At 36.4% G+C, this 288,358-nt stretch overlaps 1 protein-coding gene across 2 annotated transcripts; it reads left to right on the top strand.

Annotated features, from left to right (window-relative positions):
- Window positions 1–62,954: 62,954 nt before the first annotated feature.
- On the top strand, window positions 62,955–255,166 carry HMGCLL1 (3-hydroxymethyl-3-methylglutaryl-CoA lyase like 1). Of its 2 annotated transcripts, XM_043591675.1 has the most exons (9): window positions 62,955–63,910; window positions 109,451–109,531; window positions 109,764–109,871; window positions 139,953–140,048; window positions 142,038–142,186; window positions 153,078–153,141; window positions 154,720–154,908; window positions 249,850–249,975; window positions 253,835–255,166. In XM_043591675.1, the coding sequence occupies exons 1-9, from the start codon at window positions 63,803–63,805 to the stop codon at window positions 253,934–253,936; spliced, it is 1,023 nt and encodes a 340-aa protein (XP_043447610.1). In that variant the 5' UTR covers window positions 62,955–63,802; the 3' UTR covers window positions 253,937–255,166. The 2 variants fall into 2 exon arrangements, with proteins under 2 accessions (XP_043447610.1, XP_043447611.1); XM_043591676.1 differs by lacking the exons at window positions 109,451–109,531; window positions 109,764–109,871 and having other exon boundaries at window positions 62,969–63,910.
- Window positions 255,167–288,358: the final 33,192 nt, after the last annotated feature.

The raw sequence follows: 288,358 nt of genomic DNA, 5'->3' as shown, positions 1-288,358 counted from the left end.
CGTAAGTGTAGTCAGCATGGTATTATGGGAAAAGTCTGAAGGCTAGAGTATGTCCATGAATTTAGTTCATACAAGGACACAGTCTTAATGAGTGCTTAAGGGTCAGCCATCATCAGAGTCGATATAGCCATCATTGTCAGATTCTAAGTTTTTACACATGACAGATGGCATGAGTCAGCCAAAATGCATAAAATATGATGCCATAAAAAACAGTTACCTCACTGAATAAATGTGAAAATGAAATAAGATAAATGTGAATGGTCTTTCAAAAGAGAACATATGCCACTGTGATATCATTTGAAGGTTGTGTTTTACTTCACACTCTCAATGGACTATGAGATTGAGCTGTAAGTAGATGTGACTAAGTTATCTTCATGTAATCATTTGATAACAGATATAGTCTAAAGTAGGAATTATAGCATTTTGTGACATTGAAGGCATATTTTAATTGAAAAATTAGTGTAGCGGAATTCCCAACCAGAGAAATTTCAAAATTCCTTTGACTCTAAGATAGGAGCCCATATGTATGAAGCAACTTTTAGTATTATAAGAAAAACAGTCTTGACTGTTAGAAGTGTGAATTTTAATGGAATGAATTTTCCTTTCCTCCCAATATATCTCAGGCTGTAGAGAGTATTATATAGGACATACTTTGTAAAGTCATACCCTTTAACTTTCTTCTTATCTTGGCTTGGTAAATCCTAGAAAATAATGATTATATGACATTTGCTAACACTCAGATTATACCTATTACAATACCACCTCTCTCCACCATTATAACTATGTGCTAACTGCCATTGCATCCAGGTATATGAAGTAATATATAGGCCCCAAGTGCCAAGCAAATGCAAAAGCAGGCAAAGCATTTTCCCCTGCATATGGGAACCATCTCTTGGGAACTTAACTTCGACCTAGATAGGCAGTTTGAATTGCTTCTATACTTCCTTTGTTAAGAAACTATTTTTATTCTTAGAACCAAGCGTTTGCTTTTGGTTCTTGTATGAAAACCATGGACAGCTAAGACATTTGCAAACTGGAGAGTTTTAGTGCACGGTGTTTGTTCCAAACCTTTTAAAGAAAGTATATGGGGTTTGTTACTACTTTGGTTATTTCAAGGGCTGTAAAGATTAGTCTCAACATTAGTTCCCATGCTGTCCCTGCACTGACATTATTACATTCGGGCAAATGTGTACTAGTGGGGGAAATGGGCCGTGGAGAAGGGGTGAGGAAAAGAGTGGAATTTAGCCTACACTGTTGCTATCAGCACTTCCTCAGTGCAAGGCTATTTAATGAATTTTAGCCTCCACAGATTTTTAGTAGTGTTGAAATTTTGGAAGGCAGATGTTTGACTATTCACACTGTTTTGCTATGCTGTTTCTTATAAAAGGGTAGGAAGAAGACAATTGAAGGAATATTTGCTGCACCCCTATTGCTAGCACTTTCCAGTAGCTGAGATGTAGCACCTTGTTTTGTTTTGTTTTGTTTTGTTTTGTTTTGTTTTTGTTTATTTTTGCCTGGTTTCAGTCCTGCTTATGTCTGTTTATCTTTGCCTGTTGCACATTAACTGAGCAGAAGAATATTGTTTCTGTGATGTGCAGAATTGTACTTTGATGGTCATTAAAAGTTTGGAAATGAGTGGTGTTTGGTATTAACCAGCTGTGGCCTTGAGTGATGAAATTCTAAAAATATGTAGTGTGCCTTCTCAAAACGCATGTGCCTTAAATATGTAGAAGTAATCAAACACAGAAGACCAACCTTTAGGCAAATTGGCTGTAAGGGGCATAAGCATGCAGTCCTTGATTCCAAGGATTGCATTTCAGGAGTTGGAGACTTTGATATGTAAATGGGAATGATTGTATTACTAACAGTTCTAAAATTGACCAATAAAATGAAAACATTTTAGTTTTTATTCAGATAAAATAACAGGACACACACACACACACACACACACACACACAAAAGAATGACATAGTTATATCAGTTAAAGGGTCTTAAGAGTTTCAAACAAAGTAACGCATGACAGAAGAGCCAGTGACCATTGCTATTATGTTTCTTGCTTTAATTCATTTAGTACTCATTATTTCATACAGTTGCTCTTTCAAATGCCTTAGGAATCCAGGATTCCAAGATAAGATAGCTAGTCATTAGAGCCCTTAGAAAATAAGTGGCTTTGGATATTTTAGTCAATTTGTACCTAGTCACTGACGCCTGAAAAGATTCATAATTTATTCTAAGAATGGAAAACATTTTATTGTTACAAGCGGCATTAGTATACCCAGAAAAGATAAGGATAGGCGAGATAAAAATGTATGAGTTTCTCTAGAATGTTTTTTTTTTTTTGGCCAAAAACTTATTGTTGAAACTCCCTCTAAATAGTATTAAGTACATTTGTGCTAACTCCAGTGATTAAGTTGGACCTTATAACTATGTTTACACGGAACTTTTGATTTTTAATACTTTGATCAAAAATATTTATTTAGCGTACAATCAGATGATGTAAGAAAAAATACCTGTTAGGCAGAAGGCAATGTTTTTGTTTCTTTTTTGCAGAATGTACTGGTGTGACTGGATTTTCAGCTTTTATGAAATTGTTTTCATAATACTCTGAAACATTAACTCATGGATTTCTTCTTTTTTTCCCATTTCCAAAAAAAAAAGAGGCCATTTTGTCAACTCAGCAGATGTCAAATCTAAATTTTTCTTGCCATAATTGAAGCCTGTCTCCTCTTCCACTTGAACAACTAGAAAAAGAGAACACCTGTTGGACGTCACCCCCCTACAATAATAAGTCCCTCCTTAACCTTCTCTTTTTCCAGTTCATTTTAAAACCCCAAGCCCTGAAATTTTCCTCATAGGTCCTATTATCCTTGCTAAAATTGTTGGATGCAATCCTGTAGTCACACAGCACTGCCCCACATGTGTGGAGCCTTAGCTTGGGAAGAGCGATCTTAGAAAGACCATACCCTATTGCAAAGGTATGGTTGCCTAGCTCATCTGCCTAACATTTCAGGTAATTATGATAATAACACGGAGTACAAGTAAATTTATAGGTGCCATGTGGTCCTTTCTTTTTCATAATTAATTTTGTATTGCATATTCTTAAAATTAGTTATTCTTTCCTGAATTATCTTCAATATTTTTGAAGGCACTCATCCTATTTTAGATTAGGTATCTCTTTTCTGAGGCCAGGATTAGTCATGGAACTATCTTGCTTTTCCTTTTTATAACATAACATCATACTTTATTGATTCATGAAATTCATGGTAGGAGTCAGGATATATGAAAAATGGCATTTAGAGAATAATTTGATGGTGATCACATGGAGCTAGAGCATTTTCATCTACAAACACTGTGAAATGCTAGTAACTCCTAAAGCACTCTCTTTATCCCTCCTTACTCTCCAACTTCAGGATCCCGCTCCTATTCTATTTGCATTTACAGATGTAAATAGATTAGCTATATAGGTAGACATGGTACAGTCATTAAAAGCATGGGTTTTGAGTTTTACCTTTGGCATGTATTCCCTCTCTGATACATGTGAAAGCTCTAAATACTTTTAAACTCCAGTTTCTCATCTATGTAATGGCAAAGACGGAAGTGACCATGTCTAAATATATACAATGGAATATTACTCAGCCATCAAAACGAATGAAATCTTGCCATTTACAATGACGTGGATGGAGCTAGAGTGTATTATGCTAAGTGAAATAAGTCAGTCAGAGAAAGACAAATACCATATGATTTCATTCATATGTGGAATTTAAGAAACAACACAGATGAACATTGGGAAGGGGGAAAAAGAGAGTACAAACAAACCATAAGAAACTCTTAACTATAGAGAACAAATGAGGGTTACCAGAGGGGAGGTGGGTGAAGATGGGCTAAATGGGTGATGGGCATTAAGGAAGGCACTTGATGGGATGAGCAATGAGTGTTATTTGTAAGTGATGAATCACTAAACTTTACTCCTGAAACCAATATTATACTATATGTTAACTAAATAGAATTCAAATAAAAACTTGAAACCAAAAAACCAACCAAACAAATAAAAAATATGCCCCAAACTGACCACATCATCATAGGGTGACTGTGAAAGTTAAACAGGATGATACATTTGAAATAGTTTGTAAAGCATGTGACCCACAATGAGCATACATTAAATATTACTAGTCCTGAAATTACATTATGATTTTTATTATTTTCATCATTTCTTAAGTGGTATCACCATCAAAATAGAGTTTTTTGGTACATTTTAGTCATATCTAATTTGTAGCATACTATTAACCTTAGGAATGTTTAAAATTACTGCTTTCCAATCCGATTTGTTGTTGTCATTTATTTGCTTGTTTAATTATGTTAATGGTTGTTTCCTATTGTCTCACAGCTGTTTATTTGCATTTGCACTAGTTTAAATCATTACTTCTGGCTTGTTTGAACATTTTTTTTTTTGCTATACTCTATATTTATCTTTATGTGGATTGTTTTGGCTTTGTTTCCTCCTTTTTTTTTTCTTTAGGTTTTATAATTGTGGAACATTGGGAGAAGACAATCACCATATAAAACACGTAATACAGGCTCAATGAAGCTCGCAGGCAGAGGCTGGCAGGATACACACAGCTCTCCACAATATGTCTACTTCATTAAACAATATGGTGGAGGAGGGTCATTTGGGTGGTTCAATCAGTTGAGAATCCAACTTTGGCTCAGGTCAAGATCTCATGGTTCATGAGTTGTCTCACTGATGTCAGCGCAAAGCCTGTTTTGGACCCCCTCTGCCCCTGCCCAGCTAGCACTTTCTCAAAAATAAATAAACAAAAATAAACAAACAATACACCGGGACTGCAGGTGGCTAGATTCCCCACTAAGAGAGGTACCCAGTTTCCTGCCTTCTTTGATATTTATATAGGAACTGTGAGGAGTCAGATCCTCACCCAACCAAGTTGGAAAATTCTGGATTTCTCTATTAACTTTAAGGTCTTGCTGTCATGAGAATCACTTTGTATTTGGACACTGACTCCCTAGGTAGTTTGCATATTAGCATTTATATCAGTGGAGGACCTTAAAGCCCACACTGCTACTCCTTCGTTTCTCCATATCTCTTGAAGAAGAGCTGGTTAGTCATCCAGTAGATAAACTCAATTGTCAATAATGATGGTCTCAACTAGGAAAATTGGAAATGTTAGTCCCGCAGAAATTTTTTTGAGTTCCAATGTAGTGTGACCAAAAGTGTTCCAGGCTAATATGTAATGTCCACTTGTGATCAGATAGCTCTTATAGCTAAGCCAATTATTATTTTACTTTTAATATGCAAAAATACTAATTATTAACACCAACTGGAAAACTGATATAGGCTCCTATTAAGATTAGGTTTTACAGATTGTTGTGGTATTATACAATTAAACATAATAGTAATTTCAGTGTGGTATTCACATGTTTGAATAGTATTTCTTATATTCAAGGCTGATGTTCAATAACAAGACATTTAAGTAAAAGTTAACTGCAAGGTATCTACTTCCCAACATGGTTTTGTTGCTCTTTTTTTTTTTTTCTATTACATACCCTTGAACTCTGAATGAAGCAGGATTCTTCATGAGGAACAATGTATTTTATGCCTTTGGCAATAGAATGCAAAATGTGTTCAAGGAAAGAAAGTTGTTCAATGTGATTATGATAGGAATATTAAGGAGGACAATAGTATGGGTTAGGAAGGTAGATTAAGTGTAAGTGATGGGCGATCTGGAATGCCGAAACAAGGAATTAAAGTTTATTCTTTAGGGTAAGAATTTGAGAACAATAAATATATTTTATTTTATAAAACAAATTGATAAAATTAAGTTATGTTTATTCTAAAACACATGGAAGACAAAAAAGATGCAGACTAAATTTTAAAGAATCAGAAAATTTGGAAAGTAGTATATTTATTTCTCTTTATTTTTTGTATAAGCATATTTTTAAACATGACTGGGATCATGTAGATTTTTTAAAATTTGAGATTAATTATTGGTATGTGGAAAGGTAATACATTGTTAACGTTTGAAATCCAAAAGGTACAAAATGGTATATATGCAGTGAAAATCTCCCTCTCAACTCTATCCCCTGTCAGTTCAAGTAATCAGTATTATAAGGTTGTGTACCCTCCCAGGCTAATCAACAGCATATGCACACACAAGCATACATCCACACAAACACATGCCTTTACACGCTAGCATATATTTCACTTTCTTCTGCACCATATCTTTTTCAGCTAATGATTATCTTACTGATCAATCCTTATTGGTATACTGAAAGCTTTATTATTTATGTAATGTTAATACTGAATTTTATTACATGAATGTTTTGTAATTACATATACCCTGTTGATGGACCATGTTGGCCAGAAGAAGCTAGATATTGCCGCGGTAATCACAGCAACGACAATCCGAGGTCTCAGCTGCTTATGTAACAAAAGTTTAATTTTCACTCATGCTCTTTGTCCACTGTGTCAGAGATCTGGGTACCTGACTCCATATGGTCCTTCCTCAAAGACTCAAGTTGAAAGCTTCCACCATTTAAATACAAATGAGTGAAAAATCTCAAGGTCAATGTCTTGTATATCTTTGCTGGTTTTCTGTCTACTAGTTTTATCTTTTACTGAGAGAAGAGTGTTGAGGTTTTCAACTAGAGATTAAAGTCTCTAATTCTCCTTTTGGTTCTGTCAATTTTTGCTTTATGCTGAAGCTCTCTTTTTTTTTTATGTGTTTGTATTAGTTTTCTATTGCTGTACTACAAATTACCACAGACTTAGCAGCTTAAATCAACCTCCGTTTGTTACCTCATAGTTCTGTAGGTCAGGAGTCTAGAAGGGCTCCAGTGGGTTCAAAAGAGAAGGAAAACAATTGTAATTGGCCACAGGCTTGGTGATATTTTGAATTTTCATGCATTTCCTCTACCCACCTGTTGCCACCTACTTTTCAGTATCCTCAAAGTGTGGTATATACAATCTGTCCAGATTTTATAGTTTGGAGCAGTGTATAAGACAGAGTGGTATGTATTTACTTCCACTTCATCCAGAACCAGAAAACCCCACGTTGGAGTTCTTAAACATAAGCAATAGAGGCTGACTCTGGCTGATAAAGAAGAAAAAAGTTTTTGTTTTTGTTCTTAAAGTTATTGGATAAGTTACAGAATTGTTGAGAATGTTGAATCAGGCTGGAAGCCATGTTTGAGGAACAATGCCACAAATCCTGTCATAGAACCTTCTTGATCAGAAGTAACTGCAATAACCACAAGAGTTAGCACTTACCAGAAACTCAAATTTTCCATGACTGCTACTGCTGTCAATAGGGAGTCTATCTCCAAATCCCACTCAAACCAACCCACTGGTATTCATCTTAGCACCAACTGAGCTTTCTTGCTCAAGTTACTTCTAAATCAGAGTCTCTCAGAAGTGGATCTAATTTATGCAAATCAAGTCACCTGCCTGTATTTTTAACATTGAAAGGCCATAGAAGAGAGTTGTATTGGTTTTACCTCATTGAGGGAAAACCCTCAAGCATAGCCAGGATATTCAAAAGGGGCTGGACAACCTGGGTGCATGTTTATTGCACCCCGAGTACACTGGGGAAAGACAAAATAAATGGCCTTGCTTTATTTACTAATAATGTATAATCAATTATGCTGGTAAAAATACTAATTATGCTAGTAAAAATACTAATTATGTTAGTAAAAAATGAAATCAATTGCTATTTTTAAGTGTTTTTAGTATGGCATGAACAAAGGTGGATAAGGAAAACATACATACACTGGTGTCTGTACTTGCTCTTAGAATTCGTAATACCATAGATATTTTCTTTTTTAGGATTCTGTTACAAACATGCCGACAAGCTACAAGAACAAAATGCAGACTGGGTTTTTCCCCTCTGAAGTTTTTATGTCTTAACATGTAGTGGTTAAGAGCACAAACTCCCAAGTAAAAAAGCCTGCTCTGTACCCTTTTCTGTCACTTACGACCTATGTAGCCTTGAACAAGTGACTTGGCTTCTCTGCACTCAGGCTTCCTATCCATAACATGAGATTGATGCTATGGGTTCCAAGCTCATAGACTTACTGAGAGAATTGTACAAGGTAAATGCAAAGCTTGGTACATAGTAAATGCTCAGTAAATTTCAGTTATGGTTAGTATTATTTATGTTCTTTTGTTACTATAGTAATAACATGTATTCATGTTATCTTTGAAGACACTCAAAAATATCCTCAATGTTGAGTAATATGAAAACTACCTGCTTACAGTAGGGAATATTTTCTTATTTATGATGCACTCTGATAAGCGATTAACAAAATTTAAAGGCTTCCCAATGTTGAACATGCCCACCTTCTTGTATGTGGTGGTCTTAGCAGATAACTAGAGATTAGAATATCTCTACTGGAAGCCCACTTAATGTGTATCTTCAAACACAAGTCACAGTGTTCTTCAAAGTTAAGAAGAAAGGGCAAAGGTCAATGGAAATCCAGCTCCTGATTTTTATAACCTAGTGTATATAAACACATAACATACAGAAGTCCAAAACTTTGAAAAAAAATTGTGAATGTTTCTTGGCTTCCGTGTATGTTATAAAAGACACCAGAATGCAATGTCTGGTACTCCCCTCCATGACTGTTGTAGGGGTGGGTGTTCCATGTAGTTTTGGCAGATGATGTTTCCAAAAATTTTGAAATGTTTAACTGGTGCAGTTTTTGCAATTGGCTGCTACCCATGCAGTAGGATTTGTTTCCTTTTGGTATAAATCAAACGTTTAAGATGATAGCTCAGAGAAAATAATTTGCGTTTTATTGCTTTGGAAAGAATATCTGTGTGAGTTCTTCATGCTCCATTAGTTAGAAAATATTAAAGTAAAATGAATGAGTCCTGTTATGCATCTATGATAATTTGTGGCTTGGTCCCCCACAATAAAAAATAAAAACTTGACTCCTTACAAGGCTTTAACATGTAATATTAGGTGTAATAACATGTAGGTTTTTTTTCTTCTTCTTCTTTCTTTCACATGGCAAGGAGTGAGAAAAGAGAATGGAGTTGCTTTTGCTTATGGTCTTAGAAAAAGTGCCTGCCCTGAGTAATTCAGGCACTTCACAAAGTACAATAACTGATTTCTGATACTTTGAGTGGATAAAAATGTGGTTTTCCATGAAGAGGGTTAACTTATTACCGAGTACCCTGTGGGTTAATTCTTGAAAGGGGATCCTATTTCTGGCATATTGTACATTTTCAGTGAATGCTGTTTTAAGGCCCTATTTGTAAAAAGTTATTTGCATGGCTAGGTCATGTTGGTTCCATTACTTTTTTAGCGTACAATTGGGACTGCGTAGTCTACGCTTGATTCAGAACCAAAACAGAGGGTTTATAAAAGTGCATTCCTTTAGGGGAAAAGCTTGTGAGCTGAAAAGTTATGAGCACAGGGATTATTTTCCCTCTGCCTCTTTATGTTACTTTATTCTCAGAAGCTTATCCTCTAGTCAAGGGAGCAGTAGTTTCTCGAATGGTTGTTGTGAAGCAAAATGTGGCCCTTCCCGTAGGTTTCAATTGTATAACTAATAATTTACTGATTTGTCCAACTTTGTGATAGGTATATTCTATTATTCTGTCTTTATAATAAGATATAACTTACGGCCCAGAAAATAAACATCTCAGTGAAATGCATCTATTTGCCTTAAGAAATTTTAGAACAGGCTGCAATGAGGATTTTTTTTAACAGTGATTTAAATAATTTCCTCATGTAACTAGTTCAGTTACATGCAGATCTTTTGTACCGCAGCTGAGATTTGAGACAGATGACTTTTCAATAATGTTTTAATTCCAGTTAAAAGCCCAAGAGGATTTCCCAACCAAAATAAAAGGAAAGCATTTGAGCTGCCCTTGGATGAGGAAGCAACTTCTACAGCTGCAAAGTTGTCGCGTGGGGGAAGGAAGCAGATAATGTGCTAGAGAAATTAACAAGAGAGGGGGCACCACTTGTTTCAATGTTGGAATCTCCTCCTGAATCTTATATTCCCCAGTCAACCATAATCTGACTAAGTTTTTCTGTCCAAAATATAAAGGGACAACCTAATTAAGAAAATGTGAGTACTTAAATATTACCTTGTGGCTTCTCTGATGAATGAAATCTCATAAATGACTCAAAAGGGGAGTGTATTCTTACTTCACAGTCACACCCTTATTTGTCATAAATCGCATTACCTAACTTGATTAGACACCATATTCTTCAGATTCTACTTAAAAAGATACTTACCTGCTTTCAAAAATCAAACCGAAAAATCGAAAAGATTGCCCATGATGGCAAAATTAAAATTTTCCTGTTGACTGAGATATATGTCTATTCTCTTAACGTAAACATTTAAAAATATGTATCAGGCAGCTTCTAAGGGGCCCCCAATGATTTCCATTTCTTTGTATTCACACTTTTATATACCACCCCGACGTCCCCCTCATGCCCTCCATAGACCCTTGAGTGTGGTTTAAACCTATTAACTCATTCTAGAGAATTGTATATGGTAGAAGTGATAGATATCACTCGCAAGTTTATCATATAAAAAGGACCATGGCTTTTTCTTGGTCTCTCTCTCTCTCTCTCTCTCACTCTTGCTCTACCTCTGATCACTTACTCAGTGAGAAGTTGCCACATGTGTGGAGAAGCCAATATAGCGAAGGGCTGAGGGCTGCCAACAACTATGTGAGGGAGCTTGGAAGTGGATCCTTTCACCCTAGTGGAATTGTGGGATGACTTCAGGCTGGCTACAGTTTGAATACATCTCATAAAACACGTTGGGCCAGACGAACTTAGCTCAGCTTCATCTAGATTCCTGACCCATGGAAATTATTAAATAAATAGGTCTTATTTTAAAGCCCTAAGTTTTGAGGTAATTTGTTACATGGCAATGTATGGCTAAATCAAAATACTTAAGTTGGTTGTTTGAGGAGAGAACATTTTATTTTATAGATACATTTTTAATCATATATTCACTAATGCATATATACATAATTGTGTATAATTACATATAATTTATTTATCTCTGTATATATTTGAAAAATGAGTTTCTTTCTTATCCATGCTCCCATTGTCCTGTGCCCTTTCCCATAGGTAACCACTATTACTGCTTCATGTATCTATCCATAGATAGTCACTACATATACAAGTATGATTATACAGCTCTAAAAAACACTTGGTAGCCATCCACATAACCATTATACACGTGGCTTTTTAACACACTGACATATTTTTGAATCAAGTCATTGGGTGCCTTGTAGTTTTTACTACCTACACACGATAATTATCCATCAAATTCTCAACTGTTAAATGTTTTGATTTACAATATTTTGCCACCACAAACTGTGCTAAAATGAATGTCTTGTATCTATGCTTGTAGGATAACTTTTGATGGAAATACTATGTCCAATTTTTATTTGGAATTTTTAATTAATTATTGCCCAGTTTTCCTCCATAAACATTGTTTCAACTTACACTCCCAGAAACAATTTAAGACAGTGTTCACTTTCCCATACATTTATTAACATGGTTTTCAAACTTTGATTTCTTTTTTTTTAAGTTTATTTATTTTATGAGAGAGACAGAGACAGAATGCAAGTGGGTTAGGGGCAGAGAGAGAGGGAGACACAGAATCCAAAGCAGACTCCAGACTCTGAGCTGTCAGCAAGAGCCAAACGCGGGGCTCGAACTCAGGAGCTGTGAGATCATGACCCGAGCCGAAGTTGGACGCTCAACCGACTGAGTCACCCAGGCGCCCCTGATTTCTTTTTTTTAAATAATTTTTTTAATGTTTATTCATTTTTCAGAGAGAGAGAGACAGGGCATGAGTGGGGGAGGGGTAGAGAGAAAGGGAGACAAAGAAACTGTAGCAGGCTTCAGGTTCTGAGCTGTCAGCACAGAGCCCAAAACGGAGCTTGAACCCACAAACCGTGAGATCATGACTTGAGCCAAAGCCGGATGCCTAACTGACTAAGCCACTCAGGCGCCCCTCAAACTATGATTTCTTTGTTAATCTCATAGTCTAGCAAATAAATAGCTCATTTTGGCCTGGATATTCCTTAGGTCTCATGTTAATTAGAAGTGAGGTTGGCCATTTCCTTGGATATTTAAAAGCCATTTGTATTTCCTTTCCTATAAACAGTGTATGCATACTCTTTACCCATTTAGTTTTATTGGATCACTGATCTTTTTCTTTATGATTTATAGAAGCATTTTCACAGATAGGAAAAATAACATTTTGTCTATCATATATGTTCAAATTTCTTTACCCAAGTTGGTAATTTGTTTGTACATTTTTATGGGCATATAGACATAGAATATTGAGGGAACTAGATCGGTCATGAAAAATTGGTTAATGGAAGTTAAGTACCACATACAAGGTGTTTCCAAAAGAGATATACCAATGAAGGAGGATTGTTTACTTTGGTAATATCACTGTGTAAAGCCTTAGGAAAGCCTTCATGCAAGTGCTGTAGTTAGTGTTTAATTTTAAGGAATAACCACAACCGTTATAAAGATGAAAATATTCAGTGGAGTGTGAGGGGTAAGGAAAGGCAGCTGACTGCACATTAAAAAATAGAAAAAAAGAAAAAGCTAAGTGAGAGTGCATTAACTATCCTTGGCTTTGTCCCTGACTTTCTGAAACGGCAGAGAATCCTGAACTGCTTGTTAACTATGTAACTAAACTTGCATTTATTTTTGAAGTAGAATTGCCCTTCTGTGCCATTGGGCACTAGAATACCCTATGAAAGTGTGAATTAAATGAGTTACTAATTCTGCAACCCTCTGACATGTGGCCAGAGAGTGGTATTTCCAAAATGTGAAGGAGATTAGTAACTCTTTGGTCTTGGAGCTACATTATAAACTGCAACCTCTAGGGAGAAATGCTTTGGTAGCTTTATGTTTGGAGGATATTGTAGGGAAATTTACTTCCCAGAGGCATTGAGGAAGGAATTATCTAGCATAAAATAAAGAATAAAAATATATGCCTGTAGAACTTCAGGATAATCATTGTTATACAAAGGAATCAAAATCTCAGAAAATATGAAAAATTTAAAGATACAAGTAAACCAGTTGATGAAACATTATACTTAATGTACACCTCTTGCACACAAAAAAGAAAGAATATGATAGATATTTGAGAGGTCTGGAAAAATCACCTGTTCCTAATTGTATTTCCTTCTCTCTTCAATTACTTGACAACCACCAATTAAGCAATTACACTAGTTATTTTCTTCAGCATTCATTTTGACATCTAAGACATATGTTTCTGATTCTATCTCTGTACAGTGGATTGCTAAGAGGGGTGGGGGGAGAATGCTCAGGCAGGCAAGTAGCTGGGGATGAAGGGGAGAGGAGGAGAGGGGAAGGGAAGGGAAGGGAAGGGAAGGGAAGGGAAGGGAAGGGAAGGGAAGGGAATTCAAGGGAAGAGAGAAGAGAAGAGAAGAGAAGAGAAGAGAAGAGAAGAGAAGAGAAGAGAAAAGTGAGGGAAGGGAAGGGAAGGGAAAGAGAGAAAGAGGAGATAAACTTACCATTTTCCACCTTGAGGGTAATTGAGAACTATACTTGAAACAATATCCAATGAAGTCAATATCTGTTTAATTTAGGGCTGTGTCATATAATCCTATTGTATTAATCATTTAACAAATAGTCATTTGTTCTTTTTTGCCTTTTTTCCTTGTATTTTCTCTCTCAAGGAATGACATCTCTATCTACTCAATTACATAAACCAGAAATCTAGAATTAACCCTTGACATCTCTCACACAACTTATATACACCCACGTGTGATAGATTTCTTCTAAATATCTTTTGCATTTGTCTACTTCTCTTTATTTCTCTTGGCATCACTCAGGATCAGGCTGCCATTAACTTCTGCTTACTCTGTCACATATATCCATATTCCATAGCTTGGCTATTGTGAATAATTCTGCAATGAATATAGGAATGCAAATATCTCTTCAAAATACTGACTCAATTTCCTTTGTATGTATAGCCAGAACTGAGATTGCTGGATCATTTGGCAGTTCTACTGTTAATGTTTTTAGGAAAATCCATATATTTTTTTCCATACTGGCTGTACCAATTTACATTTCTACCAACAGTGTAAAAGTGTTGCCCTTTTGCCACATCCTTATCAATGCTTACCATTTCCTTCTTGGGTAATAGTCATTCTAACATATGTGAGGTGATGTCTTATTGTGGTCTTGGTTTGCCTTCCTCTGATCATTAGTGACACTGTATAACTTTTCATATACCTGTTGGCCCTCTGTGTGTCTTTTTTTTTTTTTTGAAATGTCTATTCAAGTCCTTTGCCCATTTTAAAATCAGATTATTTGTTTCATTGCTATTAAGTCATTTAACTTCTTTGTATATTTTGGACATTAACCTCTATCAGATACGAGATCTGCAAATATTTTCTCCAGTTCCATGGGTTGTCTCTGAACTCTGTTGATTGTTTCCTCTGCTGTGCAGAAGTCTTTTAGTTTGTTGCAATTCCACTTGTCTATTTTTCTTTTGGTTGCCTGTGATTCAGGGGTCATGTCCAAAAAATCAATGCCCACACCACTGTCAAGGAACTTTTTCCCTAAATTTTCCTGCATTATTTTTATAGTTTCAAGTCCTGCATTTAAGTCTTTAATCCATTTTTGTCACAGACTTTGAGACTGGAGTCTTTCTTGTCCAGCAAGAGAGAAAACGCAGAACTAAATATGAGAGAGGCTAATGTCCGGAAGGAGTCAAGAGCCCTGAGTATGGGTGCCTGCACTGTTTTTATTAGCGTCAGAAGGCTTACATGTCTTTCATGTGCATCTCTTTCTGCACATGATGAATGTGCAGAAAGAGACAATGAAACAATGATCATTATCTCATGTGTGTGAGAGAAAGGGGGTTTCAAAGGGGTGTGGTGTTAGTGGTTGGGTCAATACAAAACAAAATCCTGGCACCAAACAGATGGTTGTTTACAGCAGGCACAAGGCACCATGTATGTTTATCTAAACTTCCCTAGGGGATAAGACAGACAGAACATGCTACCTCAGGGTCAGCAAGGCACCCTTCTTTTGCTAATTAGCGCCAGGCAATTTCACCTGGCTGCAGCAGTCTATTGCCCTGTTTACCTTGTTACCTATTCTGGATGCTTCTGTCCTAGGGAAGTGGCTTCCTGCTCTTAGACTTTTGTTCTATGCTGGGGGAACTTTTGTCCTCTTTGTGCTGCTTTTGTCCTAAGCCTTGTTAACCCATTGGTGCAAGCTCAGGGAAGTCCCAAATGTATTCCCCACACATTTTCAACCGGGTTTTATAAATGAAGTGACATAAGGATTCAATCCCATTCTTCCCAGTGTGGATATTAATTTATTTGGAATTTATTAGTATGTGGATAGGAATTGAAAGAAAGAGTATATATGAGATTAAGAAGATTAAGAAGAAATGATGCCTATGGGGTGCCTGGGTGTCTCAGTCCACCTTTGACTTGAGTTTCCAACACTTAATTTTGGCTCAGGTCCTGGTCCCAGGGTCATGAGTGGAATCTGCTTAAGATTCTATCTCTGTGTTTCCCTCCCCCTCTGTCCTTCCCAACTCGTGAGTGCTCTCTCTCTCTCTCTCTCTCTCTCTCCAAATAAGTCAATAAACATTTATTTAAAAAAGAAGAGAAATAATGTATAGAACTGAACTAAAGTAACAGCAAATTTTAAGGGGGGGGCAAAGAATAATGTGGAGAAGATTACATCAGGAGTTAAACCAGGAGAGGGTGATATAGGAATAGATCTGAAAAGAAGAAATAGTTAAAATTTTCAGATGTGGTTGAGAGGTCACCTATAATAACAACTGAGAGTAATTCAATACAATTAGCAACATAGTCTGCTGATAACTGTTAAGAGCCTATTGTGGATAAGTATTGGTGATTCTTAAAGTAGATAGCAGATTTTAATGAACTGAGGAAGAAATTGAGGTGAGTGAACAAAACATTATGATAAATTTCTTTCAATATGCTGGGGTGATATTTGAAGGGAAACTCGAGGTCTAGGGAGGAAATTATCTATTAGTCTATCACCATATGGGTCACCTATCTATTTTGGTGAAAAAACACTACAGCATATATAAATGTTAGTGGGAAGAAGCCAGTAGAAACAGACTATGAAAGAGAGAACATGAGGTCCAGAGTTTGGGTGAAGGGATTTACCTTAGAATGAGAAATTTTCTTTAATCATAACCTGAGGAAGGAGAAAGGATGCGTACTTATTAAGGTAAATCATATAGGTTTTATGAGTAAATTGTTTAAACCTCTGATTGACAAATTATATTTTCTCTGATAAGTAGGAGAAAAGCATATCAACTAATGCAATGAAATAAAAGTAAAAATACACTAATAAAATTATAGTAGGTTGAAAACATGTCATAGAGAATTGAAAACATAGCTTATTTGGAAAATATAGAAATATCAATTAGCACAATAGATAACTCTATTTAGGCTGGAAAACCTAGATTTATATTATACCCAATATATGTAGTTTTGAAAATTCCTCTAACAGTGCTCAGCAGTTGTGTGTGCAGGCATAAAAAAGATGAACCATTAGATTCAAGATTGGGGTTTGCACATTGGACCAATATGAGGCTATAGAATGCCTGATTTAAGGGTTATGAGGACAAGGGGAGTTGATGTGATTAACCATAGAACCTGCAGTTGATGTTGTAGGAAATGAATCCTGAGATGAGTTGACAGAGAGGAAGAAATTTGAGGTGTTCAAATACTTGAGATCACAAGGAATTTTAAAACAAAGTGATATGAGCAAACCAGAAGATGGAAAGTTGTGATGATCAAATTAGATACTTAATTTTTTATTTTTTTTAACATTTATGTTTGAGAGACAGAGAGAGACTGCATGAGTGGGGGAGAGGCAGAGAGAGAAGGAGACAATCTGAAGCAGGCACCAGGCTCCGAGCTGTCAGCACAGAGCCCGATGCGGAGCTCGAACCCATAAACTGTGAGATCAGGACCTGAGCCGAAGTCAGACACTTAACTGACTGAGCCACCCAGGAGCACCAAATTAGATATTGAAATTTAATATTTCAGAGATGGAGCTGTCCTGGGTATTTCTGAGATGTCAATTTTGACAGTAAGATTGAAGTAGGGTATGGTCAAGATTTCTGGCAATGTGGGAGTCAGAAGTAGGAAGCTGTGTTGTTGGGTGTATCATCCTCATTGGCACTGAAGTTACCTAGAGATGGCAGAACATTTAGTGGAGAAAAAGACATGCTAAAGTCTTCAAGTCAGTAGATGACATTATAGTGAACACATGCTCATAGACAACTTATTCTGTTGTATGAAACATAATTCATATTTATAAATAACTTTAAATTTTAGCTTAAATTCTCTACTGAACATAGAATTTATTATAATTAATATGATATATATTTATACAATATTAGATTTATTATGAGACAAACACAGTTAAATTGGTGAGTATTCAAAAAAATTTATTTTCAACTAAGTCAAATTCGAAGTTCTGCCTCTTCCCTTCCTCTCCGCCATCATAGGTTTATGTATTGTTTGGTATCTGGGAAAGACATTTCTGGTACTTGGTCTTTAGGTCTTTTTCATGCAGGATTTTGTTGAAATGTACAACCTGAGTGAGTAGCTTTATGTTGTTGTGTTCTTGGCATTTGTCCTCTCTAGTTTATACTCAAATAACTGGCCTTAGGCCCGCCATACTCACCATTAAGATACTGACCTCCTTCTTCTTACTATGAAGAATCTCCATGCCTGCTGGCCATCTCTGTCAAACTCGACATATTTATTTTGAGATATGAAAAAAATCTCAAGTGTTCCTTTATAAAAAGTCCCCAGGGGACTCAGTTGATACATGTCTTTTTGCTTAAATATGTTGTATTTAATTTCTAATCATATACTTTTGTGCCATGTGGGAAATGGAACTTCTCTAAGAGGTTAAGTCTTCCTAATGGGCTTCCCAGAATACACACTGGGAAGGTTCACTATGCTCTGGGTTTCCTTCAGCCTATCCTGATTCCTACTGTTTATACCTTGCATGTCACATGTTTGTTTGTTTTTGCAGTTCTTTTTTCATAATCTAAATCCCACCTATAGAGAGAACTCTCTGAGCTTTTCATCATTATTTGAAGATATATTTTTTGGTAATAAGAAAAAATCTTTTCCTCTCCAAGATCTGGCTCTTAAAAGTCCAAATCTTGTGGGTATCAAAAAGATTGTTTCTTCTCTGGATGTAATAAAGTGTATTTAAAAATTCAGTTGGTTTATTAAAATTCTTTGCATTCCTTTGTTTGTTCTTACCCTAGAGTAATGAAGACCTTTAGCTCAGGGGTAGATATTCCTATTTAACAAGAAAAATTCAGGGGAGAAAAATCTTTATTAGCTAAGAAATTTATTTTTCCATAATAGAAATGAAAAAGCTAAATGCTGTGAACTTGAGAAAGACAGATTTTTCTTTTTGCTTTCCTTTCTTTTCCTCTTCTCTTCTCTTCTCTTCTCTTCTCTTCTCTTCTCTTCTCTTCTCTTCTCTTCCTTTCCTGTACTCTCCTCTCCTCTCCCCTCCTTCCTTCCTTCCCTTTCTCCCTCCTTCTCTCCTTTCTTGCTTTCTTCCTTTCCTTTCCTTTCCTTTCCTTTCCTTTCCTTTCCTTTCCTTTCCTTTCCTTTCCTTTCCTTTCCTCTCCTCTCCTCTCCTCTCCTCTCCTCTCCTCTCCTTTCCTTTCCTTAAGACAGGGATGGAAGAATGATGGTATAGAATGAATTTCAGAAACCAAGTTGGATATGAATTTAGTTCTTTCCCCTAGAATCATGAGATTTCCTCCACAAGAGACTTGTTGAGAAAATGGAAATTCCAGAATAAGCCCATAATTACTTAAAGCATGTAAGTTAAAAAATAAGGAATGAGCTAGTTGTTTTATTAGATGGACAGCAATAACAAATTTTCATGCAGATAAATGAAAGAAGCTATTTAAGAAGATATGTGTAAAATCTGTCCTATAATGTCACACTCCAAGATCTACTCTTCATTTTTGTCCCCATAATCATTTGCTCATAGGTATTTCCTTGTGTTTAAGATAGTTATAGAATGTTTAGAAAGAAAGGGGCATTCTGTGTTTCCCCAAGTAGACAGGGTTTGCAGAAAAGACTGATTAGAATACAATTTCTGAAGGCTAAAAAATTCCCCTGACCATCAGCTCTGTGAGTTCAAGCTTTGTAAGACAAAAAAAGTGACAGACAAACTGCAGACCGTGATCATCCTTGACAAACCTAATTGCAGAAACACCTGCAGAAACATTCAAGAATCCCTTATTATAAACACTTATATATGTTTTCTGTCTGGTGAAGAGCATTGCATTCTTTATTCTTATAACAGCTTATTCTCTTAAATTGTCTTTTCTTAAATTTTTTTCTGCATAATTAACTGAAGTGTCTAAATTTTGTGTAAATCCAGAATCTTCAGTGTCAAGGCATGATAAATTCAAAATCAGTTTTTACTTACCTTCAAATGCCTACTAGGTCTCCACTGAGTTTTGACAATGATGTCCCAATACTGGTATAAGAACATGGAGGGCTTCTTTTCTAAAATAGAGATTTCTTAAGAAATAGATTGAAGAATGTCACACAAAATAGATGTTCTGTTGGAAGCAACAGAAACCTGGCTGATCAAAAATTTATTCATTGATCCATAATTTTATATTACCTATTGTTAACCAATTCATTAAGAAAGCTCCCTCTTTTCCTTGTTCTCATATCATTTCCTTTTCTCAAGAAAATGATACTAGAGGGGCACCTGGGTGGCTCAATCAGTTAAGCGCCCGACGTCAGCTCAGGTCATGACCTCGCGGTTTGTGAGTTCGAGCCTCGCGTCGGTCTCTGTGCTGACAGCTCAGAGCCTGGAGTCTGCTCTGGATTCTGTCTCTCTCTCTGCCCCCCACCCCCTCCCCACTCACACTCTGTCTCTCTCTCGCTCAAAAATAAATAAACATTGACAAAAAATTTTAATAAAAAAAGAAAACGATAGAATTTGAAAGTAATTTATTTTTATTACAATTACAATGGATTGTTTTAGTCATCATAACAGAAATGTATTTGCAAGTGAAACAAATTTTCTTAGAAAAATCACATATTTTTTTCCATTTGGTTGCTTTTAAGTTATAGAATTGTGCATATTTATTATAATAGGTTAAATTATTCAAAGATGTACAAAAATGCATTTGGCCATCTCCCCTCTTCCTCTCTAATCTCTACCCCACTTTTTCTTAGGTAACCAAGATTAACCACAGAGGTTACATTCTCTGGACCAGAAAAGCATATGCACTATGAGTGTGCAAATTATATATATATATATATATATATATGTGTGTGTATATATATCTATATATATACACATACATACATATATATATGTGTGTGTGTGTATATATACACACATATATATATACACATATATATACACACATATGTACATATATACACATATATATATACATAAATACACATATATATACATGTATATATACACATATATATACACACATATATATACATATATACACACATATATATGGTGTATTATGCACATATACAAAGCATTTTCATAATTTGTTATTATTTACAGATATTACCTTTAATATACCTATTACTTTGCCACTTGCTTTCACTCAGTATATTGGTCCTTCTGGTGTACAAATAGATCTCACTTTATTGTTTTGATGCTCTAATTTATTAATGCATATAAATATAAAAAATAATTATACTTAAGGGGTTCTACCATGCATGCTGGCTTTAAAAACATGTTCAGTCTTTTGCTTTCTTGTTTGCTTCTCCTCTCTTCCTTCCTATCCTCCTCAGTAACTTAAAATATATACCACTATAAATGTATAGATGTTGCACTGTTTGCTAACCAAAGACTCTCACGTTTTCCTTCTCTCTATCTTATTTTCTTGCTCAATAATATCTTATGAAAAGCCCTCCAAATATATTGGTATGACTCTAATTTATTTTTAATGGCTTTATGATATTTCATGATGTAAATATTCTTCAATTCTTCCAACCATTCCTCCACTAGTAAAAATTCATTTATTCTTAAGTTCTGCTTTATAAACTATAGTATAATGGACTTTGTTAACATTAGTTAACTGTGCTTTTAAAAAAATGTTTTTCACTTACTTATAACTTTGGATTAGAATTCCTATTGTACTGCTAAAAGGTAAACAAAGTTTGTTTCATGGAAGTAAAATATAAAAATATTTTATTACAGTGTGTACAACAAGGGAAATGTAAATTATGTGATATGGCATATAACATATTGTGAAATATATAACACATAATGTATATATAATATACACATATGATGTGATAAAGATATAAAGAGTAGTCATGTGTCTACTGTAGTGATACAAATCACCAATGGAAAAAGCTCTTCCCTATTCTTGATTGCAGTTTATACCTTTCTTTCTTCCACCTCCTTACGGTACCAGTGATAGATATAATCTTGAATATAAGTTTTTCATTTTAATTAATCAATTAATGTATATGTTTAAATAACACAAGATTTACGGCTTTATATAATAGTGCTCTATGTACTATTCTATACCTTCTTTTTTTTAATGTTTATTTATTTTTAGAGAAACAGAGCATGAGCTGGGTAGGGGCAGAGAGAGAGGGAGACACAGAATCCAAATCAGGCTCCAGGTTCCGAACTATCAGCACAGAACTATTAGCCCACGTGGGGCTTGAACTCACGAACCAGGAGATCATGACCTGAGCCAAATTCAGGTGCTTAACCAACTGAGCCACCCAGGCACCCCTACACCTTGCCTTTTTATTATGCACTGCATTTATACAATTCATGTTGATAGGCAAGTCTTTAGTTTATTAATTTTTGTGTTTTTTTGGCATAGTGTTCCTTTCAGTAATAAAGTGTGATAAATTGCCTCACTCTCCTAATGATGCAAATTTACATTCTTCACTATTTATATGTAGCAAAGAGTGAAGTTGCCAGAATATATGGTGTGAGCATCTTTAGCTTTGTGAGATATTGTGCAACTTCTCTTCCTTCCTTCCTCTCCTTCTTCTCTTCCTCTTCCTTCTCCACAGTCATGAATGTTGTCATCATTTTCCTTTAACCTGGCTTATACAACTGGTCAAGGAAAACTGGAAGAAAATATAGAGCAGAGAAAGATTTAGTCATAATACTTAGCTCCATTGAATTTGTACTTCACAATTCCTTTGAGATTTTAATCTTAAGATATTTAAACCATTCTTAAAAATGAGTGTGAGGGCACCTGGATGGCTTAATCTGTTGAGTGACCAACTCTTGATTTCAGATTAAGATCCCAGGGCTGTGGGATCGAACCCTACTTCAGGCTCCACACAGAGCATGGAGGCTGCTTGGGAGTTGCTCTCTTTACCTCTGTCCCTCTCCCCTACTTGTATGCTCTCTCTCTTTCTCTCTAAAATTAAAAAATAGAGACTGTGAATTCTATGGCCTTATGTGTGGAAAGCAGTAGATGTGAGCTTGAGTTAGGCTCTGCCAGTTCTTGCTGTGTGTTCTTGCATGGGTTATTGATCTCCATTTCTGTATCAGTAAATTAGGAAAATAGAATTATGCCTATCTGCTCCGGTAGAATTTTAGCTCAAAAAAAAAAAAAACCACAAAAAACACAAACACAAATACAAACAAAACAAAACAAAACAAAACAAAACCCAGAATATGTGTGTTGGTTCACCACTATATTTTTCATATCTAGAAGAGTGCTGTCATCTAGTAGTTACTCAATGAATATTTACTGAATGAATTAAATAATTAAACATTATAGCAACTGGAAAGATCTAAGCAGGGTGCCTGGCACAAAGTAAATGCCTATTAAATGTTTGCTAGTAAGTCATTGTCCTGCTGCTATTAGCAGTAAAGGCAGCAGTAGCAGTAAAAATATGATCGGGGTACCTGGCTGGCTCAGCCTGTTAAGCGTGTGACTCTGGCTCAGGACGTGATTGGTGGTTGTTGAGTTCGAGCCCCAAGTCATGCTCTGTGCTGACAGCTTGGAGCCTGGAGCCTGCTTGGGATTCTGTGCCTCCCTCTCTCTGACCCTCCCCCCACTCTCTCTCTCTCTTTCTCTCTCTCTCTCTCAAAAAAAAAAAAAAGAAACATTAAAAATCATATCATCAGTAAAAGTGGCGGTGGTGGTAGTGCTTGTGTTAATGACAGCGATGTTGCTTTTAGGAATAACGTAGCTAACACTTACCGAAACTGTACTATATTCACACACATGGATTATTTAAGTCGATCACTGGACCATTTTTGCCATAGATGTAATTATCTTTTCACACATAAGAAAACTGAAGCAAAGAAAGCTCAAATAATGGTTACTAATTCAAATTAGAATTTACAAATATTAATATTTACATATAAACTTAAAAAATGGGTCTTTCAGGTGTCGTACATATTGTCATTTTGCAGTCTTTGCTTGGGCTGCTAGAAAACATAGGTTTAACATCACAACTTACCTTAACAATATTTAGAACCATATGGTATAAATTTAGTGTTTATTATTCTCCTGGCTTTATTTCTCTGTTCCTACTTTCCATTTATCCTAATTCTCTAAGCTATTTGCTTTATCTCTTTTATTGTATGTATTTTTGAAAGCCACCAAGCTACCTAAAACAGAACAAAGTCAGGAACACATCAAAATTAATTTTTCTCTTGTACTATTTCCTGGGATTTGTACAAGAACCCTGCAGATTAGGCAGGCTTATCATCTACATTTTACAAATGAAGAAATTGAGATTTCAAGAAGTTAATGTGACTTATACAAGATAATAAAGAGTGGAAACGAAAAATCCAGAACTCTATTAAGATCAATTTTCTTTTAAAATTTTTTAATGTTTATTTATTTTTGACAGAGGGAGACAGACAGAACGTGAGCAGGGGAGGAGCAGAGAGAGGGAGACACAGAATCCGAAGCAGGCTCCAGGCTCTGAGCACAGAGTCTAACACAGAGCTTGAACCCATGAACCATGAAGATCAATTTTTTTACTTTTTTGTTTTGTTTGGGGTTCACTCTTCTAGTATTGAACTGCTTTTTGTCATTTAATGGAGTTTGGGAAACAAAATATTGATGCACTATTTTTCACTGTGGAAAAATTCCTAATTCTAAATTACATTTTATTTCCAATTTCTAATATCACTTGCCCTACTCTGATGTTTTTGTCCACAGTCCTAGCAAAAATGTAGTAAAGTTATCAAGATAGCAGTAGTGACAGAATTACGTCAGTTTTAAGCATTGAATTCTAGGGTCAAAGTTAGAGCATGTTTAAGCGGAATTTTATAGTTTCAACATTTGGCAGTAGTATGGATAAAACAAATCATGCCTTGCAGACATAAACCACTGTGTACTCTTCCCTCTGTGCCTTTTTTCTGCCCTTTGCCTTGGATTCACAAAGCCACTATTGTGACAAGTGGTTTAGTCTCAGTTCTCTACTAGACAATGACATTGATCATGCTGTATGCATATGTATGTGTGAGTGCACACACACTACGTGCACATCAAATTGTAGAAGAAAGAGAAGGGGACATATGTGTCTTTTTGATACTCATCCCATCCACTCATTATTCTAGGAAGAGTACAGGAGGGCTGTATGTTCATATGTGGTCTCTATTCAGAGGGATGTATACTAGTTCTTTGGCTGAAACATGTAAATGAATACTACCAAGGGTGTTCAGAGGATAGAAGAAATTCCTTAAATATGCATATTTTAAAAAGAATTATCTTTTTTAAATTTCTCAATGGACTTTTTTAAAGGCAATTTTCAAATGTGTTTTTGTGGAAGTCGTTTTATTATCACACTTGTTTCAACTTTTGAGGAACAATTGACTCAGGGTTTTTAAGTTTGTATCACTGCAGGAAACTCCTTACATTGTCCTTCACCCCTCGTGGATCTGTCAGAAATAAATCATGATACCAGGAACCACTGGTCCAATCCACTTCTTTTGCAGGGCTTGCTTCCTTTTATTAAATTTGTTAAATACCTCATTACTTTGGCCTCAAAACTTCTTTTCCTTATTATTGTCCAGATTTAAAAATGATACTATTCTGTCTGTAATTGTAATGACAAAAATATATGGGGGACCTGGTGTGAAAGCAAGACACCTCCTTTGTTTGGACTCTCTAGACATATATTACTCACATGTTAGTTTAACACATCCCCACAGGCAACAACTCATTGCTTAAAGTTAAGAAATATGAATCCTTGCACAAAGCCATAAGCTATTTAGCTTACCAGCAGTTGAATTTAAAAGATTTAGGTTGTGAGTACAGCTGTAACACTGGAAAGAAAGCATTTACAGTAATAAGGACATGTGGAAATATGAATGAGCTATCACTGGCACAGCCAGGAAACTGAGACCTTTTGTTCTTAGTGAGAACACGTTACTGTGCGTTTTACTCATTAGTTGCGTTATTATCCTTCAAAGTTGCACTAAATTCTATCATGGTTTCTATCTGGATGCTTAATGTATATCCTATGTACAATATTTATAGAATTATTGACTCATCCACTTTTAAAATGCTTAAAATTGTTTTTAATTTAAAACGTTTTTGCTCATTCTTCACTTATAGTCCCCTTTGAGATGATCTAGGTTTTGTCAATGTGTGTGTGAGTAGGCTCTGTGTGATGTCCCGAGTCACATAACTGATCAGGTGTGAAAAAGAAACAAGTGTCCTAAAGGCTAGTGCTGTACGGGACCATGAGATTTATAGTTTCAGTGTCTCAGAATGGAGTCGCGTTCTGTCTGGGAGTTCAATTCACTGTTGGGGGACTTCTGATTGCTTCCTATCAGACCAGTGTTTGGGTCAGATGTGGACAGGGCTAGCAAACAAGAAGGGTTCCTACAGCAGCTCCTGTGATCACTTCTCTTGACTGTTAGCAATTCTCCAGACCTTTAACTTGACTTCTCTGGTTTTTACTAGTAAACATCGCCATTCTTTGTGTTCAGCAACGGCTAGGGTCAATAACGCTAGGGCAAAGAATTTTTTTTCAGAGTTTGTTTCCTAGCTCTTGAGCTCCCTTTACTCTTCACTGTTCCATTCCTCTACTGATGTCATAAAGAAGAAATCCTGCTGTAGATGCCTGGCCAAAAAATTTGAAATGATGTGCCTTCTCCATGAACTTAAGCAGAAGTGAAAACTGACCCTCTGTAGGGATGACATCTAAGTGACAACTAGCATGCATTTTAACGGGGTGGGGGGGTGGGGGGTGGGTGGGGGGGTGAGGTGGGGGGGAGGGGGGGAAGGTACATAGTGTTAGTAACTTGACACAGTAACCAATTCAACCACGGAAAATTAAACATAATATAATATATAAAATTTAATTCTTTGTTTTCAGCTGTATATTTCACTAAAATTAAGAGATTTTTTTTTCTCACCCAGGATTCTTGGCTGGGCCTCATAACAGTCAGGTCTTTATCATCTCTAACTTGACAGTCTCGTTCTGTGATGTTTCAGGCTAAGTTACAGGTTGGCTTTACTTAGTCAACATTTTCCTTAGCTATATAATTATGTGTGATTGAAAGCTAGGTCTCTGTTGTCTGTTTACTTTACTATTAGACATGGACAGAGAGATAAACTTTACAAGAAAAAATCCATAGGTATTTGAATTTTGCTATTTTTGTTGTCATAGGCATATGACTTTTTTTTTTTCTATAAGTGACTCATAGGTCTTGAGTATGGCGTGGAAACACATCTATTAGAATCAGATTATTTTGTCTATCCAGACAATATAGGTTTAAGTGTTTTGTCTAGGACACTTTATTTCCAGTTTGTGGGCACATCCAACTCTCCCTTGGGGACGTTTTGAGTTTTTATATTCAGAGGTTTGTTTACTTGGAGACTCAGGATGTGTGTGCTTTAACAGATAATAAACTGTCTCCATTATTTTTAGCATATTTAGAAATCCTCATCTTAAATTTGCCTATGCAGAATGCGTTTTTCCACCCTCACATTAAGCAGTGTTTGATTTTATTCACAAAAGGCCCAATTAGGTGGTGAGCAAGGGAAGTAAAACATATTCCAGGGACTAAAATTCTCCTCTGAGGACTCTTCCCTTTCCAGGATATGAATAATGTACCACATATGGATGAGTAATTTACTCAATGTGCCATGAGGGTTCTCATTATTTCAACCAAGTAAGGTTTTAGAATTTGGGAAAGGTATCAACAGATTGATCTACCTGGAAAAGAGATGTGACATGTTTACATTCATCATCATGGGCATTCAACTGCAGGAATGTTGGGAAGAAGCATTTTAGTTACTTTAGAAATGTCATTTATTACTTCTGGCTACATGAATTGAGATGTTCCAAGTCATTTCTCCAGTTCCTCTTTGTCTTACATTCCTGCTGGGTTCACAGTAGTAATCTTAAAGGCAGAGTGCTAAAGTCAAGTAGCAAAAGCTTACTCAAACGTTCTGAGGTTTCAGGCACACAGTTTCTCTTCTATGTCCCTTTCCTTTTCATTATTCCTGTTACCCTTGCTAGAGGTAGCTGAGCAGATGTTTTAGCAAACATTACACACACATGCACATGCACACAAACACACACATTTCCGGTAAAGGTCTAAATTTATCAATTTTGTTAAAATCTGTCTCCCTAATCTCAACTGCTAGATGTCACGTTAAATCAATGGTGCCATGTTGTCTCACTCCTATTCCTGATAAGTTTACTTTGCTTTCTATCCTGAGATGGGGCTTTGGTGTTATTTTCAACAACAATTTCGCCTTTCAGCTAAAAAAAACAAAGATGGCGAAAGTAGGACCGAAAAATTTCAGATATAATTTTTTAATAAGCGTGAAAGGGTTGACAGTAATAAGATATGAGAATATATAATTGAGTTGCTAAGACACAAGGGTGACGCAGTTCTTAAAGTGAGATGTGTTGGTATGTGCAAACTTATTCAGAAGATATTTCTAACACCTGAGGAAACTAGCTCAAAGACAAAACATTGTTTTGGCACTTTGATCTATCCTTCTCCATATTCAGTCACCAAGTTTTGGCACTAATATAATTCCAGTATCATTTAGATTTGTGCACTCCTCTTCGCTTGTTACTCTCCACTGTTTAATTAGTCACTTCTGAGCTTTTTAAAATTATTGTTGCTGTACATTTTTAATGGTTAGTCTGTGCTGCCCACCCACATTGACTTACTCGTTTTGGAAATATTTGCTTAAATCACTTTATCCTACTGGAAAACTACCAGTTGCTCCCTGATGCCTGCTGTATCAAGGTTGAATTTCTCGCATGAACTTTAATGGTTTCTGTTTTTGTTTTTGAACAATATAGTTCCTTTAAAACTTTCTGACCTTATTTTCCATTTTTTCATACATCTACTTTCTACTTGCATTAAATCCATTTCTCCATCGTTCCATGAATACAGCATTCTCACCTCAATCTTTATTCCCAGATTATGCTACTTTGTTTATTTGAAATACTCTCTTTGCCTATTCAAACACACTCTTTTTCTGAGGGTATTCAACGTATATCTCTTCCATGAGCAATTAATGACAGACCAACCAATATTGGCTTACTCCTTTTTATGATTCCTGTAACTAAAGGACACCCTTGACCATATATTAGACCATAGGCATTTTCATATTTACATTTGTGGTTTTGACCTTTGCAAGATCACAAAACTCCATGTAATTTGGTGAGGCATAAATTTGAATCCCACATTCCTTGAGGCTGACTTGGGCTAGTGAGTCACATAACAGTAAGTACACTGGCCAACACTGTGGTCCCCTGCTTTACATTTTACTCTTGCAGTCTTTTGTAAAGTAGTACAATTTGTATTTCATGTGAAAAATAACACCCACCACACAGGCAAATCCTTGCCAATATGAAACATCACACAGGACTCTAGATGACTCTCAGAGATGTCAAGAGCCTCTGTACTTTATGTATTGCTATGTGGTCTTTCCAGCCAGTCATTCAAATTCACAGGAGAACTGTGCACTGAAATTCTCTATCCTAGAAATTTCCTAGCACAGTCCAAGGAAGAGAACGTTATGCCATTACTGAATCAAAGTACTGTATGTTGATTGTCAATCAGGTGTACTATCTGTTATTGTGAATTTCTTACTCCCTCTTAGGACCTCATTCTTCATTATAATATGATATATGCTATAGTATAAATATATGCAAAGTTCACTACCTCCCAACTGATGTGATGAAGGGATTCCTTAAAAATCTATGTATTTCCAAAAAAGTTGAACTCATATGGAAATTTGATTATAAAAATCTAAAGAAAAAGAAATTCAGGTTGAGTCAAAATGCTAGCCTTGTTCATTTTTTATAATGATAAATTTTGAACTATAAAGTATATATAATAGATTACATATAACTTTATATGAAATTTAAATATACTTATTAACATTAATTAATAATCAACTATATTATAACAATCACCTATTAAAATATGTTCATTCAATTAAGAAAGATGCCATGACCATGCCTAGATTATTTTGTATTATTATTTTGATTAGCCATATTATTCTCCATTTTCTCTCATTATCGGAATTCTTAGAAATGACTGACTAGAACTTTATTTAGTCTGTTTTGAATTTGCAATATATTGTATGTTTTTACTAAGGTGAAATTTGAGGCAAGTAGAAATGGTCCTCTAGGCTTTTAGAAAAATACTGTTTTATTTAAAATGCATGCTTTAATCTTCATTTTGGCTCAAATGTTGTTAGGCTTTCACTGCTTCTTTATCTGAGGGTCTCTTTGAGGTATTGATCTATTTTAGTCATGGCTTCGGTTATAAGTTTGAAAAACAAACAAAACCTCAAAGCTTTGGAAACAGAAGTGTTCATACAGGCTAATCTCAGTGTACCTTCTGGGAGTATGAGAAAATAGGTAAGGCCAGCAGAATACCTGTCTTTAAAGTGTCCTGCCTTCTTCTTTTGCTACTCTTTCAGAGTTTCTAAATTACACAGTCAGGATCAGACCTGACATAGAAGTGTGGGGCAAATAAACATTGTTATATCCAATGTAATTTATATATATTTTTAAATGTATTCATTTGTGTATCATGTTATACTTAGACCACATGAATCAATCCCAGAGGAAATTGGGAGATGGTGCCTAGTAACTAGAAATCAGTAAATTGTTACATGTTAAAAGTTGTTCTGACAACTGTATCCTTCTAGTTTAAATCAGGGACTTCATGGGCATTGCACTACGCTGAGGAGTTGGAAAGGGGTGGTCACCCAAGCAGGGTGCCGGCTGTCCCTGGAAAAGTACCGCTTCTGAAAGCCTGCCCCAATATCTTGGCTTTGGGCAGACAAGTATGATCTTAATGTCCTTATAGCATTATATTTTCCTGGAGAGAATGCTCATGGTTTTACTGGTATGAATAATTCACTATAAATTATTAAGTCTATGATTTGGGGAGGAATCAAGTGCCTGTAATTTACCAGATTTGAACACAGGTAGCTTACAGAAACCCCCACTCTTTTAATTCTGTTTTGAATTTGAAATATATGAAAAGCCATTAACATCAGTAACCTTGAATGAACTTGTCAGAAATATAATTTGCATTTGATGTTGGACACCAAGTCATATTTTTAGAGATAACCATTTTACAGGAAGTATGAATTTAATGCCTTGGAGCACAATCCTTCTATACGAAAACATTTTTCATTATGAACACTTATGTGTATTCAACTTCATGAAACATGACTGCAGTAGCAGGCATGAAAGGTCTTTATCATGACCTTCCACGCCTTCGAAACACATCCAGTGTTCTGCCAGTTCTCTCTTCTTGTCACATCCCTCTTCACGTTCTCCATCGTCCTGCTACAGTCCTGCCAGCTTGCATTCGAGCCTGCTGATGGTCTCCCTCGTCCTGGAATCCACCGTTTTCCACCATTTCCTGGAATCCATATTTTCCCATTTTTTGCTTTATCTTCTCTTTGGAGGAAACACCTCCTCTGGTAATTTCCTGAGCAAAGTTGCATGGGCAGCAGAAACCTTAAAACCTTGCATGCCTGATAATGTCATTAGCTTCTTCTCACACTGGACATAAATTTGTTGGGTGTATCATTCTAGTTAAGAATTAAGTCCCTTTTCAGCATTGTTAAGGGGTTTGGACTTCAGTGCATTTTAACTTCCAGTGATCTTTAGTTTTTTAGTCTCCAGTTAAAAAGCTCCTTTAGTTACTAAAATGGTAAAATGGCAACTAAAAACTTACTGATTTAGCAATCCTGTAACATTCTTACTTCAAATCCTTTGCTTATGAACTTTTCCTTTTCTCTCGTCTGTATTTCTGCACAGTCTTTATTTCTAGAGTTGTAAGGTTTCAAATTATATGCCCTATGTCTGTCTTTTTAAAATTTATTCTACAGTAATCTGGAATATTAATGTTCTTAACTTGTAAAAACAAAACTTAAATTATTTCTTTTGTAATTTATTCTCTATTTTTTCTACTCTCTCTTAAGTGTCTATTATTCATATTAAAATTCTGAAACATTCACATTTTGTTATCTTTTCCTCCTATTTTCTTTATTTATCTTACTGTCTTTTATTCTGGCAGATTTTCTCAATTTATTGTCCAGCATTTCTATTCAGTTCTCCATTTCTGCTCTCATATTTTAAATTCCCAAAAGCACCTTTTTGTTCTTAAAGAGCTGCTTTTATAAACTTAGCTTCTTATTACATGGTGAAATGCCATTGTTCATCTCTCCAAAGACATTAAATAAGTTTTTTGTGATGCTTTATTCTTTTATTTTTACTGGTTATGCTTTCTCATAGTTCTTAAAAATTAACATTGTTCCTGTTTTGGCCTCAGTTTTCTGATGAAGTGTTTTCTCCATGTGTGGGTTAGGACTGTACTTGACTTTCTTTTTCCTAGCTAACAATTAGTCCTGTAAAGCTACTAGGAAGTTCCACATTCAAAAATGGGTCTTATTCTATAGTAGGAATTATAATAGCTTGGTCGGCTAGTTGTACCAGTTAGTTTTTGCTGCGAAACAAATCAACCTCAAAATGGACAACTTAAACTGATAACCATTTATTTAGCTCGTGATTCTGTGGTTCAGGTGGAGTCTGGACTGGCTCATTGACCTTTCTTGGCAAGCTCACACTTTTTGGTTAAGTGCTATGTTGACTGGCACCTGAATGATCTAGGATCTCACATGTGATGGTTGGTGGACTGTTGGCTGGGTAATGTTTGCTCTCTATGATGCTGTAGTTATGGTCAGCAACGAAGTGGCTTTTAAGCAGGACTTACCTGGTACTATTATCTGGAAATAGTCGGTGGATAAATCTTCCCCCAATGACATATTTCAAATGTTGTATGTTTCATTTACCAAACATTAAAGTTAATACATCTTAATAAATCTAAGACATTCCACAAAAGTCTTGCCATAATTAGTACACTAGATCAGGTAATTGAGTTGGGGAATCTTAAAAAGATTTCTTCCTAAACCTCCCCTCATCTCCAACTGTATGCACACTTTCTAGAGGAGCCAGATGCCTGCAATCCTTGATTGACCCTTACTAGTTTTGGCAAGGCTGCTCCCACTGCTAGTTTTGGATTTGCTTTTCACTGGTGTGGTGAGGCCATTATCCTTCACCTGTATGCTTTCCAGATTTCAATGCTTTGTTGCTATCATCTCCTTTCCTTTTTGGTTTTTGAGGGTTTTAATTAACTGTACTGTACTCTTTTAGGAGGAAGTGGAGAAGGTAGACATGGTTCTCTTTTTCTTTTTGGTTTTACAATCATGCAATAAACAAACATGTATATAAAACAAAACATTTACATATAACCTGATGTTCAAAAATCACCATCTATTCACACCAAAAGCCAATCAAAGATGAAATGGGGTCTTGGCAAATGGCAACAAAATATAGTTCATGATGATTATTTCTATTGGTAAGTTTATTCATTAGAATATGGGATAAATTTTTCCATCTAACATTTAATAGAGAAAGTGACCATATGTGGGGATATTTTTTGCTACTGCTTAGACTGAAGGATATGTTTTTTTATTATAAAAATTCTTGAAGTTTCATAATTATAATTTTAAGATTAAATGCTAGAAAGTTATATACTAAGTACTCTATAGAACTTGAAAGTAATGAAAACCCAAACTTTCTTTAGTCAAAGATGGTTTAACAACACAAAAATAAAAAACCCATAGATCTCTCCAAATCTCAAACTAATCAGAAGAAAGAACTTTAACAACCTAGAAAGATTATTGGATGGCATATGATTAGAATTAGCTCATATAATAAAATATTTTAAAATTATGGTATCTTAGCTTGGGCTGCTATAACAAAATAACTTAGGCTTAAGCAACAGGCAGTTATTTTCATAGTTCTGGAGGCTGGTAAGTCCAAGATCAAGGTGCCAGCAGATCTGGTATCTGGTGAAGACAATTTGCCTGGTTTGCACACAGCTGCCTCTTACTAGACCCTATGAATATCATAAAGAGGGGGAGAGAGAGGCAGAGAGGGAAGAAGATATCTTGTTTCTTCTTATAAGGGCACCAATCATTACATATATAATTTAAAAATAGCATGGAGAATATTTGGATATTTGAAAAACGGTGACTTATTGAAGTCATATCAGTATTTATCAATACTTGCTATTTGTCAGAATAGAGTATCTTTTTACTTGCTAAAACAGAAATATTAGTACTTTTTGAAATGCTTAAATACAAGTTTAAGAAGCAGATTTTTAACTTCTAGGGTTTCCACAGTGTAAATTTTAGAAATTATTTTAGGTGAGACTGGAAAGAAGACAGTTATTTTTCCTTTATTTATACACATGCATTGAATATTTTAAAAAATAGAAAAAGAGGCATTATCTTACCATAATGAATTGGGCTTTTTCTATTTCTTCTTTATTGCAGTGCAATGACTCTGACTTGTCTTCTTGGCTGTTCTAAAATAAACTTTCTTTGGATCTAAGATAGCTTGGTGTTCTCTTTAATTTTTTTTTTTTTTCATTGTCAGTACCTTTATCTAAAGAATGTTTGAATCTCTAGCAGAAATACGTGAGTCAGTAGGGTTTCCTTTCAGTGTGGAATAGGACAAGGGACAAACTAAACATCCACAAACTTGTCTGACTTATTCATTAGTAAATTTAGAATTTACTTCTGACAGAGACAAGTGCAGGCTGTTGGCTCTCCTTAAGGATGACATATGTAACTGTACATATAATGGTGTCCCATGAAAGAAATATTACAAGATATGCTTTAAGTCTTTTGAAGGAAGATGACAAGTGGTAGCAGTAGATCCTAGTGGACCCAGGAAATGGTGCAGAGTGGAACCAACTCAGTACAGTAATTGACAAAACTGGGGAGAATGCCAAGATTTATATCCTCAGATGTTTACTAAAATAACAGTAAATTAATGTGTACTAGGAAGGTAGAAAATTGTCTTAGACTAGTGTTAACTGCAATGAAAGAAAAGCACAAAAGGATTTTTTTTTAATATTATTTTTCATATGAAAGTAGAAGTCTGAGTTAGAGGGGCAGGAAGACTTACTTTCCCTTCATCTTCCAAATATTTAATGGCAGAGATAGAACCAGATTTCAAAGAATCTTATCTCTGCAGGTTAGGTACTGAAAAAAAGCAGATTTTCAAAGTGGAGTTGAGCATGCAACACATTTGTTAAGAAATGTTCTTGGGATCAATACCTGAGAAAGAAAGGGGAAGAAAGCAAGAGTGAGTAGAGGGAAAAATCAGCAATAGTGACAGTCGCAGCTAACCTCACAGGAAACTTTCTGGTGTTAGAATGTCCTTTGACATTGCCCCAAAATGGGCTGAGATGAGAGGCCTTTATATTCATATTTTGACATAGAAATACAGATCATCCTTTTTTTTTTAGGACACTTGTGAAAAAATTCATGGAAAAATTGTGTAGCAATTCGTTTGTACTGTACAGAAGATTAAATGAAGGACTATGGTTAGTTGTCCATGAAACACTGATTGGGCAGTGGAAGAATATTGGGCCAGAAATTCAAGATACCTAGGTTCACATCTTGCCTCTGCCTTGGCTCTTAGTTTCTTTTTCTAAATGTGAGATGGTCCATTAGAGATATAAAATGTAAAAATTAATGGGTTATTTGTCCCGATTAGGGAGATATAGTATACGTATGAAAAGATCACTTGGATATCTCATATTTTTCTAATTGTAATATCCTTCAACCAAAGTTTTAGTCAGAGAGATAAACTTCATTCAGTAGCTTGAATTCTAGTTTCTTATTTTCCTTACTCCTCTCTTCACTTACCATGAAATCTAGGCTTTAGACAGAAATGAAATATTCAAAAACCAGCAATAAAAGTACATAGGGAGATGACTTTTGTACTGGATGATTAGCCCTTCAATAACATGTACCTTTTCAATCTACCCAATAGGAAAATTATAAAATGAAGACTATATAATTTCATCTATTTCAAAAAAGTAAGCAGTAAAAGTGGTACTGTATTGTCATTTTGCTAGAGGAAAATGGCAAAGTACCTATGATATTGATGAAAACATAATTCCAAGGTTTATATAATAGGAATGATTTATGGGAAAAAAAAACCCATTAGTATAATGTTTGGAATGGTTTTAAATCAAGGGTTTGGGAGTCTGATTCAGAGGATTGTCATAGTGATGGCTAGGATCACTCAGACTGCAGAAACTGGCACTATTTTAAAAGATTTACTGTTAGAGTAGGTGGGAAGACTTACAATTAGAGAGTGATTATGACTTTTCCAAATCAAGATAGTATAATAACTGTTTAGGATAGAATATGGAATGCTAAACTGAAGCAAAATTAGTGATAAAATAAAAAAAAAACATATCCATTTGAATATGAATTTTTGCCAATTCAAATAACTATACAAGGATGCTTTATGAAATAGTATGTTGAATATTTAGATGTACGTATCATAGACACAAATGTGTTTTGTTATTATTATTTTTTAAAGCCCATTTATTTATTTTGAGAGAGAGGGAGAGAGAGAATCCCAAGCAGGCTCTGCACTGCCAGCACAGAGCCTGATGTGGAGCTTGAACTCAAGAACTGCGAGATCATAACCGGAGCCAAAATCAAGAGTCAGATGCTTAACCTATTTAGGCACCCAGGCACCCCACAAATGCATTTTATTATTATGCAGATAAAGTATTCCATGTTAGGTTCTCTGAGAAGTGGATCCTGAGATGAAGTTTAGTGCACTAGGTATTTTTTATTTTTCAACGTTTATTTATTTTTTTTGGGACAGAGAGAGACAGAGCATGAACGGGGGAGGGGCAGAGAGAGAGGGAGACACAGAATCGGAAACAGGCTCCAGGCTCTGAGCCATCAGCCCAGAGCCCGACGCGGGGCTCGAACTCACGGACCGCGAGATCGTGACCTGGCTGAAGTCGGACCCTTAACCGACTGCGCCACCCAGGCGCCCCTAGGTATTTTTTAGTAAGTGTCCTTGTGATCACTGTCTGTGGAAGGAAAGGAAGAGAAGCAGGATTGGGTAGAAAGGGTAGCCAAGGCACAAAGTAACCCTGACGATAGCCTCTGGAGCCAACGTGGCCAGCCAGAAATGATCCATCTTGGTTACAATGGCGAAGTCTTTTAATGCCGTCTCCATTTGGCCATTGGAGACCATTGGAGGGGGTGGGGATGAGAGTGGAGGTCAGCTCTCCGCGTCTGAGGCAGTCTTTACAAGCACTGCCAGCTGAAGACTTCCTGCCATCAGCATCTAGCAGCTGAGGCTATAAACTCTTCATTTGGGAGAATTTGGATGGCGCATCTCCTTGACTACCACATACATAGCATATTATGAATTTAAATATCAAAACACTAAATAATATAGACAATAGTGTATGATCTTTGGCCAATTGATCCCCATGTACTTCGGTTTCTTCATTTTTTAAGATGGTCACTTCAATACGGGATTGTTGAAAATTAATACATGTAAAAGTGCTTGAATACTCACTGTATTATGGTGCCCACTGCATGAATATTCATGATTATAAAACAGTAATAGAAGTAACCCCTGCATTCAGAGAGGGTAACATCTTCATAGCTTGTATCATCCTAATGATTGTTCTGTACATTCAGGTTGTATTTCTGCCACGTGGGATGTTTTCAAGGAAAATACTTCATTTAGTATTAATTTAAAAGCTGAAAAGACAACCTTAAAGCTGCAAGCTTTATATGCCAGTAGCCCTTGAAAACTTCATTGGTTTTTCATTATGTTTTTAATGTGTCCCTCTGGTACAAGTATCACTATTTCTACAATAACATTTTTAAAATTTCCTTTGTCTTAATAAAAAGCTTTAGGAAACTGTACAATCTTTGAAAATATAATTTTAAAATTACAAAATATAAGCCTAGAAAACTTGAGCAACACAAAAGTTAAGTGAAACTACTCTACAAATAGAAACTCAGTCCTAAGGATAAAAATGTAACTGGTTACGCGGGTTTGCCACATTCTTTGGCAGAGGTAAGAGGGGTTTGTTTTGTTTCAAAACAACTACAGAAGCTAAAGAATGTGTATGATTTTCTTTTCCTCAAACTAATTTATATGTAATATTTGTTTTCTGATGAACTGACTTAAAGTTTCACATTTCAGGGCTTCTTTGTCAGTAGAAAACTTGGCAAAGAGCTGTGCAGATAAAACATTTGCTGGTGGTGGAGCCTCTGACAGCTGGGTCAGCTCCCTGCTACCCTTGACTTTTGTTCTCCTTACAAAAAGAGGGGGGGGGGGGTCAGAAGGAAAATTTTGGATGAGACATTTTTATGAATGACCTTCTCCTCATCAAACTCTCTAGACACCCAACAAACTACTTCTCTATGGAAACAGATATTGAATCAATGTAACTTCTGTATGCACTTATGGAATAAAATCAACTTACTTTTTTTTATTGAGTGTTGTCACTGAGAAAACAATCTGACTTTGATATATGATAGCACCAAGGGGCTTCTTATGCTTCAGCTCGTTAGTTTGCTCCTATTAAGAAAAAAAAAAAAAAGAACATTCTTGTTGGAGAAATCATAAACTACAAAAGAAATTACTGATTAAAAAAAATAAATTTCAGAGAAACATAACATGCTATACAACTTCTGATTTTTTGAAGTTAAGCAAGCACAGTGTCTTAAGAACTTTCAGACTAGTGAGATGTAATAAAAGACAAAAGTTAATGAGGGGCCTTAGGAAGGACACCACCAATTTTTATGCAAGAAGAACTTTCATGGTGACACAAATTAGACTAAGCTGGTGGCACGGGCATTTTCTGTCCCCCAAATCATGAAGTGAATGAGTCAAATACTGAGACCACTGAGAAGAGTTTAGTATTTTGAAACTTCACATTTCTGTGTTGAGTAATCACAAGATATTATATCAGCTAAAATAGCAAACTGTCAAACTTGTCCCAAATTGAGCAATGAAAACCTCTGAGATGAATAGATATGCACAGGTAGCAAGGGAACTCACAAATATCTCTCTGTACTGTATTTAGAAATAGGATTTGTTGGGGTGTCTGGGTGGCTCAGTCAGTTAACCGTCTGACTCTTGGTTTCTGCTCAGGTCATTATCTCATGGTTTGTGAGCTTGAGCCCCACATTGCACTCTGCATGGACACTGTGGAGTCTGCTTGGGTTCTCTCTCTCCTTCTCTCTCTGCCCCTCCCACCCTCTTTCTCTCTCTCTCAAAATAAATAAACTTTAAAAAAAAAGAAATAGAGTTTGCTAATTAGAAATAAAACCCAAAATAAAGTATAACCTACCTAAACTTTAAAGCAGTTCAAAGGACAGTCTCAGTGTGTGAAACCATCAAGTAGGAATGAGTTAGGACATGATTTCAACACTCCATAGAGAGAAAGTTTAAAACTTTTCTTAGTTATATAATTCTCTTAAGTTTATTTATTTTGAGGGAGACAGAGTATGAGCAGGGGAGGGACAGAGAGAGAGAGAGAGAGAGAGAGAGAGAGAGAGAGAGAGAGAGAATCCCAAGTAGGCTCCACGCTGTCAGCACGGAACCTGACGTGGGGCCTGAATTCATGAACTGTAAGATCATGACCTGAGCCGGAATCAAGAGTTGGACACTTAACTGACAGAGCCACTCAGGTGTCCAGTTATATAATTTTTAATCGCAGCATTTGCCTTTAAATTAGCACCAGTTGATAACCAGTTTTATTAAGATGCCTAGAGAAGAGAGCAGTAGATTAGAGACCCAAGAATAATGATTAATTTTTAAACTGTTTCTTCAGTCCCTCTGAAATCAGTAATTTTCAAAGTTTGGCTTTTGGACCAACAGTATCAACATTACCTGGAAATTTGTTAAAAATGCAAATTCTTAAGCACATCCCAGACTTACCAATAGTAAGTCTGAAAACCAATGAAAAACAGGGGTTTAACAGGCCCTTCAGGTGCTTCTAATTCAAGGTAAAGATTGAGAAACATTGTTTTAGAGGAAATTACATGCCTTTTTAAAGAAATGTTACTCTAGGGGCGCCTGAGTGGCTCAGTCGGTTAAGTATCCGACTTCGGCTCAGGTCATGATCTCGCGGTCTGTGAGTTCGAGCCCTGCATTGGGCTCTGTGCTGACAGCTCAGAGCCTGGAGCCTGTTTCAAATTCTGTGTCTCCCTCTCTCTCTGACCCTCCCCCATTCATGCTGTCTCTCCCTGTCTCAAAAATAAATAAACGTTAAAAAAAAAAGAAATGTTGCTCTAATAAATTACTTGGATATCTCAATTTTCATGTTTGTTTTTCAGATAAAATGTACTCTAGATATTAGCTGACTCGTTACCAACTGGTTTCATCACATGGTGATGCCAACAGTTCACCTTCTTCAGGATCAGTTCCTAAACTGCATAGAAGTATTTGCCTGGTCAATTGATTTTTTTACTTGTTTTTATATAGAAAGATTGCAAAACAAAAATACCAAAGTACTGATACTATTTATTTAAACAGAATTCTCATTATTTTATGTAAGTAAAATAACACCTGAAATTGTGTGCACCAGAAATTGCAGGTTTTTAGCCAGACTTGGATACTTATGGGACCTAATCTTATCGATTTTGTGTTCAATTGTGGAAGGAAATACAAACAAGTTAAGAGAATGCGTGAAAAGCTGGAAATGTATCATCAGATTATGATTTAAAGGAAAATGTAATTACAGGTTGTGTAACACCTTTTTGGCTCTCTTGGAATGGAAATACTCATAATGTGTGTAGAAAAATCTTATCTTCCTTATAATTTTATTTTTGCATGCATGTGAACAATATTCAATCAACTGTTCTCAAACTAAAAGATCTATGCAATTTCTTTTGGTGCCAGAGAGTCAAATATAAAATGCCAGCTCTATGCTAATCCATGGTCTACATCCTGCCGTTTTGCCGATTTCATCATTTGATGAGTATATTATCTTCTTGTAGTTTCTATGTATTTTATTTAGCAAGCCAAGAGATCTAGAGCCAAATGAAACATTTTACATTGATGATAGTTATTTTGTTAACAAAATATGATTACTCTTATTTATCCTATCTTAAAATGGAGAAACTTTCATGGAAGCTATAAGTAAGGGTCTATAAAGGGAAAGCATTAGGATTTGACAGATCAGATTTATTTAGATAGAATCAAATCTGTAGGAAAACAATTGATGAAAGAATAAGAAAAATACTAAGCTTAAATTATATTACCTATGGTTTAAATATTTATATTATTTAGCCTTTACCTAATATAAGATATTAATAATATAAAACAAGCTAATTAAGAGAGCCAAGTTGATTTTCTTAAACATTACCTTCTATGCTATTCGCTTCTTAGCAAGAACATTTTACAATTAGAAAATGTGCTTATTTACTAATAAAAAAACAATAGTTTTTAGAGGTACACTGCTTGAATTCCTATGTGGTAAATTTATCGCAAAAATGGCCACAATTCTCCACTTATTCCTGTATTTAGCTCCTTTTACAATGTGATTCATATGGGTTCAAGGAATAAAGTATATATCCTTCCTCGTTGAGTTTAGATTAAACTTAGTACTTGGTTTGGCTAATACAATGTAGTAGAATTGATAATGTGCCAGTTAAGAGACCTTGTGTTTCCACTGTTTCTCTTTGAAATCTTTGCATCTACTAAGAAAAGGCCAAGGCTATCCTACAGAATGATAAGAGTCATATGTCACAGTCACCCCAATAACCTGAGTCAACAGTTAGCAAACCACTAGCTAGAAAAATGAGTGAGGTCATCCTCTAACAGCCAGCCCTCAGCCTTCCCATCAATTGCATATAGATGCTGGAGAAAGCCCACCTTCGATTAGCCAACTCCGACCAAGATCAGAAGCACCATTCAACGGACTTACAAACTCACATTTCACAACACAATTCACATTCATGAATGAATGGCACTGAGATTTTGCTATTTGTGGCCACTTGAGTTGCCAGATTTAGCTAATAAATAAAAAAAAAACAAGATGTCACTTAAATATTGAGTTATTTCTAATTGGCTTTGTATATTGCATTGAGATAAAAGAAAATTTGTATGAGATATATCTGAAAGAGAAATTATTTCTGACTTATCTTCAATAAACTACAAGTATTTAAATTATATGCTTCTTTCTTTAACTATATTTCCCTGATGATTTGGCCTTACTTAGCAGTTTCTTGTTTTGCATAATTTGCTTAACAGATTCTATTGTAGCACAGCCTCTACAATCATCAGAGCCAACGTCTTTTGTTCTTTGGTCCATTGAACATTCATTAATGAGAAAACACACTGAGCATTAGAATTATACACTGGTATACTGAACACTTACTAGCATAAAGTTAACTCAGAATTGACTTTCAACTTCATTTGTTGAAGCATATAATACTATGCTTTTTTGTGAAACAGTTGACATACAATGTGACATTAGTTTCAAATATACATAGCAATTAAACTAGTCTATATGTTATGGTATGCTCACCACAAATGTAGGTACTATATGACACATAATACTATTTTTTTAAGTTTATTTATTTATTTTGAGACAGCTGGGGTGTGAGCAGAAGAGGGACAGAGAGAGAGAGAGAAAATTCCAAGCAAGGTCCTTGCTGTCAGCGCAGAACTTGAGCCCACGAAACCATGAGATCATGACCTGAGCGGAAACCAAGAGTTGGATGTTCAACAGCCTGAGCCACCTACGTGCCCCAACACATAATACTATTTTAATGGCATAACTTGCTTTTGCATTCTTCAGGATGATGTTGCATATCTTGACCAGCTACTTTAAAAAATTTTTCCACTAATGAAATAAAGAGCATTCTTATCAACTTTTATTCCATTCATCATCAACTCAACACATAATGATTTCATATTCTCATTCTGGATGAATATTTACTAACATCCATATAGAAGATTCAGATTCTTTAAAGGGTAAAGTCCATTTTAAAAGACAGTCATAACAAGTTCCTTAATAATTATACACCTCATTTTTAAAAAATTTTAAATGTTTACTCATTTTTTTTTTGAGAGTGAGAGAGAGACAGAGTGTGAGTGAGCAAAGGAGGGGCAGAGAGGGAGGCACAGAATCCAAAGCAGGCTCCAAGCTCTGAGCTCTCAGCACACAGACTGACATGGGGCTTGAACTCACAGACCGAGAGATCATGACCTGAGCCGAAGTCAGATACTTAACCAGCTGAGCCACCCAGGCACCCTGACAACTATATACCTCAAATCAGAATTTATTTCAATTTATAAGTGATGTCCCTCTTTTAAGAAGAGCCTAAGAGCCAAGCCATTAGAGCCTTGGCACCTAATGGGCTACATTTTTTATTGATTTCTTTAGCACTTTTTGAAAAGTTCCTTTACGCCAGAGAGTATTTCAAGAACACTGTTAACTCTTCTTTCAATCTGCATAATCCTATTGTTAATGTATAGGCTTCAGGTAATGTATTATCAACATTCTTGTCAACAAGAATTTGGGGGGAACTTTTCTTTAGAATTAAAACAGATTTCAGAGCTTCACATAAATTGAGGATTCTCTTATCTGCATTTGTTTAAGAGAGATACCAGGTTTTGAATGTGAAGAAAATGAAAGAATGCTGAATGCCAAAGGAATCACAAAAATTCTTTAATCTTTCAGTTTAAACAGAACAAATGCTGAAGTAAAAGAATAATTGTATAGTATTTACTTCAATAGAACAGACATCCAACGATGCTTGAGGAGCGTTATTAGAATATGGGCAAGACCGCCACACCTTCTACAAGACCACTCATGTTTTGTTTTGTTTTAATGTTTGTTTGTTTGTTTATTTATTTTGAGAGACAAAAGAGAGAGAGAGAGAGAAAGAATGAGCAGGGGAAGGGCAGAGAGAGAAGACGGAGAAAGAATGCTCAGCAGGGTCCTTGCTGTCAGCACCAGCCTGACACCAGGCTCTATCTCAGGACTGCTGGATCCTAACTGCGAGATTATAACCTGAGCCGATATCAAGAGTTCAACACCCAACCAACTAAACCACCCAGACCATTCATGTTTTGCTTCAACTTCAGATAAACACTCTCTTCACCTTTATGCAAACATTTACCAAATTTATATTTGTATGACCTCCATTTAAAGCAGTACTTTTTTTTATTCACTACTAAGTAAGGGAATCTCTGCAAATTTTTCTATTGTTTCTCAAATCACATTTTATAAGAAGACATTTTCCCCAAAAAGTATTATATAAACTAAGGGAAATTGCTTACCTGTGGTTTGTATAAACCACAAGTTACGATTTAAAAAGTGAGACATTTATATTTTTATAATCTCTGTGTTAGTAAATGGAGTTCGCACTTTTTAAAAATTATTGTAATAGATTTGTTCTGGCACTTGAAAATTTGCTTGCAATTTTGAAATCAGAATATACTTCTGGTATGAGTACGTTCAGTCATTTGCAGAAAATATTCAGTGCGGAAGACCATTTCAACTTGTTTTCTTTATATGAATTTCTCTTCATATATATGTCTTTCTTTGCTAGTAGTTGAAGATCTTAGCTGGAAAATACTGATTTGTATCTGTTCTCCATCATTATCAATTGAATTAATAAATTCATACTGTTCAAAGAGCATTAAGATTTCCTTTTCTTTGTTTAATAAATGCCCGCTATTCATAAAATGTATCACAAAATTTACTCTTTCATTTGGGCTACAATATATACACATAAAAATAGATAATAGAGTTCTCAGCCTTAGCGCCATCTTCTTGGAAACCCAAACACTGTGAAAGCCAAAGGGAGGAAGAAGCTAATGTGTAGGCTGAAGCTAAAAAGATGGATGAGGCAGAGGTCCATGTCAACCACCACATTGAAGCTTATGCTCACATGGAAGCCATAGGAGCAGAAATACGGAAAGCTGGAGGCCAGGGATGCTGTTAGGACTCGGACTGCATTCCATGGACCTAGGACATCTATCGCCATCCGATTGCAAGGACCACCTTTGAGACACCCACTTTCCTCATACCAAAATAGTTCCTTTTGGTCTTTTGCCCTGGACCTATGACTTTTGGGACTAACTCCGTTTTCATTTGTGTCTGAGTGTAATGTGTACAATACACCATACTTTCTGTTGTCTTAGCTGAAAAAAAAAAAAAGATCATAGAAACCACTCCAAAAATCAAAAAGATTCCGTTTAATAACCTCACAGCCATACCAGTAGGTGTGTTATTTCACAAGTGCAAACTTGTAACTAACTATAATCAGTTTGAATCATTGAAAGAATTGTAAACTAACAACAAGTGACTTTTATATCTGATGCAAAAAATGGTTAACTTGCCATTTGCCTGCAAAAGAGAGTTGTATTTTAAGATACAAATACAAAGCTAGAGTTGATCTTCCATAAGATTTAGGAAAGCCTGGAGTTCAAGTATTGGTTCACTTCCATAAATGGATGTGTTTTTGATGGACTTTCAGGTGTGCTCTTGTGGGTTGTAGAAATAAGTCTGCTGTTGACTGTCTGACATTCAAATTGACTAGAGTGAGGCACTGGCTGATTGGCCATTGTCTAGATGGGTCACTGATTAAGCTGCTGACCTTCAAATGCTTGGGGCTGTTATGCATTTGCTAACTTTCCAAAATGAAACTGTTGACTGGCTGATTTCTGAGCATGTATACAGATTAGAAGTTATCTCTACTTATTGGTGGTTACTAGTCACAACTTAGAACTCTGGCCCAAATAGTCTTTTTCTTTCCTTTCTGTGAGTATAGGAAAATAAGTACTTTTAATTCTCAGTCCTCCCTGTTCATTTTCCCTTAGTCAAAACTCCAGGAGAAACCATAAGGGATTAGTCAGATCTTGATTAGTGAAGGTATGGCCTCACCTACTGTTGGCACCTAAGTTATTTAAGTACCAGTTAGTATGGCAGAAAAATAGGTCTGGTATGTTTTTGTAGTTTTTTGACAAAAGCTAAATAAAGGACATTTAAAGTATGTTATCAAAGTTAGTAGAGGACACAGAACAAAATCATGAAATACAGGACATGTTCTGTGCATACAGGACACTTGGAAACCATAATTTTAGTAGATAACAGACCCTGGGGTTTTGTTTTGTTTTGGGGTGGTGTTTGTTGTTTTTAGCCCTTTATTTGAACATATCCAGGGACGAGGACCTTACATGTCCTGAATTTGTACAGTTTAGTTGACCATGCTCTCATTGTGGGAAACCTGCCCTTTAGTACACCGCACCTTTATTTGCATCCACTGATCCAAATCCTAATCTTCGTAATCATGCAAAACCAGTCTAATCCTTCTTCCTCAATGGCTTTCCTCAGACATTTTCCTGTAGTTATCATGCCCCTTTCTGAATTGTGTCTTATTGAGGTGAAGTACCCAGACCCTAACTCCATTTCTCTGTCTTACAAGATTAAGTCTGTTAAAAAAAGTTGTGTTTAGTTTAAAATGATTTATTTTTCTAAGTTTTACTGGCCATTATGATTAACATTTCTATTTTCTGTACTTACAGACTGTTCCATCTATAATTTTAGCTGGCATCTCACCCAGAATTAATATTTAAGCTCTTTATTTTGAAAATAATTACTTCATTTTACCATTGTCATTGGTAGTTCCTTTATGTCATTTCTCACAGATAATAGAGTAAGTGCAGGGAGGTTTTTGTTTGTTTGTTCGTTTTTAATTTCCATAGACTCCAGACATGTAATTTTCTGGGCCATGAGTCCTGAGCTCTTACAACTTCTTCCTTTTACAACTTCTTAATATGTCTTGTATTTCAATTCCCTCTTAACAACTTCTGTATCCTTTTCAATCGCAGCTTTGAAAATCTGGGATTAATTCGTACATAAGTACTGTTTTGTTATGGAAGAAACTATGTCTTCATAGATAGAAAGAGGCTATAAATCATATTTAAAGATTTAATATGCCTTTAGTAGTCTTGTGATGAAAGGAAAAGTCTCATAGAGGCAGTGTATTTTGAACTTTATAAAATAGAAGTATGTATAATTACATTTTTTTTAGAATTTCTTTATTAAAGTATTATTAACTTTATTGACATGGTGTTTGCAATTAAAGCCAAAAGTCACAATAAATTATGTTAGGTTCCAAAGAAGATCTTACTTTATTCATAACATCTAAAAGCTGCGACTTGACCTTGAAACAAAACTCAAATGCAATGTGGAAAAAGTAAATGATACCCATATTTTGTTGCTGATCAAGAATCATTGAATTTCACACATAACATTTTACTTTTTATATATAACATGTTATTTTAATATATTTTTCATTTAGTTGATAGTATATAATTTAAATATTTTTCCATGTTTATAATCCAACAACTGGCTTTAGTTACAAGTTATATGTATTTTAGTATTTGTCATTGATTTTCAATATCTAAGTAGTAAATAGAATTGCCACAGCTGTTTTAAATGTTAAATGCTTAACTTGGCAGATAGTAATTTAAAATTCAGCACTTAGTGACAAACTTCATGAACTAATGGTTAATAACTGATTTGAAAGACAAAAATTTAAGTATAGATATGATTTAAATACATAGTGAAATGTATTTGAAATTTTACAATTCAAATCTATGAAGTTCCTAAACTTCCACTGTGTTTTTTTTTTCATATTTTTGATAAGGACAATTTGCGTTATATCTGAGTTTTCTGAACTTATAACTGTAAATACAAATTGCACATAAATTCTCAATATGTATTCTAGTTACTGTTGCTGTGTAACGAACCACCTCAAACTTGGAGTTATAAGTGACAACCATTTTATTACACTCACTGACTCTGTGGATCCGGAATTAGAAAACAGCACAGAGGACAATTATTTCGTGTTCCACCATGTCTGGAGCCTTAGCTGGGAAGACATAGCAATGGCTGTGGCCTTGAACAACTGGAACTGGGGAATTTGCTTCCAAGATGTTTTTTTTTTTTTCTTTTCTGGCATCTGGGCTGGGTCTTTTGACTGGAACACCTACACAGGCCCTCACCATGTGATATAGACTTCTCAGTGCATGGTGGCTGGGTTCTGAAAGGATGTGTCGCAAGAGAGGCCTCTAAAGAGTGAGAGAAACGGATGCTGCAAGGCCATTTCTGACCTAGTCTCAAAAGTCACAGCATATCACTTCCATTGGGTTCTATTGGCAAAAAAATAGTCAACTAAGGTTGGCTCTGAGTCAAGGAGAGAGGACATAAAGACCATCTCTGAGGGTAGGGGTATCAAAGAACTTATGGACATATCTTAAAACCAGTGTACTGTATGAGTAATATGTGATCACACATCAGCATGTTCATTTTTTTTTTACATTTTGAAATATCGAATATTATCTTTGTCACAGACAAATCCTAAGTTGACAGTCAATGATTCTCACCTCGGGGTTTACATCTTTGTGTAAATACCCCTTTTGTGAGTATGGGCAGAATTTGTGAACTTACATTTAACTGATAAAATAATGTGATAGACTGTCATTCCTGCAATTATATCATATCACATAAGGTGCTATCTTAGCCAACTGGAGTTATAGAGTCTCCTGTGGGCTCAATGAAGGATGTAGCCATGTTGGAGAAGTGCCCACATGGCACTGAATTATGGTCACTAGGACCTGACAGCAGCCTCCACCCTCCAGCCAGCAAATATGAGGACTTAGAATCATATAGCCACAGAAAAATGGATTCCACTAACAACTCAAATGAACTGGGGATGGAATTCTTCCCCTGCTGAGCTTTTTGTTGGGAATATAGTCCATTTACTTTGATTGCAGCCTTGTAAGACCCTGAGGAGAGGACCCTGTTAAGTTATGCCCAGATTTCTTCACATAGAGCTGTAAGATGATAAATGTGTGTTACCTTAAGCTTCTTGGTTACACAGTGACAAAATACCAATACCACATTTTTTTTAAGTTTATGTGTTTATTTTGAAAGAGAGAGCATGAGCAGGGGAAGGGCAGATAGAGAGGGAGACAGAGGGAATCCCAAGCAGGATCTGCACTGTCAGCATGGAGCCCTATGTGGGGCTTGAACTCATGAACTGTGAGATCATAACTTGAGCTGAAACCGGTTGAGACACCCAGGGGCACCCAATCCAATCTTATGTGCTGTGGTTTTAATCATATAGAGTGATCACATCATTTTATTGTCTAAATGGACTCTTTTGAATTTGAAAAAATGTACCAAAGTAATTGAAATTGTGTAAATTTGAAATATTTACGGAAAATATATTGGTGAACCTATAAAATTGTTCTTTTAAAACAATATTTTTAATTTTCTTAAAAAATAAAAAAGATACGCATATATAAAAAGAAAATAGATATTATTGTAGCAAATACCTGAACATTAAAAAAAATCTTAGCACTACATTTATGAGCTTAGTCTATTTGTTAGTCATGTCTTTAATAGTTCATCACTTTTAACTATTAACTATCAGACTTAATATCAAAAATTTCCATATATCTACATTCTTTCCTAAAGTTATGTATTTTATTCAATAAAATTGAAATTTTACCACTGTATTGAACTCTTTCCTATGAAAAATAATAGTTTTTAATTGATAAAATATTTTTGTACAGTAACTGAGTTTCCTGGTACCCTCAGAAAAAAAAAATCTTCTAAATAGAGGGTATCTCAATTCCTATATTTTATTCCAATATTTTAGTCCAAGTGACTATACTATTTTTTAAGTTTATTTATTTATTTTGAGAGAGAGAGCAGAAAGAGAGAGAGAGAGAAATCCCACTGACAATGCAGAGCTCAACATGGGGTTCAATCTCCTGAACCATGAGATTATGACCTGAGCTGAGATCAAGAGTTGGACACTTAACCAGCTGAGCAACCCAGGCATCCCTATACTGTCTTTTAAACTGCATTTATAATATTTTTGCTTTGACAAAATCATTTGTAAGATAAAATTCATCAAGCAAACTCCCCATGAATATTTGTTATTCTGTTCAATTCAATATTTCTCTTTTAATGTAAATATCAATATCCTATTTAATATTTATTTTGTTGAATATTTTCCAAATAAGGTGCTGTGAAAGAATCAACCTTCTTACTTCATTTCATTCCCATACAGAATATGAATCTATCCAAGAACACATAAGATTTTTGTCAAAAGGTTCTTCCCCAAATTCAAGATAACACACAACTCAATTATACAATTTCAGACTTAAATCTTATATATCATTTAACTTTTACCAATTAGCTTAAAGTAGTAAAGATAAATATTAGCAACTTCTCTTTGCAAACTGTTTTCTTTAAGTGCAATTTCCTAAAATTTTCAAAATTTGAAGTCTTGGGCACTCTATTAATTGATCATATGTATTAAAGATTTCCAACTCATTTTGAAAATGCCATAACAATTCGGAGGAATCTTTTACAAAAACAAAAACAAAACATTTAGTATATATTAGAAACTGAGATTGATTTGCAAAGTTGTTCACAAGGGCCCTAACAGTCTAAAATCAGATCAAAGATAAACAGTGAAGAAGAAATCTCATGGGTTGCCTGGGTGGCTCAGTCTGTTAAACATCCAACTCTTGATTTCATCTCAGGTCATCATCTCAGGGTCATGGAATCGAGCCCCACATTGGGCTAGACATGCTGAGTGTGAAGCCTGCCTGGGATTCTTTCTCTGTCTCTCTCTCTCTCTCTGCTCCCCTCACCTCTCCAAATAAGTAAGTAAACATTTAAAAAAGGAATGTTATATATGCTTTTATGCTATAGTATTTTTTTCAACATCAGTTCATCTCAAAAGATTGTGATTCAATGATATATTTCCTGATATGTGTAAATTTTGACATCCATATTTTCAGTTTGATTAGTAGAATATTTCCCTAGTTTAGCAACATTCGTGAGTTATTTGTGTATCACAACCAATCCCAGCTACATTTTTTCTTCATAGGCTTTTTAGTAGGAACACACTTTTGTTATACTGCTGCGTTACACAAAAGACCTTATTTGTAATATCACAATAACAACAAAAATTATCTTCAATGTTAAACTTTTAACTGAACTTATAATAGCATTCACAGTCAAGTCAGATCTTTCCCTTGAATATATTTGAACAGCTTGACTTTCGTTCCATGAGTCAGATGAGAAACCATATCAAACTTTTGTAGTAATTAGCTAAGCTGCTTTTCTATTGAAATCTCTGAACAATGTACTAAAAAAGGTATTACTTACAAGTTCTCTTTCTCATGGAGCCAGTGTATTAACAGCCCTATTTTTGCTATTCACCTGTGCACATGCATGCACACACACACAAACACACAAATACACACACACACACACACAAAGTCTTAGAATATAAATAGGAATATTAAGTTAGAATAATAACTAAACCAAAGGTCATGCTTTATAGATTGATAGATATTCCACCTCTGCCTGTACGTGTTGTCTTTTGGTATAGTCTTCTTAAAATGCTGGTGCTTCTGTTGTAGATTTGTCTTTTGATTTTAATGTGATCGGTACAACTCCCAGGGTGGATGGTAAATACTGAAATACATTTTGTTTAAATTACAAGTGCCTCATCAACTTTCTTGAGAAATGGAAATTCAGAACTTAGTACTTTAAATTTTTTTTTTCAACGTTTATTTATTTTTGGGACAGAGAGAGACAGAGCATGAACGGGGGAGGGGCAGAGAGAGAGGGAGACACAGAATCGGAAACAGGCTCCAGGCTCTGAGCCATCAACCCAGAGCCTGACGCGGGGCTCGAACTCACGGACCGCGAGATCGTGACCTGGCTGAAGTCGGACGCTCAACCAACTGCGCCACCCAGGCGCCCCAGAACTTAGTACTTTAAATGCACATTTGTTTTCTCCTGAGATTGCTATCCAAATATTTTATTCCAAAATGAAAAGTGTGAGCATAAGTAAAAATCCAGTGCACAGTTGTAGATTTACATTGTATAGTAAAGTCTTCAAAAACCTCACAATATCCAGCGTGTCCGCTACTCTCCATACTCCATTGCAGGACTGCTCAGCCTCTATTTCTTTACATGATTCATGCATGTTTAGCTTATGATTTTCAATATTTCCTTCTATTCAGAGGATTGGTATTTTGTCAGCTTCAGACATTTCACAGGACTAAGAAGGAGTCATGGAACAACTAACCAGCTAGTAAGACCAAGGGATCAGCAGGAATTGATGGATAGATTTCTTTTCTGACCATCATCACCCAAGACCACATGGAATTAGCTGTCCCTAGCTGTTTCTCACAAAGCCCATTTTATTTGATCAGCTGGCACCCTGCATGCTGTCCTTGAAAAGGAGATAGTAGTTACATGTTGCATCTGGAAAAGATCAAATAAAGAAAGAGGCTTGCTGCTGGTCCTCTTACAGATTTAACCACGTGTTAAAGTGAGAACTCCATTCTCAGAACAAATGTCTCACACTCTGCAAGATGAGATTATGGCAGAAGCTGAAGGTTGACTTAGCCCATCCTGGCTTATTTTCATATAATTATTAAATAAAATCCTTTGCTAAAAACGAGAAATTCATGAAATTCTGTATAGTATAGGATAGCGAGACAAGTAGAATCTGGGACTAACCCAAGCACATGGAAAACTTGGTCTCACTGAGATATGGAGGATTCAGATAGTTGAACTAATGAGAAGGGAAGAAAGTAAATTGTCTAAGTAACAATTTAGAATCATTGGATTCAAAACCATCTTTATAGTTATTCATTTCTTCATAAGATAAAATTCTTACCCTCTCCTGCCAGGAATTTTTTATAGATGGCACAATTTGTAAGAAGCTGAGTACATTGTTCCTACTGTGTCAGTGTAAGATACACTTTCTAATTTAATTTATCTATAAAAATGATGACTAATATAATATGTGGTGATAATTCCCCCATTGTAGTAGGAAGGAAGTATACGTAAGTGACTCCAGTATAGCTTTGGCGCCAAATGGCTTGGGTTTATAAACCAACTAACTCATTTCTTAGCAATTCGACTTTGGTCAAATTATTTAATCTCTCTATGGTTCCAATTTTTTGCTTCCAAAAGGTTGATATTAAAGATACCTATGTAAAAGAGTTGTTCTTCTGAGGACTAAATGAATTAATATATGAAGAACTGCTAATATAGTGTGTGGCACATAGAAATCAATCAATTCAAGCCAGCTATAGGTTGCTATCATTTCAATCAACTCTCCTAGAAGCTTAGAAGGAGATAATATACACCATGCATTTAATATGATATAAATTAACTGTTCTTGATCAGATAAAATGTTGGTTGTTAGACTATATTCCTTTTAACATTTTATAGTCAGCATGAAACAAAGTAAAACAAGGTGTTAGACCAAGAGAGAAATCATAATTTTTGAAGACACAATACTTACAAAGGCAAAATCTTTATAAATTGTGCTGTATGATAGTGTGTATTTTCTGCAAAATATCACTTCTACCACACAGAGTTAAGATAGAGTAGTGGCAACAAATGTCCATCGACTGATGAATGGATAAAAAATATGTGGTATATACAGTGGAATATTACTCTGGTATCAAAAGGAATGAAATCTTGTCATTTGCAACAATGTGGATGAAACTAGAGTGAATTATGCTAAGTGAAATAAATCATTCAGAGAAAGATAAATATCATATGACTTCACTCATATGTGGAATTTAAGATAAAAAACAGAAGAACATAAGGTAAGGGAAACAAAAATAAGATAAAAACAGAGAGGGAGACAAACCATAAGAGACTATTAAATACAGAGAACAAACTGAGGGTTGCTGGAGGGGTGGTATGTGGGGGGATGGGCTAAACAGGTGATGGGCATTAAGAAGGGCACCTGTTGGGATGAGCACTGGGTATTATATGTAAGTGATGAATCACTAAATTCTATTCCTGAAATAATTACTGTGTTATGTGTAAACTAACTTGGATGTAAATTAAAAAAAAATAAGTTAAAAAAAAAGAGGGGTGGCAAGAGAAATCTAAGCTTTGCTGGCTATCATTTGTAAGAAGATAATATTTGAATGCTAAGAGTTAAAAGATTTATAAACTAATTTTAATGAGTTTGTTTTGAACTAATGATAATAAAAATATATTGATCCTCTTCATATTTGAATGATTATAAAGTGAGATAACATGTAATCAGTTTCATGATATTTATGGGTCTCATACTCATAACTATGGTTTTGTCAGGATATGATCCCAGGAATGTAATTTTTGAACTGAACTTTAAATCTCTGCCTGGGAAATCTGGTCTTTGATGGGATTTCAACAACTCAATGAGCAAGACAAAGGGAATAAGGGAACTACTTACTGGAAGAGGTTTTACATTTGTAGGAAGTCTATTTTCCATAGGTTAAACATTTGAAATTATGGGAAAAGAAAAAAAAGCAAATCTAAAATGATCCATGTCTCTGATGGATTTCATTCTTGCTTAGTGTGATTTCCGCAAAAGTAGCTATAGCCTGATGATAAAAAAAAATGTAGGCTCTGTAGTCAGACCACTTGGGTTTGAACTCAGCTGTCTTGCTAACTAGCCATGTCATGTTATGTGACTTAGTTAACTTCTCTGTGCTCAAACTGTCTCAATTGTGAGGTAAGAATCAGAGAACCTTTCTCATTAATTAGATAATGTGCATAGCAGAGTACTTACCATAGTTCCTGTCACAGGTAAAGTCACTGCCATCATCATCTAGCATACCAGTCATGTTCAATCAGTGGTGGTTATTGCCTCCCAGGGGGCATTTGGTAGTGCCTGGGGATAATTTTGGTTGTCATGAGTTAAGGGAGGCTACTGGCATCTGCTGAGTTAGAGGCCAGAATTCTGCTAAAATTATTAAAATTCAAAGGACAGCCCCCATGCAAAGAATTAGCAGGCCCAAAATGTCAATACTGTTGAGGTTGAGAAATACTGATTTTAAGCTATTCTGTTAAGATGATTTTGTTGGTTTCTTTTTCTTTTTTTACAGGTTTTTTTTAATGCTCATTTGTTTTGAGGAAGAGAGAGAGAGCAAGAGTGTGCGTGTGAGCTGGAGCAGGAAAGAAAGAGAGGGAGAGAGAGAATCTCTTCACCTTCAGGCTCAACCCTGACAGTACAGAAACTGATGAGGGGCTTGATCTCAGGAACCATGAGACCATGATCTGAGCCGAGATCAAGAGTTGGATGCTTATCTGAATGAGCCTCCAAGCACCCTTGAAAATGAAGTTTAAAGGTCAAAAAACATTTTCACAGTGTTGCAAATAATGCTGATTAATCCTAACATTAAGTCTATACCTTTAAGCTTTTGTTAAGCAAACTATGAGTTACCAAGAATCAGAAATCTCTATGAATAATATATAACTATGAGAAAAGGAAATGTTTCTGAGGGCATAATAAAATAAACTAACAAGTATGTTTGTACAATATAGAGTGAGAAAGTGAAATAGAAGATACTGGAAAAAAATAATGAGAGCAGGGACTGAGTGGGAAGAAGGGAATCTCCAGAACCTGTTTCCTTGCTCTCCTGCACCCCTACCTATCTAGTGGGTTTATAATTTTTTAGCTGATGTCAAACTTTAAATGAGTGAGTGAAAACTTATCCAAACATCATGTATGAGTTTTGAAAGTTGTCAAAATTAATATTGCATTACACAACAGCTATAGATCATTGCCTTGAAAATTCATATGATTCCATATTGATGCATTTCCATTTGTGAATTTAGAGGAGACTTGAGGCTGGTAAAATGCAGAGCATTGAGTAATGCCACTTATTAATGCACTCTTATGACTTTCTGCCCTTACAATTTTTGACTAAAATGTTCTCAGAGTGATGGCATTCCAGTTTGAAAGGGACTCCATTATCCAATCAGTTGTTTTGAGTTCTTTGGAGAATTGACCTTCCAAGAGAACACTAGGAAGCTGTTGCCATGGCAACTACTTTTTCCATGATGGAAAAACTTCTATAAGTGGTAGAGTAGAACTTCATTAGGTCAGGAAAAAAAAATGTGATATGTGGAGAAATATACTAATGAGTATCCCAGGTGACAGAGAAAGAAAAAATGAAAAGTAAAAAATCATTGGGAATTCACAACTCATAATTCCTATTAGATATTTTGATAAGCTTATAGCATGGGCGTGAACTCATGGCTCGAATTACTTTCAATAAGAGTAATATCACCACCACCACTACACATGATTATCAAGATGATGTCCTCTCTGCAAATTTTCTTTGAGGACCTAGACCTTAGTCTTAAACCCTCAGTAAGACAGAGCATATATAAATGCTGAAGTTATAAAGAGAATTATTTAATCTTATGTTGTTCCCATGGACAGTACTTTAAATGTAATCAAGCCTGAAAAGGCTGAAAGTCTTTGTCATCAAGCCTGAAAGTCTTTGAATTTCAGACTTAGGACAAGATTTGTTCCTCCCTACATTGTGGAAATCTCACGGAATGAAGAATCAGAAGACTGAGGTCTAGAATAAACATTTTAACCTCTGCGAACAAAGGTTTCCTTTTCTAGAAAGTGTTATAAGGAACAAATGGCTGTATGTGTGTGAATAATGCCTGTTTATCGTTTATTCTTGAAAAACATGAGATTAAAAAAAGGTAGAGCAAAGTCTTTGAGATACACAAATTTGAACCCACTAACATTTCCTGTTGGTTTTGGTGTAGTTGTCCAAGGTCTCTGAGCCTCAGTTTCTTCAGCTATTAAATGGAGATGACAATTCAGTCACATAGTTAAAACCTCCAGTGGAGTGCTTCATAGGTCTTGTCACTTAATAAATCCAATCTTTCCTCCCCAGCTTACAAGAACAGGTATGACACACTTTAAAGAAAATCTAAGGCTGTATATAAAAGTCTGACTTGCAAAGTAAATACTTTAAAATTAGCCTCGTTTTAGCACCTTCCGTGGATTTATGTGTTTATGTTCATCTGTGGCAAAACTGAAAAGGATCGTTGTACCTGTAATTTCCACCGTGAAATAATCACGAACATAAAAATATCATTAGATCAGGTACTTTTATGAACACTTTTATTTGAAATTATTTCCATGTCTTGATAGTTCTTGGTGGTAATGTAGCCTGTTATCAACTGATCTTTCTCTTCCTTTCCCTGCTGTTCCACTTCACATGATGGGCGTGGTTTGTCCAATCTTCTCAAATATGCCCTCCTCCTGGTGCCTTCTCTTATGTCCCTAACTCAAAATGGAGTGTGCTCTGCCCCTGTGGTTTTCATGTTATCACTTGGCACTCATCGACATCCTGCTTTGTTGTAGATATTTGAGTGGCATGTTTCACTACTAAATTAGAAGTGTTTTTGTGTGAAAGGCTGCTTGTTCATTATTACTCCTCACAGGGTGGTATAGTGCCCTATACTTATTACGCATTTAAATATTCAATACACATTTAAGGAACATGCAAATTATGCTATAAATAATGTTTTTTAAATCTAGATTCTATATTTTAGGATTTAGTGTCTTACAGTCATCTGACTAAAATGCATCTGCTACTATATATATATATTAGTATTTATTTATTAGTATATATATTTAAAGTTAAATTTTAGTTTTCTTTGGATGTCACCACTACAATGTGAGACCTTTAAAGTCAAGAAGGTATGTCTTACATATCTGTTCATATTTATTTTCCCATTAACTATTGAACATCAAAAAAATTTCTTTAGTGAATTAAACTAATGTTCTATAGACGTCATTAAATTTGGGCTTTATAAAGTCTCTCCAACTGGGGCAATGACATATATATATATATATATATATATATGACATATATATATGACATATGACATATATATGTGACATATATATATGACATATATATGTGACATATATATGTCATATATATATATATTCTTAACAGTGAACTGATTTGATTTGAAAGAGGAGAAGGGATAGAAAGCTGAGATGTGTTATTGAGCGCTTGCTATGTGCAAAGCAAAATACCAAGTTCTTTGTATTTGTAATTGATATTGACTTGTTTTCTGATTTAATAGTGCTTTATACAGATTCAAAGAATGATCCTGTCCATGGGTAAGAGTGACTATACTTTACCTGTTAAGGTCACATTTACTGTAAACCATCAAAATATATTAACTGATTGATAAAACATTTGCCAAATAGAGTCTGAGTTTGTAGGTAATGGAATGGAAAGATGCTTTTAGATGTGTTGCCAAAAATTATGTGCACTGCAGCCATCTAATAAGCTAAAAATAGTTAGTGAACAGTCAATGTTTGTATCTTTTATTTTATAACACAGCTGGCAAATCTAATGTTTTCTGATCCTTCTGAATTAGTGAAAGAAGAAATGGACTCCTACATCTGGAGCAGTGTGGTTTGCAGCTTTGTTCTGATTTCTGTTTCTAGTGCCAGGTATCCATCACCTGGGTGGGGTGTTATTTTGGTAAAATAGATCTCATTACTTACTCTCAAAAGAATGCTCTATTTCAGAACAATGCTATTGTTAATGGAACTTTATTTTTAGGGACCAAATGCCAAGAATGTTTTTAAACATTCTGTTATCCTTCCCATCAATTTAGATCAGCCAGACATAACATATGTGAGAAGTTATCTAAATTTTTCAGTAATAAAACTGAGATGATGAAAGCTTTGCTTCCCCTTAGGTATCATCCAGTATTGGTAACCAAGTTGTTTTCATTCTTTCTTTTTTATTGTTTAAGGCTGGTGCACATTAGTCTTGTGATACTTGCCAAAGTTCTATAGCATCATTGTTTGAGACTCACCATATGTGTCTTTGATCCCTGCCCAGTAGGTACCTTGGCTACATGCCAGTTTGGCACTTATTACTATTACTATTTTGATTTTTTCACTTGCTTCTGATTTTATCCATTCTGTCATCATACAAACCCTTAAAAAGCCATCTTTGGGACCAAAGAGACTCACGAAATGACCTGTTTTAAGTGGACCCTTCTCCCCCAAGAACTTGGCACTTGAGAGGATTGATATGGTCAGTCCACCTCGTTTTGGGTCGACTGGTCTCTGGAATACAAACCCCTCCTCATTATGTATTTGAGAGCCTTTATTTAGGATATAGATAATGCACAACTATGTAATTTATTGTTGTCATTTTATATGGAGAAGTAGGAAGAAGGATGGGAGGGGTTATACAGAATATGTGGCTTCAGTCTAGTTTTCTTTCTTGTGGATTCATCAAAATATTAGAACTCTACTGTAAGTTTCTCAGTTTCTCCTACTTAAACTGAATATTCTTAGTTCACTTCACCATCTCTTGGATTCTGCCTTTACTTTCCTAGAGGTGATAGGAATCCCAGAATGCATTGAAAAGTATGTGCAAACACAGTAATTATATAAAAAAAATTCAAGTTAGAATTCTGATAGACAACTAAGCTGATTTAAAAAACATAGACAACTAAGCTGATTTAAAAAAATAATAAATGTTTATTTTTATTTTTTTCAGGGAGAGAGACAGAGACAGAGACAGACAGAGTGTGAACAGGGGAGGGGCAGAGAGAGAGAGAGGCACAGAATCCAAAGCAGGCTCCAGGCTCTGAGCTGTCAGCACAGAGCCCAATGCAGGGCTCAAACTCATGAGCCATGAGATCATAACCTTAGCCGAAGTTGGAGGATGAACGTACTGAGCCAACCAGGCGCCCCATGCTGATTTGAAAGATGTGTTTCCTTCCCCTCAAACACTGATATCAAGGACACACCCAGGTACTAAATATTGCCAAAAAGCCCACAAGAGAGTAAAAGTCTGTATAGCCAGAGACTGGTGTTTTTATCACATGGGAATGGGATATCCAATAGCCATCTGAGAAAGGGAGCTAATTGAGCCAAGATCATAAACCATTAGGTCTCCAGAGGCAGTTTCGTGTGTACGAGATGGTGAAGGTTCATCTGTGAGTGTGTGAGTGAGAGATGAAATCCCTGCAAGAAAACTGAAGCCAAATTCCATTGTGCATGGTTTTAAAGATTCATAATGTCCTTATGGTACCTCAAGCTAAGATGTTAACGACAACAAAAATAAATCCTAGCGCTGTTAAACCAAACTCATTGGAAATTCCAGCCAAGCCAAAGTTAAGCCATTCTTTAGGGATGTACCAATAACCCATAGAAGATTCCCATGGGGGGGAAACAAAAACAAAAACAGAAACAAAAACAAAAAACAAAAACAAAAACCTTTCACCAAGGCTAAAACTTATATTAGTAAATTATGAACCACATGAGAAAATACTGTATATATGAAAACAAACTTTGTTATAAATAGAAACAGAAATTGACAGAAACACAACTATCATGGAAGATGTTGTGTTTTGGAGATTAATTAGACAATAATTTATAGAAACATTCACATGATCATATTCTAGCTACCCATCTCCCTTTCAAAAATAAGTAAAAGGCTGTACTTTATTTTTTTTTAATTTTTTAAAAAAAATTTTTAACCTTTATATATTTTTGAGACAGAGAGAGACAGAGCATGAATGGGGGAGGGTCAGAGAGAGAAAGAGACACAGAATCTGAAGCAGGCTCCAGGCTCTGAGCCATCAGCCCAGAGCCCGATGCGGGGCTCGAACTCACAGAACGCAAGATTGTGACGTGAGTTGAAGTCGGACGCTTAACCGACTGAGCCACCCAGGCGCCCCAAGGCTGTACTTTAGAAGATTATTGAAAAATGCTTTTGATTATAAATGTGTATATGAATATTGCATAGCCATTGTCATCATAGTTTGAAAGAATTTAATTCAATGTTAAATGAAATGGTCAGAATGAAAAGCATAGATGGAAAATATCAATTTATTTTCTAAGATATAATATATTAAAATATTTCTAGCTTTAGAATGTTAGGTGATTTCATTGATATCTTCATGCATCTTTTGTATTTCCCAAAATGTCTACAATATGGAAAAAATATTCAAATGATAATACAGCATAGGAGAGCCCTATAACTTTGAGAATTGCACAAACTTTGATATTTATGGAGTTAAGAATAAGTTTAGAAAATGGGCAGGAGATGAGACTGTAAAGATAATTAAGAATCTCAAGAAAAATTGAGTGAAGTTTTAATAAACTTCTTTGAGATTTCTGTGAGAAATCTCTAAGAATTCTAAGCTTAGAAATACTGATCAGGTATGTACTTTCAAAAACTTCTCAGGCTGTACAGTGTAGATTTTTTAAGGTAAAATAAACCAGAAAACCAGGCTACAGTAGTAATAATAGTTAAATTTTATTGGGTGCCTACTATGTGCCAGAGACCATGTGTTGATGACTTTATATAGTCTAGCTCATATCATCTTTGAAACAGCTCTCTCAGGTGAGAAACTTCATCATCACCCATCTACATGTAACGAAACAGAGGCTAAAGAACTTGCTGAACATCACTTAGTTCCTAAGTGGTGGAATCAGTCTCCCATCTCAGATACTCTAAAACCAGTTCTTGGGCTCTCCCTCACTATGCTATAGGTGATGCCTTTCAAAGAGAAATGTGGCAGAGAGAAAGCAACAGAACAGAAAGAGACAATGGATGGGTCCAAGATATTAATTAACATCTCTGCTTGAGAGATTGGATTTTGAGTAGGAGCTTAAGGAGGGAAGGGAGTTAAGAACAATCCAGGAAAGACAGGTAATTGAAAGTTATATACATGATTTAAAAGTTACTTATATTCCCTAGAGAAAACAGGAAATTAATTTTTTTAATTTGCAATGAATTTTTGTGTCTTCTCATTATTTGAATGTTGAAATGCAATGAAGCAGAAATAGTTTAGTTCTGATGCATAATGAGAGTAGCATAGAGTGCAGATCATGTATGCCACACACTTTGTGATTTTTTTAATGTTTATTTTTTTTATTTTGAGAGAGAGAGAGAAAGAGAGAGAGAGAGAGAGAGAGAGAGAGAGAGAGAATGTGTGCACAAGTGCAAGGGTGCATGATCAGGGGAGGGGCAGAGAGAGAGCGACAGGGAGAGAGAGAATACCAAGCAGGCTCTGTGCTCTGAGGGAGAGCCCCACTCTGGGGTAGATCCCAGGAACCATGAAATCATGACCTGAGCTGAAATCAAGAGTTGGATGCTTAACCAACTGAGCCATCCAGGTGCCCCACTTTGTGATATTGAACAAATATTTCTTTTACTGCCCTGATGGAACCCACATTTCTTTACCTGCATATGGGGAGAAAGAGCTACATTGCCTACCGCAGGGATTTGCTGTTATCTATTCTCATTTCGTCTAGAGCTTTTTAGATTTGTAATAATAGGGGTACATGTTGAGAATTTCATTCTAATAGTAAAAAAGAAAGATGTACAATAAGGTAACTGTTCAAATTTATAAATTTTCCGCATTCATAATTAGCTTTAACGTCAAACTGTACCTTCCAGCAAAAGCCCATCTATTTTCACTATCTTTCACTTGTGCGATTATACATTCTTAAGATATTTGGTCCTTATTATTGCTAATGATTTTGGTATTTATAGTTTAAATTTTTGATATAGCATTTCCCATATGAAATGCACGAAGTTAATCTGTGCCAACAAATATTTTCATATTTATAAGGCTTTTCTGTAAACAAAACAAAACAAACACTATATTACTATCATGAACTCATTGGGAAATGACATTTTCTGAAGACCTATCCTATTTAGAAAACTAGTAAGCACTAAAATTTACTTCTTGGTGTTCTTAGTACCAAGGGACATACAATATTTGGCTTATCTCAGAAGTCATATTTTCCAAAAGCTTAGGCTTCACTAATAATTATCAAAACTGTTTCAAGTTTTGAAGGACTGACTCCATTATGAAGGTTACCTTGCTATTACTATTGTTCAAACTGGTCCTTTAAAATTTTTTCAAATCTTATGTTCCCTGTTATAGTATTACAACAGTGAGAAAAAAAAATGGTAATAGGCATTGTTGCAACCTAAATGCATTTCAGTTGTGTGGAAAATAATTAACAGTTGAGCTCTGGTAAAAATGACATAGAATCGATTTAACACTATGAATATATGCCTATAAAATAGTCACTATCCGGTCAATAACAATTGGAATTTTTTTGTGCTTTAGAGAATTAAAGGCATCCAATAATTGCAGGAGTTCAGTTTGGCTGCTCAGAGCATGTTCTCCAAGTTAATCTCCTTGGTCAAAGCCGTGGGGTCTAAGATCCCCTCATCCGCTTTGCCTTTTCCAAGGCTGTTCCAGTAAGGATCTACGTGATACCTCTCCATTCTACACCTTTTTTGGTCTTTAGTGTTTTATTTCTATTACCCATGGGAAGTCTTACCATCCTCACAGGTAATAATGATTGTGTCCTTATTCTGGGTGTTAAATTCCTTCTAAGTGTGTTTATGCTGTTCCACAACATAATCTTTGTATCCTTTCATCTGGTAGTGCAACATCAGCCAGCTTCTGATTTCTATTTGCTACAGCAACCAGTCCAGCTGACTGGTGTCCCTGGCCATGCACGCTTGGTTGCACAAGACTGTTCTTGATGAATGTCTAGTCACTCTCAAGCTGCTGAACCCACTCTGAAAAGTTTTAGAGTGGGTCCAGGTGATGTAAGTGTGCTTGTGTGAAAGGAGAGGAGGTACAGAAATGGTCTGTTCCAGGACCATCTTCCCCATCCCCTCCACAGCAAAGAGTACTCCTATTCAATGTCCCAAGGATTTGTATAGCATAGTCAGTTCGAACGAATTTAGCCTTTAGGGCTTTAATAATTTTGAGCCATGTATCTCTTACTCAATTCTATCTCAGTGCTTAACTTGTAGTACCAATTTACTGACAGTGTGGTGACCTACCAAGTTATCTGTGATATTTCCCCCAATTTTGTATTTTGTATATTCTCTTCTTTATTACACGGTGTTTTTACCTTGCGGATGCCCTCAAAATATTTTAAAATCGAGCTTACTATCATCAAACAGAAACTCAAATGAGTTCAAGGCTGGAGAAACCCACATTAAGCATGAAAGTCTGCAGCTGGGACTGAGCAAACTCACCGGCACAAAAACGCATGCGCCCTTCCTTTTATTTACACCCTTTCTTTCTCTTAGGATCTGAACCAGGTGAGAAGCCGGTAAGTGGGGCGTGGGCAGATAGCCCCGCACGCTGAGCGCAGTAAGGAAAACGCGCCACACTTGAGGAGCCGTGGGTACAGTTCCTTTTCTTCTCCGGTCGCGAGTGCTGGGGGCGTCCGCCGCAGGTGCCTCCCGAGCTCCCTGCCCCGGGCGCAGCCGCCGCTGCCGTCCGCTCCCCACCCTCTCGGCGCCGCCGCAGTGCGCGGAGCAGGGCTGGTGCTCTCCGCCCGTGGCCCGGTGGGGCGCGCTCGGGGCCAGCGCCGCTCGCTCCGCATCCCTCTCCTCCAGGCTCCTGGAGCACTCCCATCGCCGTCTGCAGTCCCAGGCCCCGCCATGGGGAATGTGCCATCAGCGGTGAAGCACTGCCTCAGCTACCAGCAGCTTCTCCGGGAGCATCTCTGGATCGGGGATTCAGTGGCTGGGGCACTTGACCCTGCGCAGGTACTACCTCGCGGCCCAGGGTGTCCCCACCCTTTTGCACACTGCCAGCTGATCTCTGTCCCTGTTATGTAGCCACCGCACCCTAGGGCCCTTCCAGCAGCGGTTCCGTTTTGTTAGGCCTCACCTCTTAAAAGATTCCCCATCATCTCTGTGCTGTGAACATGTAGACCCGCCTCTATAGCTCAGATCCAGCAAGATCTCTACCTGTGGCCTTCTCCCGGTCCCCCAAAAGAAACTGTTTCTTTTCTGTTTTTCCCCTTGGAGGGGACCCATTATATAATCTTATCTGCAGGCATTCCTCCAGGGACAGTGCCTTTGTTTTCACTTCCTTTCCTGTACTGTGGAACAAAGAGGACACATTTGTCAAAATTGTGGCAGAAAAAGGAATGAAGCCAACATACAAGGCTAGGATAAAATGGTAGAATGAAATTATCTGTCGTACCAGTAATTATCCCTAATGTCGTACCAGTAATTATCCCCCAATTTATGCTTGAACACACTTGAATAAGCTTGAAAAAAACATTGTAAATAACAGCAATTTCAAACCAAAATTTATTTCTGTGTGATTCCTGAATACCTATTTTGAGACAACAGGCAACTTAATAGTATCCACATGTTTGCAGCCTAATGCACTCTCAAATGGCAGGTAAAAAAGAAATAGATATTTGCTTTTCCTTTAAAAGAGGTCAAAATGTAAAATTTTGCAAGTAGTGACATTGATCATTGTTTATATGAATGTTAAACCATGGACAAAGGAAGGAACAGTATAATGGTTTAGCTCTTTTTTGTTTTGCTGAATGCAAAATGTTTATTCCTGGTTCATCTTGTAAACAGAATAATAACTTGGGTTAATTATTTTAGTAGGTAAACATTTTACTATGTGGCTTTAAATCAACTACTCTAATACTGGGTATCCCTTCTCCTGTAGTTTTACATTTAGTGTATTCTCCATTTAGTGTATCCTTATGTGAAACTGAGATCTTGTTTCTACAAATCAGAATTCAGCATTTGTGGATTCATTCAAAATCAATCAGAAGACACATTGCTTCTGATTACTTAAAAGATGGCCACAGTCATCTGGTTCAAAGCCTGTTGCTGAGAATTCACAAAAGAGAAAGGTATTCTTCTTGTCTGTTTACATGTCTATTTAATTTTTCTGCATTCTAATTTGATTTTTATCTATTGTAACTGTTAACTTTCATATTCAGTCTGTTATATAATAAGGAATCCTTAATTTGTATTCCCTAACTCTGAGAATTTACATCACTTTTGTTGCTGTGTTAACATTGTATTTCTCTCCCTTACGTTCTAATTTTGTGGGGGCAATGATGGAGGCTAGGCTGCTACCTGCGCATGTCTACTTTGCCCTGTTAATATGTGGAAACAGGTAATTGAAAATGACTAGCAGTATGAGAAACAGCTATATGCTCTCTAAATATTGCCCTTTTATCCCCTGACTGCTTTGCCTGGGAAACTCCTATTCATTTTTCAAACACAGCTTAAATGTCGCTTCCTTTGACCAACTCTTTGCCCTGTCTACAGTTGAAGCCCCATTTCTGTGCTCTCATGGCACTTCATGTATAATTATGTTTTAGTCCCAATCTTGTTGAATTGTAATTTTTAAATCTTATTTGAACTCACAGCACCATTGACACCTGGTACCTGACACCTGACACTTCACTCATTGCAATTGATCTCCTCCCTTGGCATCTGTTTAAACAACACCTGTAACTGCTTTAAGGCCTACCTCTGTGGTTCCTAAATCTGGAACCAGCCTGACTTAGTGGCCTCTACCAGTCTGGGAAATGATCAGTTCCTCATGACTTCTTACCACACTCAGAGTTTCATTTACTATTTATATTGTGTGTGTGTGTGTGTGTGTGTGTGTGTGTGTGTGTGTATATATATATATATATAGTGTATTTATTTATCCAGATTTATTTTCCCATCTCCCTCTTAGACTCCAGTCCTCACGTTCAACTGCTCATTTGACATCATCATTTTCAAATTGGAAAAACAATTCAGACTCAGCATTTCCAAAACTAGATTTGTGTTCTCCCTCCCTAATCTCCAGAACTTCTCCAGTATTTCCTAAGAACCCCATCACAGTTCATTCCTTTCTATAAACCACAAACCAAGAGCTCTTTATTTTCATTTCCTACATCCAAAGTATCACTAACTCCTGCAATTTTACATCTTGACTTTCTCTCAAATCCATCTATATTTTTCCAACTTTACTGCTGCTACCAATTTTAAAATGGCATTATCTCTCGTGGACTATTAAAGAGTGAGGTTTCTTCAATCCACTGTTTGTATGGCTAGTTGGGAGACGTTCTCTACTTCAAATAGAATCCTGCCGCTCCCCCATTTTACAGCCTTCTATGAATGTCCATTACTATTAGGAATGAATACCACAACTTTTAAAGTGTCTCTGAAGCTTCAAATGGTATTTTCTTTGCATCTCTTTGCAACACCATCTAGAGGTATTCTTTTGTTCTTGCCACAGTGGCCTTCTTTGAATTCTTAATGTTTCTTCTGGAACCAGGATCTTTGATCGTTCTCTCTTCTGCTGGGAAGATTCTTTTCAGCGAATTAACTTCTCTTCACCCTTCAGATCTTCACTCAAATATTGTGTTCCCATGAAATCTTGCCAAGACTCTTAAGATAGGCAACCCTTGCTATCCTATATTGCTTAGTGCACAATTCATCATATATAGTATGAATTATATATTTATTTCTGTGATTATTTGATGTTTAGTTCCCTACCAGATTCAAAGCATCATAAAAGTAAGGGAAACATATACCATTCTCAGCAAGTAACAGAATGGTTAGTTTTTAATGGCCAGTAAATACTTCTTGAATGAACAAATGAATGGATGTTTTTCATATGCTTATGCGGACCATGAAATACTTGTTAGCACTTGCCAGGTCAATGATGGATACATCACAGTTCAATGATAAATATTAGTTAAATGAATGCTAATGTTAGGAGAATGAATACTTGGTGACAATACAGTTGGGTCTTAGTGATAGAAGACGTATATTACTCTGTTGGGGTCTTACCTCTTCATCTCATAGAGGCTACTCAGGTTTGATGGGGAGGAGACTTGAAAATGGATTCTGGGGTTTGCACAGAGACAGCAGAATGCTTAATCATTTGTTCACCATAAAATCTGGCAGACAGAATGATGAGCAGGGCCCCTGTGATTTGAAACAATTTGATAACAGTTGGGACACATAGAATGTTGTGTTTTGAAAGAATCCTGCGCTAGGCAATAGAAGATTGGAAACCTAGATCTTTTTCTGCTACCAAGTCATTCTGTGATTTTGTGTAGGCGATATCCTGGCTAGATCTTAAAATTTCCATTTACACATGAGTGGTAATAATGTATCCCTGATAAATTATTAGGATTAAAAATAAATATTGAGGGTGTGTATGTGTAAGTATACATACATCGGAAGTTTCACAATTTATTATCAAATACAAAATGGGTCATTGTAAATGAAAGGCTTACTGTACCACAGCTCCACTAATTAAATTCTTTGAGTTTCTAATATTTTGCTAATGGCGCTGGTTTTACAGAAGACTTTCAATAGACGAGGCTGTTAAAATAGATCATTCTATGGTTCAAGGTATCTCTTAAGGCCTGTTTGATTTCCTATGTGTGTCTCTTAAAATGGGTATGAAGAAACTGGCTTAATTGGTATGTTTCAAGGTTTTGATTCAGTGTGATCAAATCAAATGTAACCTGGGAAAACAATTCCTTTTTGGTTTCCAAGTGCTACATAAGCAGTATCTAAATTTCTTCTTATATTATTTTTTTATTTTTATTTTTTGAAAGTTTGTTTATTTTGAGAGAGAGAGAGTTAGAGAGTCAGGCGTGGTGGGGCAGAGAGAGAGGGAGGGAAAGAGAATCCCAAGAAGCTCTGCAATGTCAGTGCAGAGCCCGATGCAGGGCTCGAACTCCCAAAGGGTGAGATCGTGACCTGCGCTGAAGTCAGACCCTTAACACTGAGCCACCCAGGTGCCTCAGTTTCTTCATATGTTAATAACCCATGTGACAATAAAATTCTGAACAATCTAAATTCTAATTCAAATGATTTTAAATGTATTAGATGCATAAAAGCAAAACTGTAGATTATGTGACATTAACTTTATAGTTAATGTACATCATATCCTGATTCCTTTAAGTTACATTGGCTCTCTGCAAAAATTGTGATTCAAAGAAAGGATTTGGTGTTCAAATTTCTCTAGAATTTTAAACTGAATATATTTCTGCTTAAATTTAAGCGGAGGATAATGTGACTGCATGCTTTTTAGTTTGCATCTATGCAGTTGTTAGCACATTTACTAAATATCTTAGGACTAGGGAGGAATTTTCAGAAGAGAAAAAAATACCATTTCACTTTTTTTTCTTTTATTTGTCTCAAGTGTTATTTCCCTCTTTTTCTCCCTTCCATTTTGACTCCTTCCCCCTTTTTCTCCTCTTAAAGCTTCTTTTGAAATGACCTATTATTATTAATTTTCCCCCTGCAATAGCTTGTTAATTATATACTGTTTTTACTATACTTTTAGCTGCTATCTATAAGATATCAACACACATCCTGGGATTATTAATTTTTTTATGTTTATTTTTGAGAGAGAGGGAGAGACAGAGCGTGAGCAGGGGAGGGGCAGAGAGAGAGAGGGGGAGACACAGAGTCCGAAGCAGGCTCCAGGCTCTGAGCTTTCAGCACAGAGCCCAATGTGGGGCTTGAACCCACAAACGGTGAAATCATGACCTGAGCTGAGGTCGTATGCTCAGCCGACTGAGCCACCCAGGTGCCCCAATACAGTATTATTAACTATAGTTGCAATGCTTACATTAGATTCACAGAACTTACTTATAGCTGGATATTTGTATAGAGTAACAACTTAAAGTTCAAAAAGAAAAAAAGGAATAAAAAGATGATTGGATGCTTCAGGAAAAAATCATACTTTATGGAAAAATAGACTATTCCAATGGTTTTCACTATAAATAAAAATTATGAAAGATTTTATTTTTGAGACAGAGACAGAGCATGAACAGGGGAGGGTCAGAGAGAGAGGGAGACACAGAATCCGAAGCAGGCTCCAGGTTCTGAGCTGTCAGCACAGAGACCGACACGGGGCTCGAACTCACGGACCGTGAGATCATGACCTGAGCTGAAGTCGGCCACTTAACCGACTGAGCCACCCAGGCGCCCCTGAAAGATTTTAAAAGAAAATTAGGCTCAACTTCAGTATCTGGCTTTAGAAAAACAATACACTACTTATGTGTGACATAGTTCAGTGAAATTTTTGAATAAATCGATGAATGATTATATGGATAATCCCTTTATAATATTTTGTCTCTATTGATATGTTCATCTCAAATCTTTGATTTTATGGGCATGAGGTTTGTAAACATATTTTTGTCATGAACCTTTTCTTTTTAATCCTTTGCATTGCATTATTTCTGTTTCATTCTTTTTGTCAATTCTTAAGCCTTTCTGGAAATCCACGTATTTTATTAGTTCATTTGAAAAGTATTTTGTAGGTTTGTTGATCCTCTTGTCTACATGTATATGTTGGTATCTTTGTGCATATGCATTATGCGCCAAAAACTAATTTCTATTTCTTGAAAAAAAAAAAAGTACTTCTGTGTTTTTGAATTAACATTTACATTTCCCTTATTTGAATGGTTAGCTCATGTAATGTTAGTCTTTTTCAAAACATGTGAAGTGTCTTAAGGCACTCTCATTTCTCTATCATTTTGCTTTAAATGTCTCTTATAAGCTGCTTACCTGATAGTCTGTACCTTTCAGTAAGTGACTTTCTGTGACTGTTGATGTGTTTTTCCTGTCTGCCACGTCTGCCAGCCTCACCACTTTATAGTTTTTATCTCTGAGGCTGTTTATACTTTTTAGTATTATTACTTGATATTTAAATCAGTATGATTGTTTGGAACAAAATATGTACTTCACAGAGTGAACTCGTTGCATCTTTAGCAAAAGTCTGTTTCATTATTACACCATGGCTCCTTGCATAGCACGTTACCAGGTATATGGCCATTCTCAAGACTGTTTTTGTTAACATAAGATCTCTGACAGGTAGGTGAAAGTAGAGTCCAAAGACTTGTATTACTGATGAAGCCAAAGACTTTACTCATGGGCACAACAAAATTAGAAAGTTGAAAATACACATATTTGTGATCAGAAGCTTATAAAGTAAACAGTCACAAGCAGTGATGAGCCCTTTGTATGGCCATGCGATTTAATGGCTCAGATGAAGTTAACTCAGTAAATTTCAGTGGAAGTCGAATAGTGGATGGCAGGTTCACCAGGACCTTGAACACGCTGCAGAACAATCTCGAAATGTGGGGATAAGGGAACCTGGCTTTGGTAGATAAGGGATACAAGTCCTCAAACAGAGATGAAGGACCGTATAGCCCAATCACATGGATCTCAAAAGAGCAGGAGTTTTTATAGGAATAAAAAAGTGCAACAATTTTCAGGAAGTAATAGAAACCAAAGATGCCATCCATACTTTTGGTCACGAGCAAGGTGTAGGAAACTAAGCAGTCTCTATGTGAGAGGGTTCTAGGTCTGATGCTTTCCACACTAGTGATCAAGGCTTCATTTGAGACCATAAGATGATGGGAATGTTCAGTTCAGAGGTTATGCATATAGTGGAGTTTGTTATTACAGAGCTGTTTCCAGATGGAAAACTTATGAGGCTTGAGTCTTCACATAACGAGAAAGGCAGAGAACTATGTGGGGTTCTATAGAAGAAGTAGATGGTTGTTGGGAATAATTTTTTGGGGAATGACCCAAGAAACAGTATTGTAAAATAAAGTGGGTCATCATGTGTTTGATTCTCAACAGTCTTTTGATGGATGTGGTTCTCTTTGGGTATCTTGGCATCTGTCAGGACTGGATTTATTGCATTTTGAGAGAGTCCTCATCTCTCGAGCATGGAGACTGCACATCTTGGAGTCCCCTTTAGTTTGAATTGACTTACATGTGGTTTTGAAAAAAAACAAAAACAAAAACCTTTTTGTCAAGGTTGTTCACATGTTGATTCCTGAAGGGAAATGCCTGGCTGGTGAATGAATGCTGAGATCAAGAACAGAAACCCTGATGGTTGTGGCTTGGTCTCTGTACCGTTGGGAAGGATGCTCCTATGGATACTTCATTCCATACATCCCACATCCAAGATGCAGCTTTTATATATATTTCTCATATTTTCTTTAATTAAGATACAATATTTTGTATGAGTTCTGTATTCAGAACGCTTTTTAATTTATATAGCTACTACTGTGGAGTATTCAATATGTACTAGGTACTAACTGCTTTGCGTACAATAACTCCTTTAATCCTTTCAACAATCCATTTTATGAACTGAATAATAAGGATGCAGAAGGGTAAAATAAGTTGTTCGTGGTCCACAACTAGTGAATAGCAGAGCTGGGAATTGAATTCAGGCAGCTGTGGTTGCAGAGCCCCTGATTTTTCCTCCTATATCAGTGTTTCCTAAACTTTTCTGGTGATAGGAGTCACCTGAGGTGTTTATCAAATGTCCCAGAAATTCTGATTCCGTAGCTCTGAGGTGGAGCCACACCATCACTGTTTTTACATTCTTTTGTTGTTATTGTTGATGTTGGTTTATTTTTGCAAATACTGTGCTGGGTGAGGCTGCCACCGCTGTATCGCTGCATCTGCTTTCAGAGGGTCTGCTGTCATATCATGTTTTCTCTGGTCTATCTTTCCAGAGCTCCTGGCTCCTGTCCATGAAAGACTCCTATGAGTTTCAACTTCCCTTCTGCCCTCTTTGAGGTTGAGACTAGAGTTCTGCCTGGAATAGAATTGCATTGGATACAAAAGGAAAAACAACTTGGTTTCCAATAAATTTCCTGTTCCCTTCAATCTCCAATACTTTCTGTCCTTGGATTTCTGTTGGCTCCTGTATTTCTTGCTTTCTCTTATTCCAGCTGGCTTTCACATCCTTCCCTCCCCCCACTCTGTGTTCTTGTTTTTTTCATTAGCTGTGAGCTCCTCCAAGTCTTCTGGCTTTCTTTATGCTTATTCACTCTGTGCTGTAACTTTCCCTGACCCTTTCTTCTCTCCTTGACTATCCCTTTCCAAGTTTAGCTTTTATTTTTGTTTCTTTTTAGTTTTCCTAATCAACTAAGGGGCTAGACTGTGCAGCACTGTAACTTTATGGGTCACTTTCATGTAGCAGATCATATTAAAGGAGATAAAGCAAAGTCATATATTTGGGGAATATTGTTTTTAACAGTAATTCTGATTTGAAAGTGATCGTCCAGCCTGCTTAAAGCCCTAAAAATAAAAGCAACATGCAGAATTCTGGTTTCCTCCCGCAGGTCTCTCTATTGTTAGTCTAAGTGGGAGATGCAGATTGGCTTCTGCACAGGTGAGCAGACTTTATTCTCTGGAAGTATTTTGTTGGGTCAAGGCTACATTTAAAAGTTAAGGACATAGAAATGCCTTCAGCACGATGTGCACTCTTTATCTGTCTATGTCTCTGCCTTGGGCGTCCAGATTATCTTACTGTGCTGATGGATATAAATATGTATTTTAAATTCTTGATGGACAATTACATGGGGATGCTTTAATGAGATCACCTAGGACATTTCTGAACATTGGCGTATTTTGAACAATATAGAACCTAATGGTAATTAGCAGTAAGAAGGAGTTGTCTTTAAATTACCAGAAATTTGCTATCTTCCCCTTTGGATGATATTTTCTGAGTAATCAGAATTCATTCCTGAGTGAACACTCAGGTGTTGTTGCATTTATTCCACATCTGCCCATGTTGACGGGGACATTTTTGTATTTTCTTCAGAAAATAATACTGGCTGGCATATCCTGTTCCCAAAACATTCATTCTAAAATCAGACTTTATATAAAGAGACTTTTGTGTGAAGATAACTTAGAACATTATTCAAGTTTATAGATGTTTATATTTTTAAACCTTTTTCATATAGTTTATAGGAAAGCCTAGTAATAATGTAATGGAAAGCCCACTAGCAGAAAGGCTCTCTGAAAAATATAAAGTATAAACAAAACTATTGTTTCTACACAGTGATGAAGGGACCAGAGCTGTGAGTTCTGAACATGATTTTGATGAGAGAAGCCGGTATTTCCTTCCCTGATTCAGAGAGAGGAAGGGCTGTGCTCTGGCTCTCTGATGCTGGCAGGGTGGTTAGGACCATGGTGGGCAGGAAGGGGAAGTAGAACCACTAGAGCTTCTGTCCCAAGGGCACTATTCAGGCCACATTTTCATTTTTCATTGCTATCTTCTTCTGAAAGCTCATTTCTTCATCCTGCTTTTTATTTGAATCACTCTTTTTCCTGCATTCCTTTCTTACAACTCAGTTAAAAACACAAGCCTGTAAATATGTTCTAATGCAGCACAGGGGGAGTCAGTGATGATGATAATAGTCTTTGTGTTGGAGGTAGATGGAAGGTCAAATGGGATTCGGATAGATGGAAGAACTTCCTGGTCAGAATAAGATGGTTGAAAATATACTGGCAGAATTAATATCATTAATTCATGGAGAGTTATTCATTAAGGTATGAATAGTGATGTGTGTGAATGTATACATATCAACCTGTATCTGTACCATCTAATCTATTGTCTCTTATAGGAAAAAAATAATTGACAGGCCCCTAATCTTGAAAATCTACTTATTAATTTTTTTTTCATGTTTGATTTGAAAATGGATGCTCACCTTTGCAAGTGGTGACTCTTTTGAGTGTTTGGCTTGTGTCTCTTGCCTCTCTTTCTGCCAGACCCAATTTCTGTATAGTACTTAGTGGACTTATGTTTGTTTTCCTCATTCAAGTAGAGTTCCCTACCAAATATGTTTGAAATGATTAAAATATCTAGGCATTAAACATGTAATATTTTTTAGTGCTAGAGTGAGATCTTCTCAAGAGATGAAGCTATGTTTCATTTACCTTTCTGTTATTCAGGAGATCTAAATACTCAGATCCTTTAAAAATATCTATAGACCAAAATAGTTTCTATATGTTAAATACAGCAAATATCCATAATACAAACTTCAGCTGCTTTCAGCCAAATTAACTGACCTTCTGATGGGCAACAGTATGTGTTTAATTATATAAAAGATGTTATTTTTGTAGACTATAATTAGTAGTTCTAGTTCTGTATTTTCCATATTGGACTATAATGTGTATTTTTAAATCCAGGTGCTAAATTTGGAAGTTTTGAAAAACCTGTGTTTTCTCTCCTATCACTGTGAAGGTCAGAGAAAGTAGAATCTAGCTTTTCATTTACTTTCCATAACTGTTTTTACTGAGTTAATTCACACGGTGTACAATATGAATCTTCTCAGGATTCCATTTTATGGGAAAAGGAGTAGAAACATTGAGGGGTATAATGATACCCTTAGGGTGAAGCAGCTTCTCTATTGCAGTGTCTAAGCCATGGTCTCTGGTTTTGGATTCAGTGTTTGGGCTGAATATCCCACTGATAGTAAGCGCATCAAATGTCACCTTAGGCTCGTTAACTTTCCAAGTCACGCTTCCTTGGATTTGTGAAGTACGGAAATGCAGATGGCAGGAAACTTCGACTACATAAAAACGCCTTTAATATAAGTTTCACTCTATGAAATCAGCATTTCATAAAGTCTTTTTGGTGAACTTTATTAACAAGCGAAGGGGTCTAGGAAGCTTGGCAAAAAAGGAGGCAGGAAACCCCAAAGAGAACATGTCTGTCAGACGTCTTTCCTTCTGGGGCTTCCTTCCAAATGTTTTTGGATCTTGAAGGAAGTGGAGTGGCTCTCTGCCACCACTTTCATACATCTGTAACCCACTGAGTGCACAGAGTCTGGCATTCACTTTTTAAATTCTTTCCTCAATCTGTATTTATTTCACTGTGAAATAGAAGCTGATCACATAGGTTAATGTTGAAGTCAAAATATGAATCTTATTTTACTTAGACACAATTTCTACTTTCTGAGAATTTTGATTTAAGGACTGAGAATTCTCAGATTTTTAAAACTGCCTATGGCACAGTTCAAACCTTACATTTTATAGAAAGCTGTGGACCTGGTCAAACATAAAAGCTTAGGGCAATTTGGAGTTCTGTTTGCCTAGGTTTTAGGACTGTGTTTAAAAGAAATTTGCAAGACCTGTGGAGAAACAGATGTAGTTATTCAGACTTTCACTCATGAATGTCTGCTATCACTTAGTCCCCGTTCCCTTATGACAAGATTTTAATATTTAATATAATTCTGCTAAATGTATGCTCTAGAAAATATTGAAAGAAAAACTTGAGCTAAAGGAAATGGAACATAAGCCTGTGTAAATATTCATCTCTAGAGAGCTAGATCTCTTAAGTATCTATTTGCTTTTTGAAGAATATATACAGATAGTGACCTTTTGGGGAGAAAAGAATAGTGATAACTTGTTAAATAGAATGCCAATCATTTCCCGTAATCAAAAAGTATGATTTAGGGTCAATAGTATTTGAGCATACCTGCTCTAGATTTGCAACTAACTTATTGAATGGAACAAATGGAAGAACACATGAGCTATAAAGTGCTACATTAACTGTTAATAGAGTATTATTGACAAGAGTTTGGGAATTTACACAACAATAATAATAGCAACCATTCCTACCACATATAGAACTTATGCCAATGACTTTGCTAAAGGCTTTACTTAACTTCTGAACTCATATTTGCACGAAGAAGATCCTGTTTTGCTTACTTTTAATGTGAGGAAAGGGAGGCTCATAGAGTTAATAAAAATCTCTGCGGGTCACATAACTCGTAGCAGTACTGGACTTGAACCTGTAACGGGTTCCAAAGCCAGAGTTTCTTATGCTACGTCATGCCAGCGTATTAAGACCAGTAGGAACTTGAGTTACAAGAAAATTATTTTGTACTCATTTACTGTAACTTCTTTTTGTTTAACAGACTAGGTAATGTTCTAGATTAATCAATCACTTTAAGGAAGGAAACTGCACTTGGTTACAAATGACTTAGGATGATATAGCTTACCCTGCCTTATTCATTTTGAGACCCAATTTTGAAAATCTGAGGTAGATGAATGTGAATGAATCACTGTTATTTTAGGGAGAAGTTATTCAGACTCTTTAAAATGATGCCACTGTTCTTTGTTAAACTTTGACAACCCTCTTTCACTCTGTACCTCACGTCAGCCTTTCTTTTACCTCTGTACTCGGGTAAATGGTGTTATAGGATATTTCTGAGAAATAGATCCTTTCTTAGTTTCTTAATAAATGGCTTAAACTTGGGACAGGTACAGTTGACTTAAAGTCATACCAAAAAGGTCAGACTTATACAAAAGGCATTGTATACATACCAAATATTATATATGCAGACCTCACACACCTATTGAAAATTTCTGAGTAAGTTCTGTTGGGAAAAAAAAAATCTATTTCCTTCAATCATTGGCGTCTTTATTCTTTGGTCTAAGTGGTCATCTAAACCACAGTGTGTAGAGTAAAACCACACTATAATACAATAAGTGAAATTAAAAAAAAAAAAAAAACTCAATCCCCTAATATGTGCTAAAGTGCTATTGTGAGGTTAATAAAAACTTTATTTTTTAAAAATTTTTTTTTCAACGTTTTTATTTATTTCTGGGACAGAGAGAGACAGAGCATGAACGGGGGAGGGGCAGAGAGAGAGGGAGACACAGAATCGGAAACAGGTTCCAGGCTCCGAGCCATCAGCCCAGAGCCCGACGCGGGGCTCGAACTCCCGGACCGTGAGATCGTGACCTGGCTGAAGTCGGACGCTTAACCGACTGCGCCACCCAGGCGCCCCAATAAAAACATTATTAATAAGACCTGGGTTGTTGGAAGCATAGGAAACAATTTTCTATTGGACACAAACAAATACAAATGTAAAGATAATGAAACAAATTGTATATAACTGATCACAGAATAAAAAAGATAATGGAGTGATAAAAAAAAATAATGACAACACAGTTCTAGCTCTACAATGTGTCCCTAAGAGAACTTCAGGATACTTCCATTTGAGAAATGAGGAGCTCAGGAACCAGTCATGTTGTGACTGGACATTTGAGTTGAATTTACACCGTTAAAGATTGCACTTGTTTCAAGTGGTTTATCTGTCCTCAATTTCTGCTCAGCAATTCTAAAACCCATGCTGAAGTGCAGAACGTGGGGTGGCCTGTGTCTGTATTTCCTCATTTCTTCTTGCCACTGGGCGGACTTGGCTCCTTGGGAACATTGAGCTGTGATGCTGCGCCATCCACTTCTGAGGAAGCCATAAGCCCTATGAGTTTTGATGCCACTTGTTCTTTTACTAAAAAAGAAAAGCGAGCGAAGACCAGGAGCTTCTTTTTCAACTGTTGGAAAAGGAAAATAAAAATGATTGTTGTCATACATTTTGTAGGAAGTCCTGGTTAGCTAGTTTTGATGAAGCCACAGGTAAACCTTGGTATCAGATGAATTAATTACTCAAGCTACATGTAATAACTTTTTTCTGTTTTCTGATTCATAATGTAGTTGGAGACCAAATCTGTTAAACCAACATGGATAGTAGAAAGTGAATGCCAAGAACTTTTTTAGAGAGTCTGGAATGATTAAAATGCTCTGGGACATGCTAGAATACAGATATGTCATTAATTCCCAGGAAGGAAACACCGTGTGCAAAATTAAATTTGTGCCTAATCTTTAATGAACTACACAATTCTCATATACTATAAAAACTACAAAAGCTGGAAATCAGAAAAACTGATCCTATTCTTAGATAGTTTTGATATTTGTATTTCAGTTGTGGCAGGGTATAATTAAATTTGGTCTATGGGGTGTGTGTTTTATTTTTCACATTTTGGCTTTAACATCCCCATCAACACATAAAATACTTTATTAGAACCCTAGTTTATAATTTGTTCATTGTAATTAGATAAACATTTGAATGTTTTCCAAGTATCAATACACTTTAGTTGCTCTAATTTTCATGAAGACAAACATAGCTCATGAGCTTGTTCCTGTGAATAGGTTTTCAATCACGGGCTTGTATATCTACTCACTGAAAATCATCCCATCCATGTCCAAACGTGTTTGCGAGTGTATGAATGTACGTCCCCATGTATGTAAGTTTAAGGCTATGGATGTATGTAAGTTCATATTTATTAATATTGGGTAAATTGTGGTATATCAAAACTTTGATTTTTTTTTTTTTTTTTTTTGGAATTAGAACACTCTAACTAGGGAGGATGGAACTGATGAGCTGGGCAAAGAGAATTAAGGACCTGGAGCAATTAAGAATATTGTATTTGAGATTGATATAGGAAGAACTGGGAGAAGCCACTTAAAAAGTGGGCATCTGGGAGAAGGAGTCAAATAGGATAGAATCTCCTATAGTATCTGCTTGTTTACCCTGCCTACCTTGTAGTTGATTTCTTGGCTTATTCTACTGATATGTTTGAGTATCCTTGAGATTTCAGGATATTATTTGAAACTTTGAAATGACTACCATAAGTTATTGCATCTGTTGTATCACTTTGGACAGTAGGACATACTCTTGCTACATCAAACCTGTGTAAATCAGGCCATTGATGTTCCAACTGTTTCCCTCCACAAGGACTAAAAAGATGCCCTAGAGGGCAGATGGCCTGGTGGTGGGGGGCAGCAAATCCTGAGGTCTTTCCTGAACAACTTTCTCCCATTCTCTCAAGCTGTTCAGCATAAAAATGACTGTGTGTGTGTGTGTGTGTGTTTCTTTTAGTGTGTTCTAATATACATAGATGCTATCATCATTAGTATTTTTAAATATCACTGAAAATTTTAAAGACAGGTAGAAAAATGTTTAAATATCTTGCACACTTTATAAAGAGAATTTATAGAATTGTTTGAGATTCTGGTGTTATGGTTTAAAATTTCATATATTACTCTGTCATATGCTGAAAAGACCGATTTGTAATGGTCCAGATGAGGGAAGATAAAGCATTTCCACTTAGACATTAAATAATGGTATTTGAAAGAAAGGGGTTAAGAAAGTGCTATTCAAACTATGGGATTAGAATGGATATTACTATAAGGATTGTGATTTTAATTTTTATCATTTTTACATTGGTAGAGGGATTTTATGGATTTTGTAGTTGATGGTGATGGGCTCTTAAGCATAATCATACAGATTTTCTTTTAAGTTGTCTTAAACTAGACCCATGGCTCTCAACTTGTGGTCCTTGGATCAATAGCATCACCATTATCTGTGAACTGGTTAGAAAGGCAAATTCATGGACCCAACCTGACCTAATGAATCATGATCTCTGGAGATGGTCCCAAGAAACTGTCTTTAATAAGCTCCACAGGGGATTCACATGCACGTTAAAATTTGAGAAATACTGATCTAAAGGAATTGCCCATAACTAAAGGCCATTATGATCTATACAGGAAACAGCTGGAATGAGGAGGCTTGAAGTTTGTCTCAGTCTTCTAGGGACCTTATTTCTAAAAAAGAATCTACATTAACTAAGATTGTAAAAGAAGAAAGATCAAAGTCTTAAAAATTGTTTTCTAAGAATACAGTTTAATTATATGCAAGTTTATTAATATGAGAGTTGTGATGAATAACTTTAACAAAAATTGAACGCTATCAGTTTAGAATAAGCAGTTTGCTGGGGTATTTGCTTCCTGAATAAATTGAATAAATAATGCTGCTAAAGTGAACTATTTACGTACAGAATAAAATTAAATTTTATTGAGCAACCTGATAAATTTTGTTAGAGATTAGGTTTTTAAATAGAAGCTTAGTTTGCTTAGCTAGGGGGCATAAAGACTAATTAGTCATTGCATGTAACCTGTTTGTTAATTGTTCCTCTGAGGGGAAATTGAAAATCACCCACCATGGTTTATTTTTTAATGGAAAGTGAAAAAAAGAGAACATTGATTTATTGCCTAAAATGGCTGATAAAGTTTGCATCCAACTTTAGCAGAACTGTGCATTTTTTTTTTCTTTGTTTTGATGTTTCAGACTGCAGATGTTAGCTGTTTTTGTGAGGAAATAATGGTGTTAGCTATGAGTTTTCTTGGAAAGAAAGAGCTTAAAAGCTTTAGAGTCCTGGAATCACAGTCTGCACAGCCAGATGAACATGGATGGAATGTTAGGTGAAGCCTTTGGGGAGTCATTCCACAGCAGCATCTGGAAGGAAACAATAAGTGACTGGAGGGTTTACTTTTCAGGCAAATGATTAAGAAGTGATTAAATGAAGGTGTTAGGATGTGAGGGAGGGAAGGAAGCACTGAAGGTGTATATATAATATGGAACGGAGGGATTATGGAGAAGTCTTAACAGAATGAACTGTAGATCACAGCTGAAATTATAAAAAGCTGGAATTGGAATTTGGACAGAATAGCTTATAGGTATCACATGAAACAGAACATGAAATTCACATAATACAGAACATACTGGAACATAACTTTTTTTTTGAAATAGCAAGGGACAGTGATGATGTCTAGCTATTCAGAGCCACTGGAAATCATTTCTTAGAGTTGGAAAGACATACTGCATTACACCTTTATAGTCTTACTCTGATTATATTGGCCCTACTTTAAAGTCCTAAGAAAGCTCTGGGATTTGTAAATAGAAATCCAAGTCTTTGATCAAGTGAGTGGTTTTGCTTTAGCAGTTTGATACTACCTTGTTCATAATACAGAATGACAGTCTTACTTTACATTGCTTTCTATAGATTTTTTTTTACTCTTCTTGTAAATGAGCATATCTTCCTGTTCATTTCTCTTCCTTACTATTTTCTACTCCAAACTGTGGATGAATGAATGAATTGTTGAACAAAGGGAAAAGAATATATAAAGCTATGTTTAGATGTGCAGGGGTTGGAAAAATCCCCCTGCCCTGGTTCTTTTGGCGGGTCTAGTAGTTAAATGAAAAAAAAAAATGTACAAAAGGGAAACCAACAAAAGCATGAGAAGCTCAAGGATAGCCAAGCAATTGAGGCTTAAGCACCATTCTTAACCAAGGAGAAGGGAAGTAGGGATCTGGGTCTTCAGAGGAAAAGGACAGTTCATAGGAAGATGGGAAGGGCAAAAGTTAAGTAAACAAGTTTGTCATGCCACACAGAGACAGTGGGACACAGAGAGGAATTTGAATATATAGCCTCTGTGGAGCTCCCCCTAGCTTACCACACCTAGCCTATAATTTTTATAGTTATCTTTTCTGATAGCTCTCTTCCTGGATCAGGCTCTGAATCTAAATTTTTAGAGGCAGTTAATAGGGAGGTGAAAAGCCCTTTCTCAGTCTTTTGGGCCTTGATTGTCTTAAGCTCAAAATAATCTACATGCCACACTGGCACATTTTGGGAAGACTCATTCTGAACCCCTTCAGTCTCATGTGTAAAACTGCACCAAGAAGGTTCACTGTCCAGAAGTTGAGTTATAGATTGCTCCATCTCACTTGAGCAGTCTCTTAGTCCTGAGAATAGATGAGTTCATTTAAGCACTTGTGTTTCCTTTCAGGAGGTGGTGATACAGGTGGACTCCCAAAGTTAATTTTATGGTGTAATCGGGTATTTAATAAGAGACATTTTTATGGAAACAAAAGAAGAAAATGGTTAATAATGGGACAGACTATGATTCCAGTTTCTGAGTTCTGAAGCCAGGTAGTTGAGAAAATTTCTAGATGACTAGTTTGAAGCATCATCAGATGCCATGAGGGCTGGCAGAGGCAATCTGATGGATATGCCTGGTTTGTAGTTTGAATGTCTTTGGTGATCTAAGTGGTCACTGAGCAACCTGCATGAAAACTGTCCATATGTAAACTGTTGTGATTTCTCTGAAGTTCGTATCAAATTGTCCAACTCTAGCTTGCATGGTTTAGGGAAAAGGGAAATTTTAGTTCTCAGTGATTCCAAGTCAAAAGATAGGAGAAACTTGAAATGTAAATTTGGAGAGTTGTAGCCAAATAATGGAAAAAGTGGAAGAATTCAGAATCTAATCCAATTTATAGGTAGAAAACCAAATCTCAGAGACAATTACCAGCACCAGAATTTGATATCCACAAAGGTGTATTTTGCTCAAACATAGTTTTTGTCTCTACAATCATTCCATTTTTATTAATTTACTTAAGTACATAGGAAGACTAATTTGTTCACAGGTTAAGTCTGGTTTTAATAAATTTGGCATGATTACTTATGCAATTGGAGCAAGAATGGTGATTGATCATATAGGCTCTTTTAAATATGCTTTGCTCAAACTTTTAAAAGTTTATTTTCAGAGAGAGAGAGAGAGAGAGAGAGAGTGTGTGTGTGTGTGGGGGGGGAGGGTTAGAGACAGAGAATTCCAAGCACTAACAGTGCAGAACCTGATGTGGGGCTTGAACCCAGGGACTGTGAGATCATGACCTGAGCTGAAATCAAGAGTTGAATGCTCACCCAACTAAGCCGCCCAGGCACCCCTGGAACTTTTTATAAAAAATCTCAGATTGAACTTTTAAAAGCCTCTCAAGGCAAGGAAATCAAGGCAGTGACTTGCCATTGTCTTCACCAGCAATACCTGTAGATTCAGGTTAATTATTCTCTTCTCAGGTTTTCCAAATATATTGAGGTTTCTATACCTGCCAGCAAGTGACTGTATTCACCTGGCAAGACTGCTAGGAACCTTGTAAGCAAGGTGCCAAACTGATTTTTCTAAGAGGTTTTGTTAGCTCTATAACATAACCTTAGTTCCTTAAAGCTATCTGGTCCTATCTGAGTCTGTACACATCATTCTCCAAATAGGATATTTCATTCAAAGCCTTGGTAATATAACTGATGTTTCCAATTGTGTCCTGTTGTTACAAAGACAACAGATTCTTATAGAACTTGGGCAAGTAAGTATTCTGCCATGAAACTAAGAAAACTCCCTGAGGGTTTCCAAATTCTTGAGGGTTCAGGTAGGGAGAAAAAGATAAACATTTCATTAATCTTTGCTTATAAGGATATATTCTGCTTAAAGTGCTCTCAGTCATAGCTTAGGAGGACAATTTTTCCGAGATCTGGAAAACTCATGAGTAAGGAACCAGTAATTTAAACAGAGTCAAAATTAAAGTCCTCTTCATCAGTTTATCAGTCCTATGTAATCAATTCTTGTTGATTTTGATCTTTTGTTAGCAATGTTACAAAGCCATCAGTTTTTTTCCCCCATTGAAGTTCTATAATTGGTTACTTCAGTGGCATAATCTGCAAGTTATCAGAAAATGTATTCTAAGTTTACCTTTCAGAGGCACAGTGAAACCATGCAAGTTCTTCCCAGAAGGACTCTTATTCCCTTAAGGCCAGAATTTTTACAATACTTACACAGAATCCTTTCCATGAATTTCTTTGAAGTGGAAACACTTTTGCAGAAACACTTTTACAAAAACATCAAAGTAAAACAATAACTGTGAGTGACAAAGGCTTAAAAGTGGCAATGTTAAAGGTCAGATGAAAATTCATTATAATGTAGCTGACAAGGAATTTGGTTATTTCTGTGACACACACAGTATTGTAATTGTAATCAGAATTACAAGTGATAACATTATTAGGACATACCAGATTTCTAGGAATGTTATACAATTTCTGGAACATTTATCATATATATCTACAAAGACAATGTAAATAATGCTTAGTATTCTTTTTTGACAATGGTTCCTAGCTTGATTAGTTTAGCATCTCTTTTTTTTTTAAAAAGACCAAATCTTTTGATATGTTCTAGCGACCCTCTAAAAAAATCCCAAAGTTGGTTCAAGGTCAAAGATTTCATTTAGAATGCGATCTGGGGGAAATTTGTCAAAAATATCAGTTTTTAAAACATGGGTGCCTGAGTGGCTCAGTCAGTTAAGTAACCAACTTCAGCTCAAATACAGAAGGGGTGCCTGGGTGGATCAGTTGGTTAAGCTTCTGACTGTGGCTCCCTGAGGTCATGATCTTGGACTTTGGCTCAGGTCATGGTCTTATGGTTCCTGAGTTCTAGCTCCATGTCAGGCTCTGTGCTGACAGCTCAGAGCCTGGAGCCTGCTTTAGATTATGTGTCTCCCTCTCTCTCTGCCTCTCCCCTACTCAAACCCTGTCTCTCTTTTTCTCTCTCAAAAATAAATAAACATTAAAAAAAAAATTTAGAGCAAATACAAAAAATGAAATAGTTTAAAACACAAACCCATAAACCCTATTAGCTCTCTTAATAGAGAAGACACAGTTTTCTTAAGTAATCAAAGACTTGATAAATAAATGAAACACAAAGTTATTTTTATAGGACAAATTATCAAAATTTTTGTTTTCTAGGCATATTGCTGAAAAAATGAAGAAAACACACACAAAAAATAAAGAAAACACTTTATTATCTCTTATCAAAGTCAGACCAATAGTTCAAGAAAACTTTTAGTTTTCTCTTTAACTTTTTAACTTTTAGGAGATAAAATCAAGTTCCAGTTATACATAAGTACACTGTTGATACTAAATCTTATTGTTAAAATATGTATAATAACAATTCAATTTTAGCTGCTTGATAATACAGGGCAAAATTTTAAGACAATTTTCTAATAAATTAAATTGGGCAGTACCATCCAGGGTTAGAAAATACCATACATAAACAGCACACACGTATAGACAGTCATGAACATATAAATACAGACATTAAAGTTTCCACTTTAAAATTTTAACCAGGAGATGGGTATTTGTGGAGAAGGCACATTAGATGATTTTTTTATTCTAAGTTTCAAATAATCTTTTGTGGTTTTGTTTATCTTTTGATAAAAAAAAAAAAATACCTTTCTGAAGTTGGTATTTTAAAGTGATGACCTAAATAAGAATTCTAGGGAGGGCTAGGTAAAAGGTTTACCTTTCAGAGGCACAGTGAAAGAATCCAAGTTCTTCCCAGAAGAACTCTTACTCCCTTAAGGCTAGAATTTTTACAATACTTAAAAGCATTTTGAGATAAATGGAGGAGGTTTGGGGAGTGGTGAAAAGGCTAAGTGGTCTTTGTGTTGTGCCTGGAGTTGCATTTCTGGTTTTGCAAAGATTTTTAAGATAAAGACCTTTGCTTTTAATATTTCTTAAAAATTTTTAATGTTTATTTATTTTTGAAAGAGAGAGAGCTCAAGTGGGGGAGGGGCAGAGGGAGGAGGAGACAGAATCTGAAACAAGCTCCAGGCTCTAAGCTGTCTGCACAGAGCCAGATGGGGGGCTCGAACTCACAAACTGCTAGATCCTGAACTGAGATGAAGTTGGGTGTTAACTGACTGAGCCACCCAGGCACCCTCAGTTGCTTTTAATTCTTAAAGAACTAGAGTGAATTCTGGATGATACAGAACTGACCTATCTATCCAAGTACATTGGAATATTTTTCTTTTCCTCTGGGCATTTAGCTCAGAGCAGAAGGTACAAAAAAAAAAAAAAAAATATATATATATATATATATATATATATACACACACACATACATACATATACATATACATATACATACATATACATATATATACATATACATATATATATACATATACAAATATATATATATCTCCTATGAGGCTGTGGGTATCAGATTCCAATGTAGTCAGATTTCTAACTATAGAGTTATTAAGTGTTTTCAAATATCTCCTCAGGTTTCATCTGGGACAAACTAAGTATTTCTGGCAGAATTAAACAACTCTATGGACCCAAGTGGTGCCCTCAAGGAGAGCACAGGAGATACCATCTTCACAAAATCTGGAGTCACTTCTAAAGATAACCAAAAGAAAGAGGGAATACCAAGCCACATTCTCAGGGCACGAAATGACACACAAGCTAGAAGGCAGTACCTATCCTTGGGAGAGAAAGGATCAATAATCAATGGGTCTAGGTTTGGAAAGGAAGGGATGTGAAATTTTATTTTCCTCTCTTAACGGGCCCTACAGACAAAGATGCAAGAGAGCTGAATCTGGTGTGAGTATTTGCTCTTAGCTGGCTTCTGCCAGTTTTCCTAGGGTCTCCTCTATAGACTCCAGGATTTGCCAGAATTGGGCATGATTTTTCATTTATTTTAATTTCCCTTAACTATGTAAGGGAATAATGTAGCATTTTACCAGAAAATTCCTTAGAATCTCGTCAACCGCAGGAGGTTAGGAAAGTCTGTATAAAATATTTAACGACTCTCCTTTCTGAGTGACCAATTCAACCTTACACCAGTTCACTGTAGGGTGAAAACCTCTACTATTGGTTTCATTAGCCCCTGAACATTGGCCTTTAGCTGATCCATTTCCTGATTATTTGCAGAAGGGCCTGGGAATTTGCTGAGGAGATGGGGTGGTTTTTAAGAAGGGGAATTAACATTGGGTGTGGACCTTAATTTTTGTTATAAATCTGATTTCTGTTAAGAGTCCCTAAGGCTAGCCATTATAATCCTTTGTATTCTTTTTTGTAGTTTGGTCTTTCCATAGGTACCAGTAAGACAATTATTTAGGATGAGTACTCTAGAAAATTCTTTTTCAAATATAGCTAATTCAGAGGATCCATAATCTGGCCATTGATGAGTAGGATCTTAAATTCTTAATAGTGACTCAAACCAATAAGCCTTTTTTTTTCTGTAAGAGGCATCCCAAAGGAGAGTGCAGAGACTGCAGCCCTCACAAAGTCCAGAAAGTTGACTTCCAGTATTAGCCTAAGAAAGCAAAAAATCTTCATGGTCACAGTTGGGAAGAATGGTATAGTGCAAATGGCATCTTTAGTTACTCCTGAGAATGTGTGTTGCCTCCAGTCATAAACTGGCTAGTCGTTGACACTGGTCAGGTGCTCCTGGAATAGGACTTTGCCCGCGCTAACAAGACAAATGAAGATTGAGATGATCCTTTATGGATCCGGACCCTTTCTGACAAACTCCCCTGAGAGCTGCCACAGTTGGACAAAAGGAATGCTACCTCACAAATTTAGAAAAGGAAAAAGGACTCTTGCTACTCTTGTTTCCATTGGACCCTGCAGCTAGAGCTCTGGGAGACTGACATGTTAAGAATTCTTTCCTTCTGCTGGTGTTTATCAGGGGTCCTAGGATCTCCCAGCTGCAGAAGTCCCAGAGTGAACAGTGTCCAGTTGCTGAAGGGCCCTTCATGGTCACCAATTGCAGGCATAGAAAAATTTTCCTTCTCTTTTCTAGGTTTGTTTGAGGTTGTCGGGGGGCTGGTCTATTAATTAAACTGACACAAGACAGAGTAACCAAATTTAATTTCAAAGACACAAGAGGCTCAAAGACAGCAATTAGGCTTGCAGGTTATCCTGAGCCAAAGAGAAGAGGGTAGGGGTCTGAAGTTTAAAAGGGAAGGAAGATAATTCAGAGGAAGATGGGAAGAACAAAAAGTTGGTAAACAAATATTAGTTGTGATGTACAGAGACAGTGGGACGTTGAAATGTGAACAGGCATCCTGCCAAGCTCCCCTCAGCTTACCACACTTAGCTTATACTCTACAAAAGTTATCTTTGGTGATAGCTCTCTTCCTGGACCAGGACCTCTTTGTGAAATTTTAGAGGCAGATAATGGAGAAGTAAAAAGTCCTTGGTGAGTCTTTAAGGGCCTTGTTTGTTTTCAGCTCAAAATAATCAACATGCTGCATTTTGGGGAGGCTTGTTCTGTACCCCTTCTGTTGGTAGGGAATGGTTTATTTTTCCAACAAAGGCTCATATTTATCATTAAAGACAAAATCAAGTTTATCTCTGAATGGAAGGTTTCCTTCTTGATGCCAGCTATTTGAGCATCTGGAACAGTTAGAGATAAGGTAGCTTTATAGAAGTTTATGACCTGCTCTCATACCAGTCATCCCTCCTAGTGGTCATTAAAGGTCCTTTATTATTTTTTAAATTATTTTTTATGTTTATTTTTGAGAGAGTGAGTGAGAGTGGGGAAGGGCAGACAGAGAGAGGGAGACCAAGAATCTAAAGCAGGCTCCAGGTTTTGAGCTGTCAGCAGAGCCCTATGTGGGGCTCAAACTCACAAGCAGTGAGATCATGACTTGAGTCGAAGTCAGATCCTCCAGTGACTGAACCACGTCCTTCACTCTGAAAGTGACACGCTTTTGTTATACTCCATTGTCCAGATCTCACTTGAATGGTCATACCATGTGAGGGTGGCAGGAGAGTATGCATAGCAGTTCCTACCATATAGACTTAACCTTTCTGCCAAATCTCTAGTCAGGCTCTTTTTCTGGATTATAAGAGAGTATTAAATCTAACTTGGCATATTCAAAAACAAAAGAAATGGGCAAATTAAATTGAGGGCTATGTACATAGTATTTGCTCCCAAAATGAAAAGGCCCCATTTAATTCTACTAAAATATCTCTCTGGCCTCTCCTCCCATCCTGCACAATTAGCTCTTTAGACTGATGTTCCCTTAGAATGATTATTTCATCAAGTGGCTCTGAGAAGTCACAACATAAGAGACTCGGATGCTAAAATGTGCCTTGGGGTTGATTCCATTGCTAGGTGAAAGGTATGGGAATGTCTGCTTACCCAAATTTGGTTCTGGGCTACCTCAGGGTGAAGATAGCACTTTGATCACCAAGACCATAGTCCTGACAGATTATGGACATGGTCAGAAAATGTTTGATGAGATTTGGATGTTTGGATAGTTTGGAGGATGGTGGATCCACTGGGAGATAGAAAATTTGAGAGAACAAAAAGTCAAGAAACATCTTGGAGGAAGTAGGGTTGAAAACACATCTCCTTTTTCACATGGCCCAGATATTTCTACACAAATGTAGGGACTGGAAAAGGCTCAATTTCTAGGCCATTCCACATGTTGGGATTAAAGCGTTCTTAGAAGGATAGCTTTGCTTATTTGTGATTATCCTTGGTCATCATAATCACATGGATAGACTGTGAGAGTGGTATGCAGGGACAGAGACAGGAATCTTGCCTGTCACTATGAAAGCTCTGTATTCTGGTAGGGGTAGAAGGAATGGATGTGAAATTAAGTCTGTATTCCTTCAAAGTAAATTTATGTAGGAAATTTAAGTGCAGTGATCATAAAATTTATGGTTCCAGTGTCGGTACTTTAATTTTTTTTAATGTTTTATTTATTTTTAAGAGAGTGCAAGCAGGGAAGGAGCAGAGACAGAGAGGAGGACACAGAATCCGAAGCAGGCTTCAGGCTCAGAGCTGTCAGCACAGAGCCCAACGTGGGGCTCGAACTCATAGTGAGGTGATGACCTGAGCCAAAGTTGGATGCTTAATGGACTGAGCCACTCAGGCTCTCCTCCAGTGTGGGTACTTTGAGGGAAACGGGCAAAATATTAACGACCTTGGACAACAGGTATAAACCAGGATGACTTCAAACAGAAAGGGATGTATGGCTACCTTATTTTTCAGACCATGTTATTGCAGTCAACCATCTGTAACAACAACTCTTCAAAATATTTAATAGCCCTCACTTGAAGCAAATTTAATCCTCATACCCCACCTGCTGTTTGTATTCCTGTGTTAAATAAACGTTGTCAGAAGCTCCCTTTGTAGGGTAATCCTTTACATGTTAAGTTATGTAGTTGCCTGTTCTCTATACCATAGCCTAAATAGCTCTAGTACTTTGTATCCTCTCACCTTTGCTATACCTGCAACTTTAATTCTTTTGCAGACCTTTCCTAAGTTTCTTGTCTCTTTAAATGGAGACTGAATCCTGGAAAAACAGGGCTGTTTTAGACTGACCCCACCAGGTTAAACTTTTATCAAAGTACCCTGTTGCTCACTTGTCCTACTTGAGAATAGGAGGTTGTGGAATGAATTAGGCATAGTCTGAAGTACATGGAGCATTTTTAAGTACAGTGTGGGTACCAGCTGTACTCTATTTAGGCAACATAATTTATTGAGTACTGCCCCCCCCCCCCGCCCCGACTTCTCAGTATATGAAGAACATTTAAGCAGGGCTAGATTTTGGCTTACATGGAATGAACAAACACTCACGTGATGTGATTTAAGAAGGATCAGAAATTCAGCGGCCCCAGACCACCCCTCACCAGCCTGCTCACATTTCCAACATTAGAGACACCTCTGGGGTTTGAGGTACAGTGTCTCTAAAATGAAATCGGCCACCTGGAAAGCAAAGTGTAATAGAGCCGGTAGCAACCTCATCAGTTGGATTCAGAGCCCTAAGGAAACAAAACATAAGTTTTAATTAGAATTAGGGCCAGGAGAGGTCAGCGTGTTAGAACGCAGAGACAGGTGAGAAGTCAGAGAAGCAGTCTAGAAATTACCTAATGCAGGGCTGGGGTTGCTGCGGGGCAAGAACTGTCAGGATACAGCTGGTGTTGCCAGGCAACCTAATGTAGTTGTTTTGCTTCAGGCTGGCCTGAGGTTAGAAGCTCCAGGCAGGAAGATAGCAGTAGTCTTCTCAATGGATGGAGGTGGGAAGGAGTTTAATGGGGAAGCAGATTTTGAATAAATTTAACAATTTATTTTCCTTTTTTAAAACACTTGGGACTATTTCCCTCTCATAAGTATTCTGACTTCTTTTGCATTTGACTCTCAGGGAACATCAGGATATAAGTTTTTCATCTGTCCTGCCTAGCCTGGAAATCAAGAGACACTTTGTTAGGGTGAAAAGTTGTACCTTCAGGGTCTCCTTTGGCTTCCTCTACCTCTAAACCATTCTAACCAAGCCACCATTCTCTCTCCTCTGCATTATTACCGTAACCTTCTGTTCATCTCCTGTTTCTACTCTGGCCTCCACCAGTCTGTTACTGATACAGCAGCCAGAGTGAGCTTAGTAAAATACACTTCCTATTGTGTCATTCTTCTTCTCTAAAGTGCTCCAGTGGCTTTCTATCAGCCTGGGAATAAGTCTTTACCCGGGTCCTCTCTATACTTCCAAATTCTTTATTTCATTTTATTACTTTAATTGACTTCTTGCTCACTCTTCTCCATTTTACACTGGCCACGTGGCCCCTCCTATAGCAGTTAACACACCGTATGTGTTTCCCCCAATCAACTTGGAGAACGTGGCTGTTAGAAGGCCCTTTCTAGACATCTGTATAACTTGGCACTCAATCCCATCATCCACCTCCTTCTATTCTTTTCTCAAAGTGTACCTTCTTATGTAAACTTGAAACATGTCTCCTGTCCTTCAATTTCCTCTTCCCTTTCCCTCATTGATTTCTTTATGACACTTGCACATTTATTTTATTTTTTGCTGTTGTCTGTAAACTTCACAAAAAAGGGGTCCTTTGTTCACTGCAGTATGCCAGGGCTGATGAAATGAATGGATAAAGAAAGCCCAGCTAACTAATAGTCACAGAACTCCAAGGAGCCCTTTGTAAGTTGACGCTAATGACAAGGATCACAACTCTTCCTCCTCTAATATAGGGAACCTCCCCCCTCCCACCCCATGCCTGTACTCTAGTAGGTATTTAGAGCTTCAGGACCAAGACTCTGGATATATTTTGATCTATCATAGCCAGTAATACCAGTGGAAGATTTCAACTGTATCCCACCCTGCTGAGGAGAACTGACAACAAAAACACGTATATTCCTTTAGACCACAGGACGTTCTATTTTTTAGAAAAGCAGTGGCCCAGATGTTTGACCTAACTTCTTTTGTTGAAGCTTCTTTACCACATGCAGCTCCTTTGGAGTTTTTGAAAGCTTCCCTTAGACCATTCATGTGCAAATAATGATTCTAAGTGTCTTCCTCAGAGTATCAGGGAGCACTATGTAGAGTAAATTTTTGTTAGTTTTCTAAGCCATAATGACTGTGAACATCTTCTATTATATGACTAACTTCTGTGAACTCTGAATAAATCATATCCATTTATTTGTTCCATAAGTGTTTACTGAGCATGTTCCATATGCCAGACTAAGTTCAGAAAGCTGGGATAGAGCAGTGAACTTAAGTCCATACGCTCAAGGGGCTCTTAGTCTAATGGGAAGAGACAGACAATAGATAAATAGACATACTCATAACGTGCTAGGTGGTGATGAGTACTGGAAGAATAATGAAGATTAAGGGTGATAAAATGGTAAGGAGGATTTTTGTTGTTTTGTTTCTTTTTTTCCGTATTATATAGGCTCTACAGAGAGCTGAGATAGGATGAAAGGGAGGGAGTGAGACACAGAGATACAAGGGGGAAGAGCAGTCCTGCGGGAGAAGTGCAAGTGCCCAGGGGTTGAGGGCACTGTGGGGAAATCAGTGTGGCTGGAGCAGGAGTGAAGGAGGAGTGGGAGAGCAGCTCTGAAAAGTAATAAGGTATAATATCTTGGAGGCCTCAAAAGCCATGGTAAAAACTTTGGATTTTTCTCTAAAAAAAGGAAGGTCATGGAGGGTATTGAACCAGAGGAATGATGCGATTGATTGTATGTTTTGCAGTGTTAATGAGGTTGCTGCCTTGGAGATGATTATTGAAAAGATAGAACACAGTTTGTTGATCAGGCTGAGAGAGGGCACATGAAGAAGAGAGGTTTTGAGGATGGTTCCATGTGCAGGCTTTAGCTGTTACTTGAGTCCATTGGAGTTACTGTCTAGAGTACCATAAACTAGATGGCTTATAAACAACTACTTTATTTTTCATTTCTTGTGACTGGAAAGTCCAAGGTCAGGGTGCTTGCTGATTCAGTGTCTGGTGAGGACTTACTTCCTAGTTCACAGAAAGCTGTCTTTCTGTCTTGTCTCTGTGTCTTCACATGGTGGAAGTATAGTGGGGGCTCTTCAGAGTCTCTTTTTTAAAAATAATTTTTTTGAATTTTTTAATTTGTTTACATTAAAAAATTAAGTTTATTTAATTTGAGAGAGACTAAGACAGCATGAATGGGGAGGGGCAGAGAGAGAGGTAGAGAGAGAGTCCCAAGCAGGCTCTGCGTTGCCAACACAGAGCCTGGCGTGGTGCTTGAACTCATGAAACCGTGAGATCATGACCTGAGCTGAAATCAACAAGAGTCTGATGTTTAATCCTCTGGGGCAACCTAGGGGACCCCAGAGTTTCTTTTATAAGGACACTAATCCCACTCATGAGGGCTCTGCCAAAGGCTCTACCTCCAAATATTGTCACATTGGATATTAGGTTTCAACATACAAATTTGTGGGGGGCACAAATCTGCAGTCTGCAGCAGCAGCTTAAAAGTATGCAATTTACTGAAATGTGAAAGCCTGCAGAAGGATAGGCTGGAGAGGGACACACTAAAGTCTCAGTTATAGACATAATCACCTTAGGGTCCTGGTCTGGTCCTGCCTCAAGGGGCCATATGCATTGGTATAACTTTTTCAAAATTGTCTAGCCTCCCTCCACTGCTGTGAGTGTTTCAGTGTATTTTATTTCCCATATGTTTTGAATGTCCCAAATGATCAGATTTCTGAAAATTCTGATTTTGAGATCAGGAAGCTTTTCTCTTCCATTACCTGTAGTGACAATTAGAATAATCAGTGTACTTCAAGAATGAGGACAAAATGAGTAATTGGGTTGTTTTAAGGCATTGTGAAGTCTTTTTTGCTCAAGGGCGTTGGTCATCTTAAACCTTATACTGTTGTATGAATGTCAACCATTCATCTGCTGGCTCTGTGTTCTACAAAAAAGATGTATATTGTCTGTTTGAATTTAGATCTTCCATACCCCAATACTACTCTTTGAAGTTGAAAGGAAGCTCCCTGGGGTGAAAGAAGAGAAATTAAAATCTAGTTTGTGAAGAGTATGATGCAGGGATTTTTTAGATAGTCTTGCCTTGAACATCGTGCCAATCAGAATTATTAATGTATTTAATTTGCCGTTAAATTCATTTTTTTTCCAGGAGAACGTTTCCAACAAGTAAAAAACTGACTCCTGTGCTCATTTATGGCATTATTCAGCCAGGTTTTGAATATGAGCTCTTACTTACCCTCTTAATGAAGTGAGTGCCCCTCTGTCGCCTCTCAAAAGTTCAAACTGAGGTTGACATTGCCAAGTGGAACAGGATGGGTGGAGTTGATGGTGTCAGCACTGGAGGTGGATAAAATTGTTGGCAGCTTCCAGAATAGGATACTGTCTCCAAAGTGTTTTGAGTTCCTTGTTGAAAGACCTTGAATAATTTCCATGTATTACTTTGATTATGGCTAGAACTCTATAAGGTAATCTGGTCTGCTATCGGCAATGACTCCTTTCATTATAAATTTTAAACAAATAGGTGTATTTTAAAGTGATAATGAAATAATTTTAAACTATCCTTCCTTTAAAATATTAGAAAAGCTTTTCATGTCTTCATGTTAGCTTCATGTCACATGACAAACATCGATCAAGTATTAACTCCTCACTGAGCTAAATGCTAAATGATATATATTCATATTCTATCTTCACAATACACATATAAGCCAAGGACCACTTGGCTCAGAGGAGAGTCACCTTCCCACTTCAGACAGAGGAAAATGAGGAATAGTAATCAAATTATTTCCTCAACTTTGTACATCAAAGTACATGGTAGAACCAGCTTTGTGCATCATGTGTATGGTAGAGCCAGGTCGTTTGTTTTGAGAGTTTTCATTACCACACTGAAGGGCCCTTCCATGATGGTTTTTATTTTTTTTTTATTTTTTTAACGTTTATTTATTTTTTGGGACAGAGAGAGACAGGGCATGAACGGGGGAGGGGCAGAGAGAGAGGGAGACACAGAATCGGAAACAGGCTCCAGGCTCTGAGCCATCAGCCCAGAGCCTGACGCGGGGCTCGAACTCACGGACCGCGAGATCGTGACCTGGCTGAAGTCAGACGCTTAACCGACTGCGCCACCCAGGCGCCCCCATGATGGTTTTTAAAAGACGTCGAAGAGTTGCTTCAGGAGTAGTATTAGATACAAAGCTACTAGAGTTACTAATGATTTATTTTAGGAATGTTCTCACTAGGGTAACTCCTTGAAAATTGATTTCCATATCCATATGGGCTTTCTTAGAGCAATTTATAGAATAGGGTTTTGCCTATGTCAGCTGTGCAGCTAGAGTCATGTGAGTGAATGAATGAATAAATGAATGAATAAAAAATACTGTTTGGGCCTATTTGTCTAATGACCACTATATGTGCAGCAGTATGCATGGCTTTGCCAAAATTCTTCGTAGCTATTTTGATCTCTGTTATATTTCATTTGTTTTTTTCTCATTGCTTTGCCAATGTCTTATTTTTTATTTGAAGTATAGTTGACACACGTTACATTAGTTTTGAGTGTACAACTACTGATTTAACAAGTCAGCATGTTATACTGTCCTCACCACAAGCGAAGTTGCCGTCTGTCATTATAAACATTATTACAGTACCATTGACTATATTCCCTGTGCTGTACTTTTCCCTATGACTTACTCATTGCACAGTTGGAAGCCTGTACCTCCCACTTGCCTTCACCCATGTTGCCAATCCTCCCACCCCCTTCCCCTCTGGCAGCCATTATTTCTCTGTATTCATAAGTCTGTTTCTGCTTTTTGTTTTTTAGATTCCACATGTAAGTGAAATCATATATTTGTCTTTGTCTGACTTATTTCACTTAGCATAATACCCTCTAGGTCCACCCATGTCTTTGCATATGGTAACATCTCATACTTGTTTATGGCTGGGTAATATTTCTGTGTGTGTGTGTGTGTGTGTGTACCACATCTTCTTTATCCACATCTTCTTTGTCTGTTGAGGGATGCTTAGGTTGCTTCAGTATTGTGGCTACTGTAAATAATGCTGTAATAAACATAGGGATACTTATATATTTTTGAATTAGTGTTTTTATTTTCTTTGAGTAAATTACTGGATCATATGGTATTTCTAACTTTTTGAGGACCCCTGTACTGTTTTCCACAGTGGCTACACCAATTTATATTCCCACCAACAGAGCATGAGTGTTCCTTCTTCTTCATTTCCTTACCATGACTTATTATTTCATGTCTCTTTGATTCTACCCTTTCAGATAGGTGTAAGGTGATTAACCTCATTATGGTTAAGATTTTCATTTTCCTGATGATAGTGATATGGAGCATCATCTCATGTATCTGGTGGCCATTTGTATGTTTTCTTTGGAATAATGTCTATTCAGGTCCTCTGCCCATTTTTAATTGGATTATTTTATTTTTGGTGTTGAGTTGTATAAGTTCTTTTTTTATGTTTATTTTTTGAGAGAGACAGAGAGACAGAACATGAGTAGGGGAGGGGCAGAGAGAGAGGGAGACAGAGGATCCAAAGCAGGCTCCAAGATCTGAGCTGTTAGCACAGAGCTGGAAGCGGCACCCGAACCCATGAACCATGAGATTGTGACATGAGTCGGAGTCTGATGCTTAACCAACTGAGAGACCCAGGTACCCCATACAAGTTCTTGATATATTTTGAATATTAACCCTTTATGATCTCCGTTTCATGGAAGAGTAATTAATTAAATGACTCATATAGTTGCTGTAGTAGTACAGGTTATTTCACATGGGAATCTGGTTTTCTTTCTTTCTTTTTTTTTTTTTTTTCTTTTTCCCTGAGGTATTTGGTTTTTGGTCTGAAAATTGGCTCAGCTATGTAAACCAGGAGATGGATCTTGACTTTTTATTGGAGCAGCTAACATCATTGATGGAACAACCTTAACCTTCAATAACTTCAGTTGTATAGATCAGGATGCCTGACACTCAACACTCTTTTCATTTATGTGGGATTACATTTGGTTGTGGAGGCCTGTCTAGTGCATCATGAGATGTTTAGCAGTATACCTGATCTCAACACACTAGATGCCAGTAGTTCCCAGCACTTGTGACACCAAAAATGTCTCTAGACATTGCCAAATGTCCCCTGGGGGACAAAGATTATCCTGTTGTAGAACCAGTGAAACTTTCAACAGTGGCATTACTACAGGTTACCAGGGACCATTAATGTCTCATCTTCTTCCAAGGAGGAGGGATAACTGAAAAATAAATAATAAGTATTCTATCTCCCCAATCCCATCTTAGAGTGTACTTCCTCAGCTCACTTCTGGCTCCAATCTTCTTAGGTCTGGTTCCTCAAGAAACAGATTCTTGGAGGAGGAATTGTGTGCAGAAGGTTGGTGCCCTTGATAGTACTTGTGAGGAAGTAGAGCAGGCAGGACAAGGCAGAGGAAGAAGTGAACTGTGACAGACACTAAAGGTCTGAGTCCCACTGGGGTCTTCGGAGCTGATAAGGTCCTGTGGCACTGCCTTGCACAGTGCCGTTGTACAGCAAAGGGGCTGGGCTGTTAAATCCCTGTGTAAACCACTCTGGATGATCACAGAGAGGAGATGAGACTGTAGGTAAGGTGGCTCTCCTTAGTTGAGGGCATTCCCTGAAAAAAGGCTAACTGAAGCGTCCTCAACTGCCAAAGGTTTGGCTTCTGGGAATGTCTCCATACAGAAAGGGATAGCTGAGCAGCATACTCAAACATGCACTATAGTCCATTAATAATGGAAAGCAAAATTTCCAAAGATAGAGATTCCACCTAATTTCACTAGCATGTGGTAGTATCTCTATCAGTCTCTTATTCAACGATTTTTAGCACTCAACAATTCATCACTCACAAATGTCAAACTTCACATATGATGAGATACGAGACACCACAAACTATTAATGTGTATTATTTCCAGAGAATTTTTGGTGTATGTCTATGACCATGTATTTCTCAGGCATTTTGATTTTTGCCAATCAGAACATAGATATTACCTAAAGGAGCGTTTTGACAAAGGGACTTCATTAACATCTAAAAACTTTATTCAAAGTTTGAATGGATTCTTCAGGTATCTAGTCTTATTGTACTTAATAAAGAGTATTACAAAGCTGAAAACTCCCTGGCACATCTCTCATGTGATTTCATCATTTGCCATTGTTAAACAGTAAACATGGCAAAACCAAAAAGTCACTTAAAGCACTTTAATTGCTTTTTGCCAATGATAATGGCAACCCAAACTTAAGCAACTATTTACAATAATGAATTGTGGCTTCTTAGCCAAATAAGCCAGATTTCCCCAGCAAAAGCACTGCCGTACCACGTTGGGTGTATGAACTTTAAAGCTCTGACACAAGTTAATGTATTCCAATAGTTTTCTTAAACTTTGTGGCTATAAAGTCATCCTGCTTGTATGGCTAGCTTAACATAATTAGTTGCATGTTCTATTATAAGCCAGTGTTTTGAGAATATTAACATCCTAAAAACATTTCTATGATGAAACTTGGTGTATTACATGACATAGCCCACATTTTTCCTGGGAGTTGGAGTTTTTCCTGTGTGTGTGTGTGTGTGTGTGTGTGCGCGCGCATTTACGTTTTCAATCAATCTGGCTGTTTATTGTGTCTGCAAAAGGCAAAAACAATTGTAGTGGTTAAAAAATATATATTGGCAAAGACACCAAGGAAAAGGTAACTTTCTATACTTTAAATATTTCAAGTTAAACTTTTTTTGGGTTTTCTAATTAACACTTTTATTACTATCTTAATCTTTAATACAGTAATAATGATAACAGTAATAAAAATCTATAGATGATGTTGGCTAATTTTTCATAAAGTTTATTTTATTTTATTGTTAAATTGCCATGAATGTAGGAATAAATAATTTCATTTCTTCAAACTAAATAGCCTAAGTAACAGCAATCATTTAAAGAAGCATAACTAGGGGCGCCTGGGTGGCTCAGTCGGTTGAGCGTCCGACTTCGGCTCAGGTCACGATCTCACAGTCCGTGAGTTTGAGCCCTGCGTCGGGCTCTGGGCTGATGGCTCAGAGCCTGGAGCCTGTTTCCGATTCTGTGTCTCCCTCTCTCTCTGCCCCTCCCCCGTTCATGCTCTATCTCTCTGTGTCTCAAAAATAAATAAACGTTAAAGAAAATTAAAAAAAAAAGAAGCATAACTATGTGTACAAGATCTCATGCTATCTCAATGCATAGAAGTTTTTCTTTTTGAATTCTTTGAAATTTATCTTAATGCTTTTATTGGACAGTTTATAGAATTCTTGGATTAAAAACTATTTTTCTTGATTTCTTCAGTTTTTCTCCTTACATGTGTTTCATCCCACTTTTGTTTCTATTACCATCCATGTTTCATAAACTGTTCACACAGTCTGTGTTAATCTGTATTTTCAGTCCTCATACACAATTGGATTTATAATACAGTTATGGATTTATATTGAAACAATCCATGAATGAGTATTAAGTATGTATGTATACATTTATTGCTTAAGACACATTTAAAAATGGAATTTATTTAACGGGGAAATGAATTCCAGTGATGGAGATGCTAAGAGCCTCATTAAAAAAATAATTGATAAATTTAGATCTCATATTCATCATTCTATATTTCAATCTGCTGTTATGGAAGATAATCTTATATAATGTTCTTATGCTTTTTTGTAACTACTTTTATTTAAGTGCTCATAACATTTACATATTTCAAGAAGGAATTCATGTTGAATTATGCTTTATATCTGCACTGATGCCCAGCATTAATTTTCCATTTAGTACCTAGGACAATTATTAGCATGCATACATCAGGAGCGTGTTTACATTTTTAGATCTTGTTCTTAATCTCTGTTAAACATTGACTGAATGCAGTTGGGAACAAAGTACTGGATATATTCCCCTTTTCCTTTTGGCTGTCAAAAATTATTAAAAGGTAAATAGAGACCTTCTTTGACCTTTTGATTTTGTAAATTAAGATATATTGTTCATAAAGTTGGAGGTGACTTAATGGTACATTACAAACTTACTTGTACCATATTAGAAATTAAATTCTTCTTAAACTGCCAGAGATCGCCTTTGAGTGAGCACTGGGGCATGGATATTCTGAAAGAAGGGTTTCAAATATCAACTTTGTTGATTCAGTCCATCCTGGAAAGGCACCAGAGACAGAAATGTCTTTAGATTGTTCTAGAGGACCAATGTTTCTGTTGATACCTATCCTACCAGTGAGAATGCTGTGTTTCTGACTATGTTAGGTTAACAGGGAAATATCTAAGAAATAACAAATAGCAGAATGTGGAGAGTTTAATGTTACCACAAAATGCACCATGTGCATATTTCATATGGGATGAAAAAAAAATAGATTCTTTGTAAAAGTGGACATCTAATTTACGCTCCCTTAAAAAGTTCAATTTAATTTCAAAAGATAATCTTACAATTTCCTGATTCATACTTCTCATCTGTGTAGTGGGAGCATTTGATTTGGCTGGTGTAGCAGTTCTCTGTGGGAAGAATACTGACTATGAAACAGGATATGTCAATATTATAAAGACTTTATTTACACATAAAATTACTCCTCAGGAAATGAAATGAGTGCAACATATAAAAATCTGTCAGGAAATTTCTCCTGTGGATGGTGGTGTTTTCTTAGAGGGGAAAAAAAAAGCAGGATTTGTAGAGCGAATAATAAGGAATCATCTGTCACCATCAGGAGGATAGACTGTATATATAGAAGTCTCCCATATATATTTTATGTGTAAATATATAAAATAAATACATGAACACACCCCATTAAGATTTCAGAGAAACCCTCATCAAAATATGCCTTCCATTTAATTTTATGTAAGATTGAAAAATGTAAGTAAAGCAGCCCATTTATGTTCTACATAAAAGAATGGTTCATTATTTCACAACCTTAAGCTCAATAGTTTGTGGTATATTTAATCTCATCCTAAAGAAAACTAGAAAAGGAGCCGGGGAACTTAGTTGGGTAACCTTAGAATGTCATTTAATCTCTCTTTCAGTTCTGCCTACCTCACAGGGTAGCTTCACAGATGAAATGTGGATAGAAAAGTGCTTTAGAATAATAAAGCAACATATAAATGCAAGATAGTATTCCTTTTGTTGTTGTTCTATGAAAGCGAACCATTAGAAATCTGATGCCAAATGTGGGCATACATTCAGCATATAACATGGCTTTTTGAATGCCTTGTTCTGGATAATACATCTTTTGTTTTCACCAGTATCATACATGACTCCACATTAAACAGGATACACTGAGCTCAGTAACATAGACCTTTTAATGCTATAAAAATAAATTCAAACTATAGACCTATTTAAAGACTATGTTGCTAACTTCTGCAGACTACTTAAAAAAAGACTTATATGTTCCTTGGAACATATACATCATTTATCAACTCTTAGATACTCACTGTAAAAAAAAAAATGCTGTGCCCCCACTCCCCCTGCTCTCAGAAAGTAGCATGCAGTTCCCTGTGCCACTAAAGTGTGAGCTTACTATGGGTGCAGATTTTTGTTTGGTTGGTTTATTTCCACATATCTGATAACTATAATAATGCTGCTAATATGTATTGGATAGATGAAATTTCAAACTTACTTTTCTGGTTAGATGTAAGCTCATTTATTCATTTAACAAAGAGCGTTTGAGTGTTTAGTGTGTGTCCATTCTAATGACTCTGAAGACGTATAATCAAAATACGCTTAGAAATAGGCAAAGTGGTACTTCTAGATATATTTTAAGATAAGTCTCTACAGAGTGTTATAGGATAATAGAAATGAAATTACTGCGTTTGAGGAGATCAGAAGAGTCTGGAGTAGATGACAAATAGATTCTTAGATAATGACTAAGAGGTTTTGTTGAGAATAGTAACTGAGTATTAATTGAAGTAATAAGAATGTTGAAACGCAATTCTTCATGGGTCTCTTGCATTTTTGTATGTATTATTAGCAAGGCATTGATTAAATTTCTTTGAAAATGTCTTTTCAAGGTGTTTGTCTGGCAAACAACCTTGGGAAACAGAGCAAAGGGCAGGCGTGCTAACTGCCCAACTGTGAAATACTCAGGTTCCCCCAAGCACTGCTCATGTCATGCTCAGGGAACCAGTGAAAGAAAATGTTGATGCTCTGATGCTCGGACTGGTATTAATGTGAATAATAAATTTCTTGTCTCAGATTCAAGAGCTGAATATATTCTGCCAGCACCCATAAAACTGTGACAGAGTTGCTTATGAGCTAGTATGTAGGGTAAAATCTTACTCCTTCAAAGGTTGTGACAGTTTGTTAACGAGGATGGAGTATAGAGGAAGACATAACTTCCTGAAAGAGGAAGAATGAAAACTTTTCTGATGAGTTAAAGGGATTTGAGGGAAGAAAATGGAAGTTAATAATGAACAAATTGACCAGATTTTATAGTCAATTGAGCAAAATAGGGTCTACTGTTTTATTGCTTGTTAATGATGAGAAATTGGGAAGATGGTTGCAGCCTGGTTTCCAGGAAGCAGGTTCAAGGGTTGAGCGGTGCCTTGATTATGTTAACTTTCTTAGGGGCAGGTAGGGACTTCCTTCCTGGTGGACAGTCTCAGGTCCACCCATTGTAACAGCTAGCACTAAGATAAACACTGTGTGGGCTGAAGATTCTCTTCCCTCTTTCCATCAACAGTTACTAGGAGTAGAGAAGAAATAAATGGGGGCAATGTTATGAAAAGAAATTGGGTGAATCATAAGAACTTCGGTTCAGTTGGGAGTTGAGGGTATGGGGTAAGCAATGATTGTGATAGAGGAATAGCAGTAACTGCACCTTTTTACAACTTAGCCTGTCCTGCAATCTGTCATGGAAAACTTAGATATAATTGGAGATGACAGCAAAAGATCTCTGAGTCTGTGAGTCCTGGCTGCTCTACAGAAACTTTGGCCCTCTTGGAGAGATTTAGCTGGGGTTCCTGTAAGGAACCATAGATGAATCAGTCATTGACTAGTATGGGGGAATCCTACTGTCCCAGATTGTGTTTATAGTGCTGAAAGGTAACATATTGGAGAATGAGAAGGGAGCCAAAGAATTCTAGATAAATTTTATCATTAGCCTTGCCACTTTGCAAAACTCCCTTAGCCAATATATTGTGACTAGGTAAAGAGTTAGGAGATGTGGATCATGTGCAAGTCAAGCCCATGCCAGCCAGTGGGAACAAACCCCTCATTATCCTGCTGGAAACCAATGCAGTTGTGGATGCTGAGTCCAGGGATTTCCTAGGTTACAATCCATGGTGTTAGTAATGATGATTTTTTAAAATTTTTTTAATGTTTATTTATTTTTGAGAGGGAGACAGAGCATGAGTGGGGGAGGGGCAGAGAGAGAGGGATACACAGAATCCGAAGCAGGCTCCAGGCTCAGAGCTGTCAGCATAGAGCCCAACGCGGGGCTCGAACTCATGAACCATGAGATCATGACCTGAGCTGAAGTAGGATGCTTAAACGACTGAGCCACCCACGTGCCCCAGTAATGATGATTTTGATGTGTAATGTAGTACTTTGTGTGGTTTCCAAACATTGCAAGTTCATCTGATTGAACTGGTGAGCAGCTACTATGCTGCCCAAAATAGAAAGTAAAGGTGCCTTACTGCTATGGAACTAATCTTTCCCTCTGTGCCCCTGGATCATTTCCAGTCTTCTTCCTCCATCTGCTTTAAGGAAAAAGATGATTATTAGTTCATGGAGATCATCCATCTGAGTATGCTGGGGAACTTTGGGGAGAGGGAGGACTCAAACATTTTTGGCTGTCATCTAAAGGTGTCAGCGTCCTACTCAATCCCATGGGTGGGAGTCCTGTTTTCAACTGATGAGGTTTGGGCAGTGTTCCCAATGGGAAAAGAGAATCAAAGTAACCTTTTGGGTGGGGCTGTTGAGGCCAATGCAATGTATTGTTGATTCCACATCTGAACATATAGTAAGAGTTGACATGTGATGGGATTGTAGTTGTCTGTCCCATAAGTGCCAGAGGGGATCACCTCAGTTAGGAAGAGCTGCATGTAGTGAAGATACGCTTGGGAATCCCTGAATCCTTCTGACCAAAGACAGGCAGCATCCACTTAGAGGTGCTGCTTAGGAATTTGTACTTCTCACTGCCCTGACAGAGCTACCAGGTATCTTTTGAAAATCAGGTATTACCTTGCTATTGAGCTGCAATATGTCATGGAAAACTTAGATATAATTGGAGATGACAGCAAAAGATCTCTGAGTCTGTGAGTCCTGGCTGCTCTACAGAAACTTTGGCCCTCTTGGAGAGATTTAGCTGGGGTTCCTGTAAGGAACCATAGATGAATCAGTCATTCATCTGAATGGACACCTGAGTCCTGAAATTGGACACCTGAGTCATGGGACGTTGTGACTCTATGGCCTATTTTCATTTTGGAAATGACTAACAAGGTAGTACAACCTCAACAGGCCTCACTAATCAAATAGAAATGGTATATTCAAGAAAGTGGTAAGCCTGTCCCCAGTGCAATCTCAGCTTTACACACAAAAAGTAGCAGTTGCCCTCTCCTGCCCACCCTGCTGCTTAAAGCAAAGCTACTGATTCAGTGGCACCCTTCTATTTACAGTGCTTTTCCAGAGGCCTTGGCCTGGTTGGATGATATTTTGGCTAAGCTAAAACCTGATGATGTGCACAGGGCTGCTGTGGTTTCACAACCTCTGTAACAGTTGTGCAGAACTAAAAATGAGTGTGATCATCCTACCCACTCAGAACTTGAGGATATTCCTTTTTTTTTTTTTTAACTGACTTTGGGGTGTGGTCAGTGCACTAGCTTATTTGCCATTTGGACGTGTATAGACTGAAAAATCAAAGACAGATCTTTAGGTGCTCTGAATTGTGTTGATTGAATCACACGAGGCCCACATTCTAATATCCCCTAGAATCACGTTGCTGATCAACTTCCATCATCTGGATTACCATCATTGCTATCTGGATGGATCATAGTAGTGGGCATGGCAACATATCCACCATCATAAAATGGACAGAAAGTAAACAACTCTGCTTCTGGTGCAGAGTCTCTACTGCATAGGATTTATACAGCTGGTTGGGTCCAGGACCCTTCAGAGGAGGAGGGGGCATGGCTGAAGTCAATACTGCTGGCTGGCTTTATCCTACTACTTATAGTTTTGTTGAGAGTAGCCTTAATTAAATGTCTCATGAGATAAATTGAACAGGTTTGGTCCCAGGCTCTGTTCATAACTGCAGAAGCCAACAGAGTGGCTTACTTATTGGGAAAATTTGCCATAAATCAAGATGGTATAAAAATGAAGAGTGATTACTATTGGGAAGTAATTCTCCATACATGTCTTAAATTTCTGTATGTCTACAAGCAGAGTTACAATTGCCTTGATTACAACCTCTCTTTTCAAGAATTTTTGTATTGAAGGGGGTGCTTGGGTGGCCCTGTCGGTCAAGTGCCTGACTCTTGATTTCGGCCCAGATCATGATCTCATGGTCGTGGAATTGAGCCCCACATTGGGCTCTGCACTGGGACCCTGGGCATGGAGTCTGCCCAAGATTCTCCCTCTCCTTCTGCCCCTCCCCCGCTTTCATGTACTTTCTCTCTCTTGTCTCTCTCTCTTTAGAAAAAAGTATTTTTAACTGGGAACAAACACCTTTTTGTTTTTTTGGAACAGCGTTACATGCTAGAAGTCTTCTGGAGCAAAGGCTAAGTGTCCTTAAAGTCTTAGAAAATAGAGATAATGTCTTCCTGCAGAGCAAAAGGTAGGCATGCTCATAGTTAAGTATAACAAACATGTTTACCTCTATAGCCATGAAAAGATCATGCTTACCGCCTATTACTAAAGGTTCAGGTTCACTGTGCTTGGGGTTCCTTTCCTGTAGTGCAACCCATTGCTTGTGCAAGTGTCACTTCATCTTCTTTGCTTCTCCCTGTAGGATTTGGAGCTTGAGGAACCAGCACAAAGGCTAATCCTCTAGCTGTTGGTTTTGCTGTGAGTGTTGTGAGTAGTAAGCTTTTTTAAAATTTTTCCTCTGACCCAGGTGTCTTGTGCCTTCCACCAGCATCCATGCTGCCTCATTAGATAGCTTACAAGCAGGCTAAAATTTCAGATCCTTAACTATCCTTCACAATTAGTAACTATAAAATATTTACCTGTAATGTAAATGGTCTAAAGAGTTGAACTTTATTTTTGTCCATATAAAGTATAAAATGATTGCTTCTTATTGGCATGGAGTCGTTATTTAAGCAGTGATTGAAAGATACAGGCTACTTCATTATTTTTGTTGACTTACTTTTGGTTTTGTTTGGTCTTGAGTTTTCAAGTTTGCCATGCTCCTCTGCATCAAGCTTGCTGAAAGGCAAGGAGCATGGAGGGATATGCATTGGATATTTCATCCAATTGATTGGAATTTGTTCAGATATAACTGTTACATAGGGGAGAAATGTAGTCCATTCCTTTGTCCATATAGAAGAGAAACGGATTTGGTGGAAAATGTTTTTCACAGATGGAAGGTATTTCTAAGCAGCAGAAACCTCATGTATACAGACATGAAAGGGTGGAAGACATGATTTTGCCCTGGCTAAAATCAGAGGATGCATGAAGTAGAGACAGTGGTAGAAGATGAGAGGCTTGTCATAAATCATTTTACCTTAGACTGATGGATTGCTCTGAAGGTGACTGCTGGATGCTGAAAGATTTTAGTCATGGAAAAACAAGATGAGAAACACTACCTAGGAAGCCATAGCAACAGATTGGATGAGAAAAAAAATGACAATTTTAATGAAGCCAGTGACAGAAGAGATTCACCAGCATAATCAACAAGTAATTACTGAGCACAGTCTAAGTGTTATGCATTGTGCTGAGTGCTGGGTATATGCCAAAATAAAACAGTTAATAAATGGGCCACTTAGATGTAAGTGGTAAGAAAGAAGGTGAAGAATAGCATGTGGTGGGAGAATGTCTGAAGAGAGGCATGAGGTGGGGAAAATAATGAGATCAGTCATGAATCACTTCTATATACTTGGACAGCACTTAGGTGAGTTTGTCCAGTAGACATTGTTTATGTGTAGCCGAAGCTCCTTACAGAAATCAATACAGAGATAGTAATGACTAGAAAAGGGCTAAAGATCATTGAGAGAGGGTTCTCACATCATACATATTTAAGTGTTAATGGGTTTTATTTATTTATTTGTTTATTTAATTTATTTTGCTGTTAACAAGGAGAACACATTTTAATTTTGTTCAGATTTCTCAGATTCACTGATAGAGGGAATACATATCCATGCTTACACAAAACAATATTATATTCAAGAAGAAATCTAATATCAAGTGAGCTGATATTCTGCTTTTGTTATGGGATAGAGAAAGTCTGCCTTGTAGGAATGGAGGTCTCAGTCTTGGATTCCCCATGAGAAGATTTACAAGGGGATCCGTGCTCATGCTCAAATAAAGGCAGCTAGAAGGAAAGTAGCCAGCACAAAGCAGTTTTATTAAAGGAAAACACATTCTTAAGGTGGGAGAGCAGGCAGGTTCCAGGAGGTGGAACCAGCCCCCAGGTTGTTATTGGATTGGATATTATGGGGGCTCTCTGGGCTAGGGAAGTGCTGTGAGTTACAGTGGGATGGTCTCTAATGGAGGCTGTTTCTAGTCATTTGGAGGGGGAGTTTTTAACCCTATGAGGTTTGTGGAATCATCATATCATTTGTCAGGCAGGGCTGTATACGTGCAGTGCGAATGCATTATAATGAGTGTAGGGTTCTATTGGGGCAGAGCTGGATGAGGAGAGGACAAGTTTGTACCTGTGGCTCTTTGGTCTGTCACTCCTGAGGTCTTAGAAGCCATCAGATCAGGATGTTGTGCTCCCCAGCTTTAAATGTGTAGTTTATTTGTCAACACCCTTGGCTCCAGCTCCTGTCTTTATCATTCCTCTTCAAGGAATTGGGAGTCTGCCTCAGGGCATTCTCTCCACTGCTCATATCTAGCTTCTACCTAACACTGAAATGGCTGTACTTGGTAGAGGTTCCTACTTCAGTTTTTTCAGATTGTTGCTTCTGTTAGCTACACAGTGTTGTAAAGGAGTGTTTTAAGTTTTTTAATTGCATTTGGCATGTTGTTACCACCTTAAAAAAGACTGTGTTTCTTGTGGTTGGTAAAACATTGCTGTTGAATAAAGAAGTACTCTTCATCCATGTATATATACTCCAAGCTAATTGCTGTTGAAGGTGCAGGTTCAGGAAAAAGCAGGAATGAAAAAACATGGCTTAAGATTGGTCGGTTTTGTTTGCTTTTTATTTCTGCTGTTTAAGGACTGAAGGTAACAAAGAATCAGCTTCTGTTCCACTTTTCCATGCTGTCCTTGTCATTTATTGCCTTGAAATTATGGCCACTGTAAATGAGACTTGGTTTCATGGTTGCCTTCCAAAACTGAGCTTAAAGATGAGGAGCCCCATGCTTCCCTTACAACCTGCTCAGAGGATGTAGAGAGAATTATTTTCCTTTTTAGTTAATTTTTGCTCATTAAATTGCCCAGTTTAATGGAAATGTTGAGGGTGGTATGTAAACATTGTAGCAGGGATTTTCTGGGTTCTTTTGCTGAGTTAGCACACAATGCCAATAAGAGAACATATTGGCTATGGCCCTAAAAGGGCCAACGAGCAATTTTCTGTGTCAGAAAACAAACTGGGTTCTGCATCCAGACCACTTGACCAGTATATGTCGATGATTGCTACAAGGACAGAGTGAGACAATACACATTGGTTGGCCCACATCCATCATCCCTATTGAAAGGCAAGACAAAAACAACTCTGAAGGACAGGTCCTGCTGATTTTGATGGATTCTATCAGCTATCTATTGAAGAAATTGATGGTAGTTACCCACACTTAACATAGCTTAGAGATTCTAGGGAATTATTATCATTTTAACTGTGATATGACATTGAGAAAGGCAGTTCCTATTTTTCTTGTTTTAAACTGTCTTTTTATTTAATTTATTTTTAAAGTGTATTTATTTTGAGAGAAACAGAACGTGTGAACGGGGGAGGGAGAGAGCAAGGGAGAGAGAGAATCCCAAGAAGGCTCTGCACTGCACTGTCAGCACAGAGCCCGATGTGGGGCTCCATCTCATGAACTGTGAGATCATGGCCTGAACAGAGATCAAGAGCCAGATACTTAATTGACTGAACCACCCAGGTGCCCCATAAACTAGTGTCTTTTTAAATATGTGTCCATAGTACTTGGTTTGGGCCAGAGGTTCTAGAGTCTAGACCTTCTGCCATTTCAGATTTGGGCAAAAGGTGGAACAGTATTACACTGGGTTACAACTAGGTGCTCCCAGTGGAATATTGAGGGTTTAGACCATACTGGAGTGGCTCTGTACTTCGGGAGCTATGTTTAGGTGCTGGTTGTGCTGTGTGACAGAGAAAATAAATAAGCAGCATACCTTTTTGTCTAGTCTCAGCTTTTCTGGGCATAGGCCAGAGAACCACAACCACATTCCTCAAGTTCAAGGTATGGAGTGTGGCATCTTTAAGACTGTGCTTGGTAGAAGTATGTTAATACAAAGAAACACTTTTGTAATGAATTCTAACAATAGTAAATTTTATCAACACACAGAGAGTCACTCAACAAATTTGCTCTATAAATCCTAAGTATATTACCTTTTCCACAGTTATATTTTAGAAATTAGTCTTTGCAGTTTTCATCTAGTGACTGGATATTACTGAGCTAGAAGACAAAAATGATGTTGCTGATAATACAAACTTGATATTTGGATTATAGCACTGTGTCGAATTTAGCTTTCTGGGGTGAGAACTTTCTATAACAAAGTGTAATTGTTTGATTTTTCAAATAAGCAGGTTTGATGATCTAACTGTTACCTATTTGTCTTGCCTTGTATTTTCCATTTCAGGAAACATCCCAGTTATCTGGACTCCCTGAGTATGTTAAAATAGTAGAAGTTGGACCTAGGGATGGATTGCAGAATGAAAAGGTAGTTTGATACTAGTTTAACATAGTTATTACAAATGCTAAATCAAAATATTTATTAAGATTCTAAAGACTTAGATGGGTTTCATATATTATACGATTGTGTTTGTCCTCAATTGCTACTTGAATTTATGCATCTTAAATATGATTTGCTTCTGTTAGGAAGTAATTTTCTATTTATGCTTCAATAGACACTATGCAAATTACTTATAAGATAATTTTTAATGCTTTCATAGGTTATAGTTCCTACAGACATAAAAATTGAATTTATCAATCAACTTTCCCAAACTGGCTTGTCTGTAATAGAAGTGACCAGCTTTGTGTCCTCCAGATGGGTACCACAGGTATGTAAATCCATAATTCCTTAATTGAATCTTTAATTCAACTTTGCCAAGATTTAGCAAATACTGTAAATTGTAATATTAACCTGATATAATTACTAATTTACTATGTTTTTTTTTCCAAAATATTAGCCCATGCACTGAGACACGATTAAGGAAAAATCCCTCTGATGAAACATCTTCTATCCATTAAGTCCTAAAAAGTTACTGGGAACTCCATCCCAAGCCTACCTGAGTATAATGGTCCAATATGATGAGTAGATAAGGCTCTTAAATAGCAATTTAGGAGCCTGCTGTCCATTAACTACTTACTGACTTCATAAATTATCTGAATATCTTTAGGTGCTTTCACTTTCTTATCTCTTAGAATGAAGTATTGATGAGTTGCCTGATACCTTAAAGATAAAATCTCCTATTAGAAATGTAGATACATACTCGTCACTTTTTTTTTTAGCACTTAAATTTGCTAGAGAAATCTATCTGTCATAGCAAGACAAAGGGAGTCATCTCAATCTTCTCTTAAGATAAAGCCTACCCAGATTTGACAGTCATGTGGCAACAATCATCCCTTCTGAGATTTGGCTCTGGTCTTTGAAACATGATTAGTAGCCATTAAACCAATCCCTCTCCCTTTCCTATCTAATACCTGTGCTCATTCCTGGGATCCTTCAGTCTCTCCCTGGCACTTAAGTTCACTGATTATCTTCTCATCTCATTCCCTTGGTTGTTATCCTCTGTAATCCTCATTCAGTTACTTGTCCAACTGCTCTTTTTCTGTCATCCTTGACATCATGTAAGTTTAAAGTTCCCTTAACATTCTACCTTCAGTAATTTCCTTGCCTGTGCTCTCTTCTTTGGCCTGTCCTTCCAACATTAACAGTCACTTTAAAAGGGTGACAAATCTAGGGGTGCCTGGTGGCTCCATCATTTGAGCATCCATCTTCTGCTCAGGTCATGATTTCACCTTTCCTGTGTTAGAGCCCCGCCTCAGGCTCTGTGCTGACAGCTCAGAGCCTGAAGCCTGCTCCGGATTCTGTGTCTCTCTCTCTCCCTGCCCCTGCCCCTGCCCCTGCCCTGCTCATGCTCTGTCTGTCTCTCTCTCAAAAATAAACAAACATTAAAAAATAAATAAAAGGATAACAGATCTGTACTTTTGGTCCTGCCTTCTCTGATAAGCTTCATCTAGATGTGCAGTCATTACCTCAGACTCACTTGGGTTGAAATCAAACTCCCTACTGACCATCCTGCTTTATGTTAATAGCTCATTTCGGCAAACATTTTTTAATTATCTGCTTCCTAGACTGTAAGAGTTACAGAGGTAGTGACCTTGTCTGCCATTCTTCCCCCACTGCTTAGTGCCTAGTAAGTAGTTATTGTGAAATGAATAAAGAATCAATCAGCCTGAAATAATAATAACATGTCACATTGAATTTTTTGGTATGGACGGCTGACTCTTTTGTTCATGTATTTGGTTCTATGTAATGAAGACCACAGGTAATTTCCTTAGGAAGGCACAAAGAGCTTTAGGAGACTAGACCTATTTCCTTGACAATGCCATTTTGTAAAATTGCTCACCATTATTTTATGAGCTGTCATTAATTTTAAGGGAATGTGAGCCCCTTGTATCATATTTAAGTCTTCATGAAATTGCCTCTGATTCAGTTAGTGTTCATTTCACAAATTTGATGACTGTTGAAGAAAAACTAGAAAGACATGTATAACTTCAGGGTAATGTCAGAAAAAAGGAGAGTTCTTGTGAATATTAATTGATGACCAATCACAGTAGTATTTCAGATATAATATTTTACTAAGATATTATTTTCCTTCAGATAATTTACTAAGATAATGTTCCACTTCAAGATTTTTTTATTTTCCAATGATTTTGTAAGGCTGCTTACAAATACTCTTCTTTACTGAAGTGATGCAAATTGTCACCAATTGTCACATCCTATTATTACACAACTCTGGAAATTGTTTGATAGATTACTCTTGAAACTAATCTAAGTGACATTTAGAAAAATGAGGCTAGAACGCTTCTACAGGACCATCCTTCTTGTTTAGCCAGCTTAGAGAAAAGATGGTCAGAGCAAAAGGGAAGGCTGTCCCTCTGTATGCAGTAATGAAAAACTGCTTTTTGGTCTCATAATGTAAGTAGATGTGTGATGGGGCCATAAAATAAGATGATTTATTCTAGGCTTGGTAAATTCATGACTTAACCTATTGAGATTGAATGAACACTTCCTAGGCTCAAAGTATTATTGAATAAATGATGAAATTCCCATTGTGGCTCTTGAGGACAGCTGTGGTGAGGCCGAAGTACCTCTGGGACTGTGTTGCTGTCCGTATTCTGCCTTGAGCTTGAGTAAGTGACTTCACCTCTTTGGACCTTGGAAATCCCAGCAATGCTGCCAATAGCATGGGAGCACTTAGGGCAGTAAGGCCCATGAGTGGATTCCTGCATATGAGTGCCCAGAGTCCAGAGCACCTGGCTCTGACCAGTTCTCAGCAGGCTTACCTGAGTGATTGCCTAACAGATGCATTGACTGACCCCTGGACTCCACACAGTTAACTTCCTTCTTTTTGATAAAAAGACTTTTTCTTAGAGATGAAAGTATGTTTTTAAATACTGCAGCGGACAGGTCCGATCTGAATAACTGAAGATACTTATTCAAATACTAAATATATGTCCTGTGTTTTTCACTTTAAATTCTCATGTGGGCACGTGCATGACAAAGTGTTTCAAATTGTTAAACATCTGTAAAAAAGAAGCAAGTCTGAATCAAATAAACTATCGGATTGAGTCTTCCAAAGTTATGCCAGTCATTTTCTAGATGACCTATCAACCTACTGAGGTCTTTTCAAAGGGCAATTGCGAGAATATCCCATTTTGTCAATTCGATTTTCCATAGTTGTGCTTGTGTTCTAGATTTCACTGAGATGGCCTGTGCAGAGCAGTTTTTATTGTAGTCAATGATTGTCTTATCATGTAATTCTGCCGATTGCATTGCATTGTCATGCTAATGAAAGGCTGGAAATCAGAACGAATTCATAATGCTAATTTTTCTTTGGACATTTTATCTTGTAACCACTGACTTTAGAAGAAACTGTCATGACATTAGACTCCTCTAACTTAAAATAACATCTGAGATGGGACAGAACAGTTTTAGTGCAACTGCTTACGGGTATTTGTGTGAAGTGATTTGTACTTCTAAAGACTGGGAGTGTGGCTCTAAATCGGTGTTCTATTAATTCTCTGCATTTTCTTTTTCTTTTCCTTAAATATAGGTCATGGGAATAGTCGTCTAGTTTATGTTTAGATTGCTGCTTATTCACTTATTCTTTTTTTAGCGTTTTAAAGCGTTTTTACAGTTGCCGCCCACTGTTGTGTTTGGCAACGGCTTTCTAAGGCAGCTAAAAGAAAAGTTCCACAGTAGCAGGGTGCCATATAAAACAGGATCCCACACCTATCATCTAAATGGCCAGAGATGATAAAATACCTGCCATTAAAAGAAAAAAAAAAAACACAAAAACAAAACACAACATGTTCTTTACAACTTATCTGGAAAAAAAAGACTTCCTTAGAGTGACATATAATATAAGAACATTTGAAAAGAATCCAGATAGCCCCTCACTTCTATGGAATGAAGAAAGAAAACATGTTTATAAAAATAGATAGGCTTACTGCAACTTTGGAATGTGGCTCTTAGTAGTAAGTTATTTAAATCATGATAGAGACAATAATTTCAAAATAAACTACTGTTTTATATTCATCTTATTTAGCTATTTGGTTTTAAATGTTTTTTCATCACATGAGTGATGAAAGTGAACATCACTTACGGAAAAATAAGAATACATTGAACGTCCACAACACCGTATGTTTATGTAGATTATATGCAATGTATCAGCAAATGCTCCCTTTCAAATTCATTTTTTAACAGTTGGAAAGGGTGGGTGCCAAGTCATGACATGGACAGAGATTTTCTCTGTAAAAGGAAAAAATCCTCAAAATACTGTAACAATTACTTACAAATTCGTTAAACACTTATAAATATAACCTAAGCGCAATGTGAGCAACAAGGAATGCGTAAACTTTCCCCTGCCCTCCTTTTAGTGTATGATGGAATTCTTTATTAGTAATGAAGACAGTTAACTGGATTGACATTTCAGGTTCAGATTTATGTTGGTGAGATGCAGGACGCTGTAGCTTCTGCTCCTGAGTGTTCTGCTTCTCTTCCTTGCTCTGCCCTTGTTGAAAGGATGGGTGTGTGGAGAAGAAGCTTGGAAGAAGGTATTTTAGCATAGGTGATGAGTGAGTGAGTGTGTGTGTGTGTCAGAGAGAGAGAGAGAGAGAGGGACACACTCAGAGGTTGAGAGAGCACATGCACACACACACCGCCCCCCCCCCCCCAAGTATTTTGCTTATGAGGCACAGTTAACTGATAGGTTAATTTCATCATCTGGGAAGTGTTGCAGTGCAAGTCCCATCCGCTATACCTCCCATGATTTGGCCTCTGCTGTCTCCGCAGAAAATGGAGGATAAATTTACCAAGACAGCAGTTCCATTTCATGATTACAGAAGTCCCAGTACCCAGATAGGTGGGGGAGGGTGAACTAAAGGAGGAACATTTAACTCTCTTCAGTGGAGGTGGCCTGAGTGTGCTCACTCTCTTTTTAAGATACTCTTTGCTGCTACTACACACTAAGATTAACTGACTTGTCCTTAACTGCTGTCCTTCTTGGTACTTTGAGGCTTTCCACATGTCATTTCTATAGTAGATATGTGTCTGGTCAGTTATCACAGTCAGCATCAAGCACCTGCCAGTTTGGATCATCAGACTAGTCATTGGTGATGTCTTCATTTCCTTTCCTTAGCTCCTGAATTTGTAGTTGTGGTACACACACTAATGCGACTTCCTTTTAAAAAGGTTTATATTAAGGAAGTTTAAAGGTCGTTTTTTGTTTGTTTGTTTGTTTGTTTTAACAATAGCTTCTAACTGTACTAGGCTTTCTTTCGTTTTTCTTGTTGTTCAACTTATTTGAGCATGTTGAATTTCTTACGTGTCAAATAATAATTGGTTAATATTTGTTCAACGGTTGATCTCAGAGAAGAAATAGACATGCAGGTTTTCAGTAAATGAGCTCTGATAGTTATTAAAAGGAAATGGGTGCCTTTTACTCTCTCTCCAAAAATTAAAAAAAAAGGTTAAAAAAGGGAATCTTTGGTGGGTACCTGGGTGGTTTAGTGGGGTAAGCATCTCCCTCTTGATTTTGGCTCAGATCATGATCTCAAGGTTTGTGGGATTGAGCCCCGTGTTGGGCTCCACACTGACAGCACAAAGCCTGCTTGGGATTCTCTCTCCCTCTCTCTCTGCTCCAGTCTCTTTCTGTCAAATAAATAAACATTAAAAAGGGAGGGCACCTGGTTGGTTCAGGCAGCTGAGCGTCTGGCTCTTGATTTTGGCTCAGGTTATGATCCCAGGGCTGTGGGATCGAGCCCCGTGTCGGGCTCCATACTCAGTATGGAGCCTGCTTAAGATGCTCTCTTTTCCCTCTGTCCCTCTCCCCAGCTTGTGCTCCCTTTCTTGAAAAATTAACAAAAAAGTAGGGGCGCCTGGGTGGCTCAGTCAGTTAAGTGCCCAACTTTGGCTCAGGTCATGATCTTGCGGTCTGTGAGTCGGAGACGTGCTTCGGGCTCTGTGCTGACAGCTCAGAGCCTGGAGCCTGCTTCAGATACTGTGTCTCCCTCTCTCTCTGCCCCTTCCCCACTCATGCCGTGTGTGTGTGTGTGTGTGTGTGTGTGTGTGTGTGTGTGTATGTGTCTCAAAATAAACATTAAAAAAATAACAAAAAAGTAAATGGGCGCTTTTTAGTTTGGTCGATTGTTTCCTTTGCTGTGCAGAAGCTTTTATAATTTTATGAAGTCCCAATAGTTCACTTTTGCTTTTGTTTCCCTTGTCTCTTGGGGTGTGTCTAGTAAGAAATTGCTGCAGCCAAGGTCAAGGAGGTTGCTGCTTGTGTTCTCCTCTAGGATTTTGATGGTTTCCTGTCTAACATTTAGGTCTTTCATCCATTTTGAATTTATTTTTGGTGTAAGGAAGTGGTCCACTTTCATTCTTCTGCATGTGGCTAGATGGGTGATGAGTATTAAGGAGGGCACTTGTTAGTGTGAGCACTGGATATTGTATGTAATTGATGAATCACTGAATTCACTGCCTGAAACCAATATTGCATTGTATGTTAACTAACTAGAATTTAAAAATTTGGAAGAAAAAAAGTAAATGGGGATAAGATTGTGCTATGAAAGCTGTATTCATACGGTAAAGTACATTAGCTCTTCAAGAAAATAAAAACAAAACAAAACAAAACTAGCACATCAGATTTTCTAGCTCATTTTTTCCCGGCGTTTAATGGCATGAACCACAACCTCTTCAGATTGTTTCAATAAGTCTAGCGATTTTCCACTGAGTGTATAACATGTACCAGATATCCCATATGTGTATACACCTGTGTGTTCACAAGTGTATTCACAGATCCACATATCTGCGATTGTCTTAGTCCTTGAAAGCTAGTAAAATGAATTCTGGTCCTTTTGATTATCTGCATAACAAATGCTCAAATTTAGCCTCCTAAAACCTTAACAGCCTTTGTTTTTGCTTATGGTTTCTATGGATCAAGAATTTTGACATGGCTCAGTTGGGCAGCTCTGGCTAGGGGTTTTGCATAGATGGTGGTCCCAGCTGGAATAGCAGGGATTGGCTGCTGGCTCATTTGGGGCCTGGCTGGGCACCTCTTTCTCTGTGTGTTCTCAGAACCTCTGTAGGTGGTCTCTCTGAATGGGTTAGTTTGAATTTCCTCAATGGTGGCTTAGAGTTGCAAAGGGGAGTGTTGCAAGAGGCAGGCAAAAATGGTGTGCCTTTCATAACCAAGTCTTATAAATGTTACAGCATTAATTTTCCATTAATAATTAGTTGAGGCAATTAAAAAGCCATCCATTTTCTAAGATGTCACCTCTTGATTGGAGAGTGGCCTTCTAGAGGAGCACTAGAGGAGTGGGAGAAGAAATCTCGTTGGAGAGGTTTTTATATTTTTGACACTTAGGTTTTTAAAAATTATACAGTAATTAATCTAGCTTCATACTCTTTCTTACTAATAACTAAAGAATAAATATAGTTGATTTAAAAAAACAGTCTCTGCATTCTGAAGCTCCTAAATTACAAAAAACAAAACAAAAACAAACAAAGATATTTTAGCATTATCAGGGCTGCTAATAATGACCTCAATCTTACCCAACCCCTTTATAAATTTGTGTGCCTCAAAGGGAATTCAGGTTGGCATTTGAAGGAGAGGGTTTTTGCTCAGACAGCATAAGAGATGAAGGAGAGAGACAGAAATGAAGTAGAAGCTGGTGAAACAGGAGTCCTAGGCCTTTGCCTTCAGAACCACCTCTTCCCTGGAGCGAAGCCAGCTTTTTTCTGCATCCCAATTTCTAAACATGCACCAAGATGAAAGATGAGGCCACGGGAGGGAAGAATCACATCCTGCCCAAAGATGGGGATGGAAGGAAAAAGAAAACGCCAGAAAACAAAACGTATAAGTTAGAGTTTGCAGTTTGCCTTCATACCCCCAAAATCCCCACCATCCATGTGAAGGTGGTGAGCCCACGCAAATGCAGGAATCGCTGTCTTCACTGTGGAGGATATGATTTCTGTAGACCTAGAAGCCCTGCCTTCCATGTCCAGACCTGCTCAGCAGTGTCGTAACTTCTAGACTAATACCTTTCTAGATCGTCTCTTGTAACCTAGTTGGCATGCCTGGCAGGTACACATGATTCAGTTCAATGTGTTGAACTGTTTAGGTAATGCCTGCCTCCTTTTGAGAGAGTAGAGAGTAGGAAGTCCTTTTCTTTTTATAAAAAGCAAATGTCAATGTACTCTAGAAATGAAAAGTCGCAATTAGATTTTTGTTGCTCTTTGTTATGAGGAAACATCCTGCATTATTTTAAGTTACTGTATTAAGATGTTTCTCTAGGTTTGCAGTTAATTTTTTTTCCTTTTAAGTAAGAATAATCAAATGTATTCTGAGTACTATACTAGGATCTCTCTACATAACGGTGGTGAATTTGATTTATATCCTCTACAAGTGTTGCTTGTATAACAGCAGGTATTACTATAGCTTTACAAATAGTGATGGTGTAAATTCGTATTTCTCCACTTGGGGGGGGCAGGGTTTACTGACTTGTTTTGTATTGCTTTCTTTTGTTTTGCTTAATCATTTTCTATGTTTTTAAGCAGTGACTAACCTGAAGTGAAAAATTTTAAAGTGTTTTAAAAGTATTCACACTTAAATTATCACTATGGTTCTCACATACGGCAAGAAAATTGCCTAAAACATATTCACAAAATTTTAAAACACCTTTTGTCTCAGAAACAAACATGGAAATATGAAAATGGGTGTTTTAGTTATAATAGTGGACATTACTGGGTTTTTTTTCTTTTTGAACTGGTTTAAGGTAATAGTTTGCAATAAAATTGGAACAAATATAAGTTGCTAACATTGTTCATATTATTTAGCATTCAATACCAACTTACTTTGCAGCTAAGATAGAGTTTTTCATTACTGTATCCAAAGCAAAAGTAAACCTGTAGTTAAGAGCAATAATGTCACCAGTTCTACTGGTCAGATTTTCTTCTTTTTTTCATGCTGAAGGTATAATTCAATATATTTGGATGTCTTTCCTCATGAGACCAAAAACTATAATTATGCTCAAAGATTTATTCTCAGAATTTACTGCTTTTATGATCACTTAATAGGATCAATTGCATGTTGACTAACAAATTGGGTTTTATTTTGTTTGTAGATTTATAAAAAGAACTATAACAAAATGTTAAAACACTTTATCATTTTTTATTCACTAATATTGAATGTATTGCGTTTAGCGTATTTTCCTCTAAGTTTTCCTTTGAAAGAAAGGAACAGTTGTTCAAAGCTGCTTGATTATATTAAAATAATTTTTTGTATTTGGTTAAACTAATCTTAAAATCTAGTCTTGTGGAACTGTCTATATGCATTGACAGCTGAAAGGTCTGCACATCATTTAATTGCATAAAAGCTGAATATGGGTACATTTTGGCACAAGAAAGATGTGAGCCTAACTTATTAATGATCTTTTCTGCAATACTCTGATGATCAGTTTATTGATAAACATTGTCAATCTTATTTTAGTGTAAACTCATTCCATTGGTGTGTCTCCTGACCAAGCCACTTAAATGCAATCCACTTTAAGAGAAGCAGAGTATGTCAATGAACTAAATTTCCTTTGAAAAACTGATGATCCTTATAAAATGAGCTTTGAAAATGAAAATATTACACCATTCATTTTTAAGTAGATAGATGTAAAATACATATTTTGTTAATATGTTTATGAAGAATTATGCTTTCTAGTTAATTTTTAAAAAGAAAAGCGAAGTATCTTTATCCAAATTTGTATGCACGCACGCGCGCGCACACACACACACAAACACACACACACATTCTGATCTAAAATGCCTGGTGGGAGCCTGGGTGGCTCAGTCGTTTGAGCATCCAACTCTTGGTTTCTGCTCAAGTCATGATCTCACAGTTGGTGGGTTCAAGCCCAGTGGTCAGGCTCTGTGCTGCCATTGTGGAGCCTGCTTGAATTCTCACTCTCCCTCTCTCTCTCTGCCTTTCCCCCAAGTGCCCGTACTCTCTCTCCCTCTCTAAAAGCTAAACAAATAAATAAATAAATAAGTAATAAAATACCTGGTTAATTTTTTTGAAAGTTTTACAGGTGTAAAAAAAATATGTAATAGAGAAATTAGATAAATATGAATGCTGAAGTTTATATTACATTCAAAGAATCACATTAAGCAATAAATAAGTTTTATATTTGAAAACATACACATTGAGATATGTATGCCAGTGTTTCACTTCTTCCACATTTGATAAAGGACCATAAATTTATATTTTCACATACTGTGTACCTGTCAATAGAAAGCATATTTTATAACAAATTTTATTTTACTTTAAACATTTTTGCCCAAATTAATTTATGTTAAATAACTTATAAAATTATACACTGATTGTAATTATAATTTAGAAGAGAATTTTTTACAACTTCTTTGAATTTTAGACATTCATTATTATGTAAAAATTCTTGGAAGAATGCTGTTCATTTTATACATTTTATAAAGGTTTTAGTCAACATCCATCTGTAATTGAAAAGGTTGATATGTTATGGTTTTAATTGTTTTAGGTATTCACATTCATGTTTCCCTATGTAACTGCATAAATCAAGTAATTTTTGAAATACTAACATGTGAAAGCTGGTTCATGCCAATAATTCGAGAAAACTAATACAACTTCCTACCTTCATGCACTGCTGGGATGTGAGACTCATTATAAATTATAACACTACTCTTAGTTAAGGCTAGTGAATTTTATATTGAATTCAGCCTACAATGTATAGTAAGAAATGTATTTCTTAGTAACCTCAAAATAGTTATTTTCCCTCAAGCCTTCAGGTTGCAGGTTTCCTGAGCTTTTAGTGACATTATTATATCTACTGCCTAGATATAATGACATATACATTTTCTAATGGAATGATAGAAAATCTGAGACCTGACTTTTAACTCACATATGAGTTGGCTAAGTATTTTTTAAAATGTTAATTTATTTTGAAAGAGAGAAACAGTGTGAGTGGGGGAGGGGCAGCGAAAGCGGGGAGAGAGAGCATCCCAAGCAGGCTTCACACCATCAGCAGAAAGCCTCGTGTGAGACTCAAACCCATGAACCGCGAGATCATGACCAGAGCCAAAATCGAGAGTTGGATGCTTAACTGAGCCACTCAGCCTCCCCTGGCAAAGTATTTTTTTATCCCTCTTATGCCTTGTATATTTTCCAGTTGTTCATTGTCCTATTCATTACTTTTATTATGTTTATTAAAAACTTCACTGAGTTCTTTGTTGAGCTTAAAAATTGAATAATGCATATTTACTAACAGTAGTCATGATATTGACATAATAAGGCAATTGTAGAGTTAATAAGAATGTAATTACTAAAAACAATTAAAACTTAGAGGTTTTAAAATCAACTGAATATCTGTAAATTAGTTACAATAAAAAGGAACTTGGTAACCAGAACACATTAAGCAGTTGGCCATTGGTCGCTCTAACTTTTTAAAGTTCTGTGTTCTGTACTATTGACTAAAAAATAGATCTTCTGATCCTTGTGATGGCCAAATCATTGTATATGATCATACAACTTTAACAATGATGGAATTCCTTGTCAGAGTAGTAAGACCCTTTTTGCTACAGCCCTTATTGCCAGCAAGATGATCTCCCTCAAACAAATCAGGCTTACCCTCTTCTCATCAGTGTGGCTATCCACCGTGGGCAGAGGTGCCCTCTAGAAAGAAATATAAAAAGGGAAGCTCTGTTTGTCAGTATAGAATGAGTACAATTAAATTTAATATTTTAAAAGTGACTTCTTCCATGTATGGAAAATAACAATGTTGACAGTGTTATTATCAAACCCAGAGGCATGATCTATGAGAGGTAGCACAGTTGAATGGAAAGAAAATTATATACTGGGAGCTTTGAGACTTTTTGCCCCTACTTCAGAGTGATGTTGGGAACATGATTGTTTTGACTTGGGAAGACCAGGAGTGTGGTCAGAAAAGCATTGACCTGAACAAAGAATAACTAATGTGTATTTGTTAAGTTTATCTTAGGAAACTGGGAAATGTTATTAAATAAAATTACTGGTTTCTCTGTGTGAAACATTGGTTTTCCAGTCTAAAACCCACAAATCCATTGGGTAGATTGGATTTGTTTTGTAATTTAAAAATTAATATTTGTACACATTAATGGGTTATGATTAAAATGTCCTGCCTGCATTTGTAGTAAAAGAGTAGGGGTCATATGTTACTTGATTTGGTCACTCTTAAGAAGCATGTGTGTTCCATCCAATACAGGGCAGTACAAAAGTCCTTAGAACACAAAGGCAATGCCAAACAAGGAAGTACAGGAAATTATACACCAGACCAAATTAGTTTTAAGGCTTCTGGACTTAAGAAGTTTTTTAAGTGTGGTGTCAGACCATTTTAGTAGTGCAGCCAAAACAGGGTATTGGGTAGGAAAAAAAAAAAAAAAAGAAACACTAGATGTTCAATTTTCCAGAGATTTCCTGTGTTTATTATTATAAGATGGTGATTTATTAAAACTGTCTTACTTCTTCAAGCAGATCAAGATTTCCTTTGTGCTACTGAGGCTGAGATATATGGGGTTGGTGCAAAGAGTCTGTGAATGAGACAGGGTTATAGTACCCAGGCTACAATGCTGTTCATAGCTGGTTAGAGCATTTTCACCCAGAATTGTCAGGAACAGCTCTAGTCCATTTTTTCTCATTACTGAATTTACAAAAGTATTACATTTAAGAGGAGTTACTGCTCAGATTGAATTTTGAGTTAGAGTGTCTGAAACCACATTATTTACATGTTTATAGTAATAGATGGCATGTGTTGAAGAAATTGCACCTTCTGTATGTCTTTCCTGCTGTACTCCTGCATATAAAAAGTAATCCCATCAGTTATGTCTCATCTGTCAAGTGGAGATGGTAAGGAAATGCCTTCTGACATTTCCTTCTTGTTTTGAACTTAAATGAATGTTGTCCTGGGTGATGGTGGTGTTGGTGAGGCAAACAAAAAGATTCCTTCAAAAATATTTTTAAAAATGATTTGGCAAATGATACTAGCAAGCATGAGAAAATGAGGGTTATAAATCCATGAGTTTAAATCTCATTCCTGACAAACTATAAATTGGTTTATTAAGCAGAGAATGTATAAACATAGATCCAGAAATAATGATATATCAAGAATAAGACATTCCAAACTGATGTCACTATTTTCTTGAGAGTTTTCTTCTGGAGTGGTAAGGAAAAGGAATACTATAGACACCATGAATGTGTATTTCAGGAAGATCCTTAACTATCTTGATAACTGTGAAGAGCAAACTAGAAAGTTTAGTACTTTCCAAACTTTATTTTTTAATCCATGGGATTTTTCCACCCTAGACGAAACATTTTTAGAACCTCAATATGTGCTACAGAGAGGAAATTACCTTAAAATATTTGTATAGCTGCCTCTCAAGGCCCTGGGAGGGCACTAGCAATGTACTCAACTGGCCATACAGTTCAGGGAAATTTACAAAAGTTAGATATTTTTGTGTTGTTTATCTTATAGAAGCTTCCTCTCATATTGCAGTCATTTTAGGTCCACATAGCCTGCATGTACCTCTGAATAAAAATGAAATTAATGTCCTTTACTGAAGCAGGAGTGAGGTCCTGAAGTGTACAGATTGGTCTTCCTTTGAGCAGAAGCCAGCAACAGCCTTTGTGACTTAAATCCACTGTGATTCTGTCTTGTTGATGTCTAGCATCTCCTGAGAAGTTTTGAAACTATAGATTCCTTGGTCCCACAGCAGAACAGAATCAGAATCTGTACCAAAATCTGTATATTTTTTAAAGTATATCAAATCGTTCTGATAGTGAATCTAGTGTGGGAGAACCTGGTTTAGATAATTAAACCATGCTTCCCCACCCAAATTGTTTAGCTTGAGGATGGAGTCTTTCTAGGGGCTACTCCCTTGACATTGTGACACACAAAATCTTTAGCAATGGCTAAGATAAAGATGCAGAAAATAGATGCTATAGGGGATATACTTATCAAAGAGGTATTAGAGAATGGGCAGATAGGCAAGTAGACTTGGGCCCCATCTCAGCTCTCCTAGTCACTAGTTGGATAATCTCCCTCATCCTTAGTATCTCTAGTCATCTTCTACAAAAATTGCCCCCTCATTGGTTTGTTAAAAATGTTTAAAGTGATGGGGTGCCCAGGTGGCTCAGTCATTTGAGCATCTGACTTTGGTTCAGGTCATGCTCTCTTGGTCTGTGAGTTCAAGCCCCATGTCAGGCTCTGTGATGACAGCTCAGAGCCTGGAGCCTCCTTCAGATTCTGTGTCTACCTCTCTCTCTGCCCCCCCCCCTCCATTCTCTCTCTCTCTCTCTCTCTCTCTCTCTCTCTCTCTCTCTCAAAAATAACATTACAAAAAAATAAATGTTTAAAGAGATAATGTGCATAAATTCAACACATAGAGACATAACATATAGATGAGCATAAAGTAAATGTTTGTTTTTATCATTATTACCATTCTTGGTAAAAGTAAAATCTTAGAAGAATTAGTAGAGAAAAAGAATCATGGTTCAAGATGGGTCGAATTCAAAATAGAATAAAGGGCAGGAAAGAAATTTGAGTTCATTTCAACAACCATTTATTGTATTTTATTTTGTATTATGGTGAGTGGGGGAGAGGGGCAGAAGGAGAGAGAGATAATCTTAAGTAAGCCCCATGTTCAATGCGGAGCCCAAAGTGGGGCTCAATTCCATGATCCTTAGATCATGACACGAGCCAAATCAAGAGCTGAATGCTCAACTGATTAGGGCACCCAGGCGCCCTTTAACAACCATTTATTAAATGCTCCTTTTATGCAAAGTCTTCAAGGAGCTAATAATTTAGTCAAGGAGAGAGATACATAAAACAAATTATACAAAAGGTGATGAGAGTGATGTTATACATACACACACACCTGTTAGCAATCTGGATGTCTTCTCTGGAAAAGTGTCTATTCATGTCTTTTATCTATTTCTTCACTGGAATATTTTTTGGGTATTGAGTTTGATAAGTTCTGTATAGATTTTGGATATTAACACTTAATCTGATATGTCACTTGCAAATATCTTCTCCTATTCCATCGGTTGCCTATTAGTTTTCTTGATTGTTTCCTTTGCTGTTCAGAAACTTTTTATCTTGATGAGGTCCCAATAGTTCATTTTTGATTTTGTATCCCTTGCCTGTGGAGACACCTCAAGTAAGAAGTTGCTGTGACTGAGGTCAAAGAGGTTGTTACCTGTTTTCTACTCCAGCATTTTGATGGCTTCCTGTCTTACATTTAGGTTTTCATCCTTTTGAGTTTATTTTTCTGTTTGGTGTATGAAAGTGGTCTAGGTTCATTCTTCTGCATGTTGCTGTCCAGTTTTCCAAACACCATTTGCTGAGGAGACTGCCTTTTTTCCATTAGATATTTTTCATGCTTTGTTAAGGATTAGTTGGCCATATGTTTATGGGTACGTTTCTCTATTCGGTTCCGTTGATTTGTGTGTCTGTTTTTGTGCCAATACCATACTGTTGTGATGATCACAGCTTTGTAATACAGCTTGAAGTCTGGAATTGTAATACCTCCAGCTTTGGTTTTCATTTTCAACATTACTTGGACTATTTGAGGTCTTTTCTAGTTCCATACAAATTTTGGCATTTTTTGTTACAGCTCTGTGAAGAATGCTGGTGTTATTTTGATGTGATTGAATTGAATATGTAGATTGCTTTGGGTAGTATAGACATTTTAACAATATTTTTTCTTCCAATCCATGAGCATGGAATGTTTTTCCATTTTTTTGTGTCGTCTTCAGGTTCTTTCATAAGCTTTCTATAGTTTTCAGTGTATAGATTTTTCACCCCTTTGGTTTATTATTCCTGGATATCTTACGGTTTTTGGTGCACTCATAAATGGGATTGATTCCTTGATTTCTCTTTCTTCATTATTGGTGTATAGAAATGCAACTGATTTCTGTACATTGATTTTGTATCCTGTGACTTTGCTGAATTCATGGATCAGTTCTAGCAGTTTTGTGGTGGAGTCTTCCGGTTTTTCCACATAGAGTATCATGTCATCTGAAAAGAGTGAAAGTTTAATTACTCCTTGCTGATTTGGATGCCTTTAGTTCTCTGTGTTGTCTGATTGCTCAGGCTAGGGCTTCCCACACTGTGTTGAATAACTGTTGGTGAGCATGGACAACCCTATAGTGTTGCTGACCTTAGGGGGGAAAGTTTTCAGTTTTTCCCCAATGAGGATGATATTAGTGGTGGGTCTTTATTATATATGGCCTTAATGATCTTGAGGTATGATCCTTCTGTCCCTACTTTCTTGAGGGTTTTTATGAAGAAAGTATGGTGTATTTTGTAAAAAGCCTTTTCTGCTTCTATTGAGAGGATCATGTGGTTCTTATGCTTTCTTTTATAAATGTGATTTATCACATTAATTGATTTGCAGATATTTAACCAGCACTGCATCTCAGGAATAAATTACACTTGATTGTGGTGGATAATTTTTTTAGTGTGTTGTTGGATCCAGTTTGCTAGTATCTTGTTGAGAATATTTTGCATTCATGTTCATCAGGAAAATTGGTCTGTAATTCTCCTTTTCCCTGGGGTTTGTGTCTGGTTTTGGAATCCAGGTACTGCTGGCCTTGTAGAGTGAGTTCAGAAGTTTTCCTTCCATTTCTATTTTTGGAGCAACTTCAAAAGAATAGGTGTTAACTCTTCTTTAAATGTTTGGCAGAACTCCCCTAGTCCTCGACTCTTATTTGTTGGGAGATTTTTGATTACTGATTCAATTTCTATACTGGTTATGGTTCTGTTCAAATTTTCTATTTCTTCCTGTTTCAGTTTTGGTGGTTGATATATTTCTAGAAATTTGTCTGTTTTTTTCCAAATTGCCCAATTTGTTGCATATAATTGCTCATAATATTTGATTGTTTATTATTATTATTATTATTATTATTGTTATATTTCTGCAGTATTTGTTGTGATCTCTCCTATTTGATTTGTGATTTTATTTATTTGGGTCATTTGCTTTTTCTTTTACAATAAATATGGCTGGGGGTTATTGATTTTTGTTAATTCTTTCAAAGAACCAGCTCCTGGTTTTGTTGATCTATTTTACTGTTTTTTGTTTGTTTTTGATATCATTGATTTCTGCTCTAATCTTAGCTATGTTCCTTCTTCTGCTGTTTTTAGGGTTTATTTCCTGTTCTTTTTCCAGTTCTTTAAGGTATAAAGTTAGGTTATGTATCTGAGACCTTTCTTCCTTATTTAGGAAGGCCTGGAATGCTACATACTTCCCTCTTAGGATCTCCTTTGCTGCAACCCAGTTTTCTTGTGGTTGATTTCAAGTTTCATAGTGTTGTGAACTGAATATATGCATGGTATGATCTTGATCTTTTTGTACTTCTTGAGTGCTGATATGTGACCCAGTATGTGATCTTTTCTGGAGAATGTTCCATGTACACTTGTTAAGAATGTGTATTCCACTTGAGGATGAAATGTTCTGAATATATCTGATAAATATAACAGATAATCCTTCCCCAGATTAGGAAAGTTTTCTGCTATAATTTGCTCACATAAAGTGTGTTATTCAAACTATTGTTTCCTTGTTCATTTTCTGCTTAATCTGTCTATTGCTGTAAGTGGGGTGTTGAAGTCCCCTACTGTTGTATTATTATCAATGAGTTTCTTTATGTTTGTGATTGATTGATTTATATATTTGGTTGCCTTACATTGGGGGCATAAATATTTACAATTGTTCCGTCTTCTTGGTGGATAGACCCCTTGATTATGATATAATGTTCTTCTTCATGTCTTGTTACAGTCTTTGTTTTAAAATCTAGTTTGTCTGATATAAGTATGGCTACTCCAGCTTTCTTTTGGTGACCGTTAGCATGATAGATGGTTCTCCATCCCTTACTTTCGATCTGGAGGTGTCTTTAGGTCTAAAATGAGTCTTTTATAAACAGCACATAGATGTGTCTTGTTTTCTTATCCATTCTAATGTCTCTTGTCTTTTGATTGGAATGTTTAGTCTATTTACATTTAGAGTGAATACTGAAAGATCTGAATTAAGTGCCATTGTGTTGCCTGTTGAGTTGGTGTTTCTATTGATGGTCTTTGGTACTTTCTAGTCTTTGTTGCTTTTTGTCTTTTTTGTTTTGTTTTGTCCTTTATCCTTTGAAAAAGTCTCCCTTAAAATTTCTTGCAGGGCTGATTTTGTGGTCATGAACTCCTTTAGGTTTTTGTTTATCTGGGAAACCCTTTATCTCTTTTTCTATTTTGAATGACAGCCTGCTGGATAAAGGATTCTTAGCTGCATATTTTCCAGTTCAGCACGTTGAATATATACTGCTACTCCTTTCTGGCCTGCCAAGTTTCTGTGGTCTGTTGCAAACCTGATCCATCTTCCCTTATAAGCTAAGGACTTTTTTTTTCCCTTGCTGCTTTCATAAGTCATTCCTTGGTGATGGTCATTTTTTGTTGAATCGAAAGAGAGTTCTCTGTGCTTCTTGGATTTTGAGGTCTGTGTCCTTCCCATATTAGGAAAGTTTTCTGCTATAATTTGCTGATACAGACCTTATGGCCCTTTTTCTTGCTCTTCATTTTCTGGTATTCCTATGATTGAAATGTTACCCTTTTTTAATAAGTCACTGAGTTTACTAAGTCTTGTATCACTATCTTTTGCCTTTGATTCCTTCTTTTTCTGTTTTATTATTTTTCATCATTTTATCTTCTATATTGTTGATTCATTGCTCTGCTTTGTCCATCCTTGCCATCATGGCACCATTTGAGATTGCATCTCAGTTATGGCATTTTTAATTTCAGCCTGACTAGATTTATTTCTTTTATCTCCACAGAAAGGGGTTCTCTGCTCTCTTCTAAGCTTTTTTTTCCAACTCCAGCTATTATTCTTATTATCGTGGTTCTAAATTCTAGTTCACACATCTTACTTACATCTGTGTTGATTAAGTCCCTGGCTGTCATTTCTTCCTTTGTTTTGTGGTGAATTCCTTCATTTTGTCATTTTGGAGGAAGAAAAGAATTAATAAAATTAAAAAATTAAAAACAACACAAAAAAAATAAATGAAGCTAGATCCTAGGTATGTTTTGGTCTGCTTGTTGAAAGCAGCTTTATAGAATAGAGTAAAAAGGGAAAGAAAAGAATGGAAAAAAGTTGAGAAAAATTTAAAAATTAAAAAAGTGATAGAATAAAATAGAATAAATAGAATAAAATCCAGTAGAATAAAAATTTTAAAAATAAAAAGTAAATTTTTCTCTATATCTAAGAAAGAGAAAGAATGAAGGAATAAAACAATTTAAGCAAAAACAGGAGCAAAAAACACTGTGAACAAACAAATTAATAAGCAGAATGAAACCTGGAGTTATATCCCTTTTTCCATAGAACTGAAACTTTGAAGCACTCTATAGTCTGTACACTAAGCAGGTGGAGTGACTTGTGCTGTGTCTTCTGTCGATGTGTTTGGGAGGGGCTTCGTGTAATTGGTGGCACTCCATTAGGTGACACTGCTTATATTACTGTGGTGGATAAGTGTACCTGTGCAAAATGAGTGTGCAAGGGAGAAGTGGAAATGGCTTCACCCAGGTCCTTAGTCTCTGAACAGGAACTTCACACACTCACCCGTGATCAAGCACCCTTCCTTTGTCTCAGGCCTCTGTCCATTCCCTGCCTCTATCCTGTGTTCAAGCTGTCTGCCTACAAAGCGGCACCTCCCTCCAGAATTTTATCTCAGATGGGGTTGTGTTTCAAAACCCCACATTTCAGAGACCTCCATGGCTGGATCCATGCCAACTGTGTGGGGGAGGGTCTCCCTGAGCAATGTCCAGGTCCTGGCTTGCCCAAGAAAACATTCATGTGATCATGCAGCAGCAGAGGTTCAGAGAATATTGCCAGTCACACTACACAGCCAGCGCCAAGTTTCACCACACTCTGGTGTCTTTGTCCTAATACTAGCAAACATGACTGCTCTCCAGGGGATGCTGGGACCTTTGCCTACAGGGAGGTTCTATGGCCTCTACCAAATGCACTCCAAGCAGGGCAACCACTTCTCCCTGTGTGGCGCACCGACCCCTCAGATCCCACTGCCTGCTCTTTGAGATTTGCCCTGCTTCCTCACAAGAGCATCACCAGGCACCGAGCTCTGAAACTTCAGACCCTGCGCTCCACTGTTTATAGAAACCTGGTGGTTTGCAACCCTCTCCTTTCTTTCCGTCAGTGGTTTTGGGGAAGACATTTCTTATTCAGTCCCCTGTGAGTGTTTTCACTCTTTCTCTTTCCAGTTACTTTCAGGAGGAATGCTTTTCTTGCACAATCCCTATGCACAGCACTCTCCCCTTTATCTTTCTCTCTGTGTCCTCTCCCTGTGAAAATGGCTCCCTACCCTTCACAGCTTTTCTTCCCCCAGTTCACCTTTCCACAGCACGTACCTGCTGAGTTGTGTGGCTCGAGTTATGCAATTGTTGTATTAATTCTTAGATCAACTTCCTAGGTGTTCACAATGGTTTGGTGCTGATCTATCTGTGTTTCAGGGATGAGACAAGCTCAGGGTCTCCATGCTGCTCCATCATCTTAACTGTTCCAATTGAAATCTATCGTCTTAACAAATTTTTCGAGGTGCAATGTAGTATAGGCAGAATGTCGTACAGCCACATTCAGAACTTAACCATCTTGCATAACTGAAACTGTACCCATTGAATAACAACTTCCCATTTCTCCCTTATCCTCAGCCCCTCACAGTCACCATTGTATTCTCTGGGTCTATGTGTTTAATTATATTAGCTACCTCATATAAGTGGGATTATGCAGTATTTATCATTCTGTAATTGGCTTACTTCATTTAGCATAATGTACTCAAGGTTTATCTTTGTTGCATTTGGCAGAATTATTTTATGAATGCTTATGATATTTCGTTGTGGGTTTTGCCACATTTTCTTTATCCATTCATCCTTGGAGATTTAGATTATTTCATCTTGGATATTGTGGATAATGATGCTCTGACTCAGGAATGCAGATATCTATTTGAAATTCTGATTTTAATCATTATGGATAAATACCTAGATGTAGGTTTGCTGCAACATACAGTATTTCTATTTTTAGTTGAATAACCTCCATAATGTGTTCCACAGTGGCTGTGCCATTTTACATTTCTACCAGGAGCATACAAGAGTTCCATTTTCTCTACATTATTGCCAATACTTGTTATCTTCTCTGTTTTTCATCCTAACAAGTATAAAATGATATCTTACGGTAGTTTTGATTTGTGTTCCCTGATGATTAGTGATGTTGAATATCTTTTCATATGTCTGTTAGCCATATGAGATATGTCTATGGAAATCCTTTGTCCATTTTTAATTGGTTTGTTATTTTTGCTATAAGGTTGGCTGTATTCCTTATATATTTTGGATATTAACCTGTTATCTTATATATGGCTTATAAATATTTTCTTACAACTTGGAGGCTCCCTTTTTGCTCTATTGTTCCCTTGCTGTGCAGAAGCTTTTTATTTTGGCGTAGTGCCTCTTGTCTTTTTTGCTTTTTTTGTCCTTTTGGTGTCATATACAATTAATCATTGCCAAGATGAATGCTATGAAACTATTTTCTTTCTTTCTCTTTTTTCCCCTAGGAGTTTAACAGTTCCAGATCTTACATTTCAGTCCATTTTGGGTTCATTTTTGTATATGGCATAAGATTAGGATCCAATTTCATTCTTTTACATGTTGTTATCTAGTTTTTCTAGTACCATTTGTTGAAGAGATTATCTTTTCTCCATTGTGTATTTTTGGCATCCTTGTCAAAGATCAATTGAACGTTTATGTATCAGTTTATTTCTTAGCTCTCTATTCTCCATTAGTTTATATATCTGTCTTCTATGCTGTTTTAATTATTATAGCTTTGAAAATTATTTTGAAATCAGGAATTGTGATATATCCAGCTTTATTCTTCTTTCTCATGATTAATTTGGCTATTTGAGTTTCTTCATAGTTCCATATAAATCTTGGGATTGTTCCATATAAATCTTGGGATTGTTTTTCTATTTCGGTAAAAAAAAAAACAACAAAAAAACCCAAAAAATGCCATTGATATTTTGGTAGGGATTGCATGTTTAATTTATAGATCACTTTGGGTAATGTGGATATTTTCACAGTACAAAATCTTAGAATCCATGAACATGGAATATCTTTCCGTTTATTTCTAGCTGCTTTAATTTTTTTCATCAATGTTTTATAGTTTTCAGTACACAGTTCTTCCACCTCCTTGGTTAACTTTGTTCATAAGTATTTTATTCTTTTTGATGCTATTGTAAATGATCTTGTTTTCTTAATTTCCTTTTTGGATGGTTTGTTGTTACTGTATATAAATGCAACTGATTTTTGTATGCTGACTTTGAATCCTGCAACTTTACCGAATTTTTTATTAGTTCTAAGAGGCTTTTGTTTTTGTTAATGTGGCCCTTAGAGTTTTTTACATATAAGATCATGTCGTCTGTGAACATAAATACTGTTACAACTTCCTCTTCTTTGCATGCCTTTATTTTTTTTTCTTGCCTAATTGCTTTGGCTAGGACTTCTAATTTTATATTGAATGTAAACAGAAAAAGTAGGCATACTGTTGTATCCCTGATTTAGAGGAAATGTTTTTCACTGCTGAATATGATGATAGCTGTGGGTTTCATATATATGGTTCTTATTATGCTGAGGTAGTTTCACTCTGTGAATAATAAAACTCCTAAAGTTTTATTTGTTGGTGAGTTTTTATCATAAAATAGTGTTGAATTTTGTCATATGCTTTTTGATGAAGCATTTTTGGTCAAATATTGACGTATATTGACATGGTCATCCTTAATTCTGTCACTGTAGTGTATCACATTAATTTCTTTGTGCATGTGAATCTTTCTATCATCCCAGGGATAAATCTAAGTTGGCCATGGTGTATAATCCTTTACATGTTCTATTGAATTTGGTTTGCTGGTAGTCTTTGGAGGATTATTTATTCTGTGTTTATTAGGAATATTGGCCTATAGTTTTCTTGTAGCGTCTTGTCTGGTTTTGGTATCAAGGTCTTATAAGACCAGCTCCTAATGCATGGTCTTATAAAATGAGTTTGGAAGTATTCCCTTCTCTTGAAAGTTTGGAACAGTTTGAAGGAGGATTGGCATTAAGATTTCTTTAAATGTTTGGTAGAATTCACCAGTGAAGTCTTCTGGTTCCAGGCTTTTCTTTGTTCAGAGATTTTTAAATTACTGATTCAGTCTCATTACTAGTTGTAGCTTTGTTCAAAACTGATTGAAATTGATTTTCCTTTTCTTCATTTTTTTTCCTTCATTTTTTGAAGCCTTTCTCATGATAGCACTTTACAATACTTTCTTTAGAGAAGCTAGAAAGATGATTCAGTCTTTTCTGGTGTTTAGGGTTTTTTTGTTTTTTTGTTTTTGTTTTTTTTTGTTTTGCTTTTCATTTTGTTTTTGTTTTTGTTTTTTGTATGTGATATGTAACCTTATATACAGACACACTGCTTGAGAAGAATTACTACAGTTTTGTGCCCTTCACAATGAATAATTTTGATATATATTCTGTGATTTTTGTAAAAGATAACAATATGAATGATGTATTTAAAATTTTATATCTTGTGTTTTGAATATATTTCTGTTAAGAAAAGACTTCCATTTAATTTGACATTGGTGGAAACTGGTTTATCACTTAGAATTTTACACATACAATGTTTAGAAGAATTTTCTAAACTAGCTTCTGGCTCTATACATTTTGAAACTCGTTTCTCTTTAAATATTTATATACGTCTGGTCCCAGATATTGTAGGACATTGTGAATATGGACTCTTTGCTTAACCCCACAGTGACAGTTTTAATAGGAGGTATAATCGAGTATTATATGTACTATAATATTTATGTGTTTTAAACATATGAGAACATTTACACCAATATTATTGAAGAGGCAACCATCATGAGCTCTCCCTAGTGGCAAACTTTGTGCCTGAATTCATACATAAAGAAATATAAAATAGCAATTTAAAGCGATTAAATGGTGTTCCAGTCCTAATGTGCATTATTTGGAGACCATTACAGCAGACCCATTCTATAGATTAAAGCAACATTTTGTATCATTTCCCATTTGTCTTCTCTTCTCATACTTGTTCATTGCTCCAGAGCAGTACAAGCATCTTGCCACCAAGACATACCTCTCACCCCCCATCCTGTTTTCCTCCAACTTTATTGCTATTTTGATTATTTAGACTTTCTCACTCTCTTGTCCTCTTGCTTCTAGCACTCAACAGTTGACCTCTTAAAATACTGTGAGAAGAAATCAGGTGCAGGATTCTTGTTAGAGTGAAGGGGAGGAAACAATTTGACTTCTTTAGCAGTTGAATGGAATGAAAGAAGGGACAATGGGCAATGCTCACTCCTTAATGATGCTTGACTTGGTCATATTGACTGGAGAAGGACAAAGAAAAAAAAAGAGTGAAAGAGTTCTTTATTTAGGTTACAAGATCTAGTTGTAAGACGTGGTCAAATTATATAATTTTACAGATACCACTTTGTAGATAGCACTGTAAAGATGGAATCTCTTAACATCTTTTTTTTTTCCTCAGATGAATTTTAGATTCTATTCTACACACTTTTGCCATTTAAAAACACAATGCTAACTTAAATTCTTAATATGTCCACCCCATAACATGGTACAATTTCCTCACCTTTAGCAGAGCCAGTGAAGAATTGAATAGTTTCTATGGTGATACAAAACAACTCAAGTCACGTATTTTGTAATCTTGTTAGTGACTTGTTAGTGACTAAACTGTTACTGACTTAAAATAATAAATGTAGCAGTTTTATATGTCATCAATATGTATAAAAGACTTTCACATAAAATTTTATAATGCAGCTCTGGAACTGAAAAATTTGTACCACATGTTATCTTCATAATTGCATTTGTTCTGGGAAAAGAAAAAAAGATGTTAATCATTGCTAAGTGAATAGGAATCAGTTATTGTAAACAAGAATAGAACTTCTTGATTTTTCTGCAGTTTTATCTAAAATTAATTATATTTATTTCAGTTGATTGAACATCTCAGACATCATATATTCATTTGGAACTGAACAAAATTTACTTAGTGAATATTCTGTTTTCTCTGTCAGCTGTTACTTGGAAGAGAGATAAAGTGTAATAGGTATTTTTACTTTCATTTCATTGGACTTGAAAAATGAAAGAATTGTGTGATTTTAAAAAAGAAATTCTGTATGATATTTCTCTCCATAATTATCTGAAGAATTTTAATAAAAAAGTAAGTTCAGGCTTTTTAAACTCTTTCCTTTTACAGTACACAGAAAGTTGAATTTATCATAGGAAATATGTAAATAGATGTATGTGAATCGTCTCATTCTATGAATATATTTGAATAGTTTCAAGCTGTATGAATAGTTTTGCTTCATCAAACTCTCATGAATAATTTGCTCTGTTAAAAACCAGATCCCTGAATTACTTACATTTAGCCTAGACAACACTTAGCTTAACTATTTGTCATTATTTTAGTTCAGTTTACCAAGAAAAATGCTTTCTTATCTGTGCTACTTAAAACTCCAGATCACAGGACATTTGTGATTTGTTACGTACACATATACAAACATTTCCTTCCCCACTGGCCTGTGTATTAAGTGTGTATGAACTGTCTGCTTCATTTATCTATGCCATGTTAAATATGTAGTAAGTGTATGAAATAGTGAATCCATATAAAAATCATGAAATTTTAAAAATGATTTTTAAGGTGTTAGGATTTCTTAAAATTAACTTTGGTATGCCATCAATATAAATGTAATAGTTTGTGTACAAAATATAATTGAAACTTCTGTTTTTTTCTAAGTTTATGAGAAACTTTTTGTTATTGTTTATGACTATACACATGTGCAATATCTTGAAATCCCGGTAAACTTAGGGAATTTGGATGAGGGCACTGTGTATTTTGGGGAGATTATAGAATTCAGATAATGACAAAATATTAATAAGATATCTAAACATATATTATGTGGCGTGTCTAAATTTAATTAACCCATGATAGTAGCAAATGCAATCTCTAAACTATATGCCTATTACACTCTAATCTTTATGAACTTTTTCATATCTATAATGCCCTTGCAACATATTGCAAAATATTATTTCAATTCATATATAAATGTGGATGCCTAAGAAATTGATTAACCATGGTATAACCTGTTTGGTTGGCCAGATAGACATAGGTGTTGCCATTTCCAGACTGTGGCCAGGTGATAGCAAATCATGTTATCAACCAAATTATGGGATTTTTATGATCTTAAAAGTCATAGGAAAATCTTTAAAATATGTTAAATCAAACCAGATGTAGAAAGTTTTCGTTAAATTGTCAAAATAGTGCTGTAAAGGAATCGTTCCATTATTGCTTGAATAACAGTTAAATTTGAGACATTAAAATAACATCAAGATTGAAGTATAGCATAAACTTCCTAAGAGGAAAAAAAAAGGCAAGAATTTTATACCTTCAGCTGAAAGTATATACTTTAACTGAAACCTGTTCTATTTTATTCATTGTAATAAAATTATACCCCATCAGGATTTTCTAAAGCTCTTTATATAACTGTCTTTATTGACCAAATTTAGATAGACTGCTATTACTTCTTGAATGACCTCATTATACTGTGGCTATTTTAAAGAAGGAAAAAGTACTGATTTGTCGGATTCAAATTCATGTGTTATAATTTTACTAAGGTATCTTCAATGATTACCAAAGCTAAACTTTAATCACATAAGAATTTTGATACTATCATCTCTGTTTTCTAGTTTTAGTGATTAAAACATCTGTTAAATCATTGTTTTTTCATCGTGAGTCAATATTTTGGTTAATTTGCATGTAGAATGAAATACTAGCATACAGGTCAATATGATCTGTATTTCTTAAAGATTAAAATTTGTTTTGTGCTCTTTATGCTACTTTATGTTGCATACGTTAACCAAATCTGTATATTGGTTACAGAAACACTTTATTCATTTCTGTTATATAATATAAATGTTTCTAATGAACATTTAAACATTCTAGACCATAAGTACTAGTAGTATCGATTAATATTACTCTCTAGTAAGAGTATTGTTTCAGATTTTATTACACTTCCCTAGAACTAGTAGTTACTTTGCTTTTCTTTGATTGAAATTAGTAGTACTCTAATTTTTTATTGTAAATTGTGTGTATATGTTAGCATGTGCATTTATGTATGTGTGTGTGTGTGTGACAGAGAAAGAGGGAGAGAGAGAGATACAGATAGAGTTCACCCTGTAGCATCAGGCCTAAACGCTAAATTCATAGATAAGTAGTGAAGAACTGTGTTGAAATATGCACAAATGCTAAATAATTTAAAAAGAAGGCTATATGGGGCACCTGGGTGGCTCAGTAGGTTGAGGGTCCTACTTCAGCTCAGGTCATGATCTCATGGTCCATGAGTTCGAGCCCTGCATCGGGCTCTGTGCTGACAGCTCAGAGCCTGGAGCCTGCTTCAGATTCTGTGTCTCCTTCTCTCTTTTCACCTCCTCTGCTCACACTCTGTCTCTCTCAAAAATAAATGAGCATTAAAAATTTTTTTAAAAATAAAAAGAAGGCTATATAATAATGAGGATTACATTTTTGAGTAAAGTCCTCTTCCTTACATTAATATCCCACTGTGTCCTATTAATTTTTCTTGGGACTTCTATTCCCAGTACCATTTCTCTGAAACTTGTTGCATGCTGCATTCTCAGAAGTGCCCGACAATTGTCTCACTTCTTTTCCATACTGCCCTTTGCATCTCTCCCAGATGTATCTTTCCAAAAATACTGCATTTATCCCAATCTTTGGCTAATTCAACACACACTCCCCATGGCTTTCCTGTTGACCTCATGATAAATGCTGTATTTTTAGAATAATGTGAACCTAACTCAAGGACACATCCCAGTGTATAGTCCCCTATCTTCATTTATAATCCATTCCCACATTATTTACCCATAATCTTCTCTAGCCAGATTATGTATTGCTGCTGCTGCCCACCCCTCCCTCCTTTCCACCCTATTGATTTTTCTGTGTTTCAGCTTCTATGGCTATGTAATGAATTGCCTGGTAACTTAGTGGTGTAAATAAGCATTTGCTTTGCTCATGAAATCTGAGGGTGGGCCCAGGAGGACACCTTGTTTGTTCCACAAGGTCTGGGGCTTCATGTGAGTGACTTGAATGCTGGAGGCTAAGGTCATCTGAATGGTTCCAGATTTAGGGGTGATTCTGGTTGTTGTCTGGGGGCCTTAGTTTCTTTTCACATGTTACTTTCCACATTAGCTGCCACACATGGCCTCTCTGCATGAGCTAATTTTTTTTTTCACAGCCTGTTAGCTGATTTCCCCACAGTGGCTTCCCCCAAAGAGAAAGCCATATGGAAGCTGTGTACTTTTCTATGACCTAGGCTCTGAAGTCACATATTATTATTTCTTCTATATTCTATTGCTTGGAGTAATCACAAATCTGCCCAGGTTCAAGTGGGAAGTAAATATAGTTCACCTATTGATAGGAATTGTTGAACTTCTGGAAGAGCATGTGGAATTAGAAATACTGTTGTGGCCATATCTTTTTAAATTTTAATATGCTGTAGTCATGTTCTGCAGTTTGTATTCCATACCTCTTAAAATTTTCCTAGGCTATTAAAGGTCCGACTAACCTTTCCCCATTCTGAACTCTTATAACCTGTGCTCTGATTGGCAACCACTATATTCCTTCGAATGGTTATGTTTCTGTGTGCATCTGTGCTATCTCCCCAAATTATTTAGTGCAAGGACCTTACTTTCCTGTATTTATATTTACCACAAGGCCTAGCATAGGGGTTTGGACACAGTAGGTGCTTAATAAACATCTGGTTTAAAGTCAAATAGTCTCAGCATGAAATTAGAGCATTGGCTTTTATGCACTGTAGATGACCATGGGGGATAGTCGTTGTAAAGAATGCAGTTATTGGTTGGCAGACAGTGGATGTGATCTCTAAGAAATAAGTAAGCAAGAATCATGTTTTCGACAGAAGTAAATGTGTTTGGATTGTATGAAACTTGGAGACTTAAATGTCAATAAGGTAGGATGGCAGTCAATGGGAGGCACCTTTTTTTGCATCTTAAATATTTAATTTTCAATTTAAAATGTATTTAAAACTCATTTACTTAATTCCACTGGCATTTCACTGAGAGTAAGACTAAGGGGCTAATAGGAGTAAATATTGTAATATTTAATATATTTAAACTGTGTAGTTCTATTAAGAAAAGCATTTGTACTTTGATTAATTTTTTACTGCATTTTAAAATTAAAAATACTTGTTGTAACAAGCCAAGATATATAGGTAAAAAACAAGTCTTTCATTATCCATTCCCATATTGAAGGTAAAGATTTTGGTTTGGTGTATGTTTCTATGGCTTTCCCCGTGCTCACTTTTTGTACTTTTCATTGTTTATATATTATTCCTTATATTTATTGTTTATGCCATAATTTATTCTGAATTATATAAAGCTCATGGTATGTCAGTGATAATTTGTCTATGTGATGATTATGAGATTTGATCATCGGTTATTTGCTCTAGGAGGCTAAATAATAGACTTTGTGGCAAACTAGTAACTTTGATTCTATAAAGCTGATTTTTTATAGGATCACAGAAAATATAGAAAAATAAAGTCTTGGAGAGATGGGTTAAATTTTCCTGTTTGTTACTCCATTGTATGCATTTGTTTGCATTATAAGAACAAATAGTAATCTGATGATAATTCAGAGAGCACTCTGACTCTTACTGAAACATCCATGCTAACCAAATAACATATATACTATGATTTCAGCCTTGTTAAATTATTCTAAAAGATATGTAATTTTTTACTAAATAATGTAAAATTTCAAACATTGAAAATTATTTGGATGTGAGATTTTCACATGGAAGTTAAAAGCATGGCATATTGCTTTTAAAATTTTCCCCAGTCTCAGGAGTATTTGAAGGTTGCGCTGTGAAATAAAAGAAGGAGACCAGAGATCAGCCAAGTGAAAATAGTAGAGAGTTGCTGACTATTCATAATCACTCATTTAACCAGATCCTGTTATGTGAATAAGTTAAACCCAGATCTAGTTTTTATGTATTTATGACCTTACGAACTACTTATCATTAGCTATCTTGACAGAGCTTTATTATTTCTGACATTAATTTTAGAATATAAATGCCTGAGTAATTATAACCTTCTTGAAAAATGAAACATTTGCTTGACAAAATATTTAAAGTTAAATATTTGTATATAACTATTACATATTTCAGATGGCTGATCACACTGAAGTGATGAAAGGCATTCATCAATACCCAGGAGTTCGATATCCTGTCCTTACTCCTAATCTTCAGGGTTTTCACCGTGCTGTAAGTGTGCTGCGAATTATTTTAAAATTCTTTTAAAATGCTTCTTGCTGTTTTAAGGATCTTTACAAAGTTAAAACAGTATCCAATGTGGCTCCCTTGTTACCCTGCATAAATGCTAATGTATGCACACGAATACCTGGTGATCTGTAACTCCATGGTATTGGTATGGACTAAAGTGTTCCACATAAATGGCCCTTCCATTTTAACCATTCAGGAATCAAAACACAAAAATAGTTATCCATTTTGCTGAAGTTCTTTTGAAAGTATATTTTGTGTTTCCTGCGTAAATAAGGAATACTGAATTTAACTTAAACATTTCTCAGTACGATATTAGTGTTATTGTAGTGGATCATTTTTGCCAACTTTTTTGGATCAGCTTTTTGTTGCTGATGTTCCCTCCCTGTAGGTGAAGCTAACCACTGTTACTTACAACTGCCTCTAGCAACTTTCCCTATTCTCCCCTTCCGGCTTGTTTCTCCCAATCCTATGTGATTTAAGAATTTATATGTGAAAAAAAAAACTTTGATAATGACACATACAAGAGGAATCAAGGCAATATTAAGAAGGCTTGAGGTGTTGTGCTTAAATGGCTTTGTCATAAAAGTTTTTCACCAGCTATTTCTGGTGTTAATTATTATTTTTCACTTTTGTATTTGGGACTGTGTTGCATAAAGTTGAGGTTGTAGATGCTCATTGATATATCACCTGTTGTGTATCTTTGTTAAAACCATTCTTCTTTTGTTAATTTTGGTGTAAGTTTTTTATTCTACTCTAAAGAAAGAGGCATTTTAAGAAATTATAAATATTGCTGTCGTTGGTCCTAACAAAGTAACGAATGTCTCCACCTTGAAAAAGACACGAACTGAGAGTACACCCTCAACAGTAGCTGGGGAGGGCAAATAATGGGATGGAACACATGGCTTGGGAGTCAGGCATGCCTGTTCTCAAAGCATGACTTGATAACTTATAGTAGCTTTGGGACTTTGTGCTAGTTATTTAGCCTCTTTGAGCCACAGTTTTCTCATCTGTAAAATGGGTAAGATTGTGGGTTACAGATAGAAGTACTAAAGTACTAAAATTCTGGCACACAGTAAGTATTAAAGTAGAATTTTGATTTTAGAAGTTAAAAATTTATTTTTGGTGGAGGACTGGAAGCCAATTGGTGTTTTTTAAATGTTGGATTAAAAAAAAAGATTTTTTTTTCTTAATACATTAATAGGGTATCCGAAAGAGAGGAGAATCTAGGCACAGTGCTACAGATACATTAATAGAAAGTCTTAAAAAATCCAGCTGGAAAATGAGGAAATGTGATATTTGAAAACAAGTCACTGGAGAAGTCTGGGGAAAGGACTTAAGATGGCAAAAGGGAAAAATATTAGGTTAATATTTTGGATTTAAAGACTAGGCAAGAGGATTAAGACATTAGACATACAAGAGTATGTTGTAGCAGTCAAGGTATGAAACAATGGAAGCTAGCTTAAGAGACAGGAAAAAAATTTGGCGCAAAGTCTAAATGATGAATTGGAAAAACATTTTTCTGTTAGGTTATAGGAAGAGGAGAACAGAAAGCATTTACTACTCTTTAATAATTGGTCTAAAAATAATGTTTTCCATAGATATTAAAAGGCTTTATTGGGGTGCCAGTATTTTCCATAATTACAGTTAAAATATTTTTGATACCTACGCATAATTTAGGAAAGATGAAATTAAATTGGAACATCATCACTATTTTCTGTACTTCATAGATTCTGTACTTCATAGTTTCATAGATTCATAGAGTGTTGCAGCTTGGGGAATTATTTTGTTATCACGAAATACTTGTAAGTTTGAAAAGAGCTTATGTGGCAAGATGAAAGACTCTAATTGTGAATTCCAAGGCAAATGTTAATGAATACATGTATGCCTTTATTGAGTAATTAATATTTCTTCTATTGTTATCATTTACATATTTTAAGTTAATTGTTTTTGCCCTTAATTCTCTTTTTTCAGGTTGCTGCCGGAGCCACCGAGATATCAGTTTTTGGTGCCGCATCTGAATCCTTTAGCAAGAAGAATATTAACTGTTCTATTGAAGAAAGCATGGAGAAGTTTGAGGAGGTTGTTAAGTCGGCAAGGCACATGAATATTCCAGCACGAGGGTATTTATGAAATTCCACAAATTCTAGTTAGTTACTATCTATTGTTTAAGTTCGTATATGAACTATGTAGTTATTATTTTAGCATTCATAATATATGTAGAGTGTTTTTTGTACCTTGTATGATCAGGCCATCACTGTATAGTGATCTGTCTCGTGAATACCAGTTAATAATTATTAGAGTTTATCTAGCCTAGAGGGTATAGTGCTCCAAGATCAGAGGCCGACTTGACTTTGCAAACCTGACATTGTTACTCATCTTATTAACACTTACCCAAATGCAACTATCTTTTCATCTCAGCCTACTGTTGGGTTGATCAATTTGTGTATACTCATAGTACCATTTGCGAAGGAACCCTCTAATGTGGTTTCCACATCTTTAAAAATTTTTTAAGACCTATTATTTTTTGTTCCAAAATTATTTTATGTAGACCTTCAATAGAGTATTTAAAACATAAAATTGAGCCTTCAAGCTGCCCCAGGAAATTCGGCCCATCTTTCCCCTCATTCAGCATCCCTTTCAACAGCCGATTTCCCTGTTTTCTCTGTGTGACCCAAAAGCAAAGGTAAATGGGGAAGAGGAAGAGAGAGAAGATCTGCTTTGATTCTTACCTGCTTCCAGAACCAGCAGTTGGAGCATGTACTGCAAACAGGCTCTACTCCTAGACCCATGTTCTATGAAATGTATAATAAATGATCACTTAAGAAGGAATTTGTTTCTAAGACATTAGCTAATTTTCTATTGCTTTTTATAATTATAGTGGTATGATAGTCTTCTCATGGAAATCAATTAAGACGTATAGCATTCATAAGACAAGTCTGATAGCTATAATTAGATTTGGATACAGGTTTACTTCCTTCAGTTGAGGAGAGAAAAATCCGTAGTGGCAGGGAGAGGTTTAGGGGTTAATGAGAAAGACAAGTGGATCCAATTTTGAGTGACAACATTAGAAAAGGGTTAGAATTCAACCAAGGTCCTTTGGAGAGCAAATAGAATTAGACCACGCCATGGGGAACTGTCTTATTGGTTTGCTTACTTTTGTTAGCTTATTTTTCCTCTCTCCATAGCAATAGTTTTCAGCATGAGTTTTTAAAGATACAAAATTGTTTTTGTAATTAAAATATACACATCATGGAAAGCACACGCAAGAAAAATTTATAAACCAAGAAATGTGTATCCATAGACAGAAAATAAAGGATGTGTATTCTTAAGGCAAAAAAAAAAAAAACGTGAATAGCCACAAAACCATGTATTACAAGTTTCTAAATTCAAACATATGTAAGCTGTTTTGTCTCTTTCTTTTTAAAGAATGGGAAAAATGAAGAAGCTACTGTATTTTAATGCATCTTTAAATATGGGGTATAGATTTTACAGTAAAGTCACTCATTAGAAATTTGAAAAACGCATAACTGTGCAAAGTAAAGTGTATGTGCAGCTTGCACTTCAAATAGGAAGTTTTTTTAATGTTAGAAGATGGATGTAAACATAAATTGTTTAATATCATATTTTATTATCTGTTTTTCTCTTATAAAGTAGAATAGGTAATATATTTAATAGAAATCTTAAATCCTCTTGAATACTGAGTTTTGAGCAACTAATATTGTCCCATCAGTAAAGCAACTTTTTTTTTTTAATAAAGTGTGTGTGAGGGGCGCCTGGGTGGCGCAGTCGGTTAAGTGTCCGACTTCAGCCAGGTCACGATCTCGCGGTCCATGAGTTCGAGCCCCGCGTCAGGCTCTGGGCTGACGGCTCAGAGCCTGGAGCCTGTTTCCGATTCTGTGTCTCCCTCTCTCTCTGCCCCTTGCCCGTTCATGCTCTGTCTCTCTCTGTCCCAAAAATAAATAAACGTTGACAAAAAAAATTAAAAAAAAAAAAGAAGAAGAAAAGTGTGTGTGAGTTGGGGAGGGGGTTAGGGGGTGAGAGAGAGAATCCCAAGCAGGCTCCACACTCAACATGGAGCCTGACATAGGGCTCGATCTCACCACCCTGGGATCATGACCTGATCTGAAATGAGGAGTTGGATGCTAAACCTACTGAGCCACCCAGGCACCCCAATAAAGAAACTTCTAACCATGGTATAACTTAAAAAGTTTGCCAGGCCTTAATAAGAAGGGTACAAAGTGCAAGATGGACAAAAACTGACTCACAGTCCAGTGCCATCAGCAGAGTACATTAGAGACTTACTGCAGAAGTATACAATAAATAAATGTGTTTTCCAATGCAGATTTTGTTCCTTTGAGCACAACTCCTAGATCTTCTGAAACAGTATTCATTTTTAGAAATAGGCCTTTTAGTATGTGACTTCCCTCTTTGTGCAGATGAGAATTATCTACCTACTCCCCCAAATGTTAATAGAGTTTAAATTAGATTTTATTTTTGCTGGCAATCTAGAATTTAGATACGCAATATTAGAAGTCATAGGTCATTGGTACTCAGTTAAGAAAGAGAGTCATGTTCAACTAGTTGAAACTGAAGCAGACACCTCAGCATCTTACTATGGCAACATGGCAGCAGCTGCGTCAACATGTACTTGATCACCGTCCAGAAAATTTATGTCATCAGCTGTCAGATTTAAAGGCCATAAGGCAGTACACATTTTATAAATGCTCACTAAAACCATTTAAATTTTAATAAAAATAGTAAACCTTCATATGGTCTAAATAGCAGCTTTTATTAAAGTTATTAAGGCTGTGGTTTGATTCCCCCCCATCCTGTAACACACATATACACATGCATGTGTACACATTTTTTATATGTGCTCAGAACTTTACATAACATCTGGGACACATTGCGAAAACATACCATGCCAGATCATTGACATAAAATGCAAAGTCAGCTAACTACCACTGAATATACATTATATATGAATGAGCAATGAAATGTTTACATTTTGGACTTCATTTTTAATGTGTAATTCATATGACATATGTTTAAAATATCTAAGTTATTTTTCTAATAACAAAATTTTTAAAAAGTTAAAAAGGCAAAGAAAAATAAAACTCTGTGATACATGTAATGATTTTCTCTATTTTTATCAATGCATTTCCTGAAATTATTATCTCTTGGTTTGTCAAGATCCTTCCAAAATTGGAACGTCTTCAAGATATGAAGTAGTGCACTAATATATGAGACATTTAGTTTTATTCCTTTTTGTCTGAGTATTGACCTACCTTAAATGAAGTCACAAGAATCACATACTCTCTTTGTGAGAATATTATTTTTAAAAAGGAGACCATCACTAAGGAGCCATTATCAATTTCACTACTAAAAGGCTTAGAAATCTACATTACAAATTCAAAAGGTCAGCAGTTGTGCATATCAAAGCAAAACTTCTTATATAATTATATCTTAGGCCTCTTCTGTAAAATGACTTCAAATGATCTGAACCATGATTACTCTGAAAGGTTGAGCCTACTAAAAATTGAAAGAAGGTAGTTTTGTACCATTTTTCCTGGAAGCCAAACAAAATTACCATACTTTGTTTTAAAGAATTACAAAATGCAAAAATATTTAACTATGAACCGTAACTGCTGGATTCCTCAAATTCCCAGAAAAAAATGTGCAAAATAATGAGAACAAGGAATAATAGACAGATTAGTAGTTAATATAGACAACCATATATAACTTTTAGATACAGAAAAACCAAAGATCATTTTAGGATGTGGTAATGGTTTACATTGCATATTAGTGTTTTTGTTTTCTCTGGGTAAATACCCAGTAGTGGAATGACTGGATGGTATGGAATTTCTATTTATTGAGGAACCTCCATATTGTTTTTCCAGTGACCCTCAATTTACATTCCCCCCCAACAGTGCACAAGGGGTCTTTTTTTTCCACTTCAGCATCTACACTTTCTATTTTTTAAATCTTTTTCATACTAGCTCTTCTGAAAGGTGTGAGGTGATACCTCCTTGTGGTTTGATTTGCATTTCCCTGATGGTAATGAGTGATGTTGAACATCTTTTCATGAGTCTCTTGGCATCTGTATGTCTTCTTTGGATAAAGGTATTCAGGTGTTTTGCCCATTTTTAATTGGATTTTTTTTGATGTTGAGGTGTATAAGTCCTTTATATATTTTGGATATTAACTCCTTATCAGTTATATCATTTGCATATACCTTCTCCCATTTGGTAGTTTGCCTTTTTGTTTTGTTGACGATTTCCTTCACAATGAAAAAAGCTTTTTATGTTGGGATTGTCTCAATGGTCCTTTTCACATTTGTTTTTCTAAAGTGCATATTTTATGCATCTCTTGATCTATGACCCTCACCGCCTGCTTTCTGCTTATCCCATAGCAATTATAATCCAGTCTGGTTTAACAGCTTCTGGATAAAATTGTATTATGTATATTAGTGGCCAATTTCTTCGATGAAATTAATGTTAATATTAGGAAATTCTTGTGCTTAATTATTTTTTGATGAGTTGCTTAGCTCTGTATAATTTCTAACCTATAAAATGGCCATGAAGTAAGTGCAGATTCCTCTCCCTCAAAGTGGTCAGTTTTCATTGGTTTTCCCGTTAAGAGATAATTTTGAACACAAACTTATTTAAGAACTTGCAACCTGTTTCTTAGCCAAACCATTTACGTTATGTTGCACATGTATTTCTTATTTTTCCTCTGCATAATACAACATGCTATTATGGATTCTGATGCTGATCTTGAAGGTAGTAGTAATATTGGTGAGTGTGATAATGAGTTTCCTTATTTAAGTCTCAATGTTTTAAATACACCATGTTTCTCATGACTAATGTAGCAAATACCTTCCATTGGACAGTCTACCCCAGGGGAGTTCACTTGCATATATGGCACCATCTTTCAAGTGTACAGTTGATCGGCCAAGTTCCTTTCCAATATCTTAGACTGAGGCCTTTCTGTTGGCCTGGAAGAAAAAATTTGAAGAGCAATTCAAAACCTCATTTACCAAAACATGGTACATAAAACTCTAAAAATGAGACATCTGTTAGAGCTATTTTCTGTCATACATATGGTTTGTTTGAAGGTATCCTTTTTTTTAGCCTTACATATTAATCTGGCACTGCTGTGTATCAGAATAACACCTACCCAGCAATAGTTAATATGTGTAAGCTGTGTTGTGTAGTCATCACTAAACAGCCTTCATATAGAGCCTTTGAAGAGCATGTTTTGTCATTCCTCATGAAATTAGCATTTCAGAGCAAAAAGAGAATTAGCAGAATTGCTCCTTGAGACCCAGGGACTGTATTTATTTCTTACATTATCTGTAGTGTTAAGTGCTTAGCAGGCTCTCACAATCTGTTTTTGGTTGGCTTATTAGTAATGGAATGCTATTTTGTATTGTTTATAGGCAGACATACTGTGCATGACTGCATCAAAACAGCTCCTACATTTAAATGTCTTAATTATGTTTAATTGACATTACATGTCACCTCTTCATTCTTGGCATTGTTCTTCTCTTCTGAGGATAGCAGTCATTGATTGTTTCCATTGCAAGTATTTGTGACGTTTATTCCAGGCTCATCGTTTTTGTTGCTTTTTGCCAGAATGATTTTAAAGGACAGAGGATAATACTGGGAAGGCCTTGGGTAAGGCCTCAATGTAGGTGCTTTTTCATGACTCAGTTTCACCAGATAAAGTTGTTAAGACTTGATTGCCTCAGTTTCTCTTTTATCATGATTTTGCACAATATTGATAAATGGCCTTCACAAGCACAAATAAAAATAACTCAGCCTTCCATCCACAGAATTTATTGTAACACCATGCCTTTAATGTTAGCACAATTATCTTCAATATGATTGGCCATTCTCTTATTCTGTCATCCTATATAGTGTTTAAGGTTTTGTTCTAAGTCTGAACTCATATACTATCATCTTTGGCTACAGGATTTAGAAGTAAGTGCATTAATACCCTGGATGTAACTACATATTTAGAGTAAAGATCAGGAATTTCATAGAAAATTAATTAAATAATGAAAATGGCACCTTAAATAACACATTTGTGCATGAATTCATTCAAGAAATACTGAATGTTTTATATAATGTACTGTCTAGTGATAATGTATGGAATATGAAAATGAAAAAGTAGCCAAACTTCAAAGAGTTTCTAGCAGACTGGGAAAATAGTATATATAGACATTGTTATTTAACTGTCAAAAAAGGCAAATACATTAAGAGACATACAGACAGATCCTATTCAAGTTTAAAGTAATACTATATTAAATTTCTCGGGGGTTATATGGAGAAACTTAATGCAGAAGGTGTCAATAAAATGAAGTCATTAAAGATAGGTAAATATAGGGAAACATAATCAGAAATAATGGTCTTTACAGGCAGGGTAAGAAATGTACAAAGAGCAAAGGCATTGTGAAGAGCAATCTCAAAAAGCATTTAGGTAACAGGAAAGAGCTTACTTCCACTGGAAGGGGAGTTTTTCAGGGTGTATAGTGGGAGAGGGGTAGAAAGAGGTTTCACAAACTGCTGAACTTGAATACCAAGTTTACTTGGTAGACGATGGCAAGTCACCATAGATTTTTGAAGTGTAAAACTAATCAGATCTATGCTGTAGTCCTCGTATTTTGTCAATAGGTATTAGTGTACAAATGAGTGGTGTGAGACCAGAGGCAAGGAGAGCGCTTGGCAATGTATGCAGCTGTCCTGAGGAAAATACTCAGGGACTGTTCTGTGTGTTTGGACTGGCACTAGCAGATGTCACGTGCAACAGGCTGGAAGGGAAGAACCAGGGTATCTGGGTTATTGAATATGTTCTCAAAGGTGACCTTTAAGTGATTTGGCAGGACAGACTCTGAAAATGACTGCATTTTTTTAAATGGCAAATGCAGGGGAAGCAAGAATGAGCATCATTTTTGACATGCTGAGCTTAATATGTCATGTCAATGTGTCAGGAAACCAATTTGTAATGTTCCGGAGACTTGGAGTTGTTCCTTGAGTTATCTATCTGCATAATGATGAAAGACAGAGACTATGGGGGACTGAACTGATGCAAAGACTCCCTTTTCTGTTCCCATTACAAACATATGAAAATAACCATTTTTGAAACATATAGCTAAACTCAGAAAAGAAAGTCCTCAGGTTTCATCAAAGAAAGTGTGGTGAGGATGCAGGTTGATGCCACTAGCACCTGGGAGTATCTATTTCAGATAAAATTCCTAGTGGCTCGAAAATGGGATTTTAATGTCGACATGATATGAGATAGATGTTCTACTAAAACATGCATTTTAAAGTGATGATTCTTGGAGCCTGGAATCTCCTCTTTGCCAATGCAAAGTCAATGGAATTTGTGGAATATTATGGAAACCCCAAATAAGAAATTAAGGTAGAAATTTGTCCAAGAATTGGTAAAGTCCACTGGGCAAGGACAAAAGGCAGTCATATCTTGTTTATAGAGACACTTGAATAACTCAAGAGTCTCATGAAACTCCCATAGGAAGGAAAATCACCATGGAAAGATACAGTAAAAATTACAAACCGCATGACGATACAAAGAAGCAAAAAGAAAGAAGAGAGAAAGAAGCAAAAAGGAAAAGCAGGAAAACTTTAACAGAAAAGAAGGAAATAGAACAATCTGAAGAATTTAAATTAACCCCTTAAAATACAGAGGCAAAGGAAGAACGTAATAGATCTTTATGAAAATGATGAAGATTTTACAAAAAGAAACATTTCTTGAAATGATAAATACATTTATAAAGGAAATGATTGCATTCAGCTGCAGATTACATACAGTTGAAAGGGGTATTGGTGACTAGAAGTAGTATTCAAGGAAACTGCAAAAATAAAACACAGAAAAATGTAATAGAACTTTTGAAAATGAGGTTAAGAGAGAGTGCCTCACAGAATTTTCAGAAGGAGAAAGCAGGGAAAGTAAATGTTAGAGATAGATTTGATGAACTAGTACCTTGAGGATTTTCTAGATTTGAGGAACAACATCAGTGTTAATATTAAAGTATAAGTCCTGACATTCTCATAGTAAAATGCAGAATATTAGATATTAGATATAAACAGAGAACAAATTACTTTAAAATTGCTATAACAGAATTACCATTAAATAGCAAAATTCTCCTCAGCAAAACTGAGACCAGAGCTAGTGAAATATGCTCAAAATGGCAGAATGACTGTTCACCTAGAATTTTATACCTAACCAAACTATTAAACATTAATGAAGGTGAAGTAAAATTATTTGGTGACAAAATAGTCTGCAAAACTTTACCATTACTGAAAGAACTAAACGGTGTAGTTCAGTAAAAAGGACATTAAGCCAGAAGTAAGAAATGGGATAAAATAAGAAATGGAGAGGTTGCAGTTTGGGGCTTCAGCAGAATAGAAATGATTCAAGATAGATCTGTGAGAAGTTGAACTACCAGCCAATTGAAAATAGATAAAAAGTGCTGGGGCATAGTAGTGAGATTCTTGAGACTAAAATCTGTGTATTAACACTTTTTACAAGGGAATAAATCAGGCATTCAAGGGGAGGTAGTATTGCTGATGTTTCAGTGGTTTTCAATTTTGGCAAGTTTCTAAATGGAACTTTAGAAATTATTTTGAGATATTGGTGATTGAATTTAGTTCCTCAGGTTTGTGATTTAATTGGACTGGAGTGTGTCAACCATTAGAGTTTTGGCTTTTAAACTCCCCAGGTGATTCTGTGCAGGCAAGTTTGAGAACCACTCTAATAGATTGCTATAGAAATTGACTTTAGCTACTATTCAAAGCGGACAATATAGACTATTTTTATCATGGGGGAGGCCATTTCATACTCATGAAAATGTTTCACTTTTTACCAGCAGCAAGCTTTTTCTGTAAAAGACTGGATAATAATATTTTAGGTTTCGTGGGTCAGATAATCTCTGTGCTCCTATTCAACTCTTATGGTGCAGAAATAGCCATGGATAATAGGTAAACAGATAGGCATGGCATTGTTCCAATTAAATTTGACTTGCAAAAGACTAATGAGCAGGATTTGGCCTATGGGTCTTCGTTTGCCAACCTGTGCTTATAGGATGTTAAAGTAAGGTAATGAACGTAGTTGAGAACCATCACATTTGTTTCGGGGGGAAAGTAGCCCCATGTGTAAATAGGTGGGAGAAGTGGCTCACAAGGATGGAAAAGAATGTAGGAAGATGAAATGCAGTGAAGAATGGAGACCAGGCAAACCTTAGGCCTGGGAAGGAGTCTGAGGGAAAACTTGAGTGAATGAAAATGCAGGTGATGTTACCAAAGGGTAGTTATGGCCAGATAGTAAAGAATGCAAGAAAGGTTGGTTTGCTTTATATCGTTTTGAATTTGTTGGTTTTTTCTTACATTGTTTTTCATATTTAGAGGGATGGCATGTAAATGGATGGCTTGGATTTTGTATTGAACCACATCTAGATATTTTGGGTTCAGAATGAAGTAATTATTCATTTATTTATCTGTAATCATTATATCTGAATCGAAAATGTTCTTTTTCATCTTTAGCCACCTTTTCCAAGTGTTAGGTTTATAGAACATTTTCTTTCTACATATCTTGTTTAAATTTACACAGTTATTCAAATAAGATAATTATAGTAATTGCAAGAGCAGAGAGATGATTTCCTGCATAACTTTCAAGTTGTACTTGAATTATCCTATTCATCCCTCTGTCTTCTTTACTGCTTACTTGACTTACTGAATTGTTTATTTAATTCCAAAACACAACTTCTATTCACATTTTAATACTTTTGAAATTAGATTATGGTTTTAGAATCAATGAGTATGTATTGAATCATTGAATATATATGTATATATTTAATATGTATATTTTTTTTACTCCAAAACCTGTTATAAAATTTATAGTGTATCTTATAATGGACAACATCTTAGAATCAAGGAAATATGGTATTATCTTTTGTCTTGTTTTTGCTTCCACCTTTCTGTTGGCAACCACTTCCAGAGTTCCCGGAGAATTAACATTTCTGGAAAACTACTCTGATCTTGTCACTACGTTACCTAATAATTTTGAGTGATCTCAAAGTTCAGACTCCTTGGCATGGCATTCCAAGGGCCTTATTATCTAAAGCCTGTTATATTCTGGCTCACAGAATTGGATCTCCAGCCTCATTTCCTACCACCCCTCTCTCACTCATGTGAATTGCTTCATCCCTGACAATCAGACACATGATGCATTATTTTAATACAAGTGTTGTAAAAATCTCTGAGGAAAGTTTAATAAAATGGGATTGGTGTTGAGCTGAAAATAGCTAAAACAGGCCTTTTCTAAAGCTTAATACTTTAAGATGGAAAAGTATCATTATCATTTCAGGAAAGGCTTGACTTTTTCTATTAGAGTAAATTGTTGAAGAAGCTTACAGAATATCTTTATATGGAGCCTTTAAAACGTAGACTAGACACTCTTCGTATAGGATGATTTAGGTATACCCACGAGAGATAAACAAGATGAACTTTGAGGTTGTGGCCAACTCTAGGAGTTTTGGGGTGATTAATGACTCTATCTAAATGAGGCCAAAAGATCCAGATGGGAGTGAAGAGAAATTCAGTTAGTCATCTACTCACTATTTCTCTATGATTCCAAAGAACTAGATATTTAACAGTTGGATGTGTGTACTTACTTAAATAAAACTATGTAGTTCACTGGTATCTTCCGCTTTGAATGTTCATATGCTGCTATAGCATAAATAATTCCACAAGATAAACACCTGTTACTCCATCTGCCATCAAATAACATTTATCAAATTGTCATTATTAGAAAAAAAAATTGAGTTAAGTTAAAAATGTTCCAAAATTGTTTTTCTTTGTTCTAAGAATAATAATGGACTAGGGTAAACAATATTTTGATGACTTTTTAGCTATTCATTTTTATAAAATGGAAATTAGGAAATGACTTAAATCATCTATATATTTATATGGCTCTATATTTTAAATTTAGGTATGTGTCTTGCACCCTGGGCTGTCCGTATGAAGGAAACATCACACCACAAAAAGTGACAGAAGTAAGATATACCTGTGGTTTTCTGGTTCTTGGTAAAATGATGTATAATAGTTTTAAAAGCGGGCTGTTCTCCTTCCTGTTGATTGCATCTGCACAACCAAGTTTCAGGAGAAACATGGAAGACAAGATCGATCACTTACCCAGTAGTTTCATTTTGACACTGAAGATGTATATATTGGTACAACTATTCAAAGTTAAATAACATTTGAGTCTGCTCATGTTGGGGTTCATAGATGAAACATTTTTACATGGGTGGAACTTAGTGGGTGACCTTTCCACATTCCATCAGAATGTCAGGGAAGTTTGTACATGCACACTTAAACTTTGATTGCTCAGGTATCATCCCTGTGTTCTTGTCCTGCATACTTGGGCACTTGTATCAGAGTGTATACACTGCTTTTTCTGTACACTGTTCATCCCTTTGAGATCCTATACTTCGTCCTGAGACTCCAGTTCCTTTCATTAGAGAGCAGTTTTGCAGGAATAGATAATAGTCCTTAAAGATGACATTGTTAGAAATTCAGAACTTAGGATAAACCTTTGATTTGGCTAAAGCCATTCCTCTTTTGTGCCTTCATTTGAACTTTTGAAATTTGCTGCAGATTTTTCAGATGCGTGCTATCCCAGTCTATTTAAGGAAGTCCTTTGCACACAGAGGCAGATATACCGTGAAATAAAGAAGCTTAAATATTTTAGTCCTTCACCTATATGGTACCCTTCTAAGACTCCTTATAAATTTGCATTCACAATTATATATTATTTTCTTAAAAAACACTTCCAAAACGATAGAACTTCAGGCTCCACAAAAACTAGGCTCCAAATCTACCTGTCCACCAAGCCCCTTGCTTTGCTGCCTTTTGCCTCATGGATGAGGTCTATGGATGGACCACACATACCCTCAGGCTCTCCATTACTGCACCAGAATGTCTGAGGAGTTGCTGAAGAGAACTGCATAACAGGCAGATTGGAAGCATTAAGAATGCATGACCAGCAACCTTAAGTGAGTCATCTAGACTTAACCTTAGTTATCCAACATAAAGGGAATTTGCAGGTTACTTGGCATAAGTGCATCCATTCATGAACCAGAAGTATTAAGTTAGAAATACTAAGTGACTCTACCAATCACACAACTACTTCGTGACAAAGCTGAAAGTATTTTTGATATCTCGTGACCTCAAATCTCATGCCTTGAGAAATACTACTTCCAAAGTAAATTTGTAATGCTTCTGTTTGTTTAAAGGGCTGAGAAAGTAAGCCTCCCATAATTGAAATTGTAGCTTATAATTGCATAACTGAACATGGAGATGGACAGTTATGATCCTAAGACCAACTTGAATATTAGAAAAAGATAATTATAGTAATGTCTTTAAAACTTTTATATAATAGTTGGGATTTAATAACCAAGGAAAAGGACCAGAAAATTAAAATATGTGTTTCCCATGAATACATAACTGATCTTAGGTATGACTTTTACTTGTAGATGATGTCTGCTAAGGAGTAACAGGGTTTGAATTTGTTCATTTCCATTATTATTATTATTTTTTATTTTGTTTTACTAGCTTCTCACCTTTCCCAACAGGTATCTAAAAGATTATATGGCATGGGCTGTTATGAGATCTCTCTAGGAGACACTATTGGAGTGGGAACTCCAGGAAGCATGAAAAGGATGTTGGAGAGTGTCATGAAAGAAGTCCCACCCAGTGCGCTTGCTGTTCACTGCCATGACACGTATGGACAAGCCTTAGCAAATATCCTTACGGCCCTTCAGGTATTTTGCGTTATTTGTGTGTAAGTGTAAAATGGGTATCCTTAATGATAATATAAACATGTTAAAGGGTTTAGTGAAGTAATATTTATAAATTGCTACGAATATAATATTTAAACTACCCACCCCATGACAAGTACTCAGGAAACATCTGCAAATTGCGCATTTATTTTTAGGGCAATGATGTCTCCTATTCCTGTTAATTTTATTTGATAAAATTTCTCTATTTTTTTTTTACTAAAGGGTAGTTCAATATTAGTTTTAGGTGCAACATAGTAATTCAGTAATTATATGCACGATTGCCACAGTCAGTGTAGTCACCCTCTGCACCATACAAACTTACTACAATATTGACTATATTCCATGAGCATTTCATGCTTATGACTTTGTTTTATAACTGGAAGTTTGTACCTCTTAATACCCTTCATCTATTTCACTCATTCTCCATACCCTACTCCCTTCTGACAATCCAGAGTTTGTTCTCTGTATTTATGAGTCTATTTCTGCTTTTTTCTTTGCTTGTTTTGGTTTTTAGATTCCACATATGAGAGAAACCATGTAGTATTTATTTTTTCCTCTCTGACTTACTTCACTTAGTGGAATACCCTGTAGGTCCATCCATGTTGTTGCAAATGGCAACATTTCATTCTTTCTTAGGGCTGAGTAATACTGCATTGTTTATATATGTACCACATCTTCTTCATCCTTTCATCTATTGATGGACACATTGATTGCTTCACTATCTTGGTTATTGTAAATAATGCTGCCACAGAATGGATAGACACATATATCTTTTTGAATTAGTGTTTTTGTTGTCTTCAGGTAAATGCCCAAAAGTTGAAATATGGTTGTATGGTCTTTGTATATTTAATTCTTTGAGGAAATTCTGTAACATTGCGCACAGTGGCTGCACCAGTTTGAATTTCTGCCGGCAGTGCGTGAGGGCTACTTTTTCTCCACATCCTCACTAGCACTTGTTATTTCTTGTCTGAGACCAGCTATTCTGACAGGTGTGAGCCAATATCTCATTATGGCTTTGATTTGCGTTTCCCTGATGATTAGTCATATTGAGGATCTTTTAATGTGTCTGTTGGCCATCTGGAATCTCCTTTAAAAAATATTCAGGTCCTCTTCCTATTTTTATTGGTTTTTTTTTTTGGTGTTAAATTGTATGAATTCTTAGTATATTTTGGATATTATCCCCTTATCAGATACATCATTTGCAAATATCTTCTCCCACTTAGTAGGCTGCCTTTTTGTTTTCTTGATGATTTTCTTCACTGTGCAAAAGCCTTTCATGTTGGAATAGTTCCAATACTTTAATTTTGTTTTTGTTCCCTGTGCCTGAGGAGACATGTATAGAAAAATGTTTCTGAGGCCAGTGTCTAAGAGATTACTGCCTATGTTTTGTTTTAAGAGTTTCATGGTTTCAGGTCTCATATTTATTTTTTTGAATCTATTTTGAGTTTATTTTGTGTATAGCATAACAGAGTGATCCAGTTTCATTCTTCTGCATGTAGATGTCCATTTTTCCCAACATCATTATTAAACGGACTAATGTATATTCTTCACTTCTTTTGTATTTTCCAAAGTCCTTTGTCACAGATGAATTAACCATAAAACTATGGCTCTGTATCCTGTTCTCTTGATCTATGTGTCTTTTTTTTTTCTCTTTTAATTACTTTAGCTTTGCAGTATATTTTGAAATCTGGAATTGTGAGACCTCTGGTTTTGTTCTTCCTTCTCAAGATTGCTTTGGCTATTCAGGGTGTTTTTTGCTTCCCTACAAATACTAGGATTATTGTTCTAGTTATGTGAAAAATGCCGTTGGTATTTTGATAAGGATTGGATTGAATCTTTAGATTACTATGGGGTTGTATGGACATTTTAATGATATTCTTTCAATCGATGAGCATGATATAGCTTTCCATTTCTTTCTGTCATTTTCAGTTTCCTTCACTAATTACTTACAGATTTCAAATGGCAGGTCTTTCACCTGCTTGGTTAAATTTATTGTTAGGTATTTTATTATTGATGCAATTGTAAATAGAATTGTTTTCTTAGTTTTTATTTCTTCCACTTTGTTATTACTGTATATAAATGCAACAGATTTCTCTTTAGTAATGTTCTATCCTGCAACATTACTTAATTCATTTTGTAGTTCTAACAGTGCTTTTGGTGTGGACTTCAGGGACTTCTATATAGATCATGTCATTTGCAAAGAGTGACAGTTTTACTTCCTCCATAATAATTTTTTTTGTCTGATTGCTGAAGCTGAGATTTGTAGAACTATGCTGGATAAAACTGGCAACATTGGGTACACTTGTCTCATTCATGATGTTGGTGGAGAAGCTTTCTTCTTTTCACCATAGAGCTAACCATAGAGCTATCACCATGATGTTAGCTGTGGGTTTTTCGTATGTGGCCTTTAATATATATAGGAATATTCCCTTTAAACTCACTTTTTTGAGAGTTATTATTAAGTGCTGTTGAATTTTGTCACAAGCTTTATCTACATCTGTTGAGAGGATCATAAGATTTTTGTTCTTCATGGTATTAAGTGGTGTATCATGTATGTTGATTGGTGGATGTGGAACCATCCTTGCATCCCTGTAATAATTGATTATGGCGACTGATCCTTAATGTATTATTTATTTGGTTTGATAATGTTGAGGATTTTTGTGTCTATGTTCATCAGAGACATTGGCCTGTAATTTTCTTTTCTAATAGTGCCTTTATCTGATTTTTGTACCTATATTTTGTTTAACAAGTTTTTGTGATGTTGCAGGCATCCTCTTCAGAGACTCTTGGCTTTTTATCAAGTACATTATTTTAGGTCATCAAAATGAAGATATTTGGAAAGTTGGGTGATGAAAAATTACTTACTAAATTCTAATAACTTAGTTATTTTAATGCACTTATTTAAAACACTACATATAAATAGTGTTTATGGATATATCTTACAATTAGTGTTAGCTTGATAACCTTAGTTAAAAATAGGTTTGTGTGATGTTTATAGAACCCATGATTTTGACAAAACAAGAGTGTATCAAAACTTTCTAGTGTGGCTGAAAATCCGCATTGTAGAACTGTATGTCATAGTCCTAAAGTGTACAGTTGTTTGGCAGAAGTTAAAAAACAATGTGAAGATCAAGCCCGACAAAGGGCTTATTTTGACTTTGTAGCATATGTGCACAAATCCATGTTTATACTCTGGAAGCAGGCAAGGAACACTGTATTGAATTACAACAGAAAATGATATCCCATGGACTTTTGGGCGTGGGAATTTTTACAATTTTCCCTTCCTAGGTATTCTAGCTTCTAAAACAATAGACAAGTAGGGATCACTTCAGGATTCTGTGTTCAGCTACAACTGTAACTTATTAAGTGTTCCTGACCAGCCAGCTCCTGAAGACATCTGCCTCCCCCGCCCCTCTGACTTCTCTGTGTGGATATTCCCTTTCTCTCTCCCTCTCCCCCTCTTTCCCCTCACTTCTCTCCTTCCCTTCCCCTTCCTTTTCTCATCCCACTATATGGGTGTATCTTCTATGCATGGTGACACTTTGGGTGGTGGTTTATTTGTGTAGCACAGTTACTATATAATGACTGATAATTTAATTCTTTGGGATTTAGGAGTATGGTGCAAAATATGAGAATCCAAACTTCTTCTGGAAACTACCTCTTGAAAATGCCCAAATGCAAAATATTGCTGATACCCTAATGTGATTTTAAAGGTTAACAAGGCCTATTTGAGAAAGTAATGCTTAAAATCAGATATAAAACACGAGAACTAACCCCTATAAGGGGTGTAAGTATCTGTGTGTGCATGCATGTGCACATGCCAGTGTGTGAAAAGAATAGTTCAAGTAGATGAAACACCACTTGGGCAAAAGGCCTTGGGAGAGGGGAAGATTTTGTCCTAGGAACTGAGAGAAGACAAATAATTTATAAGAGAAGCTAAGCTTTATGACATAGGCTGAATTAATTGAAGAGCATCTCCTTGCAAAGAGGTGAGGACTGAAACCTTGGGGCATTTTCCCATCCTGAAACAGCCATACAAAGGGTTGGGAAATAACCCTGGCCCCAAGCAAGATGGTAACATGAATGAGAACGTGTATAAGGTGGAGACCCCTCCCAAATGCCACGCTCTCAAAAGGTGAACCAGCAAAAATTCCTCCTCACGAGAGGAAAAGGCAAGGGTATTCATTCTCATGGCTTTGGCTACGTATACAGGAGAAATACTAAGTCCAGCTTTATACGTCATAACTTTTTGCCAATCCCTGTGTGGACTTAGGGTTCAAATTCACGTCACCTGTGCAGTGAAAGACCCAGGCCGATAAATTGTTTTTAACTGGTTGCGGGTTAGTGGCACCTTGAGGTGCCAGGAATGATTTAAATTTTTTCTGAAAGAACACGTCTTCAACTTAAGCTGAACTATTTTTGGTGTGTGTGTGTGTGTGTGTGTGTGTGTGTGTGTGTGTGTGTGTGTGTGTGTGTTGTGTTATGTTGTGTGTGTCAGGGGAGGAAAAGGGCAAAGTTGGTGGATGTTGTCTTCAGCAGCCCCTGTGGCACTTAGTAGGAAATATATCTACCACTTTCTATAACCATGTGTTCTATTCTTGTACTATGTGCATAAGCACCAGGTAAGTATGGGAGGTAGGCGGGTAGAATGGAGGCAGGGCCCTGGGAAAGCAATAGTGTATTTCCAGCCTGGTCTTCCATTGCCCCAGATCACAAGTTGTTGTGTAAATTGGTAGAGAAGAGGGTAACAGTGGCTTGTCTAGGAAAGAACATGATGTAAAGCTGGAGAGGCTAGTTGAAATGAACAAGTGAGTACATGGCCAAAAAGCAGAAACCTGCTGGGGACTCTAACATTTGAAGTTGTAGAGTTTTGTCTTTTTTGCCATCCACTTTTACCCAGTTTGATGTCCCTGACAATCTACACTATTGCTGTCTTTGAAACTGAGTGTAGCTGGGACAATGTTTAAATGTTTTGGAACTTTTATGCTCATAAATCGACCTGAATGTGGTTCTGGACTGTCCTTGCAAACACACATATACTGGGCTCCAGCAACACTGAGTAAGGCTGAGTTCTCCAGGGATGTTTTCCTTTTCTCATCTCACATCCCCTCCCCAATAGCAGGAGCCACAACAACAAAATGACCACTTTTACCTTTAGTGGAGCAGAAAAAATGTCTTGGAAAAAACCTGCCCATGTTTAAATAGAAAGGAAATCAGAGAAAGTTCCACTTCATTATTAACAGGACTAACCTTGGCTTCGGGAAGCAGTGGCCCTACTTCATTTTTAAAAATGGAATCTTTGAAGTGGCTTCTAGTAAAATTGGTGGTGGATGTGGAGTGGATATCATTTGCTTTAATTTGGGGCTTGAGAAACAGTTTACAGTGTTCTAAACTGGAAGTTAATATTAAGGCAAGGAGACATATAATAAGTGGAAACTTGGCCACAATTGTAGGAAACAAATGAGTTATAAATGGAACATCCCCCCTCAGTCTGGAAAGCACATACTAATCATGTAGTAGAAAGATCTTTCTTGGGTTCCCAGGTTTTATTGTGTGCTTTTATTACTTGAACATATGACTTATTCAAGTGTACATAATTGTATGCAAGTCAAGAACTCATAATTATCAGATATTTAACATAGAGAAATAATTCTGAGACTGTAGCTTTAAGTGTGGCATATTTATAACCACTCAAAATTGAAAGAGCAAGAAAATGAGGTGAGAAAACATGCAACATTTTAGTAATGGAAGAAATGTACATGGACCAATATACTTAATTTTTTCTATAAAAAAATTAGTTTCACCTTTCTCATGTTCCCAAGTACCTGAGGAAAATGCCAATGAACAAATTATTTAATCTACTTAATATCAGACAACTGGACAGCCTATTTTTTTTTCATTCAAATGATTTGTCTTCATAACTGGATAAAAACACAATAAAACAAATGAGATCCAGTACCACAAATAACAATACATGTTAATTGGTAGCATGGAGACAAAACAGAATAGGCAATATTTAGCTTTCTCCTAAAGAAATACTTTGTGTCTTTTTTCCTTAAACTTAATAGACTTTTAGTTAATGTGCCTTTCTTCATAATGTTTTCCATATGTTTATTATTCTCTTTTAGAAAAACCAAATTATTTTCCTAATGTTTATATCAAAGCATTTTTTATATTAACTTTTGCTAAACCATATTTCAATGCTACCAAACAGCAAATATTTCTTTATGCAATTTGTATTGGAGGTTCTCAGGGAGAATTTCTGAAAATTCTAATCACTAGCCAGAGGAGTCTCTCTGTTGTCAGTTCTGTATCTATACAATGCATACAATAATGCCTGCCTCCTGAAATTATGCATACTTGATATGCGATGTAGAGTTTCTAGAACAATTGCCTTGGTAACACTGCATTTAATAGTTATTATAGTCATTGCAATTAAAACTAGTAACAGTAAAAATAACTTCTTACTCAGTTTATTTGTGAGCCAGGAGACAGAGTTGCATTACAAATGTGTAAATACATGCATTACAAATACATGTAAATACATGTTACTCATTTTTTAACATCTATAAAGATCTAACTAGGGGCACCTGGGTAGCTCAATCGGTGAAATGTCTGACTTTGGCTCAGGTCATGATCTCAAGGTTCATGGGTTTGAGCCCCCATTGGGCTCTGTGCTGAAGGCTCAGTGCCTGAAGTCTGCTTTGGATTCTGTGTCTCCCTCTCTCTCTGCCCCTCCCCAACTTACCCTGTGTCTCAAAAACAAACAAACCAACAAAAACATTTACAAAATTAAAAAAAAATAAAGAACTAAATAGAATAGAATGAGCTAGAAAGAAAATTTTAAAAAGTGAAAATTTGATGCCCTTACAGAGGTGTTAAAAAAAAAAGTATCATTAAGGGCGCCTGGGTGGCTCAGTCAGTTGGGCGACCGACTTCGGCTCATGTCATGATCTCACAGTCCGTGAGTTCGAGCCCCGCATCGGGCTCTGTGTTGACCGCTCAGAGCCTGGAGCCTGTTTCAGATTCTGTGTCTCCCTCTCTCTCTGACCCTCCCCTGTTCATGCTCTGTCTCTCTCTGTCTCAAATAAACGTAAAAAAAAAAAATTAAATACCAATTTTTAATAGACACTCATTTTATCAGACACTCTTGTAGATGTTAGATTTAGTTGTTAAAGTCTCTGAACAGTACTGCTATAAAGAAAATTGTCTTAGTTTAAATTCATATTTTCAAATTTTTTTATGATAATTTTTTTTTTCTACACAATAAACTTGTTCCATCACAGTATTCTGCTGGAAAATATTCTTATTGGAAGGTGAGATAATATATAACTTATCAAAAAATACAGAAATAAAAGAGGACAAGAATTCCAGCAAAAGTTTAATGTCCACATTTCCAACGTGTAGAAGAAGGGCTCCTGGGCCATAAAAGTCAGTGTGCAAAAGATGAACAAAGTAGCTTCCTATATTTTTTTCAGCTGGTTGGATTGCTTCTATCAGTGATGAAAATGATTAAATATTTGAAAAAAAATGTAGCTTGCTTTTGTTTACCACCACCATCTTTAAAAAAAAATTCTTTTTTAACGTTCATTTATTTTTGAGACAGAGACAGAGCATGAACGGGGAGTGGCAGAGAGAGAGGGAGGCACGGAATCTGAAGCAGGCTCCAGGCTCTGAGCTCGAACTCATGGACCGTGATATCATGACCTGAGCCTAAGTCGGACACTTAACCGACCCAGCCACCCAGGCGCCCCCCACCAACATTTTTTTTTATTAATATAAACTTGTCTGTGGTTTTAGCAATAGGTGATCAATTAGTTTTTATTTTCAGAGATAATATAATTTTTATCTATTTCTGGAGTTAGATGGCATTTTAAACTGGCATTCAATTAATACATAAAAATAACACATGGAATTCTGTAATATGCTAAAAATGCAAGTATTCAATCTTTATGCAATGGATTATGCTTAGATCATAAGCTTGAAGCTTACCAAGAAGGAAAATCTGTCCAAAAACAGTCTGCCTCTTCTACAGCAACGCGTCCATGCTGATTAAATTGGTTATCAGTGCCTTTCTTTTTCTTTTCTTTTTTTTTTTTTTTTACTTAGAAAACGTTCCGTGAGACAATAAAAAGAACACTGAATTCATCAGCAGTATATTTTGTTTTTAATTATGGTTTAGCTTTGCCAAAGAAAAAATCAACGTTTCCCCAACTATATCAGAACATTTAATTTACAGTTGATTGACTCTCTGGGATAAAGGGGTATTCATGGGGAGCCACATTTACCCTTGAGATCTCCATTCCCACAAATCACAACTTTGAGGATCCAGGAAAATCCCTAATACCTACCTATTAGTCAGTTAGACAATCTTTCTCGGGGCCCAGAGGCTGAGTAGGTTGGAGGTGCAGCCCTGGTGGAGAGCGGGTGTAAAAAGAAAGGTAGACTCAAACACCATGCACCTTGGAGTAGAAAGTGGAGAGTGGATCTGCTTGAGGTCTTTTCACTGCCCATGAGCCTGAATGTTGTGCTGTTTGCTTCATTTTCTTAAAATTACCTAGAGTTCTCCCAGTGGGTACTCCTTGTTTTCACTTAAGACTTTAAAACAACATGATGCTGAGACACACATTTTTCCCATAACGATAAAATATGATATTGAGAAAGACTCCTATTTTTCCAGATTCCCAATTCTTGATACATTAAAAAAAAAAAAGCGGTCACCCTGGAAGCTATCTCTTTATGAGGGTTTCTCCTTATGAAGGTATCTCATTCACAAAATTTTCATCAATTCGTAGCAGATATAGTTAATCAAAATATCTTGTTTGCTCTTCTTGGATATTTTGACTTTATTAGCATGATCATATTATTCCAAAAATGAGATTAACGGAAGTCTCTTTGTCTTCGCGTCTGAGTGCACCGAGTAAGACAGAAATCCTGGGCCGTAGCTGTGATTTCATTTTCTTTGCACAGAATCAAGTTTTGAATCAGGAGGACAGACTCACCCTGGTAAATTTTAGCGGCTTTTAAAAAATAACCATTTTTAGTTTAAAATGAATCCTTGTTGCTGTTATCACCTTCAGGGAAAAAAATAACATCATCTGTTCATAAAATTATCTTCTTCCCGGTCTAGTCTTTGTTCTCTTTAGTACTTAACTTTGGCTTTTATATTATTATGGTGGCTGTTTGGGCCAGGATATGATATGATATTCTTTTCTTGGCATAACAGATGGAAATTTCAAAACTCACTACCTTTTCAAGCACCTCTCTTATTCATTCTGTAAATGTCTCATCTTATTGTTTTAATTTTGTTTCAATATCTTCTTTTCAACCAAGTACTCATCACTTCTCTCTCAACACATATGGTTTTAATTTGGAAATCTTGCTGTTTTTCCCTGTTTGTATAAAAACACATTCAGATTTTCATTTTCTAATTCTTCCAAGTTTTTTTTTCTCAATTTTTGTTGTCTTATGGAAGTTCATGTTTACAAGGAAACTTTATGTACATATATATTCTTGCCACTGAATGTAATGTGAATACTTATTTTCCTTTAGAAATATTGGTTTGAAATTGATTAGTTTGGTATTAACATGAAGTATTATTTGCTTGACTGGTTTTTGGCCTCTTGGAATGTAATCAGTTGATGGTTATATGCCCAGCACTAAAACCAAAACTAAAACCAAGTACACGCACACACGCACACACACACACACACACACACACACACACACACACACAGAAAATTGGAACCGCTGATAACACCAATAGCCAAAGTCAAGAATCCTTCCACTTTGTTGTTCAATCAACTGTCTCATATGTTACAGAGATTTCTAGTTCTGGGTTTGAACATAATGGGAGTAATATATATTCCTAATATAGTTGTTAGATCACATTGTCTCATTTTTATAAAACTACTCACTTTAGAATACCAAACTTGTTTATGGTACTCTCTGTAAAGGTTAGATTCAAGAATAGTCAGGGTAGGAAGAGAAACTTAATAAAGTGCATGTCAAACATGGAATCCCAAACAAGAAGATAAAGGGTTTTTTTTCCCCCATTATTTATCAATTTCTTTAATGTAGAGCAGAATATAAAATGGAAATTATGGGTACCACTGTGACCATTTAGAATTATTTTATGATTCATTTTAAAATGCTCATTTAGCAAAAAACTTATCTACCTTGTATGTGACAATCTATTAGGTACGATAGATAATAGGAAGCAGTATAAAATACCATCACCTTACTCAATGTTTTCATCTCTCAAAATATTGAAATCATGTCAAATTGCTTAGGTAATATTATTTTTACATAGGTTACAAATTTAAGTTCTACAGACCTAATTTTTTTAAAAATCTGTATAAATTATAATAACTAAGAATCAGGTTATGGGTACACATTTCTACTAAAGACTTCTCAAGTTTAGTAAAAATATTCTATGATTATCTTTTTATGATTTTGTTGAGATATAATTGACATACATTACTGCAAAGCTTCAGATAATAGCATAATGATTATACTTAAATTTATTATGAAATTATTACTATGACAGTCTTAGTTAACAACTATCTCATTCAGATATAATAAGAACAAGCTAAAAAGGAAAACAAAAATTTCCATTGTTATGAGATTTACTCTAAATTTTATGATTTATTACTATATTATCTTCCATGTATCATACAGAAGTGGTATATTGTATATTACATGTTGTAAATTACATTCCCTGGTGTTTGTTTATCTTATAGCTGGAAGTTGGTATCTTTTGACCACTTGGCATCCATTCCCCTTCCCTCTGCACTGGCCTCTGGTAACCAAAATTAGGATCTTGTTTTTTCTTAGTTTGGTGGGGTGTTTTGTTTTTAGAGTCCACATATATGTGAGATCATACAGCATTTTGTCTTTCTCTGTCTGACTTATTTCTCTTAGCATAGCGCTGTCAAGATCCATATATGTTGGCAGGGTTGTCAGGATTTCCTCATGTTTTATGGCTGAATATTACTCTATTACGTGTATGTATGCCACAACTTCTTTTTCCATTTATCTGTCATTGAACATTTACATTATTTCCATGTCTTGGCTATTGTAAATAATGCTGCACTGAACACGGAATGCACATATCTGTTCAAGATAGTGTTTTAGGTTTCCTTTAGATATATTCCCAGAAGTGAAATTTTTGGGCCTTACAGTAGTTTCGTTTTTAATTTTTTTGAGGATTATCCATATTGTTTTCCATAGTGGCTATACCTGTTTACAATCCCACCAGCAGTACATAAGAGTTCCTTTTTCTCCAGGCTTGCCGGCATTTGTTATCTCTTGTCTTTTTTGACGATGGCCATTGTACAGGTGTGAGGTGATAACTCATTATGGGTTTGATTTGCAATTCCCTAATGACTAGTGGTGTTGAGCATCTTTTCTTGTACCTGTTGATTATTTGTATATTATCTTTGGAAAAATGTCTATTCAGGTCTTTAGTCCTTTTTTAATTGAATCATTTATTTTTAACTATTGAGTTACATGGGTTCTTTATATTTTTATTAGATAATGTTTTGCTATTTTGTCCCTGTTCCATATGTTGTCTTTTCACATTGTCAATTGTTTCTTTTGTGTAAAAAACCTTTTTAGTTTGATATAGTCCCACTTATTTATTTTGGTTTTATTGTTTGTGTTGTAGGTGTCATTTCATCCTCCCCCCAAAAAACGTTTGCTTTTATACGAGCTTTTCCCTTATATTTTCTTCCAGGAGTTTTCTTGTCTCAGATCTTACATATCAAACTTTAATCTATTTTGAGTCAATTTTGTGAGAGAGTGAGGTAAGACAGAGATCTAGCTTTTAGTCTTTTTTTTTTAATTAAAGTTTATTTATTTTTGAGAGAAAGAGAGCATGAGTGGGAGGGGGGGCAGAGAGGGAGGGAGACACAGAATCTGAAGCAGGCTCCAGGCTCTGAGCTGTCAGCACAGAGCCTGACCTGGGGCTTGAACTCACAAGCTGTGAGATCATGACCTGAGCTGAAATCAGATGCTCAACTGACTGAGCCATCCAGGTGTCCCTAGCTTTTATTCTTTTACATGTAAATACTCAGTGTTCTCAGCATCATTTACAGAAAAGACTATCATTTGTTCATTGAGTATTCTTGAATCCCTTGTCAAATATTAGTTGAAGAAGATACATGCTTGGTTTATTTTGGCGCTGTCAATTCTTTTCCACTAATCTCTGTGTCTCTTTTTATACCAGGGCCATACTGTTTTGATTTCTGCAGATTTATAGTACACTTTGAAACCAGAAAGTATGATGCCTTCTGCTTTGTTCTTCTTTCTCAGGATTGCTTTGGCTATTAAGGGACTATAAATTTTGAATTGTTTTTTTCCTACTTCTATAAAAATGTCATTGGAACCTTGATAGGGAATTCATTGAATCTATAGATGGCTTTTTGTAGTGTTGACATTTTAACAATATTCTTCCAATGTATGAACACAGGATACTTACCATTTTTTTGTGTTTTCTTCAATTTATTTTGTCAATATCTCATAGTTTATAGAGGTTTCCCCCCTTTTTGGTTACATTTATTTCTAAGTATTTTATTTTTTTTGATGCTATTGTAAATTGAATTGGTTTTTCTTCATCAGATAATTTGTTGTTAGTGTATAGAAATCCCACTGATTATTGAATGTTAATTTTGTATCCTACAATTTTACTGAATGCATTGGTTAGACGAATTAAACTAATTCAACTAATGACTTCAATAGGATTTCTACAGTTTATACTTTGATTTCTCTTTCCCCTTACATTTTAGGATAGTGATGTTACAATTTACATTTTTTATATTGTGTAATAACAGACAATTTAAGTTATGGTTATTTTACTATATTCATTTTTTAACTTTTTTTTTTATTTTTTATTTTTTTTTTAAATTTTTTTTTTTAACGTTTATTTATTTTTGAGACAGAGAGAGGCAGAGCATGAACGGGGGAGGGTCAGAGAGAGAGGGAGACACAGAATCGGAAGCAGGCTCCAGGCTCTGGGCCATCATCAGCCCAGAGCCCGACGCGGGGCTCGAACTCACGGACCGTGAGATCGTGACCTGAGCTGAAGTCGGATGCTTAAACGACTGAGCCACCCAGGCGCCCCTCATTTTTTAACTTTTAAAGTAGAGTTGTAGGTCCACCTAGGTGGCTCAGTCAGTTAAGCATCTGACTTCAGCTCAGGTCATGGTCTCATGGTTTTTGAGTTTAATCCCTGCGTTGGGCTCTGTGCTGACAGCTTGGAGCCTGCTTCTGTCTATGTCTCTGTCTCTCTCTGCCTCCTATCCCCCCCAAAAAACCTAAATATTAAAAAATATTAAAGTGGAATTGTAAATGAATTTTGCACTACCATTACCAAATTACAGAATTATTAACTATGTGTTTACCATTACCCATGAGTTTTACAATGCATTCTTAAAATGTTATGATGTTAATAAATCTTTTATTTCCAATCAAAGAACTCCCTTTTAGATTATTGTATAGCAAGTCCAGTGGTGATGAACTCCTTCTGCTTTTATCTGTTTTATCCCTCCTTCGTTTCTGAAGGACAGCTTGGCTGGTATAGAAATATTGGTTGAGTTTTTTTTTTCAATATTTTGAGTATATAATTTTATTGTCTTCTGGCCTGATGAAAAGTTTCTATAGAGAAATCCACTGATAGTCTTTTGTGGGTTCCCTTGCATGTACTTCTCTATTTTTCTTTGCTAATTTTAAACTTGTTTTTTGGTCTTTGACTTGTTTTTTTAATATATTTGATATACAATGTTACATAATTTCAGGAGTACAACATATACAAAGTATATACATTATACTATGTTCATAAGTATGACTTTCAGCTGGTCCCATAAGACACTACCATAACACCATATTCCCTGTGGTTTACTTTTTGTCCCTGTGACTTATTCATTCCACTAATGGACCTCTGTATCTCCCATTCCCTTTCACTCATTTTGCCCATCTCCCTACCTCTCTCCCCTCTGGCAACCATCACCTTGTTCTGTATGAGTCTGTTTCTACTTTTCATTTGCTTTTTATTCATTTCTTCTTTTACATTCCACATGTACATGAAATTATATTGTATTTGACGTTTTCTGACTTACTTCACTTAGCATAGTATCCTCTAGTTACATCATGTTGCAAGTGGCAAGATCTTAACAATTTTTATGGCTGTGTAATATTTCATTGTGCATACATACCACTTTTTTATCTCTTTATCTACTGATGGTCACTTCGGTGGCTTTCATATCTTGCTATTGTAGATAATACTGCAGTTAATACAGGAGTGCATAAATCTTCTTGAATTAGTGTTTTCATTTTCTTTAGGTAAATACCCACTAGTAAAATTACTAGATAATATAGTATTTTTTTCTTTTTATTTATTTTTTAATTTTATATACATACATAAAATTTATTGTCAAATCGGTTTCCATACAATACCTAGTGTTCATCCCAACAGGTGCCCTCCACAATGCCCATCACCCACTTTCCCCTCCTTCTCACCCCCCATCAACCATCAGTTCTCACTATTTAAGAGTCTCTTATGGTTTGCTTCATTCCCTCTCTGTAACTTTTTTTTTCCCCCTTCCACTCCCCCATGGTCTTCTGTTAAGTTTCTCAGGATCCACATATGAGAAAGAATGAAATCTGCCCATTTGTAGCAAGGTGGATGGATCATATAGTATTTCTATTTTCACCTTTTTGAGAAAACGCCGTACTGTTTCCACAGTGGCTACAGAAGTTTACATCCTCAACAACAGTGGTCTGGGGTTCCTTTTTCTCCATATCCTCACCAACAGTTTTTTTTTTGTTGTTTGTTTTTGTCTTTTTGATTCCAGCCATTCTGACTGGTATGAAGTAATATCTCATTGTGATTTTGATTTGCTTTTCCCTAATGATTTGCAATGTTGAACATCTTTGATTTGACTATTGGCCACCTTTGTCTTCTTTGGAAAAATGCCCATTTTAATGGGATTATTATTATTATTATTTGGTTTTGAGTTGTATGCGTTCCTTATTGTGTATATTAACCACTTATCAGATATATCATTGTGAATATTTTTTCCCATTAAGTAGGTTGCCTTATTGTCTTATTGATGGTTTTCTTTGCATTGTAAACACTTTTTAAATTTGGTGTAATTTAAATAATCTATTTTTTTTTCTTTTGTTTCTTTTGCTTAAGGAGACATATCTAGAAAATGTGGCAAGGCCAATGTCAAATCACCGTTTTCTTGAGGATTTTCATTGTTTCAGCTCTCAAATTTAGGTATTTATTTTTTATTTTTGTGTATGATACCAAAGTGGTCCTGTTTCATTTTTTTGCATATGGATATCCAGTTTTCTCAGCACCATTTGTTAAGGAGACTATCCTTTCCCATTGTAACATTCCTGCCTCCTTTGTTATAAATTAATCATATAAAGGAGGGTTTATTTCAGGTCTCTCTCTTCAGTTTCCCTGATTTGTGTGTCTGTTCTTGTGCCAGCACCATACTGTTTTGATTACTATGGCTTTGTAGAGTATCTTGAAATTTGGGATTATGATACTTCCAACTTTGTTGTTCTTTCTCAAGACTGCTTTAGCTATTTGGGTACTTCTGTGATTCTGTACAAATTTTAGTATTATTTGTTCTAGTTTTGTGAAAAATGCTATTAGTATTTTGGCAGGGATTGCATTGAATCTGTAGATTGCTTTGGGTAGTGGGGACATTTAACAGTATTAGTGTTTCCAGTCCATTAGCATAGATTATCTTGACATTTCTTTGTGGAGTCTTCAATTTCTTTCATCAACATTTTATAGTTTTTAGAGTACTTGTCTTTCACCTCCTTAAGTTTATTCCTTGTTTTTTTTATTCTTTTTAGTGGAATTGCAAATAGAATTGTTGGCTTAATTTCTCTACTACTTTATTAGTGTATAGAAACATAAACACTTTTTGTGTATTGACTTTGTATCCTGCAACTTTACTGAATTCATATTTTGTGATAGTTTTTTGATGGAGTGTTTAGGGTTTTCTACATATAGTGTCAGCAAATAGTTTATGTCCTTGCCAATTTAGTTGCTTCTTTTTTCTTGTCTGAATAGTGTGGTTAGAACTTACATTATTATGTTGAGAAAACTGGAGAGTGGATGTCCTTGTATTATTACTGAAAAAGTTCTCATTTTTTAACCATTGAGTGTAATATCAGCTGTGGGTTTTTCATGTATGGCCTTTGTTATGTTGAGGTATGTCTCCTCTAAAACCAATTTGTTAAAAGGTTTATCATGAACTGATGTTAAATTTTGTCAAATGCTTTTTATGTATATATTGAGATGATAATCTCATTGTTATCCTTCCTCTTGTTGATGTTTATCACATTGGTTCATTTGCAAATATTGAAACATCCTGGCATCCCTGAAACAAATTCCACTTAATTGTGGTGAATATTATATTGTTGAATGTGATGTGCTAATATTTTGTTGACGATTTTGCATCAGTATTCATCAGAAATATTGGCCTGTGGTTTTCTGTTTTTGTAGTCCTTATGTGGTTTTGGTGTCAGGGTAATTAGGTATTTGGAAGCTTTTCTTCCTTTTTTATTTTTTGGGATAATTTGAGGAGAACAAATATGAACTCTGCTTTAAATGTTGGTAAAATTCCTCTGAGAAGCCTTCTGGCCCTGGACGTTAGCTTGTTTAGAGTTTTTGACTACCAATTCAATTTTGTTGCTACTAATTGGTCTGGTGAGGTTTTCTGTTTCTTTTTCATTCAGTTTTGGAAGAATGCATATTTACAGAAATCTGACCATTTCTTCTAGGTTATCCATTTTATTGGCATATAATTTTTGATAGTATTCCCTTATCATCCTTTGTATTTTTGTGGTGTCCGTTGTTACTTATTTCTGATTTTATTTAGATTATATCTTTTTTCTTGATGGGTCTGGCTAAAGATTTATCAATTTTGTTTCTCTTTTCAGTTCTTGGTTTCATCAGTCTTTTCCATTGTTTTTTGTCTGTTTGGTTTGTTTTGTTTAACCTTTGTTTCATTTGTTTCTTCTCTAATCTTTACTGTTTCCTTCCTTGTACTAACTTTAGGCTTTTTTGTTTTTCTAGTTCCTTTAGGCATAAAGTTATTTTGTTTATTTGAAATTGTTCTTACTTCTTCAGGTAGGCCTGTATCACAACTTTCCTCCTTAAAACTGCTTCTGCCAAATTACAAAGTTTTTGGACCATTGTCTTTTCATTTGTCTCCATGTAGTTTTTGGTTTTCTCTTAATTTGCGTTTACCAATTGGATGTTTAGCATGTTGTTCAGCCTCCATGTGTTTGTGTTTTTTGTTTGTTTTTTCTTGTGATTGATTTCTAGTTTCATACCATTTTGGTTGGAAAAGATACTTATGATTTCAATCTCAAACTTATTGAGATTTGTTTTGTGGCCTAACATATTATCTAAATTGAAGAATGTTGCATGCGCACTTGAAAGAATACACTTGTGTGCATTCTGCTGTTTTTGTGTGGAATGTTCTGTATTATTGGTTAAGACCATCCCTGCTAATGTGTCATTCAAAGACACTGTTTCTTTATTAATTTTCTCAGGACGATGTATCCATTGATATAAGTGGGGTATTAAAGTTGCCTACTATTAGTGTATTACTGTCAATTTCTCCCTTTATGTCTGTTAATATTTGCTTTATGTATTTACATGCTCCATTGTTGGGTTCATAGATATTTACGTTGTTGTAACCATCTTGGATTGATCCCTTTTGCCAGTCTTGTTACAGTTTTTGTTTTAAAGTCTATTTTGTGTGTTGTAAGTATTGCTTCCTTGGCTTTTTTCCCCTTCCTTTAGCATATATTTTTTTAATCCCTTCACTTGCAGTCTGTATGTGTCTTTAGGTCTGAATTGATTTTCTTGTAGGAAACATATAGATGACCTTTTTTTAAAAATCCATTCTGCCACCCTGTATCTTTTAATTGGAACATTTACACTATTTACATATAAAGTAATTGTTTTATAACTTTAAGAGAGAGAGCATGCAAATGGGCAGAGGAAGGGGGAGAGAATCCCAATGCAGACCTTGATATCATGCACCATGAGAGATCATGGCCTAACTGGAAATCAAGAGAGGCCCAACTGACTGAGCCACCCAGGTGCTCCTCAAGTAATTATTGATAGGTACATACTTCCATTTTGTTAATTATTGTCTGGTTGTTTTTGTAGTACTTCTTTTTTTCCTTTATTCTCTTGCTTTTTCCTTTTGTGACTTTCTGTAGTGTTATTCTTGGATTTCTTTCTCCTTATTTTTTGTGTATCTTTTATAGGTTTTAGGTTTGTGGTTATCATGAAGGTCATTTATTGTGCCCTAAGTACATAGCAATGTAGATTAAGTTAGTGGTAACTTAACTTTTTTTTTTTAATTTTTTTAACGTTTTTTTTTATTTTTTGAGACAGAAGGAGACAGAGCATGAATGGGGGAGGGTCAGAGAGAGGGAGACACAGAATCCGAAACAGGCTCCCGGCTCTAAGCTGTCAGCACAGAGCCTGACGCAGGGCTCTAACTCACTGACTGTGAGATCATGACCTGAGCCGAAGCCGGCCACTCAACCGACTGAGCCACCCAGGCACCCCAGTGGTAACTTAACTTTAAACATATTCTTAAACAATTTTCTTGGGGCACCTGGGTGGCTCAGTCAGTTAAACCTACAACTTTGGCTCAGGTCATGATCCTGTGGTCCTTAGGCTCAAACCCCGTGTTGGGCTCTGTGATGACAGCTCAGTGCCTGGAGCCTTCCTGGGATTCTGTGTCTCCGTCTCTCTCCCTGCCCCTCCCTCCCTCCCTCCCTCTCTCTCTCTCTCTCTCTCAAAAATGAACATTAAAAAAATAAAAATGAGGGGCACCTGGGTGGCTTAGTCAGTTAAGCATCAGACTTTGGCTCAGGTCATGATCTCACAGCTTGTGAGTTCAAGCCCCAGGTCGGGCTCTGTGCTGACAGCTCAGAGCCTGGAGCCTGCTTAGGATTCTGTGTCTCCTTCTGTCTCTGCCCCTCTCTCACTCAGGCTCTGTTTCTCTTAAAAATAAATACACATTAAAAAAAAGAAAAAGGAATAAAAATGAATAAATAATAAAAGAACTTTCTGTACTCCTTTGTCCATGTTTTATGTATATCTTGTCCTATTTTAATATTTTTTCATAATTTTCTCTTAATTATGACTTTTTCTTTTCCACTTAGAGAAGTCCCTTGAGCATTCCTGGAAGGCTGGTTTAGTAGTGATAAATTCCTTTAACTTTTGTTAGGGAAACTATACCTACCTTTAATTCTAAATGATAACCTTACCAGGTAGATGTTTTTGGTAGTATGTTTTTTTTTTTTCTTTTTTTTCTTTTCAGCTCTTTGCAGGTCACAGGGAGTGACATGATATATTTCAGAGTTTCTGTTGGAAAATCAGCTGATAGCCTTATGAAGTTTCCCTTTTACTTTTTAATTCTCTCTTGATCTTTAACCTTTGACATTTTAATCATTATGTGTTGTGATTTAGACCTCCTTAGGTTCATCTTGTTTGGAAGTGTCTGTGCTTCCTAAACAGGGATGTATATTTCCTCTGCCAGGTCAGGGAAATTTTCAACTATTATGTCTTCAGTGATGTTTTATGCCCCTTTCTCTCTCTCATCTCCCTCTGAGACCCCTTGTAATGGCAGTGTTGGTTTGCTTGACATTGACCAAACTCAACCCTTAAGCTGTCCTTTTTCTTTCTGGTCATCATAGGTGGTGTCTTTCAGCTCAACTGGTCTGTTTTTCTGTATCTGTTAATTTCCTTTAGTGTATTTTTCACTTTATTTTTTTTTTTTAATTCTGATCGTTTCTTTTCTGTCTTTTCTGTCTCTTTGTCAAAGTTCTCAGTTCTTCCACTATGCTCTCCATTCTGCTGAGTTTCTTTATGGAAGAGATAGGGGCCTGAAACCCACATGGGCACAAATTGGGAGTTCCCAGGGTTCTCCATGCCTAGGCCATGTTGGTTGGTTGGTTGAGCAGACCCTAAGCCAGCAGGTCTTAGAGCACTGTGCACCAAAAGTATCCTAGCAAGCCACCTGGAGACAAAGTGGTGTGGGCATGGAATGTGATTGATGCCAGTATTCCCTTGGTGGGAATACAAGTGAGTGCTAACCAGGGGTGTCCCAGTGTGCCATGCTGGGGCCAGTCCGGTGGGATGCCCTGGTCTGGTGTGGGCTAGGGGCTTAGGGTTCACTGAGGTAGTAGGCCAGCTAGGGTGCCTGTATCCTTTTCCCATCCATTCTGTCATTGTGGAGGGGAACTTAAGCCATGGTGCCCACTAGCCCCTTCAATCTGGAGAGAGTTCCAGTGGCTCTATGTCATTTGGAAGGGTTCCAGTGCTCGTCCCTTTATATTCTAGTTGCTCTTTTAAACCATGACTTTTTTTTCCTGTGCCCCCATGTGTCCAGGACTAGTGTTGGTTAGGGACCTAGGACTCACTGAGGTGGCTGACTAGCTATTGCACCTGGAACCTTGCTTCCTTCTGTGTTATTGAAGTGTTGAGGGAACTTAAACCATGGACCTTTTCAGGACCTCAGACCCAGAGAGTTTCAGCACCTCCCCTGTCATTTGGCAAGTTCTCTTTATATTACAGTTGCCCTTTATAAACCCTGGCTTTTTCTGTGCCCTAGAGCAGACAAATCTGCCTTCTCTCAGTATCATCTCTCCCTACTGTAGTTGGTAGTGTAGGGGATCAAGGTTCCCTTGGTACCATGTTTGTATTTCTCTTGTTGATTCTCTATATAATCTCTGTCTTGTGCAGAAGCTCTTGAGTCAGCATTCCATTCTTCTTCAGGATAAATTGCTTTACAAAGAGGTATAGATTTTCTGTGTCCATGGAGGAGGGGAGTTCATGGTCTTCTCGTGTCACCATCTTGGACTGGCATTCTTGTCATTAAGTTTTGACAATTTATTGTGTATCTCTATGAAGCATTTTTTGGGCTCAAAATATTTAGGTCTCATGGGCTTCTTAGATCCAGATGTCTATTTTCTCCCCATATTTCGGAAGTTTTCAGCCAATATTATGGTGCATATACTTTTTGTTCTTTTGTCTTTCTCATGCCCTCTGGAATTCCCATAATAAGAACATGGTTCTTTTTCATTGTATCTCATAATTCTGTTGGCTTTCTTCACTCCTTTTCATTTTGTTCCTCTGATAATTTCAAATGTCCTATCCTACAAGTTGTGGATCCTTTCATCTGCATGGTTGAGTCTCCTTTTATAACTCTCTTTGGAATTCATTTATTTCATTTTTCAGCTTAAGAATTTTTTTTGTTGTTTGGTTTGGTGGTTTCTATTTAACTTCTCATTTTCCTGATTTTGTTTAGTTGTCTGTGTGTTCTTATAATTCACTAAACTTCAAGAGGATTACTCTGGATTATGTTTGTAGATATGCATTTGTTTACAGTTATTGAAGCTTTATTAATTTCCTTTGGCAGTGTTACATTTACCAGACTTTTCAAGATCTGTGAATTCTTACGTGGTTATCTGCACATTTGAGTAAACAGTCTCCTCTTCTCGCCTTTGAAGGTTGGCTATATAGGAGACAGTTCTTCACCAGTCAGTTCAGTTTGAGTTTCTGAATGTGTCTGTGGTAACATCCTTGGGCAGGTCGGTCCTGCCATTAGGATTTATTTTTGGAAAAGGCAATTATTTGAGCTCAGAGGTCAGGGTTGGGGATATGCTACTGGTCGAGAATAGTTGGAAACTACTTCAGGCTTGGTTCCATGCCCAGATAACTTTGTAGAATGGGCTCTATGGTTGCCAGGATTCTTTGCTTAGACTTATTAAATGGTTGTGATTGGGTACTATATTCACTGGTAGCTGAGGGTATGAATTTGCTTCCCTGCCCTGAGATGGCAACTCAGTGGGATCCAAGGCTTACATTGTTCATTGTTTGGGTACCTCAGTCAGGCAAGAGTGTGCACTGGATATACTGGTCAGTTGAGGCCACTAGTTTTGTTCTGCATATGGAAAAGCTAGGAGTTCTGTCTGTTCAAGTGCCACTGTAAGCAGTGCTGTTAGAGAGCCGCACAGCTTCCCAAGTACTCTCACAATTGTCAGATGGGCTGAAGCTGTATTCAATTGTAAGAGGGACTATGAATTAGTTTTCTTGCATAGGCTTACTGGAGGTAGCAAGAAAACCAACCCACCATACTCGGTACTGGCTTTGCTCTGACGGTTATTGACTATTGCTGACTATATATATGTGTGTGTACACATGTATATACATATGTGTATGTGTGTGTCTGTGTCTATATGTGTGTGTGTGTGTGTGTGTGTATAAAATTTGAACAGTGAGTACTCTAGTTGTGGGAAGAATGCGTGCAAGAGTAAACTCAGTTACTAAATGACATTGTAGAGTTTGCAGTATGAGCAGAGGGAATTTCAGGTAAGTGTCACAGGAACCTACAGAAGACCATGAATGCACCAAAATGAGAGAGCTTTTTATTTTGTTACACTTTACTGGCAGTTGACAGTATTTGAAATTTGCAAATCAGGACAGCTTGATTAATGCCTTGTTTCAGGAAGCTCACTCCAAATTCTATGTGGAGGATGAACTAGTGGGATTTGGGGTGATCCAGAGATGAAAAGGCAAAGTTATAGAGACACAGACACTAGGGAGAAGACTACTGCAATAGTCACTTCCTGGTGATAAATGATAGGAGGGAAAACAGAATGAAGAATACATATGGGAAATATTATTCCAATGCAGACTCAGTGGGAATAGGAATTGCTCATGAGTATTTCTAGGTGAGGGTAATAAAGAGTAAGGGTAGATTCAGGCAGTCAGAGTAATGACTCCAAGACTGCAAATTTAGAAAGTAGGTGATTAGGATATTTTATCTTTCCAAGACATTGCCAGTTTTATGAGAACAAATGCAGTCACCTGTTAATGATAGTAATCCATATTTCATGAACTCATGGTTCAACATGACCACAGCAAAATAATTCCTCAGGATTGCTTCAATCCCTAAGGCAAATAGACTTTTGGAAGGCCTCTCTGCCAAATAATTTAAAAGTGCAGTCAAAACTAAATTCTACATTTTTTTATTGTTTAAAGCAGGTTTTAAAGGGGCATATTAATTGGGGTTTTTCTATTTTTATTGAGATACAATTGAAATACATCATTTTATGAGTTTCAGGTGTAAAGCATACATATTTTGTGAAATTATTTCAGTAATAAATTACCATCCAAATCTCATATGTAGACAATAAGAACTAGAAAAAAAGGAACTTTTTTTGTAATGAGAACTCAGAATTTATGATTTAACAATTTTCATATATACAACAGTATCAAAATGTATATTACAGCACAAGTACTTGTTTATAACTAGCAGTGGGTGTCTTTGACCACCTTGCTCCAGTTCCCTCTCTCTCCACCACTTCTAGTAACCAAAAATCTGATCTCTCTGGGGTTTTGTGTGTGTTTTAAATGTAAATGATGTAATTCAGTGCATGTATGTTTTTGTCTAACTTATTTCACTTAGTATAATTTCCTCAAGGTCCACCCATGTTGTTACAAGTGGCACTATTTTCCTGTTGTTTTTTTTTTTTTTTCTGCTGACTAGTATTCCATTGTGTGTATATATACCAAACCCTCTTTACCTATTCATCCATCAATGGTCACTTAACTTAGGTCTTGACTATTATAAATAATATTTCAATGAACATGGGGTGCAGTTTCCTTTGGATATATTTGTAGAAGTGGCATTGCTGAATCGCATAGTTGTATTTTTAGTGTGTTTTTTTTAATTATGATCCCTCATTCTGTTATCCTTAAGGGCTGTACCAATTTACAATCCCACCAGCAGTGCACAAGTTTTCCCCTTTAACCACATTTTCACATTTTTTGTTTTGTTTTGTTTTGTTTTTTTCTTGTCCTTTCAGTGATAGCCATTCTAGGGCAGGAGGTAATAGCTCATTGTGGTTTTAATTTGCATTTCCCTACTGATGAGTGATGGTAAGATCTTTTCGTGTGCTTCTTGACCATTTGCATATTGTCTTTGGTAAAACGCCTACTCCGATCTTTGGCGAATTTTTTAATAGGATTTTTATTTTTTGGCTATTGAGTTATATGAGTTCTATACATAGTCTGCTATCAAAGATGTTCTGCAACTTTTTTTTTCTTAATCTGTAGATTATTTTTTGATGTTATTGACTGTTTTTGCTACAGAACTTTTTAGTTTGATGTAACCACACTTCTTATTTTGTTATTTATGCATTAGATATAATATGCAAATAATCATTGCCATACTCATGTCCGGGAGTTTTTACTATTTACTTCTGGAAGTTTCATGCTCTTACATTTAAGACATAAACTCATTTCAAATTAATTTTTGTGAGTAGTGTAAAATAGGGGTCTAGTTACATTCTTTTACAGGTGAATCTCCAGTTTTCTTGACACTGTTTATTAAAGACTATCTTTTTTCCATTGAATATTCTTGAATAACCTGTCAAATGTTAAACCTATTTCCTGAGGTTATTTCTGGGCTTTCAATTCTGTTGCATTGATTTTTTTTAATGTTTATTTTTGAGAGAGAATTCATGCACATGAGCAGGGTAGGGGCAGAGAGAGGGAGACAGAGGATCTGAAGCAGGCTCTGCATTGACAGCAGAGAGTCTGATGCAGTCTCAAACTCAGGAAATATGAACTCATGGGGCACCTGAGTGGCCCAGTCGGTTAGACGGCTGACTTTGGCTCAGGTCATGATCTCATGATTCATGGGTTCAAGCCCCGGGTGGAGCTCTGTACTGACATCTTGGAGCCTGCTTCGGAATCTGTGACTCCCCCTGTCTCAAAAAATAAATAAATGTTAATTTTTTTAAATAATAATAAAAAAAAGAAATGTGAGATCATGACCTGAGCCAAAATCAATGCTGAACCCACTGAGTCATGCAGGTGCCCCTGATCTGTCTTTTTAAGGTCAATATCATACTATTGTGATGACTGTAGCTTTGTAAAATAGTTTGAAATTAGAAGTCTGATGCCTCCCACTTTGTTCATCTTTCTCAAAATTCCTTGGCAATTTTGAATCTTTTATAGTTCCATATAAAGTTAAGGATTGTTTTTCTACCTCTGTAAAAAATGCCATTGGTTCTTGGTAGGGATTGTATCAAATCCATAAGATGGCTTTTGGTACTGTTGATATTTTAACAATATTCTTCCAATATATGAACACAGGATACTTTGCATTTATCTGTGTTTCCAGGGTGTAGAGCTCTTTTATCTTCTTCGTTAAATTATTTATTTATTTGAAGGTATTATAAATGGGGTTGATTTCTTTTTCATATAATTCACTGATGAATAATCCTAATGATTTAGGATTTTCAGTATATAAAATCATATTATCTACAAATATAGACTATTGTACTTCTTCCTTTTTAATTCTGGTGGCTTTGTTTCTTTCTCTCGCCTGATTTCTCTTGCAAGGATTTCTAGTAGTATGCTGAATAGCAGTGGGGAAAGTGGGAACCCTTGTCTTAGTTCTGATTTTAAAGGAAAAGCTGTCAATTTTTCTCCACTGAGTACAATGGTAGCTGTAGGATATCACATATGGATTTTAGTATGTTGAGATTCATTCCTTCTATATGTAACTTGCTATTTTTTACAATTGTAAATGAAGCTTCATCAGATACTTTTCATTCATCTATTGAGATGATGGGATTTTTTTTTCTTTCATTACAGTGTGATGTAATTGATGTTGAACCATCTTTGCCTCCCAGGTATCATACCCACTTGATCGTGGTGGATGATCCTGTTAATGGACTTCTCAATTCAATTTAGTTTTTAGTATCTAATATTTTATTGAGAATTTTGGCATCTGTATTCATCAAGATTGATACTAGTTTTCTGGTAGTGTCCTTTTCTGGCTGTGTTATCAGGGCAATACTGGCCTTGTAACAAATGGGACTGTCTACTGCTCTTTGCAGTACTCTTAATTAATAAATTTCATCATTGAAGACTCTTGCTCCTGGGCTTTGTTTTGTTGGGAGATTATTATTTCTTGCTAATTCAGTCTTATAGGTAGTATGTTTCTAAAAATTCTTTCACTGCTTCTACATTGCTCAGTTTGTTGGCATATAGTTGATCATGGTAGCCTCTTATCCCCTCTGGTTGCTATCAGTTGTAAGGCTTTCTTTTTCATTTTTTTCTTCCCTTGTCTAGATAAAAGTTCCTCAAATTTATCTTTTCAAAGAATCCCGAGTTTGGTCTTTTTCTGTTTCAATCTTTTTTCTTTCCTTTTGCTACCTTAGGACCTAGTTCTTTTATTTTAGTTCTTTAGGGTGTAGAATTTACTTGGTGATTGTTCTTCTTAATGTAAGCACTTGTTGCAATGAACTTCCATCTTAGAACTTATTTTGTTGCATCCAGTTTTTGGATTTTGTGTTTCCATATTTAAGATACTTCTTCTTTGATCAAATAACTGTTTGGGAGTGTGTTGTTTAACTTATTCATAAATATTCCTGTATTGAGCTCTAGTTTCATAACATTGTAATCGGAGAAGACACTTGGTATGATTTCAGTCTTCTTGAATTTGCTAAGACTTGTTTTGTGGCCTAACCTATGGTATATCTTATTCTGTCATTGTATAGAAGGTTCTGTATGTATTGTTAGGTCCCTATGGTCTATAGTGTTGCTCAAATCCTGTTTTCATCTTGATTCTCTGGAATATCTACCCATTGTTGAAGTGGAATATTGAAGTCCCTAAATATTATTTCATTACTGTTGTCACCTTTTGTTACTTTTTGCTTAATATATCTACATGATGGGATGACTTCTTTTACACTATGTAATGACCTTTACCTAAGTTCCGGGGTTTTTGTTTTCTTTTGTTTTGTTTTTAATTACCATTTGCTTTGCTTAAAATACCTTTTTCCATCTTAGTCGATGTGTCTTTAAGGTAATTGCGTTTTCATGTAGATAGCATATTGATGTATCTTTTAATCCATTCATTTTATATCTTTTTCATCTATTTTTATTTGAAGTAATTACTCATAGTAAAGATGATCAAGTCTGCTTTTGAACCTATTGGAAGTTAATGGATTCTTCAGTTCTGAGACTTTATGGCTTCTGTTTCTTTGTTGAACTTCTCATTTTGTGTTAGGCATTGTTTTCCTAATTTTGATTATGTGTCTTCATGTTCTTGTAGTTCACTAAACTTCCTGAAAGCATTATTTGGAATCCTATGACAATTCATCGATCTCCATTTCATTGCAGTTATTGGAGCTTTATTCATTTATTTTGGTGGTGTCATCTTTACCTGATTGTTGGGGGGTTCTTGATCCCTTATGTAAGTATCTTAAGAAGGTTGCTCTTCCAAACTTTACTTTACCATAAATAGTCCTGCGCCAATCAGTTTGGGTTCTTGAAATATCTGCTGGTAGTGTCCTTGGCCATGGGGGCCTCTTACTATTGTCTGTTTTTATGCAAGCCAGTTGTTTACTCCCACCCTTGACCTCAAGATTAAATGCAGTTGGATTAGATATTTGGCTTGGTTACCTGCCCCAGTGAGGCTGAAGAATGGTCTCACTGGTTTGGGGGGTTCTTTCATATGGTTACTGGATGGTTGTGCCTGGGTACTGTAACCAACAGGTGGTGGTACACTAAGCTTATTTTCCCTGCGGTGGCCTGGGCAACAGGACAAGAACATGACTAGTTTGTGTAGCTTCTAGGTATTTTTGTCAGCCCTTGTGGTCAGCTGGGGCAAGGTTGGGTTGCAGCAGGTTTGACCATCATCTAGCACCTTTGCATGGGCAAACCAAGCTCTAGGGCCAGTAAAATTCCTTGAGGATTTGAATCAGGCAGAAATGATTGCACTCATTTCCCTGGTCAGAGTGCACCATTAACTTGGTTCTGCAGTTAGCTGGTTGGGATACTTCCTGAATGAACTCACTCTGCCAAGAAAGGAGTGTGGCTATTATAAGCCACTCCCCCTTCCTCAGTCATAGGCAGATTCCCCTCAATCCATATAGTGCAAGACCCCAGTCGGATGTTACCCAGCCTGATGTCACCACTAGGCTATTATTTTTTTCCTCTAGCAGGACCAGAGGCTCAGGGCAGACCTCTCAGCATGGTACTGCACTGAACTAGCAGACAGGTGATAGAACCACCATGTAGCTGCTTCTCTTAGAGTATCCCCTCATCTCTTTGATTTATGAGGGTACTTCAGGCCCATTCCTCTGTTCTAGGATTATCTTAGGGGTGTCTTGTCCATGAATACTCTTGTGAGGGAGAGCAAGGTCAGGAACAACTGATGTCACCATCTGGGTGATACCATTCCTCCTATTGGGTGGGTGTTAACAACCAAAAAATCGTTTAAACATTTGAATACTCTGGCTAACAATGAATAAAAAATTGTTTTTTACCTACAATCCCATCCTGCAGGGGAAATTACTAATTATTAAAATAGGGCATCCTCAATCATACATATATAACAATGTATATATGCATAATTAAAGAATGCTTTTGATAGTATATTAAGCTAAAAAACCCGTACCTCACTATTACCACCCGTACACATACCTGTATGTTTAAGAATTGGTTTTGGGTGAGAAGCAAATTTGGAATTTATTTTTAAGTCCAAGGGAAAAGAGGATAAAAGATGGAGCACCAGAATGAACTGAAAAAGTGTCTCATGGGGTAGGAGAAAAGATATTCTTGAGTCCTCGAATCTCAAGGAAGAAGTAAATCAAGAAGGAAGAGGTAATTGACTATGTTAAATGCTGGGAAAAGTAAGATGAAGACCACATATTGATCATATTGCCTTCTCTTAATTGCTTCTGCCTTTGGAATTGTGCTTAGAAGAACCTTTACTACTCTAAAATTATATTATTTGCGTACTTATCTTTGGCTTCATTTTTTATATTCAAATCTATAATCCAGCTGTACTCTACTTATGATGTAATAATTTTCATATAAGCACATTGTTATCCACTTATTGCATAATTTCTTTCCTCACCAGTAGCAAATGTTCAGCTATGACAAGTGCTATATTTTTACATTTTTTTCTCACATAAGACAACTGTGGCTTACCAGGGTTAGATCAGTTGTACAAAGCTTCCTGTTTGAAAGATTGTAGAACCAGGATAACAACTTAGGTTATCTTGGCTTTTCATGTCACTTAGGCCTGTGTATTTCATACAAGTGTAATATGTTAATGGGACTTAGATTTTAAATCTAATACAAATGTCATGACCCCTATATTAGTCTTTTTATCAAACCATTCTTATTTTTAAATACTTAAATTTATCCAAAACCTCATCCTCAAAAATTTAGAAAGGATTGACGTAAGAATATCCTATTTCCATTAACAAATTGTATAAAAATGAAAGTTGTTTATTTTCTTTCTGTTAAGGCTTACAAATGGAGATTTCTACCCTGGATGAGAATTATTTTTTCTTCCTGATTTTGAATTCTTCCTTGTATTTTATCAATCTTTTTCTCTCTTTATTCACAAATTGATTTTCCCCAAGGCTCATTTCCTCATTAATAAGTATTTAGTTGGGGAAAAAACTTTTCTTACAGGATATGGAAAATGTTTACAACATCAATTTCCTGAGGTAAAAAGTTGAGGTTTGAAAAGGATGCTTTGAGAATTAGATTCCTTTTACTTTGATCGCATAATAACTACAGATAACTAAATAAAGCTCACATTTCTTAGTAAATGTTTTCAGTTCAGTAAACATTCTTAAAGGAAACATTTACTTCAATAACCAAAACCCACTGTTTTCATTGAAGGTCTAAATTAAAAAAATACTGTTTCTATTCTGTAAGAAAAGAAAATCCTATTTATTTTTCTACATAGACATTTTGGAACACTTCCCCTTGAAAATACACAAGACTTTATGGATAACAGACCTTCAAGTGAAATGTATTAGTATTCATATCAGCTATGAGAAGGCCAACAGTTTTCCATAGCTGAATCTACTAAAAAATGAAATATGACTTTATTAATTTTTTCCTACTTTGACTCATTTGCTTAAATCTGAAGGCACTTAAGGATCTCCACTGTGTCTGAGACTATGTTTGCCAATGTGGTTATGGTGTTTGCTTATTGAAAATCATGGTATTTACTGCAACTATGGAAACAAATAGTGTATTCCTATCTGAAATTCTAGGTGAGTGTGTTCATTTTTGGTAGGGGTAGGAAGATGTTACTAAATTAGGAAGAAGTTGAAAAGTAAAAACAACATTGGGGAGAGGCAGATGAAGAGTAGCTTCTCTTGGCCATTTGGCCTGAAAAGGAAGTTGAAAAGAGGACATTTGTAAGGAACTATCTGACAAATATGTTCATTATTGTTCCCTTCAATCTTGTTGCACAATGTTAAATGAGCAGATAAATGTGTTGATTTACTTACCTTCTTAAAAAAATCTTGCTGTGGATTTATTGAAGCTAACTTCTTCAAGTGCTAACTTTATATTCTTGCATGACAAAAATAGGCTGGAACTGAGTTCTGGAAAGAAGACATGCCCTAAACTCTGATTTGCATCTTGTATCCCACTTATTTAACCCCGGGAAGAATTTGAGTTTTAGAATCCTGATCTAAATTTTTTAAATAGATTGTAGGTGCATGGGATAAGAAATAGTAAACTCCTTACTAATCCAGAATTCTAATGGAGTCTGTGGTCTTTAGTAGGTATGGGAATTGTAGATTAGATTAGTTGGAATTGGGGGTTAAAATGAATCAAAGCAGTATATATGCACATGTGTATTTATAATTACCTCTCTGTATACTGTTTTAACCTGCAGGCTTTTTACACAAATCTTTTTTTTTTCAATTAAAAAAAAGAAATCATTAAAACTTGGGGGAAAAATGAGTATGCATATACAGTGTAAGATTATATGAGGATCACTTAGGGTTCTATAAATGAAAAGGGTGAGAGAGTCAGGGGATTTGTAATTTCACATTCAATGAAAATTTTTGAGGAAATTAAGTGTCCATATTTCAACACATACGCAGCGCAAAATGCAAATATAATGCAAGAAAAAGAGTGCTAATTAAGAACAACAGGCCTGGTAATTGTTTTCAGCAGAGTCTCCCACAGAAAATATGGAAAGGCTGATAAAAATGATTCATATATACAAAGCACAAGCCTGTGAAGGATGAACCCTACATTCATAAACTCAGTGTCTTGCACTATAGTATGGGAGAGTGGCTTGGGTGATTTGTTTAAAGTTAAAGAGAAGATAAGGAAGAAATATGACAAATTAACACGTAAGGACATTTGTCTTCATATTTTGAAAATTTATGGAAAAATATTAGTGAAGAATAACTTTCTAAAGGAAGATTTTGAATTTACCACAAAAAGAAATAGTTCTATGTGAGAATAACCAGAACAAGAGTGGTTGTTCTTTGTCATTTTTTCATTGTCAAAATGGTGACATAGTTCTACTTGTGAGAGAAAGCAAAGTCAGGAATCACCTAACAACTATTCCTGGACAAGAAACTACTGAGAGAATTGTAGAACACAGGAATTAGGCTGAGGCACCACCATCCACTTGAGAGACCAAAGACAGACTATATTAGAAGGGTAAACTGAACAGCTACACGATGAGCACATTTCCCCTTTCTAGGGCTAACACAACACCATGCAATAGGTCTCCTCTCAGCCTCTCATTCCTCCAGTGGGAAGACAGAGCCTATGTGTCACTTCCAGTCACCCTTCTCCCAGCATCGTGAATGCCTCTAGCCTCTGCTCTGATTTCACCTTACAGAGCTCATAGTGGATGCTTCAGGGATTAATCCCTGGGAATCCGTGCTAGAAAGAAACAGCTTCCAACAAACAGTACATGGATCTTAGCAGGCTGAGTTTCTATTCATATAGTCCAAGTACTGGTCCCAATTAGTTTTCTTCATCTGCAGATCCAAGCTGGTGTTATGCTTTAACCAGGGAAGTCAGTGGGGGTGCAGGTCTGACTATTCTGAGCCCCCAAATGAAGAGTTTTGCTTGCTCTGGAGCCTGGTCTGCCCATGCCGAGGCAGAAGAGCTGAGTCATAACCTCACTACCTACTGATTATGATTTCTGGCCCCCACAATTAGGAATATTCAGAAAATTGAGAATCGAAAGTGGGCCATCACAGACCACCCAGTGTGGCAAAAACAACATATGACAGTAAAAATGAGAACACCTACAAACTATAAGGCAAGCAAGTGGACAGAGCTGATTGGCACACCCAGCACAGCCAGTGGCTCTATTCAGCCATGGAACATGGTATAGGTCTCCTTGTGCCAAGACAACATTTCAAAGGTACAAACATAACATACCAAAATTTGTGTGACAGAGCAAAAGCAGTTCTAACAAGGAGGTTCATAATGATAAATATTCTAATTTTAAGCTTCAAGCAACTAGAACAAATTAAGCTCTCCAAAGTAGGGAATGAAGAAACAATAGAAAAAATATATGTAATTAAGAGCTGATTCTTTGAAAAGATAAATGAATTGATGGACCTTTAGCTAGACTGAAAGGAAAAAAAAAGACTGAAAATCAGAAATGAAAGAGGAAATACTAATCACCAATACTACAAAAAATGCAAAGGATTAGGAGGGGCACCTGGGTGGCTCAGTCAGTTAAGCACATGACTTCAGCTCAGGTCATGATCTCACATTTCATGGGCTTGAGCTCCTCCTTGGGCTCTCTGCTGTCAGTGTGGAGCCTGCTTCAGATCCTTTGTCCCACTCACATTGTCTCTTTTCCTCTCTCTCAAAAATAAACATTTTTTTGAAAAAAGGATTAGAGACTACTATGAATATCAAAAAATGAACAACCTGGAAGAAATGAATTCCTAAAGACATATATAACCTACCAAGACTTAGTTACAATGAAATAGAAAATCTGAACAGACTAATTACTGTTAAGGAGAATGAACCAGTAATTAGAAACCTCTCAACAAATAAAAGTCCAGGGGCACCTGGGTGGCTCCTTAAGCGTCTGACTTCCGCTTAGGTCATGATCTCACAGTCTGTGAGTTCAAGCCCCACATTGGGCTCTGTGCGGACAGCTCAGAGCCTGGAGCCTGCTTCAGATTCTGTGTGTCCCTCTCTCTCTGCCCCTCCCCTGTTCACTCTCTGTCTCTCTCTGTCTCAAAAAGAAATAAATGTTAAAAAAAAAAATTAAAACAAAAAGGTCCAGGACCAGATTGAGTGGTGAATTTTATCAAACAATGAAATAAGAATGCTAGCCCTTGTCTAAGTGTTCCTAAAGCTATAAAAGGAAAGAAATATTCCAGACTCATAATGTGAGGCCAGCAGTATCCTATATAAAAACCAGATTAGAGGCCACAAGCAAAGAAAATTACAAGCCATATCCCTGGTAAACTGAAATGCAAAAATCCTCAACAAAATATTAGCAAACTACATTTAACAACACATCAAAAGGATCACATACCTATTCAAGTGGGATTTATTCCAGGGATGCAAAGATGGTTCAACTTTCACAAGTCAGTCAACATGATATACCATATATACACAAAGAATGATAAAACACATCTTATCATCTCAATAGATGCAGATAAAGCATTTTACAGAACTTAACATCCATTTATAATAATTATCAACAAAGTAGGTGTAGAATAAAGAGAACTCCATAAAGACCACATATGACAGCCCCACAGCTAACATTATACTAAATGGTGAAAAGTTGAAAGCTTTTTCTCTAAGATTAGGTATAAGACAAAGATGCTCACTCTCTTGATTTATATTTAACATCATACTGGATGTCCTAGCCAGTGTATTAAGGCAGGAAAAATGAAATAAAAGGGATCCAAAGTGTAAAGGAAGAAGGAAAAGTGTCCCTATTTGTAGATGGCCTACCACATATTGAAAACTGTTAGAACCGGGGCGCCTGGGTGGCGCAGTCGGTTAAGCGTCCGACTTCAGCCAGGTCACGATCTCGCGGTCCGTGAGTTCGAGCCCCGCGTCGGGCTCTGGGCTGATGGCTCAGAGCCTGGAGCCTGTTTCCGATTCTGTGTCTCCCTCTCTCTCTGCCCCTCCCCCGTTCATGCTCTGTCTCTCTCTGTCCCAAAAATAAATAAACGTTGAAAAAAAATTAAAAAAAAAAAAAAAAAAAAAAAGAAAACTGTTAGAACCAAAAAGATTAAACCAAGGACTCAACCAAAAAAAAAAAAAACAAACTTTTAGAAATAATAAATTCAATAAAGTTGCAGGATACAAAATCAATGTACTAAAATATGTTGCATATCTACACATGAATAATAGAAATTAGGAAAATCTTATTTACAATTACATCAAAAAGTATAAAAATTAGCTAGGAATAAATTTAACCAAGGAAGTTAAAGGCTTATACACTGAAAACTATAAGATAGTGATTAAAGAAATTAAAGAAGATACATATAATTGGAAAGATATCCCATGTTCATGGATTATAAAGTTAATATTGTTAAAATGTCTGTATTACCCAAAGTGATCTACAGACTCATTTTAATCCCTATTAAAATTCTAATGGCATTTTTCATAGCACAATTTTAAAATTTGTGTGGACCCACAACTTGTGCAACCACTGTGGGAAACAATATGGAGGTAATTCAAAAGGTTTAAAAGAGAACTACCCAAAATCCAGCAATCACATTACAGTTTATTTACTAAAAGAATACAAGAACACTAATTCAAAGGGATATAGGCACCCTTATGTTATAGTAACATTATTTACAATAGCCAAGATAGGGAAGCCTTTCAAGTGTCCAACGATTAATGAGTGGATAAAGATGTGGAATATGTATGTACGTATGTAGGTATACACACATATAATAAAATACTATTCAGCCATATAAAAGAATGCAATCTTACCATTTGCAATGACATGGATGGAGCTAGAGAACATAATGCTAAGTGAAGTAAGTCAGAGAAAGAAAAATAACCTATGCTTTCACTCATACGTGGGATTTAAGAAACAAAAAAAATGAGCAAAGGGGAAAAAGAAAGACAAACCAAGACACAGATTCTTATTAATTATAGAGAACTGATGGTTACCAAAGGGGAGGTAGGTGGAGGGTTTGGTTAAATAGGTGATGGGGGTTAAGGAGCCACACTTGTCTTTATGAGCACTGAGTGATATATGCAAGTGTTGAAACACTATACTGTACACCTGAAACCAATATAATACTTACATATTGGGATTAAAATAAAAACTTTTTTTAGGAAAAAGTCTGGAAAACCTCCAAAAGCATGGAGGGTAAAGAACACCCTACTAAATAATTAATGGGTCAACCAGGCAATTAGAGAAGAAATTTAAAAATATATGAAAACAAATGAAAATGAAAATACAACAATCCAAATGCTTTGGGATGCAGCAAAGGCAGTCCTGAGAGGAAAATACATTGCAATCCAGGCCTATCTCAAGAAAAAGAAAAATCCCAAATACAGTATCTAACCGCACACCTAAAGGAAATAGAAGCAGAATAGCAGAGACACCCCAAACCCAGCAGAAGAGAAAGAATAAATATCAGAGCAGAAATAATATAGAATCTAAAAAAACTCTAGAGCAGATCAATGAAACCAAGAGTTGGTTATTTGAACAAATAAAATTGATAAACCTCTAGCCAGGCTTCTCAAAAAGAAAAGGGAGATGACCCAAATAGATAAAATCATGAATGAAAATGGAATTATTACAACCAATCCCTCAGAAATACAAGCAATTATCAGGGAATACTGTGAAAAATTATATGCCAACATACTGGACAACCTGGAAGAAATAGACAAATTCGTAAACACCCACACCCTTCCAAAACTCAAACAGGAGGAAAAAGAAAGCTTGAACAGACCCACAACCAGTGAAGAAACTGAATCAGTTATCAACAATCTCCCAAAAGAAGAGTCCAGGACCAGATGGCTTCCCAGGGGAGTTCTACCAGACGTTTAAAGCAGAGATAATACCTATCCTTCTCAAGCTGTTCCAAAAAATAGAAAGGGAAGGAAAACTTCCAGACTTATTCTATGAAGCCAGCATTATTTTGATTCCTAAACCAGACAGAGACCCAGTAAAAAAAGAGAACTACAGGCCAATATCCCTGATGAATATGGATGCAAAAATTCTCAATAAGATACTAGCAAATCAAATTCAACAGCATATAAAAAGAATGATTCACCATGATCAAGTGGGATTCATTCCTGGGCTGCAGGGCTGGTTCAACATTCGTAAATCAATCAATATGATACATCACATTAATAAAAGAAGAGAACCACATGATCCTGTCAATCGATGCAGAAAAAGCATTTGACAAAATTCAGCATCCTTTCTTAATAAAAACCCTCGAGAAAGTCGGGATAGAAGGAACATACTTAAACATCATAAAAGCCATTTATGAAAAGCACATATCTATATCATCCTCAATGCGGAAAAACTGAGAGCTTTCTCCCTGAGATCAGGAACACAACAGGGATGTCCACTCTCACCGCTGTTGTTTAACATAGTGTTGGAAGTGCTAGCATCAGCAATCAGACAACAAAAGGAAATCAAAGGCATCAAAACTGGCAAAGATGAAGTTAAGCTTTCACTTTTTGCAGATGACATGATATTATTACATGGAAAACCTGGTAGACTCCACTAAAAGTCTGCTAGAACTGATACATGAATTCAGCAAAGTTGCAGGATACAAAATCAATGTACAGAAATCAGTTGCATTCTTATACAGTAATAATGAAGCAACAGAAACACAAAGAAACTGATCCCATTGACAATTGCACCAACAAGCATAAAATACCTAGAAATAAACCTAACCAAACATGTAAAATATCTGTATGCTGAAAATTATGGAAAGCTTATGAAGGAAATTGAAGAAGATATAAAGAAATGGAAAAACATTCCATGCTCATGGATTGAAAGAATAAATATTGTTAAAATGTCAATACTACCTAAAGCTATCTACACATTCACTGCAATCCCAATCAAAATTGCACCAGCACTCTTCTCAAAGCTAGCAAAAGCAATCCTCAAATTTGTATGGAAGCACAAAAGGCCCTGAATAGCCAAAGTAATTTTGAAGAAGACGACCAAAGCAGGAGGCATCACAATCCCAGACTTTAGCCTCTTACTATAAACCTATAATCATCAAGACAGCATGGTATTGGCACAAAAACAGACACATAGACCAATGGAATAGCATAGAAACCCCAGAACTAGACCCACAAAAGTATGGCCAACTCATCTTTGACAAAGCAGGAAAGAATATCCAGTGGAAGAAAGACAGTCTCTTTAACAAATGGTGCTGGGAGAACTGGACAACATGTAGAAGGATGATATTAGACCACTTTCTTTCACCATTCACAAAAACAAACTCAAAATGGATAAAGGACCTGAATGTGAGACAAGAAACCATCAAAACTCTAGAGGAGAAAGCAGGGAAAAACCTCTCTGACCTCAGCTGCAGCAATTTCTTACTTGACACATCCCCAAAGGCAAGGGAATTAAAAGCAAAAATGAACTATTGGGACCTCATGAAGATAAAAAGCTTCTCCACAGCAAAGGAAACAATCCACAAAACTAAAAGGCAACCAACAGAATGGGAAAAGATATTTGCAAATGACATATCGGACAAAGGGCTACTATCCAGAATCTATAAAGAGCTCCCCAAACTCCACACCTGAAAAACAAATAAACCAGTGAGGAAATGGGCAGAAAACATGACTAGACACTTCTCTAAAGAAGACATCCAGATGGCCAACAGGCACATGAAAAGATGCTCAATGTCTCTCCTCATCAGGGAAACACAAATCAAAACCACACTCAGATATCACCTCATGCCAGTCAGAGTGGCCAAAATGAACAAATCAGGAAACTAGATGCTGGCGAGGATGTGGAGAAACAGGAACCCTCTTGCACTGTTGGTGGGAATGCAAACTGGTGCAGCCACTCTGGAAAACAGTGTGGAGGTTCCTCAAAAAATTAAAAATAGACTTACCCTATGACCCAGCAGTAGCACTGCTAGGAATTTACCCAAGGGATAGAGGAGTACTGACGCATAGGGGCACTTGTACCTCGATGTTTATAGCAGCACTCTCAACAATAGCTAAATTATGGAAAGAGCCTAAATGTCCATCAACTGATGAATGGATAAAGAAATTATGGTTTATATACACAATGGAATACTACGTGACAATTAGAAAGAATGAAATATGGCCTTTTGTAGCAACGTGGATGGAACTGGAGTGTTATGCTAAGTGAAATAAGTCATACAGAGAAGGACAGATTCCATGTTTTCACTCCTATGTGGATCCTGAGAAACTTAACAGAAGACCATGAGGGAGGGGAAGGAAAGAAAATGGTTAGAGAGGGAGGGAGCCAAAACATAAGAGACTCCTAAAAACTAAGAACAAACTGAGGGTTTATGGGGGGTGGGAGGGATAGGGAGTGGGTGATGGGTATTGAGGAGGGCACCTTTTGGGATGAGCACTGGGTGTTGTATGGAAACCAATTTGACAATAAATTTCATATTAAAAACATAAAAATAAAAACGTTTTTTAAAGCCCCAAGTAGTCCAAGTAATCTTGAGAAAGAAGAATAAAGGCAGAAGTATAATACTCCTTTATTTCAAACTGTCTTATAAGCTTATACCAATTAAAAGAGCGGTGTTGGCATAAAAAGAGATGTATTGATCAATGGAATGGAAGAGAATCCAGAAATAAACCCACAAATGTAGGGTCAAATAATTTATGACACAGGAGCTGATAAATTAGTAAATTAGATATCCACAAACCACAGAATGAAACTACAATCTTATATAAAAAACAAAATTTTAAAATTGATTAAAGACTTAATGTAAGACATGACACCATAACATTTCTAGAAGAAAACATAGGCAATTATCTTCTTGACATGAGCCTTGGTGTTGATTTTTTGAATCCAACAAAAGCAAAAATGAACAAGTGAGATTTCATTACACAAAAAAGCTGCTGCACAGCAAAGAAATCCATCAAATGGCAGCCTACTGAGTAGGCAAAAATATTTACAAGTTATGTATCAGATAATGGACTAATAAGACAAAATATGTAACATATCTCAACAACAAAAACAATCTGATTAAACAAAGGGCAAAATATCTGAATAGACATTTTTCCAAAGACTACACATAGATGGTCACCAGGTAAATGAAGAAATCCTCACCATCACTAATTAGGGAAATGCTAATCAAACCAGAATGGGGTATCTACTCAGACCTGTAAGAATGGCTATTATTAAAAATACAAGAAATAAGTGTTGACGAGGATGTGTAGAAAAGGTAACCTTCATTCCTGTCGGTGGGAAAGTAATTTGGCGTATACATTATAGAAAACAGTATGGAGGTACCTCAACAAAATTAAAAATATAACTACCATGTGATCCAACAATTCCACTTTGAAGAAGTAGAAGGAAGTTATCTGAAAAAAAAAAACATGAAATGATTATATATACACCACCATGTTCACTGTATCATTATTTACAATAGCCAAGATATGGAAACAACCTGAGTGCCCACTGATGGATTAGTTAATAAAGATGTTATACATATGATAGGATATTATTTAGCCATAAAAAGTTAAAATGTGCCATTTGCGGCATGGATGGATTTCAAGGGCATTTGCCAAGTGAAGTAAGTCAGGTAGAGATAAATACTGTGGAACGTAAAAAAACAAACAAGAAACCCTCATAGATACAGGAATATATGGGTGATTGTTGGAGATTACTGGAATATTTGGGTTTTGTCTTTATAAGTTTAAATAAATAGAATACTTTATATTAAAAATATGGCATCTGTAATCCTTTCAAAATAATTTTCTTAAAAAATTCACCTACATAAAGGATTAGTGGCCTTGAAGCTACTGCTTCTACTGTACCCAGGTTGGAAAATTAATTTTTAGCCCAACTTATTGCTGAGTACAGCTTAAGGCCTTCCAACTAGGGAACCTTACCATAGCAAATGGAAAGCTGCAAGGCCCATCCAATAGCCCCGCTTACAGTGGCACTTTAACAGAGAACATAGCTTGTGGTTCCCCCCACCTGCAGAGCAAAACTGGTGGTCTCACTGGATCAGGGAATTCAGTATACACTGTTGCCTGATCAGAGCCAGGAGACAACAAACAACAAGCCGTACAGGCCCAGGTCTTCTGCTGCTGCCCTGCCCATTCAGGGAAGCTTCACATAATGCTGATTATACTACCCAGACATGACCATCTAATAAATTTGACCAGATGACTAAGGCAACTGATGAACCCATTCTACAGCCTCATTTGGGCAAGGGACCAAATTAGCAGTCCTATCCAACTCTTTTCAGCCAGTGACACACTCTCTCACACTCTACCTCAAGAGTGACCATTTGAATTGCCCTAAAATAGACAATAGTCATGGGTACCACCTGGCCAAGGACATTAAAATCAGACATATTTAGAACCGAAACTGAACAAACTCGTAGAGAATTGTCTCTGACAAAGAGAACCTGCCAAGTCTGAAAGAGGGAGACCACTTACTCAGATGATCAAATAACAACATAAGGGATCAAGGATCTTGAAAAAATGAGGTAAATATGACACTGCCGAAGGAAATTTAAAAAGCTGTAATAACTGATACTAAAATAAAGATGTATGAAGTCTCAATTCAGAATAATCTTCTTTTAAAACTTCGGTGAACTATAAGAACACAAACTAAATTAGGAAAATAATGCATGAACAAAGTTAGAAGTTTGAGATGCTATCAACACACATACATACATATAAATCTAGAGCTAGGAAATACAGTAAATTAACTAATCTATTACTTAGAGAGATTCAAAAGCTGATTTGATCATGCAGAAGAAAGAAGTGCTGACCTGAAAAAGCATTTGAAATTATCCGTCATCAGAGCAGTAAAAAGAAAAACAAAACAAAAGTGAAGAAAACTTAGGGACTTATGAACACAATGAAAAGAAACAATATTTGCATCATTGGAATTTCAGGAGGTGAAGAAAAAGATAAAAGGAAAGAAAGTATATTTTAAACAGTATTAGTTGACAACCTTCTCAAAGCTGACGAGGGGAATAGACATCCAGATTCATGAGGCCCAAAGAACCCAATGGAGACATGGATAAGGCTATACCAAGACATAATTAATTTAAAATTCTTTGACTTCTGACAAAACAGCAAGAGAAAAGAAGGAGGTTACCTATGAGGGAACCCTCACAATAAGACTGTCAACAGATGTCTCAACAGAAACTTTTCAGTCCAGAGAAGATGACAATATTCAAAATACTGAAAGAAAAAAAAAACAACCAAGAATTCTATGCATGTCAAACTTTCTGTCTCAATTTCTGAAGGAAAGTATTCACCAAAAAAAAAAAAAAGTTGAGGGAATTCATCACTTCTAATCCTGCCTATAAAAAAAGCTATAGAGGGGCGCCTGGGTGGCGCAGTCGGTTAAGCGTCCGACTTCAGCCAGGTCACGATCTCACGGTCTGGGAGTTCGAGCCCCGCGTCAGGCTCTGGGCTGATGGCTCAGAGCCTGGAGCCTGTTTCCGATTCTGTGTGTCCCTCTCTCTCTGCCCCTCCCCCGTTCATGCTCTGTCTCTCTCTGTCCCAAAAATAAATAAAACGTTGAAAAAAAATTAAAAAAAAAAAGCTATAGAATTGAATGGAAATAAAAAGGAAGCTAATTGAGTCATAAAAAAACATTAGAAGGCAATATAAAAGTTACTGGTAATGGAAATATGTAGTGAAAGTTGAATTTTGTATTATGGTAATGAGGGTATATAATTCAGTTACAACTCTATTTAAATAACATTAAATGTAGTTATGTTTATTTTTATGACAATATTATATTTTAGAGAATATAAAAATATGTAAATTCTAACATCACTAACCTAAAAAAGTGAGGGAAGTAAAAGTAAAGTCAAAAGTATAGAAATTCCATTGCAATTAAGTTATTAGTTTAAAATAGAAGGTTATGATTTTAAGATATATTATGTAAGCCTCACTATAACCATAGAAACCTGTAATAATCAGACAAAAGAATATGATCAAGAAGTCAAAGCATACTGATACCACAAGATATCAAAACACAAAAAGAGTGGGATAAAAAAAAATAAACAATGGACTCACAAAAAACCACAAAACAATAAACAAAATGTTCATAGTAAATCCTTTCAGTAATTGCTTTCAACCTAAATGTATTAAAAATTTTAATCAAAAGGCATAGAGGGATGCGTGGGTGGCTCAGTTGGTTGAGCTTCCAACTGCAGCTCAGGTTATGGTCTCACGTTTTATGAGTTCAAGCCCCACATTGGGCACTGTGCTAACAGCTCAGAGCCTGAAGCCTGCTTCAGATTCTGTGTCTCCCTCTCTCTCTGCCGATCCCCAGCTCACACTCTCTCTCAAAAATAATAAATAAACTTGTTTTAAAATGACATAGAATGACTAAATGGAAAACAAAAAAACAAGATCCAAGAAGGTGTGGCCAACAAGAGACTCATTTTAGTTTTAAAGACCAACATAGAAAGCGAAGTAATGGAAAAACTCATTTCAATGTTAACCACTGAAAAAGCAGATGTAGCTATACTTATATTAGACCAAAAAAAACTGTAAAAATAGTAAAATATCCAGTAAAGTCATTAAATAATGCTAATGGTGTCAATCAAGATATAACAACTAAATATTTATGTGCTGAACATCAGAGCACCTAAATACATAAGGCATAAACTTAGCTAAAAGGAAAATCAAATAATAGTACAATAATAAAGACTTTAATACTCCACTATCAATGATGAATATTACAACCAGACAGAAAATCAATTAGTAAATAGCAGATATGAACAACACTAGAGACCAAATGGACCTAACAGACATATACAGAACATACATCTGATAACAGGAGAATACAGACATATCTTGGAGATATTTGGGGTTCAGTTCCAGATCACCATAATAAAGTGATTATTGAAAAATTTGTCAAATGAATTTTTGGTTTCTCAGTGTGTATGAAAGTGGTGTTTACACTATAGTGTAGTTTAATAAATGTGCAATAGCATGTTGTCTTAAAAAATGCATACCTTAATTAAAAAATATCACTAAAATTTCTGAACTTTCAGGGAGTCATAAACACTGGTGATAGGACTCCATAGCAAGTGAAGTATTAATGTGAAAGCTGAAATATTGAGAGAATTACCAAAATATAACATAGAAATACCAAGTGATGTTGCTGTTGAAAAACTGATGCCAGTAGACTGGTTTGACTCTGGGTTTACACAAACCTTCTATAGAAAGATAGATAGATAGATAGATAGATAGATAGATAGATATAGATATATTACCTGTGAAGTACAATAAAGCAAACAATAAAATGAGGTATGCCTATACACATTTTCTCAAGTACACATTGAACATTAACTGGGTGTGTCCATGTTAGGCCACTAAACAAGTCTTAGCAAATTCAGGAAGACTGAAATCATACCAGGTGTCTTCTCTAACCACAGTGGTATGAAACTGGAAATAAATAAAAAGACCAAAACAAGAAAATTCTAGAATGCATGTATGTTAAGGAACTTTCTCCTAAACAACCAATGGACAAAAAAAGAAATGAAAGGACAAATAAAAAAGTATCTTGAGACAAACAAAAATGGAAACACCACATATCAAAACATAGGATGCAACAAAGCAGTTCCAAGAGGAAAGTTCCTAACAATAAATACCCACATTACAAAAAAAGATCCCAAGTAAACAACCTAACTCTTTCCCTTAAAAAATGGAACAAAATGAGCCCAGAATTAGGAAGAGAGAAAAAGAATCAAAATTAAAGTAGATAAAAATAAAATAACACAGGAAAAGAAAAGTTTGACCAAACCAAGAATCATTTCTTTGAAAATGTAAACCATCTTGGCAAACTTTAATTTAGACTAACCAAGGAGAAAAGACAGAACCCATACGAACAAAACTAAAAATGAGAAAGACATTACAACAGCTAACATAAAAACATAAAGGATCAGTGCATCTGGGTGGCTCAGTTGATTAAGCATCCAACTCTTAATTTTGGCTCAGGTCTGATCCCATAGTTTGTGGGGTCAGCCCTTCAATGGGCCCCGCACTGGTAGCTCAGGTCCTGCTTGGGATTCTCTCTCTCCCTCTCTCTCTTCCCTTCCCCCACTCACATGAACACACTCTCAAAATAATAAACTTTATAATAAATGATCATAAGAGTCCACTATCAACATATGCAACAACCTGAACTAGCAGAAGTGAAAAATTCTTAGAAACATACAGCCTACAAGAATGAATCAGAAAGAATTTTTTAAATCTAATAAGAGACTGAGTCAATAGTAAGGATATTGGATCAGTAATCAAAAACCTCCCAACAAAGGAAAACCCAAGATCAGAAAGCTACACTGATGAATTTTATCAAACACCTATGTAAGAATTCACACCAATCCTCAACATTTAAAAAAATAATAATCAGAGAACATTTGTAAACTCATTTTATAAGGCCAAAATATCCCTAATTTCAAAGCCAGAACAAGTCTCTATTGGAAAACTACAGACCAATTTTCTTGATCAATATGGATGCAAAAATTCCCAATAAAACACTAACAAATTGAATTCAGCAGGGCATTAAAGGATCACTCACCATAATCAAATGGGTATAATGCCTGGGATACAAGGATGTTTCAACCACCACAAATTAATCAATGGGATACATTAACAAAATAAATGAAGAACTATATGGCCATTACAAGAGAAATTCAAAAAGTGATAAAATTCAACATCCATTCATGATTAAAACCACTTAAATTAGGATATAAACAACAAACCTCAGTGTAAAAAGGTCTTATATGACACACTTCCAGATAACATACCTAATGCAGAAAAGTTGAGAGCTTTTTCTCTAATATCATGAACAAAACAGGGGTTCCCACTTACCACTTTTATTCGACACAGTATTGGAAATCCTTGCCAGAGCAATTAGTCAAGAAAAAGAAATAAAATTAATGAGAATTGAAAAGGAAGAAGTAAAATTGTCTCTCTTTGTAGATGACATGATTTTATATGTTGAAAATCCCCAAGAATACACAAAAACAAATCCAGTAAAGTTAAAGGATACAAATTGAACATACAAAAATCATTAGCATTTGTATACACTAACAGCGAATTATCTGAAAAAGAATATTTTCCCATTTACAATAGCATCAAAAAGGACAGAAAAATTAGGAATAAATTTAACTGAGGAAGTAAAAAGATCTCTGCTCTTAAAACCAAAATGCATTAATGAATGAAAGCAAATATGCATATGAATGTAAATGTATCATCTGTTCATAGACTAGACGAATATTGTTAAAATGTCAATACTACCAAAAGCGATCTATAGATTCAATGTGATGCCTGTCATGATCTATTACGATCTATTGAGATCTTAATGGCATTTTTTTTCTACAAAATCAGCAAAAACTATCCTAAAATTTATTCGGAACCACAAAAGATGTTGAATTTCCAAAACAATCCTAAAAAGAAGACCAGAATAGGAGAGTTCAGACGTCCTGATTTCAAACTATACAACAATGCCATAGAAATCAAAACAATGTGGTACTAAGTAATTAGACTTAACCAAGAAGGTAAAAGACCTATACTGTGACAACTCACACACTGATGAAAGAAATTGAAGGCAGCACAAACAAATGTCAAGATATTCTGTATTCATGGACTTGAAAAATTAATTTTGTAACAATGTCCACACTACCCAAAGCAGTCTATGGGTTCAGTGTAATCCTTTTCAAAATGCCAACAGCATTTTTTGTAGAACTAGAATAATAGTAAAATTTCTATGAATCACAAAAGTTCCCAAATAGCCAAAGCTAACTTGAGAAAGAACAAGGCTGGAGGTATCACAATGCCAGATTTGAAAATAAACTACAAAGATGTAGTAATCAAAACAGTATGCTACTGGCACAAAAAGTGGACACATAAATATGTGGAACAAAATAGTCCAGAAAGAAAACCACATTTATATGGTCAAGTAATATACAACAAAGAAATCAAGAATATACAATAGGGAAAATACAATCTGTATAATGGTGCTGGAAAAACTGGACAAATACACACAAAGGAACAAAACTGGCCCACTTTCTCACACTATACACAAAAATAAACTCAAAATGGATTAAAGAGCTAAATGTGAGACCTGAAACCTTACAACTCTTAGAAGTAAAAAAAAGGCAGTTATCTTTTTAACATCAGTCTTAGCATTATTTTTCTAGATTGTCTCCTCAGGCAAGGGAAATAAAACCAAAAATAAACTATTGGGACCACACCAACATAAAAAGCTTTTTTACATCGAAAGAAATCATAAAAATTGATAAAGAAATTATTAAATAGGAGAAGATATTCATAAGTATTTGATAAAAAGTAACATTAAAATAAAGAGCTTGTAAAACTCAAAACCAAATGCTAATCATCCAGATGAAAAATGGGCAGAGGACCTGAATAGGCCTTTTTCTAAAGAAGACCTACAGATGGCCAACAGACACACAAAAAGATGATCAACATGACTAATCATCCGAGAATTTCAAATTGAAATCACAATGAGAGATTACCTTACACCTCTCAAAAAGGCCAGAATCAAAAGGACATGAAATAAGTGTTGGCAAGAACGTGGAGGCAAAGGAACCCTGGTGCACTGTTGGCAGGAATGCAAATTGGTGCAACCATTGTGGAAGAAATTATGGAGGTTTCCCAAAAAGTACAAAGTAGAAATGCCACATCATCCAGTAATTCCACTACTATTTACCCAAAGAAAATGAAAACACTAGTTTGAAAATATATATGGACCCTGTGTTTATAGCATCATTATTTACAATGACCAAGATATTGAAGCAATCCAAGGGTTCTTCCATAGATGAATGGATAAATAAGATGTGGAATATTATTTAGCAATTAAAAAGAATGAGGTATATTTGCAACAAGTATGGACCTAGAGGGAATTATGTAAAGTGAAATAAGTCAGACAAAGAAATATGCCATATGACTTCACTTATATGTGGAATCTAAAAAACAAAACAAAAAGCAGAAACAGCCTCCTAAATAGAACAAACTGATGATGGTGAAAGGAGAGAGGGGGTGGAAGGATGGGCAAAATTGGTGAAGGGGAGTGAGAGATACAGACTTCTAGTTGAGATGAATAAGTCATGGGGATAAAAGGCACAGCACTGGATATATTCAGTGGTATTGTAATGGTCTTGTATGATGACAGATGGTGGGTATACTTGTGGTGAGCATGATGTATAATGTCAAATCACTCTGTTCTACACCTGAAACTAATGTAACATTGTTTGTCAGCCATACTTCAAGTAAAAAAAAAATAAATACAACAGCAAAAGGAGAAGTATAGTACTGGCATTAAAAAAAGACATATAGATGGAGTGCCTGGGTGGCTCAGTTGGTTAAGCATCCAACTCTTGATGTTGGCTCAGGTCTCGATCTCACACTTTTGTGCATTTGAGTCCTGCATTGGACTCTGCTCTGACAGATACTGCTTGGGATCCTCCCGTTCTTTCTTTGCCCCACCCCCTGCTTAGTCTCTTTGTCTCTCAAAATAAATAAACTTAAAAAAAGATATATAGATCAATGGAATATAATTGAGAGCCCAGAAGTAAACCCAAGAAATATGTTCAACTAATAGGATCAGGATTCCAAGAATACTTACTGGAGAAAAGACAGTCTCTGAAGTAAATGGTGCAGTGACAATTGGATACTTACATGTCAAAGAACAGAACTAGACACTTATCTTATACCATTCACAAAAATTTACTTGAGACAGATTAAAGACTGAAATATAAGATCTGAAACCATGAAATTTATGAAAGAAAACTGGAAAGAAATCTCCTTAACATGGATCTTGGCACTGACACTTTGGATATGACACCTAAAGTACAAGCAACAAAATAAAAAATAAGTTGGGCTACATTAAACTAAAAAACTTCTGCACAGCCCAATAAACTTTCAACAAAGTAAAAGGACAACCTATGGAATGGGAAAAAATAATTGCAAAACATATATGATAAGGAATTAATACCAAAATATATAAAGAACGACAACTCAATAGCAAAAAACTAACAAAAATATCCTATTTAAAAAATGGGCAACATAGCTGAACAGATATTTTTCCAAAGGCAATCCACAAATGGCCAACAGGTACATGAAAAGATACTCACTATTCATTAGGGAATACTAGTCATTAGGGAAATACAAATCTAAACCACAATGAGAGATTACTTCATGCCTGTTAGAATGGCCATCACCAAAAAGACAAGAAATAGCCAGTGCTGGTGAGGATGTTGAGAAAAAGGGAATCCTTTTGCCTTGTTGCTGGAATTGTAAAGTGATACAGCCACTATAGAAAAAAGAATGGAGTATCCTCAAAACATTAAAAATAGAACTATTTTATAATCCAGCAGTTCCACTTCTGAGAATATAGTCAAAGAAATTAAATATGTAAACTATCATTTAGTGAGTTCTGTTTCTTTTTTCCATTTCTGATCATTTATATCATTATGTGAATTTTACTTTCATCTAACTTTTTAAAAATGTTGGCATAACCTTCTCACGTGCACCCCACATGTATACTAATAGTATTCACCATAGTCAAGACATGGAAAAAACAGATAAGTGGATAAAGAAGCTATGGAATATATAATATGGAATATATAATGTAAATATTATATATAAAATGGAATATATAATGTGGAATATTATAATATATAATATGGAATATTACTCAGACGTAAGAACAAAAAAATTCTGCCATTTGTGACAACATGGATGGACCTTGAGGACATTAAGTGAAATAAGGCAGACAGACAATAGTGTATAAACTCACTTACATATGGAATCTAAAACAAGAAAAAAGACACCCACAGGGACTTGGGGGGGGGGGGCAGGAAGCAAGCTCATGACGAAAGTCATCAGTTTTATGGTTATCAGAAGTGTGGGAAGAGAAGGGAACTTGGGAAATGTCTTCAAAAAGTGCAAGCTTCAAGTTATAAGATAAATAAGTACTGGTGATGTATAGCATGAGGACTATAGTTAACAACTTTCATATGTATCATACAGCAGAATTAAGAGTAAAACCTTAGAGTTCTCATCACAAGAAAAGTTTTATTCTCTTTTGGCTGTTTCTTTTTAATGTGTCTCTGTGAGATGATGGTTGCTAATTACACTTACTGTAATCATTTCCTAATAAATGTAAGTCAAGTCATTATGCTGTACACCTTAAGCTTATGCAGTGATGTATGTTAGCTATTTCTCAATAAAGCCGGAAAACATTAATTTAATGACAATTAAACAAGATGTCATTTCAAATGCAAATTTTGACTCTGCATAAGACCAGGAGACTGACCTGCAATGGTGCCTCACTAATGACTTGAGAGTTTTGCTACGTCATTAAAAAACTAAACATATATGTAAAGTGTTTAAACATCTGTGTGGTTACTAACCTAGATTCATGTCTGTTTTCATATTTTCTTTAAATAGTATTTTAATCTTTAAGAACTATTTTGATTATATGTAATATTTAGGTAATCTCTTTTTAACACATATTTATTCTTTTATAATCCATTCACCCAAAGAAGTTGCTGGTCTGTAAATGTTTAAGACCTCTCTATCATTATCTGACAGATAAATTCCTACATTCATTCATATGTACTCTTTTTTTCACTTCTCTATTTTAAATTCATATGGAAATTTATGTTTCTTTGTAACTTCTGTTAAGAGTTTATTAGTTTTCTGTGAAACTTTGAATGGCTTAAATTATCTCACTTTTGATATCATAAGGAGAAATGAGAAGATGGAAGGAATGTACACTATTACAGATGTAGCATAGATCAAAATGTAAGAAATTGTTACATCAACATATTTGAAAAATAATGTGAAAAGAAAATTCATGGAATGATATAAATGATCAGAAATGGAAAAAAAGAAATAGATCTGTATTGAAACAATAGTTTGTTTTTTTTCCCACAATGAAAACATCAGACACAAATGGTTTTATGGGTGAGTTATGTTGAACATAAAGGAAGTCGTTTCTCTATTACAAAAACATTTTCAGACAATACTGAAATACAGAAATGAAATCTCATTTCATTTTACAAGTAATATACTTCTGGCTCCCAAATCAATCAAGGACAGTATATAAAAGGACAATAACGGCCAGTCTCACTCATGAACATTGATGCCATATCCTAAATAATTAATAAACAAAATACAATAATGTATAAGAAGGTAACATATAAACTGAGAACTTTGTTTTATTCTATGAATTCAAGTTAGGTTCAACATTAGAAAATGTATTAGAAATCACTACTTTACAGTTTAAAAAGAAAAAGACATGGTTATTTCAGTGTATAATGTATCTATACCATACATTTGGTGCTCAGTTTTTCTCACTATTCAATTTTTTTTCTCTTGCCTTAAATTTAAAAGCAAGTCTGAAACTGGGAAAAGTGTGATCTTTTCAATAAATGGTGCTTATTCAACTAGATATCCACATGGGGGAAAAAATCCTAATCCTTATCTTACATTGTACATAGTATCAATTCCTGATGCCTCCTAACTCTAAGCATGGAAGCAAACAACATGAGAAAAAATTATTTGCATAGACAGTGGTGTATTATTTAATAAAGAGCTAACAAGATAGCAAAAGATCAATAAGTAGATTACATTAAAAACTAGAATTTTCTGTCTGTAAAAAAGATATAAAACTCTGTTATCAGTGTCCGGTGTAAAGAGCTTGGAAATCATCACCCTTATTCTTAAAACAAGAAAAAAAATCTAACTGAAAATAAATGACTTTTCTTGGAACCATCAGAGAACTGAGATTGCAGGGCAAACCTCTATCCTGAAATCTGGAGATAGATAGACAAATCCAGAGTTGCACAGCTGAGATCTCCTTATCCGGTAGAAACATGTAAATGGTATTTTGACCAGCTGCTGGAGGGGAAGCATGGATAAGAAGGAGAGGGAGAAACTCTAGCTCCAAACTCGAGGAGTCATCACAATTTCATGAGTTTTACTTCAAGGAACTTCAAGTTCCAATAGTGAGGAGCAGAGAAAGATCTTGTGGTTTAGGCAAGGAGAGAGGAAGAATATTCACTGTGTAATATTACCAAAACATTCTCCCTACAAAAGCCTATTCTCTAGGGAAAAAGACATTACCAGAGACTTATCCCAGCTGGGGAAGGACATCCATCCCACTGCACTCCCTGTTAGACTTCATGTCTTACTAAGAGAGTAGAAAAAATTGATAATGCTGGAGAAACACTTGTGAAGGTCATCTCAGATACAGGCCCACTAAAAGTCTAAGAGTCTTAAGATTATAAAGTCTTTCCCTTCCCCTACACCTTATCATCACACCAACAAGTCTTTAGCATACTAGCAGTGAATTAAAGCTGAAAGGGCTGCAAGATATAAACTCTCTCTGAGAAGGAATACTTAGGGAATTCTACATAAAGAGGTAAGACAAAATCAAGGAAACTAAAGCCTCTGGCTGTTACAGCTACAACATTCAAAATAGCCAAACTCCTAGCTAAACTCTCAAATTCTCACATGTGTTCAGCTTATTTACCTCAGTTTCTGTCATCAGATACAAAATGTCTGGCTTTCAACAACAGCAAAATATCGCAAAACCAGCCAATAGCCATGCATAAAAGAGAAAAAAAAAGCCTAAAGAGACAAAACATCAGAACTAGACTCAGATATGATACAGATGTTAGAATATTCAGAGAGGGAATTTAAAGTAACTATGAATATGATATTAAGGGCTTTAACAGCAAAAGTAGAAACATGCAAAAAAGAGATGTGAATATAGCATAGAGATGGAAAATCTAAGAAGATATTAAAAGGAATTGCAGGAGGGAAAAAGAAACAGAAATGAAGAATGGACTCATCAGTGGACTGCACATGGCCAAAGAGATAATCAGTGAGCTTAAAAATATGTCAATAGAGGGGTGCCTGGGTGGCTCAGTTGCTTAAGCATTGTACTCAATTTTGGCTCAGGTTATGATCTCACAGTTTGTGAGTTTAAGCCCCATTTTGGGCTCTGTGCTGACAATGTGGAGCCTGCTTGAGATTCTCTCGTTCACTCTCTGCCCCCTCACCCCCTCACAATCTCTTGATCTCTCAAAAAATAACCATTAAAAAATATGTCAATAGAAACTTCATAATACTGAAATGCAAAGAGAAAAAAACAAAGTATACAACGACTGTGGGATGATTTTGAAAGGTACACCATATGTGTTCTTAGAATAAGAGAAGAAGAAAAGGAGAGCAGAAGAAATATTTAAAGCAATATCAGAGGGAATTTTGAAATTAATGGCAGACACCAAATCACAGCTCCAGGAAACTCAGGGAACACCAATCAGGATAAATATAAAAATATCTACACCTAGGCACATCATATTCAAGTTATAGAAAACTAAAGACAGAGAAAACCTTAAAAGAAGCCAAAGGAAAATAAACTTCTTAACCTATATAGGAACATAGATAAGAATCACACTGGATTTCTCATTAGAAATCGTGCCACCAATAGGAACGTGGGGTGAAATATTAAAAATAAAGGAAAGGGGCACTTGGATGGCTCAGTTGGTTAAGCTTTTAACTCTTGATTTTGGCTCAGGTCATCATCTCATAGTCATGGGATCGAGCACCATGTTGGACTCTGCACTCACCATGTGGATCCTGCTTGGAATTGTCTCTCCCTGTCTCCCGGCCTGGCCTCATGCACAGGGACTTTCTCTCGCTCTCTCTCAAAAAATAACATTAAAAATGTTGAAGGAAAAAACCCAAGAATCCTAGAATTATGTATTCAACAGAATTATTCCTCAAAGGAATTGGAGAAACAAATGCTTTTTAAAAAATATTAATTTTCATTTTGATCTTTCATATTATATAACTAAATGTGTGAACACTGCCAAGATCTATACGTACCTGTGAACCAACATTTACCAAGTGACTAATGCATGACGTTCCAAAATTCTACATGGGTAAAATATCCATTCAATGTGAAAAATATTCCAACAGGTTTAAAGGTAACAGACTAAAAAAACTTATTGACATGATTTTGGACTCAACATTGAAATAAACTTTAGGTTATTAAGAGTCTTACTTTTCCAACTACATATTTAAATAAGACTAGCTTTTCTTCATGTGCTCCTATAAAATGTCACATCAAAAGAGACTGGATACAGAAGAAGATATGAGAATCTAGCTGTATTTTGTTTATTATTTATTTAATTGAATAATTACATCCCATTTAGTTAGTATATAGTACAATAATGATTTAAGGAGTAGAATCAGTGATTCATCCCCTACATATAACACCCAGTGCTCATCCCAGCAAGTATCTTCCTTAATGCCACTTGTCCATTTAGCCAATCCCCCCACCTAAAACCCCCTCAGGAACCCTCAGTTTGGTTTCTGTGTTTAAGGGTCTCTTATGTTTTATCCCCCTCCCTGTTTTCATATTATTTTTGCTTCCCTTCCTTTATGTTCATCTATTTTGTATCTTAAGTTCCACAGATGAGTGAAGTCATATGACAATTGTCTTTCTTTTTTTAAAATTTTTTTTAACGTTTATTTATTTTTGAGACAGAGAGAGACAGAGCATGAACGGGGAGGGTCAGAGAGAGGGAGACACAGAATCCGAAACAGGCTCCAGGCTCTGAGCTGTCAGCACAGAGCCTGACGCGGGGCTCGAACTCACGGACCTCGAGATCGTGACCTGAGCTGAAGTCGGCTGCTTAACCGACTGAGCCACCCAGGCGCCCTGACAATTGTCTTTCTCTGACTAATTTTGCTTAGCATAATACCTTTTAGTTCTATACATGTTGTTGCTAATGCCAAGATTTCACTCTTTCTGATTGCCAAGTAATATTCATTGTGTATGTGTGTGCACACCATGTATACGTATTTCCTTGATGATGAGTGATGTTAAGCATCTTTTCATGAGTCTGTTGGCCATCTGGATGCCTTATTTGGCAAAGTGTCTATTCATGTCTTCTACCCAATTCTTCACTGGATTATTTGTTTTTTGGGTGTTGAGTTTGATAAGTTCTTTATAGATTTTGGATACTAACCTGATATGTCATTTGCAAATATCTTCTCCTATTCCACCGGTTGCCTTTTAGATTTGCCGATTGTTTCCTTCTTTGTGCAGAAGCTTTTTATTTTGATGAGGTCCCAATAGTTCATTTTTGCTTTTGTTTACCTTGCCTCTCGTGACATAGTGAGTGAGAAGTTGCTATGATCGAGGTCAAAGAGGTTTTTGCCTGCTTTCTCCTCAAGGATTTTGATGGCTTCCTGTCTTAACAGTTAGGTCTTTCATCCATTTTGAGTTTATTATTGTGTATGGTGTAAGAAAGTGGCCCAGTTTCATTCTTCTGTATGATGCTGTCCAGTTTTTCCAGCACTGTTTGCTGAAGGGACTGTCTTTATTCCACTGGATATTCCTTCCTGCTTCATCACAGATTAGTTGGCCATACGTTTGTGGGTTCATTTATGGGTTCTCTATTCTGTTCCATTGATCTATGTGTCTGTTTTTGTGCCAGTACCATACGTGTTGATGATTACAGCTTTGTAAGCCTGGAATTGTGATGCCTCTAACCTTGGTTTTTTGTTTGTTTGTTTTTCCAGGATCTCTTTGGTTGTTCGAGGTCTCTTTTGGTTCACTACAAATTTTTTTAATTTATATTTATTATTTATAGGATTTTTTCCTTAAATAATAAACAAGCTTTGAATTTGAAAAACAAAACCAAACAACACAGTACTTGCACTCTAACATTTCCCAAAGCCAGGAAAGAAGAGAGAGTCTTTGAAATTCTTTCATGGGTTTTTTTTTAATATATGAAATTTATTGTCAGATTGGTTTCCATACAACACCCAGTGCTCATCCCAAAAGATGCCCTCTTCAATACCCATCACCTGCTCTCCCCTCCCTCCCATCCCCCCATCAACCCTCAGTTTGTTCTCAGTTTTTAAAAGTCTCTTAGGCTTTGGCTCTCTCCCACTCTAACCTCTTTTTTTTTTTCCTTCCCTTCCCCCATGGGTTCCTGTTAAGTTTCTCAGGATCCACATAAGAGTGCAAAAACATATGGTGTCTGTCTTTCTCTGTATGGCTTATTTCACTTAGCATCACACTCTCCAGTTCCATCCACATTGCTACAAAGGGCCATGTTTCATTCTTTCTCATTGCCACTTAGTACTCCAGTGTGTATATAAACCACACTTTCTTTATCCATTCATCAGTTGATGGACATTTAGGCTCTTTCCACAATTTGGCTATTGTTGAGAGTGCTGCTATAAACATCGGGGTACAAGTGCCCCTATGCATCAGTACTCCTCTATCCCTTGGGTAAATTCCTAGCAGTGCTACTGCTGGGTCATAGGGTAAGTCTATTTTTAATTTTTTGAGGAACCTCCACACTGTTTTCCAGAGTGGCTGCACCAGTTTGCATTCAGACCAACAGTGCAGGAGGGTTCCCGTTTCTCCACATCCTCGCCAGCATCTATAGTCTCCTGATTTGTTCATTTTGGCCACTCTGACTGGCGTGAGGTGATATCTGAGTGTGGTTTTGATTTGTATTTCCCTGATGAGGAGAGACATTGAGCATATTTTCATGTGCCTGTTGGCCATCTGAATGTCTTCTTTAGAGAAGTGTCTATTCATGTTTTCTGCCCATTTCTTCATTGGATTATTTGTTTTTTGGGTGTGGAGTTTGGTGAGCTCTTTATAGATTCTGGATAGTAGCCCTTTGTCCAATACGTCATTTGCAAATATCTTTTCCCATTCCGTTGGTTGCCTTTTAGTTTTGTGGATTGTTTCCTTTGCTGTGCAGAAGCTTTTTATCTTCATGAGGTCCCAATAGTTCATTTTTGCTTTTAATTCCCTTGCCTTTGGGGATGTATCAAGTAAGAAATTGCTGCAGCTGAGGTCAGAGAGATCTTTCCCTGTTTTCTCCTCTAGGGTTTTGATGGTCTCCTGTCTCACATTCAGGTCCTTTGTCCATTTTGAGTTTATTTTTGTGAATGGTGTAAGAAAGTGGTCTAGTTTCATTCGTCTGCGTGTTGCTCTCCAGTTCTCCCAGCACCATTTGTTAAAGAGACTGTTTTTCTTCCATTGGATATTCTTTCCTGCTTTGTCAAAGATGAGTTGGCCATACTTTTGTGGGTCTAGTTCTGGAGTTTCTATTCTATTCCATTGGTCTATGTGTCTGTTTTTGTGCCAATACCATGCTGTCTTGATGATTACAGCTTTGTAATAGAGGCTAAAGTCTGGGATTGGTTCACTACAAATTTTAGGATTGTTTGTTCTAGCTTTGTGAAGAATGCTATTATTAGGATAGGGATTGCATTGAATATAGAATGCTTTGGGTAGTATAGGCATTTTAACAATATTTGTTTTTCTAATCCACGAACTTGGAATATTTTTCCATTTTTTGTGTCTTCTTCAATTTCTTTCATAAACTTTCTATAGTTTTCAGTGTATACATTTTTCACCTCTTTGGTTAGGCTTATTCCTAGGTATTTTATTGGTTTTGGTGCAGTTGTAAATGGGATTCCTTGATTTTTCTTTCTTCTGCTTCATTATTGATGTATAGAAATGCAACCAATTTCCATGCATTGATTTTATATCCTGCGACTTTGCTGAATTCATGAATCAGTTCTAGCAGTTTTTGGCAGAATCTTTTGGGTTTTCCACAGAGTATCATGTCATATGCAAAGACTTTAAGATTGGCTTCCTCCTTATCTATTTGGATGCCTTTTATTTTTTGTGTGTTGTCTGATTGCTGAGGCTAAAACTTCCAATACTATTTTGAATTAACAGTGGTGAGAGTGGACAACCCTATTGTGCTCCTGACCTTTGGGGGAAAAACTAAGAGTTTTTCCCCATTGAGGATGATATTAGCTGTGGGTCTTTCATATATGACTTTTATGATCTTGAGGTATGATCCTTCTATCCCTACTTTCTTTAGGGTTTTTATTAAGAAAGGATGCTGTATTTTGTCAAGTACTTTCTGTGCACCAACTGAGAGCATCATTTGGTTGTTATTCTTTCTTTTATAAATGTGGTGTATCACATTGATTGATATGTGGATATGAACCAGCCCTGCATCCCAGTTATAAATCTCACTTGATCATGGTAAATAATTTTTTATGTATTATTAGATCCACTTAGCTAGTATCTTGTTGAAAATTTTTGCATCCATGTTCATCAGGGAAATTCTTTATAGTTCCCCTTTTTAGCGGGATCTTTCATTTTGGAATCAAGGTTATGCTGGCCTCATAGAATGAGTTTGAAGCTTTCCTTCCATTTCTATTATTGGAACAGCTTCAAAAGAATAGGTGTTAACTCTTCTTTAAATGTTTGGTAGAATTCGTTTGGAATGCCATCTACCCTGGACTTTTATTTGTTGGGAGATTTTTGATTAATGATTCAATTTCTTCACTGGTTGTGAGTTTCTCACTGACCCACAACCAAACATTTCTCTTTTGTCTCAGGCTTTTGTCCATTCCTCACTTCTACACTGTATCCACACTTTCCCACAATATCCAAGCCATCAGCCTGCCAAGTGGCACCTCCCTCCTGAATTTTATCTCAGATGGGCAATGCTTCCAAACCCCTCACTTCTGACAACACTGCAGCTTGGACCCACTCCATCCCTCTGGGGGAGGATCTCACAGAGCAATGGCTGGGGGCCACATTGCCCCAGAGAACATTTTTGTGATCATGCTGTGGCAGAGGTTCAGAGATTGTGGTTGGTGCCAGCTTACCCAGAAAAAAGTGTGTGCAATTGCATAGCAGCAGTGGTTCAGAGATTATGTCAAATCACAACACACAGCTGGCACCAGGTTTCACCACACTCTGGTGACTTTGCTCCAATACCAGCAAACATGGCTGCTCTCTGGGGTCTGCTGGGACTTTTGCCTGTGAGGAGGCTATGTTGCCTCTACCAAATACCCTCCAAAAAGGGAAACCGCTTCTCCCTGTGTGGCCCATGGATCCCTCGGACCTCACACTGCCTGTTCCCAAGGATTCGCCCTTCCTACCAGAGCACCCCCAGGTATTGAGCTCCAGAATTTGCAACTCTGTGCTCCCCAGTTTATAGGGTCCTAATGGTATTGCAACCCTCTCCTTCTCCCCATCAGTGGTGTTGGGGAACAGATTTCTTGTTCATTCCCTTGTGAGCATTTCCACTCTTCCTCTCCAGCTACTTTTGGGAGGAGTCCTTTTCCTGTACTCTCTGATGTGCCACATTCTCTCCCTCTTCTTTGCCCTCTCTCCACAAAAACATCTCCCTATTCTCTGAGGCTTCTCTCTTCCCCACCTCACCTCTCCACACTACATACCTGCTGAGTTCTGTGTCTTGCATTATGCAGATTTTTGTGTTATTCCAAAGATCAATTTCCTAGGTGTGCAAAATGGTTTGGTGCTTATCTAGCTGCATTTCAGGGATGAAAAAAGCCAAGAACTTCCATGCTGCTACACCATCTTGGCCCCCATTCAAAACAGGTGCTTTTTCAGACAAACCCTGAGGGAGTTCATCATCAGTAAGTTGCCCTGTAGAAATGTTCAAGACATTCTTCATAGATAAGGAAAATTATATATGACAGAAAAAATCAGATCTACATAAGGAAGAGCAGAGATGCAATAAATGAATGTAAAATACAATCTTTTATTTAAAATATTCTTAATTCATCTAATAGACAGCTGTTGGTTCAAAGTAGAAATAGTTACAAAGGATAGAGTAATATTAGCCTAATGATAAATTAAATGAATGACAGCAATGTTAGAAAGGATGGGAGGAGAAATTGGGAATACTCTGTTATAAGGTATCAACACTACCCATGAAATGGTATCGTATTACTTGAAGGTGAATTTAGACTAGTTAAAAAGGTATATTGGAAAGTCTAAATAAATGACTAAAAACTCTTAAAAGAACTACGATTGATTTACTAAGAGATACAATAGAATCATAAAATGCTCAGTTAAAACCAGAGAAGCCTGAAAAAAAGGGAGTAGGAAAAGAGAAAAGGTAATGAAAACACACATTTACAAACATGGTGGATATAATCTACCTATAATCTCTAATCATTTCAAATGTGAATAGTATTACTACACTGCTTTGAAGACAGAGATTGTCAGAGTGGATAAAAATAAGACCCAACTACTTTTTGTCTACCAGAAATCTGCTTTAAACATGAAGGCTCCCATACTAATCAAATGACAGCTGGGGTAGCAATATTAATTTCCAACAAAGCAGACTTCAAAACAAGGAAAAGTACTAGGGATAAATTTCCATATTACATAATGACAAAAGGATAATTATCTAAGAAGAAATAACAATTGTAAATATGTATGCGTCTAACAACACAGCATCAAAATTTATGAGGCAAAACTGGCAGTAGTCAAACAAGAAATAGACCAATTGCCTATTACATTTGAAGACTTTGACCTACCTCTTTCAGTAATTGATATTACAAGCAAGCAGAAAATCAGTAAAATTAGAATTGATATGAATAGCAGTATCAACCCATTTATTCTAAGTGATATTTGTAGAATTTTCCACCCAAAGAAAGCAGGATACATATTAATAAAATATATCAATAATAGGATTAACTGGTTATGGTAATTGGGTACAGTTAATATAGTAATTCTCAGTACTATCTTCACATTTTTCAGAAAATCTAAAGCTGCCCTAAAATACTGTTTATTAAAACAAAAAGAGATACATTATGAAACTAAACAACAACAACAGCAACAAAGAAAACAAGCCACGACATGGGGAAAGATATTTGCACTTTATATATTTGACAAAGGTATAGTATACCGACTACATGTAGAACTCCTATTAATCTATGAAAAAATAAAGATTAAAAGCCCAATAGAATAATGAACAAGTTAGTTGAAAAGACATTTTACAACAGAAGGTATACTAATGTTGATAAGCTATGAAGAGGTACTCACTCCATTAATCATCAGAGTAATGTAAATTAAAGCCACAGTGAGATACCACTGTATAGCTGCAAGAATTGCTAAAATTATAGAGTCTGGTAAGTATTGGCAAGAATTTTGAACAGATGACATTCCTAAGCAGTGCTGGTGGAAGTTTAAATTGATACCACCACTTTTTAACATATGCATACCTTAAAACTCAGCAACTGCATTCCTAAATATATACTAACAAAATGTACACACGTTCACCAACAAATGTGTTCAAGAATGTTCACACTAGTATTCTTTGTAATAGCCCCAAATTGGAAGCAATTCAAATCCATGTCAGCAATTGAATGTATATAGATGGTGGTATCTGCATTTATCATTTATGATCATTAACAAAACAGTACTACATATAACATGTTTGAATTTCAAGAATAGTTGTTGAGCAAGAGAAGACAGACATGATGAAGTGTATATTATATTATGTAACATTTGAAAACATATAAAACTCATCCATTAGTGATAGATGCTAAGATGGGAATAGCATAATGGGGGGGGCGATGTGAGAAGGGCATCTTAAACTGGTGAGATTCTGTTTTCTGATGTGGGTGGGCTTATGCACACTCGTTGATCTGTACAGTTATGATTTGTGCTCCTTTCTCTATGTATACTTGAAAGAAAGAAACCAGTAGGAAAATGGCCAAAGGACTCCACTGGGTATTACACACAAAAGGGAACACAAATGCCGTGTTATTAATCAGAAAAATGCAGATGAAAATAAGCAATTCCATTTTATTCCTTGTATATTGCCAAGCAGCTAAAAGTCAGACATATCCAGGGTTGGATATCCAGAATATCCAGTGCTGGTAATAATGTTGATTTACAGAAAATCTCACATCCTGCTAATGAGATTATGTAGTGATACAACCACTTTTGAATAAGGTTGGCTCTTTATAGTAATTTTGAACATGTACCTACCCTATGATCCAGAAATTCATTGAGATATATACTTAGAAAATCTCTTGTACATGTACAGCAGGAGATACAGTGAGTTTATAGCAAAAATGTTAATAATAAAAACTGAATCAGCTCCAATTTCCATCTCAAATGAATTGGGTAAAGTATTGCATATTCACATAATGAAATATGCTATGGTAAGGAATATCTAAGAGCTATGTGTAATCACAGGATTCATCTCCAAAAATTAATAATGGGTGAAAAAAGCAAATTATTCAAGAATGCCTAAAGTAATGTTTGTTATGTAAAAATGTGAGGTTTGAAAATAGACAAAATTAGCAATCATTTTAACACTATAAAGAAAAACAAAAGCATGATTTGCAGAGTTTTCTGTAGGAGGGAACATGTCATCAAGTAGAGCTTGCAGGGGGATTCAAAAATATTAGTGATGATCTCACAGCTTGGGGGTTCAAGCCCCACATAAGGCTCTGTCCTGACAGCTTGGAGCCTGCTTCAGAATCTTTGTCTCCCTCTTTCCCTGCCCCTCCCCCTCTCACGCTCTGTCTCTCTCAAAAAAAAAAATATATTAGTGATGCTTTATCTTAAACTGTAAGGTAAGCAGGATGTTCATTTTATTATTTTTTTTATGTTTGTGTATTTTCGACAGAGACAGAGAACGAGAGGGAGATACAGACTCGAAAGCAGGCACTCCAAAGCAGGCTGGGTTGTCATCACAGAGCCCGACGGGGCTCAGACACACAAACTACGAGATCATGACCTGGGCAAGGTCAGATGCCCAACTGACTGAGCCACCCAGGCACCCCTCATATTATTATGTTTTAAACTACATGTCTACTTTATGCTTTTTAAATTAACAGTGACAAATTACAAATTAAAGAAAGAAAAGAATGAAATATATCCATATAACTGCATTTGGACTTCTGGTCATGAAATCCTGAACCAAAGCTAGCAATGAAAATAAAACACTTTTGTATTGCGTTACCTCCTACAGTTATCTTACAAAGTGTCTATCCACTGTCTTTCAGCCCATGGTCATTTGCGAACACAATGGAGGAACCTATAGTGTAAATCCCTAGGACTTATTTACGTAACAAAAAATGTGGCTGGTAAAATATTCTCTACTGATGTTTCTGAAACCAGAGACCAGAAACTCACAGTGGAAATAAGACCCTTTACTTTTCTTGTGCCAACACAAACAACAATTATAGCATCATGTGAGAAAAGTTACAAGAAATATTGCTTAGTTTCAGTGGTTCAACCAAGTCAGCGGATTTCAGTAATTGTGGCAGACTGGACCCAAAAACTTTACAGTCTTCAGCAAGGAATGGATCTTAGACATAAAACTGATCCCTGATAAAACAACACCGGGGTCATGAGAAGGCTACTCTGCCAATTTTATTTCACTGTGGGATCCACTGACATCTGGTTCAGCTGCGGAAGCTGGAAAACTTTAAAATTCTCTTGACAGTAAAAATGGACATGTGGAAAACATTCTAATCTGTTAATCTTTGGTGCTCCTGAAAAAGGGACATTTGGCTTTATACTTCATGATAATAAATATGAAGCCTCCAGATCTAGTTGTAAATAACTTCATGGTATTTGAATAAAGAGTAGAACTTTCATTTCCCAAATGTGCCAAAAGATGAATATGCACCTGTGTCAATCCCGTGATATAAGAAGCCCCTGGATTCTTTGTTTATACTTGGGTTTAGTAATTTGCCCCCTTTACACTGGTGCCCTTTGGCCAGTGAAAATTAAAAACAGTAGCAAGTATTTTTTGCTCCTCTTCCTCTCCTTCCTTCACCCCTCTCCCCTTTTCTGTCTGTCCCTCCTCTGCTAACTAGCTGTCAAGCACCCCTCCTGCTCTTACTTTAAATATTTCAAATAATCAGTGGAATAAAACGACACAACTACTTTCAAATATATATTTCCACGTTATCGGTCACCTTTAGGGTCACTGCATGAATGTCTGGCTTCAAGATCAATAGGCGATAGAAGCTGCACCTATATCTTGCAGTATCTACAGGGCATGCAGAACAGTAGTAAAACATAGCCAGGATTTGGACTTCTTATTCCTCACTTCAGCTTCAGTGTGGGTTCAGTCTGCTTACTGCTCCTGACGTCATGTGCCCTTGCTTCAAATTGCTTTTTCATGGCTTGGGCTTTTGTCATTTTACATCTTGTGTGTGTGTGTGTGTGTGTGTGTGTGTGTTTTACTTCCACTAAGTTCCTCTTTTCAGCATTAATATATTTGTCCCAATTTCAAAATACTATCCTAAAAGCCCTCGATTGAAACTCATAACGTGAATTAGAAAATAAAAGAAATATGCATGACTAAATATAGGTCTATAAATCCATGCTACACAAGAGGTTAGCTTTCTCTATCCTCAAACATCCTGTGTGGTCCCTAATCAAAATAAATATGCAAATACACAAATACCTAATGAAAAAATATAGCATAGCTATTGCTTCTGATAAGCCAACTCATTGTTTTTCCTGATTTAATCTATAGCATCTTAGCTCCTGAGTGGGAGAATATAGAACACAAGTTCCAAGCAGGGCTTCTGGAATCTAAATGTTTAGGTTCCAAGTTTGACCCTGTGGCCTAGGGGAAATTACTTAACTTCCGTATGCCCCATGTTTCCTCCCCCTGTAAACAACAGTAACACATTAACTTACACCTGTCAGAATGGCTAAAAGAAAAAAGTCAAAAAATAACAAGTGTTGGTGATGTTGTAGCCTAAAAAGAACCTTTATACACTGTTGGTGGGAATGTAAATTGGTGCAGTCATGTTTTCTCAGAAAAATAAAAATAGAAATATCAAATGGTCCAGTAATCCCACTACTGGGTATTTACCCAAAGAAAACAAAAACACTAATTTGAAATGATATATGCGTCCCCATGTTCATTATAGCATTATTTATAATAGTCAAGATATAGAAGCAACCCAAGTGTCTATGAGTAGATGAACAGATAAAGAAGATGTTGTACACACACACACACACACACACACACACACACACACACAGGAATATTACTCAGCCATAAGAAAGAATGGAATCTTTCCATTTGCAAAAACATGGATGAGACCTGTAGGGTATTATGCCAAGTGAAATAAGTCAGAGAAAGACAAATAATCATGATCTCACTTACATGTGAAACCTAAAAATACAAAGTAACCGAAAAAAACCAGTCTCTGAAATACAGAGAACTGGTGGTTACCAGAGGTGAGGGGAGTGGGAGGATGGATAAAAGAGATAAAGGAGATTAAGAAGTACAGACTTCTAGTTACAAAGTTAGTAAGTCATGGAGATGAAAAGTACAATATAGGGAATATAGTCAATAATGTTTTAATAATGTTGTGTGGTGATAGAGGGTGACTGTACTTATTGTGGTGAGCACTGAGTAGTGTACAGAGTTGTTGAATCAATAGGTTATACACCTGAAACTAACATAACATTGTACGTTAATTATACTGCAATGAAAAAAGATATTGTACTTTACTAAGTGGTGAAATTGGTTGCTATCGAACTTAATTGTGTATTTGTGAGAGGATATTAGATCATTAATTTTCCAATAATTTCAAAATCATTCAACTTGAATCTATTGCTACCTTATGAAGTATATTATTAGACCTAAGATCTCACATTCTTCTTCAAGTCTTTAGTGATTCCACTGTAGCCTTACGTTCTCAAAATAGATCTCCAACCCCTTGTTAGGCTGCCCTAGGCCTGCCACCACAACCTTACTGCTTGCCATGCTCCCCCTCACTCAAATCCCCTGGGCTGGAGGCCTCACATAGGCGGGCTGGTCTTTACGGTATACTTCTGCCTCCTTCTCTGGACAATCTCTAGTTGTCTCCAAAGTCTCAATTTACACAGACTTCATTAACAGGTGTTTCTGGACTATGTTCCTGTACCACACATGTGGCATATCCCCAGTTCTGCTGTCCACACAGTATTTCCACCGTTTATTTCTTTTTAATTTAAATTTGAGATATAAATAACAAAAATATATATGTTTAAAGTGTACATCATTGTGTTTTGATATATGCATACATTGTGAAAGGATTCCCCACACATCCACCACTTCATGTAAGTGTGTGTGTGTGTGTGTGTGTGTGTGTGTGTGTGAGAGAGAGAGAGAGAGAGAGAGAACGTAAGTTCTACTGTCTTAGCACATTTTTTTAAAGTTTATTTATTTATTGTGAGAGAGAGAGCATGAGTGCAGAAAGGGCAGTAAGAGAATCCCAAGCAGGCTCCATGCTGTCAGAGTGGAGCCCAATTTGAAGCTCAAATGCACGAACTGTGAGATGATGAACTGAGGAAAAATCAGTAGTTGGATGCTTAACTGACTGAGCCACCCAGGTGCCTGTAACACATTTTAATTATACAATAGAATATTATCAACTATAGTTACCATGTTTTACATCAGATCCTCAGAACTCACTCATAGCTAGAAGTTGGTACTCTTTTTCCAACTTCTCCCTATTTCCCTCACTCCCACCCTATCTCTGTTAACCACTTTCTGTTCTTTTCTTAATTTTTTAAAATTCTTTTACATTTTTTTGAGAGACATATTGAGATAGTGCTCGAGTGGGGGAGGGGCAGAGAGAGAAGAAGACACAGAATCCGAAGCAGGCTCCAGGCTCTGAGCAAGCTGTCGACACAGAGCCCGATGCTGGGCTCGAACCCACAAACTGTGAGATCATGACGTGAGTTTAAGTCAGATGCTCCACCAACTGAGCCAACCAGGAGCCCCATATTCTTTTTTTTTTATTTAAGATTCTACATACAAGTGATACCATGCAGTATTTGTCTTTCTCTGTTTGACTTTTTAAAAAATTTTTTTAAATGTTTATTTATTTTTTTAAATTTTTTTTAACATTTATTTATTGTTGAGACAGAGAGAGAGAAAGCATGAACAGGGGAGGGTCAGAGAGACAGGGAGACACAGAATCCGAAACAGGTTCCAGGCTCTGAGCTGTCAGCACAGAGCCCGATGCGGGGCTCGAACTCATAAGCTGTGAGATCATGACCTGAGCTGACGTCAGACGCTCAATTGACTGAGCCACCCAGGTGCCCCTCTCTGTTTGACTTATTTCACTTAGCATAATGACCTCAAGGTCCATCCATGTTGTTGGCAATGAAAGATTTCTTTCTCATAGTTGAATAATATTTCACTGCATATTTATTCCATATTTTGTTTATGCATTAATCTGTTCATGGACATTCAGGTGTTTATATATTAACTATTATGCATAATGAGTGTTCAATATCATTATTATCAGGAAAATGCAAGTCAAAACCACAATGAGATATAACCTCACACCTGTTAGAATGGCTACCATCAAAAAAACAAGAGATAATAAATGCTGGTGAGGATGTGGAACAAATGGAAATCTACTGCACTGTTGGTGGAAATGTAAATTGGTTTAGCCTCTGTGGAAAATAGTATGGAGGTACTTCAAAAAATTGAAAATAGAACTACCATATGATCCAGTAATCCTACTTTTGGGTATATATACAAAGGAACTGAAAACAGGGTATTGAAGAGATATCTGGACCCCCATGTTTATTGCAGCATTATCCACAGCTGATTTACATGTCAGTGTTCCACTTATTAGGAGAAATACTGTGTGTGTCATAGTTAGTCACAGCATCTAACACAGGGTTTAACACATAATATTACTTAGTGTTTGATACCTATCTTCAAAGTGACTAAATATTGCTAAACATATACAGTTTCAATAGAAACTCTCTATCTCTTATGTAAAAAGGAATTTTTTTCTTGATTTCTTTGTGGAAAACAGGACTACCTGATACTATAGTACCTAAGGGTACAAAAAGAACAAAACACCTGTATTCAGTGAGGATACTTGGGGAGTCTGTGAATCAGTGAACAATTCAGAAGCTGATTTTTGTTTGTTTGTTTGTTTGTTTGTTTTGTTTAGGTCTGCTAATTTTCCTTATGTGAGCTCTTGTTGGATTATTTAATTCAATTTTAATTGGTGTTAGATCTAAGGTGGAACAGGAATTAGGTAATATCCATTCAGGTAACATGACAACTTAATTATAGATGCCTATACAAAAGAAATCTGATATGACTCTTGTTGAAACATTTGCAAAGAAACTATGAAAAAAATACAAAGAGGAAATATATTCTATATTGAATATAGGCTGTACAGTTTAAACTGCACGCATGGAAACCCATGAAATAAATGTTTTCACATGTGTCTAAGAACTCCTTAAAATGATATCTTTATTAGTTGAAGTCATAATTTTATTCCAAAAACATAGTTTCTTAGAATAAGTAATATTTCAGATGAGGAAGAGTTAGTTCATATATAGGCAAATTTCCAGGCAGAAAAGATATTGTGGTAAGAACAAGGAAGTTACAGATATTGTGAGGGAATCTACCAGAAGTTTTAAGTTGTTGAAATATGAACTTCAAGATAATGGTAACAAAGAAAATGGTCATGTAAACATAATGTAAGACAATGATAAAAGATGGGGCAGTACAACATGTCCTGATGCCAAAACATGAAGGGCCTCCCTAGCAATGGTAACAGTCTTGGATTTCATCCAGTAGGTGATGGAGAGCCACAAAGGATTTTAAACAAGGAAATGATATTTGAACTTTAAGTTTGTACTTTAGAAAAAATTTTCTGGCAGATCCGTAAAGGGTTGATTCCAGGAACATAGGACAGAGCAGATCAGGTGATAGTCTCTTTTACTGAATCAAGCAAGAGATATTGATGGGTTTGTGTCTAGGGCATATACAATGCAGAGTAGGAGCAGGGGGTTATTGGAAATTTATTTAGGAGCTAATATTAATAGGACCTCATGATTGGCTAAATTAGAAAGGCAAGAAAGAGAGAAAAAGGGAGAGGAGGCTGATTGATCCCCATGTTTTTTGCAGGAGTGATGGGATGGTCAATGATCAAACCGTATGTATTGTCATGTAGATACATTTAAACTGCTATTGCTCTCCTTCGGAGCAGAGAACTATTGTGCCTGAACTGTGGAAGAGGCAGTGGAAAGAGACAAGTTAAAGCACAGGAATCATTTCAGGTTGTCATATTAGCTCACAAAGTGAAATCTCACCCCTTATTTATTGAGGCACTTACTGACAAAGCTCTTGTTCTTAACTTGGCACTTCATTCCTTTCAGCTACCACTATTCTAAAGGTTCATCCCTTATCAGCTTCCTACAAAACTATGTTTTCTTCCTGCTTGGCTGATGATACTGCCTCTTGATTAGTGAAAATAATTTGGCTCATCTGGCATAATTTTGCTCAAATGTCTGGCCCACTAACCACAGAGGTTTACGGAGTATGGTTCTGGGGCTCACTACTGAGCCTCAGAGGGTCTACAAATAGATTCTGCCCTTAAGAATCTTATAGTCTGTTAAAAAGGAAACCACAGGCCCAAAATGGCATCACTTAGTTTAAAGCCCCAAGTCAGTAAATCAAGATTTAATTCCTAACTTAACTGCAGTTTCAACCCCCGAGGAATAAAACCTTTAACCAGTCAACATGGGAAATTTACTGATAGACCCCTTCTATTCTCCTTAGGAGGCTGACCTTGCCCAAAACAGTGGATTCTTTGCTAATAATATTTCATTTTTTCTGCTCCCTCTCTACCTTTAAAAACTTTCTTTCCCCCTGTAACTCTTTGGAGCTCCCATCTACTTGCTAGATGGGATGCTGCCTGATTCATTAATCAGTTAATAAAGCAAATTGGATCTTTAAAGTTTACTCTGTTGAATTTTTGCTATTTAACAACTTCCATTACTCATGATAGTGCACCATAGAGATTAAGTGCAGTGTTTTGGAGCCAGACCAACCTGAAAACATACATGGGTATAGATGCCAATACAAAATAAGAAAAAAAAATCTCATGAAGACTTTCAACACCACAGATTTTAAACTGTTACAAAATTAAGCAGTAAGAATAAATAGAACATGACCAATTTTTATGAACTCAATGTTTGTGTCCCACTCCAAGCCAAGTCATATGTTGAAATCATTAAGCCCATGTTATATTTTTAGAAGATAGGAACTTTTGGTAAGTACTTAGGTCACAAGAGTAGAATTCTCATGAAAAAGACTAGGCTCTTAGGAGAAGAAATGAGGTGGTTTCTGTCTTGGTCATGTAAAAATACAAAATGAAGACAGCCATTTGAAAATCAGCAAGAGATACCTCACCAGGCATCAGATCTGTTGGCACCTTTATTTTGGATATCCCAGCCTCCAAAATTGTGAGAAACAAATGGTTGTTTCATGAGCCACATGGTTGATAGTATTGTAACAGCCCAAACTAAGACACCAACGTTTATACCAGAAATGAATGAAAGATTATTTCAATAACAGGAAAGTGAACATATATAACATATATAGATTAGAAAACAATTTAATAAATGCAGACAAAAATTGATAAATACTTGCTCGTGATAAACCCTCTTTAAACTAAGAGTAGATGGATACCTTCCTAGATGGCATTCATGAATATTATCTACCAAAACCTTACAATGAATATTATACTAAATGATTATTTTTTGATTGATCCTGTTTCTAATATAAGATGTCTATTGCTGTTTTAGCACTGTATAGATTTTAGCCAATACAATAAGAAATAAAAAGTAATTAGGACTTTAAAAATCATATGTATTTTCAAATGGTTATTTATAGTGATGGAATATATATTCTCTTGGATTTTCATGTAGACAGTCCTATCATATGTAGTAACCATTGTGTGGCTGTGGGAATGGGAATATATATAGTATTAAGAGTATTCAGCAAAGTTTCAGGCTAAAAAATATTCAAAATAGTGTTCCTACACAGAGTAATTATCAATCAAGATATAACAGAGTAAATAAAATATTCATGTTAGAAATTTTTAAAAAATCTATAGAATACTAGAAGAAACCAAATATGTGTTCAAAACAAATATATACTGAACTTTTGATGAAAACCTGCACAAATTAAAAATGATATTCAAGAAATACAAAGAAATCAGAATAAACAGCTAGATATATAATGTTCATGGGGGAGAGAATTCACTGTCTTAAAGATGACAAGTATCCCAATATTGATTTATTAAGTTTATATTCTTTGAAATGATTCTAACAGCTTTGTTCATGAAACTTAAAAACAAAATCTATAAATGTCATTTATGACATACCCGAACAACATCATGCTCAAAGATGAAAAGTTGAAAGTTTTTCCTCTAAGATTAGGAACAAGACAGGAGTGCCCCCTTACCACTCCTATTCAACATAATTCTAGATGTCCTAGCCAGAGCAATCAAATAAGAAATAAAGAAAGGAGGAAAACTGTTTTTGTTTACAGATGCTATTGTCTTATATACAGAAAATCCTAGACTCCATCAAAACATGACTAGAATTATTAAATTCAATAAAGTTGCAGTATACAAAATCAAAAGATAACAATTGTGTTTCTATACACTAACAACAAAACATCCAAAAAATAGAGAAAATAAACCCATTCATATGAACAAAAACAATAAAATACTTGAGAATAAATTCAATAATGGAGGTAATAGACCTCTACTCTGACTCTAAGACTTTGATAAACAAAATTGAACAAACTCAACAAATGGAAAGATATCTTGTATTCGTGGACTTTAAGAATTAATGGGGAAAGTGGGTGATGGGCATTGAGGAGGGCACCTGTTGGGTTGAGCACTGGGTGTTGTATGGAAGCCAATTTGACAACAAATTATATTTAATATAAAAGTAAATAAACAGTAAAAAAAAATCTTTAAATAAAAAAAGAATTAATATGGTTATGATGTCCACATTGTGCAAATCCGTCTACAGATTTGATGTAACCCCTATCAAAGTTCCAGTGGGATTTTTCACAGAAAAAAAAAAAAACCTGAAAAGGTCCCAAATAGCCAAAGCAGTTTCGAGAAGCAAGAACAAAGCTGGAGGCATCATGCTGCCTGATTTCAAATTCTACTATACAGCTATACTACAAAGCTAAACAGTATGTTTCTGGCATAAAAATAGACACACAGACCAATGGAACAGAATTCATAGCACAGAAATAAATTCTCACATATGTGTTCAACTAATATTTGCAAGGGAGCCAAGAATACTCAATGGGGAAAGGATGGTCTCTTCAACAAATGGTGTTGGGAACTGGATAACCACACGCAGAAGAATGAAATTGGACTCCTATCGTACACCACTGACAAAAATTAACTTGAAATGGATGAAACTTTAGAAGACCTGAAACCCTAAAACTGCTAGAGGAAAACAGGGAAAAACTCCTTTACATTGGTCATGGAAGCATTTTTCTGGATATGACATCAAAAGCACAAGCTACAAAAACAGAAAATCTACTACAAGGCTATTTGGGACTTCATCAAACTTAAAAGCTTCTGCACACCAAAAGAAACAATCAGGAAAATAAAAAGGCAACCTATGGAATAGGAGAAAATATCTTCAAGACACATATCTGATAAAGGATTGATAAGAAAAATACATGAAGAACTCATGCAACTCAACAGCAAACAACCCAAATAAACATGGGCTAAAGAACTGAACACGTATTTCTCCAAAGAAGACACACAGATGGCCAGCAGATACAAAGAGAGAGGTGCTCAACATCACTAATCTTCAGGGAAATGCAAATCAAAACCATGAGATATTACCTCATACCTGTTAAAATGGCTGTCATCAATGTCCAGCCAGCTGGAGAGCCAGGTGGGCAAGGAACTACTGCGCATGGCCTAAAACAAGCCCGGTGATTGGTGAGGAGCACTGCTGGATGTCTGCGTGAAATAGGGGAAGAGCTGCCACAGCATTGGTCAGATGGCCCTCAACCCCATCCTGGTACCCACCTTCCAGCTGACCCTCGTGCTGCATGTGGACTAATGCCTCTGGCCTAAGATCCAGGGGCTGTTCAGCTCTGCCAACTCTCCCTTCATCTCTGGCTTCAGCCAGTCCCAGACCCTGGGCATGGGCTTCTGAATCATCAAGAAAAATCTGTACAGCTCCCAACGGCTGCTCATTGAGGAGAGTTGAACATGGTTCTGGGGACAGACCTTACCCCCATGGCACACATAACTGAACTTTTGGGGTGGACATGGACAGACAGGACCTGAAGAATTGATGCCTGTGTGTTAGAAAATGGACAACAGCCACCTGAGGGAAGGACGATGAGTGTGGTGGGGGCGGGGGGGGGGGGGGACCACTGTGTTTCCTAGGAAGCTTACTGCGATGTTCAGGTGGCTACCATTTGGGGGCACATGCTCCCCAGTACTGTAACATGAAACAAAGGCTTAGGGGCCAACCAGACTTCTGGGTGGATGTGTATGTTGTACATGCTTATTTTTATTGTTACAATTAAGATGACAGCGGTGTGACAGAGCCAGGAGAGCAGCTGGGTGGCATTGGCCTCTCCAAGACATCTATGCTCCTAGGAGTGGCCCTGGAGAGATGGGGAGGTCATCGAGGTGGTTTGTCTTAAGGGGCCAAATATGTTTCTTCTTTGTTTTTGTATATTATATATTTTTGATTAGAGCTTCACTACTGACCTGTGCTAAGCAGCTATCTTGCAGACAAGCGAATGAAAAAACAGGAAGGGGTGGATGTTGAGATCACTTGGGGATCTTTGACACCTGAAGAAAAAATATTCACGGGAGCTACCTTTGGTTTGCACCCCAATGTGTACTGCAGAGTTGAGCTGTGAGGGGATGGGGCTTATTGGGGTAGGGGCTAAAACTCTTACCCTAAGGGGTACCATCTGGGTCTCATACCTAAAACTGTTTACGAGAAGATATCACTGTTCATGAATATACTTGATGTTCAGGTATTAAGGCCTATGCAGTATTTTTTTTCTGATAAAAGATTAAAAAAAAAAAGACCTACCTATACCTCATGCTCATTACAGCATTATTTACAATAGCCAGGATACGGAACAACCTCAGTGTCCTTTGATGGATGAAGATGTGGTGTAGAACACACACTCAGTGATGGGAAAGACAATTTTGACAACTTAGATGCACCTTGAGGGCATCACAGTATGTTAGTTAGGTTAGTCAGAGAAAGACAAATTCTGTATGATAGCACTTATATGTGAATGCTAAAAAAGCTGTACTCAGAGAAACTGAGTAGAACAATGGTTACCAGACACTGGCAGGTGGAGGAAATGGGGAGGTGAAATGGTACAAACTTCTAGTTGTAAGATTAACAAGTTCTGGGCATCTAATGTACAGTATGGTGACCATAGCCAATAATACTATATTATATACTTGAAAGTTGTTAATTGAGTAGATCTTAAATATTGTCACCCCAAAAAAGAAATGGTAATTGACTGGACAGAGGTATTAGGTGATGCTATGGTGGTAATAATTTTGCAATACGTAAATGTATGAAATTGGCACGCTGTATACCTTAAACTTACATAATGTTACATGTCAATTATCTTTCAATAAAGCTAATGTAATGAGAAAAACAAAACAAAACAAAAGGCAGAGTAAACAAGAAAAGTTTTAAAACAAGATAGGAGAAATTGCCTTATCAAATTCCAGTCAGGAAAGACTTCTTTATGACACAGAAGCCTTCAGGACTGATTTTAACTGGAGCTTAGATAGGATCAGAATGCTTGAGACAATGATCAACAGTTAATTAATTATAAAAGTCTACAAAGTAGGAGAGGGTGTTGGGTTTTACCTATGGTAATCCACACAGAGGAAACTTTATCTTTAATCCTCACTAGGTTATTAATCTGAATGAATTTGAGTCACAGAACCAAATGTCAGGTTCAGCTACTGCCATATTATTTATATTTGGAGAACTTTGTTTTAGTTTATATCTATTAAAAATACCCTATAGATTTATATCCAGGTGGGTATATAGAGGCCTGACAGTAGAGGGCTTTCTTAAAACATTAAATCACTACGTCACATTATCACTGTTATGGCTGCAGAATAAGACTTTTACATCTCTTACTTTGTCTTTTTAAAATTTGATTTCTGCAGCTAGGAGTCTAATATTTTTTCCTATATAATCTCATCTTTTTTTAAATCAGCAAATCATCCTCATGAAACTGTAATGATACAGACGTTTTTTCAGTTGCTATCACATATTAACAATTAAGAGAATTAATTTCTCTTGGAATTTAGTGTTAATATTGTTCACAGTCATTGTTTCTAGAAATGTGTATCTTGACAGAAATTTTAATCCTAGGTGACTATATAAGAGTCTCATTACCAATATTTAAAGTAAATAAAAATTAAGGAATAAAACAAGCTACAATAAAAATAAAATGAGACATTTTATCTAAAAAGTTTTATGTGGTTCCTGATGCCCATGTTTTGGATACTCATTTTTTTTTTTTTTAATGAGCCCGTACATACACAGTATGGCCCTAAAGGTGAGACCCAAGGCGTTCAAAAGAGATTGGAAATATTTTATACTGAAAGCATGTCCCATGTGTTCTGTCAGGAACACAAGAGTATGTGGAGTAGAAAGATGAACAGCTCAATCAGAAACAGAACAAAAGACAAAGCTCCCTTTCTTTCAGCGATGATTCCATCTGGAGAAGTTCCAGGGGGTTACTACATTTAGGTAACAGAAGTAGATACTTTGAGATATTAGAAAATCTGCAGTTGACTTACAGTTTTAGACCAAAATTTGTATCTATTATTATATTTTATTTATTTTTATTTTTTTTATTTATTTTTTTTTTTAAATTTTTTTTTCTCAACGTTTATTTATTTTTGGGACAGAGAGAGACAGAGCATGAACGGGGGAGGGGCAGAGAGAGAGGGAGACACAGAATCGGAAACAGGTTCCAGGCTCCGGAGCCATCAGCCCAGAGCCTGACGTGGGGCTCGAACTCACGGACCGCGAGATCGTGACCTGGCTGAAGTCGGACGCTTAACCGACTGCGCCACCCAGGCGCCCCTATTATTATATTTTAAAATGCCTGTATCAAAATATATTTTATTGTCTCATAGGAGCACTTTGGAAAGTTCTATGTTCTAGTGTAACTTTTCTAGAAATTTTTAATAGTTCTTTTTTTTTAATTTTTAATGTTTTCATTTATTTTTGAGAGAGAGAGAGAGAGAGACAGAGAGACAGAGTATGAGCTGGGAAGGAGCAGAGAGAGTGAAAGAGAAGTACAGAATCTGAAGCAGGCTCCCGGCTCTGAACTGTCAGGACAGAGCCTGATGCGTGGCTTGAATTTGTGAAACGTGAGATCATGACCTGGGCCAAAGTCAGTGGCTCTCAACTGACTAAGCCACCCAGACACCCCTCTAACTATTAAAGAGAAACAATGAAACAATGAAAACAAAGGCCTAACAGTAAGTAATTTAAATTAGGAATTATAACATTTCTTTCCATTTGCTTTAAAAGAGTTACAGAATTGTTTACATTGCAAAGGCCATTTTTTCCCACATATCTTTATCTCTTTTCTCAGATAAAGACTGTATGGACTCAACACCCCAACCCAACCCGAACATAATCTCTTTGTGACTTTTGACAACATGTATTGTTCCGTGTGGGAAGAGACTCTTTGTACCATCCATGCACAATTTTCCTTCACGAGCCATGTTTTAATTGTGATAGTCGTGTTAGGTGTACCCGTTTTGCACGTTACTTCTGAGAAGTCTACCAGATGAAATATATAGCAGCAATATGAGATCTAAGCATCTGAGGCATGCTCATAATAAAGAAACTTTGCATAATCAGTTTTGGTCTTAGGTGATATTCAAAATAATCCTTAGACCATTTTACAGTAGTTTATCCAAGTACAGCTAAAGAACACTAGCATTTTCATTGATCATTTGCATGCTCTACTTTAAATTGATCTAAACTGATCAAAAGAATTTATAAGATTCTATATTGGCATATAATGGATTACACTTTGAAACTTAAATCTCTAGATGAAATTAAAATCATATCGTTGTTATTCCAGCTTGAAGAGGATGAAGGCAGATGTGTGGAGAGAGGAGAGTTTTGGAAGTCATGGGGGGAGAGTGGGCAGGGAGGAGAAAGGAAGGATGCCATATAAATGAAGAAGAGAACAAAACAAAGTTTAAGAGGAGAGCATACATGTTTAGCACAGGAAGAACGGAAATGATTTTGTATACAGTTCCAATATACAAAGGTGAAGGTTTTGAGGAAGGCAAGGTCCCAAGAGAGCAAATTGCCTCTTTTGAGAAAGGAAGTAATTCTCTTAAAAAAGTAAGCATAGAGAAACAAAACACCCTACCTATTATATCTTTTTTAAAATTTCTCAAGTATTGACTCTAATTATGGCAGAGATTTGTATTAGTTATGCCCCAAAGGCCCCATAATCACATGCATATATTGCATATCTGATGGGACTGAATGTCTTGATTTGATGTATTTGTCATTCATATGGATCACAATGAATCATACAAACTTTCTACCCTTGTAGTTTTTTTTTTAATGTTTGTTTATTTTTGAGAGAGAGAGATACAGAGTGTGAATGGGGAAGAGACAGAAAAAGACAGAGACACAGAATCTGAAGCAGTCTCCAGGCTCTGAGCTGTCAGCACAGAGCCCAATACCGGGCTTGAACTCATGAACCATGAGATCATGCATGACCTGAGCTGAAGTCAGACACTTAAGACTGAGCCACCCAGGTGCCCCTCTTATACCCTATTAGTAAAGAGCCATATATATGCACACACACATATATTTATATGTATACACACACACATACATACACACACACACACACACACACATATCTATCTATCTATCTATCTATCTATCTATATATATATATATAATGTTTGTTTTTGAGAGAAAAAGAGAAAAGAGAGGAGTGGGGAGTGGGGGAGAGGGAGAGGGAGAGGGAGAGGGAGAGAGAGAGAATTCCAAGCAGGCTCCATGTTGTCAGCACAGAGCCCAAGATGAGCCTCAGTCTCACGAACCCTGAGATCATGACCTGAGCTGAAATCAAGAGTCAGACACTTAACCAACTGAGCCATCCAGGCTCCCCACAGCCATTTATATTCTTGTTAAATTTTGCTACTATTTAATGTCTCTAAGTTATAAATAGGATGACTTCATTATTCACGTATTTAGGGTAGTTTTGCAGCTGCCAGAGTGACATTATTGACTGTCTTGAATACTTCTTCAGTTTAAGTTCAGAGTCCAAGTACATTTAAAATATAAAATATTAATTTGTAAAATGATGGTCTAATTTGATGGTTTTTTGAAATTCTGATAAAGTGATGGTTGGTTTCTCTTATCTTATTCAAAGGATGGTTTTAAGGGAAATACCAAAATACATTAATTTTCATTAAGTAAATTTACTAGTTGAAGTAACATGAAGGAAGAAATTAGTTATATTCTTGTTCTTACTATGTGCCAAGTATTCTACTCAAAGGGTGTTTCAAATTTAGCAAATCTTTGCCTATTTGGTTTTAGTCCTTCCCACTACCTTATTGATTATGAGGCATTGAAACACTAGCTAAACCTTTGCAAAACCAGTACTGTTTGGTAGACACAGTATTATTTGGAGAATTATAATATGATTTTCCTTTCTTGTTTCTTTTCTTTTTTTGCAAATTTTAAAATACTGTACATGTGTCACTCACAGTTGGAGGTTTTGGAAAGCCAAGGAATGTGTTCCACATGTTTCTTTTTTTTGACTCTCCAAAAAACAATTTACTCTCAAAATAAAAAAAAAATCTTTACTACCTTAAGGAATGTCTAGATGACTAAAAAATACAACAGATCATTATTCTTTAGGATGTTTATACTGCTTGCCAACAAAGCACAACAGAATAATTTTACAAATTAGATTTTTGTGTTTCTTTTTCTTTTCCTCCATATTCAGGGCACAGAGTTAAATGATTTTGGTTCCAAGTCCTGTAGCAGCACCCTAAGGGCAAAAGTCTTAATAAAACACATTAAGTTGTTTCTCATGAGCAGATATTACATCTTATATTTTATGTCTCATAGAGATTTCCTACTTAATGTTACTTGGTCAGATAAATGTTTAAATGTTGCTAGTGTTTTAGTAATAAATAAGAAACGTTGATATTAAAACCTATCTTCATACCAAATTTCAGACATTTCTGGGTTAAAAAACAGTGACACACAAAAATGTGCAGATACATGGGCTATACAGCTCACTAGTAACAATGGAGTATTTTTCCTCCCTTGGATAAAAGTGACAAGTGAGCTCAATGTATTTATTTTAGAAAAGTGTTCAGCCCATGGATCAGATCAGTATATTCAGTTTTGAATGTGTGTCTTTTTTGAGTTTTTCTAGCAAAAAGTTATAATGTTTTCTTCAGATTCCTCAGATTCCTTAAGGAATCTATGACTTGTAAAACATTTGGAACTGTGACTTAGAAGAAGAGTTTTTTTTATATATATATTGAGAAGCATGATGATTTATAGTGCAATAAACAAGTTATTCCCTTAATGTTAAATATGCATTTTAACTGTAACATTTTTTATCAGTAGAATAATATATTAGAAGCACAAATATGCTCACCCAATCACCTAACACATATAGACTGTCTGCCTACCATGTACAAACCTCTGCTATAAATGTATGATATTTGACAGGTATAATATTAGCACCTTGATTGCCATTTTATTAAAACTTTATAGGGAGCTCTTAAGCATCTCTCATTTCCTTTATAATTAGGAAAGTAACCATGAACTCTATCCTTTCTCTTTTTTTAGAGAATATTTTTATATACTCTAAAAGTAAGACCTCAAGAGGGAACTATTTTACCAACTCACTTTTCAAATATGGAAACTGAGACCCAAAGAAGTAAAGTAACTCTTCCAAAGTCAAATATCTAGTAACTGAAGAACTGAAAGCAAAGTCAAAGCCCCTGTCTATTGTGTTCCCCCAAACCTTGTCTGGTAGCAAACGACGTTTATAAATATGTGGTTGGTGAAAGGGACAAAAACTTGGGTAAAATTAAACCTCAGTGCTATGACTCTCAATTGTCATTCATCTTCAATTAAGAAAAAATGAGTTATTTGTTCACGTAACTGGTTCAGTTTTGAGTTAAATACCAACTTGACATGATATTTTTAGTTTTACATATATCGCAATAAATAACTAGCACATTTTCCATAGACAACTATATGATGTACTTTATTTTGTGTAAAGTTTTGGATTTCTTTTATCCTTAGTGAGATAAGATGCTTGGAAGAGTTCCTCCTCTGTAAAATTTCAAATACAGCTATACTTTAGAGAAGCATTCATGCATTTGTTAGATGGCTTACAAACTTTGATATAAGTTCCTTCTGGACATGTGAGATGATGTGAGTAATTGATACAAGATTAGGCACTGGCCTGAAATACTGAGAAAGAACAGATGTAATTCTATTAAGAAATGGAATAGTATTTACAGATATCTCATGGACATTAGCTGTAAAGAAGATTCTGAGGTTCTAAATTAAATAGTAATTATGTAATATGGTTGAAATACACACACACACACACACTGATAGCTATATATGGATATGTGTATCTCCTGTATTTATATATAAGCTATCTTAAACATATTCAGTAACATAGCATTTGACTGAAATTTAAAAAGTATGTGTATGTACGTATCACAGTCCTTTAAGAACCCATTCCATTAAGCATCTAGACTTATAATATTGCATATAACCTTTATTTTTGTCCCATTTAGTGAGTTGTACATAGAAACAACTTAATAAATGTTTTCATAGTAAATAATATTTTGGATACTTCTACAAAATTGGGCTACATCGTGGGAAGAATCGAGCTCATGTTAAATATCAATAAAGAGGAAACTGTTATTAACAAGTTCAGTCATTGGTGTTTTCAGTTCTTATTAAAGGACTACTCCCAAGTGCCATACTCTGTAAAATCATCCTACTCTTCAGGGCCAGATTCAGATGTCATTTCCTCCATGCAACCTGCCCTGATTAACGTGGCCTGAAATAATTTCCTTCCTCCTTGAACTCTTATATTTTCCTAATTGACTTGAATTAGTACTTCTCACAGTCGTCCTTCTGTGTATTCATATGTACATCATATCTTCTCTACTAGGTTATAAGGTTTTTTTTTCTATCAAGAACTGTATCTTAAATATACTGGTATGCTGAGCCTTTGTAAAGGTGTATTTGGTAAGTATTGGTTGATTGACAATGCTGAATATGTTCATAAGAGCTATCATTTCATAGTCATTTTGATCGAAGAGGTCTCCTTGTGAAATCAGAACTATTTCAACTAATGGATATTTATGAAATTCATATTGTATCGTCCAAGTAAGAAACTACATAGCCTGTAGTCAATTACAGGAGACTTTTATTCAAGTAAACATGTTTTATTTGACAGGAAACACAAACATGTCTTCAATTAATTTGTTAATAGCTTCATCAGCTTTGTCCAGTAACATTCTCCCTAGTCCACTGTAGTTTATTAATCCAAAACATCATGACCTATCATACAGTAAAATGTTTTGTGATATGGAAAAAAAGTATAATGCCTCAAGATGTTTTCCATTCTATTCCTATCATTGAAAAAATGCTGAGACTCCCATCTGCTATCCTAATGATACACACCTTATTAAAATATACTTGTGTACAATATCTGGCCCTGGTAAGTGTCTGGTGTTATTTTCTAACACTGTCTCCCTGTTTCCTACTACTCTGTCATTGTGGTCTGCTCACTGCTCTGAACACACAGAGCATCATCCCTTTTCAAGGCTTTTGTTCTTTGTTCATTTTGCCTTATAGGCAATTATTTCATATAAGTTCTTTAGTTCATTTTCCTACTTCACCCAGGTCTCAGCTCAAATACTCCTTTCTTAAGCAGTGTTCCGTAGAAGAATAATGGTGTACATTGGCATCTCTCCCCTGTAAATTGTTTCCTGCATCGTTCTTATCTTGTGGTTTAACCATGTTAAGTGTTTTATCCTCCATCAGAAAGATGGCTCCATAAAAGCATATATTTGTACATGTTATGTACATGTTATTTTCCACTACTCTAGAGCTGACACCCAGAACAATGTAGGAACTCAATAAATGTTTGTTAAATGACGTGATGAAAACTTGCACTACTGAGCATTAAATGATGTTGCAAGTTTTCTAAAAACAAAGACCTAAAGAGTTACACAAATCTTGTTATGGTATTGACACTTAAATGGAATATAATGAGTGGCTTCCACAAAAGCAATTTACTGAAGAATTCTTGTTTGATCTGTGAAAATAACACCTTCCTTCTTCTAAGAAACCATTTCCTTACCAGGCTGACCATGTACTTCTTGTGAGGGCAGAGAAATTACAGCACCTTCCCCATCCTCACACACACACACACACACACACACACACACACACACACACACACACACACCACCCCTCCTAAGTATAGGAAATGGTACACTCATGACCATCCTACAAGAAATCTTTGTACTCTAGTGTACTTTGCTTCAATAACTAGTTAGAAATGGACATATGATTCAAGGGGGCTCAATGAATATCCCTTTCCCAGTAGTTTCCCGGTTGGAGCTCATGAAAAAGTGCTCACTTTTCTTACATAAAATTCTGTGACCTTTGGTATAGAATATATGAAAAAAAAAATAAAGCCAACACAGAAAATAAATGATGGGGGGTGGGTGAAGAGAAAGGGAGGGAGTAGGGAAAGAGACAGAGACAAAGAAACAGAAAGGGTCCGGTCTTTCCCAAGATTAGGGGAACTCTCCGCAGTCCACTTAAGTGAACCAACACATTTCCCCCATTTTTATTCCCTTAAGTAATTCAACCTGATCATCCTGATTAATACAGGATACAATATAGTAAAATTAATGAATGGGATATTCATCAGGAGGTTTTAAGATATATGTGGGGGAAAATTGTCCATCACGAGACTTATTTTTTATGTTTTATAAGGACTATCAGTAAATGAAAGAAAATAACCTTAAAATAGGATTCAGGGAAGCTATCTCTGCAGGAGTCTGAGCTGATGAGATCCTGGTATAGATCTTTCTGATAAACTAAATTCATTTAAGACTAGAATTCAAATACTTAGAAGAGGGGGGACTGTATATATCTTAAAAGGTCTTCCTTTAATATTTTCTCAATATACCTTTGACAACAGCTAGGTGGAAACAAATTCAGATTGAACTCTATGAAAAGGATGCTTGAGTCTCTCAGGGTCCAGCCAGAAAGCAGGAGCCATATAAGCAACTGAATCCAGGAAATTGTGTACAGGTGAAAGGAGAACCATAAAACTAAACATTAGGCAGCAAAGCAACCAAAGATGAGTGAGATCTGGGTTAGGGCAGGGTAACCCAGTGCCCAGGGTGCACTCATTTTCAGGTGTTAAATGTATTTGCTCCACCCTGAGAGTGGGTATCTCCTTATATCTTGCACCCTGGTGCTCTCACTTTTAAAGTGGCACTCCTGAGATTAGCAGCAACAGGAAATCACACTGCAATATCGGTGAGGCCATGAGGCTGGACAAAGAAGACATTGTTATAGGAGCCCACCATCCAGAGTCACCAGGACGGAAGTGGAACCATGATGGGCCTGTCCATGGTCAACATTTAGAGACAATGAGGAAACAGGCTGTGCTAAAAATACCACCTGAAACAGAGGGGAAAATGTTCTAGCTTCTTCCTCCATCAGAGCCTTCTGTTGGCTGAACCAGTTGGAATCTAGCTGACATGGAAGTTGGGGGAATGCAGGCTACACAGCTCAGTCCCCTGTGTTAAGGAACCAAAAAGGGTGGGGTGCCTGGGTGGCTCAGTTGGTTGAGCCTCTGACTCCTGATTTCGGCTCAGGTCATGATCTCATGGTTCATGAGGTCAAGCCCCACATCAGGCTCTATGCTGACAGCATGGAGCCTGCTTGGGATTCTCATTCTCTCATTCTTTCTCTCTCTCACTCTCTCCCCCCTCCACTCCCCTGGCAATGTGCATGTTCTTGCTCACTCTCTCAAAATAAAAAACAAAACAAAACAAAACAAAACAAAACAAAACCAGGAACCAAAAAGGGGCAGACAAGCAGACACTTGAGTATCGCTGGGCTACACACTTTGGAATCAGAGATGCAGGTGGAAGGTTTCTCGTTCTGTTGTAAAAGTTGAGGAGTCTAACTTTATTCTCACCCAAACAGGATATTTGGCCATATCAATCCATTTTCCCATGGTTAATGTTGTATTTTCCTACTTATTTCATAAGTGATTTCTTTTTCTCTGAATGTTATCTAGCCAAGAGAGAGAATAGTACTTGGACTCATATCTAAAAATTCCTATCTGCTTCTCTATTTTAACTCTTAACTAAGGACGGCATTGAATCTTAGGTGCTTGTAAGTATTAAAGTTAAAACAAATCCTAAGCTTTTGTAACTGTAGTGGTATTTGGCAGGCTTGCCATATACACCAAATATGTATGGTTTTGACACCTTTTAGGAGACTCTTCAAGTTTTTTTCTTAAACTGTGTGTTAAAAGTCTTTTTTCTTGGCTATTAGCACTGGACACACAGTTGTATGCCATCTAGAAGATTATTGAATGTTACCATCCCAAGAAGTCACTGTGTCTTTGCTTAGAATTTGCCTGTCATGTACAGATGCCAAGGAATGGACCTACCACAGGAATGTGTTACCTCAAATCACAATAGCAGAAACACTTAATATTTTAATGTGATCTACGTTTATAACTTTATGACAAAATTAGATGGTATTGAGCAAGCTAAGTTAAATATGCATTTATAGAAAGCCTTAGGATTGGATAAAATCCTAGAGAGCCTCAAAGCCAATAGCTTCACTCACTGGAGAAGGGATTCTTTCTACAATCTTTAGACCGTCTTTTAATAGTTTCAGTGGGATGGAGATAATTATTTTGAGTGTTAACCATTTAATTTGGGGCAGCCTTAAATGGCTACCGAGTTCTCTCTCATAATCAAGCAAAATCTACTTCTGTCCATTTTCCTGGGGAGTCATACAAAATATGTCTAGTTTCTTGACCACATAATGATCTTGAACTATGTAACTACAACTATTATCTACCTCTGAGCCTTATCCAAAATGCTCACAATTGCCTCAACCATTGATCCTATCATGTTTTCCAGATATGTTGGTTTGCTCCAAACCCACTTCACCTGCTATATATTTAAGTGTATACTTTTGTTTTCCTACCTTCTCTGAATAATTGGCTTCAACTGGAGGAAAATCTATTTTGATTTCATGTATATTCAGCTTTCTCTCTTTTCAAGTTATACTCACTGCTTAGAAAACTTAACACCATTATAACCATAAATATCTTGTGAGATATTCTGATCAATGGTGTCTCTAGAGTAAGCAAGTTTTTTGGTAAGTCATTTGGGAATCAGAATGAACTTGAACTATTTGAAATGAACAATAAGGATGTGAGTGGTAATCATACAGTGACATAACATTGTGAAATGTTTTAAACTTTCTATGTAAATAAGTGACAATGTTCAGTTTAATAATCCCTCCAGTTTAAATGCTCCAAATATCTCCTAATAAATGGCTGAAGTCAAATCAGCTGAATCATTTCCATTTAAAACTCAGTGCCTCAAGTTTCCCCTGCCCTTCTTTGCCTTTTGTTCCTATGAGCTTGTCTACTTGAAGGGAGTTTGAGTACCCATCCGCCATTAGTCAGGGGTTACCTGGTTTTATGGCATTCTCAATCCTCACTCATCTCCTCTGATGCATCTCTCCATCCTGTTCAGCCTTGCCCCTTGTGATAGGTAATCATGGTGTATAGATGTTGGCTCATACTTGGCTCCTTCCTGGTCATTATCCTAGTTCTCTCACATTTGCTTGTGCTCTCTTACCTCTGGTGAGGGATATACAAAACTGTTGTATGCTTTCTGTGGCCGGTTTGAGTGCTCTATTGTCCTTGAGGCTACCTTGGGTCCCACTTGCCAGGCTCCTCACTTCACCTTTGCTGAGCTGACATTCTAGCCAGTTGGATGGGAGCTTTTGAGTCTTATACACTCCCAGAATACACCTTTATAAGCAGGACCACTCTCATGCATTCTAGGGTTTCCCTTAACCTGTCTGAAATTTCTATCCCCATTACCCCAACTACACCCCTCGTACTCAACAGAGAGGAGAAATCTTCAAGCCAGGAAGCATGATGCCATATCTTTTTTAATTGTTTCACTGCCCAAGAGAGGTCAATTCTTTGGGTTATAAGAATGCTTAACCATTAATTTGAACATTACCAAAGCCATTGATCACCCCAGATGTAAGTGAGCAAGAAGAAATAGGTATACAATTAAAGATTAAGAAGAATTAATGCTAGTTTTGAACAAGCATGAATGCTTTAAGAAATGACATGTTAAATATCCAGTTTTGTTTTAAATATCTATAATGATTTTCTACTTTTTACTGGAGTTGATTCTGTATCCCATTCCAGCTAATGGATCATCCTTCTATTAGCTGTTAAGCTAGAAGTCTGCTTTTGTCAATGACAAAAGCTTCATTTTAAATACTCATCACCATTGGCTTCATACATTGTCCTAATTTTTCTAACAAGTACTTCTGCTTACATATTTCTTAACCTCTATCCATCTCCATTATTGCTCCCCTGATAACAAACTTTGAGTGAAACAAATGCTTATGATGCCATGATTATTCATGGACCTTAAGTAGTTCTTTATTTTGTAGGAAATAAAGCTCATACCCCAGAGAAAGGCATTCAGGGCCTATCATGATCTGGAACCGCACTCCTTCCACACCTCAACAGCCCCTACAGTACAGGACTCATTAAAATATTCTCAGTACATCCTTGGCCTGTTCATCATATGTGCCTTTTCTCAAGCTGTTCTTTCTCTGTAGAATATATTTTCCCTCACCATCCCCCACTTGTCAACATCCTTCAAGGCCCAAAGCTGAGCCAAACTATTCATCAACCTTTTCACCCTGCCCCTCCTTCCTTGCTCCCTTACAAAATATAGAAACTGTCTCACTGGTGTTTCTGAATAGCTCTGTTTATAATTCTCATAATAACTACCACACTATACTTTGTATTATAGTTCTTTGTTTTTATGAGTATCTTCTCTGCCAGGTCATTAACTTAATGATGTGTTAGTTACTACTCTTTGTTTCCAAGCCACAGTAGCCAACTCAAACTACCTTAAGCAAAAAGGACCCTTTGTTATGAGGATACAGGGATGTCTCATGAAAACCTCCTAAAGAAGTACACACAAAGAGCAGACATTTGGAGACTTTTTCACCTAATCCTGCATCTCAGCTTAATCACTTATCAAATATGTAACACTTTGCATGGTCATATTAAACATTCTGTGACTCAGTTTTCTCATTTATAAATTGATGATAGTACCTACTTCCTAGGAATATTATATGGTTGAAGACACTTGACATAGCTCTGATTAAAAGTTATTTCAAAAACAAAGGTAAAGAGGAAGTGAAACTGGACCTCAGAAAGACTGAGAAGCTGTCTGAAATTCGGGTGACATTTCTGATTCAGTGATGCTTCCTGTTCCCTCTTACTGCAGACTGAATTTCTCTGTTTTTCCATTGCTCATATAAAAAGTTGTTTCTCCATAGTTCATATGCTGTACATCTGACCTTTTAGAAAGGTGAATTCTATCTTTGTGTCTGTTATGAGTTCTGGGAGAGGAGACTGTGGTTGACTCAATTGAGGTCCATCAACTGCACTGAATAAGGAGTCACTGAACACACAAACAGGTTCCAGGAACCCATCTTTATGAGAAGACGGTTCTAAGAAAAGGAGGTTTAGGGAACAAACAACATAGGTAGTGAACCACTGAACCATTTCATTTATTTTAGTGTCCTCCTTACGTAGTTCTGTGTTTCCAATCGAATTGTATCAAGTTCATTATTATCATCTGTAGTTATACTTACACTGGGTCTTGGTATTGCATGTATTGTTTTAGATACATTACTTGTCCAATTCTTTCAAAAATATTTGAGTAATAACTTATTATGTTCTAAGAGCTATGGCATATACTGAGGCTATGATGAAGTGAGATAGAGGAACGTTCTTGCTCTCATACAGTTAATATATATATATATATATATATATATATATATATATATATATATCTTGCTGTTTTGACTCTCCACTGCCCCCCAAATTTGGTCCTCCTATTATCCCAAGCCCTTCTTGGTTTATGAGTATTGATTACATTGACACTTAATTCTTGTCAGCATCCCTGTGCTTTCATTATTTTAACTTTTTTAAAACTTAATATTTAGTTGCATATTTATACCATTAGATAGTCTTCCCACTAACATTCATTTGGAACTAGAATTTATTTGCCTCCTACTAGTGAAATTCCAGAGACAAGATCCACCTCTAGAATCCAGATCCACCTCAAGAACTAATGACCTCTGTGACTTTTGGTAACCCCACAAAGAACTCAGGTGCTTAGTTCCCTTTAAATCAATTAATCACAAGGGAAATAGACTAAATTGTATTGTTGTAAAACTCTTGAATTTATAGATCCTTATGAAAAATAGTTTACAGATTCTTATGAAAAATGTATAGGTACAATTTTTATTGTTTCCAGTGTTATTTACTGATCTGTCCACTTTTCTTCCTCCCCATTATCCATCTACCTATTTGTGCACACATCAAAGAGTGTGGGAAGAGCAGGGTAGGGCTGGGTCTAAGAGAAGCTAGTATCAGGGAGCCAGAAATGACATAACTTGTTTCTGAAATCTCAGCAGATAAACTCAGTCACTGTGTTTCTGAGTTTATTGATCATTTGTTTTCCTGAAAACTTCAGGGTCCATGTTGCTTTAATACATCTCTGTACCTCTGTCCATCCTCTCCTCACTCTACGTCAAAGGACAGTTTTCTCCACTAATTTCTAGCTCAACTCCATGTTTCTGCCTTAATCCCAAATTCATCCACATCCCCTAAGGGTTTTGCTCTGTGAATTTTCTCTTCTATGTATGGCATCATTCTTTTTTTAAAGTTTATTTATTTATTTTGAGAGAGAGTGCAAGTGGCAGAGGGACAGAGAGAGATGGGGGTAGGGTTGGGGGTGGGAGAGAGGATCCCAGTGCAGAGCCCAACACTGGGCTCAAACCCACGAACTGTGAGATCATGACCTAAGCCTAAGTCAGACACTCAACCCACTGAGCCATCCAGGCGCCCCTGGTATCATTCTTTACTTCATTAAATTTGTCCCTTAAGGCTTCCAAGTTATAGGCCTCAGATATTCCCCTTATCTCTCCATTCACATACCCCCAATTATGCCCTAATTTTCTTTAAGACCACATGCCCTCTGTCTCTATATTCTTGACCTATCCTTGTTAAAGCCAACATTTGCAGAGTGTTATGTGCCAAACTATGTGGTAAGCACTTCCCATGGAAGATCTCACAAAACAGTAAACAAGCCATCATTTAGTACTATTATATTCATTTTACAGTTAGTGGGACAGAGAAGTAAAGTAAAATTATCAGCGTCATGCAGTTAACAAGTGGCAGAACAGGTTCAAATACAGGTCTCCCTAAACTGGTTTTTTAAGTACTAGGCTGTATGCTCCCCATTTGTTTTTCAAGTAATTGCTAGCTCTCCCTGTCCTGTCTATGCTGCAACAATCCATTTCAAAATTTGTCAGTTTCATATCCAGTAGTTTTTCTAGGCTTTTATTTTCCTTAAATAGAAAGCCTTCTCCTTCTGTGAAGCCTTCATTACTGTGGTGTAAGTATTTAGAGAAAATTTTCCCACTCTCTTGTGACATTGGACCTCCTCCTGAACTCCTTGTCTCTTTAAGTAACTCATCTTCCTTCATCCACCTCCAAAAAGTGTTAACTAAATACTGTGATCTGAATCTCTGATGTTCTTGTCAAGTTTCTTCAGAGAACTCAAAGTGGAGTCAATCAAAGTGAATTCTTTTCCTTATTTTAATTGCTCTAAAAGATAACTGCCTAAAGCAAAAAGAGTAGCAACATGTTATGGGTATGTAAATGTATTAGGGGATTATAAAAGTAAAGGTAAGGAAACTACAGCACAAAGGGTGGTTGGATGGAATGGACAATCTACTCTCTTAAGGTCTTTCATTATATGTGGCATGGATATTTGAAGGTACTTATTAAACATTTCTATTGTAAACCATAGGGTAACTACTAAACAATTTAAAGAGGTAGATTACTGATCATTTATTTTCCTGAAAACGTCGAGGTCTGTGTTGCTTTAACACATCTCTGTACCTGTGTCCATCCTCTCCTCACTCTACTTCAAAGGACATTTTTCTGTCCTTTTCTACAGGTTACTGGAGAAATGCGGTATAGTAGCACCGTCCACTCAAGAACAGGCAAAAGTAGATGATGCCAAGAGAAATCGTCTCAAGAGATAAAATAAAATCATTAAGAAATGCTCCATTAACAAAAGAAAAGATAGAATAGAAACTAGCTGCAAAATGGTAGATTTTAACCTATCTCATCAGCTGGTATATCAGCTCTAATTGGCTGTGCCAATATTACTGCACACCTCAAAATGAATAGTGACTCAAACATATGGAGGTTTGTTCCTCACTGCATGTGTTTTTTCAGTGGGTATCTAATGATTTCATAATAAATAGTCCATCTTATCTAATGTGTTAACTACTTCCCAATTATCAGACATTTAACTTATGGCCTTCTTTCTCCTGTTACAAATCATGCTACAAAGAATATCTACTCGAACATAAATCTATATTAACATTTCTGGCTATTTTCTTGGGCTAGCTTCATAGGGGAAAAAAAAACCTTTGGACAGCAATCATTTAATTTCTCAAATCTCTCGTTACTAAATTGTGTACAGACTTTTTAGAAAGTTGAAGAAAGCGTCATAAGAAACGGGAAGGCTTTTGATTTGTCAGTGTTTTCTTCCTAATTCACACTTCACCTCCTGAAGTTATTACAAGGATTAAATGGAAAGTGTTTAGTCATCTGCCCTGCATATAGTCAGGGCTCATTAAACGTTAACAATTAATATTGGGCAGTAGCACACAGCTACTGCAAAAAGCAAGAAATAGTGTTTGACTTCTTGGAGGCTCAGTTCCCTCATCAGTAAAATGGGCCTGGGTTACCACCCATTTCACACTAACTTTGTGTGACTTTATCATATGTAAAGCATATGACACAGTATCTGTGACGAAATAAACATTCAATAAATTTTCACTAATAGTATTTATTATTTTGTCTTACCGCAATTGAGAATTTCCTTGTTATCTCTTTTTCCATTTCCTTACCCCCTCCTATGTACACAGTCCCATTTCTATCTCCATTTGAAATATACTAAATGAAGGTAAGAATATAATCTATCTCATTATGTATAGTAAGGCAAAAAAAATGAAGTATGTCAGAAAATCTGTTCAAAGATAAAGGATATTATATGAAAGTATTAATAACCAATCACCAATGGCTTAGTTATCCCCCAACAGCAATTTATATGCCTATTATCATTTACATACCAATTTTGGTATATATGCCACTTAATTAAAACACTGGACTTTATTCATGTATGCTAAGTGTTCATTATCTGTGATTTATGTAATATGTTATATTCACAGTGCACATGAATGGCATAGAGTGCTATTTCTCAGGTGGTATCATAACTCAATATGTACTAATTGTTTAGAGTACTGGTTGAGAAGTATCTCAAGGCAAGATCTGGGCTTATTTGAAAGAATGTCATGGTCCATAAGTGCTATCTGGTCTGACCCCTGGAAGACAAGCAGCCCCTCATGCATGGAAAATTGCAATCCTAAGTTAGAGGGGATACTAGCTATGAGGAATGGCTAAGGAGACAAATATTAGAAAAATGAGTATATTTTTAATAGGTATCCTACATGAATATTTGCCTTTTTCCCTGAGTAACTTAAATCCAAAATGTGTAACTTACACCATCGGAAATTACCTTATTTTTAAATTAAATCTAACATAACGGTTATTTTTAGAGAGAAAGTTGATCTCAGGGGGTAAAGAAATTAAATGCTATTTCAAACCTTAAGGAATATACAGAATTTTGGTATGTTAAGATTTTAGTATCCTCAATACCTAAAATTTTAGATTCCATTAGATATTTTGAAATCATGAACATATAGGACATTGTAAATTTTGCAAAATGATTTGACACCTCTTAAGGTATTCTTCAGTTTTGTTTGGGAAGTAAGTTCTTACAGCAAGCACCAAGAAAAAGTCAAGATGTACTTTTTGTTAGAATATCAGCATGGTTTGGGCATCTAAGCAGTACACAAGATTACTACTCCATAGAGCTCACCTAAGATTGTAGCACAGAGTGATGTGCTCATGGTAGATCTATAATTTCCCATTTTCCAGAAAAAGTGTGCCCTAATATTTCATTCATTTTTCTCAGCCCTTAAGTCCAAGCGCATAACTGCAGAGCTCAAGCAGACAGAGCACATGTAACTGAACTCAACAAGTTTATCATTTCCTGGTCACTGGATTAATAGCTTTAAGCATAGGCTTGGAGAAATGTGGGAGCCAAGCACACCTCCACCCTTTGAGTTCTGAGTTTTATTTTAGGGAGAATTAGTTCTCTTACCCTAGAGAAAATGACCTCTAGTTTGATAACTTCTCAGTGACAAAATATATAGTAATTTTAATTTCTAATGCTAAACCCCATGAGCTACAGGATTTTGTATGTATTCCAAGTTCCTGGCACATAGAATGCACTTCATAAATATGTTCTATTCAAAGGAAAACTAATAAAACATACACTGAATATATTGAACCACAGTTTGTAAGTTTCCTCTCTTAAAGAGAAAATATTTATTTGTATAATATAAAGTGATTTATTTACATGTTTGCCATTTTGGGGGGCTGGAACCCAGTAGGGTTGTAAATGCTTAACTTTAACTTGGTGGATTTTGAAGCTGCATTGCCACCTTGTGGCTACTCATCTAAAGATAACCTTTTCTCCAAAACAAAAAGCAAATACTTTGTTTTGCGATCTATGGTGCAAGAAAACCTCTTGTGCACACACCCCGGTAACACACATGTGTACACACACACACACACACACACACACACCTCAAAGAACCAGAAAGTAGTGGTTTCTGTTTGGAGACCTGGGAAGGGGGTTTCTAAGAATGATCTTTTAATGCAAAGAATCTCTTTATGATAAAATCATCTAAGAGCCTATCTATTATTTTCAAATACATGATAGTAATATACTAAAAGTAGTGACATTCACTATAATATCATGATTTCAATAATTAAGTACAAAAACATCCTTCTATTTACCATCAAGAATCAAATATTTTTCTTCCTACTGGGTCAATAACTTGTTTACATGATAGTATGTATCATTTCTAATGGAATAGGGAAGTAAAGAAAACATACATAGTAAAACCAAATTTGCTTAGTTGACTAAGACTAGAAGTTTCCAAAGCAGCTTGTTTAAAAATCTTAGTATATGGTCAACATTATCCATTAAGAGTTATTTCTAGGGAACAGAACTGCACATTTAATAGAGATCAGAATGTAGGAGATACTGCATAAAAAATACTTTTAAAATAGTACTGTGATTTTTTATCTTGGAGAGACAATTTAAAAGGCACTAATATCTTAATGTTCTCCTTCGCAGGTAATGTATACTTTAATAATCTCTTCAACTTTGTTTTAAAGTCACATATTGCGTAGGATTGATTCAATTAATTTGGGAATAGAGCTTACTAACAGAAAACCCATGTCCACAGCTATTCTGATGCTAGGAAAGAGGTAAAGGCAATTTTCCAGGTAACCTTTCACTCAGATCATGTCTGTATTCAATGATTTTGTATGCAGATTAACCCTGCAGTCTCACATGCTAGGAAGATCAGTTAATTGCAAAATAATGATTTTAATCAAGAAAACGAATCTTAGATTCATTTATGTTCATTCTCATTCTACTACAGACTACGGTTTACAGAGCCCTTTTTTTTCTTTATATATAATTAACATTCATTGTGGAGAAACTGGAAAACAAAGACAAACAGAATTAATTTACCTGTAATCACACCACCCAGTGATGACCACTGTTAAACGTTTTGGTCTATCATCCAATTTTTTTTTTTTTTAAACTTGTAGGCCTTGGTAGATATCCTCTTAACTCTTAAGAGAATATCTAGAAGAGTGATTCAAAAAGCACAGTCCCCTCCCCTTGGTATGACAAAGGGACCCAGGAGCTAAAAACCAAATCTCAAGCAACTTGAGCCACAAATATAGAAAGTAATATTGTACACCAAACTGAAAAAAATACCATGAGTCCCTACTGATAAAAAATAATGTTTGAATAGATAGAGGAGAATATACAAATCCCCCAAATGGGAGAATTCCAAATAATTTCTGTAGATACTCTCTACCTCTTAAGTGCGAGCTGCACATAATGACTTTCCTCCAAAGAGCATAATCTAGAAAGTGGGGAGTGGGGACTTCCTGGTGCAGAAGAACCCTCACAAACGCAACCTCAGCCAGGTGATCAAGGTGCATATGAGTCATAAAACATGTTGATCATATGTACCCTTGATACAATGTATTGAGAAGGGCATTTTACTTCTGTTGTCTTTCTTGAAATATTTCAGAATTTTAGTCTAACCATTAAAAAAAAATCAGACAAACCCAAATGAAAGGACAGAAAAGGCCATTAAGTTCAAAACTAAGGAAATCTAAAGAATGAATGGACTTTAATAACATACCAATATTTGTTCATCAGCTGTGACAAATTTACCCTAATAGTGTAAGATAATGTAATAACACAGGAAATTAGGTGCATAATATATGGGAATGCTCTGTTCTTCACAAGTTTTCTGAAGATCTAAAACCATTCTAAAACAAAAAGTTTATCAGAAAAGATAAAGAAAAGCAAAAGGAAGTGTGATCCCCAGAGTAGCAGCAAGAGCAGCATCAGGGATCTTGTGAAACATTCAGATTATCAAGCCAGCTGGCCACCCAAGAGCTCTGATTTCAGGTGCTTCTCATTTTAGCTAAGACCATGTTACTTTTTCTTCAATTCCCAGGTGATGAAGAATCAGATTAGGCCTCTTGGTAGCATGTGATTATCCACTTGTCACATTTTATAGAAGCATACATGCCTCCCTGTCTTCTCAGTCTTCTCCGATCCCCATCTCCAACACCCCTTTCAGACCCCACTGTGATCATGTCTTCCAAACCACCTCCAGCACACACACCTTCTAGCTTTCCTGTCCCTACCTACATAAACTGTGCCAATTTGCATGTTTCAATTCTCTGGAGACAGAGGTGACCTTAGGCAAATTCCATAATCCTGCCGTACTTGAGTTTCTTCATCTGTGATTCGAGGATAGAAGAATATCTTCCTTATGAGGTTTTTTTGTGAGGGTTAGCAGTTAATACTCCTAAGATGTTAGGAGGAACATCTAGCACTTAATGAGGACCCAATAACTGTGACATGGAGCTAGCATTGGCAGTGAATGGCTTGCCTTACAAGTGTCTCTTCAGTTCTCCCAAAGCAACAGGTTTGGGTATGCAAAATAGTGGCTCAATAAAGATCGAGTGAATTGAATAGGTGAATTGAGTCCATTAAAATACTACTTCAAATACAGTGACCCTGCCACTAAGACCAGTCTTCTAAGGCACACTGACTTTGAGCTGGGATGTTGGAAATATTTTGTGTTTATATAATACTACTAGGATAGAGCTAGAGAATTGGTTGGGGAATATATATGACCTGAGAGTGAATTCATCTTACTTCAAGCTTCACCCCCTATGAATAACACCATTTTAATTTTTATCTAAGATTATTCTCCTTCCTGAGATCCTTAGAATTTCCATTAGCCTAACAGACAAGATTAGATAGAAAAGAAATCAGCACCCCAGGGACTGTTCTACCAGCAGGTGAGTAAGTGAGTATGTTTGCATAATGGGTTTAGATTTCGCTTATTTGCTCTTTGGAACAGGTTAAATAGAAATTCAACAATTTGCGTGCCATAAATAGACAAGCCCTGAGTGTTCTGGTTTGTTTTCCAGATGGGAATTAATGTGGTGGACTCCGCAGTATCAGGATTAGGTGGTTGTCCGTATGCAAAAGGTGCCTCTGGGAATGTAGCCACTGAGGATTTGATATATATGCTTAATGGCTTGGGGCTCAACACAGTAAGTAATTTAACATATTTTAATATTCATGCATGCCTTGCAGATACAAAGGGGAATGTGTCTCAGATTTGAGAAGCAATTTTGAGGTCAAAGTTTTACTACACTTTTGCTATCTGCTAAAATGCACAGTGGGAAAACACAATAAAAACTCTTTAGGGGGCTTTATAAAGTAACTTATTGCTATAGCCCCATCACCAATAATGCTACCATGTCACATTTTTATGGTGCTTCATGACCTCCAAAGTACTTTTTCATGTATCATCTGATTTGATTTCACACACTGTGAGTCAGAGCCTGTGTCTTTGCTGTTAGGATTGTTATTTTTGCCATTTTGTTTTGGATGGATGTTTTCCTAGGAGGAAATGGAGATCTTGATTTTCTTGCACTGACAACTAGGGCTTCTGGAAAAGGGCCCAGGGCACTATTGAAATGGTCAGGAAAAAGGAGAGCTTAACAGTACTTACCGCATGAGACACTAGTCTCTTTAAAAAAGAATAGTCTCTTTAAAAAAAAAGTACCTGGAAAGTCACATCCTCTAATATTCACCTAAATTACTGATTAGTTTTGCCGCATGCTTTTTTTTTAACTTTATTTATTTTTGAAAGACAGAGAGACAGAGACACAGAATCTGAAGCAGGTTCTAGGCTCTGAGCTGTCAGCACAGAACCCGACGCGGGGCTAGAACTCACAAGTGGTGAGACCATGACCCGAGCTGAAGTCGGACACTTAACTGACTGAGCCACCCACCCAGGCATCCCACCACATGCTTGTTAACATTACTTGAAAGCATCATCTGGATTACAAAATGGAATGTTGCTCCTCTCTCTCATCTTTTCTCTCTCCTCACACTACTTACATTAAAGGTCCTGCAGCACCATTTGCCACCACCACTTGGTTGGCCTTACTCCCCATACTCAATTTCACCTGAAGAGTGAAGTGCTACCATCTTCAAAAACTCTTCTAGTGTCTCCCTGCTTGATCCCCAGGTCCATACTGTTGGGTTCCTCACATTTGGGTTTCTATGCCAACCTGTGTGCTACTATCTCTGAACCTACCCTGAGGTTGTATAATGTATAATGTGTCTAGCTCCCCCTGCAGCCAGTGAATGATTATTACAACTGTTCCCTTTACACAGAGATGCTCCAGTGACATTTACTGGGTGATAGGTAATATCACCTGGGACTTAACACCAAAAGCCTGTCTTCCCTGGTTAGGAGAAACTCTTTCATTTACAAAATTCCCTAATCATTTCCAGTAAAAATGTATGCCGTGACTTAGATGACCAACTTGAACTTAGCTGATGCTTTCATGGTTATTATGTACCAGGTCATGTTCTAGACTTTGGGGGCTGAAATGCAAATAAGCCATAGCTTCATTCAGAAGAATTCACAATTTAAGGAGAGGATTGTTACACTGGGTAGGAGTTGCAATTCAACCAGCTACCCAGCTAATAAGCCAAGCTTCTCTGTAGAATTCCCGTGTCACCATGGCTCCCATGTCCAATCAATTACCAAGAGCCACTTGTAAGTTACTTTGGTTGTTTGTTCCTTAATACCCTTACTATGTCAGCACAATCCCTTATCTCTTTTCTGGGTATTCATCCTCTACACTGGTGTGCAGGCTTCTGACTTGCCTTTAAATCCATCTTCATGCTGCTATCAGAGGATTTCATCCAAAATACAAATGTGAATATGCCTGGTTTCTTCTCGAGCACCCAGAAGTGGGTTCTCATTTACTGAAAAGCAAAGCTGTGTTCTGTCACCTCATAGCGCCTAGTCATAACTTTTCAAGTCATCTCTGCCTATCATCCTACATATATAGTATCCATTTTTCCAGGTACTTTGTACTGTTCTTCTGCCTGCAGTGCCCCATTGGTCCTCCTTCTCAAAGACTTATACTCCCCAGGTAACACTCAAGTCAGGATTTACCCTTCCTGACACAGTTTCCTGACACATTCCTCACTACTTTCTTATCCTCAGTGGGTTGACTAACCCACCCTCTGCCCTCGTAATCAGCTGGGCATTACTCTGTCAGTGTCTTTAATTATAATACAGGGTCCCCCCACTCCCCTCAACAGGGCTCCACATTGCCTGCTTTACTGTAAACAACCTGAGGACAGAAACTTTATTCTCCATGAGGTTCTTGAAACCCCAGAACATATCATAGTACATGAGACCTATTTAAGCATCTGACAAATGACTCAATATTAAACATGCAATGTTATTTCATAATGGTCTCTGTTAAGTAAAATGAGAGAGAAAGGTCAAAATGAAATTTTTGGGTAAAATGTCAGCAAATTCCAGTACATACTTGTTATCAATGTTATCAATGTTGGGGAGCAAAGAAGACTGGTTATCTTTCTATTATTCCTTCCTGGGTGTAATTCAAAAATGAAAGACACATGTAGCTAATTATTCACAAAACTTAAGTAGCACTGGATTTAGGATATCAAGTAAGATGTGCCTACCATGTTCCACCTAAAGCCATTCTCAGGACGCAACCAATAAACTCAGACCAAAGCAAGTGTTGGTACCCTAGAACAACTTTATAGCAAAATTAAAATGAAAATCATTTATAAGTGTCACTTTACAAAACATTTCTCTTGATCATTCCCCAAAAACAAAGAACTACAAAGGAAACATTGCTCTACAAGTTTCTAGAGAGAAATCGGTTGTATTAAAATGATGATCTCCTTATGAGTCTTGTTATGAGAAGGCCCTGTGAATATTTATATTTGTCTATTTTAAGAAAAGGATGGACTTGTACATAAATATTAAGAATTACTTAATAGTCGGGTGCCTGGGTGGCTCAGTCAGTTGAGCGTCCGACTTTGGCTCGAGTCACGATCTCACAGTCCATGAGTTCGAGCCCCATGTCAGGCTGTGTGCTTGAGCCTGCTTCGGATTCTGTGTCTCCCTCTCTCTCTGCCCCTCCCCTGCTCATGCTCTGTCTATGTCTCAAAAATAAATAAAAACAATTTAAAAAATTAAAAAAAAAAGAATTACTTAATAGCACGAAAGCCTGAGTCTGTTCGATTTTAAGTCCATACAGTTTCTAGTCCATGTTAAGGGAGGACTTGAGAGTTTATGAAATGCTACCTGAGGGCAACCTCTGGGTAATCTACCTAATTCTGTCTCCCCTAGTGACAGTAGAAGTGCTGGGTGGAAACCTTGATAGGGACCTTTTGTTACACCAAGCCCAAGAGATGAGGGATATGCCCCAAACTTGGCCTTCATACCCAACTGCCTGTCATTCGTGGATTTATCTAAGCCTTTGTTGATCCTGTTTATGCTTTCAGCCAGTACAACCTCACAAACAAGTTCCAGATGTGTACTAAATACTACTTCATTTTATTTGACCTACAACTACTTCCTTCGATATCACACTGATAGTGTTTCTGAATATGGTTAAAATCATGCATTCACTTTTCTTCTATCTCCTATAGGTTGATCAAGTTTGTTTCTTTACATAGTAAAAAGATTTTCTTTCTTAAGTCCTTATCTATGAACTCCTCCAAACCATTCTAATTTCAATTGCCCTTCACTGGTATTTTGTACATTGTTTCTAGTTTTGTTACTGTCCTTCCTAGAGTTTAGGTACAACCTTGAATTACTCTGAGGTCTTTCAGGTATGGCTAGCCTATGATTTTATAGAAAGGGCAGATTCAAGATATGCTTTATTAAAACATAAGAAACTAAAATGCTCACTGCAGAATTCATGGAGACAAATGTTGCCTTCAGATCAACAATGAACATTTTGTTTAATAATTTTCAAATTGTGAATTAACTACTAATAAATGGAAATCTGTTTTGTCTTCTTTCTCCCTAATCCAACTGGTCTCCCTTCTTTTCCTTATCAGGGTGTCAATATTTACAAAGTGATGGAAGCTGGTGACTTTATTTGCAAAGCTGTGAATAAAACCACAAACTCTAAAGTAGCACAAGCCTCCTTCAATGCTTGACTTGAATAAATTTGTGACTTTAAGGCTGAGAAGATCCATTTCATCTACAGATACTCATCTGAAAATCATTACTATCAAGTTGTTCTGAAATGTGAAGTAATAGACAAGAGTGGGGGAAAAAGATATAATTTTAAAGTATATTACTGGACAAATTATGAAATCAGTGGAAAGTAATATCCAGTCATCGGTAAATTGGAAGCTGAAGTAAAACACTACAATTTGTAGATATGCTTTTGAACTTGGAGAAAAGTCTACTCTTTTGCTCCAATAGAAATAACTTTTTAATTTAGTAGATGTGAAAATTAACTTCAGGTTTCCCTAAGTATCAAATACTGTGTTAATACTTAATCAAGCTGGCTTAGCACAGTATACATATTGTCAGTGGTTTATGAGCTTCTGCGTAGTGTGCAAAGTGTGTGGCCTCAGTCCTATGCGTTATGCCTCTGGATCTCAACTTCCCATTTGCCAAGTCAGTTAAATTATGAACCAAGCGCCAAATCTCCATCTGACCGTACATAATTTTTAGCAATAGAACTTTTATATTTCAAGTATGGCTAACATCTGTTAACTATTTCAGCGACTTTATCTTGTTCCAAGAGGCTGTGGTCAATGGCAAGATGCCATATGCTGGAAACATTACGACCTCCCATGTTTGTGATATGCATCCAGTTTACCATAAGTTCTCTTTCATCAAGTTTAGTAAAAACAAGCATGGTGTTACTCAACTATTGAAAAATATAAGGTTCAACTGTCATCTCAGTGTCTCAGCTGCAGTGATAAGAACAGATTGATACATAGAGTATAATCCACTTTGGTAATTTTCAGGTCACATTGAAATTTGCCTGAGGAAATGTCACTATGATCCTAAGAATAGTAAGGCAGTTTTTAATTCATGAAACAAAATAAAACAAAACTGTTTTCATTGATTCCAGGTACTTTGATTAAATGTGATCACTTTTGGTTGACTTTATGGTAATTTTTAATGTTGAAATGGCTGAAATTTTATCTTTTGCAATAGAAAACATTGCCAGGAATAGCAAAAGTTAATATGTCAAAGTGGAGAGTAGGAGCAGAAAGACTATGTTAAGAAAAAGCATTTCTGTAACCTATGCAAATCATATGGGGACAGAATTATTAAATGCGGGTCTGAATCATCAGTTCTATTTATGTAGTCTTCTCCAGTAATACTTGGTGATCTTATCTTTGAATAAATTTTAATATAACTTTAAATATGAAAGTGAGCACTGTGGACTTTCTATAAATATTCATCACAACTATTTAAATAAAAAATTTTAAAAAATACGAGAACTATTGATTACAACTAACTTAACTTTAAAGATATTCGTAATAAAAGTCTCAAGGGAAACATATTGGTAATTGACAAAACCAAACTAAATTCCCAAGAAGAAGCCAGCTTATCAGGTTGAGATGGGTATTAGAGCAGGAGCCTGTTATCTAGAGTGCTACCTCTTTGCATTTGGGTTAGTGTTGGCAGGGAGGTAATGCAGGGGCAAACAATCACAGAACTTCATGGATCTGCCTGCTACATCTCCCTTATGTCTCTCTTTTCACAGAGAACACAGCCCTGTGCAGTGGGGCAGTAATGGGACACCTGCCCTAGTGTGCGCAGCTGGCAATGTACCCCATGTTCTAAAGACTGAATTTTCCTCTCTTCTAGAACTGTGGAGTTCTTAGTTATGAGATATCCGGAAACCGATCTTTTGGTACAAACTGCTTATAGAAACAGCCAGGATCAAAACTTTGCTGTTTTGAAACACAAACCATACAGTCTTCAAGTAATCGGAAAGTAAGCAGAGCAAGTAATCGGAAACCCCAGGTGCAGCTTAGCACACACTTAAACAGCGCAAATATCAATCTACAGATTCAGTTCCGAGAATCCTTCAATGTTTCCTATTCACACTCACAAGAAGGTCCATGTTTTAGTTATTTGTTATCCTTTCCCCACCCAAACCGTATAAACCTTTCTGCTGAATTAGAGTTTTATTTCTGATTTGTGGTGAAAAACTCAATCAAGCACATAAAGCTACCTGAAGTCCATAGGCAGAATCCCACCAAAGCCATATTTCAACTAACCGGGAAACCCTGGAATCATTGTAGGACCCACCCAAACAACCTGCACAGAAACCCATGTCAGAGTTAGCCATGGGGAAAGTCTTTAGAATGGCAAAGAAATTATGACCTTTATTGAAATACTTATCAAAATAATCTTGTGGAATCTGCCCTTAAGGAAAATATCCTGTGTTCTAGAATATGTAACATATTTTATTACATGTATATGTTGATGGCCTATTATAGATGGAAACTAAGATGAAGTCCTCTGAAAGCTACAAATTTTCTAAGTTCCAGATTCATGAAATTCACAAAGCAAATAAACAGGAAACTGACTCTGAATTTCTGAAAAAATTCAACTTGCCCTTTTATGTTATTTATTCTGATTAACATTTAGCTGGACTTACATGGCTATTCATTTCTATATATGTGCATGTCTCCGAAATGATCAACTCCAGGTATGAGAGTGATAAGTTGCACAACATTGAATAAGTTAGCCACAAATAGCATCCCTATCAGAATTGTCAAGAAGAGATAAAAGTAAGGCCTGGGCGCCAGCCAGAAATCTAAATTGAGGTAACAGCCAAGTGAAGAATTGCTGTGAATACCAATAATCATTTACAAATTGCTTTTGTAGACTAGAAGATAGAAGTTTTGTAGATGTGGGGTAGATCGAGAAATTAAAAGAATAGTTTTGGAGACAGAAAAAGGGAGGAAGAGATTGGGCAAGAGAGAGGGAAGGAGGAGAGGTTCAGAAATGGAGGGAATAAAGGTGGAAGAAAAAGAAAGGAGAGGGGGTTAAACTATTGTCTGTCTTGAACAGCTCTAATAGAAAGCACATTCTGCTATGGTGGAGTCCATCAGCGAGGCTGCTATAAATTGAACATAATAAAAAGCCTTTACTCAGTAGGCTTATGCAACAAAACTTCTCTCCAATATTTTAGAAATATTGTTTTTTCACCATCATTTAGTTCAGTAGCTCAATTATGTTATAAGCAAAAGTTTGTCTACACTTTCCTCTTTTCTTGTCTCAAGGCATTGGTTCACATTCAGGCTACTGCTCCTCAGGGTCACAAGATGGTCAGTATACTTCCCAGCCTCACATCCCACACAGTGCTCAGCCACTGTGGAGGGTTTTGTTGTGAATGTGGTTTTGTTTGTTTTGTTGTTTTGTTTAATCAATTAAGACTTTTTTCCCACCCCTATCCCAAACTTCTCATGTTTCACTGGGAGTAACTTCATTACATGTTCCTTCCTTAAAGGTAAGGTGAGAGGGGAACAAGCCATTAGAATAGACCAACTATGGTCACTGATCACCTTTAACAGATCAGTGAAATAGTGGGGGAAAAAAAACCTGATGCAGAGCACATTTTATGGTGAAATGATAGGGGAGTTGAGGCTAATGAGTTAACAAGCATAAGGAAGGACCATATTTACCTCCTCTCAGGAGCAAAGGATGGAAACAAAAGTTTTTAAAGTTGAAGGGTATAGATTTTAAGGGGGAAAGTAGCTAACCCTGCTAATTTTTTAAATGAATACAGGAAGTGAGGTCTTCAGACATTAGTTGGGGGTGGAGTGAGGGCTAGAGAAGAATGGTAAAGCTTGAAACTCACCTAGAGCAGTAGTACAATTTAACTTAGTCTATCCAACTTTTCCAGGGGCTGTTATATGTCCAATGCAAGTATGGGTCCTCATGCTATGTTTACCACTTCATTTGACACTCCCACCTACTGGAAGCCCATCCTGGTTTCTGGGGACCACTCTATGCACTTCCCACTATCTCTCTGGTCCCATGTCCTCCACCTCAAAATTTTTGGTCTCTTCCTTGTCTCCTATTTGACTCACATACAAATTTGCCTACATGCCCACCAGTCAAAATGTGTTCCACTGCCCGCAGGGTTATCATTGCTTGGGACTTTTTGAGAAATGCACAATCTCAGGCTCTATCCCAGGCCAAAATCCTCACAGGACTCATATGCTCACTGAAGAGAAGCACTTGCCTGTTTGATACCTCCTCTTGGGTGTCTAATGGGCATCGGAAGCTTTTGTTTTTTTAATTTTTTAATTTATTTTGAGAGAGACAGAGATAGCATGAGCAGGGGAAGGATAGAAAGAGGGAGAGAGAGAATATCCCAAGCAGGCTCCACACGGTCAGCACAGAGCCTGATGTAGGGCTCCAACTCAGAAAACTTTGAGATCACGACCTCACCCAAAACTGACAGCTGGATGCTTAACCAACTGAGCCACTCAGACACCCCTGAAGCTTTGTGTATTCAAAATACCTGTGCCACTTACCCCTCTTGCATTGTGCTATGGCCCAATGTCTTTGCTCCTTGAAAAGGCAAGATTCAGACCCACCTCAGATGCTTTATTTTAGTTATTCTTTCTGCCTGTAATGCTCTTTTCCTGGCTCTTAGCCTGGCTCCTTCTTGTTATTCAGATTCAGCATCAATATCACCTCTGTAGTAAGTCTTTGTGGAAAACCCAATTTAAGGAAAGGCCTCGATTACTTTCTCTCACATTAACTTGAACTTTTATTATAAAATTTTTGTTTATTTAGTTGTTTATGATCTTTCTTTCCCCAATAAGATATATGCTCCATGAGAACAAGGGCTTTGTTACCCTCTTTAATTTTACTTCCTTAGTGCCCAGAACACACTGCTCAGGCCTGACACAATAGATGTCTAGTAAATGTTAGTTAGAAGGAAAAATAAAAATAGGAAGTAATTTAAATCAAATATTTAATAATTTAATCAAAGGAACCATTCTATGTGAAGTCTGCCTGTTAAATATATTTAATTTTTCCCTGAGCCCTTAGTCATTCTTTAGGATTTGTCTCCTAGTAATTTGACAGCAATTTTTATTCAATACTTAAAATCTATGTTGAATGATTGCACTAAGGAATGGAAACATATATACATCAAGAAGGTTATGAAATTGTAGAGTAATTTTTTAAAGCAGGAATAAACCATAAAATTGGTCCAAAAGTGGTAATATTGAAAACCTTCCTGAGATGGAAGAAAGATATTAGCTATCATAAGAAGCACTTGTAATTCCTTTTTATCTCTACATCTCTCTTACACAAACACACCACACACACAGTCTCATGAAAGCATAAATGACTATTCCAGTTGGGCCAGTAAGGGTCAGTTTTATCATCTAAACTTTCTAGAACCATTCAAGGAACCAGAACTGCATTGCCTATTTATAAGTCCATTGTAACAGGTCATCAAGGAGAGAAATTGTGTTGTCAGCTGTCATCTGTGTAATCATGAGATATAAAAGTTCCACAATGATTTGATATCAAGGCCTCATTGATTCAGTGTTCCTACAGTAGTTCTCATTTACAGGTATTTCAGAATCAAGTCTCAACATAGATATCACCCTCAATTCTCTATGGCTGACACACAAACTTACTGTCTATGGTCTCACTTCAGGCTGCACCTTTGATCCGTCAGTGAAAGATGAGAGTGTGGAGGGTGTGGACAACAATAGTGATACCTGGACTTTGCCTCCAAAGATTCTGATTTAGTTGGTCTGGAATAAGACTTCAAGCATGAATTTTTTTGGTTTTATGTTTTTGTTTGGTTTTAATGTATAGAAGGTAGTCTCCTGTGAAGCAAGAGTTTAAATCTCCACTCTAAGACAGTGTTTTTTAAAAATCTGTTTCCAGGACAAGCAGCATCAGCAACATGGCTTACTTTTTTTCCTAGAAGTTTTACCCAGATAAACCCAGATCATTTAGGAGTCAGATGACAAAATCTGTACCATTAATGTGTTTATACTCTAGAAATGAGGAAAAGCAATGTAATACAAATTCATTAGAATGTGATTAGAATTTAATAGAAATGCAAATTCTTGGGCCCCAAGTCAAATCTACTAAATCAGAAGCTAGAGTGAACTTCTTTCCAAAACAGTGATTTACCACCCTTGCAGTTGGGGGGGGGGGGGGGAAATAGACCAGAGTCAGTTTATTACATGTTTCACATTCACACAGCAAAGCATCCTTTCAAACTAACACTCATAAAATCCAAACAGCCATTTCCAATGTGAAAAAATCTTACAGGGGAATCAACAGAATATGCAAAACAAATGTCAACGTCTCCTATAACATTCCTCCCCTTGACAGTTTGCCAGCTCCATAAGATGCAAGAACTAGGTGAACAGGCTAATCATAAGAATTTCTCCAGGAGACTTAGGTCAGAGCTACATTCCACCAGTTTTCTATCTATGGTATTCTTCAAACCCTTAAGTATAAAAGTAAATTAAAATGAGTAATAGGAACATTTGGAATAGTTATAAAGAAAAACTAGAAATAATGCCTCAATTTAGGGAAGAAGATTCATTCTGTTATGGAAACTACTTTGCCCAAGGAGAGAGAAGTTATAACGGACCTACTGCATATCCATCAGTCTGGAGTCTTCTTGGTACTATCTGATACATTACTTATGGCTATACAAACCTTGGTCATTTTACCTAATAACTTTAAACTTCAAACCTCAGTTCCTTCACCTATAAAACTTAAATAGTACCCCTTGTTTACAGAGCTGTTTTATTTCCTGAAATACTTACAAGCATTTGACAAAGTACTTGACATGTAGTAAAAATGGTAATAGTTAACATTTATTGACCACTTACTATCCCTAGCTATGGAACTGCCCTTAGAGTGTAACTCCTCCTCCATTATGAGTTGTTTAGTGCTCAGGCTCTTATTAAAGATCATCCTTCATCCTGTTCCATGTAAAGGGGACATGGTCTTGAAGAGCTTGCCATGATTCCAAAAGAGATGGATCACCATCAAATCCCAGAAACATGTAATCTCAAGTTGACAAAGTCCCATGCTTATGATGCTCCATCATTGAGCTATGAATTCTGCATGTCTGTCTCTTTCTTACAGCAGTCTCAGTACCCTGAGTTACCTTTAACATTTGTGTAAAGAAAAAAAAAATCTGTGTTTTAAACAAAAAACAGTATGTCTTAGGTTTGTCATCTCTTAAGGTCTTCACAGATGTTGAGGATCAGAGGATTTCAGGGTAGAATTATGGACAATAAGAAGGGAGAATTATGTGATGACAAATGTTAGAAGCATGCATAGGGATAGATGTGTTTTTCTCCAGGGGTTTATGCACGCATGTGAAGGATGATGGCCAACACAGACATTGCCATGCTCCTAGTCTGCTTCTTCCTCCTGGCCTTTTACCACTTAGGTGAGTAGAGGCTATTACTTAGACCCACTGGACTCAGTGCAGCACCATCATTAAGTATTTTGTGTGTACAGGAAAGGTTGTCCTTCAAAACTGTCATTTGGGAAAGTCATGCATCCAGGTCAGTGACAGTATCTTTTATTTAAGAAAATTTTAATTTATTTTAAGAAATTTTTAATGTTTATTTTGGGGGGAGGCAGGACACAGAGAGAGGAGACCTAGAATCTGAAGCAGGTTCCAGGCTCTGAGCTGTCAGCACAGAGCCTGACGCAGAGCTCCAACTCATGAACCTTGAGATCATGAACTGACTGAGCCACCCAAGTGTCCCAATGATACTATCTTTTACAATTAGAATTATATTGTGTTTTTCCAAATAAAAAATTAAATTTCACAAATGTATAGTCACATTCAGTTTCCATATTATGTTGCTATTGTTAACAAAGATAGTATCAACTATATTTTTTGTTTCATCAATATTGTTAATATAATACATTAACCAATTCAAGCACCCACATTATTCACTAAGTTTCTTTCCAAATGATTTTCAATTGTCTCTAAAACTCCAATGCAGACTGACGCAAGAGGTATTTTCCACTTTTCAGATAATTCAAAAGAACGTAAAAAAATTTCCAAAACAATTTGAGTGAGCCAAAAAAACATTAGCTTCATTGCAAAATGAATAGGCGTCCAGAGTTGCAAGTCAGTAGTTTTGAAGGGGTATCATTTATTTTAATCTTAATTTAAAAAAATAAATAAATAAAAATTTAAAAAAAAATTTTTTTGTTTTTTATCCCATAACTCAAAAATAGTACCATTTATGTAGATGAATAGGGATAGGCTGTTAAAGATCCCAGATTTTCTAAAGTGAGTGAAAATTTCTACTTTACATGCAATTTTCTCAATAAACATTTCTGTAGGCATTATTGTCATGGTCAGGATTTATTTGTTCTCCTATTTTAAAAACTTCTCACAACACAGAAGACAATTCCCAATATGGACTTCATCTACCATTCTAGTTTAACTTTGTTATCTTTTACTACCCTACCCTCTAAGACCTCTAATGAAATAACCCTCAAAATAAATCACTACTTCTCAATGTCCTGCTTCTCCTCATGCTCATACCTTGGCCTTTGATAACCTTCTCCTGCTTGCATGCAGCATGTTCCCACTGTAATTTGTTCATACCTTATCACTCTTCTGTGTGATTGTTTGTTACATACCCATGTATCTGACTGGACTGTAGTCTTCTGAAATTCAAAGCCTCTATCATATGGACCTGTATATCCCCATTGCCTCTCCTAGTATCTAACATATATTATATAGGGCCTCATGAGTGAATGTTTCATGAATTAAAATAATTGACATAAATGTATCTTTTTTTTTTTAATTTTTTTCAACTTTTTTTTATTTTATTTTTGGGACAGAGAGAGGCAGAGCATGAACGGGGGAGGGGCAGAGAGAGAGGGAGACACAGAATCGGAAACAGGCTCCAGGCTCCGAGCCATCAGCCCAGAGCCTGACCCGGGGCTCGAACTCACGTACCACGAGATCGTGACCTGGCTGAAGTCGGACGCTTAACCGACTGCGCCACCCAGGCACCCCAAATGTATCTTGATAATATGGGATTTATTATCAACTTCACTTATTTGATTTCATTAGCTAACAGTCTCAGTTGTTAGTGAGATGTATAGGGCAAAATATATGCCCTGCCCTCAGTGGTTTAAGACTATGTTGTTGTGGCAAACTGTGCCTTTATTTCCTAATTTGGAAGAGCTCTCACTATTAAGTCACCTCTTGACAGTTTCTATTTCACCTACTATTTAAAAATCCCTGAAGATGGGGGGGGGGATCTCAGCAGAATCTTAGTTAACAGCAAAGATATATTTGATGTTTGAGTCACTTTTTCCTCCAAGTGCGTCATGTACAAGTTAGTAAGCTGTTAATAAAACTTATAGACTCTCTTGTGAGTTAAAAAAGCACAAGTGCAAATCAGGGTTCTTGCCTATATGTATCAGAGTGGTACATTTTATTAATTCATTTAACAAGTATTTTTTGAGCACATATATTAAATAAACAATTCAGTAAGTTCTGAGGTTTTAATCGTAAACAAAACAGATGAAGTCCTTATCTGTATCAATGTTACCTTCTAGTTCTGGGAAGGTACCTCAGCCCAAGTTACAGAGCATAGTATATATTGAAAAATATAAAATTTGAAACTCTGGAAGTCTAAGCCTTTGGATACTTTATAAACTTGATTTTTTCACCATTTATCAAGTATTTACTAATGAAATATAGAATAGTAAGACAAAAAATAACAATGGAACCAACAAAGGGTTTTTTGACAAGATAAAACAACTGACATGCCATTAGCTAGACTCACCTGAAAAAAGAAGGCTTATATAAAAAAAAATCAGAAACAAAGACATATTCTAACTGATACCAAAGCAACACAAAGCATTTTAAGAGACTACTGTGAATTATACACCAACAAATTGAACAACGTAGGAGACATGGTTAAATCCCTGGACATACAACTTAACTAGACTGAATCATGAGTAAATAGGAAATCTGAATAGATTACTAATAGGGAAATCGAACAGTGATTAAAATCTTCCCAACAAACAGAAGTCCAGGACCAGACAGATTCACTGATCAATTTACTAAACATTTAAGCAAGAGTTAATACTAATGTGTCTCAAAAACTTCTAAAACCATAGAAAAGGCAATACTTTCAAAATCATTTTACAAGGCCAGCATTACTCTGATATCAAAACCAGACAAGCACACCACAAAAAAAAAAAAAAAAAAGTGCCAAGATTCCTAAGAAACACAGATGCGAGGATCCTTAATAGATATTAGAGAAGTAAATTTATTAATACATGAAAAGGATGATACCATGATCAATGGGATTTCAGGAATGCAAGGATGGTAGTTCATCTGAAAGTCAACATGACACATTTACAAAATGAAGGATGAAAATCCTATAATCATCTCAAAATATGACACAATTCCATATACATTTGCAGTTTAAAAATTTCTCAATGAAGTGGATATGTAAGGAAAATATTCCAGCTTAATAAAAGGCATATTTTTTTTCAATTTTCTCAATGTTTGTTTTTGTGAGAGAGACAGAGTGTGAGCAGGGAGCAGGAAGAGAGATAGAGAGGTAGACACAGAATCTGAAGCAGGCTTCAGGCTCTGCATTGTCAGCACAAAGCCCGACGTGGGGCTTGAGTTCACAAATCAGGAGATTGTGACCTGAACTGAATTCGGTCACTTAACTAACTAAGCCACCCAAGCACCCCAATAAAAGCCGTATTTTAGAAGGCCACAACTAACATCATACTCCAACAGTGAAAAACTGAATGCTTTTCCTCTAAGAGCAAGAACACGACAAGATTTTTCACTCTTACCTTTTAAACAACATAATAGAAGAAATCCTAGCAAGAGCAATTAGGCAAGAGAAAGAAAAAAAAAATCTATATTGGAAAGGAAGAAGTAAAACTATTACTATTTGCATATGACATATATAGAAACTACTAAAGCCCCCACTAAAAAGCTTTTGGAACTGGTAAAAATTTCAGTAAAGTTGCAGAATACAAAATCAATGTATAAAAATCTTTTGTACTTCTCTACACTAATAACTATCAGAAAATATTAAAATAATTTCACTTATTACATCAAAAATACTTAGACATAAATTTAACCAATGAGGTAAAAGACTTGTATACCCAAAACTTTAGGACATTGATGAGAAATTGAAGACACTAATAAATAAGATATTTGTTACCATGGATTGAAAGAATAACGTTAAAGTGTCCATACCCAAAGTAACATGAAAATTTAATGCAATCCCCACCAGTTCCAATGGCATTTTTCACAGAAAGAGAGTAAATTATTTTATAATTGGTATGGAACCACATAAGACCTTTATGAGTCAAAGCCATCTTAAAAGAACAAGGTTCGAAATATCACAATCCTGGATTTCAAAATATACTGCAGAGCTTTAATAATGAAAACAGTGTAATACTAGCACAGACACATAAATCAATACAACAGAATAGACTTCCCCAAAATAAACCCAAGTTTATATGGTCAAGTAATATACAATGATGGAGGCCAGAATATATAGTGGGGTAAACAGTCTGTTCAATAAATGGTGTTGGAGAAGTTGGACAATTATAGGCAAAAGAATAAAACTGGACCACTTTCTTATACCATATACAAAAAATCAAAATGGGTTAAAAACCTGAATGGTCCAGAAACTTCAAAATTCCTAGAAAAAAAGAGCCAGTAAATTCTTTGACATTGATCTTGGTGATGATTTTTTGGATTTTATCACAAAGCAAAGGCAGCAGCAGCAGCAGCAACAACAATAACCGGGCTACATGAAAGTAGAAAGCTTCTGCATCAGCAAAAAAATGAAAAAGTTAATGAATCTGAGAAAGTATTCTCAAATCATGTATCTGTGAGGGTTAGTATCCAAAATGTATCAAGAACTCCTGCAACTCAATAGTGAAAAACACACAATCCAATTTTAAAAGATGAGGGGATCTGAATAGTTATTTTTGCAAAGAAGACATACAAATGGCAAACAAGTACATGTAAAGATACTCAACATCACTAAGCATAAGCGAAATGTGAATCAAAACTATGAGGTATCCTCCCACCTGTTAGAATGGTGATCATCACAAAGACAAATGTTGGCAAGAATGTGGAGAAAAGGGAATCATTATGCACTGCTGGTGGGAACATGAACTGGTGCAACCACTATGGTTAACAGTATGGAGTTTCCACCAAAAATTAGAAAAGAAAACTACCATATAGTTGAAAAATTATACTTCTGAGTGTTTATCTGAAGCAAACAAAAACTCTGTCTTGAAAAGATATATGCACCTTTATGTTTATTGCAGAGCCAAGAAAGGGAAACAACCTAAGTGTCCATTGAGTCATGAATGAATAATGTGGATATATGGATAGGATGCACATATGTGCATGCATATATGTGTATATCTATGTATATATGATGGAATATCATTTATCTATGAAACAGAAGGAAATCTTGCCATTTACAAGGATGGTCCTTGAGGACATTATGCTAAAGGAGGTGAGACAAAGACCTAGGTCTTATGATCTCACTTGTATGTGGAATCTTGAAAAAATTGACAAAAACTAGCTCTTAGATACAGAGAAGATATTGGTGGGCATTAGAGGTGGTGGGGGGGGGTTGTGGAAAGGGAACACAGGTACAGAGGATTAAAAAGGTACAAATTTTTGGTTATAAAATAAGTCACAGGGATGCAGTACAATTTTGTGACTGTAGTTAGTACTCTACTGCATCTGCAAAAGTTGCCAGTGGAATGAATCTTAAAAATCCTCATCACCAGGAAATTTTATTTGTAATTGTGTATGATGACAGATGTTAGACATTTTGTGATCGTTTTATTATACACAAATATTGAATCATTATGTTATATACTTGAAATATGTTATAGTTCAATTATACCTCAAGAACAAATAGCATGTATTTTTTCAGGACCTATTCAACAGTTAGGATTGTGATTGCCTCCTATTATCAATATGGAGGTACATGGGTGCAGTTACTAATGTAGTGTCATAGGTAAGAAAATGTCTGACTCCCTTTTTGGTGTATAACTACTGGCAGTTTTTTAAATCTCCCTTCCCTATCCTTCTGTGCCACATCTGGTCAAGCTAAAAAGAAAGCCCACTTGCTTTCCATTGGGGCTAGTGAAGTTCAAACCATGCAATCACCAGCAACTAAGTTCCAACTCTACAGGAACCTCCACCTTGACTCTACCTCCTAGCCACAAAATCCAGGGCCAATCATCCCCTGCGTCTGCACAAGCCATTTTTATATCTGCTTGGATATCTTCCTTAATCTTATCAGAAAGATTCAAGATGTGAGGAATATATCTCTTCGTATCTTCTTGGTGTATGTAGTAGCATCAGTCTCAATATTTGAACCAATTTGGGTAAAAGCCCATCCCATCTGTATAAGTGATCACGATACTGTAATGGTATCTTTCTGCTTCACGATGCTGAAAATATGTTATTTTTCATCTTTATGCTGGTTTCCTCTGGTCTCAAAATAACTTCTATAGCTCCAATCTTTACATTCACGTTCAAGGTCAGCAAAGGGGGCATTAGCGTTCTTGCTACATCTGCCTCTTTATCTGGAAAATTATAGCTTTTCCATTGTCATTGGCCAGAAATGTGTCATCACTATACTTAGTTGTTGAAGAGTCAGGGAATTCAAGCATTTCATTTGGACATTCTGCTACTCTAAACAAAATCGTAATTCTATGTACAGAAGTGAGACTGGATCCTGAGAAAGCAACTGTCAACCAGGCCAAATAGGGGCCATGTTGTACAATGTGCTAGAGATGTAACTATGAGTCAAATCATCCATGGTTCCTTATAGAAATGCCTAATAGGGGGAAATCAAAATCACATCAAATGACAATTATACTTGTAATAAGTGCTATTAGGAAGAAATTTATCTTTTTCCAACCTCATATAGTGGAAGGTATGACCTTGTCAAATGCGTCCGTCTACATGGCATGGTTCGTGAGATGAAGTCTAAAAAATATTAAGATAGGAAAGACCATTGCATGTGAAAGGGGCATTATGTGTTAAAACCCTTTGCAAGGAAGGGGTAGGGTGCATATGGGAAACTCAAAGGCGTCTAGTGCAGCTAAAGCACAGGGAAAAATGGGGGAATATGGATGTGTGGACATGAGCTGGTTAATAAAGAGCTCATAAAAAACACAAGGAATTCAGTTGGGCAGATACTTGGGAATTATGTTTACAGCCTCAAAGCTCTTCTAAAACCATGTGCTCAGTGCTTAACACAGTAATCACTCTGCACCTATCTAGTGGTTCAGTAGGAGGAGAAATTTTAAGATTACTAATTTTTTTTTAAATGTTTATTTTTGAGACAGAGACACAGAGCACGAACAGAAGGAAGGGCAGAGAGAGAGGGAGACAATCTAAAGCAGGCTCCAGGCTCTGAGCTGTCAGAGCAGAGCCCGACATGTGACTGGAAACCACAAACCATGAGACCATGACCTAAGCCGAAGTCAGACACTTAACCGACTGAGCCACCCAGGCACCCCAAGATTACTCAATTACTTAAGAATTTTGCCATGTCATATCATTTCAATAAATGTTTCTCAACCACCACCCAATTCCTTATGACTAAGCAAGTATGAAGAAGATAGATCTTTCCTCCTATTGACTGGCTGTTAAGGAACTTTAAGAATGAGAACCAGATCTTTTATAAAATCATCTTGAGATTCTTGTAAGGGGGAAAAGGGAATGAATGTTCAACTCTTTCCAAATTACTGACCATAAATTTGATTTTCTACTGAAGGTGAGGAGCTGTAGTATCTACATTAAGAGAAATTTTTTTCTTTGTATCTGGACACTCATATCTGAATGAGATGATAAAATAGTAGAATATGTTCCACAAAAATCAATGGGGGTATAGCGACAGACTAGAGATGCATAAGTCTAAGTGGAGAATCAATATGACTTTGTGTTTTCCTGTTTTGAACTGGATAATAAACTAAATATGGAACAACGTGAGAGCGTGGAGAACAGTAAGGAAAAATAAATCTTCATATAATTAAGTTTTATTTGACTCTGCAGAATGTGTAATAGGTTTAGCATTATGCATGGGGCAACCTAGATCATTCATAAATGGTTAGATCCTTTTCAACAAAAAGTTAATTCACGTACTTGAGAGGAATTTCTATAAACCCTAATCTACATAGCCTTAAAGTTCTGGGTCTTGTTTTCTAGAAGTATCAATTAAAGAATTAATTATGTCTTTCAACTTCTTTGTAACCCTCAAAGCACTTAAAACAGTGACTACAAACTGCTGATATGTAGGTATTTACTTGATGCTGTTTTTGTCAGTATGTAGGCTTTTTTTTCAGGAATATTGGCATTGTTCTCAACAACCTGTATTAGAAGTTTTCAAATCTACAGTTCTTTGTAGAATCATGTCCATGTGAACCAATAGCAAGTACTTAGAATGGAATTAATAAGACTTTTATTGATTCAAGGTGCTTTGCACCAGCTGTCAGACACAGACCAGACTCCTTAGCTATTCTTCACCCTGAATTCATAAAGAATAGCATCCCCATAGGACAATTTTAATTGGAAGCATATTTCCCCCATAATGCAAACTCAGGGTCACAACAGGTAACCTCAAAGATTGTTCCACCATATGTTATCCCCAGAAAATATATTCCCCAAATATCATGATACACAAGGGGCAGAGATTACATAAGTCTTAAGATAAACTTCCCATCAAGACAGTTTACCATAACCAAATGGTTGGGTTTCAAATGAAGGCAAGATGCAATTTAGATTCTGTTATACATTAGGAAAACGAAAATTATGTTACCCACCTGTTTGAGGGCCTGTTACTTTTACGCTAAGCTTCAAGGGTGCTTCAAGGTACTCAAGGATGAGAATATATGGTCATATATTCTAGAAACCAGAAAACGTAAGGCTTTTTATTACAGTAAGATTAAATGTATGGTACCATTTTCACAGACAACAAAAGGAGTCTATTAGTAACGTAATTCAGTTAACAAATTTTAATTAACACAAGATACTTTGCAACATTTGTGTTTACCTACAATTATAGTTGAAATTTTAGGTCAACATTCAAAATTTAAGTATTAAATATAATTTTAACTTCATGAGAAAATATTAAGCCTTCAAAAATGCTAAGATTAAATGCATAAATTTTCAAATCTGATGTATCTATTTCCAAATCTTTGCTATATAACTGTCTAGGCATTAATAATAATCAAGTCTAACATACCTGTCTTTTAAGTAGTGTAAGTTAAATCATAGTAGGTCTTAATTAGTTTGGGTAGCTATAACAAAGTACCATGGACTGGATAGCTTATATCTGAATTCATTTCTCATGGTTTTGGGGGCTGAAAGTGAGATCAGAGTTCCAGGATGATTAGGTTTGGGGAGATCCCTCTCCCAGGTTTGTAAACTGCCGACTTCTTATCATCCTCACACGGAGAAAGGAAAACTAGAGAGCTCTCTGGGTCTTTCTTATGAGGACACCAATCCCATTCCTGAGAGCTCCACCCTGATGACATCAAGTCCTTCTTAAGGCCCACCTCCCAATGCCATCACATGGAGGTGTGGGTAGGATTTTAAAATACAAATTTCAGAAGAAATCCAATTATTCAGTCCACAACTTAATACTAGAGTTGAATTGAATGAATTTTCTTGTTACTTTCCTATTTAATTCAGGACAGCCAGTAAAGAGTGCAAATCCAATGTGTTGTCAAAATGCTTTAATGCTGCTGTGATTGGTATTAAATTAATTACACCAACACCTTTGCACATTAAGTCATCCTACTTGACTTTAGGCTCCAAGGGGGAAGGGTTTTTTTTTTTTTCCCCACATCCAGGTTCACCACAAGCATGGGTATGTAATTGGATCTCAATAATTATTCACTATGTTGGCTTCATATACTTTCAGGGGTGCCTTAAGAAATTACATTGGAGTAGGACAATGGGAACCAAGAGAAATTTTGTATGTGAAAGAAAATGGCATCCAGAAAATTATAAAGCTACCTATTCTAACAACCCAAAAATGTTTTTAAGCACTGTGGTCAGTGATTGGTTAGACCAGGAAACCCATGCATGGCTCACTACCATTCTGTTTTCATACATAAAATGAGGGATCTTAAAAAATACAAAGACAATTTATTGATTTGATTTTAATACTACCTTTGGTTGTGACATATACATTATCATGTACACTTTATTTCAGAAATCTGTTTTGACCTTTTCCAGCTACCCTAGTTGACCTCTCATTTTATTGTTTTTTCTGAACACCTACTGACAAGTGCCCCCAAGCTGCAGGTTAATTAGTTACTAATGAGAGAAAATCATTGACTCATTTGAAGGTACTTTGGCCTATTGGCAATTGATTCCTCACACAGGTTTAGAGGAAAACTAATTACCATCAAAATGGATTTTCTTAACACTTGAGTGGTAATATGGACCATTCAGCCTCTCATCAGCTGAGGTTTAAATTTCAACCCCTTTCTTCCCAGAAAAACTTCTGAAAACATATTCAGTAAAATAAAAAAAAAATAGAGACTGGGTTTGGAGACAGAAACAAATCCAGTTCCAATCCCAATTCAGTCCACTATCAATTTTGTAAACCTGAAGACATTTCGTACTCTCCAAACTCAATATTCTCATCTAGTATGTACCCAACAGAACTCTGATGAGTATTAAATATGTCAGTCTTAGAAAAATTCTGGGTGCTGAATAATTACTTAAATGCTACTTACTATCCCCAAATGTGTCCTGGGCTTCTCTGTATCAACACTGTACCTCCTTGCCTCACTGATTCACAGAGCCTTATTTGCTTTGGCTAATGAAATATGAGCAGAGAGGACAGGTGTTATTTCAGATCAAAGTTTTAGGACCCCAGATGTACTTTGTCATGATTTCTCATTTCCCTCTGGTAGTGTTCTGGGGAGAAGCTGCTTTATCAGCCTGGATTTCCCAGTGAAAGCAACAGAGCACAGTTAGAACTTAATTGTACTCAATATGTAGTGTGAGGAACAAATAAACCTTTATTATTGTGATCCACTGACATTTTGTGGCTGCTTGATCCTATAGAGTAACCTAACCTATTCTGTTTGGTGTACTTATTACTATTACAACTAATAATAATGAAGGCGTGAAATTATCAAAGTCTGTAGAATCAGGGATACTTTGTCAATGTAACACACAAATTAAACTCAACTTTCCATCAGCCACATTATACAAGCAAACATTTAAATACTAGATTTGGTGTCCTTTAAATAAAAATAAACCAGTCACTGAGGGCAATCAAACTACTAGTTCGGAAATAGGAACCATGTCACATGGATTTTCACACTTAAAAAAACTATGTGTATGTACTTATGTATGTGACTAGCAAATTAAATCCAGTGTGAGGAGATTAGGTGATTTGTAGTCTTCTTCTCTGACCTGTGGCTATGATGATTATAGTTACCTGCAAAACATTGAGGCAACTACAACCACCAAAGTCCTAGGGGTGCTCCCTGCTAGAACAGGCACTCTTGTTTACTACCTGAAGTAGAGGTAAGATTGTCTGTGAAATGGAAGGAGATGGTGGCAGGGCCTAGTCCCCCACTGCCTGCACCCCACCTTTTCTCTTTTCTCACTTGCTCTCATCTACTCTTTTTATTTTCGCTTGTCCTTATTTCTCTTTCCTATATTAACTCCAGCTTTTAGATGAACCACTGCATGTAACAGGAACATAATGGAAAAATCTTAAACCATCAATTTTTTTTCCTTCATTTCCCTTGAAATCTGATTGTCTACAACTCTACAATGAATGAAGCAAAAATATTCATTGCTCCTAAGACTAAGGGTACAGTCTTAGACTAAAGTCCTTGTTTAATTTGAGCTCAAAATCTAATCTTTTCAAACACATGAAGTAACAATAGCATGGAAAGCCAGGCTTTGTTGAGAGAGCAGTGTTTTTTCAATTTTATTAACTTACATTGGAGTAGTAGGGCTGTACTAACAGTCATAGCATAAAACATAGGGAGAATATGGTGCAAGAAAAGTTCGCATTAAATAGAGATTTTCATGAGGGGAAGAGAAAGGCAGAAGTAGGAGGTTCCACTTTGGTATCCTTTCCTGACCCCTTCTTAACCACTACTTCCCCCTCTCTCAATGACTACCCCACTTCATCCACGGTGGAACTTACCATGGGCTTGGTACCAAGGAAGAAATGAGGAACGATTTTTTAAAATTTTTTTTTTACTGTTTATTTTTGAGACAGAGACAGAGCGTGAGCAGGGGAGGGGCAGAGAGAAAGGGAGACACAGAATCCGAAGCAGGCTCCAGGCTCTGAGCTGTCAGCACAGAACCCAACACGGATCTAGAACTCATGAACTGTAAGATCATAACCTGAGCTGAAGTTGGATGCTTAACTGACTGAGCCACCCAGGCGACCCAGAAATGAGGAACAATGTTAACACCCGTGTATGTTTGTGGAAAATGCCAGTTTAAGAGATCTTACTGTTTTTCCCTCAGGAAAGGCATACATTAATTATATTGCCAAACCAACATGTCACTGAAACTCCAGCAGGAAGTAAGCCATGACTCAAGGAAGGATTGAAGTTAATTCCAATAAAATGCTGCATAATATAACAACAGGCAGAGAGAATAGAGAACCATTTTGCCCCTCCGGAGAATGCAGGGAGGCTGAGACTCTCTAGGGAATGAAAACTGGCCCAGCTTTCAAATAAGCAAGCTGCCTGTCTGAATGTGTCTCACATTAAGCAGTCAGATTAATGATTATACCTTATTGCTTAGGCCCTATGTTTGGAGGAGCCATAACCAAAAACTAGTTATCTTCACCACTTCTCTTCATATTTATACAGAAAAGTTATTTAGTAGTTACCTCTTTTTTACTAAATAATTCAGACTTAAACACATAGAATCTATTTGTGGATGTGATTAAAATCAACATTTTCCCCCCAGCTTTACCAAGATATAATTGACTTAATATTGTGTAAATTTAAGGTCTACATTGTGATGACAGCATACACTTCTTTATTGAGAAATGACTGCTACCATTAGGGCTAGTTAACACCTCCATCACCTTGCATCATTACCACCTTTTGTGTGTGAGTATATGTGTGTGTGTGTGTGTGTGTGTGTGTGTGTGGTGAGAAATTGTTTTATTGTTATGATGTTTGGATAGAGAGAGCAAGGTGGTGGAGAAAGAGAATCCTGAGCTCATCTCTCAGGGACACACTGAAAAAAAAGAAAAACTATATGTAACCTAAGTGTTTGTAAAAATGACCTAAGACTGGCAGAGCACATTTGCAATAGCTAAAAGGGAATAAAGAAAAGGCCACAAAGTCACATCAAGATGGGTACAAGGATAAGAGGTACAATTAAGAACCAAACCCCTACTTGTGGATTACTGACACACCAGGGTATCACAGGCATGGAGGCACTCCATGAGAAACAAGGCAGTTGAGCCCTCAATCAGGCAACAGCTGCCTTGAGGACCTTCATTGGGAAAATAAACCCTCAACTTATGGCTTTGAAAAAAGTCAGTGGTACTTAGCTCCAGGAGAGCCAGAGGGCTGCAGGAAAAAAAATCTGTTATTAAAGGGCACTATGCTAGATCACTTGGCCCGAGACCCAGCATGGAAACAGCAGTTTGAGCAGTGCGTGGGGGTATCCATGAAGAATCACCGACAATTTTAAGATGTGTACTGGAGGGTCAGGGATCTGCAGGAGCCTTCTCTGATAACAGAGGTGCTGTCAGGTATTTTTTTTTTCTTGCCCTCTTTTAGCCTAGCTAACTTGACACTTAAGACAGCCAGTTCTGACACCATCCATGTTGGTAGCAATGCCTGCCTAGCCCAGGTATTCCCTGAGGTTCCACTCTGTCCAACCCACCTTCACCAGAAAGTGATCCTCTAAAGCAGCTCCTTCTCTGCCATACTCAGCAGGTAGCCTCAGTTGGGGCCACATGCCCTAGAGCTAGTACTGCCCCACCACACTTGACCAGCAGCAATCACTAGGACCAGCACCACCCTCCCCCTGAACCATTTGGAATATTCCTGCCTAGTGGAGTAGAGGTGGGGACCTACCCCCACCCACCAGCACACCCACAAAGGCTGCAGCCAGACAAGCTCTGCTCAACAATGCACCAATGGCAGTCACAGCTGGTTTTTACAGTCAGCCAGGCTGATGGCCATGGCAGTCACAGCCTCACCACAAGAGGTCACACGCAGCCCACACAGGGACTACGTATGGAGCACCTGGTTTGGGTGACTAGGGGGGGATTGCATTACTGGACCTTACATGATGCTTTCTACCTAAGACCAGGAGATATAGCCATCTAATATATAGTAAAAGACACAGGGTCAAACAACATGAGGCAACAAAGAATTGCGATCCAAACAAAACAAAACCCCAGAAAAAAGAGCTAAATAAAGGAGATAAGCACTTCACTTGATAAAGAGTTTCAAGTAATAGTCCTAAAGATGCTCACCTATCTTGAGGGAAGAGTAGATGAATTCATTGAGAAATTCAACATAGAAAGTATGAAAAAGAAACAAAGCTAAAGAATACAGGAACTGAAATGTAAACCATACTAGAGGCAAACAACATATTAGAAACTGAAGAATGCATCAATGATATGGAAGACATAGTAGAAAGCACCCAAGCTCAACAACAAGCAGGAAGAAAAAGAAAAAAAAAAAAAAGATAGTTTCAGAGACTTCTGTGACAACCTCAAGCATACTAACATTTGTGTTACAGAAGTCCCAGAAGGAGAAGAGACAAAAAGGTACAGAAAACGTGTTAAGAAATAGCTGAGGGGTGCCTAGTTGACTCAGTAGGTTAAGCCTTTGACTTGTCATTTCTGCTCCTCATCTCACAGTCGTGGGTTTGAGCCCCACATCAGGTTCTGCACAGGCAAAACAGAGCTTGCTTGGAATTCTCTCTCTCTAGCTCTATCTCTCTGCCCTTCCCTATTTGCACTGTCTTGGTCTCTCCCAAAAAAATAAACTTAAAAAAAAAAAGGCTGAAAGATTCCCTACCCTGGGGAAAGAAACAGACATCATGTCCAGAAAGCACCCAAAACTCAACAGGTAGGACCCAATCAATTCTCTCTCTCTCTCTCTTTCACACACACACACACACACACACACACACCAGCAAAAGAAAAGCAAGCAGGGGCAGCTGACCTTTGATTTGGGCTCAGGTCACCATCTCATGGTTCATGAGATTGAGTGCTACATGGGGCTCTGTGTTGACAGCATGGAGCCTGCTTGGGATTCTCTCCCTCTCTCTGCCCCTCCCCTGCTTGTGCTCTTCTGCAAGCACTCTAGCTCTCTCTCTCTCTCTCTCCCAGTAAATAAACAAACATTAAAAAAAAGAAAAGCAAAGAAGACAAAGGAAAAGAAAGACAAAGGAAAAGAAAGACAAAGGAAAAGACAAAGGAAAAGACAGACAAAGGAAAAGACAGACAAAGGAAAAGACAGACAAAGGAAAAGACAGACAAAGGAAAAGACAGACAAAGGAAAAGACAGACAAAGGAAAAGACAGACAAAGGAAAAGACAGACAAAGGAAAAGAAAGACAAAGGAAAAGAAAGACAAAGGAAAAGAAAGACAAAGGAAAAGAAAGACAAAGGAAAAGAAAGACAAAGGAAAAGAAAGACAAAGGAAAAGAAAGACAAAGGAAAAGAAAGACAAAGGAAAAGAAAGACAAAGGAAAAGAAAGACAAATGAAAAGGAAAAGGAAAAGACAGAAAGGAAAAGAAAGAAAGAGAGAAGAAAAGAAAGAAAAAAGCAACCAGTTAGATACAAGGCAACCCCATAAGACTATCAGGTAGTTTTTCATCAGAAACTATTCAGACCAGAAGGGAGTGGCATGATATATTCAAAGTGTTAAAAAGGAAAAAAAAAAAAAAAAGGAATAAATCCCATAACCGGAGTACTCTACTTGGCAAGGATATCCTTCAGAATAGAAGGGATGATCAAGAGTTGCCCAAATGAAAGTTAAGAGTTCATAACCACTAAACTGGTCTGAAGTATTCAGAGAACTTAAGTGAAAAGGGCCATAGCTTAAGTTAAGAAAATTTGGAAAAGCAAAACTTCCACTGGTAAAAGCAAGCATGCAGTACAGGTAGTAGATCAAGCATTTATAAATTGGGTATCAAGGTTAAAAGATACAAGTAATAAAATCAATTCTATCTACAAAAATTAGTGAAAAGTGTCAAAATAAAAAGATGTAAAATATGACATCATGTACACAAACTGCAGAGGAGGGTAAAAATGTAGAGCTTTTACAATGTGTTAAAATTTACACAAACATCAAGTTAATATAGACTAGTATACATAGGGTATTACATATGAACCTTATGGTAACCAAAAAACAAAAGCCTATAATAGATCCACAAACACTGGAGACAGGAATCCAAGCACAACACTAAAGAGTGTGGCACAACTCTAAACAACACTAAAGGGGAGTGTGGTCTAAATGGGTGATGGGCATTAAGGAGGGCACTTGTTGGGATGAATACTGGGTATTATATGTAAGTGATGAATCACTGAGGGGTCTACTCCTGAAACCAGTATTACACTGTATGTTAACTAACTGGAATTCAAATAAATTGATTAAAAAACAAAAACAAAGACTGTAGCAAGAGCCAAAGAAGGGCATTACATAATGATGAAAGGATCCATAAAAAAAAAAAAAAGATAAAACAATTTTAAGTATCTGTTCACCCAACATAAAAGCACCTATTACATAGGGCAAACATTGACATCAAGGGAGATGTTGACAATGATGCAATATGACGGGGATTTAATACTACCACACCCATCAACGGATGTATCAAACAGAAGTTAGGGTATAGAAGCTCTGAATGACACATCAGAAGGACTTAATAGATACAGAACATTCCATACCAAAACAAAATGCACACTCTTCAAGTACACATGGAACATTCTCCAAGACACATTACATGGTAAGTCACAAAATGAGTCTCAATGGGATGATTAAACTTATCGTATTAAATATCTTTTCTGACCACAATGGCATGAAACTAGCAGTCAGTTTAAAAAGAAAACTAGAAAAAAAAACCCCACAAACAAGTGGAGGCTAAACTGTAGGCTACTAAATAACCAATAGGTCAATGAAGAAACCAAAAAGGAAAAGTAAAAAATAAAAATACCTGGAGGCAAAGATGGAAAAAAATAGTTCAGAAATCTTTATACAGCAAGAACAGTTCTAAAAGTTAGTGTAGAGGGATACTTACTTACCTCAAGAAATAAAAGTATCAAACAACCTAATCTTACACACAAGGGAGCTAGAGGAACAAAAACAACCAAAAGTTAGAAGGAATGAAATAAAGATTATAGCAGCAACAAATGAGAAAGAGACAAAAACAATTAGAAAAGATCATGACACTAAGATATGATGCTTTGAAAAGCTTAGGTTGAGAAGATTGATGACACAATATAACTTTAGCCAGAATTAGAGAAAAAGATTACTCAAAATTAGAAAAGAGAAATCACAACTGACACCAACTAAATACAAAGGATTTTAAGATTTATACACACACACACACATATGTATACACACACACACACACGCCAAGAATTTGGACAGTGTACAAGACTAGAAACATACAATCTTCCAAGACTGAATCAGAATAAATAAAATCTGAGCAGACCAATTAGTAGTCACAAAATTGAATCAGTAATATCAAAACTCCCTATAGAAATAAAGGTCCAGGACCAGACAGCTTCACGGATAAAATTTTCCACACATTTAAAGAAGAGTTAGTATCTATCCTTCTCAAACTATTCCAAAAAATTAGAGGCAGCAAAGTTCCCAAATTCATTTTACAAGACCAGCATTAACCTGATTCCAAAACCAGATAAAGACATTACCAAAAAACAAACAACCAAAAAAACAAAACAAAAAATACAGGCCAATATCACTGATTAACAGATAAAAATCTTCAACCTCATTAAACAATACATTAAAAATACAATTCATCACAGTCCAGTGGGGTTGATGCCGGGGATGCAAGATAGATCAGTATCTGCACATCAATCAACAAGATACACCACACTAACAAAATCATAGTTAAAAACCTTATGATGATCTCAACAGATGCAGAAAAAGCATTTGACAAAAGCTGATAACTATTCATGATAAAAACTCTCAAGGTGGGTATAAGAGAACATACTTCAACATAATAAAGGCCACATAGGACAAACTTACAGCTAATATACTCAATGGTGAAAAGTTGAAATCTTTCCAAGATCAGAAAAAAACACAAGGATGCCTCTCTTACCACTTTTATTCAGCACAGTACTAGAAATCCTAGTCATAGCAATTGGACACAGAAACAAAATGCATACAAATTGGTAAAGTAAAAAAACTGTCACTATTAGCAGATGACAATATATGGAGAGAAAACTCTAAAGACTGTAGCAAAAGCTGTTAAAAACCAATAAATGAATTCAGTAAAATTATAGGATACAGCAACCAAAAAAATAGAAATCTGTTGCATTTCTAAACACTACTAACAAACTACTAGACAGAGAAATTAAAAAAAAAAACTTATTTATAATTCCATCAAAAAGAATAAAATACCAAGGAATAAATTTAACCAAAAGGTGAAAGATCTATAATCTGGAAACTCTAAGATCATGATGAAGGAAACTTAAGAGGACAACAATAAATGGAAAGATAGATCATGCTCATGGGTTGCAACAGAAGTGTTAAAATGTCTGTATTATTCACAATTTATAGAGTCAATACAATCCCTCTCAAAATACCAATAGTATTTTTGCATGACTAAAACAAATAATCCTAAAATTTATATGGAACCACCAAAGATGTTGAATAGTCAAAGCAATGTTAAGAACAAACCTGGAGCTATCACAGTCAATTTTGGGCTACACTACAAAGTTATGGTAATCAAAATAGTATGGTGCTGGCAGAAAAATGGACGCCTAGATCAGTGGAACAGAATAGACAGCCCAGAAATTAACCCATGCTTATATGATTAATATGTAATTGTTGAATCACATGTTGTACATCTGAAATTATAGGTCAAAAAAATTAATTTTTTTTTTAAATTTTTTTTTTCAACGTTTATTTATTTTGGGACAGAGAGAGACAGAGCATGAACGGGGGAGGGGCAGAGAGAGAGGGAGACACAGAATCGGAAACAGGCTCCAGGCTCTGAGCCATCAGCCCAGAGCCCGACGCGGGGCTCGAACTCCCGGACCGCGAGATCGTGACCTGGCTGAAGTCGGACGCTTAACCGACTGCGCCACCCAGGCGCCCCAAGGTCAACTATAATTATAAATACTAATACAGTATTGGTAATGATAATCACCATGCTGTACATCTCGAGAGCTCATTCGTCTTATAAATGGAGGTTTTTACTCTTTGACAAACCTCTCTTCATTTCCTCTAGACTTTAGTCTCTGGAAGCCACCATTATACTGTTTCTAGGAGTTTAGTTCTTTTAGATTCCACATATAATACTATGCAGAGTTTGTCATTGACGTATTTCACTTAGCATCATGCCCTCAAGTTCCATCTATGCTGTTGCAAATGGCAAGATTTCCTTCCTTCTCATGGCTGAATATTCCATTGCACGTGTGTAATATATGTATGTATATCTTCTTTATCCAATCATCCATAGATGAACACTTTACACCGTTTCCATGTATTGGCTAATGTACTGCAATTAACATACAAGTGCAGATAAATCTTCAAGATTGATTTTAATTCCTTTGGATATATACCCCGAAGTGTGACTTTTGCATTATATGGTAGATAGTATTCCATTTCGTGAGGAAACTCCATACTGTTTTCAATAGTGGCTATACCAATGCATAGTCCCAGTACACAAGTGTTCCCTTTTCTCTTCTTTCTTGACATGACTGAGCTCTTGCTATTTTTGCTAACAGCGATTTTAACAGGTATGAGGTGATATCCCATTGTAGTTTTGATTTGCATTTCCCTGATGATTAGGAATATTGAACATCTTTTCATGTCTCTTTGGTCATTTTTATAAAGATTAAAAATTGTCTATTCACTTTTCCTGTTTTTTAAAACTGGAATTTGGTGTTATTGAGTTGTTGGAGTTCCTTATACATTTTGGATACTAACCCCTTATCAAACAAGATTTGCAAATAGTTTCTCTCATTTTGTTTATTACCTTTCAATTTTGTTTATTGTTTAATTTTGCTTTGTATTAGTTTTTTTTTAATTTGATATAGTCTACTTGTTTATTCTTGCTTTTGTTAGGATATCAAGATTCTTAGTAAAAGTCTATTACACAAAGATTTTAACTCAAGTTCACTCAGTTGTAGGAATTGTACATGTCTAAATGTCCTCCTTTCTTATTCATTCAAAAACCACACATTTACCTAACTAGCAGGAGCTGCACAAGACACAGCCAATGTACTGGTAAGAAAAACAAAACAAACAACAATGAAAAACCCAACAACTGGTCAGTGGCCTCAAACAGCTTGAAGCCAGAGAGGAGAAAACTGATCAAATTATCCCACAAATATGTGACCACAAATGTAGTGATGGTTACACATGAGAGGTATACAGTACTATCAAAGGGTCTGCCGAGCTAGTCAGAGAGGCCAGTGACAGCTTCCCCAAGGAAGCAGCTGTTCAAATCCTGATGTTGCATGGCAGTTACCTCGGTGGAGAGGGGAGGAAGATGAATGGTAGAGCTAAATGGTAGAAGTAAGTGGTAAGAACAAAGAGCTTCTCAATTGTAAGGGATGAAAACAAAAGCTTTGTGGCTGGAACACAAAGTGTGAATGAGCCGGAAGCCTCATAGAACATTAGCCTAGGGGAGGTAGGCAGGGGTCTTCACATCCGTATTGCCAGTAAAAAATAATTGCTAACATTTATTGAGCTCCTGTTACCTGCCAACACTGTATTATGTAATTTATAGGTATAAAGTTATTCAATCGTAACTTTATGAAAGATATCCTTAATGATTCCTTAATATAATCAATGGAGGCATGGAGAGTCTAATTAATTTTCCTAACTCACTGAGTTAATTGGAATAGAATGATGAGCTTCCACACCAGCAAGTCTTGCTCTGGGGAGTGTGTTTTCCACCACTAAGTTCTGTTAATTATTGCTTTAGGGCTATATTAAGAAATTTACTCTATAGCCTAAAAGCTAGGAGAATCCATTTAGACATTTTAAGTAACAGATGGAGAAGCAGGGAATAACATTGACAGATTGGAGGGACAAGCACGTATTTGAGTTAAAAAGGGGCTAAGACATTAGTCTCAACAAGAGATGATGGAAATAGGACTTAGGTTTCTATTTTAACTAAAACTTTAACGTTTCCTATGTGTATTACTTATCAGTGGATCAGAAGAACAAGTTTTCTCCTGTAGTCACAGATTTTATAAATGCTTGGTGAAGTAAGCATACAAAGACTTTGTTGTTTTTTTCAGGTGAACAAATTCATTGTATCCTACTATAGGGCAGCAGGGAATCAGATCATTGTTTATCCCTTTCTCTTTTCTGGATTGCCTTTTAGTGCCAGGAATAATAAAACGCAGCAGTAATTGCTCAACACATACAAGATCACAGTGTTCAGAGGCTTGGGACACTGCCTGTTTCTCCTATTCCCTTGATAACTTTTCTTCTCAACACTGGGAAAGAATATTTTATATATAATAATCTCTCCAGCTAGGGCCAAGAGCACTCCCCTTGAGTTTTGCCAATGGCCACATTTCAGGCTTCAAGAGGTCACTACACCATCTTCATTCTCTTTGTGCTTAGTAATTTCCAGGACAGTTTCACATGCTATTCAAGGCCTAGCTGCCGAGATCATCCATTGTTTTCTGCTTCCTTATTCCGTCACTCTGATCCTTTCCTATTAAGATCCTACCTTTCATTCCTTCCTGGTCTTCCCTATCCTTCTACTGGGTTTCAGGAATCAGAGTCAGTCCTCAACAAACTCATCTTGTATCTTTCATTTCCACCTGTTACTTCCTCCTTGTTCTCCAATGATTCTAAATCATGGGCTGGATATTAGAATCATGATAGAAACTCATATTTATTCTCTGGACTAGGTCACATCAATTAAATCCAGAGGGAAGGAACATGGATATTGACTAAGTCTAAATGTCTCCCAAATGAGAATACAGGGTTGAGAGCCACTGTATCAGTGTTTCTCAAAGTGTGACCTTCAGACCAGCAGTGGCAGCATAACCTAGGAACCTGTAAGAAATGCAAATTCTCACCTCATCCCAGATCAGTTAAATAGAAAGCCAGGGATGGAGCCCAGAAAGCCGTTTTTCACAAGCCCTTCATGAGAACTGAATTTAAGAATCATAGCGTTGGGTCAATGTAACTATTGCCTATGAATGGAATCCTCTTGATTTTAGGGAGTTTTCTTCCACAACTCACTTAATTCTGGAACTAGAGGTTGGGTTTTACATTCTTCTTCATTCCCTTTCTGCTTCCAAAATGTTTCTCCTTGTTGCTGTTTCAAAATACCCCAAATCTTTGCAGAGAGGATGATCAAATTTAGTTACCCATTATCTGATTCGTCAAGGTACTATACTGAGTCTTTGTCATTTACTATTCTCTTAATTCCCTGTCACTCACAAAGACTCAAGGGCCTGGCTCACTCTCCCCTGCCCCCCCAACCCCCACCCCGCAGTGATATTCTTTGGTGATGGTAACATACCTAACACCTGACATTTTAGTCCTGGTTAGCTTCATTTTAAGACCTTTTCGTTAATGTCCCCTTCAACTCAGGCTGACACCCTCACGGTTCTATTAACTAACTTGTGAAATTGATTAAGGTATCATTTTTCTATCTCTCTTGTACCAACAGTGCACCCAACAACTATTCATCCCCACTGAGACCACAGAGATATGACCCTGTCTATAACCTGTTTTGGGTCTTAGTCATTGCCAAAATGATTCAATTATTTTTTAATTAAGTTCCCTTCCCCTTCTTCCCTTCATTGAACTTATCTGCAAAAATTCAACTGTGGTAAAATTCAGCTCTTCATACCCGATTAGTTGATGGCAAAAATCACCCAACTTTGAAATACATATTTTATGACCAAAAATATCCCAGGTGATTCTAAGTAATTATATAGTAGAAAGCCCACATACACTTCTTAGCACATGCCAGGCAGGATATATACATAATTTTTATTCCTTTCAAAACCTTATAAGATAAATTCTATTAATCTTATTTCAAAGTTGAGGGAAGCAAAACTTCAGAAGTTAAGTAATTTGACCCAAACAAGGGCCAACAAAGATTTGAACCAAGATTGGCTTAGAAATGTTTCCTCTAGAATATTTCCATAATTTATCCATTCCAAAATTATCAGTTTACAAGGTCTCTTCCTTCTTCCATCTATTCCTCTTAGTTAGCAGTTGATGCCCTCACACTAACACAAACTCCACATATACACCTCTGTTATAATTCTATCTTTAGGAGCAAAACTTCTAACACTGGTCTATATTCGTTGTCTTCATATTCTCACTTATTGCTCTTCACTCCACTATCATTGGGCTTCTGTCTCCACCAAGTCAACAACATCATTTCCAGAACTCAATGACTTACATTTCTACCAAAACCAAAATTAAGTTACTTTATTCATCATAGATCGTTGATGTGTATGGATACTTCCTTGAGGACTAATTCTACTTTTGTGTTTATAACTATTTGCTTATGTTTACAATGCCCTAATAATAACTTCTGCTATTCTTAGGAGGCACATTACCTTCAAGAACTCACTAAATTAGGATTTCTGGGCACAAGGGCAGCAATTGTGTTTGTTTCACAATATTCAATTTAATAAATGTTGGGGCGCCTGGATGGCTCAGCTGGTTAAGCATCTGACTTTTGATTTTGGGTCAGGTCATGATCTCAAGGTGGTGAAATCAAGCCTCGTGTAGAGCTCCACGCTTGGGCATGAAACTTAAGACTGATTCCCTCACCCTCTGCCCCTCCCCTGCTCATGTATGCACATACATACTTGCTGTCTCAAAAAGAAAAAAATATATATATATAATAAATGTAAACTTTCAATAAAAATATACTCACCTTATATTTCTGTAAAAACAATTATACAACATAATAGACAATTCAGTAAAGTTTCAAAGTATATTATTTAGCCATCCTAAGTACATATGCATCCATTTTCTTTTTCCTCATATTTTTTGAAAATATTGTTTTAATAATCATGAAAATGCATCCTCCTCAACCCTTTTCTTTTTAAGAACTTCTATCCATAGGAAATAAAACAATGATCTTTGTGTTAAAAATATTAGACCATTGCATAAAGGAAATCAAGTATTTTTAAGAAAACAGAAAATGACTTCATGAAAACACACAAAATACTAAATGAGAAATTAAAAACTCCTTAATTAGTACTGTAAACATATGTCCACAGCAAACCCTAGGCTTGCAAATGAAAAACTGTACCCTAAAGATGGCTGTTTTGTATTCATAATTGTGTTTTTTTACCTAGACATAAAAGATTTATAAAATATTTTACCTAATTGTCCCTGCTGTCTCTGGTAAAATTCAAGTTATATACAGATAGCAAATAGTCTATTATGCTCAAAATGGATAGTTACATTTTTCGTAGGTTAATAGACAAATTGACATAATTGTATGCACTAGCTGGAGAAATTCCACAGTTTCATGAAGTTTTATGGCTTTGTCTAAAAATAAATTTGACAATCTTGCCTAACTAAAACTTTAAATTGCTATTTTAAAGGCCTATTTGCCTTCTTTCTGTACAACGAAGATAGTAAGTATCTGTGTTATAAATCCCCGATTAAGGAGAATACCTTTACTGAAACTCATTTGTGTAGAAAAGCTTTGGAAACATCCGTTCTACAACAATAAGTTTCTGGGTGCAACCAGTGTGGTCTGAATGAACACTCAAGTCCGAAAACAGCATTGAGGGAGTAACTTGAGAAACCCAAGTGTAGTAAATGATTACAGCCAAGTACTCATCTCAAAGTTTTAAAGAGGAGCAAAGTGTGAAATACTAGACAAGGACATGTAAAAATACTAGTGGTTATGCACCAAATGTACATGCTAAGCTAGCATGCCCTTAAAGCAGTAGTGCCATCATTACGACCATCAGTTCCTTAGATTTTATTCTTTGGCTATAGAGCTCACAATTTTGATTGTTCTAAAAAAAGTAAAAAGAAACCTTCACTTACTCTTTAAATTATCTTCATTTCACTGTACGTGGCAACGAAACGGATGCACGTTTCAATAAGTCCCACAAGATGTTTCCAGAACTCTCACAGAAAAATCAGAGGTAGGAATAGATATGACCCCACCTTTACAACAACTACAAAGTCCTTCCTTCCTCCTTAAATCCCTTCCCAGCAAGCCTTTCTGATTGACCTTGCTTAGTTTCAGCTGATACCACCCTGCTGACTCCTTGTGCCTGTAGGATTTTATGCAAACACTTCTGGGGAGAAAAAGAGGCTGTGAGTAAATTATGCAGAAGGAGCTAGAGGCACAAAAACTTACAACTGAAATAGCCAGACTAGTAGGGGGAATTTCATCAAGGTTTGCATTTTTCTGAGAAGTCTGTGGTTTGGCAACTCTTCTCCCAATTTTTTTTCCCCAGAAATCACAGGCACCATCTGGTGGTAAACTTGTTTTCTCATCTGGGGAGAGAGGTATGTAAGGAAGATCCTAGAAAACTCTAAAGTCAATGGAACTAGCTCAGATCTCAGTCCTACAGCCATATTTTCTGGTTGGCTACTAGATACCTCCACTTGGATATCCCCCTAATTACCAGGATAATTGGGGATCCAAAAGGAAACAAATAGTATCCTCAAATTAATATAAAGTCCAAGTTATCTAAAACTGGAGGACTCTAAAAGTATTTGATTGAGGGAGTCTTTACACAGGTGTAGGTAGTTGTAGAACACCAGAACACCAGGAGGGGTAATCCTGTAACTCGGGAACTCAAGACTAGTAACAGCTGATTTACTCATTAATACTGCTAATGCTGAAGGGAAAAGGAAATGTTTCTGGAACACAGAAGGAGAGATTCATATAGAATATGCCACACTGATAGAAACTGTGACATTCTGTCAAGGGAGGCAGCTAGCCCAAGGTAGGCCTTTATGGAGGGATTGAGGGGAATATCTCCTCCCATCTTCTCACTATTGCCTGAACCCAGCTGGAGGCTGGAGGACAAGAGAACCTATATTTCATACAGGTCAGCCTCCTGGAGTATATACAAGGTGAACAAAGGGAAGAACAGATCTGAAGGTAACTGCCATACTGCCTTTTCCCATTCCAAGTTCATCTTCCCCCTATGTGAACTAATTTTCTATAGTGCCATAGTTTACCCAATGGCACAATAAACCAGAAGGCTACTCTTAATCTGTTCCTACCATGATCTCTACAACATTCTTCTCACAAACATTTCATCCCGAGTTGCTATCCATTCTATTTATGAAATATTTATGCACATGCTGCTCTCTCCTGTCACTGCTACTTCCCTTTAACATCACTTTACTGACACCTGAGCCTATCATTTGTTTTTCCTTCAGCTTATCATTTCTTAGTTGTATATAGCACTTTTACAAACTACTGTCTTTATTTGTATGTTTTTCAAATTTCCAAGAAGACTTTGTTCAGAACTCTATCTCCAGTGCCTAGTACAATGCTGGTATATAGTACATGTTCAGTAAATATGTGTTGAACATATGGGTTAATGCAAGTTTTCAATATTTATTTTTTAACTTTTTAATGGTTGTTTTTTTTAGAGAGAGAGAGAGACAGCGCATGTGAGGGGGAGGGGCAGAGAGAGAGAGGGAGACACAGAATCCAAAACAGGCTCCAGGTTCTGACTTGGGGCTTGAACTCATGAACCAGGAGATCATGACCTGAGCCAAAGTCTGACATTCAACCGACTGAGCCACCCAGGCGCCCAGGGTTTTCAATATTTCCTAGCTCAACACTGCAGTGCATTTTTAGCACACTGACATCAGTGTTCTCCATCTTCAGTCCATCATTTCCATTTCTGCCTGCCTGCCTCTTCTCATTCATATATTGGATGTCACTCCCTTGTTTCAAACTATTTTGTGGCACTTTATAGTTTTCCAATTCATTTATTAAACAGTTTTTATTAAATATGTAAAGAAAGGGATATCAGAGATGAACCAACAGATTCAATCAGCATGTTTACAATTTACTAAGAAAAACAATGATGAAAAATAAATTACAGTAAGATATAGTAGCCTAAGATGGGGAAGCACGGAGCAGGAGTACCTAACTACAGAGTAGGGAAAGGCTGCGAGGAAAGGCTTTCTAAAGAACAGAAGAATGAGGGGCGCCTGGGTGGCGCAGTCGGTTAAGCGTCCGACTTCAGCCAGGTCACGATCTTGCAGTCTGTGAGTTCGAGCCCCGCGTCGGGCTCTGGGCTGATGGCTCAGAGCCTGGAGCCTGTTTCCGATTCTGTGTCTCCCTCTCTCTCTGCCCCTCCCCCGTTCATGCTCTG

This window comes from Prionailurus bengalensis, chromosome B2, assembly GCF_016509475.1.
Source record: "Prionailurus bengalensis isolate Pbe53 chromosome B2, Fcat_Pben_1.1_paternal_pri, whole genome shotgun sequence".
Classification (NCBI taxonomy): Eukaryota; Metazoa; Chordata; class Mammalia; order Carnivora; family Felidae; genus Prionailurus; species Prionailurus bengalensis.
The sequence above is the reverse complement of the archived record's forward strand: the minus strand, read 5'-3'. Positions and strand labels throughout refer to the sequence as shown.

Coding starts and splice junctions, on each gene's coding strand:
- HMGCLL1 (XM_043591675.1), top strand. CDS start 63,803: ATGGGGAATGTGCCATCAGCGGTGAAGCACTGCCTCAGCTACCAGCAG. Junction 142,187..153,077: donor ATGAATATTCCAGCACGAGG/GTATTTATGAAA, acceptor TTTTAAATTTAG/GTATGTGTCTTGCACCCTGG. Junction 153,142..154,719: donor CACCACAAAAAGTGACAGAA/GTAAGATATACC, acceptor CTTTCCCAACAG/GTATCTAAAAGATTATATGG.